The 288,358-nt window shown below is 38.1% G+C and overlaps 8 protein-coding genes and 1 long non-coding RNA gene across 19 annotated transcripts in view; 6 read left to right on the top strand and 3 right to left on the bottom strand.

Moving 5' to 3' along the window:
- The window catches only part of LOC116721673 (voltage-dependent R-type calcium channel subunit alpha-1E-like), a 61,249-nt gene extending 27,697 nt beyond the window's left edge, over positions 1-33,552 (top strand). The window contains 45 exon segments of the mRNA XM_032565541.1: positions 2,478-2,581; positions 5,786-5,944; positions 7,982-8,172; positions 8,266-8,369; positions 8,457-8,572; positions 9,786-9,839; positions 10,653-10,733; positions 11,676-11,885; positions 12,046-12,158; positions 12,498-12,610; positions 13,140-13,271; positions 13,557-13,626; positions 14,045-14,162; positions 15,027-15,094; positions 15,198-15,265; positions 16,850-17,635; positions 18,175-18,434; positions 18,641-18,767; positions 18,854-18,983; positions 20,283-20,342; positions 20,445-20,516; positions 20,518-20,552; positions 21,010-21,021; positions 21,406-21,502; positions 21,602-21,762; positions 22,697-22,834; positions 23,061-23,262; positions 23,334-23,498; positions 23,574-23,684; positions 23,804-23,884; positions 24,149-24,268; positions 24,374-24,439; positions 24,579-24,670; positions 24,799-24,973; positions 25,089-25,216; positions 25,781-25,877; positions 26,047-26,152; positions 26,247-26,368; positions 26,443-26,544; positions 27,468-27,574; positions 27,676-27,775; positions 29,484-29,588; positions 29,973-30,108; positions 31,061-31,209; positions 31,692-33,552. Coding sequence (XP_032421432.1) covers positions 2,478-2,581; positions 5,786-5,944; positions 7,982-8,172; positions 8,266-8,369; positions 8,457-8,572; positions 9,786-9,839; positions 10,653-10,733; positions 11,676-11,885; positions 12,046-12,158; positions 12,498-12,610; positions 13,140-13,271; positions 13,557-13,626; positions 14,045-14,162; positions 15,027-15,094; positions 15,198-15,265; positions 16,850-17,635; positions 18,175-18,434; positions 18,641-18,767; positions 18,854-18,983; positions 20,283-20,342; positions 20,445-20,516; positions 20,518-20,552; positions 21,010-21,021; positions 21,406-21,502; positions 21,602-21,762; positions 22,697-22,834; positions 23,061-23,262; positions 23,334-23,498; positions 23,574-23,684; positions 23,804-23,884; positions 24,149-24,268; positions 24,374-24,439; positions 24,579-24,670; positions 24,799-24,973; positions 25,089-25,216; positions 25,781-25,877; positions 26,047-26,152; positions 26,247-26,368; positions 26,443-26,544; positions 27,468-27,574; positions 27,676-27,775; positions 29,484-29,588; positions 29,973-30,108; positions 31,061-31,209; positions 31,692-32,216 — 6,268 coding nt within the window. The 3' untranslated portion in view covers positions 32,217-33,552.
- Positions 33,553-35,667: 2,115 nt separating this feature from the next.
- LOC116722034 (RING finger protein 11-like) lies at positions 35,668-40,086 on the top strand. Its single transcript, XM_032566117.1, has 3 exons — positions 35,668-36,295; positions 36,669-36,838; positions 37,674-40,086. Exons 1-3 carry the CDS (start codon positions 36,173-36,175, stop codon positions 37,861-37,863), a joined length of 483 nt encoding a protein of 160 aa, XP_032422008.1. The 5' UTR covers positions 35,668-36,172; the 3' UTR covers positions 37,864-40,086.
- Positions 40,087-40,794: 708 nt separating this feature from the next.
- Positions 40,795-46,813, bottom strand: rpe65a (retinoid isomerohydrolase RPE65 a). The gene is given in 15 exon segments (XM_032566116.1): positions 40,795-42,819; positions 42,930-43,041; positions 43,123-43,217; positions 43,307-43,421; positions 43,512-43,641; positions 44,219-44,358; positions 44,451-44,583; positions 44,692-44,773; positions 45,125-45,272; positions 45,575-45,716; positions 45,813-45,920; positions 46,160-46,278; positions 46,280-46,311; positions 46,399-46,481; positions 46,722-46,813. Coding segments are annotated over 15 exon segments (1,596 nt in total). The 5' UTR covers positions 46,733-46,813; the 3' UTR covers positions 40,795-42,673.
- Positions 46,814-48,378: 1,565 nt separating this feature from the next.
- On the top strand, positions 48,379-56,816 carry LOC116722325 (serine/arginine-rich splicing factor 11-like). Its single transcript, XM_032566560.1, is given in 13 exon segments — positions 48,379-48,684; positions 49,725-49,858; positions 53,033-53,148; positions 53,472-53,552; positions 53,636-53,673; positions 53,762-53,789; positions 53,791-53,896; positions 53,997-54,075; positions 54,160-54,285; positions 54,374-54,463; positions 55,455-55,538; positions 55,907-56,072; positions 56,186-56,816. Coding segments are annotated over 13 exon segments (1,362 nt in total). The 5' UTR covers positions 48,379-48,562; the 3' UTR covers positions 56,378-56,816.
- Positions 56,817-57,861: 1,045 nt separating this feature from the next.
- Positions 57,862-68,650, bottom strand: LOC116722324 (ankyrin repeat domain-containing protein 13C-like). The gene is given in 14 exon segments (XM_032566559.1): positions 57,862-59,218; positions 59,332-59,432; positions 60,986-61,084; positions 61,215-61,294; positions 61,410-61,571; positions 63,144-63,275; positions 63,364-63,508; positions 63,670-63,736; positions 63,931-63,976; positions 64,168-64,253; positions 66,181-66,285; positions 67,675-67,716; positions 68,286-68,394; positions 68,396-68,650. Coding segments are annotated over 14 exon segments (1,560 nt in total). The 3' UTR covers positions 57,862-59,087.
- Positions 68,651-69,858: 1,208 nt separating this feature from the next.
- Positions 69,859-71,147, top strand: znf830 (zinc finger protein 830). Its single transcript, XM_032565843.1, is given in 3 exon segments — positions 69,859-69,982; positions 69,985-70,303; positions 70,305-71,147. Coding segments are annotated over 3 exon segments (996 nt in total). The 5' UTR covers positions 69,859-69,954; the 3' UTR covers positions 70,954-71,147.
- Positions 71,144-80,023, bottom strand: efcab14 (EF-hand calcium binding domain 14). The gene is made up of 9 exons (XM_032565841.1): positions 79,302-80,023; positions 78,120-78,268; positions 77,844-77,989; positions 77,415-77,513; positions 77,231-77,338; positions 74,786-74,938; positions 74,197-74,305; positions 73,985-74,116; positions 71,144-73,577 (listed from the first exon to the last, which is right to left on the bottom strand). Exons 1-9 carry the CDS (start codon positions 79,475-79,477, stop codon positions 73,402-73,404), a joined length of 1,248 nt encoding a protein of 415 aa, XP_032421732.1. The 5' UTR covers positions 79,478-80,023; the 3' UTR covers positions 71,144-73,401.
- Positions 80,024-86,309: 6,286 nt separating this feature from the next.
- LOC116721679 (uncharacterized) lies at positions 86,310-101,097 on the top strand. The gene is made up of 3 exons (XR_004339654.1): positions 86,310-86,397; positions 90,552-90,554; positions 101,087-101,097. It is a non-coding gene; the product is annotated as an uncharacterized LOC116721679 (long non-coding RNA).
- Positions 101,098-156,084: 54,987 nt separating this feature from the next.
- On the top strand, positions 156,085-283,083 carry adgrl2b.1 (adhesion G protein-coupled receptor L2b, tandem duplicate 1). Of its 11 annotated transcripts, none has more exons than XM_032565397.1 (24): positions 156,085-156,828; positions 187,678-187,892; positions 210,156-210,369; positions 217,458-217,567; positions 221,060-221,074; positions 223,585-224,385; positions 237,324-237,626; positions 240,771-240,871; positions 243,600-243,785; positions 246,931-246,969; positions 250,566-250,749; positions 252,784-252,906; positions 254,875-255,080; positions 256,074-256,247; positions 258,874-259,083; positions 260,286-260,506; positions 261,656-261,722; positions 265,484-265,575; positions 266,963-267,131; positions 268,913-269,041; positions 272,226-272,322; positions 274,330-274,455; positions 279,362-279,415; positions 280,977-281,088. In XM_032565397.1, the coding sequence occupies exons 2-23, from the start codon at positions 187,817-187,819 to the stop codon at positions 279,397-279,399; spliced, it is 3,681 nt and encodes a 1,226-aa protein (XP_032421288.1). In that variant the 5' UTR covers positions 156,085-156,828; positions 187,678-187,816; the 3' UTR covers positions 279,400-279,415; positions 280,977-281,088. The 11 variants fall into 11 exon arrangements, with proteins under 11 accessions (XP_032421288.1, XP_032421287.1, XP_032421289.1 ...); XM_032565396.1 differs by having other exon boundaries at positions 156,086-156,828; positions 279,362-279,400; positions 280,977-281,135; XM_032565398.1 differs by having other exon boundaries at positions 156,086-156,828; positions 279,362-279,400; positions 280,982-281,095.
- Positions 283,084-288,358: the final 5,275 nt, after the last annotated feature.

Below are 288,358 nucleotides of genomic sequence, written 5' to 3'. Positions count from 1 at the left end.
AAAGAGCTACTGCTTCTCAGTAACTCTTTACTTCTTCACTATCATAGAAAGGACTCCTGGAGTTCTGTTTTGGTGCTTTTTCTGTGTGTCGGCTTTTTTCCCTCAATCCCCCAGTGGGTAGTGGCAGGAGGGCGCTCACACAGAGCTTGGTTCTGCTGGAGGTTTCTTCTTGTTAAAAGGGAGTTTTCTATTCCACTGCCACCACATTTATGATCAGTGTGAGGGTATTATATGAATTTGAAGCAAAACCAAAACAGGAACAAAAAAAGACTTAATGAAGAACAACAAAATTTACAAAACAGTAATGAGGTAAATACTCAAACAGGGATGGAAAGGACAACGCAACCAGGTGAAATGAGGTGCAGCTGTGTCAGAATGAAGGAAATCAGGTGATAGGAAACAGTTGTGAAGATGGCAGACTGCGGGGAGGTAAATAAACATGTTAGAAGAATTTGGATTCAAGGGAACTATAAATTGTCTGCAAATAAAAGATAACAAAATCCAAATGCACAAAAAACTGAACACAAAAATAAAAAAAAAACCTAAATGCATTAACCCTGCCAGCAATAATGAATGCAGATACTGAATGGCAAGTCTTATAATAAATATGAACAAATTGGACAAATTATCAAAACCAAAATACAAATGAAACCCCACAACTCAAACTGTCAAGGGTGATAATGAAGGAATTGCGGCAAAGCTTACTGTTCAATTCTATGCTGTTTGCCTGTAGTTTTTTGGGGCAGGGGTGGTGGGGAGGTTTGCAAAGTGCAATGATATGACATTCATGGTTGAGAACAGTAGAAACATGTTTTTGGTCTAAACACAAACAACAAGAACCCCACAAAGTCCCAGGTTATTAATCAGAATATCTGCTCAGTCAGCAGCACGTCAGATATTCAGCTCTAATCTAACTGTATTTTGAAACAGCGTTACCTTAGCAATTGCATTTTCAAATTTAGGAGTGTTTTTTTTTTCCCAGCTGGAAATTTTAGAAATTACATAATTAATATTTTTGTTTAGCAATGGATGTGTCGTAGTGCTCTTTTAATAAGAAACAGTGCACAGTAACAAGTTGGGGAGGGTCAAAGGTCAGTTACCCTATGTCACTTACAGCTTTGCAAAACACTTTAAATCACAGAAGAGGTATAATTTAAAAACAAAATCAAAAACTTTCATTCTTCTTTCAGCCTATTCAAATACAAAGTTTGCTTTCATTTCTCAACAGTGTAGAAAAATTGCGAATAGTGTAAAAACATTTTTTTCTCACTTTTTGTTTATGCTTAAAGAGCTTTTTGTCTGCATTGTGAAAACCACATTGTCTTTTAAGAATGTTGCTTTGCTTTAGTTTGCTATGAATCTGAAAAATCTTTGAAGATTGATCGTAACAGGGGCGGTCAGCCCGCGCAGCATTCTGCACCTGCAGTGAACTTTTTGAAAAAGGTTCTGTACATGGTGAGAGCGTTTTCAGATTTCTCCGCATTAGTGCGAGCACGGCCTCACTCATTCACTCGCTCGCTTGCCCTCTCTCCCTCCCACTGCTTTTAGGAGAGATTCTGCGTGGGTTTACACTTGAGTTTCTGCCATGTGCTTTCTACTCCCTGTTCACACACACATATATATATACCCTCCCCCACACTTCCCGACACCATCCAAAGATTTTATAAGTTTGTATATTGCTTGTTTTTCTAAATGTGGGGGTCTGGGGGTGGGCGTGTGTGTGTGTGTGTAAATCAGCAAAATGGTGACATCTAATAAATAAATCTAATTTCTGAAGTAAATTTTAAATGTTTGTACAGCTAAATAACAATAGAACCTGAACTTCTCCTAATTAATGAATTAAGGCTCAAACCTGTTTTCCTCTTGGGTTACTTCTAGTACAATTTATGGATTTGAGGTATTTTGGTTACGCCTTCTTATGGGAAACATCCACATGTGGTTTCTTGTGTAAGCTACAGCGAGTCAGTTGCTCCTGATGCTGTTTTTCGGTGTTTGTGTGTAGGTGGCGGCACATCGATGTGTGCGTGGGCAGATGTGAGTAGAAATGCCTGCCAGGTGTATGTGGTTATGCATTCTTTGTCTCTCGCCATGCGAGTCTGGTACATTTAATGAAAATACTGTACCACTTGCCGGCTGTGCAGTTGTCTCAGTTTTTTTTTTTTTTTTTTCCTGTAACAAATTTACAATTTTATTTTTCCCTTTTAAGTAAATGGTTAGTTTCTAAACCTCTTTGTTTTATTTAGTAAATTTTCCAAACACAGGTTTTTCCAGCCACCACAGACAGAAATTGTTGACCTCAAGAAAGTTTTAGAAACGGATATAGATGCCTGTGGGTGTGCTTTACATGTCTCTGTGGCACATTGTGTCAAAAATGAGTCATTGGTTTGTGTAAATACAATAATCTACTGCAACTCTAACATACCCAACATTAAACTTTATTTCAGTACATGTCATATTAATACATTTGCCTCCTCTAGGATCCTGGCCACCGCTGGAGCCCACATGAACATCCCTGTTGATCTTCGGACCCTGAGGGCTGTGCGAGTCCTAAGACCCCTCAAGCTCGTCTCTGGGATACCCAGTGAGTCACTTACTGACCTCCGTCCACCAGATGTTGCACCTGAATGTTTTCTTCAGTAAAAGAAGAAATTTAATCTGCATGAAAGAAAACCGATCTTAAAGCACTGAGATAAAGAAGCATAATCTGCACAATTTATAATAACAATCTTACCTTCTTCAATAAATTCATGTTTATCCTTAAATAGAACCATGAATCAGAATCAGATTTTCTTAACAGGAATATAAAGTAGATAGAATGATTTACATGGCATTTGCACTAAAAAGCACTAAAAACAACATAACTTCACAAACGTTTATCTATTTGTATTTTTATTGCAGAAAAGAAAGCTGAAGATCATTTAGTGGATGATTTGGTAACACTACATTATTTTCGCTGTTAAATAGAAGATTATAAAAACCCAGACTTCCCTTATGGCCCATTCAGCTGGGAGTAAATTAAATATATAAATATAACAAGACCTGTTGTGTTAAACAGTGGTTTCCACCATTCCACTCTCTGAAAGCGTGCCATCTTTTCACCAGGGTCACCTGCATTAGGTTCACATCCACACTGTGAAATTATCAGTATTATCACAGTTTTGCAAAAATGTGCTAAAATATGCAAGACACATTATTACAACCCTAAGTTATTACAGTGGTGCCTGTAGAAATAATCTTTTTGTTCAGCGTAAATGTTATTATGGTGCATCTGCACACACATAGTGTGACCCAAATTGTGGACATTTTTCAATGTTCTAATTCTGTTAATTGAAAATATGGTGCAATTTGAACCTGATATTATAACAGGGTGTGCCAATGCTAAAAAACTTTAGTTTGAAGACAAACTAAAACCAGGACAAGTGGGGATACTGGACAGAAATATTAAAATACATTTTTAAAGGAAAGAAGTTTATAAATTGATAATTACATTAAAAGGCTCAAAATTTAGTTCAGCACATTTTTTATAGCAGTCATTTAAAGACTAACATATGTTTCAGTAACATCTAAGTTGGTGTTTTCATGCAAAATAAATGAAAACAGCTTTTCTACTGCTTTAAAAGACAATCCATATCTCATGTAGTCTGTGCAGTGAGGGCATTTTGTTAGGCTCAATTAACAAGTGTAAATTGCTTTCCTGTTCTTCTTCTATAGTGTAAAACAGTGGGTGTCTACTCACATTACAGGGCATTATCACCTTCTGCTGCATAAATGATTAGAACTGCCACACTCCATTGATATTTAATGTATTTTTCCATACAATTTTTTTCCCAGAGCAAAGAAATGTGAACCATTTAAAACGGATCTGAGATTCACTTTTGGTTCTCAAGCTGTCTGTTGAAAATAAATAGTTTTATGAACAAAACTTTGATTCTGGAATACTCAATGAGATTAAGTTAAAAAAATAATAAAACAGTAGAATGCAATAGAACTTGCTATAAATTCAACAAATATGTAAAAGCCTAATTTGTTTGTATGCATCACTTCAGGTTAACCCAGCATTCCAATGACATCTGCTGCTAGAGTTTTATTTGTGTGAAAGACATTTTCACTCCTATTACTCTCTATCGCATGCAAAATGTTAATTTTTTCTGCAACCTTTTCAGTATTATAGGCTAGATAATATTTCTGACCAGAGCAGAACTTGATCTTTCAAAACTGGAATTAAAATGTCAGACAATAATGTGCCAGGAAACCTATAAAAAGATATGGCAAGCAGAGGGTAGAGTTTCCTAGCAGCATATTTGAAATCCTTTCAAACGCCTTGTTATCCAGCTTCATCAGAATCTCATAGACTTCTTGTGGAGACAGCCACATTTCCATTCTTATCAATATCACTGACAATAAATGAATTACTTTTAACAGCATTAAAATACCATGATAATGTTTCTGCTATAATTTAGTAGTCTGATTTGCTCTGCTCAAACCATCAAACCATAGGTTGTCGTGGAAAAAAAACTATTTCCAAGCACTTTTCAGGTAAAATCACTCAATCAGGTTTATTCATGAATTGTGGCACAACTCAGATTGCTCGTAGGACAATCAATAATGAAGCAAGTCTGAACGGAAAGCTCTGCCAGGCAGAGACAACACATGAGTTTTATACAAAAGGGATACGGGATCCAAAGCCTGGGAAACAGACTGGTTCCCATGCAGCTGAAAAAAACAACGTCCAACCTTGTACATGTAACCCAAATAGCTTTAACTTGGTGGGAATGTACAGGAACTTAGAATAAACTTATAGCAATACAACTAGCAGGTGTAACCTTATTGTAATTTTTTCACATCAAGGTAAAGACATTTTTTTCTCATTCATTCTTTTAATTTCTTTCCAAAAGTCTGTGGGGAAATTGCTGTGTGGTTTCTTTGCCAGTGACTCAGCCCTGGGAAAATCCTCATGCCTGTTAATGAACCGTAGGGCATGTTTAAAGTTCAAATTTGCTTTCTTCATACTCATATTTTTCCACAAATACACGTACATAGAGAATATATGTAAATACAGCAAATAAACTTATCAAAACATTTCTTCATTATTTAGTAAGTTATAATTTCATATAAAAAAGCATATTGATAATTTTTTGGGCTTTACACTTCAGTTCACCCCCAGGCTCTCTAGGGTTCACCACACACATCTGCTGTCTGGAACAATACCCTCACAGATGATTGCTGTCATACAGAAAGACTATTTTCTCCAAGACAAGAATGTATAACTATGAATTCTAAAAATAGCTTTCAGGTCCAGTGATAGAGACACACAAAAATAGAGGGGTACTTCTTCTAAGAGTAAGAGAGAAGTTTTGGAAGTCTGAAAGCAGCTAGAGTCTTTTTCTAACACAGCCTAATGCAATTACATTTTATATTCTATTCTGCAAGATGAGCATCCTTTTAAGATAATGTCCTATTACCTTTCTTATGATACCATGGTTATATTTTGTGCTTTTTAGTATTTTTGGTACAGAGTTGAAAGCCTCAGGGTTTAAGCTTGTTCTTCTTAGAAGATGAAGCTTAAGAAAAAGTTGCTTTTTTCACCCTCTGAAACTTTGCATTTCATAACCCTAACCCAATAATTGAAAGTAAAAAGGTAATAAATCGAGAAGCACTGAAAAAACTGAGGAAAATGTGCAAACTGTGGTAAACATTTGCAACACAATCACATCAATAAAAATGCAAGGATATTGTTATTGTGTTAAATGTGATTTGATTTTCACTCTTTGCTCACTTATTACAGGTTTACAGATTGTGCTGAAGTCGATTATGAAGGCCATGATCCCACTGCTTCAGATCGGCCTTCTCTTGTTCTTTGCCATCCTCATGTTTGCAATCATTGGCCTGGAGTTCTACAGTGGGAAACTACATCACACCTGCCTCCCATCGGATGACATTTTTGGTAAAAAGTATACATAATGCAAATAACGTAATCTTTAAATTAAACTGAGAATAAGTGTTTGGAAACAAGAAATACATTTTTAAGATCTTTAATTCTGTCTGAGTTGATAGAAACAATTTAAATGCCATTTGAGATCCATCCACTTAGGAATTAAATTCTGAATCCTGATTTGAGTTCCTTTTCTGACATGCTGTTTTGAAGTACAGCCTATTTCTCCAAACCACTAGGTAGAAACTAATACCCCCTAGGGTTTGTTTTTGGATTATTTATGACCAGCTGTGAATAATTTACAGGCAAGTATGCTAAACATGTGGTTTAGTCAATTTTCTCAAAGAGAGGGTGTGAATATCTTTGTCTGAGGGCTTTATGAATTACAGTAGCTGCAAACTCAGAGGTATTATTAGAGTTTCTGCTGGCTTATTTAGATACCTGCTTAATTAGTCAACAACTACACTGTAATCACTCACCACACCATAGCATTTACTGTCTTTGCCTAGCTGGAGATGGATTTAGACTCAAAACCTGAAAGAAATTCAGAAGAAAACTAATTCCTCCTGACCAGTTCTGGTTGTGTCTACTTCAATTACTGAATAGGTATCTGAAAAGAAAAACAAAAACCATTTATTTAACAAAAAGTTTACAATTTCTTGGAAAAATTCAATACAATTTTTTCCCATCTTCTGAGTTTATGAGTTATACAGTCCCTTGAAGAAGTATTTATACCACTTGAAGTTTTCCACATTTTACCATATTACTGTCCTAAACTTCAATGTATTGTGTTGATTATGTGCTGCTTTATGTTAATCTATCACATAAAATCCCAATGAATCACAGTGACGTTTGTGGTTCTTACTTGACAAAAAGGTTCCAGGAGATATAATGTGTTTTTGAAAGGCACTTTGAACCTTTATACATCTCGATAATCTTAATAAAACTGTAAATCACACACTGTTTTTTTTATTATTAATTACTATTTGCTCTGACTTATTGGGAGTATATTTAAGGATATATGACGATTATAGGATTTCTAAATTCTGAATTCTGCATGGTAAACCTCAGAGTATTAAGTTTTACTCCACAATATTCATGGGGAAAAGACTCCAAACAAAATGGAAATTAATTAGAACAAATCAGCAAAGTGATAAATTGACCCTCATCAAAATTTACTCTTGGGCCCCATTTAGATAGAAAAGTGGCTCAATAGTGTGCACCAGAAATGATTGTCTGTAGATTGCATAATGGTCCAACAGCAAGACAATTCAAAAATTTACCCATATGGCTCCTGGATGTGTAGTTCAGGAGCAGATTTTCCCAATATCCTTTTTGAGACCCAGTTAAGACCTACATAGAGTGCCTTACTGCCCCAGTTCAGATATAGTAATTAGTCAACCCAAATGGGTTCCATACAAGATGGCTATTGGCTCACTATGTAACAATCCAGACTGTGTCAAATCCGTGTGGGGCACAAATCTACATGTTGGCAGAGACTCGTGGTCTCTGCATGCTGAAGTTGGAAAAACAAAACATGATTTGAGTGGAGGTGGACAACAAAATATCATTTGTTGGCAATTGTGTCTAGTTAGAGAAAACATCCTTAACTTAAAACTGGTCATTGTCTCTCATGGATGTAAAGTAAACAACACCACACTTTCTCATCTTATTTGTTAGATTTGTTTCACCGCCAACATGTGAAACAGACAGGTGGTGGATTTAAACAAGAGCTCTCTATAGTACTATTGTATCTCAAGGCATTTTTTTTTTATTTTATAACATCCAGTCTAATTTTACCACCTGCTTTACTGTCAGCGAACAGATTAGACATTGTTGCAAAAATTATTATCAAACTCTTTCATTAAAGCTAATTTAAATACAAAGGAATGTCTGGTTTGGAGTTCTCTAAGTTTAGCCATTCTTATTACTCAGTTTTATCATGCGCTTAGTTTATTAGAAAATGTAACGTTAGTGCTAGTGTTGCTGAATGTACTATAAATACATTGCGGTGACACATACAGAATAGCTGTGCTTTAATTTTTCTAGATAATGAGACTGTTGACTCATCAGAGTTGGCATTTGCATGCGGCGTGAGGAAATGTCCGGAAAAGTACGACTGCAACGACACCTGGATTGGGCCCAATGACGGCATTACGCAGTTTGACAACATTCTATTTGCTGTTCTCACCGTCTTCCAGTGCATCACCATGGAGGGCTGGACAGCTGTGCTTTATAATGTGAGTCCATACGCTTAGTCAGATTAAGAACCATGACTCATCAGACTGATTACCGTTAAATCTTTAATCATTTGAACATTACTGATATTGCAGACTAATGATGCTCTGGGTATCACATGGAACTGGATGTACTTCATTCCTCTCATCATTATTGGCTCATTCTTTGTGTTGAATCTTGTGCTGGGAGTTCTGTCAGGGTGAGTGGGCTTCTTCCTGTGTTTGCAAGAAAAAAATGTCTTAGTGTCAGTATAGTGGAGTAAGACAGCTGTTTCCTGCCTCCTCAGAGAATTTGCCAAGGAAAGGGAGAGGGTGGAGAACAGGAGAGCCTTCATGAAGTTACGTCGGCAGCAACAAGTGGAAAGAGAACTGAATGGCTACCGAGCCTGGATAGACAGGGCAGGTACTAAGAAGAAGAAAAACTTTGCATCTTGCTATTCTGCAGTACTGTGTGATAGAACTGTGACCTAGTAGGTTTTCCTAAACAATAGCTAATTTGGAAATAGTTTGTGGACTCAATAGTGGCGAAATAGCAAAACATTTTAACACTATTAAATTACACATCTTTGCTGGAACATTTAATTTAATGATTAGATTTCACTAAGTGGCTTATAGTGGTTTATATTTACAAATGTTAACTTGGTGCTTTTTGCAAGAGAAGCAGGTTCAATTAATACCCAGCTACATAGAATCCAATTTGGTCCAAATTGAAGTCAGAGCAGTTTAATTCATTCCAATACAATCTGAGCATATAGTCAAATTGAAAACAGTCTTGGCCATGAGTATTTTCTATGGAAAGAAAAACAAAAACACAAAGGTAATGGCAGTGGTCGCTTCGTCAATTACTCAATCAACAATAGAGTCGGGTGTAACTTTTATTAGGACAAATAACAAGATTGCACATTGTTAATGGACGTGATAGCTCAATGACTCCACCCAGGAAAGGACACACTGGTAAACAGAATCACTGGGCTAGCTGTACCTTTTTATAGAAAAGAAATGGACAGAGATATGAAGAAATGGCCCCAGTAGCTTTGTTGGTCATCTCAAGGAAAGCGGCACATTCAAACACAGAAGGTTTAAAGACTTTGGGTTTAAACCTTACCGAAGCTGCGTGAACTACCCAAGCCCTGGCATGTTTTGGAAAGTGACTCCTTTACCAGGGTTTGAGATCTTCATCAGAGTCACAGAGTTGAGAAGCACAAACATGCAGTGCTGTAATGGCATTCTACATTGCTTGTCTCCCACGCAAGCAGAGGGTGAGAAAAAGGTGATACTGACTCACTGACTTAAATTTGTGTGCATGTACGTATGTGCACGCGCATCTCACTGTTTACATGCCCGAGTGTGTGCGCGATGTAGACGCTGTGCATAGTTATGTGTGCACAAATGTGGGAGAGTGTGGGAAGAAGGAGAAAAGAGAGACAGAATACAAGATAGATCGAGAAATCAGTCTTCAGAGAAGGTCAACCCGGCCTCTTAAGGTAGAGCTTACATCAGTTCCTGAAAATGTTTGTAGACGTCCTAAACTATTTATCCCTGAAAACTGTAAAGCTCTTCTTCACATGGTTTGAATTGTTGCTTTGTATGTAACCTCCAGCTTTATTACATTACAGAGGAAGTCATGCTTGCAGAGGAGAATAAAAGTTCAGGCAGATCCCCATTAGATGGTAAGTTCCTATGTTGTTGGAGAAGTTTTCTTTTTACTTTTCACTTGTCAGTGTCTTATTTTATTCAGTGAATCTTCAATTTGATTTGACTTTAAAAACATGAATTAGAGAATTAATAGTGTGATGTGGAAAAATTACAATTAGGTTACACCTGCTAGTTGTATTGCTATATGTTTATTCTAAGTTCTGTACATTCCCACCGAGTTTTGACTATTTGGGTTACATGTACAAAGTTGGACGTTGTTTTTTTCACAGCTGCATGGGAACCAGTCTGTTTCCCAGGCTTTGGATCCCATATCCCTTTTGTATAAAACTCAAGTGTTGTCTCTGCCTGGCAGAGCTTTCCATTCAGACTTGCTTCATTATTGATTGTCCTATGAGCTCTCTGAGTTGTGCACAATTCATGAATAAACCTGATTGAGTGATTTTACCTGAACAGTGCTTGGAAATAGTTTTTTCCACGACATAGTGTTTGTAACAATTCAAACTCAATGATTGTATTTTCAATTGGCCTCAGACGTCTGGTTATCATGTCATTGCCACCGATTTATTACTTTTTGTGGTGCTAACATCATAATAAAGTTTAAGAAATACAATTATCATTTGTGATTAAGACTACAAATAAATATTTTACAGTACTTTGTGTCCTGCTGGTTTAATTCAAGAGAAAAACTCTAGACATCCAAAAAACTCTTTATATCTGCAATTCAGATTGTGTTTTATATGTTCAACATCCCTGTAGAATCTCAGCTGCAGGTTGATCTGGAATTGCGTCACAAGAAGTTAATTTCTTCCATTTTGTGTTTTTTTCAGTGCTAAAACGAGCAAGTAAAAAGACAGGTGCACGGAGAGGCGCACCAGGAAGTGACAAGTACACAGACATGTCCACCGCCAGTAAGTCAAGGACATTTCTCATTTCTTTTTAACTTATCGTAGAAATTTTTGGACAACATATGACCACCAGTTCAAATAAACTGGAAAACCTGTAAAATCTCAATCTAGGTAAAATGTTTCTTTGACTGTTTTTCACCAATAAAATGTATTCAGAATGTAATGTGAACAGTGTCTATTATATACCAATATTGGCAGCAGAGCTTCAAAACTTAAAGAGTAGTCTAGTCTGCAGTTGCCTCATTCTGTACCTACTTAGAAACAGCATGTTCCACATTTACTGGTGCCCTGTGTAAAAAGTATTTTGGATATCATATCAAAGTATATCGCATTAGAAAAATATCACAAAAATATTATTGGAAAAATACATCCTTAAGTTTAAGTTAATTTTTTAGTTTGAAATAAAAATATATATATTTTATGTAATTTTTATTTTTATTTTTTATTTTTTCAAAAAATAAATATGGTGGCATATTTATTGGAAGCCCTATTTACTCTCACAAAGAGAGTAACAAAAGGATATCTTAATTAGCAACCTGTGAGTTCACATTTTATTGGGCTGCTAATATGACACAGAGGTCCATTTCTATTAGTCATTCTTCAAATTGGGAGAGAAAAGAAAGCATGCCATTCAAGTCATTATTAACAAGCTTTACCTTGCCACCACAGACAGTGAGCAGAGTGGAAAGGGACTGAAAAAAATCCTAAGATAACACTCAGGCAACGGGTGGGATTTATTTTGTACTAAGATTGTATTAAACCAATTTGAAACATTTTCACATTTTCACGCCTCTACTTGGAGGTCTCTACTTGGACATTTTCACCCCTGTCCAAGTAGAGACACCCCTGTTTCTACTTGGTCAGGGGTGTCTCTACTTGTGGCATTAAAAAGGCATAAAATCTTTTTATTTTGTTCATTGATGTTCCTATTCTTCCTACCTCTAGGCATGTCAAGATCAAGAATGAACTTTCGCAGCGGCCGTCGTGGCCCAGCTGCCTACCTGCGACGTAAAGAGCGCATGCTGCGCATTTCCATCCGCCGCATGGTGAAGACAGACACATTCTATTTGATGGTCCTCAGTCTGGTGGCTCTCAACACCATCTGCGTGGCCATCGTGCACCATGACCAGCCTGACTGGCTGACCATCATCCTCTGTGTGTTTCAATCATGAACAGCTGACAGGGTTTTTCTTTTAAATAACACCTTGAAGAGAAAAAATTTAGGTCACGTTTAACGATGGAGCTGTTTGTGATTTTATGGTACCTCATTTGAGCTTTTTGACATGACTGGTTCTGGTTCTCTTCATATCTGCAGACTATGCAGAGTTTGTGTTCCTGGGGCTGTTTCTGGCTGAGATGTTTTTGAAAATGTACGGTCTGGGTTTCCGGCTCTACTTCCATTCATCTTTCAACTGCTTTGACTGTGGGGTGAGATCCTTCATCCTTTATTCTGACTCCATGTGACTGTAGAAAAACCAACCAAAATTATTTTTGCTTCATAGACATTAATGTTTCGATTTCATGCTCCACAATAAAGACTTTGACATATAACTTGGAATAAACAATTATTCTTTTAGATTATAATTAAACAACATCTCGAACTAATAAAACTCACCTACAAACTTACATAATCATTGCATGCTTTTTGCCTGAGCTAGTAAGACTTGAACATATCCCTCCTATAGCTAAATTTTTCTTAACAACAATCAAGATTAAAGTCATGGAACATAATTAGTTTTTCTTCTTCATGTGTAACATGTTTTGCAGGTCATTATCGGCAGCATCTTTGAGGTGGTATGGGGCTTTTTTAGGCCCGGCATGTCGTTTGGTATCAGTGTACTGAGAGCGCTGAGACTTCTGAGAATATTCAAGATCACCAAGTGAGTTTGTCGGCCTTCAAAAACAACAAAAATTAAGTGAGAAAACATGTCACTGTGAGGGTCAGAAAGTTTTAGTCAGATAGATTTATAGCTTCTTCAGACCTTTATGAAATGTAAGACTTGAAAAATCCCATAACATAATAACTTCACTTTTGTTTTAGCTTACCTAATAGCACAGAGACGCTCATGTGACTTAATTTTACACCTATATGATATCTAAATTGAATTCATTTATATATTATGTCAAAGGCTTCATAACAGTTTTTTACAACAGATTTTGGCTACTTTATTTAAATCCCTGTTTCCAATATTAGTGGCAGTATAATTGCTATTACAGTAGGCCAGTTTCAGTAGCAGAAGTCTTTTGCATAATTGTAGATAAAAAAGAAAAGAATCTGTCTGCCTTTCAGACTTTTTAAGGTCCAAAATTAGAACTGTGGGATTTAAAACCTCTAATGACTTTAAGACCTTGTAGAAATTCTGGTTTCAGAGAAATTGATGTGTCAAATATTATTTTTTTTCTTGGCAGGTACTGGGCTTCTCTCAGGAACCTGGTTGTTTCCCTGATGAGCTCCATGAAGTCCATTATCAGCCTGCTTTTTCTTCTCTTTCTCTTCACTGTGGTGTTTGCACTGCTCGGGATGCAGCTTTTTGGAGGGAGGTATGAACTGACTTCTTTTATTGTGAGTTCCTGTAAAACCAGTTTCTATTTTTCAGTTTGTTTTAACCTACACTTCCGCACAAGCTGTCGTTCTGAAACAGTATTTACTGGGTTAAAAATGCAACAGCAGTTTCCTCAATGGCCTCTTAGAGGGAAGAAGGAGAGGAAGCATTATGTCTGGATGAAAATAACTCTCTGCATCCTCTTCGTCCTCTTTTTTTTCTTCCTCCAGTTCTTCCTCATTGGTCATATCTGACCCTGCCTCTCTATCTGCTTTCCCTCTAGGTTCATCTTTGAAGATTACACTCCCACCAACTTTGACACGTTTCCAGCTGCCATCATGACAGTGTTTCAGGTTTGGCTCCCACAGATCCCCCCATCCTGCCTGCTCTCCATGACACATTGCACCCTGGGATATTTCTCACCCCAGGCGCAGATTAAACAACTCTGCTCAATCGCTCTCCGCCCCCTGCCTCCGCGATCGTCCCACACATCCAAGCACACATATGCGCACATGAATATCAGACAAGGGAAACGTGAACAAGTCCACATCAGATCTGCTTCAAACCAACTGTACTGTGAAAGAGTGTTTTGATTAGCAAACATAGTAATTATTAGCTCGTCACCCTTTTTAATACCATATTGTTATCAGAAGGGGGTGCGGGGGGTGTTCGTCTGCGGTTTGGAGTATTTTTAAGCCAACGTTGGCTTTAATCTAGCCTGAGCTGTGTAATTATTTCTGCTATATGTTCCGTGCCTTTAATTACCTGCAGATTCTGACTGGTGAGGACTGGAACGAGGTGATGTATAATGGAATCCGCTCACAAGGAGGCGTTCAGTACGGCATGTGGTCATCCATCTACTTCATAGTGCTCACTCTGTTCGGTAACTGTATCCTTGTTGACCTCAGAAGTGGCCAGAGTGCTGTGATGTAATCAGGACCCTTGTGCACCATCACTTTTAAAAGTATTCAGATAAAAGTGGCAATAATGCATTCTTGAAAAATTCAATTATAAGAGATGCTTCACAGTGTAAAAATAGAAAAGCATTAACAGTGAAATGAACAAAAATAGTCCCTTATAGCCATATTGGGGAAATAAGTTGTTATATTTTCAGTCAGAAGTTTACATTCAGTCATCACTGACATGAGTTACTTATTGATAGGATAACTATCTTCAAAGAATAATAATAATAAAAAAAAGATTTTTGCATTTTTGGTATTCTGACCACCAATTTTCAATTATGGGTTTGACTTATTCTGTGGCATGAAAAAACCCTCTGTGAATTATATTTTCTTGAAAACAATAAATGTGGTACAAAAAATACAAACAAAAACAATTAGGACTAAATTCTGTAGGCTCTTATTAGCTTGTTTAAAACATTTTCCAGACTGACATATAATTGAAGCTGCATATTGTTTTGCAGTTGTGGTTATGTCCACCAGTCACCTGAAAATTTACAGTTTTTGCTGTTAATGTCATTAAATAATGTAGATAAGAAAATCCTGAAATTATTTACATTTACTTTTAAATGACTCTGCCTCCCTAGCAAACTATTTTCATGTTGCTCTCATATTGCTAATAAAGACGCTGAATTCCATCTGGACATTTAAGAACTTGTTGACTTGGAAATCAAATAAAAGCTGTATATATTGGTATATACTGTGTCAAATTTAATAGTCCTAGTATTTTTTATAAAGAGAAGAGATGGTGAATCTTTGCTAGCCATATTAATCCTTAACAACCTTTATGATAGACACACTGCTTAATGTCTTCTTGGCTATCGCTGTGGATAATTTGGCAAACGCACAGGAACTAACCAAGGTTTGCATTTTTTTGTATCAATATTGTGTGAACTTGTAAAAATGTATTTTTGTGTTTAAAACTTTAAATGTCAAATCATTGTTTTTGACATTTGTATCCCCAGGATGAAGAGGAAGAAGAGGAGTTCTTCAATCAGAGATATGCAAGAGGAAGAGACGGCTTGATATCAGAGTAAGTTATTGGTTTACATCTTACATTAGTCTTTATTAAAATAAGACAGAATTCATTCATATTTTAGTGTATGACCAAAACACATCACAACTCATAGGTTCCTCTGATCAATGGGATTACTGTATTAATGTAGGCATCCCATTGCTAAATGCAATGTCATAAATTATGGTCATTTCGAAACAAAACAGATTTAATAATAATGGTATTTGATGATGTATCCTGGGTTTAACCTTTGTTATTTTCTTTGGTTTGTTGTCTAAATGATAAAAATACTACCAAAGGAGACAAGATAAACTGCTGTCTTCATGTAACAACACTGCAGTATTGATGTATTTTCTTTGTCCAGCAGTATAAAAAATACTAATATTTTACTTTTGAACATATGGACATAGCCACTTTAAAAAAGCACAGATCTTTTAAACTCTGTGACTGTTTAGCTTTGAATATGTATGTATCATTTGTGTGTAACATATATAAGTGTAAATCATTTATGTGTTGCAACCACTAATATGCTTATCAATGTGAGTTTTTCTGGTTCCATCTTGTTGTCTTGTTATATTCTTGTTATGTGGCACTGAACAAAATTATTGGATTCATAACGTTTCTCAACTCGGCAATTTTTGAGCTCCTAATTTGAAGCAGACACAAGTATGTCTTAATAAAATTTAAATATCACAGAAAAAAAATATTTATTTCAGTCATTCAATGCAAAATTAATATTGTGAGCTGATCCATTACTCAGAGTGGTATATATCTGTTGTTTTTGTTGGTGATAATGATGATAATGGCTAGCAGCAGATGAAAACTGAAAACTCAGCGTCTTCAAAAAATGAGACTCATAAGACCAACAGCAAAAGGATGCTAAGATACAGAAATATCATCTCAAATTATGTTCAAATACGGTAGATTATACGCACTCAGTAATTGCTTGTTACTCCATCAGTGCAACATGACATGGAGGCAAAATAAATATTTTTGAGGATATGTTAATTTGTTGGAATGCACCTTAATGTTCACCAGATGACCTTCCATGTTCTCATTTTGTTCTGTGCCACATCAGAAGTTCAGTGTATGTTGTAAACCACTAATGTCTTGTTTTCAAATGACCACTCATTGGACAACAAAAGAATCAGAACACCAGTAAGTATAACTGAATGCATCCCTGTCACACAGACCTTTCTTTAATTTCCCTAATCGGTTCCTGAGATGATTTTGTAGATGTTACACAATCTTTGCACTTTAATCCCACGCATTTTCTTTTTTGTTGTTGTGGGTTTTGTTTTCCTTTTTTTCGACCTCTGATCCGTCCCTTCCTTCCAGGTATTATTGTTCATTTTTTGGATGTTTTTTCGCACATTGTTCCATGGGAATATTTTCTGTTAAGAATTAGCAGACATTATTAGTAGACAGTTTGCCCTTTTTTTTTTTGCTAATTTTATTTCATTTTTTCCCCAGAGCATTTTCTGATTAGATAGCTGGTGTGCCAAATGGATCTTTGTATGTTTGTTTCTTGTCACTAAATCTGTCTGTATGGACAGGTTACTGCTCCCCTATTTAGGTGTGTTTTGTGTTGTGATGCTTTAGTGGCAGAAGAAGGCCCTACCTATACAGAAAACGTGCAATCCATAGAGGGCGGCCCAATTTCCCAGAGGACCCGGACTGTGCAGCGGGGCCCCCAGATGAACAGCCCCTTAATGGCACCAGGGCCTTTGCTAACCGCCGGGAGAGGAGAAGAAAAGTTAACATGTCTGTGTGGGAGCAGAGAGCCAACCAACTACGCAAACGTCGTCAAATGGCAAGCAGAGAGGAATTGTTTGGCGCTCCTACAGAAGACAACACTGAAACTCCCTCTATTCCCAAACATGTCCCCGCCATCTCCCCGGAGACCAGCCCGGCTCACCTGCCCGAGTCTCCCATGTCAGTGAAGATGCCCCTACCTGAGCCCCCAATGTCCGTCTCTATTCCCATGCCGGAGCCTCCAGCTGCTGAGCCTCTCGTCAATTTGAGTGAGGAGAAAACAGCAGGAGCAAACCACCGGACCGCCGGCGGCGGGAGGCACCGGATGGCCCGGAAGTTCAGGTCCAGTCAGGGACCAGAAGAAGGAGCCCGCCACAGGCGCCACCGTCACCGAGAAGCCCGGGTTGAAGCCAAAAGTCTGGACTGCACACAGACCCCACGCGAGGTTCTACATATCAGACGGTCGCTCAGTCAAGAGAGGAAGACTATTGCTGAAAGAGAGGAGAAGGAAGACAGAGAAGAGAGTGAGAGAACTGAAGGAGAGGGAGGACAACAGAACAATGCACAGATAGAGGAAGATGATGGAACATGCATTGTCAATCCATACGCAGAAATCGGGGAAGAGTGCAGAAGGTAAGAAAGTTCTTGTGAAATATTCCTTTTCTTTCTTCAAAGTTTTATTCTTCCACAAATTTCACTTTGAAAAACAATTCTTCTGATCAAATCATCAGACCCATCATTTTGTGCCACTCTTGTGCTCATTTTGCTATTTGGATGGAATGTAGTCTTCTCATATAACACGACATAAAGAGAGAGGGAGCTCTTTAACTCTTCTTGTTTGCACAATCTAAAAAGTAACATCAAAACTTTTTATGTTACATGATAGTAGGTCAGTCCAAAGTTAAATCAAAGTCTCTGTCATCTTTTTATGTACTCATTATTGTTCATACCAACTGATGCAACTGCTAGACCCAAGCTTATTTTACTTAAATCTGTTGTTTAAAGTGCTAAATTCACCATTGAACAAGAGGAACAAAAACAAAAAAAGCATAAACTTCAAGTTAATTTACTTAAACTTTTAAACAGTTCCTTTATGATAACATACTGTGGTATTTATTTATTTATTTTTTGGCCTTTTTCTGTTTTGAAATATTTTTTCTATGATGAAACAGAGATGGACCCAGCAGCAATATTCCCGATCCTCCACAGTGCACCTGGTCAAAGCAGGGAGAGGGTGGCTGCAGGGATCAGTATGAATCCCTGAGCCAGAACATGTCAATGGACCCCGCTTTAGAGGGAAAAGAGTACACTGTGAGTACCATCGAGTCGGAGAAACGCAAGATATCCATCAAGCGTGATAAGTCCAACCCAGAGGGAAGCGTGGCCATTGAAATGTCTTCACAGCCCCTTCTGGAGCTCACTCCTGTGTCAGGTAGACCTGTGTTTCCTTTCCCCCTGCAGTTATACTGCATTAAACATGGCATCATAAAAATAGTACCACCAGGTGTAGGTGTTTCTGAATTCTAAATTTAGTAGCTACTAGTCTTTTTTTGGTTAATATTCTTTGTCATAGCTGTCCATGAAAAAAATAACTCACTTCCGCCTCTTGGTCTTCTCTCACATTCTGGGTTATTTTAGAGAACAGCAAAGAGTTGGAGGCGTACCAGTCTGATGAGAAAGAGGAGGAAACAGAGGATGAGGAACCACCGATGCCTCCCAAAGCCGTAGCGCCTGACAGCATGTTCATCTTCAAAGCCTCCAACCCGTAAAATACAACAAATATCCTATAAATCATTCATCTTGAATTTTTGCATCCACCCAATCAACATCCTCCCTTTTGTTGCTCCACAGCATCAGGAGGATCTGTCACTATGTGGTCAATCTTCGCTACTTTGAAATGACCATCCTCCTTGTGATTGTGGCAAGTAGCATCGCGTTGGCAGCAGAGGACCCTGTGTGCACAAATTCAGACAGAAACAAGGTATGTGAACTGTTAATGGCTGTTAATAATTTTGGATTTATGGGTACATTCTGGTTAATTAAATATTTGCGTAAATATAAATATATGTGACTGGAATAAAATAAATGGCTAAATGAGGTGTTCAGATTCAGTTAGTTCTTAATTCAGTGATCAAAGCTTATAATATTCACAGTGACTGCCCAAACATTGTGGAATAGCTTACCTCTACATGTTCACCCCATTCATCTATTTTCTCTGGCCTGTGACTGATTATGCATGACACCCTATATAATTATTTGAAATTCCTATTTACCTCTTTATGATTGTGGATGGTATTGTGAAGCAATTCAGCCAACTGATGTTGTTTTAAAATATTCTATATAAATAAACTTGGCATTAACATATCTTTTTATATTACTACCTAATATCAATAGAAAACGCATTTGAACTTTAGAACTTTCCATTGTATCATCCATCACAAACTGAAGATATTGTTAGAACACCCTTAAATGATGATTACAACCTCACGCTTTCTCATAGTAAATTACCGAAGATGACATTTTAGCTCAGTGCGACTGTCAGGTTGGATCTCTAGTTGACATAACACAGTCAGCAACAATGTGTCATGACACATTTGGCTTTCATGCACATACAAGGTGAGAATAAGATGCTCTGCTGCCAAATCGCTGTGCAGTTTGTTTTTTTGACAACTTTTCCCTTTTCACAGTGTCATGGAAAGTGTCCAGAGTAAGCGCACATTCGTCTTCTTTATAAGTCCGGATGGTGCAATGCTCCAAATCCATTGTGAATTCATAGGAATTTTCTCAGCAATAGTAAAAAGACATTTTGATGCACTGAGTTGGTGTGCGGTTTAAAACCAGTTTGTTGCTCTGATGCTGATTTTCCTCTTATAAATTGGTCTCATGAGTCATGCAGCTTAATGGTAGCGCTGCTCTACATTACTGCCGCACTTTAGGTAATCAGTGTGGTTGTTATTCTGCCAAACAACTGATATTTTGTGATTTGTTTTGGTGAATATTGCATGAGTGAGATGATTCAACAGACCCAGATCCTGACAGAACTAAAAATATCAGTATTTTTGTATCTGTGTCTATAATTGTATCTGCTTAGTTGATTCAGGCTGATTTTGATAGCATTCCCCAATGAGCTGTTCCGTCCTGGTGAGTCTTGTCCTGAGGTATTTTTGTTTGGTCACCTCTCTAAGTACTGGGTAACAAGTGTAGTACCTGGTGAATAAGTCTAATGTAGATTTGATCAACTATGGGGAGTTTGGTTAAATGCCCTTTTCAAACCATACAGGTGCTGCGATATTTTGATTACGTCTTCACTGGAGTGTTCACCTTTGAAATGATCATAAAGGTAGGTGACTGAAGCAATTTTCCCATTTCAATTTTATATTTAAGACATTTTACAACATTTTTCTGGGCCATTTTTTTGCATGCATATATTTTTGGCTTCCAGATGATAGACCAGGGTCTCATTCTGCATGATGGCTCCTATTTCCGAGACATGTGGAACCTCCTGGACTTCATTCGTAGTGGTGGGAGCTCTGATCGCCTTTGCGCTAACGTGAGTCACAACAAAGTTCAGCCTTTTCCTATGACTAATGACTGACTCACCGCAGCTCATAAGTTTGAGAGCATGCAGTACTTTTATAAGCGGCCTTTCCTGAAGTCACAAGCTGCATGTATCGAGACACCTGTGAGCTTTTGGAGTGTGTAACTCAGTTTTAGGTTTCATTTCGGGTCTTTAAGAGGAGAAGGTGGTTTTTGGTGTAACTTTTTTTCTGTTGTCTTTCATTGCTTGCATGCGACAGATAACTAACTAACTAACTAACTAACTAACTAACTAACTAACTAACTAACTAACTAACTAACTAACTAACTAACCCCCACTGTGCAATTTGTTGAAGTTTTACTGTATGTTAATTTCTCTGTTGTTAATATGGCTGTGATGTAACCTTTTTTTATTCCTGAATTTTTTTCTCTGTTGTTCCTGTGGATTTTATGACTGTTGGGGCAACCAGGAATGTGATGGGGTAAAAATTTTTTACATGTGTACATCTCCCATAAATCTTTTACATATTTCTCTTGTTTCCATGCATCCTGACCTTTGCTTTCTCTTTAGATTAGTGCTTTTCTTACTATATTATTGTTCACACGTCATTCAGAGTCAGGCATTTATTAGGAGTATAAAATGTGAATAAGTACAGATAGGTAGATTAGATAGATAGATAAACACAGAATCAGAATTTTACTACTCATGTTTGCCTTTCTCTCAAACATGAAGTTCTTTGCTACATTGTGTGTTTTTTTTTCTCTCAATTCACAGGACATTTTGCTCTCACTACTTATGTCATGTCTTCGTAGTCAAGTTTGACTGTAGAGCTGTGCTTCTTAATGCCTTATTTTAACATCAACAGAAACAACAAGGGCCGAGACATCAAGACAATAAAGTCCCTCCGAGTTCTGAGAGTTCTGCGACCTCTTAAAACCATCAAGAGGCTTCCTAAACTCAAGGTTTGATCAAGATATGAGAAACTTGCTTTTTAATGTTGCTTCACAGGCTTCTGACAGATTTTATTTACTTTGCCTCCCTCTTGTCTTTCTCCTCCACAGGCTGTTTTTGACTGTGTGGTCACGTCTCTAAAGAACGTCTTCAACATCCTCATTGTGTATCAGCTCTTTATGTTCATCTTTGCTGTCATCGCGGTCCAGCTCTTTAAGGGGAAGTTCTTCTTTTGCACTGACAGCTCCATGAAAACAGAAAAGGAATGTCGGTAAATAAGCATCCGATCTGTCCTCTCAGACTCACATTAATGTTCTGAGTAGGTATGCATCGTATATATCAGCAAAATCCTCCTACATGTTGTCAGCCTCGATAAGCATGTCCTTCCATGCTGTGTAATAGGGGAACTGTAGACATAGAACCTGAAAATGAAGAGACAAAATCTGTTTTTCTGTTCTTGTCAGAAAGGTTGTTACAGCAAATTTCTTTTTGACATTTTGGGAAATATACTTTTTCACGTTACAAGAGGAGTCTTGCCTTTCTTGTCTTAAACTGTTAGGATTACAACCTGATGGTAGCTTATGGCAGAAATATTGACAGGTCATTTGTGATGGGTTTCTGTATTGTGGGATTACAGTGTAAAATCAGTTGTGGTTTCATGAAAGAGCCAGACAAAACACTGGCACACATTAAAGCTACCAATGCTTATTCAAGCATTTTCCAGGCAGGAAATCCTATAATATGCTAGCCACTTACAAAACATTAAAGCTCTCTCGTGGCCACAAAGACATTCAATACTGTACCTTTCAGTATTTACATAACTGGCAGCAAATATGATAATGTCGAGAAATATTATTTACCTTTTGACCATTTTTAGTTCCAGATCTCTTGCTTAGGGGCTGGACCATCATGCATCATGCTAAGAGCTAAATCCAGGTCTCACAAATATTTCTGAGCAGAAGGGTTTAAATTAACCTAACTTCATATTTTTCTCTATTTAGAAACATGACGTTCCTAAATAGCCTTTTACAAATATATTGGATTTAAGTCAACAATAGTCCACAGGATTATTTAAATTACTCTATCAATGTTTATGATGGTTAACATTCACATGTAACCAAAGCTTCAGTACCGTTCATTAAGTTGCAGGTTTCATAGGTGATTAAAGGGAAATGATGACCTCCAGTCTGCTCTGGTCCCTGCAGAGGCTTCTATATTGACTACAGCAGAGACAAGAAAGAGGTCAAGAGAAGAGAGTGGAGGAGACACGAGTTTCACTACGACAACGTCTGCTGGGCCCTGCTCACGCTTTTCACTGTGTCGACTGGAGAAGGGTGGCCTCAGTACGTTTACATTTAAGTTAAAGCTTTGGATGGTTTATATTTATCGTTAAAGCTCTGAAGCATAACTGAGATTATCTTTTCATGGATGAGTTACAGTAGGGAACCTATCTCAATATGTCATAATTATAGGTGAGGGCTGGACCCGTGAATGAGCCATAAATGCACATCTATTTTATTGTTCATGAGTGGGAACAGGAAGTATAATGGGTTTTGTTTTGTGCTCCAGGGTCCTTCAACACTCCACCGATGTCACAGAGGAGAACATGGGGCCAAGTCGCGGGAACCGGATGGAAATGTCCGTCTTCTACGTGGTCTACTTTGTGGTCTTTCCGTTCTTCTTCGTCAACATCTTTGTGGCTCTTATCATCATCACCTTCCAGGAGCAGGGCGATAAGATGATTCAGGAGTGCAGTCTGGAGAAGAATGAGGTATGAACAGCGATTTTTAATGTTTTTTAAGGCATAGTTTGTGTTTATGCTGTTTAATTCCTCCCTATCAGAGGGCTTGCATTGACTTTGCCATCAGTGCCAAGCCGATGACCCGCTACATGCCCCAGAACAGACAAACTTTCCAGTACAGACTCTGGCACTTTGTGGCATCTCCTTCTTTTGAGTACACGGTGCTTGTTATGATTGCCTTGAACACAGTTGCTCTCATGATGAAGGTAAACCAATTTCTCAGTATTTTTTTTGGAATCCCTTTGAGATACCATTATAGTAATATCTTTCTTTCTTTTTAGTACCACTCCGCCCCAACAGCGTATGATGCCGTCCTGAAGCACCTAAACACAGCCTTCACAGTGCTGTTCTCCATGGAGTGTATACTGAAGATAATGGCTTTTGGATTTGTGGTAAGTGTGAACGTCAGCAGAAAAGACGCTAACTCAGGGGATTAAGAAACCAGTTTTTGTTCCTGCAATGCATTTGAATAAAAACATCAAATTAATTTTAAATTATTTTTTCTATGCAGAACTACTTTCGAGACACTTGGAACATTTTTGACTTTATCACTGTTCTTGGCAGCATCACGGAAATAATTGTGGACTTGCAGGTAAGCTGTGTTTCCCGAATGACAATCCACGCTTAAAAGTTGCAGACCTAAAAATAAATACAAGAGCCGAAAGTTCCTTATGCAGCATCAAATGTTCTCGAGTTTTCTTGTGTGTGACGGTCTCTGCCTCCAGTGCTGACTTAGGTCATGTTGTGTTGAATTTCACCATCTGTGATTTACATCCTGTCATTGCTGCCCGCCTGCCACTCTGTCCCTCTCTGACTGCATCACCCTCCCTCTAATCAACTCGTATGGTGGTCCCAGTCGGTGAACACCATCAACATGAGTTTCCTGAAGCTTTTTCGGACAGCCAGGCTGATCAAGCTGCTGAGACAGGGCTACACTATCCGCATTCTACTTTGGACATTTGTACAGTCCTTTAAGGTCTGAAAGTTGTCACTATCATTTATTCAAGTTACTTAGTTTGTTAGCTTATGCAGTTATATTACAACAAAGTTCAGCATCTATATTTTCTTTCTTCTCTGACAGGCTCTACCGTATGTCTGCCTTCTTATCGCCATGCTTTTCTTCATCTATGCCATAATTGGAATGCAGGTAATGTTATTGATACCATTGAGATAAGTTACAGGAACTTTACAAGTGAAGTCAGTTCAAAGGGATATATTTAAGTTTTAGTACACTATGCTATTGTTTGATAAGCATTTGAATCCCTGATGTTTTATGTGTTCTACAGGTGTTCGGAAACATCAAGCTGAATGATGAGAGTCACATCAATCAGCACAACAATTTTAAGACCTTTTTCAGTGCACTGATGCTTCTGTTCAGGTGAGCTGTACCTGAACAGAAATATCAGTGAAATATCAGAAGCCATTGCAGCCATTGTCAATTTAAGCTAAACGATGGTCTAAAATATTGCTTAGTGTGTTTAATGCCGTTTATGTTTTAAACACCAGGAGTGCAACAGGGGAGTCCTGGCAGGAGATTATGCTCTCCTGTCTGTCTGGACAAGAATGTGAACCAGATCCCTCCATTGCTCCCCTCACCATGTCTCCAGACCACGAGGGTGGGTGTGGGACTGACTTCGCTTATTGCTACTTTGTCTCCTTCATCTTCTTCAGCTCTTTTCTGGTCAGAATGAACAAAAAATAAATAAATAAATACAGTGTTTTTGCAATATTTTATTTTTCTTTCACCTGACCAGTGCTTTCATCTCAGACCTTTGTGTCTGTGTCTTTTTTTTTAGATGCTGAATCTATTTGTGGCTGTGATTATGGATAACTTTGAGTATTTGACACGAGACTCCTCTATTCTGGGCCCTCATCATCTGGATGAATTTGTCCGCATATGGGGCGAGTATGATAGACTGGCATGGTGAGAATTGGCCTCATTTTTGCAACTACTTTACATTTCACTATGTGAACCAGATCAGTGGTATTTTCTTTGTACCCAGCAGAGGGCAGTCAAAGAGCATGAAATGTCAAAGCCTCAAATTACCTGTGCTGCAATCTTATAATTATCTTGCTAAAGCACTCAGTGGACAATGTTTATGCAGTGGACACCAACAGTAAAAGCTTTCATTGATCATTTACATCAAAACACACTTATGTGTAAGAATGGCCCAAACCTAAATCTACATTAATTGGAAATTTATGGCAAGCTTTCAAAATATATGTTTAATGTCTCCATCTGAATGAGTTTTAGCTATTTTCCTTTGAAAAATGAGCAAAGGTTTCAAAAAGGTTACTTTTTGGATTAGTATTTGGACAAAAAATTGAAAAGCATTTATTATTTTTCTCTCACTTTACAGTCATTCAGTACATTGTGCTGTCATATCTGAAAAAATAAAATATTGGATATATTAATAATAATAAACCTTGTGCTTTTCATTAATCTATCAACTTTCTGTGCTCTCTGTCTCTGTTGTGTTTTCTAAAGTGGGCGTATTCACTACACAGCTATGTACGAGATGTTGACACACATGTCTCCGCCTCTGGGCTTGGGTAAAAAATGCCCCGCTAAGATCGCCTACAAGGTAATAAAAACATAATCATTGTTTTCGTGTGAAACATAGAGAAATTGAGTTACTAAAAAATGTGTAAATGCAAACTGTTTTGGATTTGAGGCAATAGAAATGAGACTGTTTTTGTTCAATTGCTATGGTTTTACAAAATAATTTTATTTCCCCTTTTTGTCTTCTTCAGAGGTTGGTGTTAATGAACATGCCCGTGGATGAGGACATGTCTGTCCACTTCACTTCTACTCTAATGTCACTGATTCGCACAGCTTTGGATATCAAAATAGCTCGAGGTCAGAGTCATTGTTAGTTATTATAGTAATTCATAAATATTCATGAAATGAATAAAAAAAAAGATCAGAATGTACAAAGTATATATTGTCTCAGGTGGGGAGGACCGCATTGCTCTGGATGCCGAGCTGCAGAAGGAGATCAGCATCATTTGGCCTTATCTGCCGCAGAAGACCTTGGATCTCCTGGTTCCTATCAACAAAGGTCAGCCTCTAACTGTGGCAACATTTTTCCATCTGCTGCTGAGAGACCAGAGGTGAGGCTTAATGAAGTTTGTCCGCTGCTCCCACAGATACCTGACATGACAGTGGGGAAGATCTATGCTTCAATGATGATAATGGACTACTTCAAACAAAACAAAGCAAAAAAGCTAAGGCAACAGCTGGAAGCTCAGGTCAGCACAGCATGTTTCCATGAACTCTGTTGCACCTTCTTTGGAGAGCGAGATTTTTTGTTATATTTGCATTTTCTTTTTCTTTGCTTTTTACTTCATAAAGTCACAGGGTTTTCTTAAAGTTCGGAAAAGGATGAAGGATGAAAGGAAGGATGCAACATTCTATTTTTACAGAATAGAATGTTGCATCATTCCTTTCATCCTCCGGTCCAAATGTCCTTACCTTTTTTCTTTGTGTCTTTCCATTTTATTTTTACTTTGCTGCTTCTTTATTACCTCATCTCCTAATCCCTCATCCCTGATGATTTTTATTCTTTCTTTCCTTTTCTTTTGTGTCTTACTTTTTTATACTGTTCCATATACACTCCTTCGTTTCATTCTGCATTTTTGAATACACCTTTCTTATGTTTTTCATTGTTTTTTTATTTTCTATGGTGGTTCACAATTCTCTTCATGATGTTGTGGTCCATTTTATTTGATTCGTCTGTTTGAGTTCTTGCTCTGAAATACAGTCAAGTTGTACCTACACTCAATTCAAATGTTGTCAATTAACTATGAATAACTATCAGAAGTTTACATGGCATTATTTCTAGGTTTTTTAAATTATTTATAGGCATAGTAATCTTGCAGTGTGCAAACGCCTGACTGAAGAATGTAAGAAAAATTATCTCTTTTTCTCATTGTTCTGTCATTCGGCAAAATTGAGAGATAGAAAAAATATACAAATATACGGAAATAAAATAAGTTTAGATTAAATTTATTATAAATTCCACTGGGTGGGGTTCTGTGGCTCACATCATTTTTCAGCAATCAGTCATGGCTCTAAAGATGTGAAGAAACAAAATCTTAACTGCAGCCTTAGTTATTTATAAAGTTGTGACCTATATTTGAGCTGTCATGTATATTTTTTTGTGTTGTTTCAGAAAAGCAACTTAATATTTAAACGTCTGGATGCCTCCACCCTACCTGAGGACATTCTGTCCAACACCACTTCACTGCCAATGATGGCTCACAGTGCGGGTTCGGCCCTGTGAGTCGGCAAATGTTTGAAAAACATATGTACAGGATGTGTGGAGCACTGCTGCATATGTTTGCTTTCTGAATTTCCCCCTATTCCTGTCTCCCTTATAGAACCAGAGGGGGCTTTGTGGCTTTGAGTCCTATCTCACCCCAGGAGCTATTTTTGCAGCCCGTAAGCTCAGACACTGATGCCGGTCAGCAGCAGAATGTGGTGAGACAGAGGACAGATGCAACCACCACCACTTTTTAAATGAATAATCAATGAAATTGCTTTAAATATACAATTCAAAGAAGGAGAAAAACAGTATATAACTTTATGTGATCTCTTATTTTGGGTGAAAATGTTTGTGGCATTTATAAGTGGTCACTGATGTTTCAGTGCCTTGCAGAGCACGGCAACACTGCTTTTTGTGCTCCTGTGTCTTCGCCTTTAGCAGGTTGCAATATAGGAGACAGACTGTCCCATTGTTGGTGTGTTGCTGTGTCTTTACTGACTGGTTGTACTGGTCTACACTCCCTGCCAGTCGAATCATATCAAATTACTTTGACTTTTTTTCATTTAAATATCCAGAGGAATGCATTTCTCCCTCTTGACAGATGCAGTCTGACTTTTAGGATTTGATCTTCCATGACATATTGGTCTTCCAAGCCGAGACATGCAGTGCCTGGCAAAAAATATTTCTACTCCTTGAACTTTATCCCATGTTGCCACTTTACAAATTAAAAATTAAATGGATTTCAATTGGGATTTTAAGTAACAGAGGTGAGTCCCAAACTTCTGAAAACTATGGTGTGTAATTTTCAAAAATATCCAACAGTGTGACATCCATTTTTATTCAGGCCTCGTTACTCTGATTTGAGCGCATAATTTCCTTAGGAGATTACCTAAATAGTAAATAGTCCATCTGTGTGTAAATTAATCGTAGTATAAATACAGCTGTTCTTTTCAGTCCCCAGACATTTGCTAGAGAACATTAGTGAACACAAACAGCACCATGAACACCAAGGAATACAGCAGATAGGTCAGGGGCTCAAGTTGCGGAGAAGTTTAAAGTAATTGCAAACCTACCAAGATATTTCTGTTCACCTGAAATTACAAGATGGGAAAGGAAAGCGTTACTCAGAGATGGCCAAGAGGTCCAAGGTAGCTTTGAATGGGCTGCAGAAAATTTTTAGGTATAAGGTCCCTATAATTATAATTAATATACTGATATATTTGGCAATAAAGAATGGGTAAGATATTCCCATCTTCCTAAAATAATGGCCCAAGTCATTATTTGCCAAAAGGGACTTCTTCTTTTTTTTTTGAAAAAAATCATCTTTTGGCAACAAAAATGGGTCATTTTTTTCCCTTAGGTTTTCAAAAATTAGACCATTATTTTAGGAAGGTGACAATATGCAATGTTTGCAGATGTAGCTGTAGCAAGAGATGATTCTGGAAAGTATTGACTCAGGGAGCTGAAAAATTCTTCGCCATATATCAAAAATGTTATTTGAGGAAAAAATGTGAAAACCCTGCATCATTTTTCTCTCTCTACTGTTATGCGGTTCTTCTACTACATAAATCTCCTTGACCTTTGTGGTTGTAATGTGATACACTAATACTTTTGCCATGTACTGGAAACTCTCTTTCTCTGTACATTCTTGTCCTTCTTCACTTTGCTCTACTCTTTTATAGCCTCACTTTCTCATTTTTCCCTCTCCTCACTAAATCTAACTTTTCAGCTATTAACATGTTTGTGTTTGGCTGAAATGGTTTCTATGGAGATTATGGCTGAGGTGGCCCTCAGTGATGAAATGGCTCGTTTGACCTTCTCTTCTTTGAGCTGGGCCTCTGCATAGGAGAGGCAGTGCTATCAGAGACATGATCAGTGGCCTGTCTTTCCTTGCCCTCTTGTCTAATTTCTGTACTCACGTAGGTGGGCGAGTGCATTTGGGGCATTAAAATCCCATTGGAGCTTCCACTTGGGAGAGGCCTTTGTGTGCGGGCCTCCTCTATGCCGCGTCTGGCCGTAGAGTCGCAGGTATTCAACATCTTCCATGACATGGCTCCCTGGCTGGATCTTGGCTTCGATGGCTGCATGGGCTCTTAAGCCAAAGTCCTCGGGTTTTTTCTCTATGTGCACGGTTTGTCTGTTTTTAATCCAGAAGAATATGGTTGCGAGATTTGCTGCTTTCAGAAGTTGACTGAGTTTCAATGAGCTGTCAGGGTGTCATCCATGAATGCTGGTGGATAAACTTGTTATGACTTTCATCCCCAAAATAGAACAAGCTAAACCAAAGGATTCACTGCACTTTTGCACCAATAAATGCATGAAAACTTACTCCTTATTGTTTTTTCTAAATCATGGGACGGAGCTTGGTATTTTCTAAATCTACAGTTGTTTTTGTTTGTGGTCACATATTAGCAGGAAGAGGCTAAAGGTGGCTCCATGAAGCGATCAGTCTCCACGGTTGCAGATCAACGTGTAAATGGTCTCTGGGAGGAGGAGAAAAGCCCAGAGAGAGTGTACCGACCTCGACATAAAAGCTACAAGGCTGCTGGTTAGTCATGTTTTGTGTGTTCTTGACTATGCCCTTTCCATAGTTACAAGTTCCTGTCCAAGTTATGAATACAAATTTTGTCTCACAAGTAGAAAAATATAAATCTGCAATCTTCTTTTTTAGGAAGCTCTCAGCATGGCTTTGAAATATTTTTTTGGATTTAATCCGCATAGACAGCGTTGTAAGTAACAGAACAAATAAGTTTAAACTGTCATGCTAAAGTCAAATGATCACAATAGACTACATGACAGGTTATCTTAAGAGTGGAGCTTCACACGCCTCATGTGATCTTCTTTGGTCTTTTTTCTTCTAACATGATGTCAGGTTTTAAAATTAAAACCTTTGAGTCCTTCTGCATTCCTGAGACATCTAGAATGCTGCTCTAGCTTGATATAATTTATGTACTAGGAGAACTAGAGTATGATGTGTTGGCACTGATGTGTAACCCTGGAGTGATGACTTTTAAACTGAACCTTTTCAAGGACAGATATATTTAAACATCTTCCAACGTTTTTAAAATCATCAAATTTTCATGATAGAAGTTGTCGTCATAAAAAATTGCATGTGGTGATATGAAAGTTCAAAAGCATCCTAACACCTTACTAACCTATAATCGAAGCTACACAATAACGACTTACGTAACTGAAGGTAATATAGTTACTTGAATTTTCTGTAAAGTGCCTGTATGTGCCTGGAAAATACATAACACCCACTTAACATAGGAAGGAATAACTATGTAATTGATGAAATAACATCACTGCCACAAGGGTTAATTGGCTGGCAATTTAATAAACAGGACATTTTCATTACTATCCATATATAGCCTAGTTGTTCAATATGTTACCAAGTAGTAACAATAATAGGTACTAATAAGAGAAAAGTCTTTCAGAGAAAAGAGAAAAGTTATTATTTTATTAAATATGCACATTTATGTTCTTCTGTTTCTTACCAGTGTCACGGTCTGAGCACAGGGAGCGAGGTCGTTCCAAGGAACACTGTCACCTGTTGTCTCCAGACATGTCTCGTTGTAACTCAGAGGAAAGAAGCTTGCAGCCCTCACGTTCCTCCAGCGTAGAACGAGCCCTTCCCCAGGATAAACAGGTGAGTAAAATATACACACCTAGACTCCAAACAACCAAATAAGGTGTTTTTTAAATATTATAAAACTTTTCTACTGCTTTAGCATGTTACCTTGTATATTGACAGTCTCAATAATGGATCTTTACCCAACCAAATCATGTTTGTTGACCAATTTCACTGACCAGTGGGGGACGTATCTAGTATTAGTCAACTTAGTAGCAGTAACATTTCTAAGAGTATAATCACTTTCAAACTGCTAGGACAAAGATTTGGAAAAGAGAGTCACTGTATCTCAATACCTTTCTGTGCTTCTTTTGACTTCATTTTCAAACACCTAAAATAATAAAATGAAAATGAATTTTTTTTCCAGTTTTTGAATAAATGAATAATGAAAAATGTTAACTTTAAATGACTTCACATTTTTAAAGGTCCTGTAAATTGATCTGAATGAAAAGTCAAGAGTAACTACTGGATTAACTGATTGTCATTTTTTTTTATTTCAGGGTAACAGCTCAGACAGCCCAGTACCGTCCACCTCAGAGTCCAGCACACCCAGCGGCCGACGACCTCTCTCACAAACCCCAACCCGATCTCGCCCTCACATTTCCTATTCCCCTCTTGTGTGTCGCACACAAGCCTCTGTCGGAGAGGATGATGATGAACAAGGCAGCCCAGAGACCACAAGACGGAGCAAGGCCTCATGGGAGCCCCAAGAAGGAGCTGCTGGAGGAAGGCGGAGTCAGCTTGACATAAACGCGTCCCCGCCTCGACGCTACCCTTCAGAGCCTTTCCTGGCTTCACAAGAAGATGACCACAGCCCGGATCCCTCTGGTCCCATGGAGACGTTGACCTTCGAGGCGGCCGTGGCCTGCAGCCTGGGACGCTCAAACACCATTGGCTCAGCCCACCCACGCTGGCGGACCGGCTGGCAGGTCCCCAACGGACACTTCAGGAAGCGTCTCATGCAGACGGCCTCCGCTGCAGGCTGCGACCCCCTCAGCGACACAGAGGAGGACGACAGGTGCTAGGGACGGGACACGCAGCATGGACGAGGACATCGGCACCCAGAAATGAAAGTCAATGAGTCTCTTTTTTTTGCCTTGTCAAGGTTGTGAGCACTCTGGATGTCAGGCAAATACCCAAAATGACAAAGACCTTAATACTTCCTGAAACTGTAGATGCCAACTTACAAAGAACACTGACAATCAATAAGGTCTATTTCCTGATTTGTACTTGATGATACAGAGTAATAATGCATCTCAAGTTGTCACTAAGTAAAGAAAATTACTGGAAACAATGGACCAGGTCATGCCATTTGTGTCAATAGGTATTTTCATTCCTGAAGATGTTTTTAAAAGATTCTGTGTTGCTCTAAAAGGTATTTATCTGTGGGGTATGTGAATATGTAACTATGTTTTGTTATAATTTTTCTGTAAATAAATCCTGATCATCTCACCATTGCCATCTATTAGAACAGGTCAATGCAACAAGCCATCATAAAGAGGCAATGTGATACTTTTCCAGGCAATGATATATTAATAATAAGAGATACTAATAATGCTGGATTTTTTTACTGTATGAATGAATGTGCAGAGGTCAGTTGTCTAATTCCCCTCTTCATTTTTCTTTTTTGGTATTAAGCATTGTAAGTTCACAAATCTGGGATATGGTTAAAGTAATAGAATATCATAGAATGATTCGTTTGTGATTTCACTTAATATAATTATTAAATCATGCAATCATCACACCTCAGATCTCTAACTTCGGTCAGTTTTGCATCATTTTTAATTGTCAATCCCTTTAAACTGAACTTTTTTGGCAGAAAGACGGTGGCAGAAAACTAACTTTGCATATCATGCAGAACAGAGATTTGTCACGGTGAAAAATGAGGAAATGCCTCTCTTCAATTTCTGACCATTAAAGAATCTCAGAATAGTTGAGAGTGCGGTTTTACCACATAATGATCACAAAACTGATCTACATCTATTATTGTGAACACTACATGAAGACTGCAAAACATGAACTATAGAAACTTTACAGGTACATCATGACACATTTTGCTTCAAAAAATACACATTACTCTAATGCATTTGCAAATAATGTACAGAGAAAATATGCTGTTTATAACATTAAAAAAATGGAAAAATAATAGTCTTTGCTGGCAAGCTTTAAAGATGGAATCTTTGGAAATATTCATATTAAGGTTGTGTATTGTTTTATTTGCCTGACAAATAGGTGAAATTATTGAAGCTCTCTTAACCAAAAGATTTTACTTTAAGTTCCAGGAATGCAAATACTCTGTGGGTTTGTATGTGTACAATAGCTGTATATACAAGTAAAGGTGTCCTCAAGTGGCCATTGTTATTTGAAGTCTTGTCATTTTTACCCTTTTATTAAGTCAAGTAATCTCAGTATTGGAGACTTTCTGCTTTCTATGTTTATCTGTATGCTTTTATTCATATTGATATCAAAACATTATATTTTGATATAAATATGTAACATAATGTCTACGAAGGAGGACTATTTGTCGGGTTATAGTAATGCATAGAGGGAACTACAGAAAAAAACTTACCGTAATTAGTGATATGCAAATGCAGGCTGTGGCACATATTGATATTAAGAAGAGTATTGCATTGATAGTAAAGAAGAAGAAGAAGAAACAGCCCAAACAAGAGATTTGCTTTTGGTTTAAAATGTTAACAACATATAAACAATAAGTATAAATATTTAAACTTTTGAGGAAATAAAGGAAAAGATAAAAACAATACACACATATATGTGAATGTACAGACAATTCTGGGGGTTTTTTTCACAGAGAAAAGTTGTTATAGTTATCATATGCCTATTTTGTTTGTCAATGGAGGAGCAGGCTCATGAAGAGGCAATTTAATACTTTTCAGACAATGAAAAAGTCTCAGTGTCAGTAGTCTCAAACTCAAATCCTCAAGGGCCGGTGTCCTGCAACTTTTAGATGTGTCCCTTGTCCTATACACTGGAATGGTTAAACTGCATGCAGTCAGCTCTGGAGAGCTCTGCTAATGAGCTCTGTTGGAGCCAGGTGTGCCGAAGCAGAGAGACAACTGAAAGCTGTAGGACACCGGCCGTTGAGGACTGGAGTTTGAGATCATAGCTGTGAGGATTTCATCAGAGATCTTGGGAGAAGAAGTTATGTTGGTGGCAGCTGGTTTTGCAAGTAGCTTTGTAGATGTGCCTCAACTGTTCATATACATTTTTTGTGGAAAATAATGTAGCGAAACTGCAAATGTTTTGCTTATTTAGTAAAAACTGCCATACCAGTTAAGTCAACAATAAAGCCTATTTTTAGTGCAGTATTTTGACTGCATAAAATACAAGAAGACAACATACTGTTCAGAGTAAAATTTAAGATAATAAATTCAACATAAAAATAGTACAAAGAGAACTTTTTAGATCCAGCCAAGAGTTGTGGTCAAAACCCTCTTATATTGTTATTTGACTGTCAAAAGCTGGAACGTTTGAGAACTGCTGTATTACAGACCCTCTGTTCACTGAATATTTTTAAAGCTTTTCATAACAAGCCTTCCCTCAGTAAATAATATTTTCTAATAATCATGACCATACTGTTAGACAGTTTAAAACAGCAACACGAATGAGACCTTCTTTCGCTTTGATGTGTTGTCTTAAAAAAATTACACAATAAGTCAAAAATAGAATTCATTTCTGAGTTCTATTTCAACTTATGGAATTTGATGTTAGCAAGCTCAAAAGAAGAATTCTCTTAAACTAGAAGACAAAAAGTTTAAGTTTAAAAATTTTTCACAGTGTTACATATTAAACATGTAGATTACTTGTGGGGAATTAAAATAGGTGAGTTTTTTTTGCAACCAGCTTCAATGATAGAGATGTGAGGAGGAAAACTAACGTTTTGTCAGATTTAAGTGATTTTTACGGTCCCCAAATTCTGGGACTGAACAAGAAAAATCTGAGGAAAAAATAATAATTCTAAGGGGAAACAGGTAAGAATTCTGATATTATACATTTTATTTGTAATAAAATAAAATATTTTATTTATTTTCTCCAGTGCTTCTTACGGAAGAGGATTAGGGCCACCGAAAAAATAAAAAAATAATTCTGACTTTAAAGTCAGAATTCTACGGAAAAGGATTAGGGCCACCGGGAAAAAAAAAAAAAAAGAATTCTGAGATTAAAATCAGAATTCTGAGTTTAAAGTCAGAATTCCGAGATTAAAGTCAATATTAATGTCAAAATTCTGACTTTATTCTCAGAATTCTGACTTTAAACTCAGAATTCTGACTTTAATCTCAGAATTCTTTTTTTTTTTTTTCTTCGGTGGCCCTAATCCTCTTCCGTAGCTTCTAATCTTCTTTCTTAATTATTTAAAATTATTTTGTAAATACGATCATTTGTAAGCGTTTGTAGGGGCCTGGTCTTGTGTTCCACTCCAGGACGGCTGATGGCGGTGTTTCGCATCTGAGCTGGCTTACCAAACAGAAGAAGAAAGGGTAGAGAAGAAACAGCTAGCAAGGAAACAAATTGTTTAATGTTACTCACGAAGTTGAAAGGCGTAAATGCTCTTTGAGTCTGTCACTCAGACAGCTCAGTGGGACATCCAAAGTTGCTACTGAGCTATATACTGTATGTAAAGTGGGAGTCTTTAGAAGGAATGAGCGTCCCGTATTGAGGAAATCGAACAGAAAAAGTAGCTATCTGGAGTGCTAACCGCTGTCATCCTCATCAAGGAGAGTTCTTTGTTTTGTTTCTCAGATCCGAGTAATCATGGAGCGAAGCTAGTTTATGTTTTTACTGTTGCCACTTAACATGTGTGCAGGAGTTGACTAAGCATGACAGGAATGTAAGTGTTGATATAAACCTGAGTAGTCGATAATTCCTGGGACTAAACTAACATTAGCCGACTCAGAGCAAGTTTAGCAGCATAGTTGTGATTTTTAACGTCGGCCCTGAAAAGGACTGGAGGCACGGAAATATGGGCAACTGTCTGAAGTCCCCAACATCCGACGACATCTCTCTGCTCCATGAGTCCCAGTCAGACAGGGCGAGTTTCGGTGACGGGACAGATCCCGATCTGGAGCCGCCTCCTCCATACCAGGTGAGGATCTTCAACCGCTCTCTTGCTCCTTTAATATCCTGAGGGAAAAAAATTAGAAAAGGATTGGCTAGCACATGTTAACCAGTATTTATGCTACTAGTTGGTTTTCCAGTAATTCTGCAAACATGGCGTGTTTATAGCTTCAGTTTTGTGGCCTCATTTGACTTCACTTTTATTCAAAATTACATTTAAATAGGCAAAATATTATTATTATTATTTTCATTGTTATTCCCGCAGGGTACATAAATGTAAACATTTCTGTCTTCAATAGCTCTTGTATTTTCCCGTGTCTGCCCTCTCAGTCTGACTCGTCAGACCTGATGGTGTGTTGACACAGGTGAATATGTGTTTTTGCTTCTTTGTCTGCCACTAGGAGCAGGCTCACATGCCCATGTACCATCCGACACCCAGTCAGGCCCGTCTGGCCACCCAGCTGACGGAGGAGGAGCAGATCCGCATAGCTCAGCGCATCGGCCTCATCCAGCACCTCCCAAAGGGCGTTTATGATGGAGGACCAGACGGTTCAGAGAAGAAGATCAGAGAGTAAGCATTTATACTATGTGGAAAAATGGATAGGAGTTGCTAGGCATCACACTTTTGGTTGTATTGGAGACCTCAGTGTGTCTTTTCATACCTTACAGTTCTGATTTATACGTATTTTGGAAACATGAAGTGTTTTCTTTATGATAAAAGCTTTGGGTATTTACACAGAAGGTTTAAACAAAATGAAATTAGGTTGCACTTATGTTTCTTTTTAAATTAACAGGCTCAAGTTAAGTAGTTATTGGAATTTTATGTAAACATAAATTCCACCTCTCTGGTTTGTTGTTTATTCAGCGTCTTTTGCTGAAAATTCTTGCTTTAATTTAAGCAAGAATGAGGATATACCAGTTTAGGAATCATTTAAGAATAGATGAATAGAAGGAACTCCCTGTATGAATTCAAAGTTTGTTGATTAGGTTTTTACTGGTCAATACAGATTTCCAGTTTTATCTGAGACCTGACTTTCAGATACTGATTTTAGGTAATACTGTCACATTCAGTGTCTTACAGGGAATTTACCTTGAATTGTTCAAGGTAAATTGAACAATTCAAGAAAATCAACAAATCATCAAAAGTTGATTTGTTTTTAACTTTTGTCAAATTACAATCACAAACTTTGAGTTATTTTATTGAAATGTAATAAGTTAGATCAACACTTAGTAGGTAAATGAACATTTCCTTTTTGTAATATTTTTGTTTACGATAATGAGATTTATTACAAGGACTCCTGTTCTGCAGCCATGTTTGTTGTCTCTTTTAGAGCCACAACAAAAGAAATGTTATTAAATTATCACAAAATCTTTGGTCTCATTTTCTTTATTTGATTTTTTTTCAGGTGTGTGATCTGTATGCTAGACTTTGTTTACGGAGACCCCATTCGGTTTTTGCCATGTATGCACATTTATCACATGGATTGTATAGACGACTGGCTGATGAGATCCTTCACCTGCCCCTCCTGCATGGAGCCAGTGGATGCCGCCCTGCTCTCCACCTACGGACCAACCGACTTCTCCCCCGATGCTTAGGTCAAACTCGAGCCCCCTCGCAGCAAACCCCAAACCTAATAGCTGCCCTCTTGTGGAGTGAGAGGAGTTCAGAGATGTATCGTTTACCTTGCACTTTGGAAATTTAAAAAAAATTATTCGCCCAATGTTGGCCTTTCATTCTTCCGAGTTCTGATGCTAATTTAAGCTGGTCTTAAAACATCAGTTACGAGTCAGAAACAGTTCCCCTGCATGTGTATGCTTCAGTGTGTTTGTTTCGCACAGGTTGTGTCGTGTGTAGTAGCAGGTTAAAGAACACATTGGAATTGTGATTGTGTGTGTGTGAGAGCTCTGTGGTAAATGAACATTTTCACTTGAGCTGGTCTCGCTTCACCATGACTTTGTCACTTGGTCAAGAAAATGGATTCAAATGAACGTATAGTTTACCAAATTACTGACTCTTAAGCTTAATGATTGGAACATGTTTCTGCAACACTGATCTCCTTAACATGCTCCAACTGGTCCTGTCCTTCCATGGTGTGCAAATCACTAAGACATACACTTGTCAAGTACAGATTCCAAACAACACACGTAAATACAACATAAGTCACTCAGTATAATAGACTGAATATTTGTTACATGAATGTGGCACCAGATGATGTTTAGGTTGTCTGTCAAGGGCTGATTTGTGCATGGACGAGTGGGAAGAGTCAGTCAAACTTTAGAAACGCTTGCTCACACCTTTCATCTGATCAGAGATTTGCACTTTACTTATAGGACATTATCTAAAACAACATATTAATATATTTACCTTATAACCTTGCACTATCAAAACTTTCTTTTATCTCCTGAGACGCAGGAGTTATATAGCGGATAAAAGATATTTCCCTACTGTCTGTAGTGAGTAAGCCTGAAGATGCATTTCATAAAATCTATGATCCAGCAGTGTGAACGTCTGTTTTGTTTTTCGTATTTTAATTTTGATTTTTCTTTTTTTTTCTGTTTAAGAGAAGGGACAGAGGCTTGCTTGAGGTGAAGGGAGTAGTTTGACACTTTCAGATCAGGAGTTTCCGAAAAGAGTGATGGTATCAGGCGTGTGCTGCAGACAAGTGTATGCTTTTGTAGCAAACAAATAAAAATGAATATATTGACTTGTCAAAGTGTAAAATAAAACAGCACTATCCATCTGTAAGCCAGATGTTTATTATGATTTTGATTTGTTTGTTCTTTTTTGTCTTTCATCCGTTTTCTTCACAGTGTTTTTGTTAAGTTTGAAGGAGTCTTTTCTTTTGCAGTCAGTCTTCTTCTAGCTAGAAACTCTAGTTATTTTAATTGAGATGCTCTAATCAGCATTTTTCCTGACCAATGCAGATTTGCAGGGTCTTTTGTGTTGCCCTGTGATGAACTTGTGGCCTGTTCAGGTTGTACACCACCTCTCACCTAATGACCACTTGGGATAGACAGGAGCTCCCACTTTGCCCTCCATGGATAAGCATGTATTGACCATGGCTAGGTGGATGTTTTTTAGGGGGGGATTGTAGAACTTGATACAGCTATTTGTTTTGAGCCCAACATAAAGTTATGGTATGACAGTTTAATCCTAATTTGTGCAATAAAGCATATATCCCTCATTTTTTATACATTTGGGCAAAAAAGTGCATCAAAATACTCAATATTAGTTTATTTGTTAATTGAATTGTGAGAGTTCTTAGCTTTGGTGCATTTAGGAGAAACAAATGCTTCAGTAATTGACCATCCAATCTTTAATCAAAGCTGGTCAAGGGAAAATTGACTGATGGGTGCATCTCTACATCTTGGAAATTTAAGTTTAACTTGTCATGTGTTTGACATAAGAATCTAGATTCATTTATTAAACACAAATGTTTTGTTTTACTCTAAGTCACTGTAGCAGTAGTTGCCATAGTTGTTCATCTGATTTGTAGCATTATGCAATTTTATTTTTTTGTCTTTTTCAGTTTAACTGTGTTTTTATTTCACATTTGTGTTAAATCCACTGCACATTTAGTACACTTACTAGCTAGCTTGTACGCTGTTTTTATGTGCAAACCTGTCCCAGTATTGAGACTTCTTTTGTGGTGGTAAAAGTGAGACGTAAGAAGTAAAGTGAGACGTAATGATTTCCTCTTGCTTTTCCTTTATTGTTTTTCAGTTTTAACTTTATTCTGAGCATTTCTTGTAATCGTTTTATTTCTGTCCCTTTGGAAGGCTAAGTCCTTGTGTAAACAATAAATTGGAGAGAAACTATTTGTGGTTTTTATTTAAAATGCCCACACTCTTTCTGTTTTTAAATTGTAAATCACCAAAAACACCCAATATCCAATTGGATGAATTCAAGCCTAGGGGTCTGAATTTGTTACATTGTGATTACAAACCTGGAACACAACAGAATGCACAAATGCTAAATAGCTGAGCATTTCATTAATGCAATCCTGAAATCTGGCAGTGAAGTGAAAAGCGTGACTACATAATCAGGGCTTCTGTGTTGCAATATGGCAGCACCAGTTTGGAATTTAAATCCCTCATTTTTCATGTTTGTGCTGCTTCTATCCAGTATGTTTGTGTATGCTAAGTGTTATGACACTTGATTGGTTTGGCAAATTTTTCTCAGATTTACACCATAACTTAGTATGAAAATATTACACAGCAGACATCCCTCTTTAAATTTGTGCAAGATTTTGAGATGTATGATTGAAAAATTGCAAGTAGAATCCAATTAAAGTGTATACTAAAAGTTTGAATGTGCTAACGGTGGTCATGAATCTCAAATCTATTTATTGGCTTTAATGATGCAGCTTTAGAAGTGATAAAAAATCTCAACTTTCTGGCATAACTGTGGCTATGCCAGTCTTATCTATGCAGAGTTCTTAAAGCTTACCAATTTAGAACAAGATCTTCCTTTTTTGGTCTGCATCCTTTAAGTACATTGCGATGTGATTCATACTTTATTTTGACTTTGACTCATTTTCCAGGTCATGGCAGGCTGATGTTTTTTTCTTTGCTGTTTCTGATCCTTTCCTATGATTTTTTTTTTATTTCATACTCCGTTTGAATCAAGTTGCTAACGTTTGGGATCTTTGCAAATCTGATTTTGGAAAAGTATGGAATTTTGACATGAAAACTGTGTAGGAGCCTTGCAGGAATATTACATTAAATTGTGTTGTTTGTTCTTAAGTTGCTTTTGTGCTCTGTTTAGCTGTATTACTTTTCAGCATTTAACTGAATTTTAGAAACAATTCTAGATCTATAGCTTTAGGAATATTTATATGTTGTCATAACATAATAGCTGTATACAAACTTCTAATTCTGCTGAAATCTTTGCCCCATGCTCAAAAACAGTTGCTTCAAATTATGGTCTTGTCGTCTTCTTTAAATGCCTGTTTTAAATCATTGAAGAACAGGTTTTTCTTGGTTTGAGCTGTCATGAAGGGCATTAGGGAGATATGTGTAGGCAACTTTTCTCATTTGTTTCCTCTTTTTACTCTAATAAGATATTTTGGGGTGGGGGGGTTGCTATTACTTATCTGCCTTGTTTGCACTTCTGTTTGTTCTTGTTGATCTCATGGTTGCTTTCCTTTTTTTTAGATTTCATATTGATTTGGTTTCTCCTGAACTCAATGCTTTCTATCTGAATACATCTGAGAGTTTTCTTGGACAGCAACCAAATGCATATTTAAAACTTGAAATTGATCCAAGACCATTATATGTTCTCAGATTGTCCTGAATTAATAAGAAAAAAGCCAACACCCAGAGAGGGTTGATGTAATAAATGGGTGTAACTTCTGAACTTTTGATGCATTATTTAAAGTTTTAGCTTAGAACCAACAGTTTTAGTTAAATGCCTTCTTGCTGTACAAAGTTTTTTGAATGTTTACACGTAACTGATGATCAACAAGGACAACATTCTGAAAACTGTCTGTTCATCACCATAATGACCACTGCAAGATCAAATATACACCATAAAGCCATTGAAAAGAATGTTTTGTTTCTAACATGTCTTTTTTAACATTCAATACTCTCAGTTGGCAGGGTTGCAAGATCTATGTGGTTGCACTTTTCAGATTCTGGCAACACACTGGAACAAACATCAAGGGACTACTGGTTCATATGTGACACGTAAGCAGATTTTGTGCAGTTTCATACTAACTATGGAAGTTTCTCAAGAATGTAAAGATGAAGAATCTGATGGTTTTCTAGTTTAAGAATCATTTCGAATGAGATATACTTGTACTGAAATGTTGTTTTCCGATGTAAAAAAAAAACCTGTCTAAACAAGGGGATTTATGGAAATTTAGTGCATTGTTTGAAAAGAAAATAACTCTACGAAGGCTACTGTCAGTCTTATCTTATTAAATGTGTTGGCATTTAATAAAACCTGTCTGAATTAATCAGAAAATAGTTTGGACTACGTCGCCACTGGAGCCATTTCAAGCGTTTCTCATTCTGATGTGAATGAATTTTCATCCCTGCAAACAGAGCATCTGCATAGCATATCATGGAGTTTAAGGAACCTTTTATTTGGGTCATTGTTGTAACACAGTTGCAGTGGTGCCAAGTAACCACAATCATCAGCATGTTCAAAAAGTCTTTAGAAATAAATCAACACCAGGATGTTATTTACTTGAAGTTGTGCATATTTGTGAAACAGTCAGTTCTTTTCTTAAGACATTTCTTCAGATTCATAATAATATGACCCACTTAGTAATTTGTACTTGAATTACAAAACAATTAAATCATTTTCTCTCTAAAAATGATTATGCTGGCATGGAGGTGTTTTTTATTGTCATCATTGTTTTAAATGCTGAGTGGTACTTTATACAACTGGAATGGATCATCACTGTTTATACATCCCGTGAAAGGTGACGGGAATGGAGCACTCCACTTCTGCTCTTGCGATCTCTGACAGATCCTTGGCATTTAGGATGAGCATATATGCTGGCCTCTGGGAACCAGGAGCTGCCACAATGGTAAGGAGGACACCTGTGGAGGCAGCAGATTTGAAACTTGCTTAACAATACCCGTGTATGTATCTTTTGTGTGTAAATCAGCTTTAACATTAGTTTATTTTAATTTAATACCATCTAACTTACCATCATCTTCATCTATCCCATCTGGAGTCTGAACAAACAAGGGCTCTGAGGGATATGACTCAGGCTCTTGCCAAACCCAAGTCTCCTTGGTCCTCACATTCAGCTTGCAGATCTATACATACATTAGAAAAATAAGTTAACATGAGTACATTTTAAGTTTCTCTCTCTAAGTTCAAAAAGTTTAATATCTTACCCTGTCTGGTATGAAATGGTTGAGTCCAAGGCCATAGGCATACGTGTAATTCTTTCCTCCATACCTGTGGTAGTTAATCTGTGGAAACTCAAAGGCTTAAACCCAAGAAAAGAGAAGTGTTAGACCAAAATGAGATTACTAGTATTTGCTAAAAATTCATGTATCCCAAACTATGTGTTGGTACCTTGGCGAGGTCCAGAGAAAAGCACTTCAGGCTCCAGCCAGATCATCCCATCAGCATGCATGACTGCTGTGGCGGTGGTGTATGGCAGACTCACAAGATTCTTCCCCTGCTCCTCCTAAATAAAGTCCATAACATGGTTGGTGAGAACTAAAAACACATAACCTTTTACTAAGTGGAAGGAATTTATGGATTTCTGATGCCTCACCTTGTGGACATCCAGAGGGATGACATATCGCCGCACTTCTGGCTGGGGCGCCATCATGGCTGCCTTCTTCACTTCCTCCCAGTTGGCTCTCAGGTTGGCCAGCCACAAGTAATTGTAAACAAACTCAAATCTAAAAGAACAAGAGATGTATGCTTACTATTTATTACAAATTGCTTAAGCCAGGTTTTTACCACTTTGCAGAGAACAGCTTTTGCTAAAAATAAAAAATAAAAAAAGCTTTAATTTTAGATGTCATAGACTCAACTGGGTGCTGGAAACAATTCCCAGAGATTCTGGTTCATATTAACTTGTAAGCTGCACTTTTGTGATGTTTGTTTCCTGTTCCAACATAACCCAAACATCATCTTTTGATTTGCAAGCCAGTGACAGTGGAGGCCATTGGACTACAATGAGCTCATTATCATGTACAAGAATGGAATTGGTAAGCCACAATAAATGTTGTCTTAAATGATGCTTAGTTGTTATTAAGTGTATCCAAGGCTATTCTGGTTTTCTGTTGTTCTAGCCAATAACAGATGACAAGACATGTTGCCACCCGCATGTAGAACCTGTTTGAAGGTCTCATATGTGCTTTCAGAAATGGTATTTTGGATACGTTGGTTGCAAGTGACCAGAGTACATGTCTGCTTCAAACACATTTTTGAGATATTCAGGTAAAGCAAAAATTGTTAATTCTATGTAGCTACCCTTTCCATGAGCAAAGGTCAACAACAATGAATCCTTGATCCTCATAGGTGTTGATGTGGTGGAACATGCCAATCGGTGCTCCTTTAAACTTCAGGTCGATGTACTCTCCAGGGTCTTTCCTGGCAACGTGGAAAATTGTCTAGGAAGGTTAGATTACAACAGGTTAGACATTTGGCCTGAGAACAAATGATAAACTACAGACTGATGTTTTAATTTGATTAAAAATCGTACTCCTTGGCTTTCATTAGACTCGAAGCAGTCCATGTAGTTGGAACCTCGGATGCTCCAGGCACTGAGGAACTTCAGCAGGTTGATCTTCACTGGAGTCTCAACGAAGACAAAGTAGTTTACTGACATGCCAAAGCTGTGATGGAGGGAGGTACATTTTAACAACTTGGACTTCACACAACAGTGTTGAGAACAAGCAAAGAGAGAGAGGAGAGAAAAAAAACTAACACAAAACTACACCCACCTGTGCACGTAAGATGGCTTGAACCTCTCAGCACTGGGAAACTGAACCACCACTTTGGACTTCTCAATAGGGTCTGACTTATCTAAGGAATGAAAGCTGCTTTGAAGTGCAGGCGAAAAAAAACCTCCTGTTGTTTTACTTGTAAAAAAGACAGGAGAACCTCACAAGAGGCATAAGCAGAACATTAATATATATTAATAATAATAATATTAAGGAGAAATTAGCGTCCTAGTAGCCTGGGGTTCTTGAAATGGTATATGATAATAATAATAATAATTTCATTAAGTTTGTCCCAAAGATCTGATTATGTCACTGGGTATATGCGGGTCCAGGACCCTGTTCCAGCCTCCCGTGCAGCTTGCAATGAACTCCATGCAGGGGTAAACATTGAGCCCGGGTTTTGAATTTATTTTAATATGCTGTTCATCCAAACCTTTCTGCGTGGGAGGAATCCTCACAATGTTGTAGGCCAGTGTTGCACCTTTTCCCATGCAGTTTCCAATGTTGTATACAGTACCATCTTGCTCAATATGGGGGTGAGCTGTGATGCCATTGATGTTTACGAAGTTGCACATGTCAACCTGCATAGGAAAAATAGCTTTTATGAGCTTTACGATATTTTTAAAGTTAAAAATCCACATGTTTCAAGAGAGGATGGATGGATGGATGGATGGAACTTTTTGGATACAAAATAAAGCCTGGAATTTCAGATATTTCTCTATATATAATTTCTTATTTAAACCTATCCAGAATGGAAAAAGTACTTAAATCCAACATTACGTTTTTCCAGACTACACAGGAACTCTGTTTCTGCTGTATCAAACTTAAAGAAGCTAAATTTCAAACTTTTATCACATCAAAGTCTGCTGTTACACAGAAATACCTTCTTCAGAGTCTCCAAGGTATCAGTGTTCACTTTAGTGATGTAGTTGGTTTCTGTCACGGCATAGAAATCCTCTCCTATAGGGTAAACATTAACCAGGCAGTTATCTGTGACTTCAACTCCTTTAAAATAGGAGAAAAATCTGCAAAGAAAAAAAAAGGTAGAAATACATTTTAGGAAAGATGCATAATTTTAATATGCAGTACAACTAAAGAAATTATCTATGTGTGCAACCAACCTGGAGAAGATATTCTTGCAGGGATCTGGGTAGGCAAATGTCCCAAACTCAGTGATAACCACACGTTTTTCTGTGATGGCTCGGACATATGCATCTGTTCGAATAAACCTGAAAGAGGCAAGAAATGAAAGAAACAAGAACCAAAAATTAATCATGCTTAAATATGACTTTTTTTTTTCTTGCATAACAAAACAAGAAACAAAACAGAATATTACTTTGGTTCTAAAAAGTCATGACATAACATTTATGTCACACAGTTTTAAAAATTTTGTGCTGGTTGTAATCATTGTGAATTCTGCAAATGTGCTGAAGATGACAAGGCTGTGGTTTTGTGTTCAAATTCTCACTTCCTGTAGTAAGTGACTTGGCCATTCTTGAAGTCGAATTTATGCATGAGGGCCTGTCCGTCAAAGAGGTGATAGAAGGGTTCATCTCCAACCTCAAAGAGTCCAGGTCCCAAACGGAGGAAGACTTCCCTTCAGAAATGAAGGAATTCTACCTGCAAAATGTTTTAAAAATCTATTTTTCAATCACATGGTTAAAAAATACACTGGAAAATCACCATTACGAGAGTGAAAAAATAAACCTGTGACTGTTGCTGGCAGAGGTTCAGCAAGTTCCTCACATGTCTCAAAGATTTTCTTGTAGCTACCAGCTGGATGTTCAAATCTGTTATCAAAGAGTAATGTCACAAAGAAAATGTTGAAATGAAGTTATATGAGGAATGTGTGGCATTGCACATAGGGTTTAAACAGTTTCATGTCAAGCAGTTTGTACTTTTAAGCCTAATAATAATCTGTCGCAAACAGACAAAATATTCACATAAGAAAATACAGAAATAATAGAAATGTAAAACAAAGCTTGCCCTCCTTTTGCGATGTACAGTATTTCACTTCATTAAAAACTCACCTGCTCACCATGTTTTCCTCCTGAGTAAGTAACACACAAGTGCAAACTGTTTTGAAAACTGTGGGTCACTTCTGAGCTGGAAGCCTCTGATCTTCCAGAGGATTTGGAGTATTTATTTTCCCTGCCAACGTCACGATTGCTCCACTGTTTTGTAAATCTTTCCCCTGGCCAATCATGTCACACCGTGAACAAAAATCCCTTTGTCTCTATATCCCTCTGATGGATAACTTGAGGCCTGGCCCCTCTAGAAATGGATTTATTGAGAAAAATGTGTATTGCAGTAAACAATGCTTGGCAAAACTGTTGCAATGGTGCATGTGATTTTATTTTTGTCATCCTCAATAACTGTGTGAGCTTCTGTGTTGAGACATTTTGCAAGATCTTTTTTTTTTTCCATTGTATTGCTGTAGTCAGTCTGGAGAACATTTTCAAAACTAGAACTGAAAGTGGAAATGATATATGGTCTTTGTAATGAACAACTAAAACCTCTACTAGCTGAAATCTCTAATTGCATGTGGTAGAATTATATTCAGATTAAATAAACAAAATAGTTTTATTTATTTAATAATTTCACATTAAATAGTTGGTACACATGCTACAATAAGACATGAAATAATACTACATTTACTATGTCAGAAACAGTGAAGGATTAAAACATAATCAGGTTATGAAGTACCATGACTGTTATATATAGTGTTAATAAGATAAAAACGTTCACATTAGTTCTTTGGTTTCCTTTAGCAATACAGGACCTCTGTTCAGGATAATCCAGGTGAAGAGATTAGACATTAAACAGAGTCTGTATTGTTCTGCCAAGGAACAAAAAAACACCATGAGAAAAGCACGTTTCACCAGCCACAGTGCTGTGACGTGGCTTGCTTGCAATAAGTCACATGTCATTCAATTTAAATAGTTTGGACAACAAGGTTGCCTCGTTTTACTAAAAACAATCCAGAGCCAAGCTATATTTCCCAGATTTGCTCTACAGTGCCAAGCAGAAGTATTCACATCTCTTTTCTAGCATGCACACTCTGAGGCAATATTTTGTTTTCCTGGATTTTGCAAGGTTTTTTTTTTTTTTCCAGTTGTTTTGATATTGTTTTGTCTCTACCATTTTAAAACCACAAGAGTCAGATTTTTGGCCATTCTTCTTTGCAAAATGACTTAAGGTCAGCCAATTGGAAAAGAAAAAAAATTGTTTAATTTTTGTGATCTTGTTTTAAATTTCTCAACAGACTTATCTCTGACCTGTCTGGTGACAGACCTTGACATAGAAGACATATTTGTACTGAAATTAAACTGAATGCACAAGTATTTACAGATGTGCTGTCTTCTCAAGGCAATTGATTCATTTAGATTTTAATTGGGCGTCTCAGGAGTAAAAAGGGCAAAATAAATATCGATCTATACATCTATGTGCACAATACTAAGTACCAACTGAGAGGAGGAAATTGCGACCTCTGTAGGTCATTAAGGGCGATTTATTTATCTCCCTTGTGCAATATTCATCTTGTCCGCGCCACGATGTCTATTTACATAACTTGATTAAATCAAGTTAACAGAAAATAGACGAAACCAAAATAAGAGATTACAATGTATTACTAGAATGTTTCTTTGTATTTACGTCCCTCCCTTTTACGCATGCGCAAAAAATTCAAGCATTATCCAATATGGCCGCGACGTCCAGCAGTTGTTTCTTCTTCTAGTTGGGATCTAACCTTTGTCCTGCTGGTTATTTGCAAACAAACCGGTTTTAATGCGATACGAATAGGCGCTGCAGTGATTTGTTTCCGCGTGTGTCTATTTTTTTTGTTGTTGAAAAAACGGTACTTGTGTCGAAAATGAGTTACACGACGCGGGTGGTTCAGGTGACCAATGTGTCGCCAAGCACAACGTCGGAACAGATGAGGACATTGTTTGGTTTTCTGGGAACCATCGAGGAACTAAAGCTATTTCCGCCAGAGTGAGTGGACTACTTCGCTTTTTATTTTCAATTGTAAGGCTAATAAAATGCAAGTACATTTAAATGGGGTCTTAAAAGTTGTAAAAGTCTATATTTTTGTGTAACGGAAATGCAGGCCCCACGCTCACCAGAGCACATCACTGAAGCTAACGCTAGCTTCCGAATTAGCATTTGCGTGAAAGGCTGTTTCACCGCTCTTTTTAAATCCCGAGCAACCTTAGATCCGCTTTCAAAACTAAATCTGAGCATAAATTGCAAAAACAAACAAGCTAAAGAAAAACATAGCTAGATCGGTCAAACATATCTCAATTTGTGGGAAAAATCATTTCCTTTTTGTTTTTTTAACTATCCAGAGTTGAATGGATAAGAGAGCTCAAAAACTACAAAATTTAGGCTGGTCTTGACTTGATGGATTACGTAGAAAGCATGCATAGAGATTTTTTTCTAGAATTTTAGCTCATTTAGCTAAAATTTAGCTCCTGAAACAGATTGTGCCTTTTTTATTTGTAACCTATTTATTTGAACAATAACTGCTGTTGTGTTAAGGCTGCATCAGATCAGGTTAATTTAAGACCCAGAAGTCTCATAGTTTCATCTATAATTGTGGCGAACAACTCTCAACTCAGTGGAGGATATTCAAGTATTGCTTGTGATCTACTTAACATTTGTGAAAATACTCTTTTGTGGAATAAATAAACATTTCCCCCCTCAATTTAGATAGTGTTCAGTTAATAAACTGAAACATCACCTCTGTTTAAACCTACAATGCTTTATAATAAACACCATCGACTCTTAACTCAGACTGTGGTTTTCAAAACCTTTTTTATGTGTACAAGTAAGTCTATGTAAAATAAATTTGGTTATGTGAGTTGATGAACAGGTCTGTTATGCAATTCCAATGTCTCAGCGATGTCCCCCTCAGTTACAAGATGAGTCATCTATAACTATGTATCCTGTTGTTTAATAATTATAAAATTTGAGATAATAGTTTAGCTTTTTTGTGGCATTTTTATATTTTTTTCTAAATTCTTCATTTGCAGTGATTCCCCTATGCCGGTGACATCCCGGGTCTGCTTTGTGAAGTTCCAGGAGCCAGAGTCTGTGGGAGTGTCTCAGCATCTCACCAATACGGTTTTTGTGGATAGAGCTTTGATCGTGGTCCCGTTTGCTGAAGGTTTGTCTTGTCATTCTTCTCGTGCTCCTTTTGAATGAATGTCATTATTTGTGAAAAGTAACAATGTTACCAAGTTAAAGGGATCCCATTTCCTCAGCTCAACTTACCGTGTTTTATTTATATATAATTTTAAAGAAGATTGATTGAAACAGAAACTCCCGGTTTTTCTGGTTAGTAAAATGGCGTGTAAAGCAGATTTTACATATTTTCTTAAATCAAGAGAGGTAACACCACAGTGCAATTGTTCTTGCTTTTTGTGGATTATATCTCTGGCTTATCTTTTCTTTTTTTTTTAGTTTGTCTAGCTTTAACAGGTGCTGCTTGTACAAAGAAAAATTATTTAATGTAGCAAAATCTGCTTTACACACAAGAACATCCCCCAGCAGCAGGCTGTGCAGACTCCTCAGAGTTCTGAAATAAAGTAGCAAAAAAGCACATTGCCATATGTACTTTTCCCCCATATTGGACTATCCGCTGTTAAATCTCTCTCTGTTATTTGTGTGTGTGTATGTGTGTGTGTGTATGTGTGGTTTTTGTAGTGAAGAAGGCAAAAGCAGCCCCCTCGTTGATGGTCGTCTGCCTGCCAACAGGGAATTGTAGACATTTGCAAAGGCCAGCAAGCATTCAAGCCCCACCCCCTATTTTGTCCTCTATTCTGTCTCTGCCTGGACTTTCTCTTTCCCTCTTTTTTTGTTTTTTTCTTATTTTAAGTGGTTTAGAGTATGAAGATCAGACATGAATTACTTGTTAGAAGCATTGCTTAACATGCAATGTATTCAACCTCTTAAAGGGCTGCTTGGCCATGCATTATATTGGTGCAAGAGAGTCATACTCTTAATGTCAGTTTCCTGGAAGACGGACCTTAAAACAAATGTGTGTTAACTCACTGCTGCAAAAGAAGTTAATAGTTTTAATCAAAACCACTATGTTGTAAATGTTTAACAAAACCCAAATGTGTCAGTGTACAGACATTAAAACAGTTTCTACCAGAAATAGTTTTTTTTTTCAGTTAGAGATGCACCAATGAGGTTTATGGCTTAATTTGTTTAATATAGCTATAAACTTTCAAAATTAGGTTGATCTTTTTCTGGTTTTGCTTTTCCAATGACTGTTCAGTTTTTCTTTCTAGTTTTGCGATGAGAAGACATTTATATTAGAAGCTGCAACACACCATTGTTTGAGGGCATTAGCTTTCTTTTTACTCAGACAAAATGCTGAGAGTTGACATTTTAATTTCTCTTTTGCATTTTATATTAGAAATCAGCACGATAGCTAACGTTAGCATTATTATTGGTGCACTCAGCATATATTCCCTTGAGATTTCTCAGCATTTAACTCGGACCTCTAAAACGCTGGCAACAAGCTCAAAACTAAAAATATAGGAACAATTTTTTTTAAAGATGTTCAGCTTCCTTGGTACTATTTTTGAAGTACATTTGGCTCTGAATAATGTTCTGTTTTTCTGATTCAGAAATGTGTGTCATTTCCTTTTTAAACCTGAAAGTTAAATAGCTAACTAATTGGTGAAGAAGCACTAAACAAAGAGTAACTCTCTGTGTTGTAGTCTGACTGAACTGCAAACATGACTCTTCAGAAAACCATTTCTGAAGAGTCTAAACTACATCCACTTCCTTTGATTTTAATATCTAACTAAAAAAGATCAGCTTTAAGTGTGTTACCCAGAGTAAAACTTCCATATTGCAGATTGAAGAAGCACTCAGGTATGAAACTTGCTAGAGATTATATGTAGCAAGTTCAGGAAAAGATTATTATTTTTATTAGTTTCTGACCTACAGGTCAACATATAAATTGTCTGATTGCGGTCACCAGCCGGTTTCTCTGTGCATCTCTGGATTTATTAAACTTTGCTAAAACAGCATGTATACAAGATTCTTCTGGAAAAAATATTCTACATGAACTGAGTATTTTAGCATTAATTGTGGCTGAGGGACTATTGAATATACTCAGACACATTCATGCTTAAAAGGTTGACCTTGAAAAGGCATTAGTTGTTTTGGTTTTGTTAGAACCAGGCATCTGAAACATCAAGGTGGCTTAAAATAACCCTATTCTTTCAGTGTGAGCTAAACCTGGACTTCAAAAAGGGTAACTCTTTTCATTTACTGGATGCCTGATGTCACTGATGATAAAACTCCTTGTTGTTAATTGTATGAAATATCCACCCAACATGACAATGCTGGTACAATATTCTCTTTTAACAGTGGTCTTTTTTTGTTTTGTTGTTGTGTTTTACAGTTCTTTTTCCTGGCTCAGCCAGTCCTGTATACCAGACCCTGCAGAAAATACCATCCAACAGTTTTGTGTCCTGCAGCAATTTCTCTCTCCAGTGTGCTCTTGTGTTTAAATGTTTTCCCTGTTGTGTGTCTGAATTTAGGTCATGTGATTTCTGTGAATAAGTTGCATTGGGAATAGGTTGAGACAAATGATAATGAGGTGTTTGGTAATCTGCGCAATATAAAACATAAAACTTAGAGGTGTTGTGTATTTCATGTTAAGCTGATAGCTTTAAAAAAAAAAATAAAAAATCAAGACTTCATCCCCTGCCAAGGTGTGGTTAAGTGATGCAGTGTTGAGGTAAGGATTTTTAGCCTATGATGTACAGCAGGCACGCTACCTACCCTGAATTTTATCATTTAGTCTAACCACTTAATCATTCTGAAATGTGTTTTTGGTAAGTAGACACTGATAGCTTTTTTTTTTTTCTTTTTTTAGTTTTCCTGCCAAATCCTTAAAATTCTCTCTGTTGTGTGTATCTCGATTTTTCTCTGTGTGCTTTTAGTAGCGAAGCCGCCAGCGTGAGTCGCTTGTTTCAGTAAGCATCTAAATGAAAATTGAGGGCACACCCAACTGGAGAAGCCGATGTGCTTGCTAACGTTTGGTTCATGACTTAAAAAACACATTCAGGTGATATATTCTTGGCAGTGTTCATTGGAATAGTGTGATTTATTCCAGCAATAGTTAAGTCACTGCAATGATTACTTTTTGAATTAGGGAACTCTGATCTGTAAGTGACCACTTTGTTGAACCTAATTTGAAGAAATGCACTGAGAAGACTTCTTTTTTTTTCTTTTTTTTCTTTTTCAGAACGTCTTCTGTGAATTTTCCAAATGTGTAGACTTTCACTCCTAATGCCTGTTTTTTATTTTGCTGTAGGATCTATTCCTGATGAGGCTAAGGCTTTGTCCCTTTTGGCCCCAGCAAATGCTGTTGCAGGGATCTTGCCAGGCGGAGGCCTTCTCCCAACACCGAATCCTCTCCCAAATCCAGCTGTAAGACTTCACATCTACAGACTTTTAACTAGGACAACATGTACAGTACTTTGCTAGTGTGCTTACACTCCTTGACATTTTGCACATTATAACCACTGACTTTAATGTATTTTTGGAGGATTTTTTGCACAGTGTAATGCGTAATTGTTGAATGGTTTTAAATGTTTTACTAAATGCAAGTCTGAAAAAGTAGGATGTGCTTTTAGCCTAAAAAATGGTTTTCTGTTACATAAAATTATGCTAAAATACATTGATGTTTGCGGTGGCACTGTGACAAAATGTGAAAAGTCCTGAGAGACATAAATACATTTTATTTTTTTCAGCTCGGAGCCAACCCCTTTGGTCCTCCAACCATAGACCCAATGGCAGCGTTTGGATTTGCTGGACCCAATATGAACCCACAGGTGAAAGCTTTATGCCACTTAGTTCAGCTGCTGTTTTCTCAAAAATACTTGAGATTTTTAGACTATTTTCTGTCTTCTTACAGGCTGCTGATCAGTTGCTAAAGATGATGACGGATCCAAAGTAAGTGTGCGAAGACGTCAAAATTAAATGAATAGAAACGATTTGGTGTAGCTACAGTCGTTAAGTGTAAGCTCTTTTCTCTGATTAGACTGAACCCGTTGGCTGCTGGTTTGAATCCTGAGTGCGAGCCTGAAGGCCGATGCCTCAAATAAAGAGATTGAAGAGGCTATGAAGAGAGTCAGAGAGGCTCAGTCACTCATTTCTGCTGCTATTGAACCGGGACGTGAGTGCTAGAATATTTTCCTTTTACTTGCCTTGGATGTTTTTTTTATACAGCTAAATAAATAAGCTACAATGCATTATGAGACATCTGCTTCTTTCAGATAAGGAGAGCAAAAAGAAACATTCTCGGTCTCGATCCAGGTCCAGAAGGAGGAGGACCAGGTCACGTTCAAGACACAGGTATGGCTGTTATTGAGACAAATAATGTAGCCGGACCGTTTCTCTTGTGTGTTGACTAATAAGTTGAATCGTTTGGATCTTCAGTCGCAGGCGAACCAGGAGCAGATCAAGACGCAGATCCAGCTCGAGGAGCAGGCGGCGTTCCAAAAGCCCACGCAGGAGACGCACCCACTCCAGAGACAGGGGCAGGCGAACTAGAAGCAGATCCAGGTGAGTTCCTAGTGGAAGAGTTTCACCTGGAGCCTACTGTGTGACATGAGCAACTTGTTGGTGAACTGTGTCATCGATTTATCAACAGAGACAGAAAGAAGGAGGATGTTAGCAGGAGGAGATCAAAAACGCCTCCTAAAAGCTACAGCACTGCCAGAAGGTCCCGCAGTGCGAGCCGGTGAGTGAGATCAGAACCCGCTTAGTTTATTACCATAGAACTTTATGAAACATCCTAAGGTGGCTTGAACACCACATAGGTGTAGATTATTAGAATGGAGCTCTAAGTATTATTGTAATTAATATAGAGAACATGTGTGATAGTAAATTTGATCAACATTTTAGTTTAAACTACCCAGCCCTGCTGTCTTTACAGGCATACAGTATAATTGCTACCTATAGTTCCTTTATTAGCCATATCCGTGTGAAAACATCTCCTCATTAAGCAGGTGTGTGTTTAGACAGAGCAAAGCTTTCTTGCAGGCTCGTCTGTTAATTGGAACATCTGTTCTTTACCTGCCATCTGTGCTATTCTGATTTTCACTAAAAACCGGGAACTATGAGAATCTTGCTTTGTACTATTTTTAACTTGGAGCATAAATTTCACCTTATGATTCTAATTAAGTAAAAAAAAAAACTGTAATTCTATTTAAGACTGCTAAGATTAACCTTGTTTATTGTCATAAAATCTGCTAAGATTGACTTTAGCAATAAAACAAACATACTCTAAATTGAGTGGTAGTTTAATAGTGTATTACACATAATTATACTTTTTTTTCGCTATTCTTTGTAGAGTAACACAAATATAACACCGTGAAATCAGCCTGGTTAGTCAGGCTATCTGCTCATAGAGCTTATGGTTGGTTATATTTAAGTCTCCTTATAACTGTTCTTGTTTTCTTTTTTATTATTTAATCAGAAATGTTTCATAGCAAACAGGAGAAAAGTGTAGAAGCCGATTTTCAGCCAGCTGCCTTTCAGTGGATAGCAACAGGAGGGCAAGGCTTTACTCACAGAGAATAATTTGGTTTAAGCCAAAGAATAAAGACATTTGTAATACTTTTGAAACCATAAATTTTTACAGCCTTTGTACACCTTTCCTATACTTGGGCTTATTAGTATTAGTTTATTTGCACGGTGGATGCCAGTGACCCTTCTGATCTACTCCACAGGAGGCGCAGGAGAAGTCGCACCGCCAGCCGATCTCCAAAGAAGTCTCCTAAAAGGAGAGTTTCTCCCTCTCCTTCCCCTCGAAGGTTAGTGTACTGTGATGTTTGACAGGTCTTCTTCACAGTCTACAAAAATATTGCAAAGTGTGGAATTGAAGGCCTCAATAAAATGAAATAAGAAACAGGGAAAATGTTTTCATTATTAAGATTTTATTTTTCTTGTATATTTTTCATTTCATGTCTCCTTCCCTTTGTGTCTTTCTTCTGTAGCATTTTATATTTTCAAATCAATGTAAATTAGCTGGGAACTTTAGAAAGTTGACTATGGAGACTGGTCTTTTTGCATTAAAAAGGTGTAAAATCATGTCGGGTTTCATTGCATGACCACACTAATTTTCCTTAGAATTATGTGGCCTGTTGAAGTTTTATTGGGATTTTCTCTTTACTTTGTACAGGCACAAGAAGGAAAAAAAGAGGGATAAGGACAGAGAGAGGGAACGCAGGAGTGATAAGGAACGCGTTCGCGAGGAACGAGAACGCTCTACTAGCAAGAAAAAGAAAAGTAAGGACAAAGAGCGGGAGCGGGAAAGAAAATCAGATGGAGACAAAGGAGATATTAAGGTTTGTTTTGTATCTGCAGAAACATTATTCTGAAACTATGGGAATCAGTTCTACTGTCAGCTTGCATAGAAAACATCCAGTGACTCAATGTTTTTTTGTTTTTTTTCATACAGATCACTAGAGATTATGATGAAGAGGAACAAGGTTACGACAGCGAGAAGGAAAGGGAAGAGAGGAAGGATTCAGACGATTCTGCCATGTCTCCTCAGTCTGTGGAGGGAAACGGCTCAACCCGGCTCGTAAAGCAGGCCAAAGTTAACGGCGCTGATGATCGCCACGAAGAAGACATGGATGTCAGCGACTGAAAGCTGCTTCATCCCACTGTATCCACTTATTTTGGTTAGAAACATTCTACAAAATTTCCCCCACTTGGGTAAATCTAAAATGTGAAGTGTTTGGAGAAAAAAAAAACCCTGTTTATCGTACAGAAACAAGTCTGTCGTTTTGAAAATGTATATTGCAGCGTTGTTTGCCTAATAATTCGTTTTTCATTTATCTTTTGTCAATAGTACACATTTATTCCTTGCCACCACAGATGTAATTAGTTTAAACTGGAAGTAGGTTTGCTTTACTACTATTGAGCTTGTGTTTTCAAATTTGTTGCTTTATGTATTGTATCTTTTTTTAGTGTTGTGGTGTATGCGTCTTTCCCTCTTCTTCACAGAACAGTTGCATCTTGTTTCTGACCTACAAGTGTTTTATCAAGAATTTCTTTTATATAATAAAGCCTGTTTGAAGAGCTAAGAGTCAAGGTGTCTGTTTTCTTCAGCTTCCTCTCTGTCCAAAAATATGACTGTTAGTTTACTAAGTTACGTAAAAGGACAACAGATATATTTTTGTACCTGACCAAAGCCTTCTTTGGTCTAAATGATTTCAATGTTTCAAAAGATCCCAACTGTCATGTAACTGGTTTTCTATGTAGTCCGACTGTAAAAACAGTCACTTTTATATAATGCTTAATAGTTGGTGTATTGCTACAGTGTTACAGTAATAGATCAGAATCAAACACGGCATAGCAAGAGTTTAGTGACATTTAACACAAATGTGTTTTCCATATTAAAAATGTGATTAATTGGAATGTGTTAAACTCTGGATACTAAGGTTGTGTGAAGGTAAAATGATTTCAAATAGAAACATTTTTACTTTTGACTGAGGTGATTAGTAATTATATGTACAATGTAATATGGTGGAATGCTTCTAATTCAGTAGTTAAAAGTGCACTCTCCATTTTCAGATCAAGGTTTTATTGGGTCCTTTAGCCTTAGTCACTTATTATTGGCTTTGCTCAGGGGTTAAAAACTGCAATGTAACTCTTCATTTATACATGCAACCTTTGACCCAAACAGCACCACACTGATAGTTTAAATGACACCTACTTAAATCTAGCTTTCACATAAGATACATCACAGATATGCCTCTTGGATAGATGAGATTTATTTTGTATGAAATTACCTATTTAACCACTAGTTGGCAGTAGAATTAATGTGAGGGATTGAACCAGAGCCTCTTGTATTTGAGTAGAAAGAAACTACATTTAAAAAATAAATGAGAATGTAGTTTTTGCCTAGAGCTTATGATGATTTGAAAATGACGGGAAAACATTTTAAGCACTTTATCTGGTGTTGCCATTTAGTTCTTGAGGGTCTTCAGTGCAAGTTTGAGGAGATGCTGGATGTTTATCACTCACTTTTCTTGACAACTTCAGACTTCAATACCGATTCCTTTACACACCTGCATTTCACCACCTGCATCAAGAACACTAACTCAGGAGTAATGACATTTGCACAAGTGCAGTTGAAACAGGATGCTGGTGCTTTATTTAAAGGGATGTGAAGTAGGTATGGTTGCAGTACAGAATAGCTGAAGCCAGCAACAATTTGATGGATCACATCTTTTCCTGTCTGAATACTGACATCCAGTTTGATTTTCACAGCTTATTTTCCACTCCTTAAATTCATATACACCTATATTTGGAAGAAAAAAAAAAGAAACATTTGCAGACTATCAAAGGGATCACATGTGTATCGCTAGAAGTTGTTTGAAAGTGTTAGTGTTACTTTTCACCTCCCTAATCTAAATATCCGTGTGTCTGCAAATACTATACAGTAACAAACTCTTAGATAACGTAGCATCAGGATGCATTTGATCCAGGCGGCTAACAGCCATAGCATGCCTTTAAATATCAGTGCAGTATTAAGACTACAAACTGTTTACCTGATACCCCAATCTGGGTTCTCCCACACACAAACATACACAGAACGGTTCTCGACACAGTAGACGTATTCACTCGTACGGAGCACGGGGGGGTTCATACTATCACAACAAAACACAGAGACGGCCGAGAGGTAACATGAGCAGACCTGAAAACGCAGGAAGCCGTGTCCTGCACAGGGAAAAGGCTTTGATATCAAACTGTTTGAGTTGGGTTTTTATATATATATATATATATATATATATATATATACTAAACCTTGTCCCAGGTGGGTAAAAACATTCTTAAGTACTGGAAATGTATTGCTACACAGTGTTACTCCATTGAGTTTATAGATATATAATATGCTATATATAAATGACCAGTAAGCTCAGGTTAAGGATAGCTCTATATTTGTGGGAGTTTTTTTCTTTTAAATGTCGTGAACAAAAACAAGAAGAATTATATACATTTCTGAAGGTGAGTGCAGCTTCGAGTATGCTGAAATAATAATGATTTGACAGCTTTAAAAATGGCGCACAGCAGCACAGAGCAGCAGCTTTACCTGCTCTGTGTATAAACAGCAAGTACAACAAAAGCCATCAATCATTTCACAAAAACATTTGCAGATGTTCATCTATAGCTGATACGGCGCTCTGTCAAATCCTCTTGGATTAAATGATCAACAAGAGCAGCCCTCCCATTTTCTTCCCTTACTTTTTTTTTTTTTTTTAATAATAGTAATAAATAGTTAATATGGATTCAGAGTCAGACCAGCGTCCTCTGTTCTGCTCTCACTCTCCCAAGCTGGACGCGTTGACAGGTCAGAGGTCCGGAAAGCGGCTTGGATCTTCCTTGTATTCGGCAGGGATCAAGAAAATAGATTCGTCAAACTTGTCGTAGCGGAATTCCTGAAAGGTGACAGTCGCTGTGATCGTCGGGAAGACGGGGATGTCTGCGAGACAAGAGGAAGAAAACGATAAAACAAAAAAACATGTTTTTTTTCTGTGATCTTTCCCCCTGAAGCTCGCCCACTCGCAGCTGGTGCAGCGGTAGGTCGACACATACCGAGTTTGACTGGAAACCCCGGAGGAAGTTTCATCTGAACAAACTCTCGGAGTTTGTTGAAGTGCTTGAATGGAGCAATGACTTCCAACACGTTTAGTAACCTGGAGGCAGAGCAAAAGGAATCAGCACTTGGTTTTTTTTAATGCACAGACCATAAATGAACATGAAGGAGACTGAAAAAGGTTGAAAAATAATATGGAGGAAAAGATTGTTCTAAGCAGCATCACTCAGATATTTCAAAACAAGACTTTGACTAAAATTTAAGCGAGAATGCACCAGAAAGAAGCGGGATAGGCACTTTAATCGCTCAACTAATTAAAGTAGGAGGGTGAAAAGTAACAATAGCAGCAAAGAGCTGATAGTCCATTTTTTGTGGTTAGCTTTCAGAGATGGAGAATGCAGAGAAATTTAATCTAATTAAATTAAATTAAATTAAAGCTCTGAAATGAAAAAAAAAGATAACTTGTACATTAGTGACTTCACAATAATGTACTAATTTCTCTTGTGCTATCATAAAATTAAGGTTAGTGGCTGTAGTGTGACAAAATGTAAAACAAAATGTCCTGAAAAATAGGAATACTTTTATATGGTGCTGTTAAGCTGGAGAAGGAAAACTTACAAAGAACCCCAAGGACTGAGACTTCAGATAATATCATCTGCTATAGGAAAAAGTCATTTTTCTCCAACCACAGCACTGATGATTTTTTTCCATTAAACTGAACACTATAAAAGTAGTAAATATATTTTCAACAAAACAAAGCAGAAAATGTGAAGAGGAAAAATGACATTAAAAAGCCATTAACTGTGATAAAGAATGAGGTTTTAATGTTGTCCCCATTAAGGTTCACTCAGCAGAGGACATAAAGCAATTTCCTTACGTAACACAGCCTGCTTTAATCTTACATCATCATTTACTCATCTTAACACGCATGTATCTTTTAAACTGTGCTTTTCACAAATCTACTTTACTTGTTCTCCATGACCGATTTACAGATTATAAGTCGACGAGAACACTATGTTGGTTGAAAATGAAACAAATTTGCAGTTTAAGGAAACAATATATTTTAGCTTTTAGTGTTTTACATCAAATAAAAGTACAGCAACGTACATGGTGTTAGAGTGAGAATTAAAGTGCAGCTCCTCTGAAAGACAAACTTCAACACTAACTGGAGGTACTAAAATGATAAATCTGTCTCTATGTTTTAACAGACATTTTAGAATCTAGGAAAAATGCACAAGTTCTAGAAAGCCTGGTTTTTCAAAAGTTAATTTTATTGAATATAAAATAATAGTTAACTGGAAAATTAACTTCAAAAGTTGGAAGTTGTAGGCAACCGCTCAACTGCTTACAGATATCTAACACAAAGTGTGGCAGAAACAAAAGGAGTCATTGTTAGTTTTTGGTTTTTTTTAGAAAAAAATAAGTTCATTTATCTTCTGTTCATTAAGGATTTTTTGTTTTTCTTGTTGCTTCTGTGGAGTTTTTGATCAGCGTTTATGCCGTGTAACAAGTGAAACCTTTCATGTTCCGGTCCTTATTATCTGAATTATTTTATCTATACTCAACGCTTTTCTAAAACCCCAGGAGTATTCTGTGGATCAAGCAGCGCTGAAAGCTCTGCAGAGAGATCTGAGGAGGATGAGATGAACTTACGACTCGATGCCTAGAGGAAAATCCTGGCTCATGGCTACAGTAGCTTTGAAGTTCTTCTTGCTTTCCTTGCACACGAGCTCTCGGCCGAGGTGAGGCGGCCTGAAGGTGAGCGGAGACGCACAGCAGATGAAGATGCATTACGAACTCAGCACTTAGACAGATTCGCTTGTACCTGCCCTGAATAATCAGGCAAATTACAGCAAAGACTGATGAAACCATAGAAACGTACTTTCCATGCTCTGCCGTTATGTACTCTTCCCAAGAAATGGTGTTGGGGGCTGGCGCTGTGAGCGACTGCCTCCTCGCAGGCTGCAGACAGGAAAACATCAGTCAGGGGAATAATTGTTGCTCTACAGTGATACAACTATTAACTGCTGGTGAATAAACAGAGCACTGAAATTAAGGGTTTTTTTGTTTTTTTTACCTCAAAATTCTGCTCGCTGATGCTGCCTCCCTTACTCAGGCTCTCCATGATGGCTTTATTCCTCATGATGTCTTCTTCGCTTAAATGCTCCCGCCGTTTCCTCGACTCCAGCACCAGACCGTTGACAGCGTAGAAGTCGGCCAGGAAGTTTCCAACCCTCTCCTAAACAAAGAGCGAGCACAGATCTTTAAACATCTTCATAAGCTGTCGTACTGTAGAGCTTCAAAATGGCAGCGACTCCAAACTTTAACTGGTAAACAAACCTCAGAAAGACGATCTAACCCTTCTGAGTATTTTCAGCTCTGCAACTGAACTCTCTGCCTTTAACGTCAGGACTTTCCTTTAAATAATGTCTATAATACAATAAGGGGTATGCTCAATGTAAAATACACAGCTTATAACGCAAAGTTATGACCAAAGGAGTCGCTTTGAACACTTAGAAACAACGCAAAATGTTGACATACATACATCTTAAATCAACAAAATAACTGAAATATTTTGGTACTTTAATGGTTTTTAACTAAATGACAGATCAATACAATGAAATGAAAGGATACAGATGTTACCGTTTTATAATCCTGATTTCATAGTCAGCTTTGAATTAGAAATGCATCTTAATAAACTAAATTACCATAGAATAGTTATTTGATTTCATAAATATTATTTCAAAAGTTAAATTTGTGTTTATTAGACATTGAGCACATATTATTATTATTAAACACTTGTAGCTTAAAGCAAAGAAAACCTCAAATTTAGCTCCTGGAAAACTTAAATTATAACAAAAGACCAAAAAATAAAGAAAATATATATTTTAGGATCTTGACAGATGTCCAGTAGAGACAAGAGGTTTCTGCTAAAGAGGCCGTGTTCATTGCTGTGCTCTGGGATGGACAGGATAGCGAACTGAGTGACACCAGACCAGATTACATAAGCAACCTGGACTTTAATTAGAGCCTCAGCTGACTGTCTCCACGCCACGATGCGTTGATGCACTAATTCAAGCAAAAGGAGCCCTAACCAAATATCCATTACAAACACTGCACACTGAACGTGAACGTATTTTTCACTAGGATGGCATTTCTTTATCAACAATACTTTTTATTATGGTCAAAGTACTTTGAACTGAAAGACACATAATGTACTTTGTGTGTAATCAATTTATAAGGTGCATTAGTTTATCTTGAACTGACCTAAATTACTGATATGTGCAACTGTATTTCTAAAACTATGTTGGGCAGAGACTTATGAAAATAAATGTTTTGTGGGTATTAATAAAAAAATTTAAAAAAACACAAGTTACCAAATATACATTAAGTGGCAATAAGCTAAGTAGAATGTCACACAGATACTTCAGACATCTTATTATTACCCAATGCTTACTATGTGCTCCAACAGGAAATTTTATTCAAGGAATAATATCTTTCCTTTAATGGATCAAACACTGTTGTTAATACTGTAAATTATTCATTAGAATATCTAAATAAAGCTAAATGTGACCTAGATCAATGAGCATAAAGTATAATGGTAAATTTGTTTAATCTTGATTTTTTTTTTTTTGCTTTTTAAATATTAATCTACCAGATTGCGTTTTGAGGCTGCTAACTCTTACTTTACTAACCTAAATAAATAAAAAATTTGAAATGTCATATTTGTTATGGTTCTCGTGTTAAATCGCTGTTTTTGGATCGTGAAGTTGTGACATTGTTCCTCAGTTTGCTCTGCTGCAGGCCTTACCGTTTTATCCTCTCTGAAGAGCCAGCCAATCTGACTCCGAGAGAAAGTTATTGACTTTGTTGACAGAGTTGCAGAGTAGACGTCGCTGCTCATCAGAATGTCCACTTCCTCTTCAGTCTCCATCTCCGATTCCTAGGAGGGTAGCGAGTGTTGCATGCCATATTAAAAACCGAAAATCCCTCCCTGACACTGATCCCTGGTGACAGTCGCACCCGCTCACCTCGTGGTGTATTCTTTGGTACACTTTGGCTTCATTGTCCAGAACCACAAAGGACTGGGAAGGCGAGGCGTCACCGTTAAAAATGAAGCTCAGATCTCCGCGTTGACACTTCATGTCGTTGAAGTCGATGAGCGTAGTGTCAAGTCTAAATCAGGATGGAGGGCAGAGAATTAGGAGGGAGAGAAAAGTGTTTCGGCCTACTTTCTAGCTCTAAAAGAAGTTCTTGGCCTGAATATCAAATATTTGCTGCATTTAACACTCATCCTACTTTTTTACTGGTACAGGAACTTTTTTTTTATGCTTTACCTGATATTAATGCCCTGCTTGTAGATTTTGCAAGCATCAGACGGCAGCATCCTGGACAACAATGGCACTAAAAGAGACAAAAAACCATTTAAATACACTAATCTATTACAAAGAAAAAACTACCAATAGCTGCTGCAAAAAGAAAAAAAAACATTTAAAATGCACAGCATTGCAGACAATGTTATGAATGCTGCGTTCTTATGTCTTGTTTAAGAAAATGTATTATTTGCAACTTTTTATTCGTAAAACAAAAGATCTCACCCCAGCTCTGAAAGTCCCAATGAACCTCGAGGTAAAAGTCACCGAGCTGCAGAAGAAAAACACAAACAGACTCAAGGATAGATCTGATAAAAGGAGAAGACTGTTTGAGGCTATTTGCAGGACTGACTTTAATTATTTACACAAAATCTGTATAAATACAGTAAAACATAAAGTTCAGTGATGCAGAAGAACAGCCACAGCAACAAATCCATTTTTCAAACCAGCTGAGATTCTCACCTCCCTGAGAGCTTTCAGTAATTTCGGCCTCTTTTCCTCCACATTCTCTCTTGACTGCTGCTTTAACTTCCTCAATATCGCTGTAACTGGAGAAACAGAAAGAACAGGTAAAATTTAGCAACATATGCTGCATGGTTCTCTACAAAACTAAACAAAAGCAGCTGAATTCTCAAGTTTGCCAAGGACGGTTGATGTTACTGGCTGACTCCAGATTTGTACACATGCAAAGAGGTCAGTAAATCTAAAGACAGATGATAAACATGCCTTCTGGTCTGAAAGGAGAAAAGATTAAAGTACAGCACATACACATGTACACAGAACAAACATATTTAGGTTTCATTGCAAAATGTCTCGTTTTGTAGTCAACTGAACTTAAGGCTTTAGAGTGCTACTTTAACTCAGTTTGAGCTATTTGATGATATTCTATATGTTTTGACATCATGTGTCCTTCACAGATCTTAAAGTTATACATTTTTAATGCATTTGTGGGGGGAAAAAAATGTCTCTACTCTCTTAGAGAAAGAAACAAACACCATCCTGCAGTTTTAACAACACCGTTTTATAGACAGTGAGAAATGTCAATGGTAGATGTCAGGCTAGCTCTCTGATTTAGTTACAAATATTTTTCATAAGGCATGTGTTTAGCCTTCTTGCTTAAAAAAAACAAAAAAAACAATCAGTTTTTTGCTATGCCTTTCCAACATTCCTAGGAGACTTTGCATCGACTTGTACCGGATGGGGTTCTGTAACCCAGATGCAACAAATTACACTGGTTGAAGTGGAACGTAGCGCTGCCCCAGTACCAACAGCGCCGACTGAATCAGCAGCTAGAATTCACTGGCTCATGAAATGTGCCTCTTTCAGAAACTAACCAGTGACCCTTTTAATGATAGCGGACCTCACAGAGCAAGTCAGCACATATCAGTGTATCCTGGTTGACTCATGCAGAGGGGAATACCGGACCGGGTGTGGGCGTGTTCATGAGAGACGTGACCTTCTGAAAGCAAAGCTCCTGGTCCAGGTCCTTCTGTCGTCGACAAGCTTGCCGCGACAGGCAATAGTAGCTGAGATGCATACTAACAAAGTTTGGGGTCATTTGTGAAAATATCCAGCCTTAAAATTCTCCAACACAAGCTGTGAAAGCAGATGCTGCCAGTAAATCAGTTGTTTCATCCATTCAGCCAAAAAGGAAATACTGAATGCAGCGACACAAGACGGTTGCAAAAAGTGATAATTAAGGATTCAGGTCAGTTACTTATTTTTCTTATTTTTTATTTTTTTATGTGAGATTAAAAAGAGATCAATTATCAGCCCCCTAAAGCGAGGGACAGAGCTAACAACAGCTCCCGCCTTACACAATGCAAATTAAATGTTTCACCAGACATTAAACGTAAAAACAGCAGCATCACTGAGTGAAGTAGCGATTAGTCCAAAAGCTCAGGGCTGCCTCGTATCATCAGTCGGAGCACGAACTGCTTCCCATCCAATCTTGATGACGAGTGCTCCGAGAAACTCCAAGCCCTTTAGCTTTTCGGAGCTGACTTCATAGCGGTGCCAGGATTAAATATTTAGTTTTAATTCTTTAAATTGCCCCGACAAAAAAAAAGAAGAAAAAAACAACCACAGACACAGTGCTGCATCCATAAATGAGGAATCTAGCATTGAAGTGACGTTTTGTCCATGAAATATCAGGGAATCTTATGTTAAATCTGAATGTAATGAAATTAATAGGAAGTTTTAGCAGCTTTAATGTAACCAGATAGGATCCTTCTTTTCCACAGTTCAGCGTAAACAGATGACACACTTGCGATGCTGCTGCCAAAGCATCGAAACAGAACACCACTCCAGTTGGTAGACTAAATAACAAGGAAGGGCCATCAACTATTGGATACACAGATCTGTGTACAGTGTCCAGGATACAGTGTCAAAACAGAGGGTTTGTTGCAGACATGAAATTGAAAACAGCACAAAGTCTCATCATAAACCCTTCACAGCTGCGCTGTTGAAACTTACTCATCTGCCGATCACCGTAGCTGATAGCTTCTGCAAGCGGACTCCACCCCTGCGCATTCTTGATCTTAACGGGGGCATTGTGAGCCAGGAGGAGAAGGGCACATTCTGAACGACAAAACACACAGAGACACACGTGTGACCTATTCTGTGCATGGTTAATCTGACATGCCCAATATTTCATAAACACAACTAAAGAATTTAGATTCAAAAGAAACAAAAGCTAACCCAAGAGTATAAAGAAGCCCTCTTGGCTGTTGTCTCATCTACATCCTGCCACTTCAACTATGTGGCCAATATAAGAAGAAGAACTGTTTGAATGACATAAAACTAAAAATGAAAAAAGTCAGGGAGTTAGAAGAACACGATAAAATCTAGTCTGTGTATTAGCCAGGTCATGATCTCTGGTACTTTTATATTTACTACCGCTCATTTTTCTAGACAGCAGTTAATAACATAGTAAACTGGGATGACTTTGACCTCCTCCCGCCAGTAAAAATGCTTTGTCCTCCATTTAAGAAGAAACCCGTCCCAGTCTGCTTTCTCATCACTTCTGCCCAGCTCATTCCCCGCCCGACCGTGAAGGAACGCGCCCAGTGTTGAAATTTTGATGCACATTTTGTACAACACAAAAGAGCAATGACAGGAAAATTAAATCCATGTTTTAAGAAAACACTAAATGTTCCATGCTAATCATCAAAGCCGTATGCGATGTGCATTAGAACCACTCTGTCTGAGCGTGGACAGCTGCTGTTCATTAAAAATTAACAAAGGTGTTAAAATAAAATGCTTTATGTTCAGTGAGTGGGGGATGTTCCTAAAGGCAGTGAGTGAACAGATTTAACCAAAATAGTGGGGACATTTTTCCTCTATTAGGACTTTCAGAAGGCATGAAAAATATTCTTGCTTGTTGTCCAAATCCTAACGAACACCTGTGTTGCTGTTAAATTGAGTTTACAAATATCTTTGTCCCCATATACTGGCTTCTTTTTGAGATGATAGCGATTAAACTATGCTGTGCTGCATCAAGAATAGGAATGGGCTAGACTGGTATTAAAAAGTTGATTCCCTGAACATGTAAAATATTCTGTCATACTGCGTTTAAAATACTTTTAATAAGATGCTAGAGAAAATGTTCTCGCAAAGAGCCACTCGCTAGAAACCAGTTGCTGTGCGCTGCCATGGAGCTGGTTTAAAATATAAAAAGTTTCAATGAATCCACATTTCTAATTCTCTTTATTAGCACAACCACTCTAGATACAAAAGACTGGATTTATTGTTTTAATGCAGAGTGCGAACGCATCACATATCAAATATATTAGCTAAAATCCTGGTTCCAAAGTTGTGTGGCGCACTCTCAATTACATTTCACAATAAAAACAGATTACGCCTAATTTACTGACATACCTTATGGTACTTGAAAAGCTTTCTGAAAAAATTATCCAAGATAAAATCTAAAAAAAAAAATAAAAAAAAAAGATAGTTATTCTGCTTTACCTTTGTGGCCCAACATTACAGCAAGGTGAAGAGGTGTGTTCCCTAAGAAGAAAAACAAATTAATCCATATCCAAGTCACAGACAAAGAAACATCAGTCATAGCAATTTGAATTTATTTCAGTAATCCTAATCAAAAAAGTAAAAATTATAATATAGATCCTTGATACACAGTGCAAGTTTCCAAGAACACTACGCAGCCAGAAGGTGGATGTTCAGTGTGTTGTACTTTAGAATATTCATGTAAATAAGTGGAAGGACAAAGTGGCTGCTCATTTAGTGGCCTAAACACCTTATAGATGTGTCAATGATTGTCTGCTGTAAACTGTGAAATCAATCACATTAGATTGCTATTTTATTTATTTTAATTAATTTTTTTTTTTGAGAAACCGAATTTTTGTTTTCATAATTAGCTGTACATTTTAATGAAAAGCAGCTGAGAAACCTACATCCCCCTTTCGGTAATTAATTTATATAACATAAGTTTTACTTTTTATAATGGAATAACTGGTATAAATGAACTTGATTACATTCTAATTTAATAAAACGCATCAATACAGTCTGGGACAATAGTAAGGTAAAAACAATATATGGGGCAAGTATAAAAAGATTACCATGCACGTCTTTTTGAGAGATGCTGTGGGTCCTGATGAGAGAGGAGAGTCGACGGACATCCCCTTTGAACACACACTCATGAACTGGAAACTCCAGCTCCTCACACTGTCAGGATTATTGGGTTTTTGTTGTCGTCATTCACAACTGATGCGTTGCCGTTTATGTTGTTCGCATTGAGCTGCTGCTGCTGTTGCAGTGCCGAGGACTTGACAGATTTCTGAAAAGCCTTGTTAGACTTGAAGAGGTTACTATTACCATTAGGAACCGTCCCGTTGGAGGTCTCATCGTAGGTGTCCATTATCGCTTCATTTTTATTTGCTTTATTATGATCCTTCCGCATGGTGCGTATCTTATCACCTGTCATGATGACTACCGTGCGTCAGTTGGATTACTATAGCTACTACAAAATGGTGAAGATGAAAGTGAACATGACAAAAGTCCTTATTTATAATAAAAGAAAACAATCAAAACTCCTTTTTTAAAAGTTTTGTTTTCTCTCTTTTTTATAATTTAAATATCGTTGCACTTGATGACAGACTGAACACCAACATTAGCTTCAATCATCCGTTAGCTTGCTAGCCCTAAATAAAAAATGAATACGATGGGTGCGGCGATGAATACAGAAATGAACCTTAAACATAACAGAACACACTCGCACAAAATGAACACAAAGAGAGAAGCTAAAACAACCTGTAGACGACTACATCGTTGTGTCTTCTACCACCTTTTAAATGTACGATTTTAAATAAAATCGGTTCAGTCTTTGCAGCAAAAGTCGGGCGGACAGGTTGGTACAATAAGACAACCGAGCTAACGTTCTCGCTAGCGACACTACGAGCAGACCTCGCGAGATCATGGAAATTAGGTTTGTTCAAACTGCTCTGGGTCTGAATGTAAACTAGCGGTGGGATTTGTGGCTCTGTTTCGAGATTCAAATCAGTTGGCTGAGTTCACCGAAGAGAACTGATTCCCTTGGACTTTAAATTAAATTACAATACAATACTACTCATATTTCCTTTAAAAAAAAAACCCGGATGGTTAAACCAAGAGTGTTGATAGACATCTGATAAGTAAACTAAAGAACTGCAAATGTGTTAGAAAAACAAGAGCACTGAACAACCCAAACCTTGGTAATGTTTTGATTCTGTAGGTATAAACACATTTCAGATTTATATCTACAAGAGGTTCGTGAAATCTAAATCTTTATATCTGATTTCATTTCATCACTGTGAAATATATATATATTTAAGTTTTCAGTAAACACCTATATTGAAATTGAATTTCAAACCAGCAGAATCAGTAATTAGGAGACTCATGACAACAGAATGCGCTGCATTTTATTTAGTGATATTAGAAAGAAGACTGAATACATATGCATGTCACAATTTTAAGATTAATAAAAAAAACTGGAAAATGTGTGCCTTTTTACTTCTACTTCACAATGAAGCACTCCTTGTGTTGGTCTGAACACTTTTGCAATGCACTGTAAAACAGCAAAAATCAGAAACAAATGGAATGAAACATATAAAGGATAATAAACAAAGGTTTGACTCCCTTCCAGATGGTGGCGCTGAAGAGATGAGCCGTGAGAGCAAAGACAAGAGGAAGCGCGACATTTCTGTTTGTGGCGCAAGTAGCTAGCTAAGCTAACACGTCTCGTTACCAAGAATGGCAACGTCCAAGAAGGGGAAAAAAGTAGTAAATCAGAAGAACTCCGGCGGTTGATGAGGGAGAAACAACGACAGAACACGGAGAAGAAACGCGTGGAATCTCCCTTCGCCAAATACAACAGTTTGGGTCACCTCAGCTGTGTCCTGTGCTCTGTGCAGGTGAAGTCTGAACTTCTGTGGCCAGCTCATGTTCTGGGGAAGCAGCATAAAGACAAGGTTGCAGAGTTGAAAGAAGGAAAGAGCCAACCAGCTGTATCACAGAGTCACCCTGTAAAAAGGAAAACACAGGACAGCGTGGAAGTTGTTGGGAAAAAGGCCAAACCAGCAGGTCAGTCTGAGTCGGGTTTGTCCTGGAGATTTTGAGAAGCCTTCCGAAAAGGCTACTGCTTCCACACAGAAATCTGCAGGACTGAGCCTCTTAGCAGGAGTTTACGACGATGAAGACGCTGATGAAGCCGATGTCCCAGCGCAGCCCGCTAAAGAGCTGCCAGCTGATTTCTTTGACAGCTCCATCCCACCCACGCCTGCCATTTCCCACTCAGGATCTATCCTCAAAGCAGACGCCCCTGAGAAGACTCCCGAAAAGAAAGACAACACAGCCGAGGCGCTGCCCGAGGGCTTCTTCGACGATCCGGTCAGAGACGCCAAAGTGCGGAACGTCGACGCCCCGAAAGATCAGATGGACAAGGAGTGGGAAGAGTTTCAGAAGGAGATCCGACAGGTGAACACAAAGTCTGAGGCCATCGTGGCAGAGGACGATGAAGAGGGACGTTTTGAGCGTCAGATCGACGAGATTGATGAACAGATCGAGTGTTACAAAAGGGTGGAACTGCTGAGGGACAAGCGGGATGTGTTGAAAAGTAAACCAGGGCCAAGAAAGGATGAAGAAATGGAGACTGATAATAACAATGAGGAGGAGGAGGAAGGAGAAGAAGATGAAGAGGGGTTGCTGGGGCTTTTGTCCCAAGACTGGAGGGCTAAAGGGGCTCTGGCCTAGAGTTCTTCATGTAAAACCTGGTTTTGTTAAGATTGTTGATAAATTTGCTCTCAAACATGAAATTTGTACATAGTTTTGCTAAAAGTCGCGGTCTTTTGTAAATTTCATTTTCAGTCATGCAAAAGTACTTCAGTAAAAGACGTGCTACACAAAATCAAAGCTTCTGAATGTATCCTTAAAAAACATAAACTCAAGCCTTTAACTGTCTTTATTCATCGGTGCTCAAACAACAAAAACATTCATAAAATCTCATTTACAGTTGCATTGTGGACCCAAAAATCTCTGACACAAAAGCTTGACTAACCTTCATCCTGAAAAGAAACATTTAATTTATGTATGTACTCATGTTAACATGGTGAATTTAACAAACATGCCATAATCAAATGGTGACTATTACCTTGATAAGATCAGTTACAGAGCAGTTAGACCCCTAATACCTTTTTAATTTAAAGCATAAAAATGGAGAACACAACATTTTTGGTCTAAAGAGATATAAATCAAGTGTGTAGTCAGATGCATTTTTTTAGCTAAGATTATGAACATGTTAGCATAAAAGTGCATCAAACCTAAACTATCAAAATGTTATTTAAGAAATTTAACGGAAAAGTGAAACTCCTAATATTTAAAACAGTAAAAGTGTTTATTTCTGGCAATTTTGATGATTCTTTACAGCTACTAAAGACTCACATTTTAGCTTCTCAGAAAATTAAAATGCTAAAGACCAAAGAAAAAGGATTTTGAATAGAAATGTACCACAGCAAAATAATCTGGCTCTTCATTGAGAGCTGTATGCAAGCATATTACAGAAAGGTGAGTGGAAGGAAAACTGTTGATTTAATGTTCCAATAGAATTTGACACACTGTATAAAGTACCAAAACCTTGTTTAAAGACAATTTTATCTCAGTATGTTTAGTAAGTAAACTTTCCAGATTTATTGTCAAGAGGATGATATAAGTATGTCTGGGAGACCCAAATAGCCAATCAAGATCGAGTGCATAAACTGGACAGTACCTGGGCATTTTTGGTTGGCCAGTAGTATAAATTCCTTTGTTTTTTATTGGTCTTGTAGTCTATTGCAAACACAAAATTAGTATCTGAGAAAGTACATTTTGAGTTTTCCTTTGCCATGTCACTCAGCTACAATTATTAAACAATTTCTCTCTATATGTGATGAATCTGATTTTGACTTTATTTACTGGAGTAAATAAAAAATTTAAAAGACATTCTAATTTGTTGAGATGTATCTTTATTGTGACCCAATTAATCAATTCTCTGATGGATTTTAAATGATCAATTCTGTCAATTAACCTTTAGGATGTTTTCTTGAACCAAAAGGTCAGAACTTAAGGAGAACAACAAATCAGTATCAACAAAAAAAGCCTCGTCGAGTATTTCTGTGATTAAATTTTAAACAACCCAACCCCTCTGACAATATAACAAGTCTGAATATGGCCATTTCATGAATACACACATAATTAGGTCCTTTATAATGCAATAAAATGTATCAAGTAAATAGTGATGGTCAGTGTTTCTCACACTACCCGTTACATATTGTGAGGTTGGTGTGCCTTCATTCCACGGCAGTACTTCACTTATTGCTACATATGCCTCATAAATAACCCTTAAAAATTCTTGTAATGAGTTTGTAGCCCTTCATATCTGCGAAACATCAAGAAATGAGAAAAACAAAAACATGCAACAAAACTACAGATAAATGCACAGATGGACTAAGTACATGATCACAACTCAAAAGGCGGAGGAAAGCACTTTAAACTTTAGTTTTAGCTTAGAAAAGAGCATACAAAAGTTTTGACTGTTCGTATACTTGATTGTTTCTGAGATAAGTTAGGAAACTGTCTAAAAACACAAAGAAAACCTCAAAAAAAGCCATTTCTAGTAGTCATTTGTAAACATTCATAAAAAGTCCTTCTCCACATCCTACAAACAAGCTTTAGCTGAGCTGAACCAGGTGTTTATGTACATATGTGGGAACATCTGCGATAGCTGGTAGGTGCAGCCTAGAATACCTTAAACAATAATCATTACATCAGGATGAGACAGAATGGAAAAAAAAAACAAACAAAAAAACTAAACACAATTATATAACAGAAACACTTCAAGTTGAAGCCCGAGGGTGGAAAACAGGACTTATTCAAGATCTACAAACATGATTCCAGGAACTGGTTAAAATAAGATCTGATTTTACAAACAGATACCTGTATGGATAACTGCTAAAATTAAATTTTTTTTGCTGACAATATACTGGGTGGGCCTGGGGGAGAGGTGTGAGAGGACGGCATACCAGTGCCACTTTTACCACCATCAAAATGATAAATATTGAGTTCACAGAAGGTGCAGCAACTACAGATAAGGGTTGGGAATCCCAGACCCGCTCCCAGACCCTGCTGGGTGTTCAATACTGTTCTCTGCTCTCAGTGACGCTGAGCTCACAAACCCACAGCAGCTCTCAGCTCCATGAGGGAGTACCTCTGGTCTCCGTCATCAAAGCACGCCACGGCATGTTCGCTGGGAGTCAACGTCCCAAACAGCTTCTTCAGGTCTTGGTAAGTAAGTCCAAGGGAGTCGCGTCCAACTCCGGCTCGCTGGTAGATGTCTTCAAGGTCTGGAAAAGAATTCAGAAACACAAATAAAATGATGGAGTTTCAGTGTGTTTTAGAAAAGGAACAACTATTACAGTAATATGAACACGTATATGTACGTGAACGCTATGCAATTGAACAAATAGCCATGTTCACGCCAAATTGACAAAAACATTATTGGGATCTCTTGAATTCAATAAACAAACCATTATCACATTTCCCTTTGACTATGCTTTATTATTGACTTCCTCCCAAAACTGAAAACACATAAACATATGGATGATTAAGTTACTACTTATGAAAAACTTTACGCAATACAACAAACAACTTTTTCCAAGTATGAATAAATACGCAAAAAAAAACCTGACTTAGCTCTGTTAAAGAAGTAACACAAGTCTTTAATGACAGGAGAGGTGTCCGGGTTGTGTACCTGTCAGAGAAATGACACCAGGCAGCAACACCCTTCCTGGACATTTTGTTCCAGCATTCCTCCTAGATCGCCTTGGAGTCAAGAAGCGAGGACGTCTGCTGGTCTGGGGCACTGTCAGTGGTGTGGACATGTCTGTCATAGGAAGATTATGTTAAATAGCCACAGAGTGCAAAGAAAGCCATGAGGATAAATTGCTTTTTTCTACACAATACCTTCCAAATCCTGAGGTGTTTCTTTCAGTGTTGTTGTTTCTGTCACCGTCTTAGTTTCAGGCTCTTTACTGCTGACAGCCGGTGAAGCTACTGTGTCATTATACAGAAACTGCATGGCAGGAAGAAGGCAATTAAATTACTGTGTGTTTGGAATCTGTGGACTCAAAGAGTTGGAACTAGAAGTTCAGTATTTGGCTGTTACTGTCTTTTTTTTTTCTTTCTTTGAATGGTTAAACTTTAAAAGGGTTCATTAACCCAAATTCATTGTGCGTTCGGCTCTGTCAAGGAAATGAATTTTTAACAAGGGGATCAGTGGCAATTGACTTCCAATTGTATTCAAGTTGACTTAAGACAGTGTTTGTGAAGTTTTGAGAATTTTTTCCCCCCAGGATACAGAGTGATGACAGTAACAAAAATTGAATAAGGAAAACAATTGGCTAAGAAAAATGTATCTGTAAAAATGCATTTAGTTATTCTGATGAGGAGATCAATTGTTATCTGCTACTGTTTGGATAAAACAAATTCAGAGGGAAAAAACACGTATATGTATGTATAAATTTAGTCACCATAGAATTAGGGTATTACTCACGCTGTGCTTTGACCCGTTCTCTAATGAGGCCACTCTTTGATGGAGGTCTGCAACAGTAGACAGAAGAATGTGGATCTGCTCATCAGTCCACATATGGTGCTGCTCCTCAGTCTTATTGACCTCACCCATGGCTCTTTTTAGGTCTGTGATGTCCTGCCAAAGATATGCAACATGTCAATATATCTGCAGTTCAGAGTCGTACAAACAAAAATGGAGCACAGCTTTGGAGACAGGAAGAGGTGTCTGGAGATATTTACTTCCATACATTGAGTGGCTGCATTAAAATGTCAGATTTTTGTGATACACAAAAGTGAAACAGTGATAAATTATTCAAAAAATATTTTTGCAATGTTGTGATATATTCATGTACAGTTCACATAAAAAACATATATACTGTATAAAAAAAATATAAAAGGCGTAAGGCTGCAATAACCTGAATGCATATACGCACACCCTTAACTTAACAATTTGCTGGCCGCAACAAGAGATGCATAATGCTAGAAAACCTTGCATGCAATTTAAAATGTATAAATATTGCAATGATATCAGTTGTGATTTGTGCATATTTTCCTATTTTCCCTCTCTCATCTATTTTTCCTACATTCTATAATCTTTAGCATTTTGTGTAATTTGTGTCTGGTGTTTGCATCATAACAGTTAGAACACGACAATATTTGAACTCCAAACTGTTCCTTGGGATGCAAGTATAGCGCACCCTGACATTGCGACAATATATTCATAATATATTGTGTAGCCTCAATTGAAACCTGAGGTTTTAGTTATGTGGATGAAATTAAGAACAGTTTGGGGTCAAATCCTTACGACCCAAGAAAATCCAATCTGTGCCATTTCTATAACTGAACTGACGCTTTTGATAGTTTTCAGAGCATCTGCAGTCACACCAGTCATGTTGCATTTTATTCAACGTTTACATGTGAGACATGAGTCATAATTCTGCACCAGAAGAAGCCATTTCTTAGCTTCCTTCGTCTTGTTATCATCTAGTGACGATACCACTGGCTCCATTTGCTCAACTTTAAAATCAAACAAAAGACGGCAGCATCCATTATTACTTCTGTAAATAGGTGTGCCTCTTTGTGACGTCTGCAGTTATTCATCTGGTAAAATAAAATAAAAAATATCTTCAACAGAGTCTTGGTTAAAGGGTGTGCATGCTAATGCAACCAGGATATTAGTTTTTTTTCTGCAATCATCTTTGTTTATTATTAATTTATTTTTATTATGGCCCCATTCCAAAACTTCCATTCCTAACAGGGATGAAGTGCACTTTTCAGAAGCTCTAGACAGAGCTTGCAAAACTATAGGTAATAAGACAAAATTATTGAGGTCACGGTATCAGAAATACACGCATACAAATTATTTGTTGACTTTCTCCTTTCATCGTGTTGCGCTTGTAAAGAAATGAGGAAAATATTTTTCCATTCTTTCAGAAATCTGACCTAGTTTTAGTTCATAGCATCTAAGCCCTCAAAATAGATTGGCAGTTGTTTAATGTATTATGAATGCAAAGCCAAGGCACAGATCCAAAGAACTGACAGGACCCTCTTATCCCAACGACTCCTTTAACATAGGCTTGACAAAGAACTGCCAAGCTGCTTACATGCGTGGGTTAACACACATATTAATCTGGCTGTGGTGGCGATCACTAGCGCTCCTCCTTTGGATTCATGCCGTGATTCGGAAGATCAACACAATAAGCTTGGATGTACGGTAGTAGATATGCTTCAGTTTTTAAACAAGACAAATGCTACAGTTACGAATCAGAGGAAGATTAAACTACAATTTTGTCTCGCCAATGTACTACAGAAATCTCAATGTGCTGTTCAGTTATTTTTGGTGCCAATGACAGAAGGCATCTTTAGCAGTATTTGCAGTGAGCCTACAGATGGAAATACAAATAGCTGAACAAGAGAAGTGCTTATGTACTTTGGACCACTAAAAAAAAGTACCTTAGCTTTGCTCATGTGAAAGAAGTCAGCTTGAGGCTACAAACCACTCATAGTCATAAAAGAAAGGAACTTTCATTGTTTGCGAAAACAATTTAATTGCAACATAGATTAAAAAAAAAAACAGTAAAGGAATGTTATGATTGCAAGATTGGCTGACAATGATGCCACACAGAAGATTGAAGACCCATTTCCTTGCATCTAATCAGCAGAGGGCAGAGAGGTTTTAGATTTGGGGTGATCAATCAGCAGGAGATGAGAACAGATGGGACATTATGGAATTCCCAATGGCCATATAATTTGCAGCCATTTTTTTCTACAAGTTTATAGCTTGGCATACACAGGCTCCAACTCCTAAATAAGTGTAACCTCATGTTCAAACGGTGGTTTGAACTGGACACCATTTCTTCCATGCTGCACATAATAATCTACTTAAACTGGTTATTCAGGAACTACAACAAAATTATTTCAGAATTACCATTGTCTTCTTTGACTCATCGTCTTTCTTCTGATTTTCAAGAGAAGCCTTCATTGTTTCCACATCATGCTGTACACTTGTGAGCGTGCTACCAATCGTGGCGACACTCTGAAACAGAGAAAAATGCTTGAAGTAACTGAAATCAGAATAAAACTATTACATTTCAAGCTTCTGTTGGTTTTACCTTCTGAAGCTCTTCCACAGTGGTTGGAAGGCCAATTAAATCAGCAGAGGATTTCAGACTGGTTTTCAAATGGTTAACAGCTGAATCCAGAGATGTGATCTGTGTGGGTTAAAACAAAAACATTTTAGTTAAAAGTTTAGAAAGTATGTTGAATCTGACTGAAAATCTATTAGAAAGTTACTGGCAAATGTTACTAAATCTGACATATAGATGTCAAAATGTCATAGAACTGTATTAAGGAGTTTGATTAGACAGAGCTATATTTGAAAGGTTTATTTCCTAGAAATACCTATGAAAACTGTAGTGAGGAAAAACTACACAAACCGCAATCGCCATACAGTAATTCAGTTGAATGTTTTCTGTTGACTTTTCCTTTAGACGCATGTAATTTTACAAAATATTACAAGCCTTGTAGCAGACATGACTGACCTTGCGATTCATTTCTGTGAGGTTAGACCAGAGTTTACTCAATCCCTTGTCCCCGTTTTCAATGTCTTCAAGTTTTTTCTCTTTGTTTTTCAGATCCTCGCTTATTTTGGGTATTTCACTCGATGACACCTTCTGGCTGGATTCCACTGCAACAACAGGTGCCGAAAGTGTTTAAAGCAGCGCCAAGAACAATAAACACTTTATGACTAGATTAAAGAATACTAAGCAGGTTTCATGAGCTGAGGGCATTGTGTTGTTTAATCACCAGACACTTACTGCTATGCAGCTTTTCCTTCAGTGAGTCTAAATCTTCCTTCAGTGCAATTTGCATCCATATGAGTCCAGCACAAGCCATAACACAGGCAGCTAGTATGATGAACAAAAACAATGGGTAGCACACGTTGCAGCACTGTGAGTAGCTTCTTCTGTAAAAACGAAGGACATGTAACATTAGACATTGAAACTCCACAGCTTCTTTTATTATTCATAATGGGGACCCTTGGAAAGCTGCATGTGTGTGAGTAATAAGCTTGCTCAAAATGAAATGATCTTTAAGCTGTGAAAGCCAGTTTTTATAAATGTATTAATTCCCACTGAATTGTGATTTCATGACATTACAACAGCAAAGTGAAGGAGAACCTTAAACTAGTTTTTTGCAGCTTCTAGCAGATTTTTTTTATAGAATTGCCTTGTATTTGCATCCATCCATCTATCCATCAACTCTGACCAGTAGGTATCCTTCAGATACCAGAGCCTATTGACCTCGTAATTAATACTCTGCTTTCCAATCTTGTCAGTGTAGATGAATTGCCACACTGTTAATAAGTTTAATGTGGCAGGTCAAGAACAGTGTTAGAGTGGAAATAATATAAATCATTTATTGTCCCACAGTAAAGACATTCAGGATTCAATTTAAGGGGCCATATGTGACAATTTAAAGTCAAGTCGAATCATGTTTATTTGTATAGCACAACTCAGCAACAAGGCGGTTCAAAGTGCTTTACACCATAAAATCATAACACAGCAACCAATTATACAACAGCAATAAACATTGCATTTTGTCCTGTCATCCTCAAAAACATCAAGCAAAGGTGCATCAAATATATTGATCAATGTTTCAGTTATTATGAATTTAAAAAAAATCTGAACAGGTGGGTCTTTAGCCTTGATTTAAAGGATCTCAGTGTTTTCGGCTGTTTTGCAGTTTTGTGGACGTTCGTTCCAGATTAGTGGAGCATTAGTGGCTTTAAGGCTGAAATTTGTCAATACTCATTTTAAAATATGTAAATAATTGGTCAGACAATTGCCTAAGGAGTACGTACAGACAGTGAAGTATTTTAGGAAAAGGATATTGAATATTTGAGTTGCAATGTAAACACCAATTTAACATAAGTTATAAAATACCTACAATTAATCCGCATATTCATATACTGATGTGTAGAACAGCAGATCACTCACTTTCCAAAGTTAGTTCCGCCGTTCAAGTTGTTGAAGTCATCATCCTCCGAGCTCGATTCTGACTCCGAGCCCGGTGGTTCGGTTCGAAGAAGTCGGTGCCCTGACCCCTTTTTAGTCTTCTTTCGCTTACTGTCTCCGAGTCCGATCAAGGCATTCAGTTCCTTCCTCTTCTTCATTTTCTTCTGAGGGGTCAGCGTACCCGCCGAGCCCGATTTAAAGCCCACTAAATCCAATGTTTTGTCCAGTTTGCAGGATGTTGTCGTTTATGTAGCAGCTAAGCTAACCTTATTATGCTAGCCTAAATTCACGCAGCGTAATGGGGAAATCCGATATATAAAGACATCGGACTCGTAATCCGATAGGCTTATTTAACACTATATGTCAACATAAATACGTTTAGTTTCTGATTGACATATCTTCACACGCTAAAAGTCGCTTCTTTAAAATAACTGCTCCTGTATACTACCGGGTTTTCATGTCCTCTAAGCTAACTCAGCTAAGCAGCGTTTGCTAACACTAGCTGTTCTAGCTTCCGCGTTCTTGCTTTACCTCAGTTATGTTAGAGGGTTGTTGGTTCTATAAAGTTAACTTTAACAAAAATGACTCAAGTAGATCAATACACGATTATGTCATAAAAGAGAAGAATGCTGTTTCTACAGACTTGACCTGCTACGCACGGCTTGTAATAACCTCACAGTTGATTGGTCCAGTGACAAACACAACTTCCTGTGTATTGTTTTGTGATGGAGTGAAAAGGCGCAGCGCACTGCCTTCCTCTGAATGCTCAAAGTTTATAGTTCTATATGGGAAAAGTAGAACTGTAAAGTCTTTTTTTTCCACTGTAAAAACTTTATATCTCAGGATCCGGGAGCCCCTCGACGATGTATAAAATCACTTAATCGACATGTTCCTACAGAAAGTTAGGTGCTGGAAATTTCCCCAAAGTAATATCATTAATAGAATACACAATGTGTGAAATGTGATCTTAGTATAAACACAGTGTTCTCTAAAGACCAGAAGTGTGTTAGAAAACATTAGCAAGAAAACAATGTCTTAGTGGCAATGTATGGATTAAGGCTGAGTTCAAATTTGAATGATCAAATTTCAGTCTGGAATTTGGTATACAGAGTAGAGATGCTCAATTTACTGCACTACTTTTACGGTATTTAAGTAAGCTATCTCATCAAACTTCTGACCATTAAGAGTTTTTGTGTTTTTTTCCTTTGAATTATTTTGTTAAAACCTACGACAGAATTTAGACAATGTATATAGCTGTCTGAAAAAATATTTCTCATTATCGTAAAGAAATACTTTGGATTCATCTCTGTGAAAAACAATGTCCAGATGTGGTTAAATTTAATGCAACTTTGAATATGAGAAGGATATTATTGAATATCTTTTTTAGATAGAAGAGGTTGTTCCCCTAAAGCCCCTCAGTCAAGCTATACTTGTTTAGCCTTATACTTGTTTTATTTTTCTGTGAATCACTTCTCTGAATTTGTGATAACTTTCTCATTGTAAAATTATAAAGTTCAAAAAGCTTGAAAATGGTTTTATAACCCCATTCAAATTGATGAACAGTTGCATGTATTTAATCTTTTTGGCAGAGTTCTTTCCATTCCAGCATCGTTACACACTTGAACGATTCAGTGCAACAGGCTGCCAAGACTCCTGCTTTTGAACAGATGGCCACACCTGCGAATGACCAATTAATCAAGTGCTTAAATTAGCAGCACTTGGACTATCCTTCTCTCCCCTGAACACTAAGGAATCAGTAAGGGTGTGAGCTCTTTCTCTGTCTGCATTGGCAGTAAAGACAGCTTCCAGTTTCTCATAATTGTACATGATGTTATGTAAGACTTCCACTGTATGAGAGGATTGGTTTAATGGTGAGGGAGTTGTTCAGAGTCCCTCTTTGCTCAGGTGTGGGATTTATTCTCTATGATTAATGTTAGCTTGTCTGAACTGCCTGCTCTGTGAAGTCCAGAGGAGAGATCTGAGCTGGCCATGGTGACCAGCTGGTTCCGTTGCTGATGCTGCTGTACGCATACATCGCCCCCAGCAGACTACAGTTTAGTAAAGGCACTACAGTGTCATTGGATGTTTTCAGCAGTGCCCTTCATGCTCCAAAGCATCCAAGTCTTGACAGTTAAGGCAGATTTGGTCTTTGTAACAGGACTTTGTGAGTGAACCATTTCAGGTCATTGCTAAGACACTTGTTCTCTCCAACCATATCAAGATGAAACCAGGTATTTCCAAAAACTGTTTTAAAAAATACGACCTTTTTTCTCTCTGCTTGACATGAATTAAGTCCAATGCTTTTCTCTTCTAAAGTCAGCTAGGATAGAGACATTTTTATTTTATTCAGATTTAGTTTACCTATAATAATGTTATTGTGACTAAACAATTTTGGAATGCCCATGGGAATATAATGTAAGCAATCTATGTTGATATTGGAGTGGCCATCCAAAAGACTTGATCTCAGAAACATGGAAAGTTTGTGGGCTGTGCTGAAACCGTGTGTGTGTGAGTAAGGTGGCCTGCAAGCCTGAAGTAGACCAATTGACCAATTATATCAAGAATCAAGCAATATTCTAGAAAAAATGTGTTATAGGTAGGTAAATATCTGGTTTCATCAGTGATTGTTTGTGTGCAGGGCATTCATTTTGACAAAATTGTTGATGGCTATCATTAATTTCATTTTGCCCCTTCTGATTCACAATAAGCTGTGTGGTAAGATCATTTCTGCAGATGTGAGTTGGCCAGTCTGTACTGCACAGAATGAAAATGACAGGGAGTATTGGAAACTCCTTTCTAGTAGGTATGTGCTCGTATGAGAATCTCACAGTAAGATAACCTTGACTAAAAACATCACAGTATCACATATTGTTTCCCTTGACTTGAATTTGCCTTCTTGTATACAAGGAAAAAAATGTGGACGTCACCTTTGAGCCAACTTGCTGGTAGATAACCACAACACAGTGAAGTAGAAGTGTGAAGCCACTCTGTTCTTCATATATCTGGAGAAAACTGGTCACTCTTGCACATTATTTGGTATTTGATTAAAACGTTTAGACATTTTTCCATCTTAAAGGCATTAAAAAAAACCAAAACATTTTAATACATTTGTCTAGACAAGGCATATCACAGAGCTTTCCACAAAGCAATATCCAGACCCTGTCTTACATTAAAAATGTTCAGAATGAATTGATGGGGCTAGACTTCATGTAGTCAGTTGGCTGACTGTTTCAGACCCAATGCCTGCAGGCTCCCTTGCCTTCATCTAACATTACCTTCTCCCCTGGACAGCTGCTATACAGAGATTAGGGATAAAATAGAGAGACCATGTCCAGTTGTGAGGGAGAGGATTGAAAAATCTATTTGAGAAAGACAAGATTGGAGGAGGAGGACATCACTGGAGTTCCAGGTGTTGTGGAGGAGGGAGGGAGCTCGTGATATGAAAGTAAATGCTTGAGATTCTGGATGGTAGTATATAGGAGAATGGGCTGACAAGAAAAGTCTGAGACTGATACTTTCAAGAGTTCAAGTTTTTGTTGCTCCCTAATATTGCTGGGTTTTTTTTCTGGAATACTATTTCAAACCTATCCACTAATCAAATTTTGCATCTTGTTTTCTTCATGTGTTCAGTACACTTTTCTTCTCCTTTTTAGATATAATTTAAGGATTTAATTATGTTGATTTATTTGTACTTTTGGGGTACTTGGCATATTACCATCATATGGTGTGAGTTTTATGTCAACAATACCATTAGAGATATACTTATTGAAAACAAATATTTCTGTTTTTAATATTTTATTTCCCTCTGCATATTATTTGGTCTCTTCTTTCCCCACGTTTGTGTTAATAGTAAAATATCAGAAGAATGAAAGATAATGGAAATCATCGAGGTTATTGCAGTTGAAGAGGTGAGACTGGTGGCCTTAAATTTGCTGTTGAGACATAACAGTGTGTAAAAGAGCTCACTATATGCGTCATCATTGGCAAAGGGCAGAGCTGCTGATGTAAGCTGTTATCAGAATGATGTTTGATGGTTCCCTTGATGAGATCATAAGGTCAAAGGGCAATTACTTGCAGTTCAATGTCCCTTTCATAAAGTTTCTCTTATCTGATATGTTCAAGGTTGCACCATCTATTATTCACACATATCAATGCAACACAGTACACCAGTATAACAAACAACATATAAAATTCCAGATTTGGAGAGATTTTTGTTTGTGTTTCAAAAAAATGTGTACTTATTTCATCACCTTCTTTAGGAAGAGTAGTTTGGAATCTGAGAGTTGAGTTTTAAATGTAACAAGTTTTCCAGTCGCTATTGATAATACAGGATTTTTTGCTCTATAGTGGTTCAGCACTACCACTATACCACTATTTTAGTCTCATAATTTAGCTCTGGTCTTTCATGCGACAGAAGTTAGTTCACCAAAATGAATTCTTTACAACAAAGCCAGGATGTTGCAATACTGATAGATTGTGATTTGGCTTCCACTTGGTTCAGTAAAAAATCTGCTCCCCACAAAATAAATGGTTCTGTGTCAATATCTTCAAACATGAGACTTTTGTACTTAGTCTCAAATAAATAGGAGACAGTGGTGTTTTTGAAATTTGTTTACATTGCTTTTCAGTTGCCATAAATTTGTCATTTCTGCTATTGGGTTTTAGAAATCTTCTTCAGCACATTAAAGTATATCTTCTGTGGAGTCTTGCTTTGTTTGTAATGCAAACTCGCCTCATGATGGAACACCGCAGGCATTTGGCCTCGGCTTTTAGCCCTCGCTTTTGTGAAGAGAGCTTCTCTCTTAATTTTCAAAGTTGTTTATGGTTTGTCCAGACATGAGCTGGTTGTCGGTAATAAGTTAAGTCAAGGATTTTGAAAAGTTAGAGTTTCAAAAATGCAAAAATTGTCTGTCAGCTGGTTTCAATCACATCCTCTTTGTTAAATACAGGAATCATCCCAACTGGGTTTTAAAAATTTGGCAATACTGATAATCCATGTGACCTAATTCATCATTTTAAGTAAATACATATTTGATTGAAGAGATTTCTTGTCTCAAAAAAACGTTGTCTGTCCATGGTGAGAAAACTAACGGGTCTCATACAGCCCATTGAGATAACATCATGCAGTTTAAGAACATTTTGTTCTGTGCCTCATACTGTTTTACTTATTCTCTTTACAACATTGAGATCTGTGTCGTGCTCCACGTTTTCTCCTATGAATTTCAGTTTGTATTTCTTTGAACTCTTGGATCTAGTTACAGCAATAAGAACGATTATGGCAACTTCAAGCAACTCAGATAGGTTGTACAAGAAATGTAAACCTCTTTTATCTGAAGCAATTAATATTTTCATGCCCAGTCATATTCCTAAGCGGATGCTTATTGCACAAATTTGTGAGAGGTGTTTTTCTCCTCCTTAGGTCTTGTTAGCTCTTTGCAATCTTTTGGGGGGTTGTTATTTTGGTTTTACTTTTATAACATGTGTTTGGCATCAGCCTCAAAATTATCATGTGGTTTTAATAAAACAATAGAAATTCTAAGTTCTCATATGAAATATTATCTTTGCTCTATTCTATTATAAATATGGCGTATTTTGCTAATTATTACAGTCGGAAACTAAAACCGGCCAAAGCGAAGCCCACTTCCTCAAAAACTGACAGAATGATGAATGTCTATTTACCTCTATAGTTTGTCTAAAGTCCACAGTCTCCTGCCAAGGTTTACTGGGTTTTTCTAAACCCACAGGCTAGCCCACAGATTTTTGTCTTCAGTCTTTTGTCAGAGTTTTTGGAATTTGCTAAATACTTTTGATGTATTCAACAAATTTCACAAAACAGCAATTAATGTTTTTGTTCCAGTTTCTTCATGTTCGGCATGAAATCTTAATAAATGTATTTGACCTGGAGGGCATTTTTGGCTGAACCAGTGGGGCTCATGGCTGAGTTCATCTGGTGTTGCTGCATACTAGTTTTTAGCTCTTTTTCATTGAAAACAGTCCCCCACTGGCCTGTTCTTGGCTTTGAAATATCTTCTTTTGTGTGTCTGTTACCCCCCTGATCACCACAGTACAGAGCTAACATTAATGACACAGAATGAAAACCGCTCACTAGATGAATTTACAGACACACAAAGGAACCTGAAATGCTCCTCACAATCACAGTATGAGTTTGATTATTGAGTTGCAAAAGATGAGACCCACTGCTGATGCTTTATTATACTTAAAACATAATTCCTCAAGGCAACAGTTGTCAGTTAACAATAATAGTATAAAACCATACAAAGAAACACAAAGATAGTATTGTGATCTTTTAGCCAGACCGATGACCCTGCTGTGTATGTAATGGTCATATACCGTATATTCACTTTTTACAACTTTTCCTTTTCCATTGTGTTCAAGCTTGTAACTCACAATAATTAAATTATTTTCTATCACTAAATTTGAGAAATATGTAAAAAGGCAAGAAAGAAAAGAAAGAGAGCACAAGGCAACAGATCCAAAGTCAAAAGTTGGAATGCCAATTCAGGTATCAATGCATGACAGAATGTGCACCCAAGGTGGCTTTGAGTTCAAAAAGTGAAGGTTAATATGGTGATTTATTCAGTGAGGAGAATAAAATCAAAAGAATCTTTCTGAAAACAATAGCTTAGAGAGAACTAAAAAAAATCTGCACTTTAAAAGAAGGAATCAAAAGTCACCTGTCATGAGTTCAGTCTATCTGCAATTAAACCAAAATTGTGACAAAAACTTGAATTAAATGAATTACAACTCTAGTAGCATTTAAATTTTTGCTCCAGTTCTGACCAGCATTACTGGCCAGCATTCCTGTTTCATGTTCGGACATGAAACAGAAAACTCCTCTCTACAGAGCAGGAGTTAAAGACATACAGTGGTTATGGGAATCTCATTTTCCACATGGTCACTCAGATTTTACTACATTCACTACATTTTAGTCAAATCATGTCAAGGTTATTTGTATTGCACATTTCAGCAACAAGGCAGTTCAAACTGCTTTGCATCATAAAAACATAATGCAGTCATTAATTATGACACAAGTGATAAACATTACATTCTGTCAAATGTTATCACCAAAATCATCAAGCCAATACACATCAAATATGTTTAATTAACGTTTCACTTACTATTATCAAAGGCAAATTTATCCGCACTATAGTAATGCAGCAGTTACTGTGTATTTCAAAGGGCATGTCAGCCATGTCCCCTCAGGGCTCAATTACAGTCATTTTCTATACAACAGCACATTGTTTGGCCTCAAAGAGTCCCTTTAAACCAACATATATGGTTGATGAAAGAGAAGTTCGAATACTGATGTACAATCAGACTTCAGCTGCAGTTTAAGTACTCTAATTCTCACCCAGACATGAAAAAGGAAGCTGTAGATGAAACCAACTGTTTGTGCTTAGTGATGATGGATATTAATTTTAGAAGAAGTTTTTGCACTGACATAAGGTACATAAAAGTAAAAACTGCTTAGATAGGAAGCATTGTTTTCCCTGACAAATGTGCACTTGCAAAAAACTTCTGTAATTCTCTTAAGCATTGATACTTCACATATTTCAGCTGAAAAGGTCTTTTTAAATAAGAAATTAGTTTGTGTCCTATGTATAATAGTCCATTGGACCCAGTGAATAGTATATTATCCATATTTGGTACTTCCTGCTTTTTAGAGACACATGGATACAAGGGCTTTTTTAAAATTTTAAATCAGTTATGATTAATTTACATTTAGTACTTTTAAACTTTATAGATTTTATGGCTTTAAAATATATTTGACCTTTTAGTACTCTAAAGTGTGTTAGAGCCACTGTGTTGCATCCTGTGTATTTGCTATAGGTACTAGAGTTACATAGGCAGCAAAGTAAAATTCAGTTAGTGGCTCTGCTTAGAGCACCTGGTGTGAGAACAAGCATCACGCTGGGGGTCTGTGTGGAGCCATGCCAGTATGAGGCTGTAAATCAAAGCATCAGAGGTGTTTCATCTCCTCACTAGAGTCTGTTTTTCATCCGAGGTTAAGACTGAAAGGATAACACTTGGACCTCAGGTTCCACACATCCACAGCCACGAGGTAGGCAGCATTAGAAAGCCCTCATTTTCTGATTTCTGCCAAACATTTGTTTTTAGCACTTTGTTCACAGCAGGACTACGCACACTCTCACCAGGACCGGTTCCTGCAGCCGTGGGCCGGAAGCAGCCTTGGGAGCTGAAAGAGAATGTAAATACCGGTGGCATGATGGAAGATACTGAAAAGAATTGACTGTTAATTGAAGGTTTTCATCTGACATGACAGACCGCGTGAATACAGATTACCATCAGTTAGAAGCAGGGCTGCTGATGGAATACCAATTTTGCTCACCAGTCGATTGTTTTAAACATTTGTTTAAAATCTTCCAGCTAACATCCTGTTAACTCAGCCACCAGTACATAAGACAATCTTCTCATAAAGCCCTTCTGGATGACAGCTAAGAAAGAATCTGCATGACATACAGAACTGGGACACATGTATGACACACATATCACCCCTGTTTCTAACTGATGCCTTATCAGGAAAAATATGCTCTTTTTGCAGTAGAAACTGGCAGTACGCTTTTAGTCACACCTTTTTAAGAGAAGCATTTAATCCCAAAAGATTCATGCTATTGAGATTCACAGCTCAGGTGGGAGAATCTGTGGATAGGACATGCATTAGCCATGAACCTCTAAAATCTGGCGTATTTGAGTGAATAGCCTGAAGAAAGTTGCTGTTCAAAGAAGTGCATAGGAAGTCATGTTTTTTTTTCTGGTTTTCAGAAGCCAACTCAGATAAGTTTAAAACTGAGCTTTTTGACCACACCTTCCTCAAAGCATGGTGGTGGCAGCATCATACTGTGAAGCAACTTTCTTGAGCTGAAACAGAGAGCTGGTCAGAGTCAATGGAAAGATGGTTGGAACTAAACAGTGCAATTCTCTAAGAAAATTTCCAGAATTAGATAAAAGTATTTCCATGTGTTAAGATTGTTAATTCAAAGGTCAGACCTAAATCCATTTGATACCTGAAGACTGACTGTCAAAGATGTTCTCTATCCCTTCTTCTTTTGCAGAGAAGAATATGCAAACATTTTCTTTTCTATAAAATCCTAAAAAAAAAAAGAGCATTTTTTTGTCCTAAAATGACAAAAGACGGAAACATTCAAGGGGTAGGAATGCTTTTACAAGGTTATGTATCATGTGTTTTGTATCATGTTTAGGTCAAGTAGCAAAGTAAATATGAACCTGATTGATAGTTGTACACTTTTCAAGTGATTCTTTGTAAACATGTAGAAATAAGTCTATAATAGACTTGGCTTCATGAGCCTCTATCAAAGTCTAGAAAAATGTCTGACTTTAGGTTTGAAGAGAGATGAAACATTACTGTAGTCTGGCAAGTTTGATTAGAATAACTAAGACCAATTAAAGATATCAATTTATAAAGATATCTGCATTTTACTCATTGACTAGTTATGAATATTTGGGTTGTTCACAAATATTCCATTTCAAGTGCGGTTGTGCTGAGGTACATTAATCTAATTAGAAATAAATCCACCCATCTGGCCTTTTTAATTCATACATGAGGTTGGTGCCTATCTTCAGCTGTCAACAGGCCAGCAGTGTGCTACACCCATAACAGATTGGCCAGAGATATTTTACCCACAAATCCATTGTGACACATTGTATTAATACTTTAAAATATTGCAAAAAAAGAGAAAGAAATCAAAAAAAGGAAAAAGGCAAGGAGCTCTGAAAATGTAGGTCTGTCATAAGGGCTCAGGAACACTGTCTCCAGTGTAACTGACAAAGATTGGCAACAAAACTTTGACATGAGAGCAAGGAGAACACGGGAAAGCTTGTTGAAGTTAACAGTGATCTTGTTCTGCAAAATTAAAGTGACCGTAGCCTACATGTGCTCTGTCACTCTGTGTGGTTCATCAGATATTGTGCAAAAGGGAATCAGCAGGGGGCAATGTTCTCACATCAAAGAATAAGAGCCATACTGCATAAAAGCAACACTTGATTCAAGGACAAATGAGCACAGACTAACTGGTTTAGCTCAGGCTAATGAAAGCAATGGAAATATTCTTCATATCCAGCACAGTGGTAATCACTGATCATGTTTATGCTGTAATATTGACTGCGGTAGCTCCTGCAGAGGTCTTGCTATATCATAAAGGGCTTGTACACCTAAATATTTCACATACACACACGCACACACACACACACACACAAGCCAGATTCAGAAAATGGCAGCATTTTCCTCACACAGTCAGCCACACTCAGGGAGCAGAACGCATTTGAGATCATGTTGTAATAAATAATTAACACAATTGTAACATTCAAGATTGTGCCTGGAAGCCTTTTCAGTGTGAAAAAGCTTTACGCTAAGATGACAGTTTGACGACTACTTGCTGCTTTTATTTGAATCCCAACCCCTGTGTAATCAGGTAAATGCTTTAATGTAAAGGAAGTGTATCATTCTCAGGGGATTCAACAAGTTATAGCTATGTTTACAGCCAGAACGCGTACTATGCAAGGCTCTAATGTAAAGGAGACATACTGTATTTCAAAGACACATAAAGGTCTGACATAATCTAAAATGGATAAAAGAGAATAATTAATAAATTAAGAAACATATAGCTGTGAACATAAGAGGAGGCATATAGGGAGAGTGGGATCTGAATATGAATTCTATTGAATTGATACACTAAATTTTCAGTATTATTTGTACAATCGGTGTCATATATAACATGTCCCTCTTATGAACCTCCTTCTTGATGCTAATAAAAAGGTTCTCCTCAGCAGTCTCCAGTTTTTGTGCAGAGCTTGGGTCAAGTATTTTAAATTCAATGAGAGTGAGGATTGGTTTCAGAGACAGACAGAACGCCAAAGTTCTCTTTTTCAGTGTATTAGACCAGGATTAGTTTAATCCATGTCTGTGAAATAGGCCCCTCATTTTCCTTGTAATATCTTCAGAACACTAGTATCTTCTTACTTGGGTTTTCTTTCATTTTGCCAAGATGAAAAAGTAAAACAATTACAAATTCACAGAGCTTTTATTTTATTTTATTTTCTGTTTTTTTGGAAATGGCTGGAGGCAAGTTTACTTACACTTATTTTGCCAAGAGAAAAAAAATGCTTGGATTGAAAATATAAAACAAAAGAGAGAGATTAAAGGGCAAACAGATGGGGGATGGAACCAGTTAGCATGTATAGAAAAGTCAGAGAACAGAAAGCGAGAGTGACTGAGGCATCTGAAAGAGGGAAGAAATCATTGACGTTTTTCAGATTTGATTAAAACTGTTTATGTGAGTGAATAAAGCATGACAGAGAAAGGAATTGGCTTTATTGATGGCAGTACATCCGCAGCCTGGAGAAGAAAAGAACAAGGCTAATTTTCTCCTCCTGTTTCTATAAGGCGAAACGGAATTTTGCAGCTTTTTCCCGTTCATCTTTATTTCCTTTCTTTCTTTTTAAAAAAAATAAAATAAAAAAAATCTGTCCCAGTGCAGATTTAAAACAGGGGTAAACAGAAACACAGCGCTGGCCTAAATTTCTCCCACACAGCGGCTGTTTTATTAAGTACATCCAGCTTGCAGCAAACCAGACTCCCTTTACTGCAGCTCATCTGTGAAAAAGAGTCAGAGGCATTTGGTGTTGCTGAAACACAGCTGTAAATTTCCTGGAGCTGTTATTATTAAGAAAATTATGATTTGTATTTGTGCTTGCACTAGTTTATTCTACGACTGGAACAACAAGTAGTGATTTATTATATTTATGTGAAAATGTAGATTTCCAGCTCTTACAAATGAATGTTTTCCTCAAGATAAAGTATGGCTACATCTACATAAAACATTTGGCAAAAAATGTGTGTGAATTCATTATGGTTATCAATACTGCCACTGTTTTGTTCAGAAATCATCAATAGCTGATTGTTACACTTAGAGTGTACAATTGTTTCATCCTGTTTTTTCTTTTTCCTTGTGTTTTATGCACTTTATTCTATCCACTGTGAAGCACTTTGTTTAACCTGCTGGTTATTGTGAAGGACTGTACAAATGCATTTATTATTATTTATAATTAAAGTAGAGCCAGCAGCATCAATCTCTTCATAGATTTTCAGCAGCATAAAATTAGCTTTTCTATTGGTAGTAATGATGATAAGAGCATTAATTGTAGTAATAGTAGTGGTAATAGTAAAAGTGGTGGCATTTTTAATAATTTCATTCAAACATCGAATCTGCGCAACTTTATGTTCATTTCAGATATGAATTTAAATTTTTTTTTCAGAGTGTAACCACATTTCTCAGACTCAAATCTTGATAAGTTTATGCTTACATTTATTTGAATAAATGAGGAGTTGCTTTCACTGAAGCGGTCACATTTGGGTTAACTGTTTGAACACTTTCAGTCTCCCACACACAAAATTTGAAGTTGCATGACAACGAGAGCCTGTCCAAAATGTAAATGTGGAATTGGATCTCAAATTTTAATTGCAGTTTTTGCTTTTAAGATATTCAAATCAGTCAAAGTATTAATAGTAGTTAAGCCACTACGTGTTTATTTTAGGAATGAAAAGATGATTGGTTTTAGTAGTTTCTATGCAAAAGAAAACTACATTCTGATGGTGCATCATCTATTTCTGACATTATGTACGAGAAGGCAGAGATGTTTCAACCACAAAAATGCACCAGTTTTTTTTTTTTTTGTTTTTTAAATGCCACTAAAATACGTTTTGAAAATAAAAGAAGAAATATATTAGACATTTAAGATCTAGGATTGAAAATGTAGAGATTACTAAATTCTAAGACTTTTAAACACTTTTTCAGACCCCACAGAAAGCCAGTGTGTAAGTAAACTTTTAATTGTATTTATGCAGTCGTCTGGGTGATCTATTTAAGTTGTTACCAGTTTGAAATATTTCTTGGAATACCATGATTAGCTTGTGGAGTCTACAGGATGATAAAAATAATCCTTATGTTTCATTTAAATTTAACAATATATCAGGTCTTCACACTAAGAGCCTTGAGTATACAGAGATTATAGTTTAAAATAATATAATTTAAAGATAACTCAAAAATCTCACAGTTTCTTTCTGAAAAAAACTGAGCAGTCTTAATGCTAAGTGCTTTGTGTATTTGCGCTATAGACTAATTTATCCATGACAGGATTTTAATAAAGGGCAGCTGTCAGATTTGCCTTTTAATACACTGAAAATGATGTTAATGCTTGGTGTACCATAAATTATGCTCCACAGACAAAAAATAAACAGTAATGTATTAGTTCAGCTGTTTGATTCATTTTAAATATTTAACAGTGGAAAATATTTATTTTGCACAACTCTCTCTTGTTGTGGACCTAGGTTTATTTTTTTGAAATTCCCTCGCTGCTTTATAACTACCGGTATGTATTTCAATTTTGCAAATCTACAATGTATTTATTTTTAAAACATTATTTACCTTTTAATTGTACCGTGAGTAATAGTAATACCGTGAGACAATATATTTAAGTACTTTAGAATGACTCTATCCTGATAATTATCAGGTACTGAAGAAAAACAGAGAAATTAGTAATTTAATTTTTAAGTAAAATCACGAGCAAGCTTCAGTTTATTAACTGAATTAAAGAACTGTATTTAACTTTATCTCCTGAAAAGATCCCCTGTGCACTCAAGGGAAAATAGACTCTTAGAAAACAGCTGAGCGGCTTTCTTGCAATATATGAAGAATTTAGATTTAATGTTTTTGAATGGAAAAATTATCCATAAAGAGTGAGTTCCCTGCAGTAACTTGAACTAAGGACAGCTGTCATCAAATATAGGTAGTAAAAAAACTAAGAGATACATTTTGTTTCTTATGTACCGTTCATATGTTAAATGGATAAAATCCACTTAACATAAAAAAAAAATTACTTAAATCATTTGTTCCTATTTATTAACAGTAATGGTGTTGAGTTAGTCCTTATTAAATTTAGATTGTTGAGTCTTGTTTTAAAATAAAACAACAACAACTATTTCATATGCAGCTGGATAGAATCATAGTGAAACATTAAACTCAACAATGTATAAATGAACATGACATTCAATAATATAAATTGAACTTTCCAAACTGTGTTAACAAGAGTGTGAGTCTAAAGTCTTTCTTCACTGCTCAAGTCTTTAACAACACCATCATTGTTGAATAATTTCATTTAATGAACCCAATAAAAATAATATTGACTTGTATTAAGATGAGGCTGTCAAACCATAAGATAAATCAAGAAATTAGTATAAATGGGAAACTGTTTAAATGAAACATTAAAAATCGGACATTTTTTTTATATATAAATGCATACATTTTTCAGCTTCATAGATATTTTTTTACATCACTTTCAATATTATTCAATTAAAAGTCCAATCTTAACCCCTGTTAATTTGTTACCTGTTATATAACATCACATCTAATTCTGATCTGAAGTTATTCAACAGTACCATATTTCTCATTTTCAAATTAAGAGCTAAAGATGCAAGGCATGCTGAAAGTTTCATTAAACTTAATTCTGTCTTTTAACAGGTTTTCTCAGGAACAAAGACAATTTTATCTTTATCTGAAAGTCAATATCTGGACACACATCTTAAGATCTGTTGAAATGCAAAGCAAACGTGATGGGACCCAAAACGGTTCTTGTGAAACTGCTGTTAAATTTTTATTACATTTTTCATCAGTTTTAATGATATTCTCGTGATCATTTAAATATGACTCATAATATGAGACTGAGCCATAAAGATGACTTCAAAGACAGATGATATTTGGAGAATTTTGAGACAATTAAAATAACAGATAACGATTCAAAAAATATTTCGAAGGTGTAGCTTGAGATACCGTTTCACACACTGCAACAGGGGAATTTCTGACTCCTGTTGCTACTTATGCAAGTCAAGAAAATGTAGGCTTTTAAAGATCCTTTAAAAATGTCATGTGTATTATGAGTCTCAGATAAAAATGAAAGCATGTTTCAAAAGTCTTAATTAGTCCCTGTAAAGTTTTTGATAACACTAATAACTTGAAGACGAAAAGCACGAGGATCAAAAATATTCTCTGCTGCTTTAATTCTAGTCGTTAGTATCCACTTAATTTAGAAAAAGGTTTACATATGAGATGTTTGAACTGACAGAAACATCTGCTCAGAGTTACTGCAGCCTGAACCTGATTGGAAAAACTCAGGGTGTTACAACTGCACCAAGTTAATGGTCTAATCACAGCCATACATGTGCCGAGGGGCTAATTTAGGTCTTGTTACACCATACACTATTTAATTATCATTTTTATTGCAACTGAGGGAAGAATAATAAAGAACATGTAAACCATTACAATTTGACACTTTTATGGCAAGTTTTAAAAAAGAGGTGATTTCATTTACGCTTCTGTGAATTGAGATAAATAAGAAAGCAAGCTGTTTTGCCTCCTATGAAAACAAAAATGATGAAAGCAGTAAAAAAAATATGTGTTTATTTTGGTCTGTGCGTCTTGTGGACATGCTTTTTGTTTTAGAAATGGACACAGACACATTGGTCAAGAAATCACATGCATGTTAAAAGTAGTAACCCATTCAATTCAGTCTCACCTTGTGTTAAAAACAGTTCCAGTATTCGGTCATATTCTAACATGTTTTAACCTTGTCCTATTAATGAGCTGCTTTCTTTGTGCTTTTTTTGCCTTAAGAGCCATAGCTCTACAGGAAGCTTGTAGGTTTTGTAATAAAGGAAAAGCGTGGGAGGGTTTTCTGTTTAAGACATACTGGAACCATCACATTTGGCAAGGACAATCACATCAGCACCCTCACTGACGCATAATTTTTTTAAAATTCTGTCTGTCTGCTTTGTCCTGTAACCCTCACTGACATGCCCCATGTTCACCGGCTTTTCACTTTAATGAATATTGTCATTTTTCTTTTAGAATTCTCAGAATAATCAGTGACATTTGCTTGCAAAAGGCTGTATTTTCAATCAACTGATTATTTTTAAAATTTAAAAGACTAATTTTGCAGAAAAAAAGGCAACATGTTCTCCCTGCACTTTGCATCATGCCTCCTATTTATGTCAAAGTGCAGGCAAGGGTGTTTAGTTTCTTTATGCTTCGCTGTACTCTTACTGTGAAGCTGAACTTAATATGCAATTCTCTTTGTGCTGGATCCTCTCCCAGCATCTTCAATCCGAACGCACAAGGGAGAAACCTTGACGAGGCGCACAGAAAGAAAAACAGCACATTTGAGTATGACTAAAGCCTTCAAAGCATTCCCCACCACCAAGATATCCTTTTTTTGTGTGTGATTCAGACTATGGGAGACAAGCAGCACACAGGAAAACACATTTTATATTTTCGGCAGCATGTGTTACTTTGCCTTTCGGTGGACCTTGACTTTCATGGAGCACCCACAAAATGATATGTGAGCTTTGCGGCAGCTGCAAGAGAGCACGTAATAGAGAAAAACAGCCATGTCTGATGAGGTAGAGAGGAAAACCAAATTTTTCGAAAAAAAAGGAGCAGAGATAAAAGGATTACGGTTGATAATGTGTGAGCAACCTCCTGCAAGGGGAAGAGAGCACTGTTGCAGAATACCTGTGGTTCGTGTAAGGACTATTTACAATGGAGTCGTACATTCGCTACACAAAGGAGGAGAGCTGTGATTGGTTATTGGAAATTGTGCTAGAAGCAGTTGCAGTGTGAATTTTAATTAAACAAAACAGACTAAGAGCTAACATATGGCTATGTATATGTTGTCAATTTTGGACAGAAAAACCAAAGACAAACTACAAACTACACATTTTATACACGTCTTTAGTATGCCCGTTCATTACCTGCAATCTGAAAAAATGGATTAATGCAAAGCTAACACTAAATTCCTGTAGAGAGTATATGCAAAACAATACAAAACAAAGCAGTTATAACTTGGTGTAAAATGATGTAAAAATAGGATATGTATATACAACATAACTTTCTTTCCTTTAAACCTTTAAAATTAAATATGTAGCTATTGTTCATTCTAAAATATATGAACTCGAAAGATAAACTATATTGTTCACGCAATGCTCATAAGAACATTTTGTAACTTTGCATAGAGTCTTACATAACACAAATTAAATAGTCAAAAACTTAACTTACAGGTAATGGTGCACCCACATCCTCTTGAAAGAAAAAAATGAAGTGTATTGTTCTCATTATTATTTCGGCTATTATAAGTTCAACAGAGAAGTAGTTTATTTGCCTTAAAGAGCCAGTCAGATGCAGCCAGCAGTGCAGGAAGAATGCCAAAACCAAAACTCTCCCCAGTGTTGAATTGTATGCAAATCCAGGTAATAAATGGCTTCGGTAGATGAAGAGGTTGCCAAGGTGTCAAACACTGCCTTCTTGGTATACTTAAATTTCTTAATTCATTGCCAGTGGAATGAATGATTTGGGATCCTTGCCATCTGCAAAGACTAATAAGGCATGAGCAAATGATATTAGAGAAAGGTGATTATATAGGTCTGAGGGGATTTTGCTCAGACAAAAGGCTTCCACCATTTTGTATAAACTCCCTCGCCACCGGCATCCTGAGCCACATCAGATGTTTGGGCTTTATCAGGACTTGAAGCAGTTATTAGCCTGAGCAACAACCCTGCTGAATTTGTTTCCTGTTGAAGAGAATGCCATTATCGAGCTCTGCTCACTTTGGGTTGTATTGATTCCTTTTATTTATTCTGTACTGTTTCCTTGAATCAAAAGCTACCCTCTCTTAAAAATATGACAGCAGGTTACATTGTAGCTAATTTAAAAAGGTCATATATCTCATGAGAAAGGTTAATATGCTCAAAGATTCACTTGAGATCAAATAAAGACATGTACAAAGCTGGTATTATTACAGCTAAGCTGCTAAAATGTCTTCTTCAGTGCAATAAAGAGAAAAAAACTCTATTCAGAGAGACAGTCTCTGCATGGAAATCTTGCTGCATTGTAAGGCTGCTGATGGTTTACTCCGTCTGAGCTAAAATACTTCAGCTGGAGGGGTTTTGGGGGAGGGTGGAGCATTTATGTCGTCTACTGCGTGTTTCTTAAATTACACTATGCGGGTCATTTTCATAGGGAGAGAAAGCAAGCTCAAGGCATAGCGAATTTGACTTATGATACCAGCAGAAACACAGATTTTCCTGCCAAGCATCATCGGAACTCTTTTCTTTGTCAGACATTGTTTACTGCTGTAATAGAAAACCTAGAAAATTATCTGGGGTTCTGCACAAAAATCCAATCCAAAGTCAAAGAAGTTGCAGGTCCAATTGAGTGGGTACTTAATTAAAACTTAAACACGATCTGCTATCACTTTACCTATCCTGCTCAAGTTTCTTGCAACAAAGAGGCCTTTAAATACTGGCGTTTAATATGTTGATGCTGATTCTCATATACCACTTGTATGTCATAACCCCTTGTAAATGACAAAAGTTAGGTTGTTTCAGCATCAGTAGGGCATGTAATGCCAACAATTAGCAACTCAAAATATCTTTTGCAAACCTTTTGTACTCACACTGACTAGTTAGATTTTGCTCAACAGATTACAGCTTCATGTATCAGTTAGCTTTATGTCCACACACTGCATTTGTGGGCATGGAGGGCAAACAAAGACCGGTTCCATGACATTTTGTGTACTATCATTGCCAAATTGTGGAAAGTTCCTTCTGGCCTCAGAGAAGAGCAGGCAAAATAACACAATTGAGTGTCATCCAGAAGATAGACTTTGGTTTATAGACTCAACCACACCGATAAAATAGATTGTTATAATTTAAACAGTGTGTGTTTGGCAGTGGTGTAACAACTTCCTTGGTGTTTAGTTGAGAATGTTTAATAAATATTTGTAAGTAGAGATTAGGCATTTAGTAGCTAAACAACCTATTTAATGAAACTTGAAAATTCTTGTGTTTTTTCCGACCATTCAGCTTAAATTAATTACTTTACATACTTAATTAGCAAAATTCTGCTTTTTTACTGACCTAAACTTTAGAAACAACAGGGAAAGAATTGTCAATTTATATTACGTTACTTGAAATATAAATTCATTACAGCATATTTTCATCTGTGTGTACAACAGATGAAAATATGCTGATTTAACGCACTGCCTACAAATCATTCAGGGAGATTCTGGTTGTTGATATGTGGCACATGGGCCACATGGACCAAATGGCCCAAATGGGCAGTTGCCCAAGGTTGGATTAACAAAGGAGGACAGTACAAGGACCAATTTAAATTTCTATTTCTTTTTTTGCTTATGAAGTCAGTTTTGAGTTAGAGCCTGTTTCTGAGAATAAAATTTTCTTCTTATGTGCTTTGTGTGGGACTAGAATGCATATTATCCTGGCCCAGAATTTAGATGATTTTCTAACTTTTGATCGACTATTCATGCAAAAGCTGCTCATTTGGTTCCATCACATTAATGTTGGTACCCAAAACTGTTAACATCTTTTGTTTAAAACAACACTAGTTATTCAGAAAGTTTAACAAGATTTACAATAAACAGGGAAAGTTCACAAAGTTACTAAGGTGTATCATTACTGAAAGGAATTTATGGAAATGTCCATTTTTTTCTTCCACAGGTAAGACTGAATTTGAGTTAAATAATTGTTCAAAATTGGATTTAATATTAATTTAAAAGTAATTATATTATGTAAACTGTAAGACACTCCAAAACAACATCATAAGTGGCAGGATGTGCAAATGTTTGCTGTTTCACATGAAAGTGAGAGTGTAGATCATAAACTGTATAACATTTATGTTACAAGTCTATGTGGTAGAACATAGACTTGTTCTACCACATAGAACAAGTCTATGTGGTAGACTTGTTCTACATGGTAAAATACCATGTAAAACAGGTATTTTACCTGTTTTACATGCCGAACAGGTAAAATTTGCTCACATTGCAACTAAACTCAAAACCTACAAATAAAATAATAAAATAATATAGTATAACCTTTAGTCTGTAAAATGTACGTGAATGCCATTTAAAAGGTGGTAGTAAAGGCAATTCTTTTTATATCATTTGAAAGAAGCAGTCATGTAGTTAGTTGATATTTCAATGTTTTGTTTTTTTTGCTTTTGGTAGTTTTGTTCATCTGAAACAAAGAACGTGACTGACCAGTAGCTGTCCACTGCCTCATGAGGAGATGCAGCATCTGCTATTTTACAGCCTGTTTGGTCATAAAATCACAGCTAAGAAAAAGCCATGATTTGGGGTATAAATTTTATTGCAGGATTTCATAAAGTCTGACATTTAGAAAAGTGCAGTGAAAAAAAGAATTGCTGAATTACCAGAATTGCTGAATTACCAGAATTGCTGAATTTCATGGATTTCCCATTCATGCTTTGTATTTTATCAAGTACAAAGAAACCCAACATAAGAGAAAAGGCTTTTCAATTTTTCACATAGAGAAATTTACCTTTATGCTGATTCAATTTAGAATCATCACCAAAGTTTGAAAGATGTCACTGAAATAGGAGTAAATGCAAATGCGCATCATTTTTACAACCTCTGATCATGTCTTTGTTTCTACATGTTCAATAAACTATAGTTTTTCTCTCTTTCTTTCTCAGTGTCAGTTGGTCTCAAACAGCCAGAGCTCACAGATGTTTATCCATTCAGGTGCTGGTTGGAAGGTTAGCCCTTCAATATTTCAAACTGATTACTGGGTGAAGGACGGTCACTGGCCTTGCATTTAGGAAAGCTTTCACAGGTCATACTGGAAGATTTTTATCCTTTATTTTTAAACGGTTGCAGTTTGCCTGCATACTGTAGCCCAGAGTTACAAGTTGAACTGTGTTTAATACAAACATAGCACTAACACAAAGTGACAAGAAAGCACGAAGGAAGTCAGACTATTTTTTTAATCTTTAAGTTTTTAAATTTTTTATCTATCTTGTACATTTAACTATCGCCCGTTTTAGGAGTTAGGGAGGGAGCTTATTTCTACTGTCACATCCCTTAGCTGCACAAAAAAGATAACCTTTGCACTGATGAGGAAGGAAGAGCAAAAGATAAGAAGATAGTAATTTATTTTTTCCCCCTGTGGTGCTCGCTTCCTTTGTGCTCCAGTTAACATTTATAATAAGAATAAAATCTCCAAAAGTAGATAAAATAACCTTTTGTTAACATGCAGGTAAAACAGTTTCAGAACGCAATACCCCTAAGGGGCTATTTATAAAGTCTCTGATTTTCAGGGAGTTCAACAGGTACAGTTCCTTACAAAAGTACTCATATCCTTTTGACTGTTTCACTCTTTTAAAAATAAAAATCATAGACTTTATGTTTCATATCATAAAATTATCTGTTTCAACATTTTTTTAAATAAAAATCTGAAAAGTATGAGGTGCATTTATAATAAGCTTTCCTGAATCAATACTTTGCATATTGATTGATGAAATATGCAAATTATTTCCTGAATTCCTGAAGCTTAAAGCTGTGATTAAAGCTGCTGGTCACTTGGGCTAGGTCTCTACCAACTGTATCCCATTCTTCTTGGCAACAAAGCTCAGATGTATTATAAAAATGTATACATGTATTCTAGGCTTTTTTCTTTTGTGGTGGTAATGCAATAAAATGTGAATAATTTTGCAAGAGCCTGTGCATTAGTATCCCACTTACTAATACATTAGCTACAAATAATGAAAATGTGTAATTTTGGTTATGTCAAATACTCTTTTTTAAACAATGCTGATACAACATTTTCCATGGGAGGAAACAAGCAAGTAAATATTTGGGCTAACTGAACCCTAAATTAAATTGGGATGCTGAACAGAAATTTGCTCAAAACTATTTTACTTTACTTACAAAGTCAATATCCACTTGAACCTGGAGCACAGTCAGAATAACTGCTAATTTTAGTATTGGGCTTTTTATTTTGATGTTGAAACTCTAGAATTCTGTTTATCTCATGTGGATGTAAAAATCTTTGATCACTGGAACATCTTTTTTCCATTTCAGAGAAATTCCCATTTAGTAATTTTTTCCTCTCTTGTATTTTGTGCTAAGCACGCAGTCATGTTCATTTTAATGTCTGCTGTTGAAATTTATAATGCCAGTTAGATAAAACTTTGGAGCAGCAGCTGCTGCTCTTCCCACTCACTTTTGCAGATAACTTGGCTAGAATTTCTCAAGCAGAAGAGAGAAATTCGCCACACTGTAGTGGGCTTCAAAACAAGAGGTTAGGAAAACATAACCTTCTTGTCTGGGGCAATGTGGTGTGGAAAAAAACATGTTGCTTCTGCTAATTCCCTGTACAGCAAAAAATTTCCTAACAAGTAAAAAGATACCAGCCGATAAAGTGCGTTTGTATGGGTGTTTGTGTGTTTGTGCCTGCAAGAGGAAAAAATAACACATGTTGCAGGGTCTAAAGTGACGCACCCAACAGCATTGGACAAGTAAAACACACTATAATGTCTTATCAGCTCTCTGGCTTTAAAAGCAGACCAGAATGAATTGCCAATCTTTGCGTGTCTGAGGAGGAGATAACCAAGCAATTTTGATTAGGAACCCATAATAATATTTTATGAGGCTCCACAAGCTCCGTTCAAATCTGTTGAGGGAGATCAAGGTTGTAGCATAACCGATAACCGAGACAGGAAATATTCTGTTCCAGTGAATATGTGTATTAATATTAGCTGTCCTGAAATTATTAATAATAATAAATTCAGCATTTACTCATCAATCCTTGCAGAGTTGTGGGGGGCCATGAGCCAGTGTCTATCTCCTACAGATTTTGGACAAGAGGCGGGGAACACCATGGTCAGATCGCCACACACAGGAGAACCAACCATGCACACACACAGTGATGCGCACACACACCCACACCCCCACGCGCACACACACCCCCACGCCCCCCCACACACGCATACACACGCATACTGAAGGACAATTTAGAGAGACCAGTTAACTTAGCAGTAGCAGCCTTGTCTTTGGACCGTGGGAGAAAGCTGGAGTACCCAGTGAGAACCCATGCATCCACAGATAGAACATGCAAACTCCATGCTGCGACAAACTGTGTCACTATTCAGATTTAAGCTATAATGATAACATGAGCATTTATGTGCCTATTATTATTTTATTTTATGTATTATTTTATACTAGTGTGTTTTTTTCCAGTTTCATTTAAGATATCTGGATATCCCATTGGTCAAAATAGCAAAAACATTTAGTACCGGTAAATAAGTTTTTGACGGTAAAATATTTAGAAATTTTAGAGCTACAGTACATACCATCCCTTTAATTTGTAATAGCCAGAATGAAAGAGCAATTATCTCCTAAACACGACTACTGAAATTGCTGGGCTTGCATAACACAAAGTGGATTTTTAAACCACAGTTGATTGCACAGACATGGTGCAATCAAACCACGTTTTAACTGCTTTTAAATCACTAAAAACAGTTAAAGCATCTTTTAATAGATAGAATTAGTATCCGTTGTTAAAATGACATTATTTCTGCCTGTATGCAGAAGAAACCTTTCCATATTGGTGATCTAATAGAAAAGAAATTCACAAAAAATGTCAAGATGCTTGTTCCACAAAATGCTGTTCAGTTCTTTAATACTGCATTTAATCACATGGAAATATCTGTTTATAAAGTCTGAAGGTTGCAGTGTGCTGGTTCACCTTGCAGATATGCTCGGGTTCCATCAGTGCACTCTAGTTGCTAATGAAAAACAATGACAGTCTGCTCTTTAAAACCTTTTTATTTATGTACTTAAAGAAGTAATTAGTGTGTATATATATGTGTACAGTATTTCCAATTTCTATCAAATGGCATTTTTCCCCCTTCTTAAACTATTTACTTACGTAGTTGTTTATCATCTCTTAATATATAAGTCATTCCTTTGGTTGTTAATTAGTCCTTCAATGTCATTGATATATTACTGTAAATATTTGTGCATATTATAAAGCAACAAACAGAAACAATCTTCAAGCACAATTTAAGTTTTAAAGTCAATTCTTTCTGAGTATGCTAACTTTTGCATGCATACTGTTTCATAAATTATGAATATTTAAACACAGCCTTAAATAAAAACGTGTTGTTTCCTTTTTTAAAATGGCCTCATTATGATGTGAAATTAAATTTTTCTCTTGTCGTTTTCTTATTAATGCATGCAGTGTCGAGCGGCTGCAATGCTTTATGCTCTAAAGAAAACCGATTCAGAGTGAAACTCTTCTCCTAAAACTTATTTATTCATTTACTTCCCTTCATTTATTTGTTATGATTTTTATCTTTGAGTGAAAGACTTATTAGACAAAGCGAGAAAAAGGATTCATGTGAAAGCACCGGTGATCATAGACAGCACGATTCTAAATTTTGCTCAGTTATGAGCAAAGTTAATTCAGATCAGAGCTTGTTCCGACAGTATCACTGCATTTGCCCTTGAGGATTGCCAACAGACTGAATAGTTGTGTTCCTGCAGAAACTTTCATGGCACAGATTAACCCTGCCTCCTGTTGTTTGATCTGGTCAAGTCATGCAAAGTGCCAGAATTATCCAATCTTCATGCTAATGCTTGAGTTGTGTGTAAAGCATTTGAAGACAGTACACGGAGCATGCACTGCTCAAGCCCGTCTTCTTAACAGCTTCCAGCCTGGGATGATGTCATTTCTTACCCTGCAAAGGAGTAATCTATCTCCTGCTAGCCCTGAAGGGCCCCTTAGGAGTTATCAGTCTTTAATAGTTGTCTCTGTTGCAGCTGATTCAATCCGTAACACCATTTCTGGGGCCTGTGCAAGCATAAAACAAACATACTTAATCATTTCTGTCTTTAGAAGAAGAGAAAAATCCTCCGCGAGCCTTTGCTGCTATGTTCTGGGCGCAAAGCATTAATATCAGAGCAGACAAAGTGCTGTGGCTTGCAAGAGGTATGATTACGCACACACTCATGACAGAGGGAGACAGAGGGAGACAGATTCACACACACACACACACACACACACACCCACCCACACACACCCGCAGGCGGAGAGTCTCACACACACTGCTCAGTGTGCCACTTCCTCATCTCCTGCTGCTCTGTCCTTAAACCTCTTCACCCTCTTTGCAGGGAGCAGACACTGTGCTCTTTTCTCTTTGTCATGGTAATAACACTAAGCCTAACTGTCCCCCATTCTGCCTGTCAACTTGCATTTATTTTGTTTTCCTTTTTTCTTTACTCTAGTCGGCATGTACTGTCAGATTTCTTGGGATATGTTAAAGTTCCTCCCTGTATCCTTGGCTGCTCCTGGAACCAATTATATTATTCGGCCTACCTATTCCTACATAGGAATGGGAAGAAGGAGAGGCAGAGAAAAAAAAAATCTAGCTCTTTTCCCATTGCTAGCAGCATCACACCTCCCCTAACTTACTCTTGAAGTCATGCTCAAGAGACTTTCCTCCCCTAATCTGTTTCCTCTTTAAAAGTCTTTGCAGTGTAGTTTCTCATTCTTTCCATGACGTCTCCTTCTGACAGTGGGAATAAGGGTTTTTTTGTTGGCAACACCAGCATACTGCTGTGTGACACATTATCTGGTGTGGTGTGCCACTGCAGCAGGACGCTTGCCTCGGAAGCTAAAAGTATTGTCTGAGCTACTCACTTCACCCCTGGCTATCTGTTGTGCTCTGGCTTAAGGCTTATCCCCAGGACTCTGCTGTGCTGCTGGGCCAGCTAGGCCACTGAACATAAACAACCTCACCTTTGTATGCTAGGAGTCCATGTTCAAACCATCTGTCTGTCTCTCTGTGCAATGTTTGTTGCAATTTTATGTAAAGACAAGCACCAAAGTAGTGCACAATTGTGAAAATCAAGTAAAAGAATGCATTATTTTGTAGACTTGGTGACATGCTTTTTCTTTCAGCCCTCATGAGTCAAGTCAAAAGACTTGATGCAAGACTTTTGATGTATCTCTACTAGCTTTGCACATCTGGACATTGAAATATGGGCCAGATCGCCTTTGCAAACAAGCTCAAACTCAGTCAGGCTGGATGGACTGGAGAACATCTCTGAACAGCAGTTTTGAAATCCTGTCATGTACTCCTGATTGGATTTACTTCTAGACTTTGACTGAGACATTCTAACATATGAATATGTTTTAAACTAACCAGCTGTAGCTCCGGCTGTGTGTTTAGGGTTGTTTTCCTGAATCTCTACTGCAGTTTTGAGTCTTTTGTATCTTCTAACAGGTTTTCTTCCAGGACTGGGTTGTATTTATCTTGTCTTAACTAAAACAAATGTCCAACTTCTAAATGAATCTACATAAATGTTAAATGGGGGATGTTATTTAAAATCAAGTTTTGTGACTTTTACATTATGTTATAATGTTATTCTCTAATCAAAAACATATCTGGAATGCTGCATTGATTATTAATCAAGTTTCTTTTAAATCATATTTCGTACATATAGCATTTTTAAAACAACTGAAGGTAACGTAATTACTTGGTGGTGCTATGAAATGGCCCTATAATACTGTCCCTTTAATGATCTAATATTTGACCAAGATTGAAGAAAATCAGCTAAGTACTGTTGTTAATTACTCTTTCCATCACAAAAAATATAAGAAATGTGGAGCATGTATGTTAGAAATGTATATCGCTTTGATAATATCACAAGATTTAAAAGGTCATTTATTTAAAAGAATTACATTTATTAGGCCAAGTCCCCAATGTTTCAAGATCCGAACAGTGCATCTGTGTGTAGTGTTAGTTTCTGCCACAAATAGTGTTTTGTAAGTAGGTCAAAAAGTTCAGTGTTGGTCTCTTCTGACCAGAGTCCCTTCTTCCACATGTTTGCTCTGTCCCTTGCATGACTTGTGGGCCGTCTGCAATTTCTGGAGAAATACTTATAACTTTCTTTTACAATTACTTTCATCAAAACCGATTTAATTTGCAGAAGGTACCAATGACACATGATCTTAAAGTACAATCACAAAAACAGTGATTTTAATCTATAATTTCTTTTTGCTTACTATTATGTCCTAATGACATCAATTCAAATTGAATTAAACTTAGCTGATTCATTTTTACATAAATAAAGCTGTGTGATTTTTAGAAAGGTTAGTGCTAAAATAAATAAAACAACTTTGACTTTCAGTAAATCTATGCTCTCTGTGGGTTGACAGAGCCCAGAAATCTGATTAAAATTCTGCTTCTGCATTCAGCTTTCTCCTCAAGTTTCAGCTAAAAAGCAGGCCTATATAATTTGCCTAATCACACTTTTAATAGCAGTGGAGCTGTCAAAGCCCCCCAGAGCAAAGTAAGGCATATACTGGTTAGAAATGACGTTGCTCGGACAAACATGACAAAGCGTCAGAAATGTCATTCGCTGAACAAATTGCCCTCCATTGTTGTTCTGTGACACCTGTGAGTACCTTTCTGTAGACAGGGTGTAATTATGGACTCAACGAAAAATGTAGATGGGAAATAATAATGCAAATGTATCTGCTTTAGTATTTTTTATTTATTTATAATGGCTTGCTACCTACTATTATTGTTTTTTTTTTCTTGTAGCTTCTACACTACAAGCTTGTCACCATGAAACGTTGTTTTCCTTTTTGCTTTTGTTTGTAGCTGAAAACACATGATTACAATTAAAGCTGAAGAAAGCAAGCGGGTAAAAAGTTGAATAAAATCCACCTTGAATGGACATACAACTGAAATCAAGAAGATTTGCATCAATTGTAGCATAAATGACCAAAGGCAAACCTTTTAGAAGCACACTGTTCTCAATTTCTCTGTCAATTATTGTTGGCAGTTTGAGACAAGTCTTCTGTTTATTGTAGCCAATTCTTTGTTAAACTGATAAAAATATTAAATTTATTATAATAGATTATAATAATCTTTGTTTATACTGAGCATTTTCAAAAATGTTAGAAATGCAATTCAAGTGAATTGTTGTAACCGTATTTGCTGGATTTTACAACAATCCTTTTTGCTTAGGTATTTTCATTATAAAATAGAAATAAATGTTGGCGAACCTCCGTGTTGGCTTAGCAAGATAATTCATATAAGTTTAAAGAAAACGGTCTGTAAATGTGCAAAAAAAAAAAAAGTTGCTTCAGAAACTCCTACGTCGCTTCTAAATTGAACAGAAGTTTGAAAATGCATTAAGAACAAGAGATGATGTTCTGTTCCCCTGACAACTGTGGTTCATAAATGAAAAGTTTGCAGTTGTCAGTCAAAATGCATAAAGAAAATCAGTTTTAAATGGCTGCTGCTCACAGAACTAGCAGTGATAAGCTGGTTTTAATTTGGCAGTGCTGTCGCTCTTTAAATTCTTGTTCCAAATTGCCACCTCCCTCTCCTCTGCCCACTGTAGGTGATTGTGTGGAAGTCATTTTTAGCTTTAGCTGCACCCTTTGGCTGGAATTAATGTTTTAACCTGGTGCAGCCATTTTTGTCACAGACCAATATAATAGGAGGGGCTGAAGTCACCCCAACCCTAAAGTTTAGTAACAGTTACTTAATATTTTCCCCTTTTCCCAAGAGATGACTGTGCCAGTAATGTGATCATGTTAAGAGTTTGCTTTTACTGTTCGTGTTTAAGAGTCCAACTTTATATCTAGTTTCCTAGTGCTGCACCTACACCATGTGAATGACTTCATAGCCCTTTATTCCACAAAAAGGGAATATTTTTTGTGGTTAAAAACATTCCCTTCAAAATGGGACACCCTCATACATCATTACTCAAGGCTCGTTTCTTTTATCTAAAATAAAGATATGATGAGTTGCTACCAAGTGCCTGTTTTGACATTCTCAGTTCCCTTGATTTCAAATGAATGGCCTGCCGACAATTTCCCATGGCTGGCCATCTGCTGCAAAATAGATAGATATAAGATGATCAAGCTGCTTTTATTATCTCAGAATACAAGCTAATTAGTATGAGAGACTGCAAAAAAGTTACTGTGTTGAGTTTTAGCATTTATAGCTTTAATATATTTTATTTTTGATCAATTAATCTAATCTTTTTTTCATATTCAACAAATATAAAAGAATGTTGAGGCTAAGTGTTAGGAAAACAAAGAGGTAAAAATTAATTGATATTAAATTTGTAATGCATATTTGAAAACATAGTCACATATACATTGTAGTAATAAGGTGTTTAGTAGTTGCACTTTGTTGACACTAATAAATATTTCAGATCAACAGCTAATTTTAATATCAGATAAAAATGATGGTTTTCTTGATGATTAAACGCTATCCAACCCGTAGAGGAATTTTGACCCATTATTCTGTTATTTTGTTGAACATTATTCTGTTCAACCATAATGAAGGGTTCTGAGCATGAACAACCCGCTCAGCCTCATGCCACATCATATCACTTATATTTAATTCTTTGACTAGGCCAATTCAAAACCTTTTTAGCCACTTGGAGGTGAACTTACTAGTGTGTTTCAAATCACTTTCCTGCAGCATAATTGAATTGAGTTTGAGCTTATGGTCACAAACTGGTGCCTGTAGATTCTCCTGTAGAGATTTCTGTAAGCAAACAGAATTAACAATTGATTGTACAAAATATAAAAATAGTTTTTTGTTTTACTCTGGTTCATATGTCATATTGTTATTTATCTGGTGATCTGAAATATGTAAGTATGATGAAAAAGCAAAAACAAAAGAAATCACCAATAGGAGAATATGTTTTTCACAACACATCAAATCGAATTGCTCCAAAATAAAGTAAGGCAGCTCAAAGGTCACAACAAAAGGGTAGAAATATCATGTATGAGAGTTCTCAAAAATACATATATTCAACACAACCTAAACTTTAGGATTCCAATAGAACAGTGAAAGTCAGCGAAATGAGTAGCGCATGGTGTGCATCAGTATGGGATGTAAGTGTTATAACAGGCAAACAAACAAATCTACAAATCAAAATGTGGCAACATACCTGTGGAGCATAGTTAACACAAGTTAGTTGGCAATCATGGTTTAAAACCTCCTGAAGGACTTACCCGGCCATCCGGTGTTCCAGGGTCCCTACCAGGTAGTTTTATTTATGAGAAGTAAATGCCTTACCTAGCCACAAGGGTCCTAGTGGGGTTGTAAGTTACAGTGGAAAGACTTGAAATTTGACATTTTCGCATGTCCTCCATCTAATCTGACTGAGCTTGGGCTATTTTGCAAACAGATATGAGCAAAAATATCTATTCTTTAAATCTCCAAGGGTAGTTGAGACATCGCAAAAGAATTACAGTTGTAGATGCTATTTTGTCTTGGCCTATCTTCTAAATGCCTCTAAAATACATTTAGGTGTGTGGTTGCTACAATGAGAAATATAACAAAAAGTTCAAGTTCATACTTCTATGAGGTGTTATAAATCTATTGCTTGTGTTACTGTGCTCCAGATTCCACATTTTGGAAAAACCACCGGGGCTGGTTCCTTACTTCAAAAAACCTTCAGGGAGATGCTATTGACTCCAGCAGAGAGGAAGATGTAGTTTAAAAAAAATCACTATGGTTGCCCTGACAGCACTGCTGCTCTGTTCTTAAATATGTTTAATCTAGGATTGAAATTAATGTGAAGCAGGCTGGTGGTTTCACAGCAGGTGTTGACTAAAGCTTGGCTGCTCAAGCAGGGCAGTGTTCATATCTCCACAGTAGCCAATAGTGTATTGATCAGAAGGTGAAAAGCAAGTGATTGTACATGTTGTCATGACACTTCCAGAACCAGCCTTCTTGGCAGCATGAGGCAAAACAAGAGCCTGGCTAGGTGTGCTGCAACAAGCCCTGTGTACACACACAGAGGTTCAGGAAGAGATGCATAATGACTGGGTTACTGACAGTTCAGACTCCCAGGTTTTCAGCCCTGCAGCATATGAGGAAAGTCTCTTCAAGCTGCAAACAGACTTGCAGAGCTTAGCAGAGCTGACAATCTTATTTACATTTATTATATGAGTAAATTCATCCTGACTCATCAAAGAGAAGGAACCAGTATTGACTCTGAGTATCACAGAAAAAAAAAATCCTCTTAGAAATCCAAACAGTGATAGCTATGTAGAAAATCCAAATCAAGCCTCTTGCATGTGAAGACATTTGCACATTGATTTTGTGCATTGTACATCATTCTTTAATACTTTTCAGGTATGGGAACATATCAGATGATTTTTAATGAATTGTTTTGATTTTAGAATTAAATGTAATTTTTATAATACTGTGTAATCTTCTATCAAAGATTTACATACACCCATTATCATTATATATGTAAAATTCAGCTGGAAATGATTTATTCAAACCGATTCATTCAAACTGATGAAACATAAAATAAACATCCAAGGCCAGATTAGATTTTTCTTTGGAGATTTTTTTAGATCATTGTCAAGCTGAAAGATGCTGCTTTGCCTCAGTTTAACGTATGCATCTTTTTCACTGAGGTGACGTTGAAAGAATTTGAACACAATCCATATTCCAACATGCTATGCAATACAGTACAGCAAAAAATCATCACATCATGATGTTAACACCATCTGCCACAGTAGGTTTGATCTACTTATGTGACCTTCCCTCCCTTCCAGGCCATTATTGTAAATAAACATTTGTTCTTAATAACTCGTCTGGTGAAATAAAGTTTAAAAATAGAGAAATAATTATAAAAAAAACATCCTGGAACATTTCACTAACCACAGTTAAGTGACTTAAGAGGGACCAAAACACCTACAGTTTTAAAGGGGTCAGGGACTGGACAGAAACCTTAGCAGTCAAAAGCCAAGGAAATATTTGAAAAATCTTCAGATTCTGGCATAATTCTGGCTGAAGTTTGACCATTCTTCTTCTCAAAAAGTGGCAAAAAAATATTTTGGCTTCAAAGACTTGCATTGTCTCCCCTAGAGCTTAGGAGGCTTGTTATGCTTGATCATCTCTCACTGGTCACAGCTACGTGGCAAAACTATGACAAAGAACTTCTTTTAAAAATTGTCAGACTCTACGAAGGTACTTTTTTTAAAACTCCATTGAATGCCCAATGACATATTTAATAGTCCCTTAGAAACTGAAAATAAATATTAGTTATGACCACTTTTAGAGATTATAAGCAGAGTCTGGCTCCTTGATCTATCTACGTCGACAGATAAATCCACACATAATTACTTTCAGCGTGATATATGTGTAATTACGTCAAAAACTGAGCATGGATCACATTGTTCTATCAAAGCCACCTCGGCACAGCCTGATTACTCATTTGAGTTGCATATCTTGCAGTCAGTCAGCTTCAATGTTTTCATGAGATAAAACAAAGCAGCCGCGCCACATTGTATACGGACGTTTCATCATATCAGCATAACAACTGTTCCTTCTGATGCCACAAGCCACAGTATAGAAAATTCACAGCTGCCTATGTTTAAGACTCTATTAATTCCAGCCATGACTGCTGACAGATGAAACAGCTGGCAATAAACTATCTTGACAGTCTTGTGTGTTGCATTAAAAAAAAAAAAAGGACCGTTAAAGTTAGGCGGCCTGAATTTTGGTTACTCTGTCATTGCTTGTGTTGCTTTTCTAGAACTCTGCCAGAGACATCACATCAGAAGAGCAAAGGTAGAGAGAATATTTCATCTTCAAAATGTTCACTTAGGACTGTTTCTCAGAACTGCTCAAGGACTAACAGGTAGGCTTTTTGTAGGGGTTTCCTGCTTGCTCTGTACTTCCACCGACATGAAAAATTAAATAAATGGAGCCTGCATGAAACAGCTAAGACTCACAGTATGTTTGGTTTCCTGCAGGGATACTTGGTTTGCTTAAACGCAATAAATCATTCTGTTAAATATGCTTCTTATTCAGACTCAAACAATCCTCTCTCATCAGTTCCTGAAGAGTTTATTAAACTCTTAAGCTAAAGTATATAAAGTCTGGCTTTGAAGCTGTCTCCCCTTCCTGCCCGTGGATCCAGCACCTCTTGGGGGCAGTAGAGACATCAACGCTTCTTTCATGTCTTTCCTGCATGTAAGCAGCAATGTCAGAGCATGACTTGAACTTGGCTTACCACCTTATGTGTCTTAGCTTCCCCTGTTTGCGTTAGGCCCAGATTATCACCATTTACAAGCTACTGGTACAGGATCATGTGTAACCCTCCCTAACAGACTAAACAGCTACTTAAATGGTTTCCACCAAAAAATTATTCATTGCAAAAAAGTTTAAAACTATTTGAAGAATTTTAACTTTAAACATTTTAAAGCAAAGTGAAATTTTATTTGAACCCTCCTTTTTTTTTACACAGCATGCTATCTGGTTGATATAAATTGGTCCTTTGGGAAGCAATTCCTGCACCATTTATTGGGTTGTTTCTACCGAGGCGTTCAGCTGGACGATCCCTCAAGGATTCACTTGTGTGTGATATGAAGCTTTGGGTGTTCTTGCAGAAATCTTTTTGATGCATGTCCCCTATGTGGTCTGAGTTTGTTTCGATTGAGTAGCAGCATCATAAACACTACAAACGCTCTCTGGGTTTGATGCACTCTATAAACAAGTTGCACGCAGCTTGATTGTAATGATGATTTGGCACAGAATAGAAGGATCAGGCAGAATGGGGTTGGAAGTGGCCTAGAACAATATGCTTGTATTAAGTTGCTGTGCAAACACATATAATCTCAGCTTCTTAGCCAAAGTGGCTTGATCACTGATGCTTTGGAGGAATCCCTTGGCCAATTAGTGTAACACATGGGGTATCCTTCTTAAATTTCATTTTATTTTGTATAATCATATACAGTGCCTTGACTGAAAAGGTTGAAAAGAGACTCCAAAAGACTGGAGACTGCTGAGCAACTATTAATATTTTAACAGTTTGATAATTGCTAGTTTCATCAATACATTCAGCCACAACCAGCCCTTTAAAGACATTCATGATCTTGATGTGGCCTTAGATGAAAATAAGCGTGACATCCCTGGTCTAGACCACAATCAAATTGTGGTCTAGACTGTAAAACTTGAAAATTCATATTAGCAGACACTCCTCCAACTCTGACAAATTTTGAGCAATTTTGAAAAGTATGTAGAGACACACTCTGAAAGACTTTTACTGTATCTGCGGCTAAAGGCGGTCCTATTGACTCGTAGGGGAAGTGACTATATATGCTGTACTTTATACATAAAATACCCTGAAGCCAATGTCTCATTTTCTATTGGCTTTATAATCAAGCAGTACTTTGTGCTGCTCTGTCCCAAACAATACCAGTGACTTATACTGAAGCTTTTTAGTTGTAAGATGATAAAAACATTTTTAAAAACTTCACAGAATATGAAAACTTTTACAAGGTACAGTCAAAACAAGATTTTTAGTATACAACATAATTATTTTTTTCTGTTGAAACTTTTGGGATATTCAATGAAGAATAAATCAATAAGAATTTTTTTTTCCTGGCAGAAAACAAGTTGTGTTTGAATAATCAGCATCCGATGCATTTTGATGTGCTTTCCGTAGGATGACTGGGATTTGATTATTCATGCATCTGTTAAATCCAAACCAACATACTTCTTCCCTTTGAATAAGAAGGTCAAAAAATGACATTAAATAAAATTTACTGCTGTATATGTTTTCGTTTTCCTCCTTAACAACTCTGCCAAGTTTGATTTATCATGTTTATCAGACTGGCTAAAAAACAGCTGCAGGCAATAAACGAGTGGATTATCTGATCACCTTGCAAATATTTATCTTAAAGCCCCTGCACTTCTGCCAGGAACGCTCGGAACATACCTTGATTGAGGAAGATGAAATCATCCACTTGTAAGAAAACAAAGAAACCCATTAAAATTAAAAATCTCACTGACCCCAAGTCAAACACATTAATATTAACCTGAAGAATATACCTCAGCTTTTTATGCACACATTTCCTTCTGGTCCATCCTATAATGTTTTCTTTGCTCTCCCCAGGTCAATGAAAATTGATCTGAACTCCACTGAGGTAACAGCTGCTAAATGTTTCTTACAGATTCTTTCCATAATAGATACCAAACTAAAGACCATCAAGCTGTTATTGTTTTATTTATTTCTCCAGAGGCCTGAGGAGGACTCAGCTAAGAGTCCCAGCGCGGCAAGGTCGAAGTCATCCAGCAGTGGCCTCCGTCTGGCATTTTACCCAGAGCACATCCTGTGGGAGTGGGAGCTGTGGAGCCGGCTGTGTGACCACATCAAACAATGGCTTTTTGTTGTAAACAAAGCCAGGGCAGCTTGCCGGGGGCCCTTTCTCTCTCTCTCCCCTGTCTCCCCTTGCCGCTTATGGCCCCCTATCCGGTCTATAGACAATAATTCTGGACTATCAGACGGTGTGCGCCACACTGCGCCACAGAGTCTCTCTTCCGTTTGTATCTGTGCACAAAGACCGTGAACCTGGCAATGTAACAGACAAAGTCAAATTCAGCAGCAGCAGCAGAAGTGAAATGAAAACTAAAGGTTTGCCTTGAGAGGAAACAAATTCACCTGAACAGTTGTTTCCCTGGCATTTTGCATAATGTCCTTATGTTTGCTTAGCAGTGAATTTTAACTGCTTTTTGTTGCTTGTTTCCGGGGGTAAGAGTGCCAGTTGTGAATAAAGTATTTAATGTGCAGTTGTTTTCCTAAAACATATAATTTATTTGTTTGTGAGCTCAGTTTCTCTTTCAGTTATTTCTGAGTACTGAAAACAACATTCCTAGTTTCCCTTAAAGCTGAATAAAACATTAGTCGCTGATAGATGTGACCAGGAAAAGCACACTGCAGTACTTACAGTGAAGCAGTGATGGTGAAAGTAAAGATTTTAGCCTGAGTGACAACTTGCATATAGAAAGAATAAATTGGCTTGATTATTTCTCCTCTTGGGGTGATTATTTAAACTGTTTCATTATTTTCCTTTCTTTATTTCCTCTGAGCTTACATACCAATGTGATTGTTTGTTGTCGGAATGTCTTTTGATTAAATTTGATTCTGTTTTGTTTTGAATACATTGGTTGGATTGCACTTAATAAACAAAATGAATAGAATAGAACAGATGTATTTAGAAATGAACACTTTTGATTCGGCAGGAGATTGCAGTACAGGTAGGTGCTATTCCCTTCAGTACATATTCCTTAACAAGTGTTTGACTTTTTCTTCTTTATTGACTTACTTTTTAAGTTTTTTCTCAACAGTCAGAAACTCCAAACACATATTGATTTCAGCATACATAAAGAGCACCAAAGGTCACACTAGCAACCTTTTTCTTTCTTCCTTACCTTTTTTAAAGAGTGAGAAATATCAGAACTGATTCAAGCACATCAAGTTGAGAAATAGTGCCTTTTGTTTTTAGACACAAAATTGGTTCTTTGGAACTTGGAAACATTTTCTGCCCAATATCACTGAATAGCTTTCTGAAAAAAGTTAACATATGTAAATCTGATTAACCACAGGCAAAAAACAAAAAGAAGCAACGTCAAATTCACGTCAAAAAAGCACATGAACAAAATTGTTGGTAAGACTCTGATAACGACAGAGAAGCCCACTTTGGTCACTGAAATAACTTAAAGCTGACAAAAGTAATGACAAGTTAAAATTGTAGAAAATGATCTATTGAAAATCAGACATTGCTTTTAAAAGAAAAAAACAAACTACTGAAAGAGGCTGAGATAAAAATTATGAAATCTGAATTGGTACAACCTTTTGAGATAATTACTACAACCAAAGGATTTCTATAACTGTCTATAAGACTTCTGCACCTTTCCACAGGCATTTTGGTTTAACTGTTCCGGTTGTCTCGGGTTTGAAGGGTGTCTTATCCAGACGGAATATTTCAGCACCTTCCACAGATGTTTATAAGTATTTAGATCAGGGATTATAGAAGGCCAGTTTAGAACAGTCCGTAGTTTTCCTCTTAGCCATTCTGCGATATATTTAATTGTGTGTTGTAAGACCTATAACCTGTGACTAAGACCAAGCTTTTCGACACAAAGCAACACATTTCTCTCCGGAATGCCTTGATATTTCATTGAACCCTGCACAAATTTAAGACACCCTGTTCCAGATGCAGCAAATCAGCCCCAGAACATAACTGAGCCTCTGCCATGTTTCACAGAAGGAACTGTGCTCTTTTCTTGGTATGCTTCATTATTTGCATCTGTGAGCTGATGTGCCTCGCCAAAAAGTTCCAGTTTTGTCTCATCAGTCCAAAGGAAATTCCTCCAGAAGCTTTATGGTTTGTTAATATCCATTGTGGTGAATGCCAGTCTTTTTCATCCTTTGCTTTCCTCCTTGTTCATCTCCCATGAAGTCCACTTTGGCTCAAAAGGAGACGTATAGCGCAATCTGACACTGATGTACCTTGACCTTGAAGTTCACCTTTAATTTCTTTGGAGGTTGTTCTGGACTCTCTGGTTAGATTCGTATCACCTTTCTCTTCAATTTGTCATCAATTTTCGTCCTTGCTTGGATTATTATTTTTTATCAAACCTTATTCATTATTTTATTTTGGAAAGTGATTCTGTTGAACCACTTGTCAAAAGCAATGTATGATTTTCATTGATTAATTTTCAGTAAACTTTTATCTCTTACTTTTGTCAGTTTCAGAGGGTTACAAACAATTTTGTCTGCATGCAGACACACTATTACACATTATAAAAAGTTGGAATATATTCACAACAATAATCTTTGAAATACATAGAAATTAACATGTGACAACCATAAAGTTATGCGAGGTGGCAATGTGAAACTTGAAGTATCACATGTTATGGCCATAATGAAAGCCATAAATCGTATACTTAACATGCTACTATAGTAATGTATACATTGTAATTTCCACAGGTCTTTTATATGTGGAACATTTTCCTATCTTGGTTTTAAATGTGGAAAACTGATAACTTTTTTCACTCTATACATTTTGCTATATTTTTAACTGTGCTTTTTTTTATTGCCATCAAATGTAGAAAACAGCATGTGAATGCTGTTTCTACATTCACATGCTGAATGTGAATGGTTTATGTATCCTTATTAAAGTTGTGCATCAATGTAATCAACAACTTGATTGTACTGGTACATGGTAGGTAATCAAAGCTATAGGGGTGCTTAACTGCTTTTTAAATCACTGGTTTCATGTGCCAAATAATTTTTTTAATGTTATATTCTATACAAGGCATTTGAAAAAATGGAATAACTAAAAATATCCTGAAGAGGTAAAAAAGTTTCAAATAAGAACAGGCCAGAATCAGAAAAGAAATATATCTTTAGTATAAGCTGAGGTTAGCCTTCTCTATTTCAAAAGCTACCTTTCACTTGCTCTGGAACAAAATTACTCATATCTGTGGCTGCATTTTTTGAAAAGGTCAAAATCAAGTCGTAATGCAGTTTTATTCTGAAATATGTTGATGCAGCATTTTGCTTTTGTAGGGCAGAATATGAGTTTCCTGCATGATAATGCAGTTAGCACACTGACTGGCCACAAATTACTCTTAATAGATACCCAAAGGAGCTGCAACACAGTCAGATTACAGTGGGAACACATTTCATGACCACGTATGATTCCTGCACATGACCAACGCAACTGCTTCATGTTAGAGTCATCACTACTTGTTCATCGGTCAAGTGCTTAATCAAACCTTATAATGCATGTTTTTATAGCTGAGCTGGTATTTATCCTAGAGATTATCACCACTTTATCCTCAGGGATCTTGACTGCACTCGGCTGTTATAGACCAGTGATCGCACTTTAGCTTTAATAATGAAATATTTGAAACAGTCCACTAATTGAAACAGCAATGCAAGGCACCAGCTGTGGTGACTGCCAAGCTATTATCACTGCTGATAGATTTGATAAAAAAGGGAAACAGGAGAGGAAGTGGGAGGCTCTTCTTTGTGTCCCAGGAGCATTGAAGAACCATACATGCATACGTAAACGTTTTACTGAAACTAATCTGTATTCTACCATAATTTTCAATGTATCCCAATGAGATTTTTTTTTATAACAAACACAAAAGTAGACAAAGCTGTGAAGTAGAAAATAAATGATAAATAATTTTCAGCTTATTTTACAAATAATAATTAGAAAAGAGTAAATTTTTATTCCAGAACAACTCATTTTGGGTTTAGGTCTGGATAAACCCAAAGTCTAAAAGACTAATTTAATTTGATCCAAACAATGCCACTGCACTGTAGCTCTTGTTATTTGCTTAAAGCATTTTTTTTTTGGTGGAGAATAAACATCCAACCCAATATATATATATATATATATATATATATACATATGTGGGGGTGTGTTTGGGGGTGTGGGGGCGTGTGTGTGTGTGTGAAGATCCTCCTTACTGCAGGCTTTTCAGATAATTATTTCTTTAATTGTAGTCTACCCTCATTGTCAGTGGTCAGACACATGGCCTATGTAGAGCTTGTTGGTGGTTTTTAAATGAAGGGGAAATGGAACAACCTGCTTCACTGCCCCCGTTGATCCCTCGGGTCTCTGCTAGTTTTTCTTTTCTCTCTCTCATACCTAGTGTGTCAAGGGCATTCCCCCATTTCCAAGCTTCTGGAAACATGCAAAGGTCAATCACTCTAAAAGCTGGCGGAGGCTCGCAGCGGGGGAGCAGATTTACGTACTCTCCTAATCTTCCCTTCAACAGAGTGGCTAAAACGTGTGCTCTTAATAAATTCCCCAGCTGTAACCAGTAAAACTCTCCCCTTTGCAGAAAATGTACACTGTAATGTTCAAGCATCATTTGTTTTGTTCTGAACAAAGCTGGGACTGGTATCCTGTTAACATTTGTTTCCTGACTGCATTTCATATGAAGTGGAAATTATAATGGAGTGAATTCTAACCAAGTATGTGCATGCTAATCGCACCACTTTGAAATCCAGATGCTGGCAGCAGAGGAGAAAGAGGATCCTATTGACTGTATTTGAATCTATTTGTGAGCACATGTTACAGTGTCGACACTGAGAACTGAAGGTATGAAGTGTGTCAACGGGAAGTACACCAGAGGGCAGAGGCCATTGCCTTTACTGCTATTTGAAGCATGCAGTGTCTTTGAGGTTTGAAAAGTTTGAATTAGATTTGCTCCAGCACTTCTCCAGCTGGGCACTATGTAAATTGACAGCAAGGGATTGTGCTGAAAAAAAGTGCAAGCCTCTGCTACCAGCTCGACAAGAACATTTTTATGTCCTTTACACTAAACAGCTCCTCTACAAGTTGTGGTTTATACGTCACTGAGCACCTTTCTCTTCTTCTGTGGCCTCAGTCACAAGAAAGAATATGACCATATAAGAATATCCTGCTGATAAAAATCTGTTCCTGCTTCTATTCTTCTTTTCCATCTAAGAGAATTAGCCCAGCATGAAAATATTTTTCAGCATCCTTTTGTTCTTTAAGAGAAACAGGATGCCGAGGCTTTCCATTCATGCGCAGTTATTCAAAATAAAGAGAGGCTTCAACCCCATCTAGGGTTCACATCTTAAAGGGGAGCATATTTCAGCTTTGAATAACAGAGTAACATCTTCATGCTGCAGCCAGTTTTAAGGTAGTGAGCGGTCTGGTTCAGCCTGTGGAGCCTGAGCAAGGCTTTACAGTGAGAAGCAACAATGCTCCGTCATGCCTGGTGTCATTTTTTTTCCTTGAACTGCAGAAACATGCAAGTAGATGAAGTGCCTCTGAGTAGCAGAGGAAGGGGGCGGAAGGGGGTAAGAAAGGAGGGAGTGATAAAAAGAAAAAAAAAAGGGAATCATTTATTATTCAAATGAAATGAGGTCCAGCAGATGGTGGAAGAGGGGCCATGGGCTTGCAGCAGAAAACCTCCTGCTCTCTACCTCTGTGGTTTCAATCAGGCCGTGACGAAATAAAAAGTTCAAAGGGAATCAGCGATCGTGACAAATCTCATTAGCATATTTCCAATGAGCAACATTAGAGGTAGGGATGGGGGTTTGGGGTGGAGGGATCAGGGGTAGTCAATGGTCCCTGGTGTGCAGGAGCTAATCAATGTGTCCTGTGGACATATGATACTACAAGCTTCATTTAAACTAGATACACCTATTACTGGATGCATACAAGATTCTTCCTGTGTCGGCTTTCAGTATCGTATGATTGTAAACAATCATTACATAAAATACTCCGATCATGAGCCATGAAGATAAAAGCAAGGATGTTTGTAGCCTGAGTGCACAAGACACAAAGATTTCAAGTCTTTTGAAAGTTTTGAATATGCATAATTATCTAGGGCATGATTACTCAGACAAGTTTTTATCTTAAGAATTTTTGTTAGAATATCGTTTTGTAAGACTTTCTGTTTAAAAACTAAAGCTAAAGAAAATCAGTTTTCAAAGGTTCTTTCTTTGTGCATTTCTTTAACAGGAAAATGCAAACACCAATTGAGAATATGTGACTTCAAAAAACATTGTTGTTTTTTTTTTCCAAATAAGGCCTGAGAAAAATGTTGTTGTTTTTTTAAGGCAATTGTTTGCATTGAATTGTATTTGGTAGTATTGATAAAGATGGCAGAATACAAATGCATGCCACACTTTTCAGATTTTTATTTGTTAAAAGCTTTGGAAATCATTTGTAATTTTACTTTCACTTCAGAACTATGCACCACTTTATTTTATAATTTCTGTAGTCTTTTTGGTACATTTTATTCTGCTTTTAATGTTTTTCTTTTATTACTATTATTGTATCAGTTTGTCCCTACTTTACTGCACTTTGGGTAAACGTTGTGTGTGCAAAATGTGCTTTGGTTTCAAATACAACATATGATCTTAACCAAACATGTTTAATATGTTCAAACAATATGAATACATTTACAGGCCACTGTCACTTAAGACTAACACTCACAAGTACTAGAAACTTTGTTTTCTTCCAAGAATCCCAGAGCAGCGCTTATGTTTTTCTGTGGATTTTGTGTATTATCAAGCACTATTGTGTCAAGCCATTTGCCTCAGCTCCATACAACAAAGCCATGTGTGGGGTCAACCAACCAAGGCTAGACTTGTAAAAAGACAGAAAACTGTTAAGCTGCACTTCAGACATATAGGACTCCAGCACCTGTCATGGGGAAACTTAAGCATTATTAGCCTGCAACCATGTGCACTCAGTAAAAATGCAGGTAGCTTATGCTACATATGTGAGAGGCAATTGTGCCTTCTGTTTCAAACTGAGTACCACTCCATCCTAGATTTGAAATATTGGACTGGGAGATGCCCCCCGCCCGCACTCCCCCAGGCTCGACTGTATTTCAAAAAACTGAAATCCAAGTGAGTTATTCTGAAGTTCCCTGTGGTGCTGTTCTCTTGGACCGCAACAGCCCACAGATCTGGCAGCAGACGCCTCTTCTCTGTGAAAATACAGAGGAGCATCTAGCATTAAAAAGCACAAGAGGAATTTGGTCAGAGAAGGAATGCAATAAAACGCATTTAAGAAAGGCCAAGTTTTACTTTACACAAAGGATCTAAGAGTGTCCCACAGCTAAAATGAGGGACATAAGGGAACAAATAGATCACAATCACTTTTTTATGAGCTTGAAAAAAAGGAGTGGTCACATCCTGCAGTAGGGTTTTGGTTATCATATAACAAAAGAATGTTCTGTCTGTGGAGTAGAAAGACTTGTGCTGAATATAAAATCACAAGCTATGCCAATCCTAATTTGCAACCGATTGTTAAAACAATCGTAAACTGGCAGTTTTGCAGCTTATTAACATATTAATTTGATTTAGGAATATTAAAATGAGTACCTTCCTTTTAGAAACTCTATTTCTTTAAGAAGATGGAAAATAATAATTGAGTTATTAGGATTACAGAATTCCCTTGTAAAAGAGATTTTTAATCTCAATGGAATTTTGCTGGTGAAGTAAAGGTTAATAATAAAACAAATAATAATTTAAACAGAAACTTTTGGGGACTTGGTTTTGTTTTACTTTCTTCAGCACATATGAAAAATGGTTGGAATAAATTGAAGATTAATACTCTTACCAGTGGTGGGGAAAACCCATCTTTTATTTTATTGCCAACAGTTGGGGGTTTGACTGTCTGATTTGATGATTAATGAGCAGAGATTTTCAAAGCAGAATTGAAGCCAAAGCTATAAAGTATTAAAATAAGTTTTGACTTAGACAATGGATCAGTGGTGAAGGCTCTGGCTCTCTTAGAGCCACTTCATCCTGCCAGATAACTAGAGGCGTTACTGAGCCTTTTTGCAACTCACCAGTGACATTCTTTTGGTATCAGTTTGAGGATTCCCCTCGTCAAACAGAAGCACTTTGCACATTGTAAATTCCTCTCATTTTAAATGCATCTCATGGCTTGGAAAATGAGGAGACCACCATGAGTTTGTAACAGGTTCTTCTGTTTTTTTCCTAACTCCTACCCAAACACTGCAGCCACTCACTCCTCTCTCTACACTCTGAGACCAGAATAGAAGCAGCAAAGTGACACTGACAAGCCCAATGGGCCTGCAGGCTGACGTTAGCCCACCCTGGGATGAGGCTGCTGCAGGACCACCCCAGCAGTCCAACTGAAGCACAGGGTGCCTGGACCAATTTACGACACCTACAAAGCAAAACTGCACTGTAAGCAAGAGGCTGAGTCATGATTGTGCTCCGATCCTGCCTACAATCATGACCACAACTTTTTTTTTTTTCATTGTTTATTACATCAAGACTGTTTTTTGTTTCCTCTGGTCCTATGATTGTTATTCTTCTCTACTGTAATAGACTACTACACTTCTATTGTCCTGCATACTGATTATTCTTTGCTTCTTTTTTTTTTTTTTTTGGCATTCGGAAGCTGTTTGTGATTCAAATATTATTGCTTCACAGGACTTTCTAAAGCAGCTTCCCACAACAGTGGGGGAAGTATTTACAGTTGAAACCAGATATTTAAAGACATCAATCCTTTTACCCCCCTTACTATCTAACATTACATCAGACTAAACTTGTCATGTTTTACATCAGCAAGAATGAGCCAAACTACAAAAAATATTTCTATTTTGTAGATATGGTTACATTAAAAACATGTCTTAAAGAGATGGTTTTTGACTTTCTCCAAAGTCAGATGTTTACATTAAGATTACTTTGCGTTTAAATTTGTGACAGTCCTGATTTTAATGTCATTACTTTGTATGCTTCAGATAATTTACAACATTAAAGCTGGGTGGAGGCACGTCTGTGGATGCATTTAGGGCAACACCTCACACTGCTTCCTCAAACACTTTCCCTGGACCCCGCAAGTTTGATTCAACCTTGAGTACAATTTCCAGATGAAACTATGGACATCATGAGAATGTACCGTTCAGGTTGGAATTGGGTTATGTTTCTCAGACATGAGAAACTTTTGGAAACAAACCCCAGAACAGCAGCAAAAAAACTTTGTAAAAATGATGGTTTAGCTGGCATCATTATCCACAGTAAAACAGATTCTGTAACAACATGGATTGAAAAGCAGCTCAAAGAGGAAGAATTAATTTTCCCAAAAGCTACATAGGATCCTAGATCAGGCTTTGCAAATTCCCCCTGTGGTAAAGACTTCACATTTTAGAGATACATCTTCTTATCTGATAGGAATAAAATTTAAGGATTTGGCCATAATGATCATTGTTACATTTGGAGGAAAATGAGAAACATTGTAGGCGTGACAGAACCATCCCAAATCTGATGAGTCAGAATGATGCTCCAAGGGTGTTTTGCTGTAGAAGAAACTGGGGATCTTTGGGGGGGGAAAAGTTAAAGCTTGGACACAAATGGGTCTTCCAAATGGACAAAAACTTTAATCATATAACCAAATAAATTACAAAGTACTTAATAGTCATCACATATCTCTGATCTCAGACAAAGAAAATGTGTGGGTAGATCTGAAAAGGTGAATAAAAGCAGTTCAGTTTACTGGAGTAATGGTCCAAAAAATAGTGTGTGATGATGTTTTAGGATACCTGAAAGATTTGACTCAAAACCTACAGATTAAAAAATACCAAGGAAAAACATGTAAACTTGTGAATTTGAAGAAATTGGAAGAAAATCTAGCTGCCATCTATTTATCTCACAGCAGGAAAAGATTAATCTGATTTAATGTCAAGAAGATTATTCACAATATGTATATATTTGATTTGAACTGGAAGTACTTGCACCACACTATAAAAGAGCTTTGTAATGAAAATGTTAGTGAAGATTATAATGATAAAAGTCTATAAAAATATGTCATGGCATAAATATACAGTTTTAAATTAGTATAGAAAGGGTTAGGAAATCTTCTGATTTTTGTGTGCAAAACTATTATTTTAAAAACAAACAGACAAGTAGCACAATGAATGAATTGAGTTAAGCACAGTGCAAACACCTTTTGACCTTATTTGAGTAAATATTTAATCATATTGTATCTCTGATTCATCACAATTTTACTGATAAAGATTTTCTGACATGTCAAATCAAATGTAGTCTCATGACGCTAAATGGTTTATTGATCTGGAGAGATTACCATCTGTAACAAAAGATAGTGTTTGTATTTCTGCCATTCAAAGGACTAGTTTGCCTTTCATCCATCTACAGCGTCCACAGTGCCAATCAGAAATATACACATACCGGTACTCATTACTGAACATGATGGTAATCAGGGGATTTTAATTTGATTCTTTAAGCAGTTCATCATTTAAATAAATGTTTAACCAACACACATTTGGGTGTTATGAACAAGATTCTGATATTTTTCTGCTTTCATATTTGATCACCATTTTCATCAGAAATGGTAGGGCTCATTTAAGTAGGATGGCATCCTGCTACAGACAGAGTTTTTAAAAATAAACCATGAAGTTCTATTTGGACTGAGATTAGGTCCTTTTCAAAAGTATATATTAGTCTGATTTATTCCTTGCAAACTCAGATTTGATGGTTGTTTGGAATCATTTCCATTTGTTCAGGAACAATCCAAGAATCTCCATGGCTCAAGATACTAAAACACCAGTGTTGTCATCCACAGTGAAAACAGTTTTCCATGACAATTAGAGGGTGGCAACCAAGAAAGGAACACCTTCTCCCCCACACACACCTTCAAACTTGGTTGAAATTTGCAGCTGTCGAGGGGAAGCCAAATGTGTTCTGGAGCAAAGTTTTATGATCAGACAAGAGCTGTTGCCCACAATGATTTGAAGAATGCTAGGAAGAGTCAAGGTGAGGCCTTGAAATTTGAGAACCAGATCCAAAGCAGCATGCTTTGGTTTTGGAGGGATCATTTCATTCACTTTGTGTGGAAGAATTAGTTTTTCAGCTTTACCTGAAATCAGTGCAAGATTCATCAATGTCTTGGGCATAATTGGCCTTTCTTCATTAATAGCCTGCCAGGAATAAAGGCAGATAGAGAAGGGGAGGACATGCAGTAAGTGTGCCAGGGCTGGGGAATTGAACCCTGAACAATGTGTTGAGGACTGTACCCTCTGTATATGGTGAACTCTCTACATTTGATCCATCTGGTGCCCTCACATTCATCTACTTTTGAACTGTTTGGAAAGTTTAAAACTAATCTCTTATTGCTGAGTTTTGTGTTACATAAATAAATATGCATTTAAATATGCTGTCAGAATGTGTGGTTGTCATAGACTTACATGCAGAGGAGAGGATGGTGATACTTTTTAGAGGGATAATCATTGGAAAAAAATCTAAATAACACAAGACAGTCACAAAAAGCACTGGAGAATCTATAGAGGCAGCAACTCAAGAAAAATGGCACAAATTACAGACAAAGGACAAGTAAGCAACAGAAGGATCTGACATAGAAGCAAAGAACTGACTGACAGTTACACTACGGGGAAGGTGAATGAGTGACATGAAAACCAGGTGGGACTAAGCAAGAGAATGCAGTGCAGTTGCAAAAAATCTTAACAGGGAAAGTAAAGGACACACAGAAACTAACAAAGATGAAACAAAGTGGACCAGAATAATGCCAAGCCAATACTCAATAACAAGAAAGAATTAAGATAATCTTATCTTCTTCGGTGCATCCTTGTTATTCTATGCCAAAGAATGATCAACTGTCAATCTATTAGAAATTTGAATTTGTTTATGATTTTATTTTCAAGTATAATAGTGTTGTTGCGCAACACCCCCCCCCTCCTTTCTGTCTCTACTGTCTCACTCTCTACTTCCTCTTCTGAGAGGGGAGATGTGCTACCAGCTCTCCTTCTAACGGGTTAATTGAGTTTCCCAAATCTGCCGGGATTTACCCTGTCCAGGACTGAAGTAAACTCTGTTTAAGCTGGTTTCGAGAAACGATTCGCCTGGTTTTCTGACGGCCTACATCCAGGTGTCCCACCCTTCTTCCCCCTGTGAATTAGCCAGACTGAGCAGCCTACAGCCAACTAGTTTCACAGAGCACACCTGTTAACGGTCGCTCGTTCTCTATTTTACAACTTGCATTTGTTATTGAACCAGGTAGGTTTTAGTGACTCGGGCGAGTCCCAAGGATGACGTTTTAAATTTGGGCTACCAGCAACCTAAAAACATTTTAAACTTTTTCCTCTCCAGAATCAAACATCACAGCTATTTTACAACCATCAAAGAACTTTAAGGTGACTCATTAACTGAATGTCCACAACATCTTTTAGATTTTCTTTATGCTAAATATTTTATTAATAAGGCAGTTTTGCAAGGGTCAGTACAGCTTAATTCAGTAGCAGAAATAATCAAATAAGTAAAATCAATCATCTAGTCTATCTTTCCCTACTGCTGATACTGAGAACTAAAAAAAAGGGAACCTTTGAGAGAGACGGACGGAGTTTGGTGTTTCGAACCCCAGACCTGGCACGACGATGAAGAAGGTGCTGCAGCAGGAGGAAGATGTTGATCGATGAAGGCAGGAATCTCTGTAGGTCTGATGAGCTTCTTCTCCGCATGGATGGTGAGGTCACACAGGACTTGGTGCTGGCAGGAAGGAAGGCACCAGTTCTTCTTCTTTGTCTTTGCCTTTGTCTTCATCTTTGTCTTTGGGGTCTGAACCCAGCCGATGAGAGAAGTGCGATTCGAAGCCACATGTTGCAGGGCTGACGGGTTGGTCCTCATGGCAGGACAGTCTTCGGCTCCGTGGCCCCGGCTCTTCTTCAGCTGCAGAGTTCTTTGTCCATCTCTTGGCTCGAAGCTGCCCGGAGGATCCAACGAAAGGTTCCTCTTTTGCACCCACCTTTATAGGGTTTCTGACTGCTCAGACAGATGATCTCATATCCATCACTGTCTTACAGACATTTCCTGATGTCTGTGCTAATGTCTCAGGGTTGCTCAACCTCCTATGTCCGTTGTCTTCACAACCTTTCACCTAAATAAGGCGTTGATCATCTCTGCTCTCCTGTTAGTTCCTTGCCTTTCACCTTTCACCTACTCTCTACCTCCAACATATCAGTGATGTTTAATTGCAGTTACACCTTTTACACCATTTCAAGTTCAATGTCAAAATCACATTTATATCACATTTATTTTCTTTAGCTTCTCTGATTTATCATTCATTTATAATTTTATAACCATAACTTATATCACATTTATTTTCTTCAGCTTCTCTGATTTATCATTCATTTATGATTTTATAACCATAACTTATTAATTATACTTATTATAATCCTAATGTGAGTTATTACAGATGTTTTTCTGAAAAGAAACCAAGAATAATACATGATTCTAATTATTTAATACTAAAGTTACAGTTACTTGTTTTTCTTGTAAGTGTTTCCACAAATGTTCGTGTAAATATTATTACAAGTAAACCAATATTAATATAAGTATTTTACTTTGAATCTTATCAAATTACTCAAAATGTTTTAGATTTCATTCTTTAAAACTTTCATGTTTTAAAATAAGTAATAGTCTCAGCTATTTTTATAAATCTGCAGGCTGGAAACTTACTTCCTCTTTTTCCAGGAAACCTGCTTTTCCTGTTTAATGACTCTCTCTGACTGACTATGATTTCTTATGATTAGATAGAAAAAAGTAGAATTAAAGCAAAGTTTGCATGAGACAAAAACAACACACACAACCAGATTTATTTTATTGACACCTAAGTATACTGTTGGGCCTAGATGTCACTTGAGTGATTCATTTTAAAGATAACTTTATTTATTATTACTGTTAAACTAAAATCTCCAGCATGGGGAAGTGGGATGAGCTCGGATTTTCTTGACACCCCCTCCACGAGGTCAGACCTTTCACATGCTGGGAGTCCATCACCCTCCTGCAGTTCGCCGTCCTCATCCCCTGGAAAGAGAAGATGTTCGTCTGGGATGTGAAGATGCAGATTCTTCATCCTCAGTTGTCACAGAGGGCTCAGTGTAGTCATCAAAACTCCACTTCTCTTGACACCCCCTCCTTGGAGTTTTGATTTCCCCCATGAGGTGATGAATGTCGAAGAAAACTTGGATCGCTCTGATTCTTGTACAGGAACTTTCGCTGGATGAACTGTCGGTTCTTCAGGATGTGGGATGGTTCTTTAGGGAAGATGGGCTGAGACAGAAGGCCTCAAAAAAAAAAAAAAATTCTGGCTGTTCAGCAGAGCAAAGCAAAAAGCATAAGCATCGTGATGCTTTATACGTAATCATGATCCTTTTCCGTTTTAATCCATCAGGTTGTGACAGGAGTTCTTCTTTAGCATAGTCCAATTTCTTCACGGCCCTCCCAGTCCAAAGCCTTGAAGTTGTTCTTTGAACGGCAACCTTCCTGTAATAGTGGCCAGTCTACTGTAGGATGGCATGGTGCTTGATTCTCTGGCCATCTTCTCGTAATGTTCTGGTTCGCTGTAGCTAAGAACTGGCTTGAGCACTGCTTCCTCATGGACCCCTTTCTTCATCAGTAGTACTGTGTTGAAGTTTAGTACTTGCTTTACAAAATCTCGGGCGTTGAATCTCAGCTTGATCACCGTAGTTGCAGGCCGATCTTGAGCTTTAATCCAAACTCTCTGCCCTGTTTTCAGTGACACTTTGAGCTGCAACTTCCCTTTTCCTCCTCTGAGCAAAAAGGAGAAGTGTCTTCGCCTCCCTGCTTTCTGTGACGTGAACGGAGTTCCTCTGCAGGGGAAGACCTGCTCTTCTAGCAGTTGTCACTGTGTCCATCAGCACCAAGAGGTACTTCTCACCTCTCTTTCCTGTTGTCCCCATTGGCTCTGCTACATCCATGCAGACTGAACCCCATGGGACTGTGCTCTTGATGAACAAACCTTCCATCCGCTGCCCTGGGTGCCCTGCGTATCGACCACATACCTCAAAGTCACACAGCTGCATCGGATGGGCTGAAGGGACATCCAGCAGTCCTGCTTGCTCAGTTCTTCACGGGGGTGTAGCACGCCTGCATATTCGAGGGCCTTATGCACGCACCGTACTACCTGGTCCCCGTGCTACTCTAGGACCACCTGTCCATAGGTGTTCTGTCCCACCTCGACACCGGCAGAGACAACCTTTCTTAGTGGCACGAAAAGTCGTCATCTTTGCCCCTCCATAGGGCTTCTTCTCAGGTGTGCGCCTTGTCGCTGCACCTCAAGTTTCGGGCGGAGCCTCAGTTCTGCTTTCTTCTTCCACAAATCTTTGTGTGCCACGGGCTTGCCCTTTGCAGTCTCGAAACCATTTTCTTCCCAAATGGCCAAGTCCTCTCTAAGGGCCTGAGCACAGTAGTAACTGTCAGTTACTAACCTGGCACTCTTGATTTTCCTTTTCACCAGCTCCAGCAATCCTTCCAGTACTGCCGTTACTTCTCCGGCTTGAGCACTACCGAGAGCTTTTCCTTTCTGACGGCATCTCTCTTTGCCGTCTTGCTTCAGAATAAATCCCCAGTATGCCGACTGGTCGGACCCCTTTCTGGATCCATCGGTGTGGACTGTCCCTTCCAGTTGTCCTGGCTTCTCAGATGTCGCTTGCGGTCGTTTCTTACTGGTGGGTTGTGCTGGCCCAATTTCAAGCTCCGGGTCCAGCAGGATGTCTTTAACCATGTCTGCGTCTGTGTGATGATGTCAGCTGCTGGTGTTTGTTCCTCTGTTGCCGGATGTCTTCTCGATGGCTGCAGTGGAGGACGCGGTGTGCTTCCTCATCCATCGTCAGCTGATGATACTTTTCTGTGTTTCTTGTGCATGCTTGCAGGCTGGTCTTTTCTTTTCTTGTCAGCATTACATCACGATCCACTCCAGCAAGAGTGAGCCAACTTTTCTTTGTCAGGGGTTGATGTTTCAGTTCCTCATTCTTGGAACCAACTTCCCCACTTGCTTCAGGTCTGAGTCACAGTAGCTGTGCAGAAACTGATGCAGTTCTGTTGAGGTCTCCTCTTTCTCCAAACGATCTGGGCGGCCGGCTTCCTCCGGTTTCTTCCCCAGATTTTCCTCCTCGAAGTGATCATCCATCACTCCGTCTCTCTGTCGGTTCGAGTTGTCTATCCCCCAAAGCCTCTCTTTGCGCTCTCGAGCAGGGATGGGTCTAGACTATGCTGGCTACTAGCTTCACTGTCTGGATCCGGTCATTTATCCTCAGTAGAAGCTTTCCCTCACCTGTATGCCATACAGTTACTGCAAGGGGTGTGACTGACGGCCTTATCAGTCACCATTAACTCTATTCCCTAAGAGTTAACAAACCAAGTGAGCTATTCAGATCCTCACATCTGTTTTTACTGACTTGGCAGGTAGGGCCCTCCTACTCCCTTAGTCTGGGCCCCACGTTGGGCGCCACTTGTTGTTGCGCAACACCCCCCCCCTCCTTTCTGTCTCTACTGTCTCACTCTCTACTTCCTCTTCTGAGAGGGGAGATGTGCTACCAGCTCTCCTTCTAACGGGTTAATTGAGTTTCCCAAATCTGCCGGGATTTACCCTGTCCAGGACTGAAGTAAACTCTGTTTAAGCTGGTTTCGAGAAACGATTCGCCTGGTTTTCTGACGGCCTACATCCAGGTGTCCCACCCTTCTTCCCCCTGTGAATTAGCCAGACTGAGCAGCCTACAGCCAACTAGTTTCACAGAGCACACCTGTTAACGGTCGCTCGTTCTCTATTTTACAACTTGCATTTGTTATTGAACCAGGTAGGTTTTAGTGACTCGGGCGAGTCCCAAGGATGACGTTTTAAATTTGGGCTACCAGCAACCTAAAAACATTTTAAACTTTTTCCTCTCCAGAATCAAACATCACAGCTATTTTACAACCATCAAAGAACTTTAAGGTGACTCATTAACTGAATGTCCACAACATCTTTTAGATTTTCTTTATGCTAAATATTTTATTAATAAGGCAGTTTTGCAAGGGTCAGTACAGCTTAATTCAGTAGCAGAAATAATCAAATAAGTAAAATCAATCATCTAGTCTATCTTTCCCTACTGCTGACTGAGAACTAAAAAAAAGGGAACCTTTGAGAGAGACGGACGGAGTTTGGTGTTTCGAACCCCAGACCTGGCACGACGATGAAGAAGGTGCTGCAGCAGGAGGAAGATGTTGATCGATGAAGGCAGGAATCTCTGTAGGTCTGATGAGCTTCTTCTCCGCATGGATGGTGAGGTCACACAGGACTTGGTGCTGGCAGGAAGGAAGGCACCAGTTCTTCTTCTTTGTCTTTGCCTTTGTCTTCATCTTTGTCTTTGGGGTCTGAACCCAGCCGATGAGAGAAGTGCGATTCGAAGCCACATGTTGCAGGGCTGACGGGTTGGTCCTCATGGCAGGACAGTCTTCGGCTCCGTGGCCCCGGCTCTTCTTCAGCTGCAGAGTTCTTTGTCCATCTCTTGGCTCGAAGCTGCCCGGAGGATCCAACGAAAGGTTCCTCTTTTGCACCCACCTTTTATAGGGTTTCTGACTGCTCAGACAGATGATCTCATATCCATCACTGTCTTACAGACATTTCCTGATGTCTGTGCTAATGTCTCAGGGTTGCTCAACCTCCTATGTCCGTTGTCTTCACAACCTTTCACCTAAATAAGGCGTTGATCATCTCTGCTCTCCTGTTAGTTCCTTGCCTTTCACCTTTCACCTACTCTCTACCTCCAACATATCAGTGATGTTTAATTGCAGTTACACCTTTTACACCATTTCAAGTTCAATGTCAAAATCACATTTATATCACATTTATTTTCTTTAGCTTCTCTGATTTATCATTCATTTATAATTTTATAACCATAACTTATATCACATTTATTTTCTTCAGCTTCTCTGATTTATCATTCATTTATGATTTTATAACCATAACTTATTAATTATACTTATTATAATCCTAATGTGAGTTATTACAGATGTTTTTCTGAAAAGAAACCAAGAATAATACATGATTCTAATTATTTAATACTAAAGTTACAGTTACTTGTTTTTCTTGTAAGTGTTTCCACAAATGTTCGTGTAAATATTATTACAAGTAAACCAATATTAATATAAGTATTTTACTTTGAATCTTATCAAATTACTCAAAATGTTTTAGATTTCATTCTTTAAAACTTTCATGTTTTAAAATAAGTAATAGTCTCAGCTATTTTTATAAATCTGCAGGCTGGAAACTTACTTCCTCTTTTTCCAGGAAACCTGCTTTTCCTGTTTAATGACTCTCTCTGACTGACTATGATTTCTTATGATTAGATAGAAAAAAGTAGAATTAAAGCAAAGTTTGCATGAGACAAAAACAACACACACAACCAGATTTATTTTATTGACACCTAAGTATACTGTTGGGCCTAGATGTCACTTGAGTGATTCATTTTAAAGATAACTTTATTTATTATTACTGTTAAACTAAAATCTCCAGCATGGGGAAGTGGGATGAGCTCGGATTTTCTTGACACCCCCTCCACGAGGTCAGACCTTTCACATGCTGGGAGTCCATCACCCTCCTGCAGTTCGCCGTCCTCATCCCCTGGAAAGAGAAGATGTTCGTCTGGGATGTGAAGATGCAGATTCTTCATCCTCAGTTGTCACAGAGGGCTCAGTGTAGTCATCAAAACTCCACTTCTCTTGACAATAGATATTCATTCATTTGCATTATACAGTATTTACAATTATGTATTCATACAAATTAGAAATGCCATGATGTAATAATCAAAAGTATTTCTCATAGCTCAAACAAAACTAACCCCATCCTCATTATGATGGCATTTAAAGTTTATGAGTCATATTTACAGTCATGTTTCACTCTAAATGTTTTTACAATTGGCCAAATATATCACAACCATTAAGATTTTAGAATAACATAAAGCAATTCAAAAACAATGTTGTTTTTATTATTAATCTAGGTTTACCAAGCAAGCCTTCAAAGATATCGACAGTAATCAGAAGTACCCCTGCACAAAAAGGAGTGAAATTGAGACCAGACCGTACTGTGGACGAGACTTAATCCACAGCAGATTCTCTCCTCAGCTTGAATCAAGCTCTGCAGCGTGACTCTCTCTCTTCTACGTCTACTTGCTCTGGTAACAAGCCTCCACTGTGACTGGGGAATTCATGAGCAAGGCCAGGGTAGGGGGAACTCTTCCCTCCCTTCCTCTTCAAATAGAGGCATGCAGAGCCTCTCTGGAAATGGTGGTGGTAGGGGAACACGAAGAGAGCTGCTTCTCTCTCTCCCCCCGCAGTCCTCAGCTTTTAACCAGTCTTTTCCGCCACTCGGTGTGCATGCAAGGCCAGCCAAAATAGATAATAAGGAATGTCAGAAACCGAAAATCACCTCTACCAAGACCAAACTGTTCCAGAGGACTAGCTTGCATTCCAAAGCAACAGTGAGTGATTTATTACTGCCCAGAAAAAAACAAGTCTCCCAAAAAGACATTTAGCTACACAGCTGGTTAATGCCAACTGGTTGTGACTTGTGATGAGTAATGACATCCCCTTTGAGCCAGTGGCTTTGTTCTGTCATGTCTGGATGATGGATTGGTTTTTTAAAACTTCTTCCCGTGATGTGCCGATTATTCATTTCACAACAATTATCCTATGGTTTTTATATGAGAGCCAAGACTTTTCTTCCTCTGTCGGGTCAGTTGTGTTATCACGTTTCCGCGCAGCCGAAGAAGCAGCAGTTGTCCACTTTTCACTGTACTCATCAACAGTAGATTCAGGGTCCATACAAACCTAATTAAGAATCAATTTGAGCCAGTGTCAGACAGTCTGGCGCCTAGAGAGGGGTAAATGCTTTTAATATGAACATTTTATCGTTGTCTCAAAGTCTTCCATTGTCTAACGGTCTGGCATGTGTAAAGTATATGTCATGGAGCCTCATGCCTGGATACTGAGGCAGTAGCATATCCGCAGATTTCAACACATGGCATGCACATGAAAGAAAAGGTAACAAAAACTGCTACGTGAAGCAGTCCCACCCGAAAGGCATAAATCAAACAATACTGCAAAACAACGAAATGTTGTTGGGAGCCTGTGGTAGGCATGTATGTGCTCTGCTTGTTCAGTTTCAGTTTAGTCCCAGGACAAATGCCAGTACATAAAATCCACTCTTAAAACATGTCAAACAAGTTTCGAATCCAGCTCAAAGCGTTGTAATTGCTGTGAAGGCTTTGGAAAAATTGACACCTTACCAGCTATTATCCATTCTTCCTCCTTCTTCACATCCATTTCAGCCTAAGTGAGATCTACAGACAAGCACATTGTTTGCTTCCTGTAGATCTCACTGCATATCTTCACATTTGTTCTTTAGCTGTTATTTTGCAGCATAATTTCATCAGTTTAAGCGAAACTGTGTGTTACATTCAAATGCCTAGTTGTGAAAAATACAGCAAGAAGAGAGCAATGAACAATCAGACTTTTAATGTGAAGCTTTCAGAATTACAAACTCCAACATTATATGCACTAGTTTTCATCAGTCTGCAGCATTACAAATAACAAGAGCACACATTGACTAAAACCTGTCAAACAAGAGCCTCTTTAGGGCGGCTCTCTCCGTGCTGTCATAGCTGTGAAATGCCGTGATTATCACTCGAGGCGACGCCGCTGTGCAGAAATGATGGCTTCTGAAAGCAGAGTGGCAGTCAAGAAATGAGGAGAGTTTTCTAAACACTTTCACCTGGGTATGGAGGTAATTTTTACACAAAAATTTTCTCAGCGATGGTGACTTGCTTGTTATGCTGTTATTGACCATGCTTTTACATATTCTTTTATTTTGTTGGACTTTGGATTGGTTGTCGGTAAATATTTAGTCCAAAATACCAAGGAAATTAGGCTCTACTGCAGGAAATTAAGCTATACATAAACATACACACACAAAAAAAAAATACCATAAATAAAGAATAAGCTCTATAGCGTGTTTGTTTCCAATAAACCATTTCCAGAAATAGATTTTATTTTACATGGAATTCTTTAAGTCATAGCTATTGGAAATTTCTTGCACAGACGACATGCTTTACATCAAAAAAGGATCTACCAACACTGTCCGCTCACTAAAGGGCTGAATGCGATCCTAACAGCTCTGAATCATCCTCTGCAGCTGTTTTTAATCTTCTGCATTAAAGAGTAGGCTTATTTAGTCTCTTTAGAAAAGAAGCAGAAGATCCACCAATTAACTACACACCAGTTTCCACACTTCCCTTTTTAAGCTCAATTGTAGGTAAAGTGCCATATATGGAGGTAATTAGGTTTATAAAAAAACGGTTTAAATGGGTATGTTTCAGCCTGGTCTCTGAATCAGTTTGGGATGTTTTTTTTCTTTGTTGTTGTTGTTTTAACTCTAAGGCAGAGCACTCTTGGTAGAGAAAATTGCTAATTTCAGTATATTTTTTTTTTCCCACAGCTAGGCAGCTCACAATAACAGAGGCCCAGCCGATGCTCTTTTTAGATGTATTTTACAGAGAAATACCTGGGTGTTTTGAAACCTTTTACAGCTCAGCTCTCACTAATGTGCTGTTCTCCTGTCTGATGTGAAAGTGCTGACAAGGACCTGAAGGAAAAAGGCCATGGCACCTTTTAAAAGTCCCTACATTGGTAGCCTGTCAATTCGTGTTTTGATTCGAAAGTTCTCTGACTTGTCTTTAATGCACTTTAAGGTTTCATTCCAGCCTACAACTCCCACTTGGCTCTGAAGTATAAATCAGGTTCCCTGGTGCTATCCAGGAGAAAATCTTTTTTGGGGGAAAATGTTTAGCTTACAAGGTATTAAATCTGTCTACCCGATAACTCTAATAAAAATAGAGTAATCAGCAGATTGTTTAAAGTTGTCTTACTTAAAGAGGAATAAACATGCCTAAATTTGAACAAGTCCTTTGTTTTTAAGTAAAAGAATAAAATATCAACAAATAATTCATAAATAATAAATTATATAAATGTCAAAAATTGATATGTGGCTTTAAATATAAATATTTAATCTAAAGTGAGGAAGCCAGAAATGTAGCATCTAACAGATTGTTTAAATGCCCAAATGACAGACAGTCAAATCCTTTCATCAATTACAGACCCTCCAGATCTCAGCTCACTTAATATATAAAGCTCACCTGTTCACAGAATAATTCTTCTACTGCAACTTTCCTTCTGCCATGGGAGAAACCAAAGAGTTGTTAAAAGATGTCAGAGACAAGATGGGAGAGCAAGACAGCTGAGTGAGAAGGTGACAACAAAGTTTGCGATGTAGGTCGTCTGGGCAGTTGCCCATGGTGGTATTATAAAGGGGCACACAGGTTTTCTATTGTTTTTTTTTATGTGCAGCCAATGGAGAGTTGGCATCCTCATGTACTGAGAAAGCGCCCTCGTTTGCTGATGAAAACTTTGCGTATGTTTACTGACCATGCAGAGTCCACGTGGGGTAAGTTGAAAATTAATCTGTGACGTCTTAGTTTCTTTTACGTAGAATGATAGGAGGCTAAACTGAGAAATGAATAAAAAAATACGCAGTGTCTCTGATGGGCGAAGTTCCAAGGCAAGATCTTTTCACATGTGGTGAGGATGATCCGAAAAAAGTGAGGTACCAGCTATATCGAAAGAACCTTCTTTGGACCAGTTTCTCTTAGAGAGAGAGCAAAAAAGGTCTAATTATTTAAAACCATTATCCACCTGGTTACTTATCTTTATGCTTTGCTTGTCAGCTGCTCTTTCAATTGCATTTAACCGTGTGTGTAAAGTGAAATTAACTAATATGATCACTAATGGCTCTGAAGACTTTTATTTAAAAAGAAATACGACTTAAATAGGGCCCCACTTTTAGTAATGAAATCCGGCAAATACATACCATCTCAAAAGGCATTAAAGGTTAGCACCAGGACCAATAACTTAGAAATAATGTGAGAACAAAGAGGAATAATGTGGGTGGAAGCACAATAGGGATTATGAGATGTGTTCGTAAACCATACCACAAATAATTACTCATATTTCATTCCAGCCAAAGCATCTTTTCCACTCCTGTACTGTTCCGCACAGAAATACATGAACAGACTACAAAGTGCAGCTTTGCCTTCACACACTGTTAATACATTTATACCCACATAAAACCGCATCCATCCAATTTAGCAAAGGGCTAATTCGACTGAATGATTTTACTAAAATAAGTGTTTTGTTTTTTTTCCAAGCAGAACAGTTGCCAGGAGAGCTAAGCATTCAAGTGAGGAAGAGTTTGCACACAGCATGTGAAGAGGTTTAATCAGCCACCTGTGCGGGGGTTATTGGGATTGTTTAATCTTGATTACAATGACATGGTGCTCAGATGCATTCCACACTGCGGCTTTTCAAACAGGCCTGTAAAAGTGGCCCTTTTTGAGTAAGAAATAGTGGACGCTAATTGAGGCGAAGCCTGGAAAAGGGGCGGAAGTGAAGCCTCCAAGTCCCACCTCACTTCAAGGCTAGGCTGTGTTCCTCTCACATCTACTCCACCATGCATTTTTGCATAATGGGTTTACTGCACCCAATTTTCCCCGTGAGCTGTTTTGCAAATTATTGACTTCCAACCAACACTTGAGTGGATAATATCTTCCTGTTTTTTGTGCATTCATTATTTATTGCGTCTGTGTTTGTCTGAGGGTTTAAGCCGTATGGTATGTGTCTGAGCTTCTTCTGCTAAAAATAGAGGCAGTCCCAGAACTCCTGCTTGAGTGACAGGATTCCTCTGCCTGGCACGCAAAGATGATCCAGTTCCCTTTTTCCTAAAAACGTCAACCCACAGATCAGACCAACAGATCGACTGCTCTATTTCTTTGAAATCAACTAAACCTAGAAAATCCTCCTTTGTCAAAGAAAGATTTCAAAAGTGCAGTGCTGTAAAAATAGTGTTTACCTTTACACACATTTCTTTTCTCTTTTTTTTCTGTTGTCACACTTAAATGATTTAAGCAACAAGCTAATCCTTACACTGGATTAAGATAAACTACACACAAGTTACCATTTTTAAGTGATGATTTCATTTACTAGGGGAAAAAGCTAACCAAGCCAACCTGGCACTTAGAATAGAATAGAATAGAATAGAATAGAATAGAATAGAATGGAATAGACATACAGCAGCAAAGTGAGAGGCAAATGGATGCATCCATTTTCACAAAAAGATAATAAAAATTAAACATAAAAGACAAAATAATTACAAAATAGGAAATTAATACAGCAGGGCAATGCCATGCTCAAATTAAAATAAATGTGTATAGATAATTTGTGAATAAAAAACAGAAGACTGTTTACAAGAAGTAATAATAAAAAGCAGTAAATAAGATAATTTAAAAGCTTGTAATGGGCTGAATGCTGGGAGCTGTAATGGTTGTGAAGTCTTTCAGTCCGTCACCAAAGGAGCTTTCTACTTCTGCAACAGCTTCATGCCTGAGGTGGGGGACATTGTCCATGAATGATGCTATTTTTGCTTGAATTCTTCTGTTCCCCACCACCTGCACGAGGTCAAGTTGGCATTCTAGCGCAGAGCTGGCTTTCCTGATTAGCTTATCAACGACTTCCTCTCAGCTGTAGATAAGCTGCTGCTTCAACAAACAACACCATGGAAGATGGCTGATGCCACTACAGAGTCAAAAATAGTCTTCTACAGGAGCAACCATTGTACTCCAATTGATCTTTTTCTCCTTAGCAGGTAGAGTCTGCTCTGACCTCAGTTTATTGTTCAGGTTAACACCCAGGTACCTATAAAAATCCACTATCTCAATGTTAGTTCCTTGGATCTTCATGATGCTAGCAGTCCTGGCTGGATTGTCTTAAAGCCACAGAAGAAATCAAAGAACATGATCTTCACAGTCTTCCAGCCTTTGCCAGGTGAGTCAGAGTTTTGGTGCAGGAGGTAGATGATGGCATCGATCACCCTGCAGCCAGGCTGGTAGGCAAACTGCAGCAAATCCTGTGAAAACCTCACCAGGAGACAAATAGTGTTGAGGATCAAAGTCTTCATCAGATGCAAGGTCCATACAACCTGTGTGGTTGCTGCTGGCTTCGGATGTGTGGTGTTAGACATTGGTTCCACTTCTGTGGTACTTTTCTATTTTCTATCTATGCAGAACTTCAGTAATCTGGAACTGAATTGTCTTGTTTTTCCTTTAATAACTTCAATTCTCTCTTTAAAATAGTTTTTGTTTGCCTTTGCCCACTCATGCTTTAACTAAGTAAAAAAAAAATCTGGTCTGAAATATAAAAGCAAGAACAGAAAAAAAATTAAAGATGGGAAATACTTTTTAGCAACACTGTGCATATTTTTTTAAACTTACAGATTGTTTCTTTTTAACACAACCGTGTGAAGAAAACTCAAGGTCTGCTACTGTTCAATGGCATCATCAGATTCGCTAAATCTTTTTTTTTTTCAACTTTTTTTTTCACTCTCCGCCTTTTCACGCTGGAACAATGAGCATCTGTTTCCATTTTTCAGTGTGTTTCAGCGTCTATGTGAAAGAGCACAGACTCCACTGCACAACTTACAGGGAAACAACATTTCCAAGTACACACAAAATAAACAGTCACCATTGCAAACTAAATTAAAACAAATGTTCCCAAGCGCTCCAGAATACTTGACTGTAGATTGCGATGGCTTTTTCAGATAAGCATGTTGTTGAAGTAAATCACACAGTTGGAAAGCAGTGATTCTGGTACATTACATTTATTTGTACGGTGCTTTTCCCCATATAAAAACCGTTACTTTTTTTTCTTTACAGGAATTTCAGGGGCAGAGAAAAGGCAATTTTCTTTCAGCCAAAAAGATCTGGAAGCGAGACAAGTCTGAATCCATGTTGCTTGTCAGATTTTATCCACCGTACACAGCTGAATACTCTTCCTCTTCTTGATCCCACCTCTGTCAGCGTCTGCTGTTGAGACAAATCTCTTGAGACTATAGGACTTCCAGAGAATATACTCTGCAGCCATGAACACTTTAGCTCATGTATTCACAGCTTTGTGAAGTTATGAAGTAATACGAAGTAGGATGCATATACATCAGTGAGCTGTTTATTCCATGTCTCTATGTTATGTGCCAAATCTGGAGGACATTTTTGAAGTTTCTTGCAGCAGTATTAATCATCTTAAAATGTTTCACTTTTTGTCACAACTACAGACTTCCATGTATTTTCCATCCATCCATCCATCTTCTTCCGCTTATCCGAGGTCGGGTCGCGGGGGTAGCAGCTTCAGAAGGGAGGCCCAGACTTCCCTCTCCCCAGCCACTTCTTCTAGCTCCTCCGGGGGAATCCCGAGGCGTTCCCAGGCCAGCCGAGAGACATAGTCCCTCCAGCGTGTCCTGGGTCTTCCCCGGGGCCTCCTCCCGGTGGGACGTGCCCGGAACACCTCACCAGGGAGGCGTCTAGGAGGCATCCTGACCAGATGCCCGAGCCACCTCAACTGGCTCCTCTCGATGTGAAGGAGCAGCGGCTCTACTCTGAGTCCCTCCCGGATGACTGAGCTTCTCACCCTATCTCTAAGGGAGAGCCCAGCCACCCTACGGAGAAAACCCATTTCGGCCGCTTGTATCCGCGATCTCGTTCTTTCGGTCATGACCCAAAGCTCATGACCATAGATGAGGGTGGGAACGTAGATCGACCGGTAAATCGAGAGCTTCGCTTTTTGGCTCAGCTCTCTCTTCACCACGACGGACCGGTACAGCGCCCGCTTGACAGCAGACGCTGCGCCAATCCGCCTGTCGATCTCCCGCTCCCTTCTTCCCCCATTCGTGAACAAGATCCCGAGATACTTAAACTCCTCCACTTGGGGCAGGACACCCCCCCTGACCCGGAGAAGGCACTCTACCCTTTTCCGGCTCAAGACCATGGCCTCGGATTTGGAGGCACTGATCCTCATACCGGCCGCGTCACACTCGGCTGCGAACCGCTCCAGCGAGAGCTGCAGATCACGATCTGATGAAGCCAAAAGGACCACATCGTCTGCAAAAAGCAGAGATGAGATCCTAAGGCCACCAAATCGGATCCCCTCAACACCTTGGCTGCGCCTAGAAATTCTGTCCATGAAAGTGATGAACAGAATCGGTGACAAAGGGCAGCCCTGGCGGAGTCCAACTCTCACCGGAAACGAGCCCGACTTACTGCCGGCAATGCGGACCAGACTCTGACACCGGTCATACAGGGACCTGACAGCCCGTATCAAAGGGCCCGGTACCCCATACTCCCGGAGAACCCCCCACATGGCTCCCCGAGGGACACGGTCGAACGCCTTCTCCAGGTCCACAAAACACATGTAGACTGGTTGGGCGAACTCCCATGCACCCTCCAGGACCCTGCCGAGGGTGTAGAGCTGGTCCAGCGTTCCACGACCAGGACGAAAACCACACTGCTCTTCCTGAATCCGAGGTTCGACTATCCGACGGACCCTCCTCTCCAGGACCCCTGAATAGACCTTGCCAGGGAGGCTTAAGAGTGTGACCCCTCTATAATTGGAGCACACCCTCCGGTCCCCCTTTTTGAACAGGGGGACCACCACCCCAGTCTGCCAATCCAGGGGAACTGCCCCCGATGTCCATGCGACATTGCAGAGTCGCGTCAACCAACACAACCCTACAACATCCAGAGCCTTAAGAAACTCCGGGCGGATCTCATCCACCCCCGGGGCCCTGCCACCGAGGAGCTTTTTAACCACCTCGGCGACCTCGTCCCCAGAGATTGGAGAGCCCGACCCAGAGTCCCCAGGCTCCGCTTCCTCAGTGGAAGGCATGTTGGTGGGATTGAGGAGGTCTTCGAAGTACTCTGCCCACCGGCCCACAACGTCCCGAGTAGAGGTCAGCAGCACACCATCCCCACTATAAACAGTGTTGGTGCTGCACCGCTTCCCCCCCCTGAGACGCCGGATGGTGGACCAGAATCGCCTCGAAGCCGTACGGAAGTCTTTCTCCATGGCCTCTCCAAACTCCTCCCACGCCCGGGTTTTTGCCTCAGCAACCGCCCGAGCCGCATGCCGCTTCGCCCGCCGGTACCCATCAGCTGCTTCCGGAGTCCCACAGGCCAAAAAGGCCCGATAGGACTCCTTCTTCAGCCTGACGGCATCCCTCACCGAAGGTGTCCACCAGCGGGTTCGAGGGTTGCCGCCGCGACAGGCACCGACAACCTTGCGGCCACAGCTCCGATCGGCCGCCTCGACAATGGAGGCACGGAACACGGTCCACTCAGACTCCATGTCCCCCACCTCCCCCGGGACGTGTTCGAAGTTTTGCCGGAGATGGGAGTTAAAGCTCCGTCTCACAGGGGATTCCGCCAGACGTTCCCAGCAGACCCTCACAACACGTTTGGGCCTGCCAGGTCTGACCGGCTTTCGCCCCCACCACCGGAGCCAACTCACCACCAGGTAGTGGTCAGTGGACAGCTCCGCACCTCTCTTCACCCGAGTGTCCAAGACATACGGCCGCAGATCCGATGAAACGATGACAAAGTCGATCATCGAACTGCGGCCTAGGGTGTCCTGGTGCCAAGTGCACATATGGACACCCTTATGCTTGAACATGGTGTTCGTTATGGACAATCCATGGCGAGCACAGAAGTCCAGCAACAGAACACCGCTCGAGTTCAGGTCGGGCGGGCCGTTCCTCCCAACCACGCCCCTCCAGGTCTCACTGTCATTGCCCACATGAGCGTTGAAGTCCCCCAGCAGAACAAGGGAGTCCCCAGGAGGAGCACTCTCCAGTACCCCCTCTAAGGACTCCAAAAAGGGTGGGTAATCTGAACTGTCGTTCGGCCCGTAAGCACAAACGACAGTCAGAACCCGTCCCCCCACCCGTAGGCGGAGGGATGCTACCCTCTCGTTCACCGGGGTAAACCCCAACGTACAGGCGCCGAGATGGGGAGCAACAAGTATGCCCACTCCTGCCCGACGCCTCTCACCTTGGGCAACTCCAGAGTGGAAGTATGTCCAGCCCCTCTCAAGGAGACTGGTTCCAGAACCAGAGCCGTGCGTCGAGGTGAGACCGACTATTTCTAGCCGGAACCTCTCGACCTCACGCACTAGCTCCGGCTCCTTCCCCACCAGAGAGGTGACATTCCACGTCCCAAGAGCCAGTTTCTGCAACCGAGGATCGGACCGCCAGGGTCCCCTCCCTCTGCTGCCACCCATCCCACACTGCACCCGACCCCTTATTGGAAATTTTATTTGATTGGCCAACACAATAAAATGCAGAATTGATGAAGCTTACCAGAAGCTTACCAATAAAAGTCTAAAAAGAAAAGGTGACATGAAAATGTATCTATTGTCTGTAGAAAGTCCACTGCAACTGGTTGGAAACAAGAAAGTCATTGCTAAAGGAAAACTATTCAAATTCCCATTTAAAGTTTGTAGCACGCCATGTAGGGAATACAGCAAAGATGCAGAAGAGGTTCTTAAAATCCTGGACACGCCGTCCTCACAGTGAAACATGGTGGTGGCAGCATAATACTGTGGGGATGCTTCCACCCCCATACTGTGGATAGAGGTGAGTAGAAAAATGTTAGCAAGAAAACGGAGACTGGAAAAGGTTCACCTTCTAGCAGAGTAAATACCCTAAAGCCTGCAGCCAGAGACAAAAAGGAATGCTTAGATCAAACCAGTATAAAAATGTTTTCAAGAAGAAAATTGTGCAAATATTTCAGCCTCTAAATGTGCAAATCTGTTTGAAATGTTATGTTAAAGTCTTGTTTCTGAAATGGCAGGAAACAAATTGTTAATGACTCAGAAGGCCTAAATACACATTCACAATGTACTTGTTCATATTTTTGTTTATATAAAAGGCAAGTCATGTATTTTGTGTTGGCCTGCAATATAAAATCCCAATAACATACATGAATGTTTACGGTTTTGATGTGAGAAAATGTTAACAGGAAGGTATCAGTATTCTGCAAGGCACTATATCCTTTGAGTTCTGTAATGAATAGTAAGTTTAAAACATAGACTACAGAGCTACGTAAGTCCAATACTGCAAGCAGAAGAGGTGTATTTATTTCAAATACACTTCAAATATTATTCTTCAATCTATTTTTATATCTGTCTAATCCCATGCAATTTAGCACTGCGCAAATCTTTAGCAGTCAACTACAAAGTAAATGCAATAAAAAACATCTAAAAAAAAAAGAACAATGAATTTTAGAACAGCAAGGTGACAACTTTCAAGAAACATTTGGTAACATTTTCACCTCACTCAATAATAAATGCCACTTGCTCTAAACATCTTCAGAAGATTTCAGACATGCTGTTTGAAAAAGAATCTCCAAGAGATGGGAGGTTGTTTTGCAAGCACCACATGCAACTTGGGGTCTGCAAACTCTTCAAGCGCAGCAATGAAAAAGAAGAAAAAAAAGAAACAAAGCTCCCATTAGTATGCACAGTCACTCACTGTGAATTTATTTATCTGTTCTAGTCATACAAAGGCACAGCTACACAATGCCAGTACTTGGTGCTGTAGCTAGCAGGTTGGAGTACCAGTCAGTACCAGTGACTGATATGAAAAAGACAGGAATTGAAAATCACAATGGGAAGTTCTGTAAATTTTAGAGAGGCTAGATTTTCAACAGTTGTTTTTCCACACTTCAGAGGATTTCAAGACATGACATTGAACTTCTGAATTTGTTGTTGAACTTTTTCAAATTTTGCCACACTGCAAGCATAAACTTTCAGATATTTTGGTGCGAGGGGGCCATGAGATCGTTCAACACAGACTGGTGTATCATATGTGTTCAGAGAAAAGAGAGCATTGTTTTGCATATCACATAAAATCCATATAAAGAAGATTGTAGTTAATTCTTGTAAGATAATAATATTGTGAAGTTGTACAAGGGATGCAAAGACTTTTTAAGTGGCATTAAGTGGCAGTGAAGTATACCTTGTAACTGCCTTTTTGCATTTATTTGGATTCTTCAGATTTGTAGATAATTATTGAAAACCAAGCAGTTTTTCCAAAAAAGGACTGAAGAAATATGTTTCATGAATGCTCACTCCAAATCATTCTCATTGGTTCAAATCATATTTTGATCTAGCTAATTTAAAATTCACCAAGTCCAGTTTTCTTGTGATTAGATCATGGCCACCCCATCCCCCCTGTTGTTCCCATTTTTTTCCTGGTTTCCAATTACGAAAGTGCAGAAAGCACCTCCAGTATAAGCTTGGAAACGGATGCCGCAAGGAATTTGCCTCCCTTCACCGGAGAAAGCGAGCACAGAGTGTCTTTCTGCCTGGAACAAGAGCATTTAACAAATCCCATAGAAAATCCTCAGAAACTTATCCTTTGATTTTTCTCTTTTTTCAGTAAATAGATCTTCCCTCCAAGGTTTGAGATTGCCTTTGAATTTGTAGCTTTTGATCTTAATGAGGAAAACTGTCTAATAATGACTTCAGACATATTTACCACAGCTTTCCCAGCTACCCTTTTTATTTACAGCATAGATGTTTGTAGAAGCACCCCACATTATTGCATGAGGTTTCCCCCCCATTATGTGAATGTCACATTTGGAGAGAACACACATTTAGAAAAAGAGAAAAACAACATGTAGTTATAAAAGATCTTTAATTTCCAGATTGTTTCCCTCTGTGAGGTCTCTTTCAGCTGAAAATGCTACAATAATTCTACCACTAAAGAAAATAAAATGTTTTATTCCCATCCCCATCTTATACAAGAATTTAGTTGAAGTATTTTCTTTTAGTAGCTGCATTATGTTTTACAACCAATTTTCTAATAAATAAAACAACCAAAAATATCAGTGTTGAATCAAAATACTGGATTTTTAATTGCATATCTAGATGCATTTATTTGATCACAAATATATCCGCATGGAGTGTTCACATTGCATAATCACATCTTTGAATACATTTTATATGTGTTGCTGATCAGAGCAAATCAGTAGGATGCTTGTTTCTCCAATGAGCTACGGTGGAGTGAAAGGCGGTCTCTAAGCAACCACAAGTAATCATAGGTGATGTAATCTGTAAGTATGGATGGGTAGTTGTGAATCCCACTGCAAATGATAACTAATTGAGCAGAGATGTGGAAGTTAAGCTGTGGTTGGAGGTGAGAGGAGTTTACTACGGCTCTAACTGAGCATCCTCACAGACCTGTGATTTATGTCACGCCGCGGAGCCTGTTTTTACCAAAACTGATGATAAATAAAAAATTATTTGCACTCTTCAGATGAGTCAGCAGCAGCAAAACTGAAGCTTGCATTTAGTCCTATTGTGATATTGGGTTTTGATTGCATGCCGAGAATGACGGGCCGCAGTGGGGAAAAAGCAAAGCGAAGCATTTTCTGACAACTCCATCAGGCTTTAAAAAGAAAAAAAAAACAGAGGCGAAAGCAGAGACAAGGGCCGTCTGTGTCTATTTACATATATAGTGTGTTGACCACAATGAATAAAACACCAACAAGCCGAGCTCTCCTGGGTTAGTTCAAATGAAATAGAGAATTTATACTTCCAGTAGTAGGCAATACATAAACATTGTTTCACTAAATAAGGTTACGTACTGGTGGAGCAGCATCATTACATCTGTTTTCTCTTACTTGCTTGGTCTTTATTATGTAAAAGTACGCCTCAGAAAACATTCAAGCTCTACTCTAAGCTTCTCACTTTCCACCTGGTGAAGCTGACCCAAATTCAGGTTTCCCTGGTGCGACCTGGGGACTGTTTTGTTTCTTTTTTTTTTATTGAATCCACGTGTAACAGAGCCCATTGACCCCAGCTGTATACTTTGGCTCATGAGTAAAAGGAGCAGAGATATCTAGAATATTATTCTTTGGCAATCAAGTGTTTATTCTCAGACAGATTTTTTTTTTCTCAGGCAAATATGGTTCTTGCTTGAATTTGCACAGCTGAGATAGGTCTTACATTACAATACCGTAAAGCAGGGATCTAAAAATAGGAGCAGTGTTAGGGGAGAATGAAAGCTCCTATTAAGTGTTTAATATCATGTTCAAAAGAAAGCTGTGTGTGGCTGAACTTTAGAAACCGGAGGAAAATGTTACCATAAACCTGCCTCCAACTGCGTAGATCTTTTCCCCTTCCAGTACCTCAATTGTTGGGAAAATGACAACTACACAGACATCACATGATATTCAGAGGCAAAATATCAGAGCTGAGGCAGCACATCAAAAATTGTATGTTGTCTCAGAAGGAAGGTTGCTGTGCAGACACATCAGCTGGTAGAGCAGATCAAGTAAGCTGAAATTTCCTTGGTTTGTCAGTTTCTAGTGATAGTTTCAGTGTGTTTTTTAATGAGTCAGAGCATTCTGAAATGCCTTTAAATAAATATAATTTTTTCTGAGTTTTTGTCAGAGAAGAAAGCACCTATTTGGCCTATGCCTGCACTCGACAAACAATGACTGCACAATTAGGGAATAGCTGTGCACAAATATGCTGTTGTTCACTCTGTCATTAAGATTAAATTATTTTTTGTCTAAAAACAGCAATTTGAGGCTGTTATACAATTCACAGTACAACTCTGATGGACTTTTAGTTTTAAAGAGTCATTTTATCAAGAAAGACAAATTGCTTCCATTCAAGTCATAGTGTTTATCTGTTTTATTTTTATTTTTTGCCAAAAAATAAACAAATAAAAATAAAACAGCCAGGAACACCTCACACAGGACAGGGATAAAGCTACTTACTTCATGGTTAGGTTATAATACAGCTTTTCTTCTCACTGAGCACCTTTTAGCCTACAAACACTGCACATCTCCCTGAGCATAACAACCCTATGGTGGCATAAGTAGAGGCAGCATCATGCTGTGCATGATTTTCTTAAGCAGTTGCAGGAGCTGATAGAAAGATGAATAAAGTTAAAAGCAAGCTCATTCCTGAAAAAAAAAAGAACCTGCAAAATATTTCAGACAGGGTCAAAGGCTCACCTTCCAGCAGAGCAACAATATTAAACATACAGCCAGAGCCGATGGCTTGGATTACGGACGGCTCATGTTAGAATGGCCAAGTCTAAATCCAACTGAGAATTTATGGAAAATGTTGAAATTTGATCTCCGTGGATGCTTAGGCCTACATTCATATAGAGGTGGAAAATTAACACCGCACATCCTCTTTATCAGAACACACCAAACCCACAGTAAAACATGGTAGAGGGTGTATAATGATGCGGGAAAGCATTTCTTCAGCAGGACAAGATAGGTGGATAAATTAATGGGTATATACAGTACATGGTTTTTTGGGTTTTTTTTTTATTGGAACCCATGTATAGTCTTCCTTCTACCTTTGATTTATGAACTATTTTGATTTATCCCACAAAATCCAGGTAAGATACACATAAATTTATGTGTGTTAGGTGACATAATAAAAAGCATTTTAAGAAGTATGGAAAACTTTGTGAGGCACAAGTGGTAAAATAAAGTGTGGATCAATGAAAGCCCCCATATAGTGGTTAATGTTAATGGAAAACTACAGTATGTACAGTATATGCTCTATCGCTTACTGAAATTCACATCTTGTTTAAATGTTATATTTGATAAGAACATCAAATACGGAATACTTTTTTTTTTTGATTAAATAAATATTGGCAATGCTACCACTCTGGGCTGTTCTTGTCTGATGATTCCATTCCAACTGGATTCACATACTATACCAGACACCAGCCTGAATTATCAAAAACCTAGTAGTGTACTTCATTCAGCTCCAGTTTCTCACCATATGCTGTTTTTCAGTAGATGACAGAGCTATTTGTGGAGCCATCTGTGTATGAAATCTATTGATTTTATATTCTTGTGCATGTTTTTTTTTTGTTGTTGTTTCGTTTTCCTTTATTTACAGAAAAGCAGACCTGTCTAATTTTAAGAGACAAAAGAATATCACTGAGAAGAGAAATCCTTTTACTTCCCTTCAAAATGTGATGTTTGTTACGCACCATTATTTGTTGACTGGTTTGGGTTCTGTGCCCAAACAAAGGGTTGTCAATAAACTTGGTAATAATGAGGAAAGAATATTTATTATTTACAGTCCCCTGCAGTATGTTTGAATGTTTAAATGCTTTCACATTTTATTCATATTGCAACTGCAAACGTGAATGTGTTGAATTTTGATTTTGTCATCAACACAAAGCAACACATGATTCTGAAATGGAAAGAAAAATATAACATGGCTTGAAAAAACATCTTTACAGATAAAAACATTTGGATTATTTATGACAAATAAGGATAGTTGGGCTTAATTTTATTTCTGGGTGCCACTGTACCCAAAACTAAATATTACTGAACTCAACCCTTTCTTTGTATGTAACTGTTAAAAAAGTAGAAAATAATATTCCCTATATATTCTAAAAGTCACTGAAATATGTGGTTGCAGTCTAACATAACACTAGAAATGGGTGGGAACAATTTTGCTAATTAGTTGTTTACAATAAAGTCGTTGTTTGAAGATAGTAATGTACAAACTTAGATTTAATGACTAAGATTAAATTAGTCCACTTTAAATATTGCAGTTAAACATACACTGAACTCATTGCCCCATAAAATGTGAAGAAACACCTTGAAAATAAACATTTCTCCGTACTGTTCAGGGTTCTGTGACTCATGTACTAATTTGAGGACGTCAGTAGCTTAAGATGATTTAGCTCGTCTCTCACAGATGTGTAAATCCAGCTTTACATCAAAAGGGAACCAATCAGCAGAAGGGCCATATTTTAGAAAGCTGGATGTATTCTTTCAACTGCTCTAAGCAGCTCCTGCCTTTGCAGTTCAGTTGTTTATGCTACAGAAATCAGCTAAAAAGCCCATGAACCTGGGCTCTCGTACCACTTTTCGTGTAACATCATCCTCACAAATATACAGGGTGCAAGAGCCAAAACATCAGGCTTTTCTCAACAACTCTGAGCCTCACTTGGTCCTCATTGCTTCATAAAACAGCCCCACAGCATCTTTTAGCTGCAGAATACTTTCCAGTAAAACTCAAACATTTAGTCATGTTTGATGAATGTTAAGTTTAACCCAAAGGAGAGAAAAATGCACAAGTTTACTTTTTATTATACAACCAATGACATATTACCAATGGCTCCATGCAAAAGAAATGAGAAGCACAGTACATTAATATTAAATAGCAAAATGATTTATATTTGCGACCACAGAAAGACTTGCATAATGTTTTAAAAGCACAAGACTAATTACTGAAAAAATAAAATTAAACCTAATTTGTATCAAAGATGTCTTCACCTCCTTATTTGCACAAAATAGGGGTTACATTTTTCAATAAGTAAGCTTATATTTAGAACCCTTGACATTTATTGCCACCTCTGGTAATAAATGAATTAATCCTCCACTGCAGTTGCATATTCCTGCACTGAAAAATGTTGAAAAAATTATTACTGAGTGGAGATGAAAACATCCACATTGAGAAATAATTGCCTTTTGCAAAATCACCTGTAGAATAAATGTAACATTTGTTTTAACATATATTTAACCTTTTTATTTTGCCCAAAGTTTGCAGGAACTAATTGCAAATCCACAACTTTAGCTAGAAAGAGAATAGATACTTGTCTAAATTTAGCTGCATCTCCAGTCATAGGAATAGTTAAAAAAGTTGTATAAAATGCAGTCTTATGATGATGTAACAACTGCTGCATTTTCCTAACACTGATCTCTTGTCATTGTTATGCTTTGTCTGGTGAGATATGCATGGGTTCTCTACCACTTCTTTTGATAGCACCCACAATGACCAGTTCTTGGAACTGCCCCATGTTTCCATAATATTTCAAACTGAAGTCTGAAAGTGAAACAAACACAAGTTAGATGTAAAATGATTTAGGTATTCATCACCCAATCAGTGCCCTGTTCTACCTGATGGGAATGCACACAAAGAGAAATGGGACTCCTACTTAGCTATAGATATGACATCACCTATGTCATATTTGCACCACAGGAGAATAGGTCAAGCATTACCTGCTTCTTGTGAAAAAAACATATTTCTTAAGTTAGGACTAAAAATCTATTCTCATTCCTAACTATTCTTACTTGCTTCTACCCCACTCTCCTGCCCACGCGTCCCCTAACTTAATGCAATTCAAAGTTGGATTTTTCAAGTTTTCTAAAGACAGTTTACACATCTTTTACCAGTGGTGCCAATATTTGTGAAGGTAATATGTTTTCATTTTGCAATAAGAGGAGAGAACAAACAGAGGTCAAATATGCACATCATCTGCTCTGAGGCGCTGATTAAACATCCCTCTCAGTGTACTGACGGCTCTCCTGCTTAAATGTTTACTTTCTGGGTTTAAGTCTTGCAGAGATGAGTCCAAAGTGAGGTTCTCACTCAGAAAATCCTTTGAAGTTTAATGTGTTCTCATATTCATTTACAGAGAACAAACCAACTTTCTGGTTGCAGCGCACAAATGTTGCAAAGCTTAAGCTCTTTTTGTTGTAGATATCACAGCTCGATAAGTCATTTGATCCGCACATTTTTGTACACTGGTTTGTCTTTGAGCTCCCATCTTTCTGTGGAATATAATCCAAGTGAAGAGCGATAAGAGGAGTGCAGGAGTGGGAATATTTCAAAAGGTATTTTCTTATCACCTTGGTGCATTTTTCATTCAGTGCTTTATCTGTAAACTCTCTGGCCTCAGCCAATTAGAATAAATCTTACTTGAGCCTCATTATTTTTTTTTTCTGCTGATGCGTTGTTTTTATTAATACCTTAATGATCCAGGTGAAACTCACTGCCCACACAGCTGAAATTTTAATAGAGTTAAAATTAGAGCGTTATATACATGAACTGCTCTGAGTTACATGGATTTTCGTCATTAATGGCCTTGTAATTCCGAGCCACTCCTAATTAAACCTGAGAATGCTAATTAAAATATTGTACTTCCTGGATCGTTAACATTACCTGGAGAACACAGAGGACAGCTCCTGTTTTGCTTCTCACACATGCATGAGATGTGTGCAAATAATAGATGAAGAAGGTAAATTAGCCTTAAAGGGACAGTTTTGAAGTAAGGGTTATTGAAAAATGTGACAGAAAATTTATATTGTCTAAGCAGTAGATAACTGTCTTGGGTCTTCGGTTTTTGTAAATCTAGATTACTTGTACCTGGAGACTGCCTGCCATCTTGATTTTTGGTTTGTCAGTACTTGAAAACACACATTTATAATTAGGGCCAGGACTTTGACATGTTGATTTTGATTAGCATTTTGATTTTGACCCGTTAAAAATGTTAATGCAATTAATCACAATTTATTTTTTTGCTCTTTTTTACATACATAAAGCCACAAGCCAGATTCTTTGTATTTTCATGTTTCTGGTACCCCCATAAATCTGACACACAAGCAACAAGCAACATCTGCAAACAACAGCAAACAAGTACTGGTGGTTCAACAAAAAACAATCTGTTGGGACGCTGGAAAAGACTATTGCTGTTGCTGTGTTGTGTGTGAATTGTGCAGAAAAGGGATTTTGCCTTTCCACAAAGCTATTAAAGCCTAAATACCATCTCAATGCAAAACATGTTGTGGCAAGCAAAGACCTTCCCAATGCAGCATCAACAATTCACATTTATGAAGGAGTGGGGTTTTTTTTCCCCAAAGAAGCTACATGAATGATCAGAGGTCACTGGAGGAATTCAAAATTGAATTCATACAATCACACTTTGCCCCAATGTGATGGCTGAATAACCTAAATCATATATTTAAAAATATATATCCTCGTTGTTGAGCTCATATTCACTCATATGATGAGCTCATATTATTTAGTAATTTAGCAGCAGACAGGATTTTTAAATACAAAGTGCTTTTTATTATCGGTACGTAGTTTTGGATTAAAATGTGGTAAACTTTAATTATTAATTTCAGTCCTTGCAATTAACTCATTTAAAATTTTTAATCAAGTCCCGCTAATTTACAACATATAAGCATGTTCAAAAATCATAAGAAAAAATATTTTTACTTTGTTTGGAGCTAAGTTTTAGGTTCCAGCATAGCATCACAGATAATAAAAACTCCCCTTTTTTATTTTGGTTTTTATGTGCCTCCCTGTTATTATTAATGGCCCCCAATCTGCCCTTCCATTGCAAAACATTCTGGAGGCTGGAGGCAGTGTGACAACAATGCTCATCCTGTGTGAAACAGATAATGAAAATGCAGCACAAAGTATTTCTGATCAGTGTAACTGTGATGCAAAAGTAAATTAGAATAAAACGTAAAAGTAATATTGCTTTCCTCTCTATTTAATAGACACTCTGGCAACATATATTTTACATCCTCTTCTCAGTATGTTTCACAAACATTGCTAGTGTACCACCTTGTGACAAAATAATTGCCTTCTGTGTGAATAACTGCCCAAATACTAAGGCTGAGCACTGTTTAAATGTACTAAAAATATATTTTACATAAACCACCACAATATTTTTGAGATTGTTGTAAGAAAGAAAAATTTCCCTTAGGTCTTGACACTTCCCAGACTAGCCGTAAACTCAGTTCTCAGTTTTTTCAACAAGACTGAATAAATCATGCATGAAGTTCCAAGAGGCTCCAAAGTGAATAATAATCTTACGAAGCAAACCAGATTTCAGAAAGCTAAAGAAAAATACTACCTCTATGAAAATTTCTTTCTTGGGTTAGTTTTGCATTTCCCAAAACCAAATGAAGGATGCATGTTGTAATTGTGAGATTAATTAAAAACAAGAATTAATGAAAGAAACTCACCTTTTCTTCTCTAACACAGTGTTATTCCTCTCTCTGTACATTGTCTATTGCAATTACGCGCACATGGTTAATTATACTATTATATATATTATATTAAAAGGCTGTGACATTTTCAGTAACTTTTAAAAACTTTAGGTCAGACAGAACCTGCTTTCCTTAGGTGTTTGACACTCCTCAGAGGGAAGGTTGTTACAGAAGAGAGAAGGCTCAAAGTTAGCTATTTTTAGTATCAAAAAGGTTTCTAAATGAAGTCAGGGGAAGGACAGAGATATCAGAAGCAATTAAAAGATCTATTTTGACAAGATGTTGAGAAATGTCTGAGCTTCACTTTTAAAAAGATTTTCAAAACGTAACAGGAAGGCTGAAGAAAGTGCATCAACAGCTGTTTCTAAACTCTTAAATCCGGTCTGTCATTTAACATGCAAGATTTTGAAATGATGGCAGCCTTCATGAAATCTCAGAGTTAGATCTAAATTTTATAACAAATATAAAGGGTAACAGTTCTATTAATGTTCTGGCTGCGCCAACTGCACTACTTGGCATGTCGCCGGCTCCACCCATGCAGGAGTTGAGCAAACCTCTGACAAACAAACAGTGTTATAATGGCAGAAGTAGTTGTAGTCAAAGTCTTGTAAAAGATGGATAGGGAGAGACTGAGAAAAATAGTAAGAAGGACAGGACAGGAATAGAGTCTTAAAGGATTATTGGGAATTAAAGGAAACTTATAGAGTATTTATAGATTAAAGAAAGGAATATTTATCGTCATAATACAAAATTAAAAAGTAGAATTTAATGGACATAAAGTAGTTTTGCTACACCCTCATGTAGCTACAGTAGGTGGCGGACCTTAAAGTTGCTTGCGATCTCCCAAAATAGAAAAGAAGAAGAAGAATCTTACGGAGACATTTTTTTAAATATAATTTTTGCCTTGTCATTCAACACTAAGACAAAGACGAAATGCAAGAAAATTGTCCAACGAGTCATACATCAGGTCTGTAAGGTTATTTGCGGTAAACAATGGAGAAATCAAAGTTAAAGTCCAAGACTTTTGCAGCCAGAGGAAGAATTAGGGGCAAAAAGTCTGAAAATCTGCCTTCAGGAAAATGTTTAAAAATAAACAGGAGCTTAAAAAGGTGCTTAAATGTAAATACCACAGTTACTGCAATCCATGTTTTCATGCTGCCACAGAGTTACCATTGGAATTTACACATAAAATCAAGCATAACTACCTTCACCTATTAATCTGTGATTTGACTATCAATAAGTATCGTTATGCCAAAAATGGGATGGGATGTTTACTACACCTTCATGGAGTCGAACATGTTGTAGTTGCCCTCAGTCACAGTTTCATTCACTTCATATGAGGTGGGCTGCAGGCATTGATCCATTTCTTGCATTATTCCAAACTTCCAGGGTTTTGGAAATGTAATAAGTGTATTCCGCTTTCTACATGCTCTGGTAACCGGCTGTCAGGACTGTATTTTCCTCACTGACAACGTTTGACCATGATTTCCTTTTATTCCCCCCCCCCCCAAATCTTTATGACCGTAGCGTGTTAGCAATGCGGAACACTTGCAATGTTGACAGAGGTTCAGTTCCTCCAGCTAAGGGGCGTTGATTGACCGCTAATTGGTCAGTTGCTGACAAAACTCCCTAGAATGATTGGGTCATGTCAATTGACAACAAAGGTTGCTAAAGCCAGTTTAAATGCCTAACTCCAACATTTTGTCTTTGATTTAAAAGACAAAATGTTGATTTTAGAATCTTAATAAAACCCTTGCATGCCTTCATCTGCCACTAATTTTAATAATCCATGAGGCTCAGATTAAGTAATCTGGATGTTAACTAAAGTATCACATTAAGTCACAAAACCAGCTGCTTATAATCTTTTACCAAAACGTCACTACAAACTATCCCTTTAATTAGCATCACAAGCCACCCCGATCCGTGCCGTGCTGGTGATCCGCGCCAGGTTTTGCGCGCCGCCATGCACAGCCAGCTGCTGCAGAGCAGGGGACCGGTGCGCCGTTTCTCCTCGCCTTGTTTGCCTCCAGTCCGGCTGTAGCTCCGACTGTCTGCGCGGCGTGTGGATGAGGCGCAGAGGGAACGACCCCCCGAGCGCTCACAGGAGCGCTGGAGAAGCCACACTCTCCCATTTAGATCACAGTCCGCCTGCGTGCGAAACCGCCCGAGGACTTTCGGACTGTGAGACGCTCGGAGTTTGATTTTGAAGCCAGACTGGGGCGCATCTCGTCTCCTTGAAGTGATCCCCTTTTCATGCAGTCTGTCCGTAGCGCTCCCGTCGGAAGGAGTCTGTGAGGAAGAGGAGGTGGTGGAGGAGGAATTGGAGAGAAGGGGGGAAAGCAATCATTACTTTTGAACAGACCCTTCGACATGGAGCTATTAGTCCGGTCCCGTGCGCACCGGCTGGAAGAAGAGCTCTTATCTGCCTCAGAGATCCTCATCTTCTGTCCAGTGTGAAGAAGGTCAGGAATGCAGCAGAGCCCCAGCCATCTTTGTGTAGTTTATGAGGGCTTCTTTTAAAATAAAACAGAGAAAGGAGAGGCGGCGGCGGGACTCCTGGTGTTGGTGGACTGAATCGGATCTCCACTCCACGCCGCGGATTCTTATTTTTGCACCGCGCTGTAAGTAGCGTTTAAACGCGCATGTTTGACTCTTTCTTGTGGAGATGTTGGGTTGTGGCTCGCTGAATCAATGCCATTTATTTACACTCTCAAAATAGGATCAAGAAAAATGTGAGGAAAGGGGGCCTCCAGCAGTTCTAAACTGCTGCTAAGAGATCAATGCATCCCCATGGTGTAACACATATACTTCAAGTTAGAAGTTGCTTGGCTGCAAAATTCAGAATGCTGTCTGTGGGTGGAAATAATTTAAAAGAAAACCTTTCTGATTGCTGTGTTTTTACCCTAAATGCTCCCTGTTATTGTACATGTGTATATTTTCAGTTCAGTTTATTCATATATCTCCACATTGCAAAAAAAATAAATTATATATATATATATATATATTATAATCTTAATGTTCTTTATAAGGCAACAGATCACAATAATACTCAGAAATGTAAAATCAAATGAATTCAATACAATTCAGACGGATTCATCTTCAACATTCACATTCCAGTTTATTCATACATCACTGATGCGCAACAAGGCAAAGCAATCTCTTGACATGACCTAAAAGGTTTGAGAAGACAAATTTAATTTGATGTGTGCGGTAGCCACTATTATGAATTTTATAATAAATACAAAAAGGGAGAGAAAAAAAGAGAGAACTCCCAAACATCTCCACCCAGTCCTGGACATCCTAGAGAGGGACTGTCAGTTGCTGTCTCCATTTACTTTTCCATTTTGCGGCTGTAAAATAAGATCATTTCACAGGACATGTATAATTCACAGACCTGAGTTAGCCATGTGTGATGATGGGACACACACCCACACACACACACCCACCCACACACCACAATGTACACACCGACACATGTACACACGCCAACACACCAATACACACATAAATAGAGTTTTTACAGGCTGAAGGAACCATATTTTATTCTCACGTGAGGCTTTTAGAGACATGGGCCGCTCAGACCTTTAGAGAGAAACAACAAAAGAGCGCTTGGGCTGCCAGTACCAGCCTGAAATATCAAAGCTGAGCAACATTTACATATAATCCATACTGTCTGTACTAAATCAGGACAGTGGTGCATCATTATATAAGTTGAGGAAACTGGGGGCTTCCTTGGGCTTATATAAGAACCTCGTAGTTAAGATTATGGATGTCTTTACGGCACCAAACAAATCCATTCATATTTAGACCCTGACGGGAACGATTCTTCATCTAAGACCAGACTATAAAAGTCTTGCTGGCTGGGATTGATGTTCAGTGCTTAATGGTGACATTCCCATCAGTGATCCCTAATCATGGAAAGGTTACCTCGCCCTCCTGCTAAGAAGGGCAACCTTTACAACTGAAAAGATCCCTCCATTCACCTTGCCCATGTCTGAATTATATCCAGAATTTTTTTTTGAAAATGTAATTTTTTTTTCTTGTTCTATCCAAATTTAGCTAATTTAGTTGACCCATTCGACCAACCTTAACCACCCAGTGTTCAGCCAAAATGTAGGCATTATTAAACGCCTTTGTGGACACACCTTTCACTTTTTCCACCATATGTTGCACAGACATAAAGCAACATTGTCTTTTCTATGTCAGTATAATTTAGTTTACAGGGGACTAGTTGGTTTTTAAAAAAAGTCCTAAAGGTGCCGATCATTTAGCCTCTTAGGAGTTCTGTACTTTTGTAGTTTTTGTCGTTGCATACCAGATTTTCAGGTATAAAATGGAGCCGTCTGTATCTACCATTAGCATGCTTCTCTCTTACGATGCATCAATTCATACTTCGCCTTAACTAGAATTTGAACATGCTTTTATCACCATTTAAAGTAATTTTCTATAATTTTTGTAAGAAATATGGATTTTATAACTTTATAACTTGGAAGTTTTTCCAAAGAAGGTTGCTTTTTAAATTTTTGTTTGTTTGACCAGTATTCCCAGTGGGTGCTGATCATTTCGCATCTTTGCCAATTTGAACCATAATTGATTATTGTGAAGGGATGGGCAATATAGACCTCATATTTTATTAATTTTTTTGTATTTATTGTGATAATGATAGTAGTGAGGATAAAAATGTGTTTTTAACTTCTTTGCAGTCTTTTTGTAGGCAGCTGTATGACCGCACAAACATAAATATCCCTCTTAAGACACACACCCGTTTTGAGATGGACTTCTTCAGGACACTAATTACATAAAGAAGTGTGATTTTTGTCACTGAACTGCACATTGTTACTGTATTAATAATATATTTACTCAAGCTCATTATGGAACTAAAGATTTTTTAAAAATGAGTGAACGTAACTATCCTCACAATACAGACAGTTTCCGTGACTTTTCAGACATCATTAATTGGAATTCTTCCTTGATAAAGCAAAAATACTTATCACAATAAATATTTTTTTCCCATGAATAAAAGGTGTGTTAAGTGACTACTCTCGTTTTGCATTCAGCATTTTTGTAAATTAGAGGAAGCCTTCTTTCACAGGATGTTTTGTACTGACCTCTGGTCAATTTAAAGTCACCTTTGAGTCATTTTGTTTAGATAGCTGAGGATTTCAAGTCATTTTTCTATTCTTCTGAAAGGAAAGTTGAAACCAATGTATATCCACCAACAAAGGTTTTCTCAGAATCCTTTTGGTTTGATCAAGGAGTCATGTTGTTGCATATTTCAAATAAAACCATGAGTCCAAATGAAGATTAGAACCATCATCAGTGAAAAAGGGGTTGCATAGGAAACCTTAAAATGCATATTACAAAAGTTCATTTTCAAGGGGACTTATGTCTTATATATATTATTTGACTTAAATGTGAAAAAATTTAAACTGATATACAATTATAGAAATAACTGTGTGAAATGGTTTGGTAACCAACGTACAAACTGGAAGTACGAAAGAACAAAATAGAGTAAAGAATTGGTGAAAGAGCCACTAGGATAGTAAATGGTAGGAATTCAAATGGGGGCATGGGGAGTGGTGCTAGTTGGGGACAAATGGTCTCTTGCGTCTTCCTCCCATCCCACACCCCTCCTTCTCCAGCTTAGCTCCCACCCAAGCCATGCCGGTTGGTTTGGTCCATTTGTCTGGTGTCGTCTTTGGGAGGAAGTGCCATCTCATCTCACATTGCGCAAATGGTTTCAGTCCACGCTAGTGTGAATTCTAGCAGGTTTTTTTGTGACTGCCAATTTCCATATCAAAGTGTCTGCATTTGAATAGGGGAGAACTTTAGCTGCCAGCCCCCTTCCTCCAAGCAGTTTTGTTCTGATGGAGCACTGCTGCTGCTGGTGGGGTCGGTGGTGGTGAAGACGCAGGCTACTCGCAGGATTTCTGGAGATGGCAGTTGGCTGTGTGTGTGTGTGCGTGTGTCTTTGTGTGAGAGAGAGATAGTGTTTGTGTTGGAAGCAGAATTAATGTGGATTGGGAGAGTTAGTTGGCTATAATCCAACACTAAAAAGCCACATATTGAGTGGAAATTGTGGATGCAGCTCATTGACGTGGTCATGTCAGAAAGAATTTCTCTGATTTTTCCTCTACTATTCCTCAAAATAATGCTAGCCAATTTGTGTTTTTTGAAGTAAGGGAATCAAGACTGCTCACTAGCTAAAAACAACCCCCCCACCACACGCACACAAATAAGTTGCAGAAAATTTGTTTAGTCGATTGGGTTGCAGTATTGAGTTTCTAAAGCGCCCCAAAACAAATTTGCTCTCGAGTGCCTTCTTGCGAGCTGAATGGTTTAATTGGACATTGATTGAGTGACGACGTAAAGACACGGAGCATTCATGCTTTGTTGCGAGACTCCCGTGTGCCTTCTGGTGTCTGATTGTTTTTTTTTTTTTCCCCTGTTGCAGAGATAATATTTATTTCCAATTCTGTGCAGGTGTTATTTGTCAGAGAAAGAATGCGCCAAGACATTGTTTATTTTGATGGATCCTTCGGCTCTCTTTCCTCTTTGTCTCTGTGATACACGGTCTAATCTTCGCTTCAGTTTTCGGCAGGTTAAATAGATGAAAATAAACAGACACTTTGCGGTGAGCACAAAGAGAAACAAACAGAAAAAAAATCGCTTTTGTGTCTTTGTGTATGCCCTTACTTTGAAAATAGGATCAGCATAGGTTAATAGTGAAAGAGGGTGCAGCGTGTGAAATGTTATTACACAGAGACAGGGAATGTAAATGCCATTGGAAGCGCAGTAGGGGTCAGCGGCCCCTTCATGCTCCTCCTGCTCCTCGGTAATAACATGAGCCAACCGCTCCCCGATCGGCTGAAGAGGACAGCTCGCTCTTTCCTCCCCTTCCCTTTGTTTGGACAAAATAACATCACAAAACCGTCGCAGAGGGGCAAGAACGGGAGAGCAGATTCAAGTTTGAAGCCCAAAGAGCAGGAAAGAGTGTGTGGTGTTGGGGGTGGGGGGCATCCAAACGTCACCTGCTATCTTCCCTCATGGCCGACAGGTTTGACAGCTGCCTTGTTCAATTCCTCCAACTTCCTTGTGAATGGTTGGGCAAACAAGTAGACCGAAAGGGGACACAGGAAGAGATGAGTAATAGATGAGCTTAGATTAGATTGATTTTCAAAGAGAAACAGTCCATAAAGATGCAACGTGCACATTTTCCTATGTATGGCGTAATTTTCTCCCCTCTGTTGGCGGTTTCTCAGCCCTAACAAAGCCTCGAGAACAGCCTGCCTGCATTGTGTACGTGTGGGAGGATGAGGCAGGAGCGACTGTGGTAAGTTTGTCGAGTTGGAGTGGAAACCACGCTGCGGTGCTGATCCAGAGCCGGCCGTTCAGATTATTAAAAAGCTGCTGAGGAGGAGAGGTGCTTGCATTCTGCTCTGTGGAGGCTGCTGTCAGTGGAGAAATTGGCATCGGTGCTCCCTCCTAAGATGGATTTCCTATTGCTCGCTGCAAAATGATCTAGAGTCTAGTAATGGCTACAACCTGACATTTTCCTGTGATGCTCTCTAAAGACAACCCCCCGCTCCTCGTTCCAATCCCCTCCTCCTCCTCATTTTTTGGGTTATTTATTTATTTTTTGAAGTAACATCAAAGCTGCTCTTTCTCTTGTTGTCCACATTTGGAAGGGATTGAAGAAAAAAAAACTCCCGGAGTTGAAAAGCTGGAAAGGGCACAGAGTATTTAACAAAGTGCTCGAGGGTGAGTTTTTCACTCACTGCTGAAGCTCATTGAAGCCATTTTGTGGCTTTACTTAAAAAAATAAAGAGCCAAATTCATGTGTATGAGGGTAGTTAAAGGGATAGTTTAGATTTTTTTTAAAGAAAAGCTCTATCAAGAGGTTGTAAGGAGGTAATATGTTTTCTTTCACTATTAATCCAGATTAGTTATTTCCAAAGGCCATGAAGCCACTCCCATTTAAATAAACGGCATTCTAAAAAACGTTACACTGCAAATGCCATTAATTTCTCTTTAAGCTATTGTCTTGTTTGGAATCGGTTGTTATGCAGGGAAGATATCATTTACACAGGAAACTTGAGTATGGAGGCAGTGTGCCCCTAATTGCCTTCCTGTGTGAAACACATACTGAGAACAGAATATGTAAAGCGTTTCTAGTTAGAGTACAATATTTTTTATGTGTATATTAAGCAGTGTAAAAAGTCAAGAATATCATTGTAGTTTAAGTTAAATTATTAGTTTTGTACTTAGTAAGCTTTGCCAAGAAAAGCGTACATGTTCTATTTACATTTTTGTTTCACAACGGAAGATAATTATCACTTGGCTGCAAATAACCAACTGATTCAAATATGTCGATGGTATAAGGTTCATAAAAAGCATTTGAATGAATCACTGTGACCTTTTTAAGATGGATGTTATTTTAAGTCGGTAGAAGTCCACATTAGGTTTTGATGTTGGTTTGATCCTTAGCAGTGTTTCAGATTTAGAGACATTTACTTACTTATGTAATAATTTTCTGTTTCTCTGTAAATAACCACTTAATGCAACGATGTCACAACGAGTTAAAGTTTCATACAAAAAGAGTTTGTATTAACTTGAAGAATGTTTTTGAGATTAAAGTTGTAGTTTCCTGTGGTCTAGCTTTTAGCCTTGTTCACTGTAGTGTTTCCTACTTGGTCACTTTGTAAGAATGTTTAACATGGATTAAGAACGCACTGGCAACAGTATTTTGGGAAAGCAACTGGCAACAAATCTACTAACTTTTTCTGCTGCTTTTGGAGACTTTTAGAAAGAGAAAGGCCATATCATTATTTCTCTTTACAGCAAATGGGTGCTACCTTTTGGCTCCTGCCCGGTGCCAAAGCACCTCCAGGCGGCCTAGTCCTCACGCCACACATCAGTGCTTCCCAGCTGCAGAAAGAGCAGCAGATAGTCACCCCTATGTCTCCAGACTGCAAACCAATCCGTCAGTCTTCTTTTTGGGATCTTCTTGTTGGTCTAGAGCTTGGATGAAGAAGGAGGATTACAATTGTGACATAAAAAGCTTTATTTGCAGTTCATATTCAGACTGGGTTTCACTCACATTGTCTCTCCTACACTTTCCTTCTCTTTCATAGCACCCATTACAATTAGATTCACATGGCCAATTATGCAAATCAGGAAGCATTATAATTTAGTGACTTTTATTGACTTCTTGAACAGCCAATAACTACTTGCAAAGGATCTGACTGGGATCATTTTACATGTGTAACAGGGTTTATGTACCATTCTAATTGTGTTTTAGGAAGGTGGTAGACCACTTCCAGCCTTGACAACTGTAAATATTTGTGGTTATCTGTAAAAAATCCCAAATATTAAACACAAAGATAGTTCATGAAATGGTGATGGCATTCCCTTCTATGACTTTTTGAGAGCTCCACCTAATATGGATTTATAATAAGCAAAGCGTTAGCTACTCTAGGTAAAACATTTACTACCTATAAGCGTTTAACAGACACTCACTTCAGAAATCCTGAACCGTCCCTTTAACAGCATAGGTGGATATATGCCTGAGGAAAATCTCACCCCCTACTGCACTACCTCCGGTGTTTAAAATGACGGTTAACTTTCCCCCACTGGTTAGAAATGGATGTTTAATGATCGACAGAAGCCCAGAGCTTAGCGTCCTAGCAGTCACGCTGGCTCTGTGTGTAAGAAAGCTCTCCCCTTGGTGCCGTTGTTTGACGTCGAGTTCAAAAACAGGCTTGTTCTCAAGTGATGGATCATCACAGGTCTCTTTGGGTTGTGTGTTAACCCTTCGGAGGGTGCAGATCTCTTCCCCCGTCGGCAGCACGTGATGGATGTGTCCCGTGTGTTTTGGCTCCATCTATCAGAAGATTAGCACTGACCTGTGAGTTGTCTGAGCCGCCCTCTGAGCTCCTTTTGCCCCAGCGCTGCGGCGATATTAGCATACAAGGACGCTTCTCCGTCTCGGGGGGGATACAGAGATAGTGTTCTTTATTTGGTCCTGCCGCTGTATAAGGTCACAGGAAGTGTGTAGATTAAGGGCTGAAGAGTGTGTTGGTATTAGGTGTATCTGACAGGTCATCTGTCTTCAGTGCTTCCCTGAAATTCCTAAATAGCACCATATAATTATCCTAGAAATTGAGGTTCAGGCTATTCTTCACTGCAGTTCCTCCTTCATGGCACTCATGAATCATATAAATATGTAAATCAGTCAACTGATGTGGTTTCACAGTTACTCTTCTCATAGCGTCGAAACATCTGAAAGTGGAGTGCATATACACCCAATTTATTTATTTATTTTCATTGTTTTTATAAGGCCACCACACATGATGGACAGCATGAATTCTTCTATTAAGTGCCTTCACAGGAACTGCACAAGCACATTTACCTCTTGAGAAACTAGTTATTCAAAGCATTAAAAGGCTAAATCAAATACTACATTGCAGCCCTTTCCCTCACCTCAGTTTCGCTGCGATCATAAAAGTCTATCCCCACTTAGCGCTCTCATGCAATGCTTAAATGTCACCTCCTACGGTATTTCTGGCATTTTGTTCTTGTTGTGTCTTTATGTATTGAAAGAATGCCTCATATGGCTGTTTTCTTAGTTCACTAGGGAGCGGAAAAAAAGTCAGATCACCTGTAATCTGTGAGCTCGTCGTCTGCCATGTCTAATGGCTATTTGATGCTTACTTGGTGTCACTTGGCGTTCCGCGACAAAGCCAATCTATTTTCAAGGTGAGGAGATATTGTCAGAGTCCTTGAACGTTCCCCGGGTTTTGACTGGCAGGCGTTGTCACCGAGGATAAGGAGTGGTGGGAGTCACACTGCAGAGAGAATCTATTACCTCGGATGGCATAGGCACACTTTCACAATGTGTCAGTGAAGTCAGCCATCTTGCATACTCTTGGCGTCTGGAATAGTCCCCTCACCAGAGCAACGAGGGAGTAGCTTTCAAGTTTAATTTTGGGGCTTGCCATAAGCAGTTTTATTGATGTCGCATGCTCGAGCTTAGTGCTATGATGAATCGTCCTGTAAAAGCAAAAACATTGAAGCGTTTATCAGTGTCACTGTGTAATCTGTTTTGTGATCACTTGCAACATTAAACAACCTAAAAAAAAAAAAAGAGAAAGAACCAAAGTGTTGCAGCATGAAACAGGAGCGGTAAAGAACTCCAAAACTCAGCCAAGCCCTTTCTTGTGGAGTTGTGCTCATTTCCGCCATTTCAAAAGCCTCTTTAGAACAGGGAGAAAAGGGACTGCGGGGCTCTGCGAGTTGCAGGCAAGAGAGGGAAGCTTGTTGATGATCAGCCGAGAAAATCAGATCTTGATATTTGAAGAGTGGAGTTGTGATTGCTAATCACTCTACTGCTGAGTTTTAATTAGGAGACTCATAAGCATTCTGTCATTTCCTAGCACAGCATATTCGAGCATCGTGCTCTTAAAAGAACAAATAATTAGTTGCCTTAGTAGTTGGGGCTACAAAACAAGCTCATATTTCTACAGCATACAAGAATAACACTGATTAAATTTTTTTAGCACAACTGTGCGCAACATGACCTTTTGTCTTATTTTTTCACCTTGTCAGATGGACTCTCTTTTTTGTTTTAAAGTACACATAAGGCCCGCACAATATATCACAACTATCCGTCATTGCAATATCAAGTGAGTGAAATATTCACATCACTAAGGACTACTTAGAGTGCAATGAAACTTGCATTTTTCAAGTTAATGTAATATTTAGCCAGTTGGAAAGAGTCATAAACGGCAGACATTTTGGGCAGCACCCAAAATGCCCAAAATGTTAAAGGTCACAGAGTGTAGGAAGCACAGATGAGAAAAGAAGAAATGTGCATATACTGTAACTGATGCCTTCATCTCAGTAAATATCAATATTATGGCCATTGCAATATTTTCCAATAGCCCCTAGTAGAGATATATAGATCAGAATTTTTGCAGCTGATCTTTATCAGTGATTTTGTAAAACACTGACCGCCCAGTACTGATTTCTCCCTAAGTACATGAAATAACAACAGATTTCTTTTTACTACTTTCTGAATTCATTGAAAACAGCCAGTGACGTGCGGTCAGTGGAGGCAGGTGAGGCAGAGCCTCAGCTGTCATCATGGAAAAATAATATATAATGATAAAATCATTTATATTGTTATTTTCACCCTGTGGTTTGTACTATGAAGTATTTATTTTTCATTTAGCTTAACCAATTTTGATCATTTTTTCTTCAAAATCGCTGAATTTCCACAATTTCCCATTCAAATGCTCGGAAGTGAAGCCGGTGAGGCAGCAGAGAGTTGAGCCTCACCTGGGATTGCGCAACCTCTCGCTAACTGCACTGGCTGCCACTCTATGGGAGCATGTTCCTCCTGTCTGTACGTCGCCAATAAAATGGCTAAAAAACATTTAATATATGAACTGATTTTCCATAATTTAGCATATGTATATAATGCACAGTGTTTTTTTTGTATGTGTAACGTGTTTCGTGTGCTGAGGAGCGATCATAAACGGCAGAGAACAGATTCGAGGTGAGGCAGGCAGTTCTCTTGCCTCATGGCAGGGGGCGCTCATGATCAAAGACATTGTGACTCCACAACTGCAGAGTAAGAGACAGTAACAGCGAGCTAGCCATGGAGCTAGTCGTATAGTCAAGTGCAGCGATATATTTATAGTTTTCTCCTCTTACCACAGCAATCACTTATTAATAATCGCAAAATAAACATTAAGCCTAAAACTATACTACTGCCAGAGACTGAATGTTCTGTTCTTTGTGTGGAAAATATTTGAGTGTTTTTTTGTTGTTGTTTTGCTTCGTTGTTGTCAATTGCTATGGCAACGAGCCTAGCTGCGCTGATACAGAAAGCGAGAAAGAAGTGATTTTGAGTTGTACTTGTAACAGTTTTTCCCTTTGCTGGGGAGCACAGCACGAAATTAATAATACCTAGATGTTCAAGTTTGTTTGAGTTTACGGAATTATTCTACCGCAGCAGCGCGGCTATGGATGGCATGTTAAAGATTTGTCTTTTTGTCCTCCAGCGTTGTCCACATGCACGAAATTTCCTTAAGTAAACAATAACATGCAAGGGGTCTATATTTGTAAATATGATTATGATTAAGTCAGTGCCTCACCAGCTATGAACCTCACTGTACGTCACTGAAAACAGCAGTATTAAAATGTCCGTAGTAAAATAAAACAGCTAAGTTACAATTTGCAGAGGTCTCTGCCATGCTGTAAATGTCAAAAAACAGTAAAGTGCTTTAGGCTATGGGATAGAAGTACTTTTAAATAAAATCCAACTAAAAAGATCAAAGCTTATTTTACTGGGCTACAAAGCATCTTTTTTCAAATTTTCAACCTAAACATGTAAAAGTGCTTTATACCACAAGATAGTGATTGTACATGATCAATTGAGAAATTTTATATGAAGTTCTCAATTTAATATTGGATACAAAAAAAACAGTGATGTGTTAAACTGTTAAATAATTTTTTTAATTACTGGAACTGTACAGAAGGCAACATTAGACCATGTATGTGAGAGAGAGAGAGAGAGTAAGCAGTCAACATCACACAGCTCTGCCCTGAAACAAGACTTGACAAATATTCATAAAACAACAACAACAAAAAAAGATTACACGAGTAACATTTCAGCTATGAGACCCAGAACTTTTATGTCCTGGAACTTTCTGATTTATCTTGCCTGTTTCTTGTCCGTTTTTCTACTTTGGGGTCCAAAAGGTTGCTGATGATGCATCAGTGCTGATTGATGTATTATCCAGCTGCTGAGATTGGGACAGAGGCTCTCATCAAGAAAAAATGTCTTGATTCTAAGCAATAAAATTATAACCAATAATTCTGTTGCAGTGATTACACTTTTAGAGCAGACAAACATAATCATTATATAGTCTAAGGAATAATATACCTGTGACAGATCTTTAAAGGGATTTTCAGCTTCCTGTCATTGATTGAAAAGACTTGCTCTTTTTCACTTTGTCACAGCCTGAATTAATAATAGACAGATAAAGTTTTTTAACAGTATTTCAAATTTATGTGTTTCCTTTAAGACTCTTCTAATACTGAAAATAGATCACAGGTTTCAGACAACAGCGTCTTTTAAAAAGAGTAGTATCAGCGTTAAAATATGTTTCTCCGATATCTGTTAACTGATTTCAAAATATATTGTATTTTTTTATTCTGACCTACCATTCACATGACAGTTCTAATCAAGCCGAAAGTCATCTGATTTGTATATTTTTATGTCTCCAGTTGTAATGGCATGGATCATTTCAACCTATGTTTAGGTTTATACAATAACCTACAATCTGCTGAGCAACCATCATGCTTCTGTAGAAAATAGATTTTCCTTTCCAGAAACTTTTGACACCTTTCTTCTTTCTGTCTTCATTTTTAAACACTTCTTCACTTGGCAACAACTTTCACACCAAAGGGTGTTGTTCCCAGATGACTTGTTAGTGCTGCGTTCACTGATTGGATAAAAAAAAAAAAAAGGTTTTTGGTTTTTTAGTGTAAAATAGTCTGATTTTGATGACCAACCTTCTCTTGGTATACAGATGCTTACACATACTTTCTCCAAACGAGCCCCAATTTAATCAGGAGTTATTTTCTCGCAGTTATTACTATAGATTTGACTGATCTTTCTCCTGAATGGGTATGGTTTCTGTCCTGCACTTCTAAGACCTTTGTTAGGACATTTTAATTACAGCAGAGCTGGGTGTAATTGATCTCGGCTTAGAGGGATTTCACTGTCAATGAGAATGAGCCTGGGCGTTAATACGACCCGAGCAAACGCTTCCACCTTTGTGCCGCACTGATACACACTCCTGCAAGAGGGACTGGTAGAGATGAGGCGGCCGAGTCTTGTTGTTGGTTATGTTTTAAAACGGCGAGGCGTCTGTCTTTCATGTGTAACCATTCAGCGCGAACGAGTCTGGATCCCGAATTTTAACATATCTGCAGCCAGCATTGTTGCTACCTGAAGTGTCCTCTTACGAAGCACTTTCTTCATGGTTCCATGTTGTCACCCACGATCCTTAAATTTTCATAAGGCTGTTAGATAATGCTTCCCGATGAGGGTGAATTATTGATGGCCTTGTACATATGAGTGGGACAGAGAAGGCTTTTAACTCTCTGAGCTACGCGGCCTCTTATGTGGTAACTAAGGGACACCGTACAAACACCCAAAGGAATGATGTACTGGAGGAGGAAACAAACGGAGGCAGGGGGCTGAAAATAAAATAAAAGAGGCATGAATCCTTTACACCACTGTTGGGCTAAGCCACAACAGAAGGAAAAAAAGAACTTGGCAGCAAAGAAAGGCTTTGCATGAACAGAAGCCTTCTTTTTGTGTTTTTGAAGCATTGAGAGGTGGTATGGTGGCTGTGTATGTTTTGCTTATATTTATACAGCGCTCTGGTTGTGTTTTCCCGTATTGTGCAGAAGCACATACACATAGGTTTGCTACAGTTATTAGCACACAGGAATTTGAAGTTTGAATACACAAGGAAACTTTGTGCACACTTTATAAGGACTACAGCTTAAAAAAAAAGTCAGGATAAAGAAACTGATCAGGGAATTGAATGAGAATGAGCCTTTAACTGTTTTGGTTGTAGACTAATTGCCCTAGTCTAGCAAAAACCTTATTTATGTAATTTCGTTTGGTCTCATTTTCTGCTTTTCTCTCTTATTGATCTCTGAACACTTGGGTTTTGAACTGTTGATTGGACAAATAAAACAATAAGAGGATGCCACACTGCACTCCACGATTAACACTGTACAATATAAATGATGTAGGAAATGAACCATATACTGTAAATGGTCAATAGATGCATTGATAAGAAAATTAATCATTAGTCCCTAAAGCAATGGTTATCTAACTATGAAGTGCAGAAAACTCACAGTGCATATGGTTTCATTTAATAGTTTTTTATATAAGTAAAACAAATTTTGCCTTTGAAAATACCCAAGGACTTTATTGTGATTATAAAAAGCCTTTGTTTTGGTATGTATCTGGTGAAGGGAAACATAAAGAGAATTTATGAACATTTATTAGACCTAAAGAAGAAAAACATAAATTCTATTATTATGTGATTGCACGTTGACAGTCTGAGTCTCTTGTTGAACTAAACCATCTTCCATGCGGATTTCATATTTTTATTTTGCTGGGTTTAGTTTGATCAGCCCATAGCTCTAAATTCTGTAAACGCACACCCTGACAGCTGTCCCGAGTCTTATTGCAAGAGCTCTCATCATTGTTCAAATTCGCTCTCTTTGCACTACTATGGCCCTGAAGTTTGCATAACAATGGAGTGAGCAGAGCAAACTCTGGAAAAGCACATCATTTAGACACGCAGAATTTCAGCCTTGTGGTCCTTGAAGCTTTTAGGTGGGTTTTTAACAATCTGTTGATATTTGTAGATGAAAGCATTTAATTTAATCATCAAAAAACATTTTTTTGGATAAAATAAAACAGATTTTGTTGTCAAAAGTGTTAAACTTGGAGAAAAGGGTTTAAAGGCTTCAATATGCTATGAATTTAATGTTACATTTCTTTTAAATCAGCCTGATTCTTATAGGTATTTTAGTCCCTTGGGTCTGCAGCCAATCTTTTAGAATGAATATGCACAAGCAGTTACAATTTTTATTTTTTTTTTCATCAGAGACAGATACTCTTAAATAACCACCCGGTGTCTGCCTTCGTAAGTCAGCGACAGCACAAGAAAGCAATTATGTAGAGTGAAACCAGAAAATCAAGTCCAACCTGTGTTCGTTTCCCAAAGGAAATGTGGCAGATTGATGCCTGCATTTTGGTTTCCAAAGGAGCTGACAGCGTGGGTGGATAAATTATTACAAACCAGAACTGAAAAAAGTGAAAGTGGAAGCTATCTAAGTTTAAAGTATTTTTTTAAATCCATAGCGAATTTTACAACTTAAATTTGCCAAATAGATGGTCTAAGCAGTACTCCCAGTCCACACAAAAGAATCTTTCCTAATCAGTGCCATCATGCAAAGTAATTAACCTTTAATAAAACCTTTGAGATTTGAACATAGCAGAACAATTTACAATTACTGATTTTAAATTATGGTTTCGACAAATTAAATTAATGCGCACATTTTCTCAACGATTAGGGCCCTCAACCATACCTCTGGGAAACATAATTTTTCTGCTTTTTCTCAAAGACCTTCCTTTATTTAACAAGTCAACATTCTTCTACTGGTTCTTCTTAAGATAAAGTTAAGTATTTCAATCAGTATCAATGTTTTTTTTTTCTTTCTCTAATAAGCTAAACAGCACATTTTATACTTAAAGTACATTGAGCAGCAATATATTTTTTTATTGCTTTTAAATTCTTAATGGTGCAAGCGTTAAGTAATGCTAATTGTACTGTATTAATTTAATTTTTTGCTTTTGCTGAATATATCTTTTCATTATTAAGATAATTAATTAAAAGTGTTTGGGTATAATTGTGCAATGCTGAAAATACAATTTTGAAGTTCCAAAAAAGAACCAACTTAACATCAACATTTGCCTCACTGAAAAACAATGCAGCATATTTAAATGTGTGTGCAAGTTGTGAAATCAGGTCTCAAATCTGCAGCAGTTTAAAAAATCTGACAAAATAGACATGCATTGTGAAAGGATCCTCTCATTGCTAATGAATGCAAAAATAAGCAAAAGGAAGAAAAAAAAATTATACACCACCTGCCAATCATCAAACAGCAGACAGACAAATTTAGCGACCAGCTAATAATGCAGGACTTGGCAGATTAAGAACCAGATATTTCCCTCAGGAGTTTTGCAATCTGCAGCAGAGCTAAAAGTGAGTGGATACTGGCCTGAAAAGCATCTCCAAATAAGTGATAATTCTGGTTTGGAACTGTTGGATGTGTAATTAGGCAGTTGTTTGCAAAGACTGTCTAAACAGACTTGCTAATAATATGTCATTATTGTGTTTACAATTTTCCTCTGCTAGCCCTGTTTGTCAAATTGAACTGATGAAAGTAGCTTGACCAAAGCTTTTCTGATGCAAGCAAACAAAAAGGAAAATGGTGTGAAAAGTGTGGGTGAGGGACAGTGTCTAATTTTACCAAGTGAATTAGCATTTTCTGTCTGCATCACCTCCCGGGCTATCATAATAAGACTAGACCTAATATTATGTTAATTTTATTGCTGGATAGACTTGATATTCTCTTCCCCTTGGTGGAAATTATACCATAAATTAATGTTGGTGAAATTACCAAATATTTTGCATTCTTAGTAAAAAGTGCAGAGGCTTCTTTAGTCACAATTATCAGCTCAAAGTTATCACGCAGAGACATGGTGGATGGAATCAAAGGAGGAAAAATTCACAGTAATTTACTAGCTGGTAAACATCTTTACATTCTGAAAATCAAAATGAACCCGTATGTTCACCAAGACCCCGGTAAACACACTGAGCTGAATATCATTGCAGGTATTAACGATGCCCTTCAGGATACACTTTCATCTCTGGCCCAGTCATAAAAAGGCTTCCCCAGCATGGAGACTGCTGAAAAATTAACGCAGTGTTAAATGCTCCCCTCTCTGCATCTTGATGGCTTTACCTGCAGGGAAAAACCAGTAGATATGTACTATCAACAGTAAAACATGGTGGTGGGTCCTTAATAGTATTGGCAGCCTTCCTTTGGGACTCATTACTTTTGACGATTACTCCACACAGTCCAGTAATGGCTGAGGTGTGGGAGGCAGTTTTACAGGACCACAGTAGTTTGACCTCATGTTGCAGGAGTTTTTGTATTTAAAGCAATTTTCACTGTCTGGTTTCCCAAGGTAAACAGACTGAAACGTCCTTTTTGTTAAATACCGAAAAGGTAATTTACACTTCCATCAGACTTTTCAGGATGTCTAAATATTGCTATCTCAATAATTTTGGATTTGTTTTTAACACAAGGTAGTATTCATGATATTATTACAGTTTTGATGTGGTAAAGAAATAATGTTATGTTTTTACAATGTCTTTATCTGTAAAGACATTGACAATGTCTTTGTAGGTCTTTGTGGTGTTTGAGTTTTGACTCAAACTACCACACTAGTTAAATACTAGTGAATTTAACTAGTATTGCATTATTATCATTCTCAATAAATTGCATACAGCACTATTGTTTTTCAACATATTTTAACATTAATTAGATTTTGTTTTTCGATGCAGTGATTTGAATTTGGTGCAGATTCCTTATCTCTGTTTTTGTTAAGCTTTAGGGTGCCCAGAGCTGTAACAGTAAAAGACACAAGAACAGTGTTTGGAATAGATTTTCTGCCTCCTATCCATGAGCGATCATTAAATATTTATATAAGGACCAGAGGAGATGTCACAGTTTATGTGAGAGAGTAAGTTCTGTAAAAGAGTATTTTGATAATTCAAAACAAAGCTAAACGATTACAGACTTGATTTTAAAGTGGTTGGTACTAGAGATTAGGGTGGCTAGCATTATTAAAACTATGGTCTTTGTGTGTATTCCCAGGAGGATTGTTACTTGTATTCTTAAATTTAATCTGAGCCAGCATTCCAAAAGCTACCATGTTCCATAACAGACAGATGATAAAATGGATAAAACAGACCAATTTTGCTGTACTCTGTTTAGCCTTCCTCTCAACTCCTGAAAAGCTCACCCCCTCTTGCTTTCTTGCAGCCTGAATGAACTGCAGTGTTAAAAAAATACACCTTCCTCTCCGATTGCTTCCCTACATTTCTGTTTACTCTGATTTCATCCAAAGAGAGATGTTGTTGCTACAACCTGGTAGTGCTTATATATAATGTGCTTACTGATCAGAAAAAGATATGATTTTTGAGTTTCTGTTGTCCTTGGCACTGGTCATGGCAAATCAAGTTGGAAATGGTCCTTTTTGCATTTTTACCCATGATATGTATAAACAGTGAGACGTGATGTTATGTAAAAAAAACAAAAACAAAAAAACAGTCCAACATGACCATTTCTGTTTACTACTATTTGAGGGGCAAGACAAGGAATTTTGAATAGTTGCTAGAGTAGATAGATTAGAAGAGCATCATTTAAAGAAACAGTTGACTTTTTTCCAGTGTTCTGGTGACACTATCAAAATACACCGGTTATCCCCATTGGTACAGTGCTTTTTCAGGGGTTTCCCTGGAACATCCCCATCTGTTTTTGACATCACAGTTTTATTTGGAAAAAATTACAGGAGCAAAATGCAGCAGTGGGGAAGCAGAAACTTCACTTCTAAACACGTTGTTGCATCCCTTTTATCTCTGAAGGCTTATATTGACTTTACATAAAACCCAAATTAAAAGTGTACCAGGTGCAAGTTGGAAAGCCAATAAGATTTGCTCAGGGACTGAACAGTTTTTAGCCACTCAATGTATTTGTATGGCTTTTATTCCTTAGCAGGAACATGTTCATATATAGATGATGTTCAGTGCTAAATAACTAAAATGGTTCCAAGGTGACGACTGAAGATTCTTCTCTTTGTAATTTTTTCTCTTTTTGAATTTCATTGTGGTTCATGTCAGTCAATATTTTTAGTGATGCTAGAAAGTGTTTGTTGGTGTGCTGTCATGCTTGAAGCTTCCATGTTAATCAGAGCTGTATGAGTAAAGGGTGAAATGAACACGCCTTGTGACTGGCTGTCACTTCTTTTTCTAGTGTTTATTTTCAGCAATTCACATTGAATTTCTTAAGCTGAATAGCAATAAATGACAGTGATTTTTGACTTATTTTGCTTAAAATACCCATTCAAAGTGTTACTTAAAAGGATTTAACACTTGAGAATTACATAAAGTTGATGTTCTTGTTAGTCACTATTTGCTTCAACTTTTTTAGGCTCAGTAATTTTTGTATCTAGAGCTAAAATGGATAGTTACATACAGTAATTACACAAATTACGATACTTTTGTTCTTTGATGCGGTGTTCGACATATGATTATCTGCAAGCTTGTTGTGACATGCAACGCTAAAGTCATTCTTTAGTTTAATCTGACAAATCTTCTTCTAGTTCTTATTTGGAGATTTGCAGGGCCTCTATAGTCAGGATCTAAAGCAGCTTGATGCATGTCAGGCGCCGAGGTGTCAAAACTGCATCAATACAGACCACACGGGGAAGAAAGCCCACGGGCCCACCACGCATGGGTAATGCGAAGCAGACCGGAGTTTAGAGTTCGGACAAACATTAAGGTGAATCCGCTCCAGGAATGTGTGGAAACAAGAAGGATGGCTATATCAGTGAATGTGAGGCGAGCCATAAAGTTGTCATTGTGGCGAAACAGTCACTGCATGAAATTGTTTCTCATGCTGCTGAAAGAATTCATCTAACTCTAAATAGCTCCTAGAAGCTGTGTGAAAGCGTAGTGAGCACGGGTTGCAGACAGGAATGTCGGGAGAGGCCTAACAGCTTGTCTGAGTGATGTAAACTGGGTCTGAAGAACTGATTTGTTTTTGAGATAAAACAGCCTTAAAAGTCTGACTTTCAGATAAACATTACACTACGTCTCATAATAAAGTGAGCTAGGGGCTACACAAATAATGTGGATATTTGTCCGTGTTACTCAAAGTTCATCTCAGTTTTGCCTAATTTCTCTCCATCTGTTTAGTTTATTCATGTAATTACGAAACTGACTCCTGATAAAATCTAAACATTTTGTATAATTATGTGTATGAGTAGGTTTAAAACGTTCTACTAAGCTCATCAATCATGTTAAAAATGAGCACATTTTTGTTTTCTATGCTGATGTTGTACGTTGCAATTTATCTGAAAACCTTTATCATCAAAATTTCATTATTCGATTTATTAAAATCTTCAGTTGTAAAGTCTTGCTTTTGTCAAGCAATTTCAATAGTTTTTAATGTATCTTTCTACACTATATTTTTGAAATACTCGGATCAGTTCCAATTGATCTAAAACATCGGTTTTAGTTGTACAGGCTGTCTATATAGTTGCAATTTTGACCATTCTTAAAGTGTAACAATGTCTTTTTTGTCTTTATGACTCCAATTCAATCTATGAAGCTTTGATTAGATGATTTTCTAATGTCACAGTTATCTCTAGGAAAGTTGAAAAGTTACAAGCTCTTATGTGTGGGTCTCCTGTGAAGTAGCCTTAATTACCATTGGAGTTATTCAAAGTCATTATTTCACATAGGTAACTTTTCTCACTTAGGAATCACAAGTTATTTGCAGTTTGTCCATCTTTTAACTGAAATGCTTCTCCAACACATCTCTATTGGAATTTTTTGTCACATCTTTATAAAAACAGACTAATACAAAATTTGTGGATTGTGCTTTTTTTTGGAGTAAAACACAATCAACTTTGGGATAAACCAGCACTGGTTGATACAAATGCATCATTTGAAGGTTCAACAAGATCAACATCTGGTTCATGTCCTATTATTTTGAATGACAAAGACAAAGTTTTCTACACTTTGGGTGGTGATATAAACTGTGTTTAAAAAAAAAAGAAAAACATGTAAATTAGTTTTTTCCCCTAATCAACTGTTGAAAGCTGTTTCAAAGCTTTGCCTGTAGGGCTGCTATGTTGCCAGCCTCAACTTGTTCCATGTATTGTTATCTTACCTGCAGGAAATTCTAAAGCTGTAATAAAAAGTGCTAAATGATGACATAAGCCTATTTTGAATGCACAAATTACTTTCTGGTTGCAGTTCCCATGAACTGCATGAGCTATGGGAATCAAATATCAGTTTTGAACCAGATAGAAAATATTGGGCAATAAATATGCAAATACCAAAACTAAGATATATGGTCAAGTTAAAAATACAATTTCAGGTAACAGTCCATTAAGTGTCATTGTTTATTATTTTTTATTTTTTATTTTTTTCTCTCTTCACTGCTTGGAAAATGTGTATACAAAAATAATCTGACAAATATTTAAAATGTTTTAGCAGAGCTGCACCAGCCAATCAGCCAGAAATTGAAACTCAGCGATCTGCAAATCAATTGCTGAAAAATCAGAATTTTGGAACCATTGGCATCAAAACTAGAAACTTTGTTTCTTCAGTTAAGAAACACATCAATCAGGCACTGTATTTGAGTTTAATAAAAATCTGACACAAATTACGGAGAAATGACTGGGTCTAAATAGATATAACTGTAATTTGTTCATTTTCTCTCCCATTTAAAACTGCTACCTGCGCCTTATTATTGTTCTTTAAAAACCTTAATAACGGGGGTGAAACTTTACAGAAGGAAAAGCTTGATTGGTTAATTTTGATGTTTTAGTTAACATAAAACTTCAGTATAATTCTGAACTTCACCTCTGACTTCATGTTTCTCTTTTTTCAAACTAACACAATTCATTTTAAAATCTTTTCTGTGGTTCTACCCTGATTAGTATTAATGATGACTTTTTATTACTGTTCAACAGTATGCTTTGTGTATTTGGGGGAAAAAAAAGTTATTTAGTTATCTATTGATGAGACAATTTTCTATTTTTACAGGATTAGTGTGAGATGGGTAATAATCACAAATATTAAAGCAGTGCCTGGATCTTGCATGTCAGTAACTTGTATCAATTTTAGCAGCAGGAGCTTCCTCCCTTACCTTCCCTTACAGCAGAAATAACACCAATAAAACCAGAGCTTGTCCCATCCTGTGGCGACATCCCTGTGATAGTTTGCAAATAATGTGTCATTTCCTTTTGGAGAAGGCGGGACTCCAAGGGCTGTTCTGGCTCTAACCCCGGAGCTGAGATCACTTCGGCCCAGATGCAGCATTTCTTTTGTCTGTGTTTGAACAAGTTGCCGTCAACTATGGAAATTGTATCTGATTAATATGATCCATCTCTGGCACAATGGAAGCACATGAATGGAGTTGTGTAACGTTAGAGACTGATTAGACAGATTTCCCTCTGCCTGCATGTTGCTCATTAACATCACAGATGTTATGTATTAGCTTTATGCGCTCCCTCCTGATAAAACTAATCTAGTCTGAATGGGGCTTTAGAGTGTGTAAAAATCTAATATCACATCAGTGTGCTTAGTTTTTTTTTTCTTTACCTCCAGGAGGTGTTAACATCAACATATCACTCGCCGTAAATGTGCTGAAAGTGAACAGATCTGTTGTGTGGTGTGTTTAGTGTGTTCAGGTGGAGCTGACATTGCCAAGCCAGTTATGGCTGCTTGTAAAAAAAGAAAATGCTGTTTAACATCGGAGGGAGCCGGAGGTGAGAGGAGTGTGTGCTCACGTGTGGGCGTTTTTGTGGATAAATGCAGGGGAGTGTGAGAATGATGCATGGAGGAGGTGAGAAGTGAGGCTTTGAGAAAAATGTATGAAGAGATTGATTTGAAAAAAGAAACTTTTCTTCGCTGTGTCAGTACCAGACTGCTCTGTGTTCCTCTTTGGCGACCTTCCTGCTTAACCATCTGTTCTTAGGTCAGTCTATTAATTTCAGAGCCAAACAGAAAACATCCACTTACAGTAAAATAGTAAATAAAATGTTAGCTTCTTTAATTGAATATGCTGAGATTCGTTTTTTCGAAGCTCAATTGAAGAATACCTTTGGAAAATTAATTTTTCATTAATTCGTTTCAGAAAGAAAAACTTGTTATATAGAACCTTTGCACACAGAGTGATGCACTGTATTTATTTCTGATAATTATGGTTATCTAAATGATTAAACACTTAAAATTGGGTTTATCTGAAAATTGCATTCTAATATCAATAAAATTTTATTCTACTGTCTATGAATACACATTTAATACATGTTGGGGTTCCTTTTGTTTGAATTACTGTATCAGTATAGCAAGATTTTCTGAATAAAATGCACAATTTTATTTCAATAGAATATTTGGCCCAATGACAGTTTATTCCCTTTTCTCTTTGTTCCCTCCTTAGGATCTGGATAAGCAGTGGCATAGCAAGCAATACAACAGTTGTAGCTGATGTCCTGGATAAGTCTGTGTTCAGGTCTTGAAGCAATGAATTTCGTCTCAATCCAAATCTGGTGAACACATTCCCATAGTTTTAGAAGAGCTTTGACTTCATAAGACTTTTTCATTCCACTTAATTTTCTATTGAATTTTTTGGCATGCAGCACTTTGCACACAGCCTCCTTCTAAAAGAATAACAATTTGTACCTTACCATTCCTATGGAGGGTGTGAATAACTGTCTGCTGGGACAAATAGCAAGTCAGAAATCTTAAGTATTCTGATTTTTGAGGGCTGCATATTATCAAGAAAGCTTTAAATTCCACTATAATTTTTTGAATATTGTGATGTAATTTCTGATTCTTCTCAGTTCTTCTCACTCTTCTTTTACTTTTCCATAAGTAAAGTGACCCAAACCTCCTACTTGATCTTCGTTATCAAGGTCTGAGTCAGGTGTCAGCAAAGAGAAAAAACTGCGAAAGTTTGTCTACAAACAGTTTACAGTCTACAGTTTTCAGATATTTAATAGTCAATAGAGTTTGAATGCGTGTGACTCGAAATGTTATAGTCTACCAAAAATTAATCAAGTTAAGCAGCTGTTCAATTTGCACTTCAAAAATATAACTGCGCAATCAACTAATAAATAAAATATTAGTTGAAATAAATTGCCTTTTGACGACTATATAATTTATTGAAATGCACCTGCAAGTCTAATTTTGAATAATTAAATTTCCAGGTTTGTGAAAATGTCAGATTGGGCTGATTGGCAGAAAAATACCCAACAATTATGATAATGCATGAACTATTTAAGTCAGTTATAAAGCAAAGTGCCAAACATGCACTGTTTACAGTTTTCCCAGTCGCAAGTATTAATTATGATGGAGTAACAAGCACAAGCTGTCTCCTGTGAACCATTTCAAAGCTACATTTTCCTGAGAACCACATTCTGAAAACACACAATCCCCAAAACACCCCAGTGAGCCGTGCAATATGCATGCACACTGGTGCGAAACATAATGTTCTGTTTCTGTTTTTGATGCTAGGAAATTACATATGAGTAACCTAGTAAAATTTATTTGTTCAGGATATTGCTCTGCTTGTACAAAACAGGACTGCTCTTTAATCTATTTAGGACTTTTGGAAATCCCCATTCTCCCTAGACTGCAGCTCAGAATCAGTAGGTGGCTCTCGCTGTTAATTTGGTAGATTTTGTTTTGGGTTGATAGCGAAATCAGAACAGGTATAAAACAGCATGAACAGTTTGTTTTATATACATTGCATATGCAGTTGATGAATCAGTGATAATTATTGTCAGGAGGTAAATTTGCTGTTGCTGAGAGATGTAGCAGTCATAACTGTAATTATTTTAGGCATGATTCATTATTTTGTTGACAGGTGTTTTTTTTTGTTGTTTTTTTTTTAATGTCGTCACTCCAGGCACAAATTCTTTCTTTATTTTGCTTGACACTAACCTGGTTGTGACTCTTTACTTTCTTTGTTCTACTTTACTTTACTTAACGTATTTTGCCCAACCCGCTCTGTTTTCACCATTTCCATTTGCCCGTTGGCACTCAATCTTATCTCCTGACTCAATCACTTGGCCAGGAGCCGCTGAACACACCAACCGTTGTACTCTCTCAATAAAATAAAGAAGCCTTGCACCTTACAGAGAGCTTCTGTGTGGGCTATGTGCGCTGTGTTCAAGGACATTTCACCTCAAAAGCGTATTTATTTCTTTATATTTTTTTTCTTAGCAGTACCTCATTTTCAACTGAAGTCATTTATTCCAAGAAAAAAAAGACAATAAATAAAAGCTTCAGGCTTAATGCACTAATAAAATATTTAATTTGGGTAGATTTTAATCAATATATCAGTGAAAGGTATGGAAGTATCTTTAGCACATCTTAAATAAATTTGTAAAATTCTATTTAAAAATATAGCTATCTAGCAAAATAAGTTGTTAGGTTTGTCCTATTTTGTAAAACAAAGTTGTATGGCTTATTATTAACACTATAAAACTCTACTGTTAATAGGCATTGATTTCTCAGGGTAAGCAAGGTTAGCTTGCTATCAAGCTTTAGCACAAAAGTGTTAAGGCTAGGTACAACTGTTTTCAGTTTATTTTAATAAGGTGCCATATAAACATTTCCTCTGACAGCTGTAGTTGTGATGTTCATTGGTAAAATGTGCCTAAAGGCTTACAAGTTCAGGTTAGCTTAGTGTTGGTGCTGTGGCTAATCTAAGCTATAGCTACAAACTGAATTTCGTATGTAGATATATTAATTTCTTATATAATCACTGTAAACATGTCAGCTGTATTGTTCTCTGATGGATTCCAGGCATAACCAGTGCCATTGACTGAACCAGCATGCTTAGTTAAACTCTAAACAAAAATTTGTTTATTTAATACTTATCAAAATGTATTTTCATAATGTGATTGTAAAAAACTTTTATTTAAATGCAACATTGAAACTAAGACGAACTTCTGTCAAAGAGATTGCAATAAAAGAAGGTGTTCTGTTGATTCTTTAGCTTCATATTTTAGGTAATACAGTAGTAACATGTCAGCAGGCTATTGGGAAACCACAAGTTTGCTTCTTTTAAAGGAGCTATGGATGTATGTTTGCAAGATAGAGTGCCTGCATCAAAGGGAACATTTTGGCACTTTTCTGGCCTAGTACATCGAGGTACACCAAGGGGGAAATACATCAGTAATACACTCTGTGAAGCAATTTTTGCTGCCCATCATTCTGGAAAGGGGTCATAAGTACGTTAACCAAACAATTTGTAGTCAATCGTTGACAGTAAGAACGATTATTCACAAGTAGAAAACATTCATGACACCTGCCAGTCTTCCTTGAAATGGATTTCAGGAAGTTCATTCCAAGGTCAGACAGGGAAGTGTTCAAAGAAATTATAAAAATAATGTTTCTGAGTTTGTTGGATGTTAAAATTCTTTGTAGTCTTCAAAAGGTTGTTAAAACGAGCTCTTTTTATTTAAAAAAAAAAAAAAGACATGTCAGAAAGGCTTACTAATTTACATCTGAACAAGTGAAAAAGACATGTGGAACAATGGCCTCTGGAAAGACTTAACCAAAATGGAGATGCTTGATAATAATCCACAGCAAGACGACTGGCAAACACAAGACCGAGCATATCAGTGCAAACACCTTTCGCCAGCTGTCAAGCATGGTGGAGGGGTGATGAGCTTGTTTTACTGGACTGCTACAGAACTGTGGTATCTTGCATTAAATGAGATGATGACAAATTTTTCAGTACACAAAAGAACTGTAGAATCAAATGTGAGGCCATCTGTCCGACAGCTGAAATGTAGCCAACACTGTAACAAGACAATGATTCCGAGCACAGCATCAAGTCAGGAAAGAGAATCATTGTTGACCAAAACAATTAAAGTATTGTAATGATCCGAAGTCTTAAGTTAATGAGTGTTCACACAACAATGAACCGAAGAAACGGTGCAAAGAAGAACTGCCCAGAATTCCTTTTCATTGAAGAGGAAGACTGTTTTTGTAGTTATGGCTCATAAAGGCTCATTTTTCAAAAATATGTAATAAAAAGTGTGATTGAAGGTTTTCAGTAGAATAGGAAAACTATTTCTTTTTGTTTTACAGTTTTCAAACTGCTAAACATTCATTTCTCAGAATGACCTAATTTCCAATCAATCTGCTCATTAGTTGAGAAAATTAAGAGGATTGAGTTCCAATTAGGAAGTCGTCAGCATGTTTTGTTGTTTCACCATGTGCAGCTGCGAACCCGTTTACAGCCAGTTAATCCTGATAGCAGTTTATCTTATCATCGAACTGTTGATGAAGCACACTTGGCAGACTGTGCTGTGTGAAGGTGCATCTCTGTTTCTGGATGTTGGTGGGGACTTGTCTTCATCACCGGTGGAGCCAAGGAAATGACATCATATCCCTGCAGGGGTTTAAAGCGTAACTCTGACAGGACTGTCATGACAAAAGAGTTCCCCCGAAACATCATGGTGCACCGAGGACAGGAAGAAAATTTCCCTGAGGCTGTGTTTTCTTAGTTCCTGTAGTTCCTGTCTCTTGCTTCTAGTCCATCAACCGCGTTCTGGTGTTTGAAATTCCCTTCTTGAATGTGTCTTCTCTGCTTCTGAATGTAGGGCATGGGGGTTGGAGGCAGAAAGTTCTCCAAATTAGTACTTATTCACTGAGTGGAAGACGTATCATTGTGTTGGTAAGAATCCAGCACCACAGCTTCACATCTCTATTTCACTTGTAGATTTTCAGCCTACACTTGGACTTGCACATTAGTTTTTTGTTCAAGTCTTACTTGATATGTATGTATGCGCTCTTTGACGCTCTCTTCTGGGTGTTGAGAATTGAAAATAAATTAACATTCCTAGGCTTTATTTTTGTCTTCTCTAAGCCTGTTGAGAAAACTTGGAGGCAAACCCACAAGGTCACATCGTACTCACAGCCTGTCAATCCTCCTCAATGACCCCACAGCCCCATTTCTTTCTCCTCCTTCCATTCTTTGCCTCCTTTGCCAGTCGCCCCCCTCAACTCTCACAGCTATTTAGTCCCTTCCGTCTTCAAAACTCCCACACTCGCCTCTTTCTCCCCCATCTCTCTTTCAACGGACGCCTCTCCAGCTTGAGTGAGGCAGACGCAAGCTTTGTCAAAGGAGTCTCGCATTCATTCAGGCGGCTGCTGCAGCCAGCCCTGTATTTCATGTTAAGACATGTGGGCCGTCTCCTCTTGTCCATTTGTTTTAATTATCCTTTAATTGCTCGCTGTCCATTTTTAAATGCTTGTTTATTATTTCTATCAGGCTGATGTGAAAAATTTGCTGTGGACTGTGATTTTCTCCATTATCTTAACTGATGATTGATCTCTCTCCTTGGGTTTCAACTGTGTCGGCATGAGAGACAAAAGAAAACAGATGTCAGGAATGTTTGTGAATCATTTTTCATTTCATTGGTGGGGCTTTCGTCCTTTTCTCCAGACAGATAGACTGCTAATGGAAGGAAAACCTTGGGGACTATGATGTGTGTTTTTAAGGAAGGGGATCTTAATGCACAGATCAAAATGAATGTCCCTTATCTGTAGTGTGTTGGTGTGCATTGCAAGTGTGGACTCATGAAAAAATAGTCACACAGTATGTCATAGTGGGCGATATTTATAAATCTGCAATAACTACATCTTTCTTTAAACTTTAAATCATTCTGAACCTGACAGGTTTCAGTCAGATTTCAGCATCGGTTTTAGCATCATCATAATGTGCATGAATGAATCTTAGAGAGAAATCACTGTTTAGATGCACCTACACGTGATTAGCTACTATGTCTTCAAACATTTTAGATAATAGAGGAAGATTAGATATAGGCCTATAAATTATTACGTCATCCTGATTGACAGGAGATTTCTTAGGTAAAGTTGTATCGCACAGCTCTAACTATAATTAAAACCTACCACCAGCTTCACCCATCAGCCAACAGTATTTGAAATTTGATTTGCATGAAGGAAATTCTGTAATTGTGAAGTTTTTATTGAACACTGTTATGTGGGGAACACTAATTGCAAATTTGTACATGTTTACTCGCTCTTCTCAAATTGTACTCTTTGCATCTCAAATTGTAAAAATCCATATTGCATTAATGCATCAGGTTTACGACATATTATTCAAGAAAATATTGCATCTATGCAGTCCTTCGCAATTACGATTTTGCACATGCTAATATTTCAATGATGACTTAAGTTGAATTTCTGATTTATTCCTTTGAGCTCAGGTAGAGGTGATAAACGAGATACTTTCTGATGGTTTCAAAACTACTACTTTTATCAAAGTGCAGAACATTTTTTCTCTTAAAAAAGCTGAATTAGTCGTAATTGAAAGAGGCAGGTCAGACCTTAAAGAAAACCAGAAAAAGTGATTGTGCATCTCCACAGACGATCATTATGCAGAAATGCTGGCCCTGTGTCAACCTCAGTTTTGAGGCTGTAGGGCGGCTCAGTGCAGACGATTTTTCTGTATCTTAAGGGGTTAAATGTGACTCATTTACCTTTTAAAATAATGTTCTGCTCGGAAGCATTGAGGCCCTCATCCACCAAATTACGTCAACTCCCCCCGTTCCCTGATGTGAAATTATGATGCGTCTGTCAGTGCTCGTGTAAAGCATCTTCATGTTAATCGCCTAATCCGTTTATCTCAAGTCTGGACCGATTCAGTGCAGAAATCCCTCCAAACAAAACAGAGTTTTTTTTGTTTTTTTTTTATAGAAAAGATGAACATGGCTGTGTCCTCCACCAGCTTAAGGGAGAGAGGGGAAATGTTACTCAGCAGGGTGACAGCTGATCAGGAGAAAGTACCCTGAGGTGAAGAGGGCAAGCCTTCATCTTCAAGACTGGGCAGGATCTCACCCCCTAGTGTCTGGAGGGGCTTTGAAGGGGGTTCAGTAGGTCCAGCAGACCAGAAGAGCAGGGGCACGCCCCTTGATCAGCAGTCCCCAGCCGTCTCCAGTCCTCTCCTGCCAGCGACTATTATGGTTATGCCACAACCTAAAACCTCACATTTGGAGGATTATTAAGTGGCTGCAGAAGTCCGGTTTGTCTCTGGAGAGTAGTTGCTCTCTTCAGTATTGAGCCTGTAGAAGCTGTGTTGGTAAACTGAGGACTGCAAGCTGCATCAGCAGACATGGACTCAGACTTCCCATAGAGGAGAGCGAGCCTGCTCCTCTTTGTTCTTATCTGATCTGCTTTGGCGCCACTGCCAGATAAACAACTGCAAGAAAAATAAAAGCACAATTCCCATAAACCCACCTAAGATTGGCTGATAAATTTTAAGTTGGCTGCATGTGTATCTTCTTGGCTCAGAGTTTGCAGCTCAATAGCTCTGTCAGGGTGACCTCAAGTAAAAGTAAATATTTTCAAGCTTCGACAGGCTGCTTGGAGAACCAGTAAGCTTTTATTTCACCTCTACCAGGTTCTGGTCACGTATTTAAAATGCCTAATATTTTCTTGAATAATGTCTGAGTATGCTAATGTGAAAGCTCTCCCATGTTTTGTGGGGTTTTTATGTTGCCAAAAATATCTAGGTGTATTAGCGAGGCCCAGAGAGTGATCAGCGCTGACTGCTCTGCTGCTCATATTTTGGGTTCATTATAAAATAATCACGGCAGTTGAAAGGTGGCTCAGAGGGAGCAACATTCAGCAAAAGGGAACATTTACTCTCTTCTACATGAAGACAAGTAGCAAGTGACCTATGTGTGGCATTGGGTGGATGTATTATTTAGAGATGCACCAATCAGACATTTTGTGACCAACTTTATTTCAAATTATGAATCAGACTTTTCTTAAAGACTTTAGCTTAGGGAAGACCTAAGAATGTCTCTGAATTTTTTTATAGTTTTCTGTGAATGGCTATTATTTATGTTAGGCGCAGAAGTAATATGACACTATAATGTAAGGTTTAAGATGTTTTTTTAAAGTTTTTTAAATTTAAAAGTCTAAACTGGCTTTACTATCTTATATTACCAGGTAGCACAGTCACTCAATTACAACGTCCACATCAAAGTGTGGACGTCTGCTCAGCACAGTGGGGTGGTGTTCAATTCGGTGCATTCACTAATTAGAAACAGATAGGATTTTTAGGTTTCCATCTGATCCGGTGTCGATCAAGCAGAAAATTTGTCTGTTTCGATTCACTGCCCAACTTCTCGGTGCATCTCTGCTATTACTGCATAGAGAATTGCAAACACACCAAACTAAATACTTTTTTTTATTTTTTATTTTGCTCTAATTGAGTTTTTGAACATGATTCCAGGCCAGGATATGCATTAACATTGCTAACTATGTATTTATTCAAGCACTCATATGAATAAGCATGTTTGTGTGTGTGTGTGTGTGGGTGGGTTGAGTGTGTGGCCTTTCACATGTGACACACAACACATCCTACCCCGGTGTTTGACTTTGGTAAGCAGCTTATCTGTCTTGTGTGTTAGTCTGTCTCAGGCTCTAACCTTTCGCTTCTTGTGCAGACAAAGGACCGTTTTTGCCGGCCCTTGATAAGGCAGGAAACAAAAGTAGCTCTCAAAGCCGCCTCGTCTGTAATGGTGTTCTGTATTAACGTGTTGCCAGAGCGACATGCTTTCTCCTGCGGTGAACTGGCAGCAAATGTAGAAGGTTAAGCACAGAGACGTAGGAGAATAATGCAGAGTAAACAGTTGGTTGTAATGGTACAGTGCTGAATAAGTGCTCAAGTGTGTTATGTGCTTTGCTCTTATGTTGGCACCCTTATAAATATGTGGTGAGAAAAACAAGTTAGATTTGGAAGAACTTGAACTCTAAACATATCCTCGTTTGATCAAACCTTGTTTTGAACATTGGCATTCATGTTGTTCAGATATTTGCTGCTATTTTTTTCAAATGCAACCCACTGATGAATTCTTGAGTCTTTCACATGTTGAATTGCCGGCACTATAGTCACATTAACCATTCAATCACTAAATTCTTACACAGTTTTCTCTTTTTTTTGTTTACTTCTAGACAAAAAGATGCTCAGCAATACTTCTCCAAGACCTACTGATCGCTGAAGTTTTACCGGCTCTCCATCCTCTGACTGCGACACTTTGAAACGCTGTTATCAGCCCATCAGTCATCTGGATCGTTTGCTAACTGCGACACGATGGCCTCTGCACTGTGGAGGTGTCCAGTGCTTCGCTGCCTCCTGCTCCTTTGTCTGTGCTTTCACTGTACACAAGGTAAGTTCTCAGAAAGTGGAATTAATGCAATTCCAGGCAACCATAATGTGTTAGTATTCAACACATTATGAATGTGTGGAATTCATTAGTGAAAATTGTTGTAAGCTGTTTTTGAGAAGTGAAAAGAAGTCAGATAGGTTGCCAAGGTCTCCTTTAGTTTAACCTTGAAGTTTTGAAATATTATTCTAGACTAGGCACAAACCAGGATGAAAATCACATGGTCTGATAACCTTGAATAAAAATACCATACTTTCACAGTAATTACCCCAAGACTATAAAGCTGAAATATGTAACATTGTATAATTGCTTTTATTTAAAACAGAAAAGAAACAAAACTTTCTTTTTATTAAATACTATAACATATTAATTATTACAGTTTAGTACCATCTAGTTATTGTTTGATTTAGGTAAATATTCTCAGACAGAAATTTAGCTTCAAAAAACACAGAACAAGCTAGTTTACAACAACCTATTGTGCAGAGTATTATATGATTATGTTATTCTGCTCTTAAAACCAGTGGTGGTTTCTGCAACTGCCCATGTAGCCCAATCAATCTTTTAGAAACAGTTATAGTATTTATATCTTAAGAAGGTGAAAGTGGTAATTGTATGTATTCACTTTTTCAAGTTAATACTTATATAGGTATGGTATTTTAAGGTTAGCATATCTGCTTGGAGCAGTATTATGTCTCGAAGTCTCTGACTGTTAGCAGTGACTAATTTATTTACTGTCCAATAAACAATAATACATTTTGAAACAGTTGTTAAAGTCACCTTTATAATTTTTTAATTAAATACCACATCAAATTGTGCTGACTTTTTAGGTCCATATCATATTAATATATGGTATTAATATATGGCTCCTTTAGTTCCCAAAACTTGGCTTTCTGTTTTTCCATCACTGGTTAATTTCCAAGTGGTCAACTTTGTTTTTGTTGTAATCAGGAGAAAACTGTAGAAGTCTTCTTTCAGCCACCTGACCAGCTGTGGGCAGCAGTAATAGGGGGAGGGGTAACATTGCTTTGGTCTATTCTACATGTAGCCATAAAAAAACCCATTTTGACATTTTTTCCAAAATGATCTGCAACCACAGGAATGGCATGATGGCAGATTTGTTCAGTTTTTAAACTTTGGTATAGCTTTGTAACAGAACTGCCTAGATATTTTCTGGCTTCTTATAAATTTTTAAAAAAAAAGTCTTTTCTTTAGTAGTGGCACTTGAAACTGCTGTCATCAGTTCTCTGCCCGTAAAGTCTGAAAAATGACACCTTTTCTGCTCCACAAGATTCATTATAGATTATGTGAGTGTTCTTTGATGAACCAGATTCTCAAAGAACTTATGCATTTTTTATTCTCACCTTGATAAAATTGATCTGAGGCACCCAGCGAACATGGAACCCTCAAAAGTCGTGCACAAGAGCAAGGGACTTGTTATAAATCCCCAAATGAAACCTTAAAACTGCTTTTTTTTTTCTTTTCTGCTTTTTATTTCAGCTTCTTCTCCCTTCCTTTGCTTTTGATTAGCACATTTGGCTGTAATTACTAGTGTTGTGACAAAACACACCCATCAGTTATACGCCCGTCACCACGGCTGATGGTTGGTGTGTCTGAATTAATGATGATCGTTTCCGTCTTTCCCTTTCAGACCCTTTTGTACGGTGAGACAAAATAACCTGAAATCACATAGTTGCGTGCCAAGCATTTATTACAGATAGATGTTGAAGAACTTTTCTGTTAGGGGATTCTTTTTCAATTTGGGATTTGCATTATTTCTCCCTCTTGCTGTTCTGTGATAGATTTCTTTTCCAGTTCCATTTTAGATCTGGCTCTGGTAGACAATTTGTTAACAATGGCAGCCTGCTACAGAGGACCTTATTCCAGCTGTCTCTCTAGTAGTAATGCAGCTTTTTGTTTTGTTAGATTAGGTAAAATGGAAGAAGGGCTTGCTGAGGTTCTTGAAGAATAAACCCCTGATTTGGCCTGGCTTGGAAACTGAGTTGAATAGTCTTGTTGAATTTCTTTAAGAGGAACACTGCTTTGGTATGCAGAAAGGGCAGGTTTTGGGTTTCAAGTTGATGTGAAGGCTCTCAGGCCCAAGAATGCATATTTGCCAATCCGTCAATAAAGGAGTGTGTGTGTGTATGTGTGTGTGAGTCCATCTGAAAACAATATCCAATTCTATCCACATGCCACTCACCTTCAGCCCGTCCAGCCCTGAGGGCCTGCATCCTGCCGCTTATGATCTATGTTTCCATCAGCGTCCCTGCAATGCAAACTCCACCTGATAATTACCTCCTGTCCCTCACCAGGAGAGGGTATAATCAGGTTATGATTTTCACCCAAAACACTCCAGCCATACTTTGAAATACTCACTGGCATACCTGAAAAAAAAAGAAAGAAAAAAATCCCCGATTTTCTCTCTATGGTAGCTTTCTCTTCTGGCGGTGAGAAGGAACAGCAGTTTATCATCTGTTTTGATAAACTACGAATGAAATGCAAAAAAACTAAATTAAACTAAGTAGTGGAGATTTTTGACTATGGAGACTAAAATGTCTCTAGAGATAGACAAAAATGTGGCCAACAATTATTTTTCTTGAAGTAAACAAATTAATTGATTTCAAAAGGCATAAAATAGTTTTTTTTTTTCCTCCAGTGCTTATTTCAGAAATACAAGAGAGAAAAAAGGGAAGTTTGGACAGTCTGGTAGATCACTAGTAACTTGTTGACGGCTTATAACAGATTTTTGTTACCAGCCAACTTTTTTCATTTTTTTCTTTCTCCAGTTTTTACTCAGTCTTCCTTTTCAGCCAAAATACATGCATGGGTTTGTTTTTTTTTTTTTTGAGGTCTGCCTACAGACGGACTCTGGCTGTGCAGAATGAGTGGGCTTCAGAATTCATCTCATACCCTTATAGCTCCATTGTGGAATACGGCATTTTTAAAAATATTTAACTTATTTTGGAAGGACATCCATGTTAAGTAGAAGTGCATACATAAATCATGTTTTGCACAGAAAGTAGCTGTGGTCTAGGCAGAAAATAAACCCATCAAAAGAACTGGTACAGCAAAATAAACCATCTTTTTTAAGATGATGCTCTTAAGTTAGAAGTTCATGTACAGCAAGGCAAAAGTATTTTAAAAAATTCCATCCAGTTTGAGCTGGGCAGTGTACATCAAATAAAATGCTTTCAATGCAAAACTAACAGGTGTCTTAATAACAAAGTAGAAAATATGTCTCATTTTAATTATGATTATTTTACTTGCATTAAAAAAATTAAATAAAAAAACGGGGTAGGATGGAATAACTTTTTCCATAGTCAAAGAAACTAAATAAGCAGGCTTTTATTTAGTGTTTGGTGGTGACTGGTGGTGTGTTTATTTGACGATATGCTAATCTACAAATTAGTAGATGGGAATGATTCCTGATATGAGAGATGTAGAATACAAACAAATATGGCTTCCCATAAGCATGCTGTTACATGAATATTGGGCTTGTTGTATTGGCTCAATAATGCCTCAGCAGTATTGTAAATCTGAAACAAACTCTAAAAGTGAGTCCTTGAACTTCTGAAAGTCATTGTCACCAAGTGTCCCTGCATTAGTTTGGCATGGAGTTCTTTGATTTGTAGTTTAAATTTCTATTTTTTTGTCATTTCAGTAAATGTAGAATGAAAAAGTGTTTGTTCCTTACAATTTTCTACTGTTTTTGCTTCTCTGTCACACATAGAAGTTTTAGACTTTTAATCTAAGTACAAGCAAAAGTTAGTTTTTAAATCAGGACTTTATTTATTCAGGAAAAAGTTACAATGAAACAACGGTGAAAGGTTTTGGAAGGTGTTCATTGTGTTATATCTGGCTTTATGCTAAGGCATGATTTCAAGAGAAGAACATCATATTGACAGTCATACATGGCAGTGGTAATGTGATGGTCTGGAGCTGCTTTGCTGTTTCAGGACCATCCATCCACGAATGGATGGTTTCCGCAATTCTGTGTAACTCAGAAAGTCTTGAAGGAGAATATCCGATCATTGGTTTGCTACCTTAAACTCAAACCTTCTTCAGTTGTACAGCAGGACAATGATCCAAAGAACTAAGAAGTCCACCTTTGAATGGTTAAAAAAAAGGTTCTAGAGTAGTCACAGGTTTTAGAGATGGCACAAGCAGATGGTAAGTTTAGGCAGAAGTTACTTTTTTTCATTACTGTATTCTTTTTAGGCTGTACATGTACCCTAAAACCTCTAGTATTCAAGTGTGTTTTTTTTAGAAAACCTGATTTTTTTAATTATTGCATTAAGGCCTGATGAAACATTATCAGTGCCCATCACTTCCACACAAGCTGACTCCATGATTAATGCCCTGTTGTGGTTAACGATGTTTTCAAAAAATCCTGCTGACTTTTGTCTTCAAACATTTTATTTTCCTCCTGTCACTCCGCATGACTTCTTTGCAAAATAAATCAGCCTTGTGAGAATATTCATCTGTAAATCTTCAATAATGAAGTTTATGATGAGGATGAAAGAATGCTTTTCTTCTGTTTGTATTTGTTTTGAGGCTATGTTTGTGCAGCTGTTGCTTGTATCTTATTGCTCAATCTAAATGTTCCAGTAGGTCTCTAGCAGTCAAACAAGGATTTGAATTTCATTGTCTGGCTTTTTTTTTTTTTTTTTAACATCTCAACTCCACACCTCCACTTGCTCCTGTTAACCACCGTCCCTTAATTAGATCTCAGGCCAAGGAAATGGCTACCTGAGCACGACTTCACTATCATCTGCTACTTTATGGGCATCAATTATTTTAATTATCAGAGTGTTTTGCAGCTGCTTAGAGGAGCCTATGGGTGCTGGCTGATTGCTGGGACAAAGTTTGAGGAGGACAGAAATAAACCTCAGAAATGTTTCCTCACCTGGGGTTTAATAATTATGAGTGGGAACGCGCCATTGCACTAACGAGCTTATTAAGATTGGAGAAATTGTTAAATTAACTAAAAACTGACCTTTTTAATGAATACACAAATACACAAATTAATCTTGACTTTTCTAGTTTTGGATATTTCTCATCAAATTGCAGTATATTTCAAATTAGGTTTTGCATACATCTTTGTTATTATTCTCAGCACAGCAAATCTAGTACTTGAACTGGCAGTCCTTCATATATTTATACTAACAGTGTGTCGTATGAATATTTTACACATTAGGATACTCAGAAGTCAGGATCTGCAGAGCATTGCAGATCTTCACAACAAGCTTCAAATCATTGTTTGGATGCACAGTCAATGGTTCTGCAATATTGTTTTCTCTGCAGCAAGCAGGGAGCTAACAAGCAGAGTAGTAGAGATGCATGTACCTCATACTTTTTGCTCAGTAAACATGCACAGTTAGTGGCTGTGTTGCACACATACTGAGGAACTGAGCAGCAAAGCAAGCCAGTATAACCCCACAGGAATCTACACAAAACCTAAAAAACAAACAAACAAACAAACAAAAAACTTAGTGGATTAATACGCTTCAGGTGAGAAGGGAAGGAAATGTAAACTTTAAAATAGTAAAAAACAATTTAGGATCTTATGTGGGTGGGATGGAAATCATAATCCTGTCCTTTTATGGAAGATTAAGAAGAGAAAACTACTGTGTGGGAGGTAATTACTCAAGATAAATAGATGAAATTGCAATGACTGATGGAATTATTTGTGACTGATTTCATTAAAAAGCTATTTAAATGCAATCTTAATTAAACCTTGTTGTTTCTAATCTCTTCATATGCAACCACATTTGACTACATGCGACCACAAATTACAATGTATTTTTATTGAAACTATAGGCTCACACAAAGTACTGCATAATTTTAAGATCTTTTATAATAAAAAATCTCTAAAGGATGGCTTTATGTTTGTATCCATGCCCCTTTACATTGATATCCCTAGAAAATCCAGTCCAATGTCCAATTCACACAGACAGTAAATAGTCTGTGTGAACTATAATCAGAGAAACAGCCAAGAGGCTTTTGGTATCTCTGGACGGGCTGGACACCAACCAGGTAGAAGACGCATGAACAAGAAGGTGCTCTGATCAGATGAGACCATAACTGAACTTTGTGTGAAGAGAAACAGTTGTTTTTCACTCTGAACACACCATCCCCATGGTAAAACATGGCAGTGGCAGCATCATGTTGTGGGATGCTTTTCATCATTCACAGGAAAACTGCTCAAATTTATCAGCGTGCCCAATGCATATGCAAGAGTAAAATTAAATGGTTTAGATCAAAGCATAATTGTATGTTGAAATGGCGCAGTCAAAGTTCAGCACAAAATCTAATCAATAATCTGACTGAATTGGGATTTTATTACATAAAATTCTAATAAAATACATTAAAGTTAGGAATAGAAACTTGACAAAAGGGTATGAATACTTTAGCAAGGCATCATATGCCTTGTTCCTTGCCTGCCTGATTTGTAGTTTCCTCCCCTCACTTCCTTGTAGCATTTTATAACCAGTCTATAAAACGATGCTTCTACCCAGAGGGAAGTAGGTCATGCAGGTATTGGAAACTGTTGTATATCTCTCAGACCGCTACGGTGCTCCTGTCTAAAGATATTAAAGACGACGACCTGATTCAAAGGGAGCAGCCACAAAGGGGGAGCAAGTGTAGAGCGGTTTATCTGCTGCAGCTGAACACGAGCTGCTATCTGAGTCATTAAAGGAAAGAAAGACGGGTTTGGGAGGGGCTGTGTCATAAAATGTCAACACTTGTCTGTGTTTTATTATAAAATGGTCTAAATTGAGTTTCTTTCACAAAACTGCACAAAGGTCTGCTGCAAAAAATTAAGTGGCTTGTGTTTGATAGGTGTTGCACATCTATAGAAATAAGCATCAAAGTTAAGGAGTGTTTGCTAAGGTCTTGAGAAGTTGTTCCAGCACAAATAAAGTGTAGGGAAAAGACTTTCAGCTGTAATTTCTTTTTTGAATAATAAACTGTGTAGAAGAAGAAAAAAGCATGTAGAAAAAATGAGGCACTTTATTTCTGAGGAGCAGTTTCACAACATCATTTCTGCCACTTGTGAGCCCCTGCTGCTCTGGATAACACACTGTACGCCTCTCACTGAGGAGTTTTTTGTTGATAGTGAGAGACCCCTCTGCTGAACACACCAGTATGCTTGTGTTTCTCCCCCAAAAGGTCGCAAAGGTTAACGCCACGTCTCGGCACAACATTTGTGTCAAGCGGTGCCATACATTGTGCTGACGGAGGGCCCTCCCTCGTGCCACGCTGGTATTTCCAGTCTTGGGCTTGACAGAGCTGAGGGGGGAGGCCATTGTGCTCCAACTTCTCTCTGGCCCCGGGCCATACACAACCAGTCTGTCATCCATTGATATGCTTGGTTTGCCGTTTTATGATTCATATTGAATGCTGCGGGTCCATGGTAGGGCGATCATGAATTATCTGCTAAACCGTGGGAGATTCACAGATGACTGGTCAATCTGTGTGGTGAGAACAAGCGTAAAGGAAGGAAAAATGTGATATATCAGTGCTTCATTGAAATTCTGCCCAACTGGAAGTATTTCAAGAAATAAGGGCAGGGGTTCATCATCTGGACTGGATGGACTTTCCTGCTGCTTGGAATACACATGGAGATGGAGAAATGGTCTCATTATTTATTTTTCTAAATTTTTTTTAAACTAATAACTAATAGAGTTCAGTGTCTTGCACAAGTATTCATAACACTCACACCACAGTCTTGAATGCATTTACATATTTGGTAATATTTAGTAGACTTTTAATGTGATACAGCAGCAAAAAGTAAAGCATAAGGACAATTTATTTTTGTCATGTTACATTGATAAACTTTATTGATAAACCAGTAGTGCATAAATACTCAATGGAAGGAAAAAAAGAACCTCAATTTCTACTCTTTTACATTTTGAATTTGAAAAGCTTGTTCTGTATTTGGAATAATCCCGTTTTTATTTTATTACTCTACATAAAATCCAGATAACAAAATAGAATCCTGTGAGTAACTTAACCTGAGTATAAAGACAGCTGCACTCTGAAATCCTGTAAGGTTTGTAAGAAAACATTTGTGAACAAACAGTATCATGAAGACCAAAGAACACTGCAGAGACGTCATTGAACATGAACAGACTACAGCAACCAATCAAGAAGAGCAGTAATCAGAAAAGTAAGCAAGAAGCTCATTGCATCTCTATAGGAGCTGCAGAGATACACATATCACATGATACAATCTAAGAAAAGGAAAATTTGTCATGATTCTTGGGTGTTTGGGTTTTTGACTTATGGTTTTTATTATGGGTTATTTATGTTTAATAGTTTTTGCAATATTTGCTTTTCCTGGGAGGTCTGTTTCCAGTTTTCTCCAGAGTTTTCTTCTCTGGATAGTTTTCCTAGGTTATTTCCATTAGTGTGTTAGATTATTCCCTTTCTGTTTTATTTGGGTTACTCCTATCACATTCTGTTCAGTTCCTTGTATTTCTTGCCAGTCAGGTTCAGTCAGACCAAATGCCTAGTTTCATAGTTTATTCTGAAGTCTGGACTGTTTTTACTCTTTCCTTTTACATTACCAAAACACATGGTGTCATAGTGTTTTGGTTTTCTTTTTATTTATCATCCTCATTAGTTTCATTAGTGCTATTTAGGTTTGCTGTCACTGTCTAGAAGGTGTTGCTATGTTTCCTTATGCTTAGTTTCTTAGTGTTACATGTCTTGTGTATTTGTACTCATTATCTTAGATTTCTGTCAGGCCTGTTTATCCTTTTGGTTCCACTTCCCATTTTGTCTCATTTCAGTTTCTATGTCCCTGTAATTAAGCCCATTGAACTCACCTGTGTTGCCCCATCTTAGTTATGTCACTTTACTCTTTCTCTTGCTATTTAAGTTCCTGAATTTTCTTTGTTCATCTCTGATTCTCTGTTCTGTTTTGCTCTATTCAGTTCAGTTCGTCTATTGTGCATTGGCTCTGCATGGCGATTTTGTATTTTAAATTTTTTTTTAACCTTTTATTAAAACAAACAAAAAAACAGCCACAAATGTATCTGGAATGATGAACAAACACTGTTTGTCATCTCCAAAATACCAGGTTCAGCATGAAATGTTGTGGTGACAGCTTTATGCAGTGGCATTTATTTTTTCGGCAGGGACAGGAAAGCTGATCTGTTGATGGGAAGCTGGAGTGAGCTAATTACTCATTAATTCTGCAAGAAAACTTGTAAAAGGACTTACAAGAAAGGTGAGGTTCACCTCACAACAGGATCCTAAAACATACAGCCAGAGCTACTATATAATGGTGTAGTGAAAAGCTTATTTATGCGTTAAAAAGGCTTAGTCATAGACCTAAATTCAGTCGAAAGTATGCAGCTAAACTCTAGTCTGACTGAGCTTGAGCTTTGTTTGCAAAGAACAATGGACACAAATTTCAGTCTCTTCATATATATGCAAAACTGGAGGAATCATACCCCTAAAGACTTGGAAGTGGTTTTACAAAGTAAAAATGTGATGACTAAATACAAATTCACTCCACAGTTTCAGATTTTTATTAGGAAAGATTTTTTAGAAAAGTGTGTTACTATTTTGTTCCACTTTAGAATTATAGACTATTCTCTCTTGTTTTTGTGGTTGTAATTTGGTAGAATGTGAAAACATTCAATGCTTTTATAAGGCACTGTATTTTGTCTGTATTCCTGCCTGATGCTGCAGCATTGCAGGCTTCTGCAAACCCCACCAGATATATTTCTGCATGACATCGCCCTTTATTATTTTAATAATATCCTGGAAAGTTTGGAACCATAGGAGAACATGAAATTGAAATGAGCCAGACCCACACGAATGTCCAGGATCAGGGTTTCACTCTGAGGAAATGAAATACAATATCAGCCTCAATGGGTTCATCCTAGATTTATTGCAACAGCCATTTCCTGAGTGCGTTTTTTGGTCAAAGCAAAAGCAAAGAGAGATGTTTCCATCCAGCACTTGAGTGTTGGTGTGTAACTCTTTCCCCAAACCTGAGGAAAGACTTAGCTGTTATTATGTGTTTAAGACAGGACTGTAAAAGTCAGTTATACGGCGAGCTGATGAACAAGCGCTTAATTTAATGGGCTCAGAGACGCACAAGTTGTCTAGCAGTTCCATTCTATTGCAAAGCGTGCCCTAAATCTTCATTTGCTAGCAATATCTGAGAGCAACTCCATTCATGCCTCTTATGGCAACAAGTTGTATAAACACTGGACCACATGCCCACCTCGCTCTTTCTTTTCTTAAATGCTGTCTAAGAATTTCTTTTTTTTCTCCCTTTCTCCAGGCTGCCTCATTCAAGTAATGGATGAGTCCGGCTCAAAGCCATGAAGTAGCTTGCCTCGGATTTGAAACTTTGCTTCCTGCAAGGCGTTGTTTTGAACAGGGCTCAGTTGTCATAACAAAGTATAGCATTTAATCTTGAAGGGAAACAGTAGGGCTTCAGTAACAATATAAAAAGATGCAGGAATCTTCTCGCCTTTCATGGTGTCTTGGGATGTGTTTTCCAACAGTAGAAATCACCTTTTGAAATAGAGACAAAAGCATTTACGGAGCCAACAAGAACCTCTCTCGGTTTTATTGTGATTTTTAATGTTCATAGAAATTTTAAATAGCTTAAAGGCATGTCATAACTAATCTAAAGCACAACAGCTAAACAAACAAGCAACAACAAAAGTGTATACCATTAAACACTTTTGTGTAAAAGCAATCAAAGCCAGTTGGTGCTCTGAATACCTTCAGCAGGATCTCTTTAAGCACTACCTCTTCAACTGCTTTGTTTTTAATCCTGACAGAGTTGGAACAGTAATTTGTCGAGACGAGTAGACACATAAAGTGTGTCTGCCGTTTGGACAAAAAAGCGGCTCGTTGTGAGGAAGGGGAATAAAAGGAGACTACAGTTCTATTTACTCTGTGTGAAAATTGTACCAAAATGATGCATTTGTCTCTACCTGTCGTTGCCGCTCTGAATCAAAAATGTCATAACTGCTCACATCTCACATTTTCTACTGATGGTTGTGTTTTGCACCGCAAGCGATGGAGTTAAAACGGATGTTGACAGTAGAAAAATATGGCAATCAATAAAAAGCATTGTGGATTTGACAACTTTGGCTTTTTGTGACATGTTTCTTTGTTTCCAGAGGCTAAGGCAGAGGGACTAGTAAGTTAAAAAAAAAAAAAAAAAAGGAGGACAAAACTGGCTCCACAGCCAGCTCTGGTTTCTTTTTGCCTTTGCTCTTGTATGGCAGACAGTCATATATGATGTGAGTCAGTGTAATGATGTGTGTTAGGTCTGCTGGCTAGCTCTCAGTACAGCCCATGAATGTGCCTCTGTTGCAGTCACTGTTTTACTAATCTCCTCAGAGCTGAGTCTGTGCCATAGAGCATGACCACACATTTTTTTGTCTAGGAATTAAATGTCACCTGAGGGCAGGTCACCTGCAAACAAAAGGCCACCAGCCGATTTGCAGGTATAAACAGTCCCAGATAAGGAGGCCTTCTCTTGCTGTGCAGGAAATTGAATAACTACAGAGGCAGAGAAAAAGTAGGAGAAACAGCCACGCACAAAGAACGTTTTTGTTTGCCTTACACTATCAGTATTGACCTCTTGCAGCACATATCCTCATTGAGTGTGCACGGCACAATGGTCTCATCGAAGATGAGGAGCAGGAAGCTGTCTGTCATCTAGATCTCCCCATCTGGGCATCTGTTATCAGCACTGCTGTTTTCTGCTCGCATTGACCGGAATGCTGGTGGAAGGGAATGGGGCAAGGTCATCATGCTCAAGTCAATCAAAGTGGTCAGCGTTGCAGAGATAGCAGGGGGTTATTGCCAAGGAATGTGTATTTTTTTTCCATCGACTTTCTGAAGTTCTCTAAGACTCCCAACAGCATTGCACATAAGTCCACAAAGTCAGGTAGTGTATAGTTCATTGCAAAGGATTTCTATACCCCTTTAACTTTTCATTGCATTACTACTATAAAGTCTTTTAATATGGTTTAATGTGATACACTGAGAAAAAATAAAGCATAATTGTGAAGTTTTTTTTTTTTTGATGAGTCAAAATCTGAAGTGTTGGACACTTTAATTTAGCCCCCTATACTCTACTACCTCTAAGTTAAGTCCAACCAATTCTCTTCACTGACCTTACCTTACTACAAACTACTGTATTAATCTGAATCCCCAGGAAATTTGGAAGCACAATCCAAACTCCTAGACAGTCTTTCTATTCTTACAATTTTAGACAATTCTAAAGATAATATGGATAAAGAATTAGATTCCATAAAGATTTCTGACACTACTGCCAATATGTAGGAAGGCAAGGTCACAGGCCCTGATGGGCTTCCCATTGAGATCTATAAAAATAAATTAGCTGAACTTCGTAATTAACCCAGATCAAAATGGCTTTGTGAAAAACAATCAGGAATTCCATCACGTTTTCAGGGTGTTGAACTTCATACATGTTATGTAAGTTTTATAAGTTTAATTTGTTATTTAGAAATTGTCAAACACTAGGGGGGTGTAGGTTATAATAATTTTTTATGTTAATTTCTTCCAGTCAGTTCTGTGTATTTCGAAACTGTGAGTGCTTGCTTTCATTGACATTGTGCAAGTACCAGCTTAAATGTCCTAAAAGAGGACAGAGTGCAAGCACATACTGATGTGACCAACACATTTTTTAAATTAGGTTGCTGCAGAGTCGGCATTCTAGAGAAGAGACTCCTGCAGGATGAGCACAGTTAGTAGGAAACTCAGGATGCCTCTTGAAGAGATTGCTGATAAAAATCAGCCCATTAATCTAAGTCAGCACAGACTCTGCCTTAATTGCATTAAAAGTTGCATTTTAATGCAAAAGGAAACATGCATTTGATGAAAAACATATGGTATAATAACAAAGGCATGAAAAAACTTTTTTTTTGCATGTGCAGCCAAAAAAAGCCTTACGTTTAGATAAAAACAAATTAAGCACCAACTTAAAAAAGGGAAACCTGCATAATATACCTTTCAATCTCAATTGAATTAGTTTGTAATCTCAAGAAACAAGCCAGTCCAGTAGGAGTGATAGTGTGACAGTTTCAGAAACCATGATAAAACTGAATTGACCATTTATTCTCAGCTAAAGCCTGATCTCTAGTCATCATTGTGGTCTCAGCCTCATTATTCATGTAATCCGTGTTCCAGTTGCAGCTTCTCCTTACACCTTGTCTCAGCTCCATACATGCATACACCTTGTCTCAGCTCCATACATGCAGGACCGGGTGAACGGAGGTGGGGGTTAGTTAAGGGGAACTCTGCCCCGGCAAACAAGAACAGAGACAAGAGCATGTGATGGAGACTAATTCGCCCCCACCAACACCACTTCTCTTTTATTTCTGCTTCATCCTCTTCTTTCTTTCTCTCTATCCTCCGGGAAGGCACCTGACTTACCCACAGACATTTCTAGCGTGGAAAATCCAGCTGGGGTTTAAGTGCAAGGGTAAAATGTGGGCTTCAAGGGGGCTTAGGCATCATTCAGGGCAGATCAAACCCACAAAACTATAACCCTGCTGCACTCTGAAGGGTTAGTCTAACTTACTTCTTTCTGTGTGTTTCATCAACTTCCCTGAAGAGATGCAACAATATGTTGGATATTGAACAAGCAATGAACTAATTCTGTCAAAGTGCCGCTCTCCCAGGAGGGCATTGGAGGTTTTTCATGTTCTAAGCTGAACATTACCTTCTTCTAAATGTTTATCCTTTGTAATAGATATTTGTATCAGTACGGAAGGGATGTTTTCTCAGTAAATTATGAAAGATTATATTTTACTTTAATCAGACTAATGTACTGGGGAAACGGGCCAAACATTATAGTTTACTACATCCTCACCAGAATTATCCCTGTCAGGGCCCTCATGAATTTAGAGGCTTACATGTATTAGTAATGCAATGAAGCTTCGTCTATCTTCTGATGTTCACCCAGAGGGTCAGAGATAGGGAGGATAAATCTTAATTATTGTGACCAAATTAAGTCATTACAGCCTGCAAGTTCTGCAAGAAATTCTTATCTGCAAGGGCCTGTATATGAGCTGGATGTTCTTTTGAGGCTAAGTAACCCACCATGTTCTCTGTGCATTATTTGTGGCAAAGCATACACCTGGAGCCTCTGCGGCTCAGTAAAGTCGAGCAGCGAGCTTGTAATTGGAGGATTGTAGGTTTAATTCTGGCATCCTCAAGTTGCATGTTGATGTGCTTCTGGGCAAGGCACCTAACCCCAAGCTGTCTATTCATACACCATGTGTGGATGCGGGATGTTGCACATACTGAAATTATGATTCGATACATTGTTCAACTCTACTTGTTTAATTTATTTGCAAATTTTCCGTGCAGAACATGACCAACGACTGTCACATAATTTGGCATCATTCAAATGCACTATCCTACAGTCATTTGGGGTATATTTTGCTAATTGTGGTGCTAATGCTACGTGTGTTCTGATAGAACAATGGCACTTGTCATCTCTGAAAGATCCATACATCTCAAAGTCAGTCTGTAAACTAGATACTGTGTTCAACATTTTATCTTCTTTTAACTGACATGGTTTAAATGAAGCATTTTTCTTCAGATTTTTCTTTTTTATTGGCTCTGCAAGCCCACAGGAATAAAAGGATTAAATGGAAAGGGTCATAAGCCTCTTAAAAATATAAAATGCAATTTTCTTCTCTGGATTAAACAAATCATATCATTGGACCAACCTGCTCATTTTTGTTCAGTGGCCTAACCACTAACATAATTTTTGTTAACTTTAAACCATGCAAGTCCATAATGTTTTAGCGTATTGATTGCTGGCTCCCAAACTAATTTGGAGATTTCACAAAAACAAGTAGAAAACTCTGCTAAGCAGTTATATGTAAATGATAATTTACAAAATGTGTCAAACTTTTGTATTGCCCACTTCTGTGGGAATAGTAAAGAATGGCATGCTAACCTTTTAGAAGGACACCATGGTCCGGAAACAAATGGGGTGATTTGTCCACATGAGCAGCAAATGTGCTACTCCTATAGTGCTTTTTAGAAAACTCAAACAAATCAACTCTATTCCAATCCTTGCTCTGTTGGTGCGTGATTCCTTTTCCCTTCACTTCACTGCTTCGTGAACCTTTAACAACCTTTTAGATTATGCTCGGTCACTATCTACTAAGTTTTATTATGTTTTAAACAAATCCAGTGAAGTCACTATTCAACAACTGTCAGAATCTAAATTTATGTCCAAACCTACTTAATATTTTGTACTGTGCATCACTTCCACAGGCAGTCCTAAAATATCTGGTTTTATCTTTCAGAAACAATAAAATACCTCTACATGGTGTGATAGCATCTAGGTTTTAATAAAATGGCCCGCCTGAGGAGTCTAGAGGCAGCATTAGGGTCCTTTAACCCTAGCAATATGACAAATCCTTCTCCTTAGACTCCTTTATTGGGACATGTGTCAACATTTAATCTGTTATTCTATACTCCCGCTCTGCATTTCTGAGTTAAGACAACATTTAGAGAATAAATTGGGGGAAAGGGCAGTGGTACGAGTTGCGGCTTTGCAACTTGAACCTGCAACGGCTTAATTTATGTATCACCAAAGAGAAAAGGGATACGGCATGGAGCGCTTCATCTGACCATGGAAGCAGTCTCTTCTTTAGTGCTGGCTTCTATTTTCGAATTCTTATATGGGAATCAAGAGTGTCTGATGGCAGCAGTCTGGGAAGGGCGGGTGTAGCCCTGGGGTTTGTGGTCTTGTCTGACACTGTCTTTAGAAACAATTCCCAGCAAGGTGGACCAGAGCAGGGACTAAAGTGTCATGGGAAACGGTGCAATGTGTCCAACTTGATTTTCAGTGTTTCGCCGTGTTTCGACAGTTAGACTGAAATGTGAGCTGCGGAGGGATATGGAAGGCTTCTTTGGGTGTCATCTGTATTCGAAAAGCAGGTGTTACATTGTGAATCCCCAGATCTCCGTTCTAATCTCCCACCTTTCTTATGTGTGCCTCTCACATCTGATGAATGGTCATGTGAAACATTTTGGGCAGGATTGCCAACTGCCTTACCAATTAGGGAGTTTTTTTGTGTGGTGTTTTCAGATTACAGATTCACTCAGGCTAGTTGAAAAAATTTGTGTTTTTAATCTTCTATTCCTGTTTTATAAATTTCTTTGAAAAAGCCTAACTCCACTGAAATAAATCCTTCTCATTCTCTCCGGATATTGGATTATGGAGGCATTTCTCACTTTTGGGGGAAAAACTTGACTCTAAGATCTTCTCTTTCTTTTCAAGATGTTGCCTACCAGTAGCACCGGGAATAAAACAACATAAAAAGACAAACAATCTTGAAGTTCTCCTGCTGCGACCGTGGTGGGGGCACTCTTATTTGACTAAAGGCTACACCCTCCTTTATGGTACAAAAGAAAGCGTCCCTGTCAAACCGAAACCCAGAACAATAGGGGCCAGCCTCAGGGAAACAGGGCCATTTGCATGCAGCTGTTTGCCGTTTCCAGGACCACAAAGGCCAATCAAAGAAGCCTTAATGGGAGATGACAAGCGTCAACCAGTGCCTTTGCTCTCTGTCTGTGCCAGGTCTCGTCATTCTCTCCTACCCTCCAAATATGGCCCAGTTCTTTTTAAGTTAAACATTCCTCCAGTCTTTTTTTGCCTCCCACTGCCTTATGGTGTGTAGTTTGAGCGGTCAAAGGTTGGTCATGACTGCAGACTTGAGAGCTTGCGTGCAGAGCAGCCAGGATGAACCTGAGCATGTGTTTAATGGTCCGCCACTTGCAGTTGGCAGACGGCAGTATCGCAACACGAAAGCGACATCATGTTCTCATATAATCTTCATAGATTTTTTTTTTTCTTACGTCACATGAGGGTATAATTGCAGAGGGTTTCAGATGCACCCATCTGAGCCACAGTGCCACTTCCAATTTCAAGGGTGTTGATAGAAAACAAAATATGTATTATGAGAGGGATTGTCGCCAGTGAATTATAGGCTGTCAGCTGGACGAAAAAAGAAAAAAAATAAAGCTCCCAGAATGCAACAGATTGAGCAGCAGTACTGATCTTGCTTTGCTCTCTTGAGCTCAATAGATGGCTTAGCAGGCAGGTCAGGAGGAGAAATCTGAAAAGCTACTTTTCTGTGCAGCCACTCACTGACGGGAATGCATGATTAGGCCTGATGTCAACAAGGGCAGGAATGGGGATCAGAGCCAATTATCACTTTGTCAAAGTGGCTTCCATTGCAATATGTCTGGGTGGTCTCAATCAAATATGATACTAGGCTTTTTATTTGGGAAGAATATAATATCATGATTTTTTTTCAACAGGAAAATTATGGTCACTGTTATCACAATCTCTGTATGTAAAAATAGTATCTAAATCTATGACATAGCATAAAGCGTAGACTGAAGAATATTTGTAAACATACATCTGCAGTAGGAAATATTTACAAGGAGATCAAACTTGTGCTGTTGATTAAAATCTTGGATGGCTTCTTTTTACCTTTACTTGAGGAAAAACATGTTGATGTAGAGCTACTCTTATAAATGTTGACTACTGTACCCACCTCTGCCCTTTACATTTATATTCTTAAATAAAATTGAATAGAAATATGTTCTTGTTTGTGGATGCCATACATCAACACAATATGAAAGCTCGTTCAGAGGGAAAATGGACAGAGCTCAACACCAGGCAGAAACAACTGTGGCAGCTAAAGTTTTGAGACTTGCAAGTAGGCAGGACAGTAACCTTAAGAATACAGTAAGGGCCATGTGCAAGGCTTGTAGAGACTAATGCTAAGTGATTGTACAAATTTATTGACCATCGACAAAAAAGCTGCGACCTGGTGCTTCATGCGTTGTTGCCATTAACACTGCAATCAGTAGCTTTTTTGAGAAAAGTTGCTAAAGGAAGTGGAACTGGAAAGTCCCTATATTTATTGACAAAGTTGGTAAGTTATGGTATCTTGCAATCTGCCCAAGTAATATGACTTAGGTTGGTATTGTATTGGCATCCCACAAACAATATATATATTTCAAAAACAGAGGGGTAAAATACTTAAAAATATGTGGAATAGTGTAATTGTAGCCAAAGAATTGATGTTGTTTGGTCATTTAAATTTTTGCTTATGTTTGTGGTGGAGCTTCTGAATGGTTTAATTTAATGAATAAGTTATTATAATTCATTCAATTTTATAGGAATTTCACATTAGACATTGTTATTGAACTAAAATTTTTAATAATGCATTTTACCATAGTGATCATTACAACCAACAACTTTTTCTGGTCTGCCACATATAACCAGTATAGTGATGAAGTATAAGATTCAACTAGACATTAATGTTTACCGTTTGTCCAATAGGCCATGTATTTTATTTTATGTTAAATATTGGCAGTGACACAGCAAGATCACACACTCTGTGACTCACACCCACACAGGGTTTGCGTTATGAATTCCATCCTGCAGTTTTCCTGACACCATTTTCCCTACAGCTGGTGGCCTTCTGTCGCAATCTTCAACTGCTGCAAAGTTGATCAGTCAAACAAAGCACAGAGTGTGAGATGAAAAGCTTTTCATGCCTCCCTAGAACACACTGCACACAAACAACCTTCACTCCTTCTCAAGATCTTGCAAAACCCGTTTAAACCAAGGAAGTGCACACAGAATAGACACATCCAGAAACCTTTGTTGTCACAAGATTTTTGCTTCAGAGCTTTGTCTAAACCCTGAGATCTTAGGCGACATCCTGTTCAGCCACCAAAAATATATTCCTTTGAATTTAGATTTTTCCCATCTACACAATGAAAAAAAGTCTTCTTTACACATGGTATAGTGGTGTATTTTATTCAGATTTGTTATCACATGGCTAGTTACAAATTTACTAGGCAAGCATTAATGAGACCAAGACTATGTGCAGTTTGGAGAGAAGGTGATTTTTTTCTTTGGGCCACCGGCACAGTCTAGGTGCTCCTAATTGATGTAGTGTTAGCCTATGACCAAAAAGATCTATACCAGAGACGTGGGGGGTGGAGTCCAGCCAGCCACGAGCCTAATCAATCGCTAGTCTTCTGCTGACAGCAGAAGACTAGCGATTGATCATGCCATAGCAATCTGATAGATGGGCAGAGGTGGCAGTGGACAGCCGGAGAAAGAAACTTAGACAAGGCAGATGGCGCATGTGTCCGTGAGGATGTTGTTTTTTTTTCTTTGCAGAAAGACGGTCTTTCTGCTTGGAATTTTAAAACCCCACAAGATACATTATTTCCGTCTGTTCTCTATAGCTGCAGTGATAAACCCGTCACTCTGTCCATGAGGAATGGCAGGCGGGATGATCATTAGTCTTCGCAGTAAAGCCGCCAACTCCTCTCTCTGGGTTTTATCATCCACCATTCTGGACAGGTTTTCTGAAAGGTTTGGGTAATTGTCGTGGTTATTGGGAAAGATGGAGTGACCCCGCAGCCCTTCACTTATGATTTGGCTGGACTGATTTCTTCTAATGAGGTGATAAACAGTCCAGCTAAGAACAATTTACTGGCTATTAGATGGATCATGGTTTCATAATGAAATGTCTGGAGGCCAAATGCCAGAGAAAATCTGCCATTAATTTCATATTTTGTTCTCTTGCTACTTCTCCTAGTGTGCCTAGAACTCTTTTCTAATATGCAATGACTCTTTTGGTATATTTTTAAGAGTGAATGTTTTACAGATGCCATTTTTCTCCTTTTTGCTGCTGTGGCGTGTGCAGGCTTACATAGACTATCATTATGACTGAGCTAGGCACAGGAAAGCTGAAATGACTTGCAGACATGTTGGTCAGGTTTTTAAGGACAGGAATTTCGAGCCAGAATCACTTCAGCTCTGAGCAGTTCAAACAATACTAATTGCACAGGACCCAGACTATCAAAAGTGTGAGGATAATTAAAGCATGGGGGCAAAGTGAACCCGGGGTGGTAAGTGTTAGTACATGACAATGGTCGGGAGCCAATGGGAGCAGGAAAAAGGTAACAGGCTGAAAGGAGGGCTAATTAGGAGAGAGCAGTGTAGAAAATACAAATGGTAGCTGCTCCCTCAGGGGCCTGCCGGTGCTGAAAACAACGACGATTATTGACAGTTCATGCAGCGCTCTACTTGCTTGTCTATAATGGAGCAAATTTCCATGTTCTGCTTAGATTTTACCAAATTGTTTTCTCAGAATTGCAGACAGTTCTAGTTGTTTTGACTGGATCACTTTAACTGCAGTTAATGGATTTCTTTTTCTTCCTCACCGTGGATATAAAAAGACTATATGCCTGTGTTAAAACGTCAGATTTTTTGGATGTAAACCCTTAAACTAGTACTTTGTGGAAGCACTTGTTGATTCAGATACAGGATCTGTTGTTCTTGTGCCTGTCATCATTTATAATGATTCAAATTAATTTTTGATAAAAATCAGCAGTATTTCACTTATATTTACATTAAAACTTAATTTTTTTAATACCCTGGGTAGATTTAGAGCTAAATACACATTTTAATATTATGTTTCTTTTTTAGAGTAGCCCAGCCAGAGTTGAGACTTGAATATGCAGAGGGAGCTAAAGGTTAGAGTGATGGCAAGACTTGGTGCTTGTCACCAAAGATAAATCTTCAAAATATCATTGGCGATTTTCCTTTTGATTATTTTTAAGGAGTGGTACAAATAATTTTGACTTGATATTTTTTCACTAAAAAACTAAAAAACTATTACCTTTTACTGAAACTCCTTTTTCATTTCCTGTCAGAATGGCACTTCTTGGTTGAATGGAAATAAAGAAAAGATGGAACAGCGACATTACTAAGATGCTTCTCCATAACTGATAAAAATATAAGATGAGAAACTGGTTTAGAGACTGCCAGGAACCTGGCAGTAACATTGAAGAACTAGCAGGATTTTCTGGTTGGTCCTGGCTGTGGTCTACCTGTGACAACAATCTCTATAGTCTCCATATGTCTGGACTGAAGACTGGGGTTGAGCGACAAAAGCCTTTCCTCTAAACATTCTGACATGTCCAAAATCTCCCAACATCTCGAGAGAATGTGCTACGGTCTTACAAAACCAAACCTGGACTTTTGGTCATAATCTCAAGACATGGTAAAAGCACTATCATGCTGTAGGATTACTTTTCTTCAGTTCAACCTAGACTTTTTCTAAAGACAGATGACATTGTGAGTAGTTCTAAATACCACTCAGCTGTGATGTAAAACCTTCTGGTCTATGTTAAATCAAAGCACAAATCACAATCAATGCTTTACCAGCAGAAATATAAGGTTTTCGAAAAGACCTAGCAGTCGTTTGGAATAAATCTGACAGGAAATCCGTGGGGTTGCTGATAAAGCTTGTGGACAAAAGCGTTCATCTCAATCTGTTAGATTGACCCAAATCTGGCAAATACTGACAAGTTTAGAATTAGATAAAAGTTATTCACAACTTTGACACTGGCATATTGCGACTATTTATTTTTTGCACCTACATATTTTATGCAGTTTGATTGTACGGGGTAGACATAACATATTTTTGAAATTTTCCATGGTTCCAGTTTTGACCAAACTTTTCATTGCTTAACAGAGACACCTTTTGTAGGGTAATTTCCTCTAAAGTGACTTAGACATCAGTAAACTATTTGGCAATTCTCCTTTCTACTCGGCTTCATGCATTGGTCAGTTGTCCTAGGTGGACTTCACACTGTCCCTTGTCTGATTGGCCCCCCATAATTTTCAGAATCCCACTTTATTCAGGTGGGATTCTGCCTCTCTTTGTGTCGTTCTTTTCACATCAAACAGAGCATAAAAAAGAGAAATAAATTAAAGGGTCTATATGATAATAGAACTGTTCTCAATTCAACTGGATTTGGTCCTGCTGGTTGATGCTCTCTGTTGGTGGAGACCATCTTAAAGCACTCTGGCCTTTATATCTGCTGAGGAATTTATTAGATTACCAGTGATCTCAGATGATTTAAAAATTTGACAGGCCTGACCGCAGAGCAATGGAGAAATGAATTGTTTTTCATCATTCCCCCATTCCTGGGTTGCGTGTAATGACCCCTCTATTTAAAACTGTGGTAAACATTGGACTGCTGTGGCCTATTCGGAGCTTGCCAACAAATTTTTACAGCATGATGTGCGGTCTTATTGTGCTGGCGCAGTGATCCCTTAACCTATTAATTTAGTGATGCGCTTTCTTTGTCTTTGTGTGTGTTTCTCTCTCCCCCCGTCGTCAGGCTTCAGCCGTGCGGCCTTGCCTTTTGGGTTGGTCAGGAGAGAGCTCTCGTGTGAAGGATATGCGATTGATCTCCGTTGCCCTGGGAGTGATGTCATCATGATCGAGACGGCCAACTATGGCCGCACTGACGACAAGATCTGCGATGCTGACCCGTTCCAGATGGAGAATGTCAACTGTTACCTCCCCGATGCCTACAAGATTATATCGCAAAGGTAAAACACCGGGGGGGAGAGGAGGGACTCCATTTCACAAGCACAACCAGGAGCTGGGCAGAAAAAGCATGGCCTTCTTTTTTTTTTTGTCTACAATATTTCCACTGTATGCTGAACTTTTTATTTCTGTAATATTTTGTTACATTTTGGCATATACTTCTTCAGATAGATATGCTTTTGTTAATTGTCATTATCATCATTTCTTTTCCTAGTGCATCTCAATAATTCAAATTTCATATAAAAATGTATTTAATCCAGTAATTCAATTCAAAAGCAAGGCTCACATTATAATGATTCATTCTACACCAAGTGATGAATTTCAAGTCTTTATTTCTTTTAATTTTGATGATTTGACTCATAACTTATAACAATTCAGACTTAGTTTCCCAGAAATTGAAATATTTCATTATATAAACATGTTATGTTATGGCCATGCTATAGCCTGCACAATCATAGAGAAAACTGCTGACATGACAGTTGTCCAGCAAACAGTCACTGTTCCAGAATGATGTCATTAAAATGTCATTATTTACTTTAATAATGACATACTTTAGTCAGTGTCCTTGAAGCACTGAATGAAGCACCTTCTTCTGTTTCCTTCCACTCAAATAATTGATGGTACTGAGAGCCTTACCATTAAATATTATTTCACTGATTGCAGGTTTTTCAGTTGTCCTTTTGACTGAATAGCTGCTGTATTTTGTTAAGTATGTTGTATGTTTTAATCCTAAATTAAGTGAATTTATTGCCAGATCATTTTTTAATTTTGTCAGATCACATAGTAGCATTTATACCTAGAGCAAACAATGAACAGTCAATCCAGGTGATCCGCAAAGATCGGTGATTGGCCTCATTGGTGATCGGTATTGAAATCGGCAGCAGAAAACCTGATCGGAGCATCCCTACTTTTAAGTCATATTACTCAAAATGAGCAGAAATAAACATTTCAAATGCATCAGTATGTAAGGAATCAATATAATATATAAAATTTTACTTTTTGAATTGAAATACTGGAATACATTAACTTTTTTCCTGGCATTACTATGTATTAAAATTCACCTGCGTTTTTGACATAAATTATTTTGCTCTGGTTAGTCTGCAAAAAACTCTCATTTTTGGTATGCTTATCTAACATTTTTGCAGACAATATTCAAATATCTTGCACAATTATGTTATTAAACAACAATAGAAAAGCCTGAACTACAAACTTAACATTTCAGGCAGATCAGGACCACTGTGTGTTGTGTGTCCTTGGCACCTTTTAGACTCTGCAGAGCTTTTTCAAGCACAAAACACTATGCAATGCGCTGAAAGCTAATATGTACAGCTGAATGTGTTCAAGCAAAATGGCGCCATCTTACACCCTTCAAATTCCAGGTTTTACCGTCTCTTGCCAAATTATGTGGATGACATTTAAAATCTTTAAAAAGTGCAGATTAATTCTTGACAGGCAGGAAGTGACATCCATGCAACGGGGCTCTTCACACCAGCTGCGTGTTGTTGCTTCTGTTTGAGTCATAATCGGAGTAGCTCAGGGAGGCGACCGCCAGTCACATGAACACCCTCCTAATACCCTATCTGGAACACTGCGCTTGCTTTGTTCAAACACTTGTAGTGCATTGAAGTGGCTTTGCCTCAGGTAGCGAGCAGTGCCCATCATCGTGCCTTTTATCCTGGTTACCCTCTCACAGGATGCCGCCTCATTGTCAAACGACAGCACAGCAACACTTCAGCTCGACTGCTGCTTACCCCTAGAGGTGTGTGTGTGTTTTTAAAGGGCACTGGATGAGCTATTCATAAACAGTAACGACCACTGTTCACTGTCTAATGCGCCGCTCTGTCTTAACCTGCAGCCTCTTTAAAGCTGGCTTTTGAGCATCATCGCCCACCATGTCAGACCTTTGGGATTTTTACATGCCTCATTTTCTCCTGTTTACCCCCATGAGATGCAGCTCCACAGAAGAGCTTCATGAATACATCAGGTCCCGCTGTCTTTCTAAATCTACACCGCAGTCCCAGTACAGTTGTACAGTATAATGCTGCAGATGCTTTCCATGCCTTTTGCTTTCACTGACAACCGCAACACTTTTGTTGATAAGTCGAGACCAACACTGGGTGGGGATTTACTTCAAACCTACAGTCAGGTGAAAATTAAAACACCCCACAACAGCCCATGTTTTTGCTTCATATTTCGGCATATGGATATTTAATGTCAAATTGAAGTAATACCCCTAACAAAACAACAATATTGAGCGAAACACATTTTAAAACCTTGAAAATGCAATATAATTTCTGGTAAGAAATAAATAACACCCCCACATTTATTCTTTCTTAGAATGGTTAGAAAAGTTAATTAGTATTTTGAAAAAGATTTAGTTTGGTGTCGCTGATGAGGTTGTTGAAGTGAGAGAGCATTATAGGAGGAGCTGTCTGAAACATTCAGAAATATGTTGTTGCATCTTACATGTCTTACTTAAAAAAGGCCTCAAAAGAATTACAAATTTGCTATTCCATTGTATGGAAAATAATCTTCAAGTGAACAGCATCCAACATGGTCTAGTCCCCCTGATAGGAGACTGTAAGATGCCAAAATAAGTCTCTGGCTATAGATCATCAATGAACCTGCAGCTGGCCTTTGCAGCTGTTGCTATGAAAATAAATACCTGCATAAAAAGAAAAAAGACTGCATAAGTTTAACTTTCATAGGAGGTGTGCAAAGAAGAATCCTTTAATTTTTTAAAAATAAACCAAAGCCACACTGAGATTTTCCAAGGATAGCCCAGACAAAGACCAGGACTTCCAGAATGTTGTTCTTTGAACAGATGAATGTAATATTGAGTTATTTGGATACCAGGAGAGAGGACACCATCTAAATACAGAATTCCAGGAAGGCTCAAAGAATCCACCATGAGCTCTATACTATGATTTAAAAGGTGCCTGGTGAAAATGTGAGACCCTCTCTAAAGTAGTTGTTGGTGAAGCAGAACTGGACCCTGTGACATGACAATGACTCAAAACATGACTCAAAATCTGTCAAGGACTAGCTGAAATGAAAAATGCCGCTCTGAGTCAAAGCCTAGATCTTGAACTGATTGAGGTGCTGTGGGGTGACTTGAAACAGGCTGTACATGCAAGAAACTCTTCAAACATCTTACAGTTGAAAGTAAGGAGTGGGTCAAACTTTGCTCAGATTAATGTCTACAAGAAGCATCTCTGAAGTTTTTTTAGCCAGTGGGGTAAGGCTAGCTTTTAGAGGGTAGTGTGTCCTAAAGTTTTCCTCATTTTTATTCTTATCTTTTGTTTAATGAGTAAAAGCAAGGACATTTTTTGCTGTTTAATTCCAGTTGAATCACTTTCTTTTCCAGAAATAAAGAAAATACAATTAGACACCAACATTTCGACATTTCTTGATAAAAAAACTTAATATTTATGTGGGTGTTATATTTTTTTCACATGCCCGAATATTGATCCAGGTTCCCAGGAAATGATGGTTTTGAAAGGAGCCTTTTGCCACAATGATCGTAAGGATTCAGATTAGAGGAAAAGGGCTCCTGATCGTAATTAAAGGCGATGTGATAAATGGCGGTGTTAAACCAGCCGCAAATCTTTCAGAGACCAATCAGCGCTCCATTGGTGTGCAGCAAACTAGAATGTGGGTATTTTAACTCTATCACAATGGGCCAGTCAATACTGTCAGGATTAACAAAAGGCAACAGCCCCACAGACGGATAAACAAACACATTAAACAAGAGCGGGTAGATGGAAACAGTTGGAGGTCTGCCTCTCAGACTGGCAGTTTCTGGAAATTACGACAGAGAGCATTCGTCAAGAACAGTTTTTTTCCCCTCCACAACAAAAATTACTAGACAGGAATCAAATAGATAGATTTTTGCACGACAGCTACATCAAAGGGTTTTGTCAAGAAGAACGTTTAGTTGAAAGTTTTGTTAAGAAAGTGCCGCAACCTCTGGTCACATTGCTTAATATTCAGGTCCTCATTCCTTTAGAAACGCGTCGTGAATGGACTGTGAATTTGACCTTTCCATCTCTCGACCGGAGCAGGTGCAAAAACTGTTCACTTGTAAAAAATTATGATCTAAATACACTTTTCGTCTCTCTGCCTTCCATTACTTCATTTGAATCGCAACCTCTTCTTTGACCCTTTAAAACTACCAGAATGAATCTTTTATCTGGTCAAAGGTGCAGCTCTCTGAGAGAAAGCGAGTGGAATTCAAACACTTGACTGCCGTGAGACTGTTCAGTGCAGATCGCACGCTGGGATTTGCTGCTGTTATAAACAGACTGTCAGAACCCTTAGCAACAACACCTGCTCCTAAAACACGAAGCCATCTCCAAATTACTGTGAAGGAAAACGCTGCGGTGAATGGTTCCTGCATTAAAAGAATTTTTAGTGAAGGAAAAAAAGCTTTTTTGGTTCTTACATGTATACAAATCAATATTTAATGTTTACCAAAGATCAAATGGTGTAATATGATAGGTGTTCTCTTGTACTGGTTAACCAACAGAGAATGATCATCTAACAAAACATTTTTCCTGTCTTTTAACTCACAGCCTTAGTTTTCTGGGCTGCAAACTAAACAGTTTGATTTGGTCTCATTGCTCACATCAAGTCAGCTGAACACAATCTGCTTAGTACAACAAAGAACTCATAAATAGCCAGAAATGCTTCCCTTCGGAGCCGCTAGAAACCAGAAGTGGAGCTGAAGCTTGGTTGAATATTTATTAGGTGTGTGCCTTTGTGTGTTCTTTTGTCCTGCAGGTCACCTGCAGTGTGGCACAAAGTCAACCACAGTAAAAATTGTAGATGAATATTCAGTGTTTTTTTTTATTATTTATGTATCACCACCTCTATAATTTATCTGGAGTTTAAATTTCCTGCTAGTTGAGATGAAGCTAATAGTTGCTTCCTTAACACACTTAATGACAGATTTAAAAAGAAAAAAAACACCATAGGGATGCACAGAAACATTTAACCCTTGAGACTATGCTTGATGTTCACAAGGTTTTAAACATATTTTATGTAAATCTAAGAATGCAAATAAAGATTTTTGAAATTCTGTTTCTTTTCCATGAATTATGCATTTTAATCCTTATAATAAGAGACAATTAGGATTGAAAATTATAAATATTTTTCATTTTCACAGATAGAATAAGGTCTTATTAATATAAAAAGAATCTCTATGGTGGAGCATTATCCAGTTTAGTTTAGATTAATGGTTTGAACTACAGATGATCAAAGACTCAGCTTTTGGTTTAGCACCTATAGAGAAGCTGTAAAGCACATGCTATCTTTAGTTGTGCTAGCAGCTAATGGTTTCTCTTGTTGGTGAATGCACAGTTCAGGTGTGTTCACCATGTTCTCCATGTTTTGCGGGTCTTTTGTTTCTTATGTGCCACTGTCAGCAATTACCCAAAATATTGCCAAAAAAGGGATATAAAACTGATGAAAGCTTCTTATTCTGTCCTAAAGCATTGTTTCAAATTGATCTTGAACCATCACAATGCCTTGGCTGATATCATTATTGCCTGCTGATGCATTTTCAACACATACCAAATAATCATCTGTTGCCCAATTATGCTTCATTTTGCTGATCAGCACTCTACCTGAATTTTTATCCATTCTGTTTGCTACATTGAAATTAACAATCACACAGTGAGACAATATTTTTTCAAATATTTCAAAGCCTATTTCCTATCACTTGCAGCTATTGACTTTAAAATCTCTGCACCCTGAATGAAGTGGAACATTTTTGGGTGTATTTGAGGTGATCCAGCATGCCCCACACACTGTCAATCAGATCACACTTTCATGCAGTGACCCTTTCTCCCTTGCGGCAGCTCTCTTGAACATTTGCTATGCTGGAGCTACAAATGTTGCTTCTCTATAAGCACAGCTGGCAATATATTGGCACTCAAGTTTAGACCATAGCTGGCTCTTTCTAAAAGTACTTTGTTAATCGTGCATGGTTTTAATAAGGTGTACTAGTTGTATGGCATTAACTTTGAAGTACAGGGTGCTACAAAGAAAATGCATGTTCACTACTGAGCAAAGTTTCATGATGGATTTACATGTGTGCTTACTTGCTTTTTAATATTCATTAACTTACTCTTAAATGGGTAGTTCTGTTCATCTGTCATATGTTTGTTTTGTTTTCTGTGCAGCACTTTGCAGTGATAAATTGTCCTAAATCTGTTACTGTTACTGTTGTCCCCTGTTCAGATATATGTTCAACTTGCATCTCTGCCTCTGACTGTTGTTTTTTTTGTTTTGTTTTGTTTTTTTTAAATATTTATCTCAAGCCTGCACATTGTTAAACGTTCTTTTCTGGTGCCAGTTTTCATCTTGTTTGCCTCTCTTGCTGACATCATTCTCAATCCCTGGGCCTGAAGAGAGCTCGATTGAAGTGGAGCCAATTTCACCCTATACAGTATTTACACAAACTCGATCTTTGCTGTTCTTCTATTTTATTAAAATTTTTTTCCCTCTTGCTGCCTCTTGACTTGAACTTTTTTTTAACACCCAGAAACATGTGCTAGCACACACACACATACCCAATGTCTCTACAATTCACACATCATACTGTTATTTCACTGAGGGACACCATATCATGCTGGAAGGCAAATAACCTTTCATGGAGTTGACACATTCATGTCTTGTTTGGGCATACATGCAGAGGAGCTGCTCTGTTATACTCGAGGCCACACATTTCAGTCCAGCGCATGTCACCACCACCTGTCGCGTGTGTTTTAATGAATGTCCTCTCTTCCAATAGCAGCCTGAAGACAGTAATTCCCGACATGCCTTGTAGCTGCTCTCATGCTCTGTCATTCATGCCATCGCCTTCATTTACTCGCCCCTTAATGCTCTCATTCCTCTCCCTCCTCGTTCGCCAAGGTTTGAAACTAGAATGCATAAGTAACAGTCAAGCCCGGGATTTCATCAATGTCACTGAGGCTGTTACAATGAAGCGCTCCCTCCTTTTGTGTTGTTAATGTTGTCTCATGCGGAGTACTCTTACTGTGGGTAGTCATGATGAAATCTCTGGTCAATCTTTTTTTTCCCCTAGGTGCAACAACCGTACGCAGTGTGTGGTTGTCACTGGCTCTGATGTCTTTCCCGATCCATGCCCTGGCACCTACAAGTACTTAGAGGTCCAGTATGAGTGTGTTCCCTATAGTAAGTATCTCCACCCCAATCTCATACAGAAATCTTGTTGTGTAATATCAAAGTGTCTGATGTGACTGCAGCCTCTTTTTATTAGTTCTTACAGATGACGCTTCAACTCTTTTATCTGGAATAACACTGTGTTAATAATGACCTAAAGCTAGAAGGACTTGGAATTTTTCTTAGGTATTTAAAGTTTTGTTTATCCAGTTATAAAAATAAAAAAACACACATTTTTCCTGTTCCCTTATTCAAAGTCTAGTCATGCAGATGTGATTTTACTTGACTTTATTTGAGATGTAAGATATTTTATATAATAATGCAGATTTCTGATGGCTGTAAGTAAGTGCCAAACAAATGGCAAAATAGAAGTTGATTAAAAAAAAACATGCACCCAGGGAGGCATGTAATGGTATGAGTCACACAGCATAATAAATAAGAAAGAAAACAAATGTTTCACTGTCCCATGGTATTTACACAAAAATCAAACAAAGTTCTGTAACGCAATCTAATTGAATTTACTTAAAACAGAAAAGAAACATTCCCACTACTGCTAAAACAAAATATAGATTTTTTTTCATTTGTATTAATATTATCTATACGATTTATTATTGTAGTTTAATCTTGATTCAGATATGTAGAGTATTACCCCTTTTTGCTTTTAATGTTGCAGCTTCTTAACTATAGCTTTTACATGTTGTTATGCTAATAGAATGCAGGAATAACATCTTTCAAAAACTGGGTTTTGCAACTGAAAATACTTCCAAACAGCTGAATTGGTTTTTTTAAGAGAAGGAAAAACTATCCCACATTATGGTAATCTACAATTCTCAGCAATATTAGGTGTCTGCTGGCTTTTTAAATGTAGTTTAAACCCCACGAACGGCATGATATATGGTTTTACTAGTTTTGAAAACAAGGCTTTGGTATACCTGGTCCATGCCTACATTATTTTTAAGTCAATGCTTACTGGTTAATGAAAATGGCCTAACTTTTTTTAGATAATGTTCAAGATAGAACCAATATGCAAATGTTCTGTCCATCTTCTGTCCATGTTGTTCTGTCCAACATGGTTCTTGCCACAGAACCATGTTCTGTAGCAAGAACATGGTTATGTCCATGTTCTTGCAATTTACCAAAGTAAATTATCACCATATTAAGAGTTGTATGTTAGGAGTATTTAACAGAAAAATTACACATAAATAGGTAATTTAAAACCACTTATGAACAAATAAGCTAACAGAAAACAGTTTCTTCCCAAAAGGCATCTATTACATAGTTGCACTTTAACTCTAACTGACCAAAAGTTTCCACTTATTAACATACTCAACACTGACTGGCATAGAGAATGCTCCAAACTGCAAAAAGTTATTCAAAAGCTTTTTTGCTTTTTTGTTTTTTTTTTCTCCTTCTTTTGTTTCCTGTTAGCAAATTTCCACCCTATTTATCACATTTCCCGGTAACAGTCGGTAGCCTATAACGCTGACCGAGGTCACTGCTCAGCCTTGTTTATGTGTTCTAAAAAACTAATAGAAACATGCTTAATTTGCATGCTCATTTTGAACCTGACCGCGACATAGAAGCCTGGTTACTGGCATGCCAATTATCAACAGTGGGAGCTGAACTTTCACTAACAGATTGTAAATCTACTGCAAGGTTCAAAATTTTGTTGTAGTCAGTTTAATTTTCTTTATGTAACTGTGCAAGCTGAGCACAGCAACACAAATCAGCACAGTCAAATTCATCAGCTTTAAATTTAGTGAAAAGATGACTGTAAATGTCTTCATGGATTGCTGTGAACATTATCTGGCTGCGTAAGATATCATTTATTCTAGTTTGCAGTGTTTTTAGTTTAGCTTTGGCTTGGGGTTTGTAAATTAAATCTTCACGTTTTAGTCATGTATCATTTTAGTTTCAACCACTAAAGCAAAACCGAGTCAGATTGAAGCAGAGGTTCCACATGATTCAATTTCCACTGAGGGATTTCACTGGGGACTTAGACGTGATAAATGGTTGTTGATGTGTCCCCATCGCCGTCTATCCCAGACTCTGCTTCAGTGGCAGTAAATGCATCTCTGGTTTATAGTATGACGCTCGTATAGATCAAATTGAGTTTTTCATTGGCCGTATCTTTTCTTAAAAAGCATTGCTGGTTCTGCGGTTAATCCTCAGACCTTACTGTGATCAGTTTACTTTGGAACTACTTTCCACCGAACAAATAGCTTCTGCTTTTCCTTTTTTTTTATAAACTCGGTCTTACATATTTGTGGTTTAGTTGAAAATCTCAGGGGTATATATTTCTACAGCTTGACAAATAAAGCTGAAGCTATCTGCATGACTAGATATTAATAAGGGTTGGAGACACAATGTTTTCTCTCAGTTTCCGTTGGCTGACTTTTGGATTCTCGTTTACTGAAATCAGAATGTATGGCCTTATTTAGTGCTCTTGTTGACCTATAACACAAAGGATCTTACTGTAAAATCTGTTAAATGGCCTAAAATTTAAAAGAATGCTTTGCATTTTTCCTGAGGTTAAACTGAATTCTTACACTTACTCATCACTTTTTTTTTATCTTTGCTGCTAATATGTTTATAACAGTCGCTATTTCATAGTTAATCCAGCTTTAAATGGATGCCTAGAGTAGTTCACATAAATTCAGCTTTATCTGAGCTTACTCCATATATTAAGTGCTGAAATGTAAACCTTTAGAAATACTCACTCTTCTTTCCCCTCTTCTTTCAAACAGACCTTCCTTTCACCTCCTGTTCCCCACCCGTACTAATTCTTTCTATTTTTTTCCCTTCAATTTTCAACCTTTTTTCATATTGTCTCCAGCCTCTCCAAAGCACCGAAGCACATGCAGCTGCATTTCTAAAGAACGCCCATTAGGCTGACTGTACCATCAGTCACCCCGTGCGCTGCCAGCTCGTTTAAGCATTGGTAACTTTAATGTTGTGTTTTACGTATGTGGGCGAGCAGATCTAGAAATCCAGTGTTTCATTTGTGTTTAGAAAAGTTTGAACAATTTCCACCCTCAGCCAAGACATGCCAGAAATAACTCCGATGCTGTGTTGACTGTTCTCCATCTAAATATGACCCAGACTTTGGAGGGGTTTTTTTGTTTTATAAATTTTCTCCATCTCTTGCTGCTTAGGGGGAGAAGCATTCTTTGAGGAATTTATGCAGCTTTTACTGTACAAACTGTTGTTTTGTTGGCAGATAAAGGCGATGGAAATGAGTAGTTTAATGGGAAGTGCGATACATGGCTTGTCTCTTGCCATAACTTCTCTGTTTTTATTTCTAGGATGATACATCGTTCTAACAAACTTCTTTTTTTTTTTGCTCTTCCTCTAAGATCTTCTATCCCAGCCAGCCGAATGGTTCATTTCACTCTCACCCCCTCCAAATAATTTTCTTTCTTTATATCTACTAATTAACTCATGATAACATTTCTCTCCCTCTTGCACTCTTTTTTTTGCTTTCTTTTCCAATGCCTGAAATAGAAGTGGAGCAAAAAGGTAAATGAGTGCTCTGGTCCTTCCCCTCTCTTTACCCCTCCACACCCCCCACCCTTTTGGCCTCTTGTTCTGTGGTGTTGAGTACAGCTCCCCTCACGTCCCACCCCCTTCCACCTTTCTCCTCCCTTCCTGATTGCCTTTTCCTGTCAAATTGTAAACCCATAGGAGGATGGTTTGCACCCATGGAACCTAAACAATTTGCAGAAATTTCAAACGACAACCATGGTCACCAGACCAAGTTCTCTTCTCAATACAAAAGAAAACACTAACTGTTTTTGGTGTCCATTCATTCCTTGGACCCCCTCGTAAGCAATGTAACACCCACTCCCCAACTTCTCCGAAGAATGACTAGTTGTGTGTATACCTCTTAATTGGCTCAGTCTCAGTTTGCCTGGCCTGAGTTCTGCTGCACCCATAGCACGTGATGTGAAATAGCAGTGATGGCTGAGTGAGTTTGGCACTGCCTGCGAAAAAACAAAAAAAAAAGTTTGAGGACGGGGAAACAAAATGTCCTTGTCTTTCCTTTTTTTTATCCAGAACAAATTAATTTGTATTGGAACTTTGCCGTGGCCTCCCTCACCCATCAGTGGTCAATCTTGTCTTTTGCCACAGAGTAGTGAAAATCCTTTGCCTCTGTTGTTTCTATTATTCCCTCAACCTCCACTTTCATTATTTTTAGTTTGTTTTACCTTTGCTTTGCTGCCGCCACCACCATCCGACAACCTGTTGTTTGCTCTTACCACGAGATGTAAAGTCTGTTCCCTTTCCCTCTTGTTACTTAATGACCCTCAGTCATGTGAGAGTGCATGTGCAGTGTGTCCGTATGTAGAGTGAATATAGAAAAGTGCATACACCACTGTTAGAATGCAGGGTTTTTGTGGCATAATTAATGAGACCATGATAAATCACTCGAAAACTTTTTCTACCTTAAGTGTGATATTTATCTTGTACAATTTAATTGAGAAAGTTACTTTTGAGGGAAAAATATAAACAAAAATATAAAAGCTGGAATAACCTGGTTTAGTACCAACTCTGAGACCAATAGTTTGTTCAATCCCTGCAGCCATTTATAATTCAATTTCAGCATTCTCTGTGTTTTTGGCCTCTCCACACCTTGTAGACTCTCTCAAAACCAAAATCAGATTGTAAGGGCATCTTTTGTCCCTCCTCTCTTCATGCGATCACAGAGATTTCTGTCTGACTTGGCTATTTTAAGACCAAATTTTTGCTGGTGAAGCCATTTTTTATGTATTCTATAATCTTCAAGCTTTGACTCATAAGTGTTTAGGCTCAAAACTGTCTGCCACCTTCCCAAAAAGTCTAGTACTCTAAGCAAAAGCATGATGCTGCCACCAGCATATTTCACTGTAGTGATTGTGTTTTAATGAACTTTTTCAACTGTGCCAAAGGTTCTGATTTAGTTTGATCAATCCAGACATGTGGAGCACACTAGAAATTGTTGCCACATATAAAATAGAAGCTAAGCACAAGGACAAACCAGAAATGTTTGCAGTTAACCCTAATCTTTAAATTTTTCTGGAGACTCTTGGCAGCCTCTTCAACCAGTTTCTGTCTTGTCTTTCTATCAGTTATGAAACATGCATTTTTTGCCAAGGATCTGTTGTCTATATTGTCTGCAATTATTGACAACTGTCTTTGTGATACCAGATACTATGTATGATGAGATATTTTATGACATCTCTGCATATTTTGACTTTAGCTAGAGGATTGAATTGAGTAAAGTCAGTAGAATTTTCCTTATATGGCTGAAGTTCATTTGTTATCCATCAGATTCACTGTAACTGATGGGAGTTGTAAACACAAGAATACTGAATAGTGGAATTGAATTAAAAAGTGGTTAAATATAGTATGAGATTCTAGGTGTGCATACCTATTAAGCCAGCCCTTTTGCTTTTTACATTTTCCAAAGGATTTGAATATTTTCCATTTGAATTGTAAAAAAAAAATACTTACTGTACAATGGGTGGAAAAAGTTTGGAAATTATTTTTAATAATCTCCTAAAAACCCTGACATTTTAATCAGCCTATTTTTACTTTTATAGCCACTGTACCCAGCTGTTCATGTGGCATTTGACATTTGAAGAAAGGCTGATGTTGAATGAAAAAAAAAGCACACAAAACAAAGCACTGTGAATTCTCCTTTCGCCACTTCCCGTGTCTTTCGTTTGCAGGACTTTAAAACTTTTTCGGTTCACATTTTATTTGTTTTGTCCCCGGTACAGTGTAGCAGCAGCCCCTTGAGAAGCAAGTTCTATTAACCTCACATTTTTCATCCTGAGTAGTTACTTTGACACGTACATTTGTTTTCCTCTCCCCTTCCCCCTTCTCATTAGTACAAAAACACTAGTCAAAAGCTTCAAAGTCCCTGATCTTTTTGTCCTGTACTTGAGTGGCACAGCTGGGAAAATTGTGCCTGTCAAACATGTAACGTTTGAGGTTTTTAATATTCTGCCTTGTTATATTTTTGTTTTGCTCTTCTCTGTCACCAGTTTTCATTTGTCCGGGGACTCTGAAGGGCATAGGAGCTGCAACCTTCCTGTTCGAGGCCGAGCAGCAAGCGGGCTCGTGGTGCAAAGACCCGCTCCAGGCTGGAGACAAGGTCTTCTTCATGCCCTGGACGCCCTACCGCACGGACACACTCATTGAGTATGCCTCCCTGGAGGATTTCAAAAACGGTCGCCAGACCACCACGTACAAACTGCCTCATCGTGTGGATGGAACTGGCTTCGTTGCCTACGATGGTGCAATTTTCTTCAACAAGGAGCGCACTCGTAACATTGTCAAGTTTGATCTCCGCACGCGCATCAAAAGTGGAGAGGCCATTGTGAACAATGCCAACTACCATGACACCTCACCTTACCGCTGGGGCGGCAAGACAGACATTGACCTTGCGGTGGATGAGAGGGGTCTGTGGGTGATCTATGCCACTGAGCAGAACAATGGACGCATAGTGGTGAGCCAGCTCAACCCGTACACCCTACGCTTCGAGAACACCTGGGACACAGCATACGACAAGCGCTCGGCCTCCAACGCCTTTATGGTGTGTGGCGTACTGCACGTTGTGCGCTCCACCTACGAGGAGAACGAGAGCGAGGCCAGCCGCAGCCAAATCGATTACATCTACAACACCAAGCTGAACCAGGGCGAGTACACAGACATCCTCTTCCCCAACGAGTACCAGTACATCACCGCCGTGGATTACAACCCCCGGGACAACCAGCTGTATGTGTGGAATAACTTCTACGTCCTGCGTTACGACCTAGACTTTGGGCCGCCGGATCCTGCAGAAGGTGAGGGACTGCTTCATTTTCAGGTGTAATCCATTGTCTTTGTGTAAACCCCTCTATTGTTTGGTAGCGGCTTGGGATGTCACAGATGGCTGCTTTTTAATTCTGGATACAATTCAGGTGTGATCAAGGAAAGAGGCTTGTGTTATTCTTGGGGAAAGGCCTCATTTGCAGACAGAAATTACAGATTCACCTTGGAATGAGGGACAACTCTCTGTAGGGTTGAGGCGCAGCTAAAAAAAAAAAAAAAACATGAAAAATGCGCATCTTTATTACCACGAGGCAGGCAAGCCACTCAATCCAGCTGATGCTTGGACCCCATCAAATTCTTCAATCTCAAGCCTTATCCGAAACCATTATCTACACCGCCTCCCTGAACTTCCCTCTCATGCTGTGAACATGTAGGAAAAGGCTTGTGCACAGTATGACAGAGGTTATCCTTTCCTCTCCTCCTCAGGATTGCACCATGTGTTGCCATGACTACCTCTTCAACTTTTGCTGTTACCATTTTACTTTTTTTTTTCTGTAATAGATGAGGTGATAATTGGCAACCTATTGTGAGCTAATATTTTTCAAAGGCAAGTTATGGAGCACACAGCGCATCTGTTGGAGAAAAAAATGGTTGGAAAAGGAGATCTATTACAGTGAAGAATCCTGTCAGGCAGTTAACAGGCTTAAATTAATCTGTGAAGTGCTGAGAGGCGACATATGTGTCATCAGACAGGGACATTACATCAGGCCGATAATGGGTTTAATTACCTGACAGAAGCCAATTTATCCCATAAGTCTTCTGTATGAAGAGGGGGAACAAGAATCTTGACCTGACTAGATGATACGTTATAGAGGTTCGGGTTGCTGCCCCTCTTCCGAGCACTGTTGAATATCAGGTTACGACTGGGCTGCTTATTAAAGAATCATCGAATGGTGATATTATTTATTGCGATTATGAGATCATTTGTGATACATCTTACATATTTGTCATTAAAGTTCTTCTAAAAAGTTTTGAGCATGAAAATTGTTGAGTTTTCAGACTATATTTCTTATTATATTATCTAAAAAATACAAAAATCAATTTGAGAAAGAAACATTTTATAGGTTTTATTGCCACAGTCTTCCAAAAGTAGTGAAATTTATACATTTTATAGCTTTGTTTGGCCTCTGGATTCTCATAGATCAGGCTTTGATGCAGTGATCAACTGATCAAGTTCTATTTGACTATATATTTTAATTGGCATTATTACATAAGCTAAGTTTAAATTGATCGGGCTTTTTCTGATAGATACTGTTTTTTCTTTCTTTTCTCCTTTGTTTTGAAACACATGAAAGAGAAAATGTGCTGGTGGTTCTTTGGTTTAAGTATCAGTTTGGAACCCAAATGACAAAATTTAAATAATTATTTATGCATCAAAGAATACAGTTAAGTCATACCCCAGGCAGATTTAGGTTTAAAGTATTTTTTTTTTTTCACTTTACCAATGTATTTCTTTTGACTGGAGGTAATGTTAATGGTTTGGAATGGGCTGACTTGAATCCAGTAGAGAAACTGCCAAAAAGTTTTTTCCATCGTCTATGGAAAAAAGTATATAGAACTCTTCCATTTTTCATTAGCTCAGGAGAAATGCCTGCCTCATTTCCTATCAAAAACAGACTTCTTGGTTCAGTAAAATGAATTTAATTCAACGCTGTTTGCATTTTTTTTTAAATTTTGACCTTAACCGTATGTCCATCAAGAACATTTATGTTCCACAGGCGTGGAAGAACATAAATACAAACATGTATGTGTTTGTTGTGTTTCTAGATTGAAAATATTATTATCTCAGATCACAAAACATCTTAAATTGTTATTAGTTGGATAACCCAGTATTAGATTCTGAAATTTAGGCTTATTTTAATTAGTCCAGACTCCAAAGAAGCAGTGAAATATCCTTAGTTTTATTTGTATTTTTTATTGAAAATTATTCATCAGTTCATAAAACGCATCACAAGCATCAATCATAAATTGGAAAGAAAATTAGGAAGAAAAATGACAAATACACTGAAATATTATACAAATTAATTTTACATTAAAACAATGTTTAAATATGCAACGAAAGAACACAAGTGAGATACACAACAGTATAGCTTATCAGCATTGCACTTTATATTTTCTGTATACAGTCAATAAATATAATTGAAAAGAACTGTTTCAATAAAACACCTAACTGAGCTACAACTCACTCTGAAGATCATTCTGGTTTCTGTGCCAGTTGTGAAAAACCTGAATATAGTTTTGCTAAGCAGGGTCAGTTTATGAGCATGTGGGCCCCAGGGCCAGGAGTCAGATTGGGATGCTCTACTTAGACAAGTATATAAGTTGCAATAGAACAATAGTTAAGTATGAAACTTTTCTCCATAACAGTTTTTCTACAACTCATCAATCTGTGTCCTTTCTGAAAAGATTCTTGTGAACAAGGCAGCATTTCTAAGAGAAAGCTGGAAGTTTACATCTTGCTTGCCGTTATGAAGTTCTAAGGTTAAGTGGAGCCTATGACATTATTTTTAAATAATTTTGTTTTGGTCATTTACATGAGTATTCAACAAATTAGAACACTTAGTGATATCGACTTGCACCTTGTACTGTAGGAAACCTACCAGTCCTTTTTGCTCTACCGATATTGCACAGGCTGGACATTGTGCAGTCCTAGTTATGTTTTTTTTTAAACTTATGAATATTTTGGAAAGGGGTTGCCATAGGGCTTGAAATCCGATTCCTGACCTGTGCTACTGAAGAAAGAGATATGGGGCAAGGTTGATTTTTAGAATGGAGACTGTGTGCTCCTGAACTTTGGCCTCATGTCACCAGATCTTGTTTGTTTTCCCGCTGTTTTCCCGGGAATCTCCGAAGACTCAATTAAAAGTATGTTAGAGTTGATATGAAAACTACTCGAACTTTGATGAGTTCATCATGCGTGCAAACTGCTAGCTCAACTGCTCACGTCCTGATTTATGTAAATGTAATTAACAAGTGAATTATCATAATTACCCTCTGTGTCTCTAAAGAGTCTCGGGAAGAGGAGGGAAGTAGCCATCACAAAGCATTTCCAGTGAAGGGTTTAATGTGCTCTCTCAGCTACTGTAATGCCTGGGTAAACATAAATGCCACATAGGCTCGGCGTCGCCACTTGCTGCAGTAACACAACACAGTTGTTGATATCGCCCATTAGTCTTAGAGCTGGTTTTGTGACACGGGGATCCATTCAGAAACCTGTCATCTCTGCAGAGCTTGTCACAGTGGATCACTGAATGTGTTTCATGAGAACATTTAGTGATGTTGTGTTCTGAAGGAGACAGATCTGAATATGCTAAGGCCATCCTCAGCGGCAGCAACAGTATGTTCTATAAAGGGCTCTTGAAAATAATTGGTCCTTGTTTATTAGTTTTTTCCCCTTTTCCCAGATCTACACCTCTAATTCTGTACTGTGAAGCTGTTAGGAATTATTGCTGGCCATGATATGTCGCTGAATTAAACAACGTACTCTGCAGGGTAGTCTAATCGTGCTGAAATAATGTCTCACTCTCTGAAACTGAGGAGCACTTCAGGCGTAAAGGAAATTAATTGTGCCCATTAAGATTCATCGACCACAGAAGGAAGTTACACCAAAACCAGAGCATCTTTCTGCTTTTATTTCCTGTCGGTAACAGCAGGCGTTGCCGTCCTTTTCTGTCAGCGGCATCAACCTTGACGGAGAATCTCTTACTAGAGAGACGCTGGAACAGCAGCGTGATTATGGGCTCATTTTAGAAGAGTTTTAGCAAAGTGATCAAAGTGGGAGATAATTGACTTCAGCAACTTGTCTGCTCCTTTACCTTGCAGGAGAGGTTGTGTAACACTGAAAGCTGCTCAATTCTGGCCTCCGGTTGAGGCGATTAGCTCGGGTCATTCCACGTATTGATCTCTCTACTTATTGTTCCAAACAATTCACAGAGAATTAGCAAAAACATTAGCAGGCCTGCTAATGCGTTGCGAACACAAGCCAATATTGGGAGAGTACACCTCCTCAGATGTGTCAAACACCCCTTTCACCACCACCACCACCCAAAAAAACCAAAAGGTTGTAGCTAAAAACTTATAGGGACATCGGTAATGCATTCTCTGTGATGTACAAAGGCATTAACTGATTTCTTAGCCAGTAATTGCAGAGAACATTTCAAACTAACAAGGAGAGAAAGGGGAAAATGAATTTGTCTTTGAGGTAGCATTGATTCGAGACCTTAAAGAGGAGAGGCGTAAAATTGATGGCTTTGTTCAAAAGGCTTAGCTCCTTGGAGCATTCTGGTAGAACTGAACAATAAGTGGGCTCTGTGTTAGGAAAGGGGGGGAAAAGTGGCATTTTTCTTTCCACATATGCATTGGCTGGTTACTGGTGTCGAGGTTTTTAAAAGTTACAGTTTCAAAACAGCTAAATTTTCCGTTATACCATATTTAAATGAGATCCCAGACAAAGTTTCTTGACTATGCAGAGTTTTCTTGATGTATTTCAATTCAAGTACACATCAGCTGGCAGAAAAATGGCTCACTACTACATAATTTTTTCTCAATTTCAGACATAGTTGTTTCCTTTTCTAAATTACTTGAAAAGTTTCAAATCATTAAACTGCTTTTTACACCTCTCAATTTGTAATCTTTTACAATTTTTTGAAAATTGCATTTGCATTAACCTTTTCCGGTCTTGCTAATTTACTTGTAAATTTTTTCCTAATGAGTTGTAATCATGTGCAATTTGTTAAATCTATATTTGTTATGATTTTGCTAAAAGGTTTGCTTGATATTAGTAGATAAGTTCACTCTTCTTGATTAACCTTCCTGTTATGTTCGTTTCTGAGGTACAGCAATAATGTTCGTGGGTCAATTTGACCCGGGGAGTGTTTAATCATGCACTAGTGTCAGAAACCAAAATATTCCTCCAAAACATTTTTGTATCTGATTATTAACTCCAATACTAACTATTTCAATCAATATTTGTGCAGTGATGTTTTTTTATTTCTCAGAAATTAAGGATTAATGACGACAGCTTCTCCTTTACTCATTTGGACATAAAAAATGGAATTTACATTTTTTATGTCCACATAAAAAATCCTATACACAAAAAAACAATAATTTCCTTGAAATTGATCTTTGGTAAATTTTTTTATATTACACTTTTTTTTTCAACAGGTGATATTTATATTTGAACTTGAGACACACATACTGCTCAGGGTCAAATTGACCCACTGATTAAAATCAAGATAAATGAGTCAGGCAGAGAGTATTTATGTTTTTCTCCACTTCTGCTGAGTGTCACTCAGTGTGGGTGGAGTTTGTCCACAGGAACAGAAAAGGTTCTTGTCAAAAGTTGTATGAACACCTGCTTTCTCACAGTTTCCTAGTGAAGTAAAGAGAATAGTGAGAAAGTGGGCTTGTGTGTGTCGGGGTGTGCATGTAGGCGTGTGTTTGTGTGTGTGGTGAAATATGGTTTATAGCTGCAAGGAAACATATAGAATTGGAAATTTTTTTATCTTTTGTTGCACTTTAACTTGACTGCCGGGTCAAATTGACCCACACAGTATCTATGTAAAAAGTAGACACAGGGGGGATTACAAATGTGTTAAATGAATAAATTTTCAATTTATATGTAGAATGCACCTATTAGACATATGACCTGTCTGGTCAGGCCTTCAGATAAAGCTGGTCACCAACCTGTCAAGATATTAGACTCTCTGTGTTTTGAAATCCTGGGTTGGAACCTGTGCGGATAAAGAGTTTACTTTGATCATCCTTTGATGATTCTTTGGTAGATGTTGTAGTTTTGAGTCCGACAGAAAATGAAGGACTTACAAGATTATGCTCTTTTTTGGATCAAAGGATTCATCTCCAACCTTTATCTTGCTTGTAGTACTCAAAAACAGTGCATCAAAGTACACACTGTTAGTTGATTATAGACTGAAGTTTAGATTTGAAGTTTGAATTTAATTAATGGATATTAAAAATTTAAATTAGGCGTTTGACCTAACATTTACCTTACTTACTTTTTTTCTTTCGGTCAATCCAGACCTATTTCTACATAGAAAGAAGTTTGTCTATTGTCTTTTTTTTGTCTTGTTCTGGCTAAACCAAACCTTGCATCTTGCTCAGCTTTGCTTTGCTTTTATATATTCGTATGACACCTCCAGGTGAGACTTGAAGACTGTGAACATTTATAGATGTATCACGCGCTAAGCCTGTGCTCCACGCTCTAAAACATGTTTGGCAGCAGAAATAGAGTCTGAAGCAAAAGAAGTCAGGGGATTTGGAGCAGCCTTAATTGTTCTACTTGCTGGATTATGGCAGGAGACTGTTTTAGTGGACCTCGTAGGTGTACATGACAGGGAGTTTTGGAGTGTTTTGCTCCAAGTATATTTCTGTCTCTACATATATCTTCCTGTCCGCACGCGTGTGTCTGTATAGCAAGCTGCTTTGCCATCTCCTCCTCCTGAATCAGACTTGTCTCGTTGTGACTGTGTTACGCCTGCTGCTCCACAGTGTTCGGTTTCTTCAGGCCTCATAAATTACCCCACGCAGACACAAGATATGTCAGGCAGAGCTTTTCTCGTCCATGGCTCTTTTAAGGAACAAATGTCAATAAAGCTGTCAGCCCGAGAATTTTTTATTTTTTTTTTTTTACTACTTTATTTTTTTATTTTGAAGGAATGATGGCATGTTCCTTAGCATCAAATTCAGGAGTGCGTGAGTTATCTTGTTACTCTTTACGATCCACGCTGCCATCATGTAACCCTGAATCAAGCAGAAACAGCACGAGCGCCTATAAACAACCTGATGTAAAATTCATGTCTTGTGGGATTTGTTGCTCTGTCATTAATTATCAGCTTGAGCTCCAGGTGAAGAGGCAACTGAAGCTCAGTTTTCATCCTCTAAGATGTCCTTGTTATTGAGGCGAGCTACACATGGATTTATGTAGAGCCACATGCACATGATACAGGCTGCATAGAGTCCTACTGCCACTCTCATCTCTGCTAAGCTGTCCAGCTGCTGGGACAGCTTTAAGTGAATTTTGGAAGTTATGTTCTTTTTAGAAGCTTATAAGTAGTTAGCGTCTTAGTTGCTGAAGATAACTTTCTTGGTGTCTTTGTGACATCCAGATTAGGTCCCATATGCTAAAGCTAACAGATAGGATTGAGACCTGCTGCAATACTCTGAATATCCTTTTGCTAAATGGAAGTTTTTCCACATCTACATTCTATTAGCATCCAATCAAAATGCTGTGATACCTAGGCTGCAGCATTTGTTAGTTTGAATGTCATAAACTGGATTTAAATTAAAAAAAAGTTAATTATATTTTGGTAATATTTAAATTACTCCTTATATCTGTGACTTTTTTCACCTGCACAGTGATACTCACAGTAGCTAACTTTGAGTCATGTAACAACATTCGCATTAGGAGGGCTACTATGAAGTGGTTGTGCTAAGCATGGTTCATTTACTTACTAGACAAAAATATGATGATTTTAGTTTCACCGATCAGGGCCCATCATTCTAAAAATGTTCCTATAGACAACCAGTTTCCTGTTGCATCTCTTAACAGAACAATTATTGGTGTTGCACCGCCTCCAACCTCTATGCACCTTGTAAATAGTAATCGGCTTCCATGCAAATAAGAGCATGCTGCATGACAACGGTTTAGAGCTTCATAAAGCAGCATGTACATGAAGCTGTATCATGGACTGTTTTAAGATATGCTCTGCTTAAAACCCTGAAGCACAACTTCAAACATCTTGAACTATCCATTTAATATCTAGCACACAATATAGAGTCTTTTTAATGCCCACTGTGGGAATAGCAGCAGATTGATGTGGGGTCATTTGAATATTATTTCATATTCTTGCACATTTTAATTTCCTATAATCCGCATGTGTCTGTTTATTAGTATACAAGGAGGATTAGCCGTGTAAGTGATTCATCTTCAAAACTGAAACTAATTAAAACAGCTTGATTTGACTGCAAGCTGTCATTGCACTTCCCGTAATAGCAAGCATTAGACAGCTTACAATCTATTTATTCATGCGTCTGTCTGGACAGGTAGAGAATACTCCGACTTTGTTATTTAGGTGAAAAAATAAAGCTCTGCTAGTGGGAAAGTTTGAGGTATAAAATCAAGGACAAACAGAATAAGCACTCTTCTCATCAGATGATTACACTTTAATATTTTTTGCCATCTCCCTGTCAGGAATGACTCAAGGGGGCCATAATGTGATGAAACTAATTCTGCTTCATCTCCCGCGTTTTCAACTGATGATCTTGCGGGATGATATTCCTTCTCCCCTTTAGCTGTGTTTTAATTTACACACTCTGCTTTGACACTGGTCATAGTCATTTTTCAAGTGCTCAATCTCAAACTCTTCCATTATATACAAGAGGTAATATTCACCATATGGCAACTGCGTGCTCGTTGGTGTCAGATTTCCCATAAAGAGTGACTTCACTGCCTCTTGAGAGGAATGCAAGCTAATTGGTGCAGCCCTCTCTTGGATGAGTGCTATCAGAGGACGCAAGGCTCTTACTGGAGGGAGTTGCTCTTTGCAATCAAAAGAAAATTGTAGAGCACATGGTGCAGAGGCATCAGAATAAGCCCGCAGATGTGTTGCCTTCTGAGCGCATTACTTTATGTAGTACAGAGGAGCTGTGTTGCTTAGCTGACTGTCTTGATGTTACCCACACTTTGATTTGAAGACTTATGACATGATGACTACAAGGATCCACAAAGATTTTCTTTGATTAAATAAGGTGAAATGATGGTGGTAAGAGTAAGAAGAACGAAGAGGGAACGGGGAAGATGATGATCAAGAGTCTAATAGCTTGAAAAGCAGAAGCACGCTGATTGAAGATTCCTTAAACAATTCCGATTTTTGTAAAGCTGTTCTCCTGATTTATGTATTTAGTTGTGTGTTTACATCTGAAAGAGAAAAAAGCTGAAAGAGAAAAACATTCTCCGAAAAGACCCGGGTTGCAGATTTTTCTGTAATATCTCTGAAAATCTTTAAATAATGACCTTCAGGTTGTAGTTTGATGAAAATAAACTCAAATAAAAAATGACGATCTCTCTTCCTTCGTAAGAAAGATAATGGCCCTTTCCCGTCAAACTTTAAAACAATAAGTTGCACCAAATCATAAGATTACCATTTTTATTGACTGATCAACCTTAAATTATGCTCAATATCATAAGTCTTAAACATCTTGTTCATGTAAAGAATCACATTTGCAATGTAATATGTTAGATTAAGTATAGAGATGCAATATAAGTCACAGCTTGATACTCTAAGCTTAAAGCAATTATCTTTCCTGTGATTGCAAATTATAGATCTCAGAAAGTAACCTGGAATTGAATTTGTCTATTTGAATGATAACATTCCAACATTAATTTTCTTCTCCTAATCTTATAAACTTTTAATTTTTGTCTGATTTTATTTTTACATTTTTAAAGTAATTAGCCACTTAGTTAAGGTGCCCTAATGGGGAGGAAAAGGGCATAATGGATTGGATGTTAGCACTGGAAAACAGTATTTAAATACCAGAAAGAACCTACCTATCTGAATATATACCTTCTCCTTCTGCGTTGATGGGTTTTGTTCAGTTACTCCATTTATTTCTGTAATTTTCTATTAAATTATCTCATTTTAGTTCATTGGAAATTGGACTGCAGTAAATATTAACTAGTTATTTAGGTACTATTTCATCCATCCTCTCTATTTCTAGTAATATGTTTATTGCTTGTTCATTGCAGCGGAAAATGTTGATGGAAAGAATTAAGATGTTCTGGTCAAATCACTGAGAAACTGCAGCTAAGTTGTTCTACAACCAAATCGGCTGATGTAGCTGGATGCAACGCTTTTAATAAAACAAGTTAATGAGATGAACTAAATGAATTTAATTTCTATTTTTACATCAGTGCCATTTAGTTAAGTATTTGCTTGTTCATTATTAATTGTACAATCGTCACACACTTCACAAATATGAATGCTTATCACAGAGAGTTGAAACAGAAGTAGAGATATTTGGCCATAATGTACAGCAGCACGATTAATGAAAATCAAATTCAGCATACTAACAAAAATATATATTTCCAAATTTTAAGCACAGTGGTGATTTGGACTTGATTTGAACCTGGGTACATCGCGCTCTTCTGTGCTTCACACCATTCTAGATTGAAAACTTAAGGCCATCTGTGCAACAACCAAGTCTTGGCTGAATTTAGGGCAACAATAAGACATCTACAAATCTACAACAGATTGTCTGGGGGAAAAAACCCCAACAACAATTGAGATGTAGCAATGGCCCCGCCAAAGTCCAGACCTCGAGCCAACTAAAATGCTGTGGTTGGACATTAACAGAGCTGTTCATAAAGAATGTCTGCAAACCACAACGAACTGAAGCAACATTTTACAGGGGAGCAGGCCAGAGTTCCTCCACTGAGATGTGAGAGCCTGATAAAGTCTTACAGAAAACGACTGCTTGAAGTTATTGCTGCCTAAGGTAGTTCTACAAGCCGCTGAGTTTTGGAGCATACTCAACTTTTCCCATGACTAAGAAAACTGGTATTCATTTGAGAAGCTAAATATAACATCATTTTTGAAGGGGCATTTACTTTAGAAAAGCATTTCTTGAAAGTTTTATCTTGAAGGTTCCAGAATAAACAATACTTAATTTATTGTAAACCTTGGTTCCATTGTTTTTATTTTGCTTCAAATTCCTAAATTCATCAGTGTTACTTATACACAGTAATTGTTTATTAGATACAGTTGACAAGACAGGCATCCTCAGTGGTTGAGAAACATTCTTAGCAGTAATTTTTAATGGACGGAATCCTAAAAACTACTGTAAAAAGCTGTAGTGGAATATACAACTAAAAGTAAAATAATATTATTGTGAGCAACAGAACTGTAAAATCTGACGATTTTTAATGGATAAATATATAAACAATTACTATTGTAAATAATTATTTATTTCCTTTAACATCTAACATGCACAAATGTTTCATCCAAGAGAATCTTTGCAGCATGTTACAATGAATCTTTTATGATATAAAAAAGTAAAAGAAAAATATTACTGCTTAAAGATAATTAAAAAGCAGACAATTTGGATGTTGTGACCATTTGCACTAGAACAAGTAGCTTCAGAGGGTTGAGTTGGAGAAATACGCTCTTAGAAGCAAGTTAATCAGGTGATGCAAGCAAGCTGTACAAACAGCTGCGTATCAGGGTTTATATCAGCCTGTGGAAAAGCAGAAGTTTGCTCAGGTATGGAGAGCTTTAATATTCTGAAACCCAATTACACTTGCCCTTATATTGCATTATATGTGTCTATTGAATCAACCAAGTCAGCCTATGAATCTTCTCACTTTCCCTGACTCAATGAAAAAACTTTGCCTGCATTACATAATGTATCAGAAACTTTTTGTTCACTCTTATAGATATCATTGTTCTGTTGGAGCAGCTTGAGAGCTGATATTGACTTTCAGATTAAATATGGTGGCTTCTGGAGAGAAAATATACAACAATGAATGTAATCTATATAAAATCCCTTTTATCAACTTAAATCTCAAGTTGATTTCATGTTGTTTTTTTTTAAACTTTTTTTGTATTACTTTATAACGCAACCAAACCGCACAGGGGTTAGCTGTTAAAGGTCCAGCCATGTTGACCAGGCCAATCTGTGAATGTGTGGCTGACAGCCACATGATCAGTGAATGAGTGCAAGTAAATTGTCTGGGCCCATGTAGGAAAGGATAAAAGGTCATCCCGTGAAATGTCACATTTGAGACACTCTGTCGCATTTCCTTTTCTCATCATGAGCATCACCCACCACCCCATCATGCTTAGGTGGCCTCTTGGCCTCATCACAGATATCAGCTTTGTAATAAACTCAAATATTTTACCTGAATGAAGAAGCGACGATCCCCCTGACCCGCTGATTGGTGTGAAACAAGAAATGTCGGCTCTGTCACTATTCTCCCCCGGGGAAATGGAGATAGGTGTCTGATGATGGAGTGTCAGATAGCATGATATTGCATTTTCCCAAAAGCAGCCAGGGAACATGATGAAGACTATAGTGGCTTCTCGCATGGGCAGACCTCATTGTGGGAAGCTGCTTTTATCTTAAAATACAATCAGCAGGTTGTGGGCAGAAATGTATGGCCTTTCAGAAGACAAGAAGCCTTGGATATCCGCGAAGGCACACAGACACACAAACACTCACCGTGTTTTCTCTTTTATCCATATTGACTCTTCATACTGTATTAAATTTATTGATTTCCCATTCCTGCTCTCATTTCCTAGTTATCTCCAGGCCCTCCGCTGCAGATATCAATCTGTGAGCTGGCAGTGATTTCAGGCAGGGACACACCTGAGTAATAGAGCAGACACTGGTTGGGTTGCACACTTACGTGTGTGTGTGCAGTCACACTCGGATTTGCTTGGTAGGCGTGGACTGAATACAGTGGAATCGCATTATTGCTGATGTATGGTTTTTGCTCGGGGCAGTGCGGTTCTCCTTCCGCGCTCCAGCTTTATCAAAGGGAAAAAGGCGAACTAGGCAGGGAGAAAAAAGGTAAAATGCAGACAGCCTTTGTCTTCATTGTTGACATTTAATCAGCCCAATACGGAGCCTGCTTGGAAGGAATCACTGCTGTGTGAAAGATTGCTCTGCCGCTATTGCTTGTCTTGCTTATTGGTTTAAGTAAAATAGAAACTGTGAAAGACAGTGTCACATTGTCAGGCTTTTCCCAGTGTTGTTTTGTGAGGGAAAAGAGCAGAGGTGGAACTATAAACGACACGCGCATTAACCTTTTTAATTTTCAGCCAGCAATAGCTCTAGCATTCACCAGTATCAAGAAAGCACATCTCTAACAGCTTCACCGTTCTGTTCGCTCCAGTCCCAACCACCGAGGATCCCTCCGTCTCGTCATCCGTCCCCAAAACCACCCCGATGTTCACCACCACCACCTTGCCCACCCTGAGGGGGACAGGGCTGACACCACTGGAGCAGGAGCTGATCCCAGAGAGGGGAGGATACTTTACGAGGACAGCCACGGGTCCGTCACGTCCGAAGCCCACTGTGCCCGAGTTGCCCCCGACGCCCCGGCGTTTCTGCGAGGCCACCAGGAGGCGAGCCATCGACTGGCCCCAGACGCACACTGGCACCACTGTGGAGAGACCGTGCCCCAAAGGAACCAGAGGTAAGTGTCTACATTTATTTGAAATCCATATTTTTTTTATTTAGTTCTTTGTAAAAACTTTCATTTTCTTTAAAATGGTCAATTTACTTATGATTTGTCAGGTTTCAATCATTAAACTCTTCAGATTTTGTTTGAAAGAAAATCTGCTCCAGATTAATGCTGTTATTGCCTTAGCTCAGTTTACCATGACTGCCTCTCATGTCTTGTTAGGTCTGCAGTTGTGCCAGACCAGTTGAATTTTCTGATGATGGATTAAGCAGTACTGGGTTTTTATTAGTGGTATCACAGTAAAAGGGACTCAGTACACTGTGTAATACATTTCAGATCTTTAGTTGTACTAGGTGTTAAAAACCAACATTAGTACTTCACCAATATATGCTGCTTTGTGCTGGCATGTCTATAAAATCTCAATAAAGTTCATTGAAGTTTATGATATTAACATAACAAAACACAAACAAAGTCAACGTTTATTTTAATTACTCAGATTCCTGTGTAATGGTAAACTTCAATGATTTCTGGAAATGTCAGGCAAAGTTTGTTGTTTATAGGAGCTTTAACAAGATTAAAACCCTTCTTGTTATTTTGTTGTGAATAAAAATACATAAGCTTATCTTGGCACTGCTTCAGACTTAACTAACATAAAAGTTATCTTATTAAATCCTCTACAAGCCTATGATTAACATCAGTACTTTACTGAAGTTTTTAAACCCCTCTAATTGACTTAACTAACAAAACCACACAACACGGATTTTACCTCTGCATTAAGAAAAGATGAAAACCTAAACCCTAGACATGTGGAAATAAGGAATAAATGTCTGACATTGTCTCCTTTATACAGATCTTTTAATTAAATTATGTTTTAGAAAAATATAAACATTGTTTCCATTCGCCTTAAGGATAAACAGATGTGTTCTGTATACTAAATCTTCTTTTGCATTTCCCTAATTCTGAACATCATAAAAACGTATATTTCACTAGTATAAAAGACAAAGTTAAACTGGTATAGATTTCTTACACAAAGTGATGTGATTAATTGTTTATTTCAGTAATTATGACTTGTAGCTAATGCAAAGCTAACATTTTTCTTCTCTGAAATTTTGAATATTGCATAAAATCAGTAAACAAAAATAAGCTGGATTCTTAATATTTAAAAGTCTATCGACTGACAAGTATCTTCATGTACTTTAAAATGAAAGCCAGGCTGCTTTAGTAGCAACATTCAGCTGATCTGTTGTTGGGCCTGGTGTCTCTTACCTTTCCTTTGACGATACCCCACAGACTCCCAGTTTGCTGTGCCACCTACCACCGTAATACAATGAAATACATTTGAGCTTTGTCCTTGTTCTAGGGCAGTAAAAGAGCCAGACTGGTTTCTACCGCAATCACCTTATTGGGCTTTTTACAATGGAGATGGCTAAAAGATGCTTTCAGCCCACTTCTGAAGTTTTTTGTAAAAGAGACTACTGGGTTTTTTTTTAAGTAATTGACGTGCAATGTATTTCTAAAATACTTATTTGTTGGTTCAAAATATTTAATTTCTTCCTAGAAATTGTGCTTTAGATTATAGCATCATGCCAGATTGATTAAAATAGCTAACAATAAATTCACAAAATATATACTGTAGATATGTGTATTGATACTATATAGTTTTCACTTTTGAAAGAAATTGCTAAAATAAGGAATTTTCTGATGTTTTTTGCTCTGAGGCCTTGTTTAGTTCTCCCTCTTACCAGCAGCAAAAACAAGTAAAATTGTTCTCTTTTTACTCTTTTGCTGCTCAATAGTGTCACAGTAGGAAAAAAATTCCTAAACTTCCAACCAAAACACACCTTTAAAAAATAAAATGCAATATAATTAAACCTATTTCTCATTATGATGCAACCCAATGCTAATGCAGTACAGCACAATCTATACAATTTAAAACAGCCACATTGTTGATCTGAATCACTGTTTTTCTGAGACACTTTCTGAACAAAAACATAAAACAAAATGTGCCCATGCTTTTATTTATTTCAGGAGGCTTGGGTTTGTTCTCATTTGGTACAATGACAGTCGCAATCGGAAAAGTCACTTCTACCGCTGACGTTTTAAAATTAAAAAAATGAGCGAAAAGCAAGATCCAAAGAATCTGACAGAGTCTCTTAAAATGATCCTTATTTGTGTGCTCAGTGTAGTTTTATTTCCACCTCTATTTACATGCACCAACTCAGCCACGTTTCAGCAGCGAGGCAGCATGTCAGTTTTAAAACCAAAGTGTTGCATGATTAGAGCTTTTTCCTTCCTACATCAAGGAGGGGAGAAAAAAAATCATTATGTACCTTCTTGGTGCTTTCGTTCTATTTCGAAACTCTGGGATAAAAGTCTACAAATAGCAGGGGGGGAAACTGTTGCCTGTTTCCAAATGCTCAAGGACAAACAAATAAATGTGACGGACTGTTCATTTTGTGAAACAGCATCTCTTCCACCGTAGGTAAATTTAAATAACGCACTTACAGTTTACTTAAAGCACTTAAAATCTCTGCTGGAAGCATATGAAGTCAGCAGTTAGGGAAGCAGTTTTTCTGCTGTAGTTATGTGTGATCATCTGACAACAACATTGCCGTAGTAATCGCGCTGAAATTACATTCAGAGTAAATATCAGAATCTGGAAGTTCTGTCAGAATAAAAATAGAGGCAGCAGATACAAATACAAAAATAAGAGTTCGATAACGTTTCAAAAGGACATGGCGTCAATTTTTTTCTTGTCAGTGTGGCAGGAATTAATTGGAAGTAAATGTGATTTTGAAAGATGCTGAATGCATATGAGCATATGAGATGCTGAAAGCTGTGAAATGTGTTGATCTTTAACTGTAAACAAATGCCACTTTGCTTGCTCTGTCAGTTCTTTTCCCCTTTCTATCTCAAGCTACACAGACCTTGACAGCTTTTTACTTAACTTTTCCCAACATGCTTTTTTTTCAAGGCAGACATTAAAATTCCTCTCAGCCTTTCAGATCATTTGAAAAATTCCTGCTGCTGCGGAACATTTAGTATCCTTCACAGGAGATTTTGTATAAATGAGTGATCAGCAGGAGACATTGTATCCGAGCAAGGTTTTGGCTTCTCTCCAAATGTGTTTTTTTTCTTTTCTCTGTGCTGCTGCAGGCACAGCTACTTTTCTCTGCACCATGATGGGGACTTGGTGCTCCAAGGGGCCGGACCTCAGCAACTGCACCTCCCACTGGGTGACTCAGGTGGCACAAAAGGTAAAACGGAGAGTTTGCCCATTACAAAACATAGCAGCGATCAAGTACAGAAATCAAACATCTACACTGTGTGCAATGGGTGACCCCTTTCCTTGCTTGGTTTAGTTTCTGAACAGGTCAAGTGTACTCATTGAAACACTTCCTTTTTTTTTGCAAGGGGAGCCAAAGTCATGTGGGAGAAAAAAGAAATGCTCTCTCTCTCTCTAAAAAAAAAAAAATCAGGCATAAATGCCAAGAGCTGCAGCGTGCTACGGAGAATCAAAGAACAGGGGTCTCTTTCGTCAGTGCTTCTGTACTTTGATGTTTTGCAGGTAGAGCTGTAGATGTGCAGATAAGAGCTTCTGTAGCCTGAATGCACTATAATAAAACAGGAACACGCTGCATTCTGAGAGAGAGATTTTTGTTCTCTCTGTTCGAAAAAGCAGAAATGAATTCAGCAGGTTCAGGCAGGGCTCCTGGGGTGGAGGGGTGAGTGGTAGAGCGTATGCATCTAAAGAGCTGTGCCCTGATTTCGAGCACTTTATGTGATAGAAACAGAATTAGTATGATTTTAAAAAACTGATGCACAGCGAATCACCTTGGATACTTTTTGTACTGTTTCAGCACTATTTTTTTTGCCATATTGTTCCATATTTTCCTCAAATGTAATCTGCAAAGAACAAAGACAGTAAAATGAATAAACAGATATACACATAAACACAATTTGTTTGCCATTTCAGTAAACTGCATTCATACAAAACCGCAGAGGACAAAACGAGAGGAAACCTAGCATATAGCAATTATTCTCACATTGGTTATAAGAGAGAGTGATCAGCATTTAATGTCCAGTTTCCAGTAGAAGATTTTTGCAAAGCTTTGACTACTAATTTTAGCCAATGATGATCTCTCATTTGGAGCTATGATTGAGGAAATAAAAACAACATTAACTGCATTTGTTTCTAGTCTTCAAGCCGTGAACCAAATACAAAGTCATTACAGATTTCTATCTTTAGCATCTCATATTAGCAATTATAACAGCATGTATTCCAAAAACAGCTAACTGCGAACAAAATCCAGAGAGTCTGCATCTCCACAAATCATGCATAATACAAGGGCTGACCTATATTAGGAAAACATTCTATGTGTGAGAATATTGACACATGTTTGAATGACAATATGGTTTATGATAAATAAAAAAATTATAAAGTATGGACATCTTTGTGCTTTGGGTCCATTGCGAACATAAACGCCACATAAAGAATAGTCTAACCAGTAACAGTTTTAAAACTGAAATGCCTTTTCTCCATCTCAGCATCATGGTCATAATGATAAAGCTGCTTCTCAAAAGCTTTGTTATAATTTCTTAAAGACTTAAACACTTTGTTTACTTCTTCACCTTCTAAACCTTTTTATGCTGCATTAAGCAACAAGTCCCGTCACTGACTGTGATAGAGGCATAGAAGTTCTGAATGCATGCTAAATAAATACGTAGCTTACGCTTATTGCAGTCCAATTAATTCTGTGTGAATATCCATAAGTACAGTAATATTGTAATGATAACTTTACAATATATTTTCAGCCATAATCTGTACCTTAACTCTGAGATCTCTCAAAGGCTTTTCAAATGGAACATGTTATATAAACGACAGAGCTTGAAGGATCAAAAGAATAAAACAGAGAGACTTTGCTGTACTCTGTTCAACTTTCCTACTATCTCCTGAAAATGTTGCTTACTCTTGCTGTCTCATACCTTGAATGTTCCACAGACATGTTATATTTTGTGGGAAATAATATTTTTTAAACAGGTTCTTAAATTTCTGCGCTTCCTTTGACTTTGTTTTTAAACACCTCACTAATATTAAGAGTAGCTAACCTTGAGTCTTCTTCCTTTAATAACAGCATTAACCGAAATGGACCGGTTGTTACCAGAACATGATAGCTCTTTGGAATGCTACGTTTTACAGATCAGAAAAGAAAAGGGGAAAAAAAAGAACACATAGGTTTGAGTTCCAGAGCTGTTTGTTGCTTTGGGTCGATCAAAATAAAAATTTGCCACCAGCTCAATTCTGCACTTTCTTTTACAGCCTATGTTTTTAATGATAATTTGCACAAGTTATTCATTTTATTTAATAAAATGTAACCTGGAAGCAATCAAAATATAGCCAGCTGATTTATCAGCTTTAATACATTTTATTTATGTCCTACCTCTAATATTGATGGATTTACAACTACAATAGTGCTGGTCTTCTAACTGTTCAGTGGCATATTTTTTTTTACAGTCCCATCACCTTTCCTGTAGCTTTAAATTAAATCTCAGACGGATTGAAAGAAAATGTGCTTCCTGTGTCTGTACATGTATTGCTTCCTCCTGCACAAATTGATTCATCACTCACTACAGAACAATCCCACCATGAGAATTAGTATAGATGTAGTCAGCGTACGTACTACGACCATGAGTCACTGCAGAGCTGAGATTGGGTCTAATAATAAATACTATATTACACTAATCACAGAGGACAGCTTATAATTGTTATGTTGGTGTATTTTTCTATACTCCTCTAATGCTTGCGGGTGACTAAAACCTCTTTTTTGTGTAAATGAACCGTGTTGCAGTGGATTAGAACACTGAGATGTATGTGAAATAAATTATTCAAGCCGGCGTTATATAACCATCATCTCAGGCCTTCATCACCCACATTTCCTTGACACCCCCCTTGTTCCCCCTCCCTCCCTCGTCTGCTGTTTTTAGATCCGAAGCGGCGAAAGTGCGGCTAATTTAGCCAATGAGCTGGCTAGGCACACGCAGGGCCCCGTGTTTGCAGGGGACGTCAGCTCCTCCGTGCGGCTGATGGAGCAGCTCGTGGACATCCTGGACGCGCAGCTGCAGGAGCTCCGGCCCAACGAGAAGGACTCCGCCGGACGCAGCTTCAACAAGGTCTGGCCTGTTGTAACCTCTCATTACACTTTGTTCCCTCCTTTGCCCCTCACTCAGAGTCAGCATAACCCAAGACATTCATTAGCAGGATGCTTACAGATAACACACAGACAACCGTGCACTCTCTCTCTCTCACCCCCGCACACACACAGCATACGTATCACACTCAAGTCTTAGGTGAATGACGCTAAGGGGCCAGGCCTCTGCCCTGAGGGGAAACTTCATTCCTTTACAGCTCCTGGGTAATTAAGGGCTTTTGGAAAAACAAGCTCACCTGGCAGTTCCACCTTATCCGAGCTAATGGCTACGAGCCCCCCGCCTCTCCACCCCCGACAGAGAATAACTCTTCATTGCTGACAAGTGCAGGACTGCCTGTCCTTCAGAGCCTCGGTGGACGCCTTTTGAAAAGAGAGCGGGTCCGAGACATGGCTGCTTCTCTCAGGCGCCAGGAGGTACAGCGGAGAGATGAGTGACAGGTTGAAAAATTGCATTATTATTCAGACTCTGCAGACGGCTGTTGCTTGGTAAACAATGTGATGTTTTGCTGAAATGACAACTACAGTTTGTGTCCATATGTTCAGACAGCAACATAACTATCCCTGAGATTACAAACAGCTAGTCTGTTCATAAAGGGGAGTTTTTATGAAGGTTTCCTGCAGTGCTGCTTTGAAATGTCACAAAAAGGGCGCAGTGTAACTGAAAACTTCAGGGATTTAACCTCTCTGCAGTGATGTGAAGGTGTACTCAGTGACATTGATGCGCTTTGTTATTACAGCTGCAGATGTACACAAGAGTTTTCTGTCCTTACAGGCTGATATGACGTTACTCCTGAAGCAGGTTGTTTCCCTTTGGGAATTCAGTTCTGTTTAGCTTGTCTCAACTTTGTAAAAATTAGCTCCTCGTAAGCACCTTGTCCTGCTACATGTGCACTATATATAATGTACAATGCCTTTCGAAAAGCATACACGCACCTGTTATTTTGCACCATTTTATTCTGATACATGTCCTGTACAATGCAACTGAAAAAGAAATCAGAACAATTAGTTTTAAAAATATAAAAAAAAGATTTTGACTTGACAATAATCGTCTGATCTGCCTGGCAAACATTTAGCAAATCTGTCACATTATGAGGACAACTCTTGTCCACAAACCTCTACAGGGTAATTTAGATTTTCTCTCAGATTTAATTGTAAAACTAGAGTCCGGTCATCCCAAAAGTGTTATTATGGAAGAATCACTCATTTTGATGTAATTATATCTGTTTATAGTTCAATCTACCTTGACAAAAGTTTTATTGAAAGAAGTAACCAGACATTATGATGCCACCACGATCATGATGTGATTGTGGATCCGATGTTCTTTTGGTGGTGCCTTTTAGAAGTGGTGCACACAGTTCAAACTTGCTTCAACTCATTTTCCCACAAGATTTTGGGAGATTTCAGCCAGGCTTGTTTTGTTTTTCAAAAGTGATCTGTGTTGAAACCTTAAATTTTAGTCCAGAAAAATGGAAAAGTGGTTGTCCAACACCGAACATAACCAGTGCTTGATGGAAATTTCATGAGCTCCTTCAGTGCTGCTGTGAACCACTTGTTATTCTGGACGACCAGTTTCAGTCTCGTCTTTGGCTTCATTTTAGGAGAAAATTCTCTTATTTGCAATGCCACTTTTTGGTCTCCAGTTAATGACCTGTGTCTTCATTGTGTCATGGTAAATGTAGGTAAAACCCTGGAATGTCTGATTCCCTTCTCCTGACTGATACCTCTGAGCAAATGCATGATTATGCAAATGACCAAATTTCAGAATAATCCTCCTTGGATACCTGGACTATCATTTAGGTTAGTAAAACTCACTAATGATGTAAAGGGTCTCCTTGAGAAGACTAAATGCAGAAACTGAATGAAAAGGTGCATTAATGAAGTGTTAGTTTAAGGAAATGCATACTTATGCAGCCAGATTTTTGCAGCTTTAAGTTTTATATTTTATTCCATAATAATCTTTTCAGTTGGGTTGTGCAGGATGCCTCATTAACAGTTGCAGGTGTTGCACAATTTTGAGATCTACTACTTGCTCCGTCAACAAACCTCCCCTCAATCAGGAAATCATGCTTTTATGGATGAAAAAAAAAAAAAACCACATTTCTCAAAACAATGACTTACAAGTGCACATTTTACTTGTCCGCTGTGGTGTTTCCTTTTCTGGTTTTTGCTGTTTGTTTTTTTATCTTCTTGTGTTTTGCACCTCATGTCCGCTCCGACTACGGACACTGTATTTCATTTACGACATCTGATATCCTCAGAAAGCAGCCTGCAAATTTATCCCTGTGTAAATGTAAACACAAGTGAAGATAAGTCGCACCAGTTCTTGGAGTTGGCTTGTCAATTTGCATGCTCTGCAAACAAACAAAAGAGGAAAACAGTGTACATCTGAGCAGCTATGTGCATGGAGTTTGGAAATGTTTATTCGTAAATTTGTTTCCAGGAGGATGAAACCACTAAACCATTGTGTGCCCCTTTAGGTTCCATGCAGCCCCTTCCCTGCAAACTAACAACTCAAATCAAAGTCACAGTCTGCAGAAGTTTTGTGCATATCCTTAGGTGTTTTGGATGCTGTGGCCTGGATAAAAGCCCCTGTGTTGCAGTGGAAGGAGCAGCAGTGTTTGATTTTCTATGGTGTGACTTACTTCCAATGACACGGCCACTTACTTAACGCTAAGAGATTAACCGAGGGTTATAAAAATAACTAGCATTTAATTGTTTTCTCCATCGAATGGAATACAAAGGATTTTATCCTCAGATTGTTTATCCTCTCGGTGTATTTCAACGTGCTGCTAATGGGGAGCAACAGAATCTAGTCTCAGTACTTACTCCTTCTCGCTGTCTGTGTGTTTCTTATCTCTTCCCTTCACTCGTATGTGATCCATATTCATAGCAAGGATTTGCCCCTTAACTTCCCCTGGGAAGCTTTTAGATCTGTCTCATTATTTCAAGGTGATAGTTCACAGACCTGTGCCTTTCCTTCTTTTCATTAATACTGTAATTGATAGTAAGTTGCATGGTTTAACGCTTCCTTTTCTCTCACCACCTTCTCTCCCTCTCTCTCTTTACAATCTGTCTCTTATGCTTGATCCTCTTGTTGTGCGGAAAAGCTTCAAAAAAGAGAGAAGACATGCCGAGCATACATGAAGGTATAACTGCCAGGCTTTTTTTTCCCCCCCTCACATTGCTGTTTCTACCTCCGGCCCCTGACGTCTGACTCTCTTGCATGCGCCTTTATCTTTGGTTGTCTCTGTGCCAGGTGACCCAGCTTGTACGAAAATACAGCGACTCTGTCTGTCTCTGTTCTGCTGTCGGTCCCTTTGAGGATGTCCCTGTCAATATCATTCCGTTTGTGTCTCATTCTCCCTCCTTAATGTCCAATCACTTACACGTCTTCGCCTCATTTTTTTCCCTTTCCCTCCTCCCACTTTTCACCCTCTCCATCACTCTTATTGGCTTTTTGCACGTTCTGTGAATAATTGCCTTCCCACGGTTGTAATTGCATCTCCCCGTCAGGCAGAAGTGTGATCAAAGTGCCTTGGTGCTCAGTTGTCACTTGCTTACATGGTAAAATCTCTACTCTCCCTTGTCCCCACAGCAAGAAAAAAACTTTTCTCCAACTGTGATTGTGTTTTATCTGAGGGACTAATTTCCGAGCCCATTGCTTTGTTTGTATTTCGCACCGATTTTTACTTCTCCTCTGCTGCTTTGGAGTTTATTTTCTCAGGTGGGCTCTGCTGAACGATAAGGCCATGATATAAACTCAGGGGACAAGATTCCTTGCACGGACTAAAACAAATGATCATATTATGGTTTACTCAGTTGCTATGTTGATTTTTTTGCTTGACATCTCGTTTTACAGAGGGAAAAATGTCATGTATTTCCTTGCACTCATTTGGAAATGTTGTTTTAGCCACACTAGCAGCCCAACTAAAGGTGGTGTGGGTCCTCTGGTCATCCACTCAACATCTGCTAAATGAATTGACGAAAAATGCAGAGCACATATATTTATAGCACCCAGAGGCTGCATGATAATGGCTTTTTTTTTTTTTTGTGGCCCTATGTTTTGCATCCTGCACTTTTTAAAGCACATCTTTTGAAAGGCCGGAACCCACAAGGTGATATTTTGCAACATCGCAGTAATGAGAGAATTCATTCTTTCAGGCTTCAAAGTGGGCTTTAGTTGCCAAAGCATGGAGGGTTCAGCCAGACGGTGTTCATGCATCGACAGCGGCGAGGGAGGTTTAGATGTGACAACGATGTTAGCTTAGCAGCTTGTAGCATCAATTCCTGCATAACTGGAAAGTATTTTGGAGAGCAAATACTGCTGGTGCAGGCTTTTTATCTTGGAAAACATTTATTTGCACTCCTACCAGCTGGATGGACCAACTGTTCTACTAGTAGTGGTTTGCTCATCCGATATGTTGGTCTTATAAAGAACGACGACACAACCAGGAATTTTGCAAAGGTATTCACAGCCTATTGAATTAATATATTTTCAAAATTTTTTAAGGCACACCAACACACATTAATGCATTTTTTATATTAGCATATTTATTTTTCTGAACACCCTAAAATATCCAGTGCAATGAAAGGTTCAAATTATCATCGGAAAATCGAAATAGAGTGACACTGCTGCAGATTTACCAGGATATGTCCATCCACCTTACTGGGCAGCAGAGCATTAATCACAAAAGAGTCAAAGGCTTTATGGTTTGGTGGGAGAATTGCTTGACAGGACAGCTCTGGCCTTTGTGAAACAGTCACAAGAAAAGTTAAGATTGTCATAAGAAAATCCATTTGCTGATTACTGTAAGCAAATGTAGGAGTCATAACAAAGATTTGGAAGATTGTTCCCTAGTAAGATGAGACCACAATTAAAAAATTTGTCCAACATGCAAAATCCTGTTGTTGGTGTAACACTGGTAAAAGAACAGTTTGCGCTGAAACACCACTCCCTCCTTGAAACATGGTGGTGGCAGCATCATGCTGCAGGGATTCAAAGATGAAGGGAGCTAAAAACAGAGCAATACTGGAAGAAAATGTCACTTTCCAAGCAGCAACCCTAAACAAACCACAGCTACCATAAGATCTACATAAAAGAATAACTGAACTGTACTTTTTTTCAGATTTTTATTTTCAATACAACTCCTGTGTAACAACAGGAGTTTATAGTTAACTTAATAACAGGAGTTTATAGTTAACTTAATTAACTAATAATTAAGTTAATTGTAAATATTACCAGTTTCTCTTTGGAGTGTAATAGATTTTTATTACATCATTTTTACTGTTTTTTTAGTTACATATCTACAAATAAATCAAATCCAGACTTAAAAATAAATAAATTGATGGAGCTCCAAAGAAGAGTTTTAAGGCCGCTTGAATGTTGACCGTCCTGTTCAATAAGCTGTCACCATATGTCTCCCTAAAGGCTCCCCTGACTGAACCCCTGTGATTTGTAAACTGACCTCCAACCCAGGCGAGATTTAAAGAGCATTCAGTCAGAAGACAGGTTCTTTCTGCGCTAACATAAATTAGAGACAGACAGGTTTTTTCCTTCTCTTTTTTTTTTGTTTTCAACAACTTTTTTTTGTTATTTTGGCTTACCTCAGGGTGGGAGAAGACCATTTAGTGTCTGTATTGCTCTGTTACATGCACATCAAGCATACAAAGCGACAATCTTTCCGCTGCCTGCAAGGTCAGGGCCGTAAAGATTGATTTTTTTGCGCTCAAACTCCCAGATATAAAGGAGCACTAACAGCCTGGTGTCTGGAAACAGTCATCATTGTTGTGGTTACCAGGAGCTTTGTGGTTAAATGTTGCGGTTGATCAAATTTCGGCACGGACCCGGGTCCTGCTTTGTTTTTAGTCCAGGCATGTAGAGGATCCTGTCATTGGTCAATTAGTATTTTGGAAAATCACAGGCATGACTAATTGGTGCCAGTGAACAGGGTCCTGTTGCGGTTAATTACCATTATTGCGGTGGCTCTTGCTGTGGTTAATGACACCTATGGTTAAATTGTCACTCTGAATTATCACACTTAAAAAAGTAGTCCTAGATCGCTCTGCAACTGTTGTTTTTATTTCTGCTGGATTTCTCAAAGCTAGTTGTGTTGTTTCTTAATTTTTGCCCATCCTGAGTCATGAACTCAGCCATCCAGCGTCAAAGGAAACTCTTGTTTTATCGACATATGATACTTGTGTAGGGTTTGCTGGAATGTTTTGCTTACTTAGGGCTTATCAGAAAGCAGGAAATTAAAGGATTGAAACTGAAAACAAGCAAACCGTATACCCTTTTGCCCCCGTTTTGACTACTCCTCTGGATGAGGATTTTATAATAATGCCCCCTTTCCTCCAGGAAAACAGCATCAGCAGATTCAGGAATAGCAATTGTTCATTAGGAAAGCTGGAATTCTGAAACCCGAACATTAGAGGCAACTTTAATAATTGAAGCTTTTTGGTTTTTGAAAGTTTTTTTTTATAAACAGAATATTATACAATGCCTACTTTTTTTTTTTTTCATCATTATTATTTTAGTTGTCCTTGAGAACCCCTTGTGTTTTCTGTCGGAACAATCGTGATATTTCAGTTCCAGTTTTTTATCACTCTGACTGTTTCTCATTCATGTTCGCTTCAAGCATTTGCTTCCCAGTCCCTTGGTGCTTTGCTGTTAAACTGGAGTTGTGACAGGAAAGCGAGGGATGGCAAACTGACGGTTTTTTTTCTCCCGTCTCTATGGATGCAGGCGATTGTGGACACTGTTGACAACCTCCTGAGGCCGGAAGCACTGAAATCCTGGAAGGACATGAATTCCACGGAACAAACGCATGCCGCCACCATGCTCCTCGATACCCTGGAGGAGGGCGCATTCGTGCTGGCGGAAAACCTGATAGAGCCGGCTATCGTGAAAGTGCCCGCAGAGAATATTGGTGAGTCCATTAAAAACATAGATCTGATATCTAGCAAAGGAATTTTATATCTCTTTAACTTTTTACATTTTTATGCTGTAACAACACACTTCAAGGTCATTTATTTGGATTTATTGGTGGTAGATCAGCACAAAGTAGAATAATTAGAATGGAGTAAAATTTGAAGTCACCTTTTAATTTGACTGATCAATTCTAACATATAATAAAAATACACTGATCTGACTTTATCTACTGCAGCTCTAGTTCAGGTTTTTGGTGTCTTGCCGCTCAAATAGAGCGGCAAGATATTTTCGTTCTGTATTTAGCTCCATCCATCCTCCCATCCTAACTCTGATCAGCTTCAATGTCCTTGTTGAACAGCAGGATGCCCAAAGCATGATGCTGCCATTGCCATGTCTCGCAGTGAACATGTTTCAAAATGATGCGCAGTGTTAGTTTTCTACCAGAAAAAGCAGCCAAATATTTTGTATATTACACCTTTTACAACAAAAAGTTCAAGGGTTATGAATACTTTTGCAAAGGGGTTTTCACAGCATGTGTGGCTCAATTTGTGCTGCTGGTGGGGGGTTTTTTCAGCTGATTGAGCTGAAATTGATTTTTTGATTATTCTCTATTTAGTAATCGGCAGCTTTTCTCATTGGAAAACCGGTTTGATGTGAAATGTTCATATCACATCATATTTGACTTGACTAACAGGGGAAAAAAAGAGGTTCATTAGTGAAGCAGTCTCATTCATTTTGGTCTTTTTCGAACGTGCGAACTGTCATGTTTCTGCTTGTAGCTCTTTGTTGCTATGGTTATGGTTCCTCAGTCACCCCATCTTTTTTTTGTCTTATGTCTCATTGGTTTTTAATCTTTCTTTGTGAAGTCACCTCATTTGAACGCGTGCTGCAAGATGAACTGTCCCGACCTCTTTGGTGGGAAACAAAAGAAACCAATTGAATGGCACCACTCCATTCAGACGGTTTCTTTATCGGCTTACTCCGAGCCTTTCCCATTAAGGGGTAGTTAGCAGCGCTGATAACGACAAGTTCTGTCTTTACCAAAAGCACTGATTAATACATTTGTGTAGTATGCTCTATATTGACTATTTAATCACTGCGTTCTGGCTGCCCTCATGAGGCTGTTGAGCTGTCGCTTATCTGCAGCAATGAAGATAATATTTCAGTGTGGGAGCAAAGATACACCCACGAGGAGAAAGGAGAACTGTTTACTTGATCTCCTTGCAAAGGTAAAACAAAAAGCAGAAATTGATTGTTTTTTCTCCTAATAAGGTATTTTAGAAGGCCAAATTAGTTATCCGGGTAAAATCTAAGCACATGATGAGAAAAGGAAAAGGGAAGTGAGATGGAGCGGAAGAGTGACCCAAACCAGAGAACAGTTCTTCATCTTTGTCCGTCAGAAACGCCTATCTGCTGAAGTGTGGCTGTTGGTGATGGGAGGGGGGCAGATACATGTATCCTTCTGACCCTTTAGTAATTTCACACATCAAAGGGAACACCACCCTGCAGCTGGCATGCCGGAGAGCAAGAGAGAGAGGGTGGGGGACTGCAGGAATTTGGAGGATTTTCAGAGATTTGCTCATCCAGCCCCGAGTTATCTGAGCCCACGGGGGGAAGAAAAAGTAAAAGTAAAAGCACAATGATATGTTTGATCCTATGAATATTTGACATTCATGCTGCAGCAGGCTGTGCGCTGGCGTTTACTCATCCTCCACCGCAGCCCTTGTCGTTATTTTATTTTTTTTCCCTTTGCTCTTGCCTCTGAGGCTTTCACAATGCCAGGAAACAGCTCAGTGACATGGGTTTTTTAAGTAAATGACACCCTACGGGATTTTGCCAAAAAGGCTCGACTCTGTTACTGTTACAATGAACGCAGAGTCTTTTACAGATGCAACAATGGGGCTTGATGGTAGATCTCTATTGAACACAGCAAAGCTTTTAAAATGTCGTCTATCAGTTATGCATCTCCCTGGGTTTTTTTTTTGGTTTTTTTCCGCTAACCTCCTCCTTTGTACCTTGTTCCATTTTTTAGTGTTGGATGTTTATGTAATAAGCACTGACGGCCATGTGCAAGACTTCAGGTTTCCACAGACGAGCAAGGGTGGAGCGACGCTTCAGCTATCCTCCAACACGGTGAAAGTCAACAGCAAAAATGGTGAGAAAAATAATAAAAATCACAGAAAAAAAACATTCTTTTCAGTCGTGGAAATTAAAATTTACTGTTGTGCAGTTTTCAACCTTACCGAACACCTGCGGGATTGATTTGGAAGTGCTGTTTGTACCGAGTGACCAGCACAACCACAGTGGCTGAGGTGAAACAATTGCTGTGAGGAATCCCACAGCAGTGCAGTGACCATGCTGGTGACCAGCATGAGGAGAATGGGGCAGGATATTATGGTTGTACTCTACTTAGGGTTCTGTCTGATAATTAATTACAATTTGAAATTACCAATATGTCTTGTTTCTTCAAGACACAAACTTTAATCATCCAATAAATCCAGTAAACGACACCAAAGATTCCACTATTTGAAGGGAAACAACCTTTCTAAGATGCTAAGATTCTAAGAAGCATCGTTCCAACAAAGAAATAATCAGCCAAGCAAAAATTTCTTTACATTTTGTGCTAAGTGTAGCTTGACCTACTCAAAGCAAGTTTTCATCACTCATAAATGAACCTTCAATTCAAATCCTTTGTTTATCTCCAAAGCCATGAAAATCCATAAGTTAGAAAATATTTGAATAAGCACTAAGAAACTTAGATAAAAATCCTCAGACTTAAAAGTGGAAAGTAACATTTTATTCATTTGGTCAAGAAAACAGATAATTTAACAGAATATAACAGTTAGTGTGATGGATAGATGAATGGATTATATACATTCTTTGCAATAGAAACTAAAACTTAAAAATAATAAAACAATATAAAACACATCTAGATATAATAAACATCTGTTAAAATCTCCATGGTTTTCTTTTAGTGTTATCTCTAAAAGAAAACCACATCTCCAGATTGATGAGTTACTTTTTCAATTTTGGCTCAAAACTCTAAGGGTTTTTCTTATCTTGATATCCTGAAGAATAATTAAATCAAGACAGGGGCTGCGGGCATGCATGATGTGAAACAGCTGCCCCTGTGGTATGATGATAATGATTCATCCATGAAACGTCAGATGATGTTATTAGATTATTATTATTATTTTTTTAATCTGATTTTTATTCTTTAACTGAATGGAACACTAGCCTGTTGAATAGTTCAAGTTTCCATCTCATCTATTTACAGTATGGACCTAAATTATTAATAAATTAATATACTCTTTTGTTCTTTGCTTACTGTACAGGATTCAACATATTTAAATATGTAAAATAGTTCAAATAAATTCAACTTTTATAACAATATCTCTATATCATATGAAAAAGGGGATTTTTTTTACCTTCCTTACCATACGGCTTACTAAGCATGGAACCAAGAGAAACTTTGGACTTTGTCTTTTGTCTTTGCAAAAAAAATAAATAAATAAATATTATATATATATATATATATATATATATATATATATATATATATATTTATCACAACTGGTTTAAACTTTAAAGTTTAGATATAGACATGTTTACGTGGGTATATTTTCTTCTTCTAGCCATTTTCTAACCTGGGAACATCAGTAGACATCTGGCTTTCTTGTCTTTCCCATTTTGAAAGGTGGGAAAGACATAACTTTTGTCATAAAAGTCCTTTTATGACTTTTATGACAAATTAAATTTATGCCTTGGCAAATTAATCTTATGCCAAGATTAATTTAAGCAGCAAATGATAAAAAAAAATGCTGAAGTTGTGTTTGTTGTTGTCAAACATATGTCCTCAAATTAAAGGTTAGATTTTTGTAAAACTTTGGATGTTAAATTATGTTACTGGAATGAGACTATCAGTTTTTTTTATTTTTTTAAGACTTCTTACACATATTTACCAGCCATGCCTGTATATGCTTAGGGTTCTGTTCATCCAAACAATGAACCCTCCAGTACTTGTCATTTAAAATGATACCTAATTTCTGCACTTTTGCATCAACTAAATACGTTATCCGTGAATTTCTGCAAACTACTAGATTTTCTAATTGTCTCGTTGCAGGTGTGGCCAAGCTGGTGTTTGTGCTCTACAAGCACCTGGGCCAGTTCCTCAGTACAGAGAACGCCACACTGAGGGGGATGGGGGATCTGAACAAACACAACCTCTCCCTCACTGTCAACTCCCACATCCTGTCAGCTTCCATCACAAAGGAGTCCAGCCGTGTGTTTGTGGCCGACCCGGTGGTCTTCACTCTCGAGCACCTGGATGTAAGCCTCTTCCTGCGATTTGACCGGACCACCTAATAGCGCTAAACTCTGATGGATACTGAAGTTATACCATGGACTTTGACAAAAGACATTGAGGGGGTTATCATTGGGGCAAATTGTTGTGCATTAACTGCAAAACAATTTGCAGTTAATGCAAAGCTGCATTAACTGAATTTCATTGGTACAATTGCATTGGCTCTGGCAATGTTGATTAAGGAGAGGCTGCATGTATGAATAAATATGGAGGCTATGACAGCCTCTGTTGCCTGTTTTTGATAATTCAAAGGCATAAAACTCTAAAAGAAATCTTTAATCTCCAAGAAATGAGATCCTGTTACCAATAAGGTAATTTGCTTTGTTAGTGGCATTTATTTATTTGGGAATGTCAATAATTATTAGACTATTTGAAGGTGTTAGGTTGCCTGCAGGTATTGTTATTGGTTCCTATGCTTTTCATATTTAGTCACATTGTAACCATTAATGTATCAAATCTGAAAATTACACTAGCCCCCTCCCACACCTCTTTTCCCCTAAATAAAATCATGCTCAGTCTTTAGATATTTAGCTAATTTGTAAATAGAATCCACTTGTTGGATATATAATCATCTAGTATAGAAACATATATTTTTTAAAGGCCCAAGAGGTTTATAAAGGAGGCATCATGTTGTAGGGAATGTTTTTGTTTTTTTTCTTTGAGCAAATAAAGGGTAAATCTGAAAGAAAACCTCTCAGAGGCTGAAAGAGACTTGAGACTAAGGAGGAGGTTCCCCTTCCAGCAGCCAAGACATGCAGCCAATTCCAAAGTAGATTGGTTTAGATCAAAACAAAATCATGTGTGAGAATTGGCTAGTCAAAGTCCAGACCCAAATCCAATTGAGAATCAGTGGTAGGGCTGATAAATATTTTTACAAGGCACAGTACATGTATACACATAAAGAGTTTATTCAGTTGTTTTTCTGATTTAGGTTCTTCTGTGTGTTTGTTACTTTGCAGAAGGAGCATTATTACAACCCTAACTGCTCCTTCTGGAATTACTCGGAGCGAAGCATGATGGGATACTGGTCCACTCAGGGCTGCAAGCTGCTGGAAACCAATAAGAGTCACACCACTTGCTCCTGCAGTCACTTGACCAACTTCGCTATCCTCATGGCTCATCGGGGAAATGTGGTAAGTGGCCCCAACCTTGCTGTTCTCGCCTGCTATTTTTCTTTCTCAATTAGTCCTTCTGTCTCCTGTCCTGCTGAATGATTTGTGCACATGTAGCAAGTGCAAGAGTGGCATCTCAGCGGCGATAATTAGATTAGAGTCAGGAGTAGAAGGTGAGCATATAAGCAGAAGGGATGGGGAAGAGAGAGTGGGGCTGTCATTTTAAAAGAGCGACGCTGTGGATCAGGATACGAAGTGGCACGACGTTATCAGAAGTAATTATGTTTCACCTGTGGTCCGTATCTAATATGTATTCTCCTTGCCTGCGTACCCGAGTATCATGGGAAACAGCAGAACCTTGGGTTTTTACTTACATTTGCCACCCTTCTTGGTGTGGTCCAGAATCCATTCAGCTACAAAATGCAATTACAATTAAATTACATGAAAAATAGCATGTGTAGCAGAGACCTAGCCAGTAATAAATGTAGAGGATAAGTATGTGGTTTGTTTAATAGTGCGTTCCAACTCCTGAACTTGGTGCCTCTCATCTGTCTTAACCTCAACCTTAACCACATCTTGAAACCAGAGCCCAGAGGCTGGGCTCAGCCTCACACCAGTCCCCATACATATCACCTCAACAGTAACTCCTGACCTCAATGTAATTACAAATATCACAGAAGGAATTGCCTCACTTTCAGGCCACCATGAGTTTGAGTGATATTTCTTATGGTCAGGGCTGCTTTCCTATTTTTTTTTTCTGTTTCTTTGCAGCTTGGCCGGTTGCCCACTCAGTTTTAGATCTTCTGAAACGCTGCATGAATCAGCCGCACACGGCCGCTGCTCTTTGAGGCAATTTTTTTCCCCTCCTTCTGATGTCTCTTTCTGCAACACGCGCGGCATAAAAAAGGATGACGGATCGCATTCAGTTCGTTTGCCAAATGACGTCAGGCTCGATCGGGTTAAATTAGGGCTTTGCAGTTTGTCAAGCCTGTCTCTTGTTGATCAGTCAAACGCCCAAATAAGCGCTCAAGCACTCCTGGCTCTGATGTCAAGTTGAACATATAGCGCTGAGAATTCATACATCTCTAACAGCTGCTTCATTTTGAAAAAAAAAAAAAAACGGAAAAGAGAACCCTTAAAATCAAATTCACCCTCATATAAAAAGAAAGAAACTGTATTAATCTTTCACTGCAGCAGCATAATCTCTCTTTCAAAAAATGTGTAAATATCCAACATTTAATTTTAGTGCATTTATTCATTCTAAGAACATATTCCATTGTAAGAAATGATTCTCACCAGTGCCACAATTATTGGCACCTCCTGCTGTTAATACTTTACACATCCTCCGTTATGAAAAGAACAGCACTTTCCCTATAAATATTCAGAAGGTTGGCGTGCACACATAGAGGAATCTTTGACTATTTCTCTTTGCATGATATCTCTAGGTACCTCTGAGTCCTGGGTCCTTCTTTATGTACTCTACTCTTCATTTCACCGTACAGGTTTTTAATAGGATTAAGGTCTTGGGACTGGGATGCCAATTAAATAAGGTTGATTCATCGATGTCTTGTGAATCATTTCTGTACTAATTTTTTACATCTGTTTTAGATTATTATCCTTTTGAAAGACACATTCTTAGTTTACAGGTAGAGTTCACAAGATTTTTAGAGTCTCCAAAACCATTGAGACATTCTGAATTTATTGATTTATATTTCTTTGGCTTCAGAAAGTCTTGATTAAGCCCAGGGTCACCAAAGGAGGCTTTAAATCACCTGTAGCTTGGTGCTGAATTGGCACATTTATTACTTCTTTCATTGAGCTTTTTATTTTTTGAGAAACATTACTTTTATTATTATTATTTTTACAACCTCTCTTTCATTTGTTCTATGTATTGTAGTTCTTGCTTAGGAACTAATGTTGTTGCACTGTTGGAAGGAAATTAATGCAGAGCATTCTCCTTTCTTGTGTGCCCCTGAAAGAATGATTTCCCTGTCACAGTTGCTTTATTGACATAATGTTTTCTTAGTTATTTTCAACTGTGTCCTTTTGTTAATAAGATCAATGAATGTTTCAAAGTTTTGGCTTAAAGTTTTGGCAAATTGACATAAGAAAGTTGCTACTTTTCTTGTATGCATTTCCTATCACAGTCGATACCACTGCCCCTTATTTGAACGTCACAAGTCTTTTTGTTTTTCCCGCCTTGAAAAGTGGTGAATCGAATTGAGAATATTTTATATAAGAAAACGGGATGCCCAATGTTTCTTAAACATCCATCAACCCTCTGATTACTTAAAAAGTATTTGGTGACATTTGAGTGGTGGCAATTTGGTGTTTTTTGTTCTCTGAATAAATGGACTTAAATAAAATGTACTTTTTCAGTACAAGAACAAGTTACTGCAATAAAATATTATTTTATATTAATGGCTTTTACTCATCTTTAGTACGGTGTCAATAAATGTGCAGAGTACTGCATGAATATGACTATTATAAAACTAAACTGAACACCTCATGATTTTCCATTTTCTTTACATGGATGAATGTTTCCACCAGACTGGACTTTAATCTCAGAGAATCACAAATGCCAGCTATTATGATGAGTAGTGCAGGAGCAAAACTGAATCTGTGCTTTCCACGTGTGTTTCTGCAGAGAGATGGGGGCATGCACGAGGTCCTCCTCACCGTCATCACCAGGATGGGTATCGCTGTGTCTCTGGTGTGCCTGGCCATCAGCCTTTTCACGTTCTGTTTTTTCAGAGGCCTGCAAAGTGACCGCAACACTATTCACAAAAACCTCTGTCTCAACCTCTTCATTGGAGAGCTTCTCTTTCTTGTGGGCATCCACATGACGGAGCCAAAGGTACAGGGGAAATTATACTGCAGTGGCTCTTAATTTTAATTGTCTCAACTTGAGCAATTAACCTTTACTAACCTAAATTTCACTCCTAATTTGTCTTTTTAAATGTTGCACCAAAAAGAAAGAAAAATCGCTACATTTGAGTAAAATTAAAGCCTACTTGGAATGGCAGACGGCACCATTTATAGTGTCTTTAATAGGCCTGTCACAATAGCAACTTTTGCTAGACAATAAATTGTCCCAGAAATCTTTGTGATAGATAATAATGTTGTCGTTTTCAACTAATATAGTGATGGCCTATTAACGAGAGTATGAAAGCTATGGAATTTATGGAAGATTGGGAAGAGGAAAGAGATTGCTGAAAGAAAGACGTAAGAAGTTCAATTTACATTTTGCCATGTAAGGAATACAGAAAATTTGTGGCGCAATAAAACACGCAAATCTGTGTCCTGGAAAACTAAATCTAGACATCACTCAGAATGCATCCTTACAGTAATAAATGGTAGAGGTAATGATAAGTTCCTTCCACCGGGACAGGGAAGCTGGTTAGAGCTGATTAAAAGATCTAGATCAATTTGGAAATTGGAAATTGTGCCAAGACCTAAAATCTGCTGTTCACAGATGATAGTATTTTCATATGTAAAGCTGCTAGAGACAAAGTTTGACTCGGGTGCCTAGTAATAGAAATTCTTGCCACACTTTTCTGATTTTTATGTGCAGATCTATAGTTGTTGAAAACATGTAGGACTACTTGGTCAATTATATAAAATCCCCACAAAATGCATTGAAGAACTGTTTGTAATTTTAAGAAACGGTTTGCAAAGCAACACGGGCATCGATTTGCTGTATTGATGTCTGCACCTTTTGTGAATGCAGGTTCAATATTTGCTGTCCTCTTTGCTTTCAAATAGGTTGCTAATTAGAACTTGAATTTGAAGGCTAAACTCAAACCAATAGACCTTTTGTAGACAGACAGGACATGGTGATGTTTATTAAAGCTGCTGAAGACCAGAAAATGAATACGTCAGATGAAGAAATAAACTCAGTTTGAGTAAACAAAGAGTAATAGGGCATTATAGTTTTATACTATGACAAAAACATGCAATAATCTTATTAAAAATTCTATTTCTTTTTTATTTCAAAAGATATTAAACTGAACTAAAATATCCTCTTGTGTGCAACTCCTTTGTGTGTTTCCTTTTCAGTTGGTGTGCTCCATCATTGCCGGAGTCCTCCACTTTTGTTTTCTGGCTGCGTTCACCTGGATGTGTTTGGAGGGCGTGCAGCTATACCTCATGCTGGTCGAGGTCTTTGAGAGCGAGTTCTCACGCAGAAAGTATTATTACCTCTCAGGCTACCTCGTCCCTGCGGTCGTTGTTGGCATCTCTGCAGCCATCGACTACAGGAGCTATGGAACGCAGCAGGCGTAAGTGCTCCGCCTTCACTGAATCCTTTCTCCTGGCTTTGCACAGAGAAGATATAAACACAAAAATCATGAACTTCTCTACTTAGACACACCCACACAGCATGCATATGGAGCTCTGTGCTAATGACAGTAATATCACAGGGAGTAGTCCACCTCCGGCCCATGGCAAATTTACAGCCTGTCACTGCAGAAAGAGGAGGCTGGAAGCATAGGAAAAGCATTAATGAATATGCTGGCTGACTGGCTTGCCAGTTCTTCTTATTTATTTATTTTTTCTTTTTATTCTTTGCAAATGGATAATTACTGCCCTTATCAGTGCGAAGTCTATGCGCTTCTGGACTGGTCTTTATCCAACCAGTAAACTTAGGACTTGGAAGGCTTTAATCTTCTAATTTGAAGAATGAAAGTGTACGCCATTTTTCACTCTCCCAATTTCTTGCAGCAATCCTCACTTCATTTATACATTCTGAAAAATAAAGACCTAAGGAAAGGGTATTGCTTTTTTCAAACTTCTTGCAAGACAATGTTTGCTAAACACAGACTTCGAAATTACTATGAAACATGACTTTAAGTGCTCAGCTAAGGCAAATGACAGCACCAGTCACAACAATGACAAATATGAGAAAAACCAGGCAAGCTGCCACAACTACCTATCCCTCGATTCTTAATCCTTCAATGTTCAGCAGGTGAAATGACCCCCAGAATCACCACACCCACTAACACTTTTCAGAGCGGTGAGCCCTAAACCAGGACAAACAAAAGTAGCAATAACAGTAAAAGATGAGCCACTTTAGAAATAAAATGAAAATAATATAATAACAAGTCTCAGGTTGTTATTATCACCTACTTTCAGTGCAATCTCAAAACAGACAACGGTTTTGCGCCCAGTCTGCACATTTGCAAACACTGAAACTTATAAACTGAAAACACAAGCATGATAAGAATTGCTTTTTACTCTGCAGCATCTCGTGGCACAGTTCCAACACCCTTTCGAGGTCGAGTTTTCTTCACTGTAGGCAGAAGAGTTGCTGCTCTGTTGCCATGGCCTATCATCTAACCAGCTCCTCTGTGCACTAATCAATACGACTGAGCATTGTTCTGGCATTGAAACGACTTGATGAACTAAATGCTCCTTTTTACGTGTTCCAGATGCTGGTTGAGAGTGGATAACCATTTCATATGGAGCTTCATTGGACCAGTGACCTTCATAATAGTGGTAAGTTTTAAAATTTGTGCAAGCGTAGGATCGTTTTTTTTTTTTTTTTAATCGCAGAGAAGCTTTGGAAACAGTTTATAGATTTTCTCTCCATGTGTGCTGGCAGCCTCTTAGCTCTGCTTTCTCAGATCAATTTGCATGAAAGGAAAGTGGTCCCATTATAGCTGACACGAGGACATCAGTGTCCACTCAGCTATGAAATCCTATGAAATCAGAATTGTTGAGCAGTAACAACGCGGAGCTTTTCGGTCCTCTCGTCTCAACTAGAGAATACTCCCCTTCCTGCAATCAGGAGGAGAAATCGTTTCAGGCATGAAGGTCATTTGCTCAGTGGGAAAACAAGGGGGATGACGGTGAAGGGTGAGTTGGGGGGGGGACATGGAAGTAATGAGTGGGTGGGCCAGACAACCATTACCAGAGTGCACTGCCCTACTGAGGATCATGACACATCCCCAGCCAATCCCGGCACACAGACATCTCCATCTTCACTTCTTAATATTTCATGTAGAGTACACCGGGTTCGCCGCAAACTCACAACACACGTGCAGAAGAGGTGAGAACAAACACACGGCGAATGTCCATGCAGGAACATGCATGTAAACGAGTCCAACGGTTGTATAAACATGCAAAACCATGAGAGGAGCTGCATGGACTCCTGCACTGGTTTTATGTGCTTTATTTGGCAGAGAAGTAAGAGACCTGAAAACTGTGGAGGATGGCTCCTTAGAGACCAAGCATGTAGGGGAGGAGGTGTTTTTTGGGGGGGGATCCATATGCAGCTTTCTGCAGAGTGCCTCCTAGCTTCTCTACTCACCGTCCGTCCTTCTGTCCGTCTCGCTGTATCTGTGTCATCACTTACGGCTGTGTTGAATGTATCTCCAGCCGCTCGGCTCATGTGGACGTAAATTGGCCCCAGTGAATGGGAGACAAAACTCTGTGATCTAAAAGCCTCTTTCTGTCTTTGCAGCCGCTCCTACTTCTTCCATCTTTCTCCCCGCCGCTGTTCGGTTACATATGCCTGCCCCTCACATGCTGCTGTTTCCCTTCCAAGACTATTTTCTGTCATCTTGTCATTTTTTTTAGACTGCATCCATATGGTCGGATAATTGGGATTCTTTCTTCCTGCAGGAGAACAAAAACTTCAAAAATGTTTATAATTATAGTTTGCTTTCTAGTAAACTTCAGCTTTTTTCTACATTTAAAGATTTTTAAGCTTTAAGAAAAATGCGATTTTAGTCGACCTGAAGTTCCTAATGGAGAGAAAAGGTTCCATATACCCCTGTTGTTTTTCATGGAATCTTTAGTGCAGCACATTTGAACAGTTAAATATGGTATCAGACCAAATCAAAGCTCATCCCCTCCCTTCCTTTTGTGGCCACAGGCCCTGCGGTGCTTACAGAAAGACATCCTGAGAGCATGGAAACCTTTTCTGGATGTATGGCTTGAATCACTTAAATGTTTTTCCTGGCCTCGGTAGAAATTGCCTCTAAAATATGGCATTCAGCTCCCGTTGCTCCCACACCCACCTTTTCTCTCCGAAAGCTTTCTGAGCTTTCAGCCATGACGTGTTAAGATTTGTTTGGGCTTTGCCGCGCGTGCGTCCTCATCTCGTGTAATTGCGCTCCGTGTTTGGCGTCGTCTGTAATGACAAACATGAGAAAGAAAGACAAACAGCGAACGCAGCTCGCGTCAAAGCCTCGAGTCGACTGAGGAAGACCAAAGTGATAACCTCTCGCTGTTGATTTTCTCTGTGAAAGTCAGAAGGCCTTGTGATCAGTATAAAATTTTCATAGACCTCTCACTGAAGGTGTGTTGCTTCCTTTCAAGCCAACACAATAAAAGATGTAGTGTTTCTTCTCAGACTATATTGGTTTCTGTCTACAGTGTCTTTCAGAAATATTATTACCCCTTGAATCTTTTTCACATTTTGTCACGATTCTACTACAAACCTCATTTAAAGGGATTTCATGGGATTGGCCAAGACAAAGTAATGCGTAATTTAGACCTGGACAAAAATAATACGTGGCTCTCAAAGTATTTCTCAAACAAAGACATCAAAAGTGCGGCATGCTTTTGTATTCAGCTTCAAGAGTCAATAGTCAATTGCAATTGCAGCTGCTAGTTTTTCTGAGAATGTCTTTTACGAGCTTTGCACAACTAAAGACTTAAATGTTCATCCTATTCTTTGCAGAATAGCTCAAGTTCAATCAGAGTAAATGGAGAGCATCTCTGAACAACAATTTTCTCATCCTATCCAAGAATCTCTGTGGGATTTTTCGACTGGGCCATTTTAACACATGACTATTCTTTGATCTAAACATTTCTTTTGTGGCTCTTAGTGTCGAAGTCCTGCTGGAAGGTCAACTTCTCTCCTCCAGCTTTTTCTCCTAAATTGTCCTGGATTAATGCTGCAGTCATTTTTTGTTTTGTTTTGTTTTTTTCAGAAGTTGGAGCTTAGAGTTAGGAATGATGTCACAGCTGAGTTAAGAGTGTAGTTGCAATTCGTTAAATAAGAAAATTTGCTATTTGTTGTGGTTTACAACTTTCAACAATGCAAAAGGAAAATCATCCCAAGTAAATAAGTTCCAGCACTGTGTGCTTTTCTAAGAAAACATGTAGACCAAAGTGAAGTTGCCAGAGAGAACATGGAAAAAGACCAAGACCCAGATTTCTCAAAGATTCTCAGACTCCACTCAGAGAGCTCACATTTTATTCTAAAAATTCCTGCCGGGGGTGCTGTGGTGGCACAGGGGTTAAGCACAAGTCCACATAAGGAGGCCTTAGTCCTTGACGTAGCCGTCGCAGGTTCGATTCCCTTGCCGCATGTCTTCCCTCTTTCTCATTACCCTACTTTCCTGTCATAGCACTTTCAAATAAAGGCCACGAGAGCCAAAAAAGACCTTTAAAAAAAGAGTGACTCAGTTAGCTGCTAAAAGCGACAGAAATTTCTACCTTACTGAGGTGGCGTGGTTGACCCTGTTGCTAGGTGTCTTGTATAAATTGGTTTATACATAAATGAAATGAGGCATAAAAAAAAATGCCCCCAATATAAGTGATCTGGATTTAGAAGTGTCATGGTGATGAAACTATGCAATTGGAAGCATCACACATTACATTTACATTTATAGTGATAATGTGGACACTCATTGTCTACTTATATCAAGTTGTTTTATCTGGCGAAATCATGCTTTGTGAAAATTCTAAGAAAAATCTCAGAATTTCTGCAAAATTTTGTATGACTTCATTCAGAGCTCATTTTAGTTTTGAGACTGAAATGAGCTCTACAAGCAGTAACCCCTTCAGCATTTCTCAGTTGGAAGTGAGAAGTACAGTATCCTTTCCACAAACCGATACCAGAGACACTGAAGTTATTTCAGCCAAAGAAGATAAGTCTAGGCATTAGAGAGGAGAGGGGTCCTAATGTTTCTTCTGCTAGAAAATATTCTTTTGTTTGTGTCGTCTGTTTAAGAAGTTAAACAGATTTTTTTTTAAATTCAGTTAAATCTCCTTCTGTTCCTGAGACAAAAGCTGTGATTAAACATCAATGTTTGAGAATTTCTTAATACAGAACTGAATATTTAAATGCAAGCAGTGTTTTAAATACATGGTTTTAACTCATTAGAATATCTGGAGTACTCTCTGTGAGGAAAGGATCTGACTACATCTCTACTGACAGCACCTAAGCCTGCACTGCAAGCACATGGAACGGGATGCCTTCCTTAGTGCAGTCTATTAACCCTGATGCACATCTGTTTTGACAGGTCAATGTCATCTTCCTGGTGGTGACGATGTACAAGATGGTGAAGCATTCCACCTCCATGAAACCCGACTCAAGCAGGCTGGGGGGTATCAGGTGAGGGGTGTCACTCTAGGAGATTAAGAGGCCGGGTGTGTTGTTGCTTGTTTTGTGACTGTGTGCGTTTGTGTTTGTGTGTGCGTACTGAGAAAGGTATGAGCGGGAGGGATGGTGGTTTATATGCGAGGAGGAAAATAATACACGCCATCGCCCCTTCTGCCTTGCTGCTATAATTTCAAAAGCTGTATTTGACCTACACATTTTATTTGATTTTACTTCCAGCCAGACCCACGGTTTACCCTTTCAGATTTTATTTTCCTTTTCAGTCTGTTGGTGGTGCTTTTTTAGCTCATTTTTATGATTTCAGTATTTGCGCTACTCATAGGTATATTGCCTATTTTATTTCTTCATAAGTGCATTTCTGACCTTTTGGCGTCTCTTTGCTGCTGTGTTCTCACATAGTTTATAGGCACATTTGGAAGATAGATCCCAACCATATGTCTTGTTGATTTCAAGATGTGTAAAATGGGGGGAAAATAATTATATGAAGTGAGTTTTAGGGGTGGGGGTTTTCTTCCATCTCCCTGCTTCCAGTGGGCTGCTTTGGGTTGATAAAACAGCAAATCCCTGACCATTTCTGCGCTTGGAGCCTTGTTCAACAATATGTTTGACGGCATGCCAGCATATGTTATGTAGGCGTTTGATTTTTAGGCAGCAACTCAGATTTGGATCCAAACCAAAAAAAACGCTGAAAAAAATGAACAAAATAAAACATTTTAATTGGTTTTCGTGCTTGTTTTAGCTCACATAAATGACACATTTGTGGATGCTGCATTTTGTGCAACCATAACTAGCAGTCAAAACCCATTAACTGTCATTAATTAAGGTCTTCCGCTATGGTGTATAGAGTTTCTGTGTTGTGTTATTGGAACTTGTTAAAAAGTTGTCTGAGTTTTTTTTTTTTTTTCCCCAGACCAAAAACAAAATTACATCCCTGGAGAAGAAGCACAAACAAGTGGACAGCATGTCTAATAAGCCATGATTATTATTCTGATTTCTTTTCAAGTGACATGTTGATAGTCTATTTCTCCCCTTGTCTCCACACTCACTAGATCTTTCTCAGAAATGGGTAGGGGGGAGGACTCCCCTCTTTCTGTTGCTTTTGTTGTCACTGAAACTGACTGTTAGGCTATCTTGTATCCTTTAGACTTTCCTCAAAAGGCATCAAGTCAAGCCTGCTGTTTGTGCCGTCTTTTCAGCTACCAAACTCTGACGCAGACCAAGGAGCTAAATTTATATCTAACTGTCCGTGCAACATTTCCAGAGCAGGAAAAGTAAACCAAAAATATATATTGTATTAAAGTGCAGTTCAGAAGTTTTGAAATGTAGCACAATTTTCCTTTTTCAGTTGTTAATCATCACTTTCCCACCTTTTTTTTTGCAGGTCGTGGGTGTTGGGAGCTTTTGCTCTGCTTTGTCTTTTGGGACTCACGTGGTCCTTCGGCTTGTTCTTCCTCAACGAGTCATCCATCGTGATGGCTTACCTCTTCACCATTTTCAACACTCTGCAAGGGATGTTTATCTTCATCTTTCACTGTCTGCTTCAGAAAAAAGTAAGAAACTGCCTTTTGGGACTAATGCAGGGGTGAAAAAACAGTCGAGAGGACCTTGTTTGTCTGTAAAGCTGCCATACAGTATGTATTGTGAAAGTATTAATACCCCTCACACTTTTACAGCTTTTGCAACTGTCCAAGTTTTTCACTGGGATTTATGTCACTTTAGATGTGAAGAACACATATTTCGTATTTAATTGAAAAGACAATAATACTATGCCGTTCTTTACTCTTGATACCCCTATTGAATATATAAAGTCTCTAATTCCTTTTTTTCAGAAGTCAGATAGGATAGAGAACATCTGTTTTCAAGTTTTGCCACAGATTCTCAATTTGATTTATGTCCAGCTTTTGACTGGGCCGTTTGAATAGATGGGTATCCTTTGATCTAACTCACTCCACTGTGGGTTTGGTTGTTTGTCTTTTACATCCTCACACAGAGTTTCTTACAGGGTTGCCATGTATCACGCTCCATCTTTCTTCCCGTTAACCCCATAGTATATCATCATCATCACAGTATGAATGTGCTTCATTAGGATCACAAAGGAATGTCTGGAATGCACTAGTTCACAGCTAACACACACATAGCTCAATTGTGCATACGTATACAAAATGGAGCCTATTTGATAGGCTCAGTAGTAGATGCCCACTCCTCTCATATGAAGGTACAAAGAGACCTTGACGTACAGATCAAGATAGGAGGGAAGAAAATGAAAATCACAGCTGCTTGTCGTTTTTTACCAGTATATTGCTTATGCAGTAATATTTCTGGAGTCGTGTTTCTTGGTCTCAACTCACCAGGGAATGTTTTTTTCCACCTTTATACAACTGCAGGTCTGATTCCTTATGGCTTTGCTTCAACAACAGTTTTTTTTCCTGACAGATTTGTGGATTGACATTAGTCTTGTTCTCCACCTCAGTTGCGGATCTCCAGAGTTACTGAGTAGTTACATCTACCCAGTCACAGCTGGCCGCAATAGGTTACGCAAGATTTTATTTAAGGGTATCAAACTAAAGAGAACTTTATGCAAATAAATGCATGTCACTGTTGTTCAGAATTTTACTAGTTAAAAAAATTGGATCCACTTTGTGTTGATTTTTCACATAAAGTCCCAATGTAATGCATTTAGGTCTTTGGAGTACAAAACAAAATATGAATACTGTAGCAAGGCACTATATAAGTTTACCTCTTTCATGCACTTTAAACTTATAAAATTAAAATAGCTTGCTTGAATTTTAGGGCTCCTAGAAAATTTTATTTCCCTAAAACTTGCATAATGAACAAAAGAAAAAATTACTGCAATAATTAAACTTCTAACAAATAGATTCAATGGCTGATGTAAAGCATTGATATCTTAAATTGCTTGTTTATTGGTTTTTATTATTGCATATAAATTTTGTTATTTGAGAAGGAATTTGAAGTTGGTGAAATCATAGCATACAGATGAGTAACTGATTATATGTTTTAAATTTAACCTCAAATTTCACTTAATTTAAGCCCAACACACTCATTCTTCAATGCTAAGTATGTGGATAATTTATATTTTCACAAATATTTTTTCCTACTTAAGCAAAACAGATATTCGAGGGTGGCTTTAATTTGTAGCATGGTACAGGTTTCCCTGTCATCCCAGTTCTTGAAGGTTTGGCATTTAAACTGCTGTCGGCTGGCTGCCAGTAGATAAAGATTTGGGATTTGCACCTCTCCCTGAGGAGAGGCGGATGTGTCAAACTCTATGTCCGTGTGTTCAGTTTGTCCTAATCTTTTTGCTGCTCTGCAGGTCCGGAAGGAGTACAGCAAATGTTTCCATCAGTCCCAGTGTTGTGGCGCTCTGCCTTCTGAGAGTTCCCACAGTTCGGCCAAGGCAGCCACATCTCGATCCACAGCCCGCTATTCCTCTGCTACACAGGTACGGCAACGGGAAGCAAGCAAGAGTTTCAGCAATAAAACTATTTTTTTGTGATCTTTTAGATTTTTGAAAATAAGTTGAGTTATTTTGCTACATTTTCATGTAAAGAAATCCAGCTGAAAGGTTTAAACCAATAGTCACTTAACCTTCAAGTGTTGAGGCCTTGTTCCCATGTGTGACTTCAGCTAAAAGCACATGGTTACATACACCATATAAAAAGACACACTTTTTTTTCTTCACTGACTAAATGTTTCCTATTATATGTCAGTGAGTTTCTTATACTTCATAAATGGCTAAATACTAAACCTTCAAATTCAGAAGATGTCATATTTGTCTTTAATATTTGATAGGATTGCCTTTTAAGCTGTATGACTTAGGTTAGAAACATTCTGGATTTCCCCTACAAGCTTTCTCTTGATAGTTTGCTGGCATTTTGGCCCATTGCTCCTGAACTGGTGGAACTTAGTGAGGTTTGAAGACCTTTTTACTTTACTGTCAAAAAGGTCATTCTCTTTAAGTCACTTTTTAATTAATTTGGTTGTTCATTTCTGAAGATGATTGTTATGACATATAAGTTATGTCTGCCAGGTATATATTGCTTCAGTATTTTTCACAAAATGTTCTTTCCTGATGATGCCATTTATTCTGTGATATTACTGATGATTGCCACAGTAACAATATGACTTTACTAAATAGTGAAATATTTAACTCAACAGTGATATTTCTGCTTATGAAAACATAAATAACATTCCAATTATTAATGGCTTCTAAAACTTTGTTATGCTGCATTAAACAAGTGTCACCAAATGTACTGCTTGAGTACCATGTGTTGAGCAATCTGCATGCATGATACCTAAATAAAAATTGTTGCAACAGTTCTTTGCATGTTTGAAATTGCATACACTTCTATTAATATAAATGTAAATGTAAACTATATTCTGTGACCTGTTATGCCCAATACTTTACTGTTTGGAGGATGATTTTAGTCTTGCAAGCATCCCTGTTTTTTCTCCAAATGTAGCAATGGTCATTATAGCCAAATACTTAAAGTTTAGTGAAATACTTCAAATACTTACATTTTACAAAATCTAGGGACAAAATTATAGTTTTGGGACATTTTTGAAGGAAATGCCATTTTTGAAGGAAATGCCTTCAAAAATTCATCTTTTTTTGCATAAGTGCATTTGCAAACTGTAATGTGTCTTTTCATGCTGCTTTCAGAGCAGTGGCTTCTTCCTCGCTGAGTGGGCTTTCGGCTTGTCTCAGTACAGGATTCATAATAACTTTCTTCCCAGCTTCTGCCAGCATCGTGTTTGCTTTTGTCTTTAATATTTCTGCTCTTTTAACGCTTTTGTGTCTCTGTCTGGTGGAAGAAATTTAATACAGAAAAAAGTATAGTAGTATTTATTTGTGATTATTGAGAAAACCCATTTAGGACACAACAAGATGTTTAAAAAGTAATAAAAAAATGCTCTTGGTTATTTTCTAAATCTAATATCTTTTGAAGTCCTCATGAGGTGAGGCATTTTTACGATCAGAGTCTGACAGAAGGAAATGCCTCTCAGCCAGATAATGAGTGAAAGATTTACACATTTTCAGAAAGCAGTCGCCATCGTCTGTCAGCCGAGCTTGTCAAAATAATGATGTGACTAGATATATTTGTAAACAAATTACAGCCACAACTGTTATGACGCTGTACAAAACATGTAAGATGTTTTATTTCATTACACAAGTCAGATCAAGCAAGAAATACATATGTCAGAATTTTATAGATAGGTAAATCCATTTGTAATTTTTAGACTTTGTTTTGTTATGTGAACAACAAAGCATGCAGCTCAGTTTCATTCATAAAGCCAATACTTATTAATATAATTACGTCTCCTTTCTGATCGTTGAGCCATAGATTATATTTAGCATTAGGAAAATCTCTCACATTTGGATCAATTAGCTTGTTTTACAAATATTGAACAAGAGTAAAGCTCCCTCCACACTGACTGGAACCTCTGTTAAAGCTATTTAAAAGCCTCAAGGCCTTTTGTTCTCTTCCTTTCAGCTCCCCAACAGCTTTTCTACTTGATTAAGGTCTGCGGACTGAGATCGGCACACAAGATCTTGTGTGCCGTGTATTGATTTGACCAAATGTTGTTATTATATTTCAAAACCTACGGTGGTACTAGGGTCTAAAGAATCTGAGATCTTTAGTTGTACTAAGGATCTCAGATACTTTGGGTAAGATACAAACCCATAGCATTACTGGTCTCCCACCATGCTGTGCACTGGGCATCAAGCGCTTTTCTGAAAGTGGTGTTTCATGTGAGACCCTACAGTATGGCCATTTTTTGACATCAATCTCACACATAGCATTTAATATGTAGATGGGACCTAAAGGTTCTACACTGGATTCTGCTTACTCCATAAACTTTGCAGGTCTTCTACCCCCTCCCTAACCATCCTTCTTAGTGAGGAGTGGTAGCAACATAAATGCAGTCCTTTGCACTTTTATGTTATGTTGTTATGTTATGTTATGCAGTCCTCGTTTCCCACTTTAAAGAGCGACTGAAAGATATTTGGCTCTCTGGTATATTTATAGATTCACTGATCAACCTAAAAAGCAAAGTACAAATAAAAAATTTGAAGGGTATGGAAATTGTGAAAAACTTCCCCAACGTTAATGAATACAACACACAACAAAGCAGATTTTAAACTGTGGCAATTTTGCTTGATTTCTTCAATCTTATATAACTTAACAGTTTTTTTTAGTGATTTCTTGAAAAGCATCTGCTCTTAACTTAAAACATGGGCACCCTGTGGGAAAGAATTGCTGCTTATCCTACTTATGATATCTGCTCCTAAGACTTTTATGAGGTCTCATTTAGGGAGCACTGCTGGGAATTCGGTGGCTGCTTCTGCTCTTGCTGCTCAGAGTAGAAGAGAGCAGCTCAGAGTCAAATTACAAACCGTAAGATTCTCAATTTTAGGGAGCAGTCGAATCAATAGCATGTTGTGGAGCTTTGTGATACACAAACATGTCATCAGCTAGCGCGTCAATTAGATCCTAATTTATAGAGAGTATGGTCTGAATCACAAAACCACACAGCCACTCAGGCCTGGGGACCAGAAGCCTTGAAACATAACAGCACCATGTTGAGCACTAATCAGCGGCTGCTTTTTTTTCTCAACGCAGAGCCGCATCAGGCGGATGTGGAACGACACTGTGAGAAAGCAGTCGGAGTCTTCCTTCATCTCAGGCGACATAAACAGCACCTCCACGCTCAACCAGGGTAAGCAACTACTGCCTCCGTCATCACCAGACGAGACACGAGCTCTGTTCTCTTTGTGATGAAGCTCTGAATTAACAGTAAACACTTCAATGGATGCAGCCTGCATCGCTTCGTGCTGACTGAGAGGAGAGGGAGATAAGGCCCGATTTCATGCCACTTTTCTCCAAACGAACAGTCAGATGCATTAAATGCTCAAAGCTTTGCAGCATTTTCTCACTTGTCTCTGCTTGCTTAGACTAAATACATGGAACGAAACAGACAAATAATATATTTGCAGTGCCTCCCTTCCTAGAACCCCTTTACATTTTGTCACATTACAACTAAAAGTGTGTGTGTGTATTAATATGTTGTTATGAGATAGACCAAGCCAAAGTTGGGGAAAATTGTGCAGTGGAAAGAAAATGATAAGATTTTCTTTTCAAATAAAACTCTGAAAAGTTGCATGCATTTATTTTCAGCATGCATTTATTTTCAGCTCTTTAGTCCTAAAAAATCCTGTTAAACATCCACAAGAGGTCATCTAATCTTTATATAGTCCATCTGTGTGCAGTTCAGTCCTAGTGTGAATGAGGTTGTTCTGCCCTGAGAGCTTTGTTTGAGAACTTCACTGAACAAACAGCCTATTTAAGACCAAAGAGCACATCAAGTCAGGGATAAAGATGTGTAGAGGTTCAAGGTAGGGTAAGGTTAAAAAACAGCACAAAAAGGGAACAGTTCAATAGGTAGAAGTGAAAACATACCAAGGGCAAGGAAGAATTTAGTCAGTCCAAAATGCTAATGGTAACTCTGGAGGAGTTGCAGAGACCCACTTTTTGAGTGGGAGAGTACATCAACAGAACAGATATTAGTTGTTTGGACCAAAAGAGGAGCAAGACGAACTCCACTGATGAAAAAAAGCCATGTAGCCCACACAGTCAGCATGTGGAATAAGGTGATCTGGTCAAATGAGTCCAAAATGTACCTTTCTTGCCCTTATGGAAAATCTGTGGTTGTAGAAAACTCCATATGACTCTTAGGAGAGTACCCTCTGTGCGAAACATGGAAGTGGCAGCATCATAATGTGGGGATGCATTTATTAAGCAGAGTTGATAGGAAGATGGATAAATTCAGTCTCTAAATTTGCAAAGCTAGTCCAGACTTACAGCATAGCTGCAACTACAGCCGAATTCAGATGCATACTACAGTTTCAAATATTTAGTGAAAAAAACTATTTTGTTCCAAGTTGCAACAGGAGAAAATGTAGGAAAGCAGTTTATCTCTTGCAAAGCATTCTTGTGAAGTTTATTATGTTATAGATCAGGACTAAAGATATTGTGATCCCAAAGTGACTTTGAAGGTAGAAGAAGAGGACAGAAAGGAGCAAAGTCAAATGGGGGTCAGCTTTGCAAGCTTTGGGAATTATTCCAGCATCATGAAACCCAGGAACCGGACTCTGCCAATACAGATTTGGCTTCAGTTCAGCACGTTTTTTTTTCGTTTTTTTTTTAAAGCGATCCTTGCCAATACAAAGTTTCACAGCAATTCATTCTAATAACTTCGGATGTGTTGTTGCATTCCCGAGAGCTTAGAAAAGCTCATGATGGTTGATGAGGACACTGTGTTATTTGTGGTAGGCCGCATGGATATGTTTCGTCTGCTGTCTCGAATGGATGAGTTTGTTTGGATGAATCTGCCTCACATAAACTTTGCAGCTGATTATGTTGCCAGGCTTTGGTCAACACTTGTCCCTATAATGTTGTTTGTCAGTTACATCAGCGAACTGTTTGAGATACGGCACGCCTTGACCAGCGTTTCCGCGGCTGCTCTGTCCGCACACAGTCGGAGCAGAGGCCGTAAATCTTCTGCGGCGAAAGGTTCTGTACAGCGAGTATCAGTGTTTGTTTATGGAATCTTCCAGATGCATTGCCGCAAAAACCTAAGAACATGCAACCTTGAGCTCACTTCCTCTACTGTTTTCACCTCCTAATTCTTTCCCCTTTTTTCTGTTTCTTCTTCCTGTTATTGCAGGGATGACTGGCAACTACCTCCTAACTAACCCCCTCCTTCGAACCCACGACACTAACCCCTATAACAACCTCCTGGCTGAAACGGTGGTGTGCAACACCCCCTCTCCACCGGCCTTTCACTCCCCAGGTGCACATCCTCTACCCCTGCCACCTCACGTCTTCTCTTTCTTTGTCTTGCACAGATTTGTGGTTGTTTCAAAAGCACACATGCAGCATTTTGAGAAGTGTTCCCCGTTCTGGAAAAAGAGAGACAGATTGCAACCACTTTCAGGTCTAGTCTGTTAAAGCTACAGCCAGCTCTTTATTTTTTAAGCGTGAAGAGTGAAAATCTGGCTCTGGTTTCAAAGTACACCTACCAGCACTTCCGAGGCTCAATAATTAACATGTTTTATCCTATTTGTGTAAAAACAACAGGTTGTTAGGGTTTAACAGCGAGCTGGAACATCAGGCGAAGCAGCCTCAATAACAAAATCAGCCTATCAGGACCTTAAAAGCGCACTAATTAACACTTTATATCTCATTTGTTTAAGCTATTGGAAAACAACAATTTGCCATTTTGGGGTGGGTTATCTGCCAGTCTTGGAGCGGAGCTGTTCCCAGGCAACCAACTAAGAGAGAAAGAGAGCGAGAGAAAGAAAAGAAAGTTAACAGCCTTTGCCAGAGGAAATATTCCAGCAGGAAGTTGTCTTTTTTATACATTGCACATACTTGTGCAATTAATAAATGATCCTGATATCAAGTGTTAATTAGGGAGCACCAAAGGTGGCTGCAGCAGGGCTGTGTTGCCTGGTTAAAAGCATTTATTCTGTGTGCTATTTCAGTCACTGCAGCTTCATATTCAACAGACGAATCTTGAGAGTGATGTCACTTTTCTCATCTGTCTCCCTGCCAGAAAATAAATCCTTTTCAAAATGCCAAACTGTTCCATGAAGTATGTTGGATTTTTTGTTTTTATATGTGAAAGCAGTGGAGACTGAGTCTGTGACATGGCATAACTGAAAATGTTCAAACTAATTATACAGACTCTACCTTTCGTCCTTCATGGCTCACATCTTCTAAGTGTTGTATTTATTTTTCCCTAGTTTTCCCTTTTTATAACGGAGATCAACATCAGAGTATTCTTCTTATTTGGTCTACTTAGAAATCATGTGGGAATTTCTTTTTGGTGAACACAGCTGCAGCGTATTAGTCCAGATTATTTATATATGCATATACATACTGTATATGTTATTATCGCCACCTGACAAAAAATATCCGAGGGCAGTCTGGAAAAAAATGGGATTAAATTAGTGAAGATTTGTTTGCCCATCATTCAGTTCACATTCATGCATCCACAATTCATCCACCTATTCATTGGTTTGTTCATCATCCATCCATCTGTTTGCCTCCATCCACCCAGCTAACATTCAGGCATTCTCTGAGTTGTCTATCATAAACCTTTATTGTCCACCGACGTGCATATTTCATGCATGGATTATTGGGCGTTATCACACAGTGACAACTTATTGAAATCTCGACATTTTCTGAAGATAAACCTGATTTGGAACAGCGCTGTGCATTGTGACCTAGTTCCTCTCTTGCAGAGTGAAAGAAGCCCAATCAGAGGAGAATAAAACAGAAGCTCATGACGCAATGCGGGCAGAGTTACAGGCCTCTGTTATTTCACAGGCACTTGATGATAAAAAGGGAATACACAAGGCGGCAGAATGGCAAAAGTGTGTATGGAGCGACTGTGCCGATTAACCTGCTCCAGTCTCTGTTGTTTTGTGCTGCGAGCTGGCTGGCAGCACAATGCGCACTTCATGCTTTGAACTAATGAAGCAGTGATTGGACCGAGCCACTGCTGAACTACTGAAAACCAGATGCACTGTTTGATTACATTTTTTGTTTTTTTCAAAATTGATTAATTTAGTTTTTATTGAGGTGAGTGCCTCTGCAGCCAAGCAGCTCAGGTGCAAAACTTAGCTGCTGTTTTCTATCCCTAAAATGTTTACCTGCCTAATCTGTGTAGAATAATTGCATTTTAACTCTGGCGCACAGGAGACCGATAAAAAGAGGGAATATTTAATTACCAGGTAATTCTCAGTGTGTGAGCATAAATCCTTGCCTTACACACTTTTTTTCTCTCCTCCTGAGGCTATCCTCTGTTGTTATTTGTGTTCCAACACACAGGCAAAACAAAAGAAATAGTTCACATGCTTATAAACAGAAAAAACAGACAAGGATTTAACATATGGAAAATAACGTTAAGGGAGCTGCAGCAGCATGACACACAAATGTCAAAACCTGGTGCGAAGATCACCAGCCAAAAATGAAATACGCATAGAGAGAAGCTGTCAAGCTCAACACAGGCATATACTAAGTTTGCCTGCTATAGTCATTACACTTAGCTCCTGGAAAAGGATGAGCCTGTCCTCCATTATAAGTGTATTAATACAAAGTAATATTCTGCAGATGTCCGACTGATGCAGTAAAAACTGGAAAGAGAGAACATATTGAATGAATCTCTGCTGGAACGTTTCCCAGAGTGCAGCTGTCGCCATGTCCAGTTGAATTCTGTTCACATCATTTCCCTCCCTTTCCCGGTAGACAATACCTGTCTGCAGTAAAAAATAAATAAATAAATTAAAATCCAGGTTGCATGCAAAGATAAATGTACATTTTGAAGCAAAGTCTATCCAGACACAAGATTGATAATCCCCCCCACCAGCACCCCAACCTTGATTTGCATTTTGCTCTTTGCACTTATTTTTTTTTACTCATTCTAGAATATGTTTTTACCTCCTTTGTACATTTTTTGACATGCTTGTTTAAAAGCCAGCTCTTACCATTTTTTCTTTTGTTTGCCAGAAACAAAATATATTCGACTCACAATAAACTTTCCTGAATCCAGACTATTAACTAAATCATCAACAAAATGCCTTGAAACTAGTTCAGTATCCTCACAAGTTAAAATAATTAGATTTTAACTACTTTTATTGAGCTACTCTGGATAAATGCAGGCCTGGCTGAGAGCCTTTATCAGCTCTCCCGCTTTGTCCCTGCTCGTATGATCCCTTCTAATGCCGCCCTGGGCAACTGCCTATGTTGCTCAATCAGCAACATAGGCTGATTGAGGGATATTCCAGAAATGCCTCATGGTTAAACTGTGCAATGCCCAATGAACAGTAAATACAATTTACAGCTGCACCCTCAAGCCACAACCTCAAAATAGAGTAGCCTAATCTGAAAGCGATGGGTATAATTTGAGATCTCGGACAACCCCCCATTAAAGTTAATAAGGGCTGGTCCACAATCACCTTATTTTTTGCTCTCTGTACGTTTTTGGCACTTTCCATAAAACACTTTTTGCTTTTTAACTTATTTTTGGTTATTTTTATTCATTTTCTGACTAGCTCATTTGAGACTCAACACTGACATCATTTTGAAAACGATTAAAATATAGTTTTTTTCTGTAATCTACACAGGGTCAAAAAATATTCATATAGACTCAAATATATCCCTACATCCCTACCTACATTCGGTTAAATATAGTCTTCAGCAAGCTTGTGGCATAGCTATTGGTTGAATATTGACAGCACTTCTTTTTAACCCTCCTAGATCTCATCAAAACGCTCAGGAGGGGCATTAGAAATGTCACGGTCAGACAGCAGGGAAAGAGGAGTTCTGCCATCAAACCGTCAGTTTCCTAAACCACACATAAAAAACCTTGTTGGGTCTAAATGACAAAATTTCTAAAGACCGTGGGAGGGTTAAATACAGTAAAGCTAATTTAAATTGGTAAGTTTTCTTTCTGCCTTGGAACCAGCTGTAGTACCCAATTCTTTAGTGGGGTTGCAGTACAGACTATTCCAAAAGATTGATGTTTACCTGCTTTATCTATTCCAAAACCAGTTTTATTAGTTTTTGGAATCATTTTCTTGTGGAAAAGTTTTTAGGTAGTCCTTTTCTTCCCATATTCCACCCATTTTGTGAGAGTCCAAGTATCACAGGCAGCATAACAAACTGTACACCTGACAGTCATCGTAGACTAGAGAGCCTCAAAACATAGTTTTTCTCATTGAGGCTAAATATTTCAATAAATTTACAAGTCAGAGGATATTGGGCACTGGTTTTCCATCAGCATCCTGTTGTAACAGGTTTAAATTGAGTTCTGGCTTGCTATTGCACTCTGTTTCTTTCGTCAGAGATAATAGTTTTGTTCAAAAGTTGAAACCTGGTTTCAGTTATATCTTCCATCTGGTCAGCGACCCCAAACATACATCAAGACTGGTTTTAAGAAGGATAAACATTCTAATTTTTGCCTTCTGGAATTTCCCCAAACTCAACCCTATTGAAAATGTATGGGCTTATGCTTTAAAGCTCGTTGTGTGCCAGGAAACTAACCACTTTAAATTAGCTCTACCAACTCTGCTATGAACTGTGTTCAAACATCCAGTCAGAATTATGCCAGGAGCTTGCTGGTGGCAACAAAAATTGTGTGGTTTCTCTGCAACTTCCTAAGGGACAGTAGTTTGAACATCAATAGGGGTGTCTGTAAGTATTTGAACCTGGATATGCAATTTTGAGCTTGTGTGCATTTCATAGTCGATAATAAATTTCAAACATTTGAACCTAGTTATTTTAAAATTCCCTGAAGTTGCTTCTTCTATATTCATTCTTCTCCCCCAAAAATGTTTTTAATCACATCATTAAAAGCCCCAAAATGAATTTAAAATTCATGCCAGTGATAAGTGTATGTAAAGTTCTGACGTAGGCTGTATATGCTTGCCGCTGAATCTTTTCACCTGCAGAGTCCTGGATTCAGTTGTTTTTTTCTGGCTTTTACTTCCCAATCTGGTGAACAAATACATGTATTTTCCATTCAATGTAAACACTTCAAAGAAAAATCACTTGTGGTTTGAAGGACACAGCTGAATCCAGGCTGAATGTTACAAGCTTCCACTTTTGTCTTATTTCACTAATTTTGTTATTTCTGCTGCAATTGAAAAAGCATATGTTTTCCTTTTTTTTTTTTTTTGTTTGCAAATCAGCTGTTCTTAGGCCTGATAGCCTGAGCAGACACACTTGATGTGAGTGGTGGCAAAGTGAGTCATTGCACGGTGTCTGTGTTTCATGGTGTGTGGGGGCCTGCTGCTGTTCTCATGGGGCCCCCGGCGTAAAAGAGGTGGCTGGCCATCTGTGTTTGACATTACACTCTAGTCTTGCCTTCTTTTACCAGGTGGAATGTTTTACTCATTGTGGATGACACATTTTCTCATCGCCTCGTTTTCATCTACTTGGGTTATGCGCATCACCTATTTTTCTGCCGTTTTTGCTGCTGTGATGTTACCTGGTCATGAGCTACTTTGATGTGTGTTGTTGTTTATATTTTTAAGTTTTAAGTCATTCTTTGGTCTCATTCTTCCAATATTGTTCAGGATAATTTCTTATATTGGCCCGAGAACGTCATCTATAATGAGGACGAGCATAGTGGGAAGATAATTGGTTCTCCTTTGAATTTCATGTTGTCGCACTTACATGAAATTAAAATCAAACCTCAGATCAAAAAGCACAAGTTTAAAGTGTCCTGAGCAGTATCAGCTGAAGTGCTTTGCAAAAATATTAACACCTCTTGAACTTTTAAAATTTTTGTCATGTCCTAATTATAAATTCCAATGCATGTTGGGATTTTATATGCTAGACCAACACAAAGTAGCTCATAACTGTGAAGCTGAAGAAAATTAAACAGCTTTTTAACTAAGTAGCACATTTTTACTTTTACCTTTACTTTGATGTTACTTAATAAAATCCTGTGTAAACAATTGCTTATAACTTATCTATAAGTATAAGTTATAGATACGAAGGAACACATCAGAAAGGTCAGGGATAAAATTAAAGCGAATTTTAAAGCAGAGTTGGGTTATCTCAAGCTGCGAGCGTCTCACGGCGCTCTGTTCAATCCATCATCTGAAAATAGAGAGTATGACTCTACTGCAAACACACCTGGACATAGCTGTCGATCTAAACTGACAGGCAGGGCAAGGAGAGCATTAATCAGAGAAGCAACCCAGAGGCCAGTGGTAACCGTGGAGAAGCTGCAGAGATCAACAGCTCTGGTGGAAAATATGTGAGCAGGAAAAATATTATTTGTGCATCCTGACCCTTAGGGGAGTCGGGGTGGGGGAGCAAATATGCTGTGGTCAGCAGGGATCAAAATTTAACATTACGACCTACATGCATAACAGAACGCTAATGTTGCACAGCTCTCTGAATACACTATTACGTTAGTGAAACACGGTGGTGGCAACATCATGCTGTGGCGTATTTGTGGGGTAAAGTCCAGATCTAAATCCATTTAGGAACCTGTGAAAAGACATGAAAATAGATGTTCTGATATTTCACATGAAGAAATAGGCAAAAATTTTCATCTAGATTTGCCAAACTGGATAGAGACAAAGCCTTGCAGCTTCAATTCTCCACATTGTGTTGGTCTATCACATAAAATGCCAAAAGACTGATTAATTGTGCCTCTACACAACAACCTGCAAACAAGTTCAGGGGCTATGAATACATTTGCAAGACCCTTCGTATGTGAATGGTGTGGTGGTTTTCTTTCTTGACATAAATGAAATTATATCTTACCTGCTTTTCCGCCTTTCGTTCTAGGACAGCACTCTCTCAGCAACAGCAGGGACATCAGCGCCATGGACACCCTCCCCCTCAACGGCAATTTCAACAACAGCTACTCCCTGCGCGACGATGACTACGAAGCCGTGGGTGTTCGAGCCCCTGGTGACCTGGGGGGCCTCAACCTGGATGACGCCGCATTTGAGAAAATGATCATATCCGAGATTGTCCACAACAACCTCAGGCCCCGTGGGGCCCCTAAGGCTCGCAGCACCCCAAGAGAGAGGGACCGCGCGCCGCCTCCCCACACCAGGGTGACTGTGGATCAAGGAGGGGGTGGGAGCGGGAGCGAGGATGATGCCATCGTGGCAGACCACACGGAGGCCTCATCCCCGCAGAGAGGTGGTGGAAGAGGAGGCCACACCACCCTGGAGCTGCTCCTGAACCCCCACCACAAGGAGGTGCTGGAGGCCCCCCTCCTTCCCCAAAGGACTCACTCTCTACTCTACAGCGCCCAGAAGGCTCCCAGGCGCCTGGAGGGCCACAACGGCCATGGCTCCGAGACTGTTACCGCAGTGGAGGACATGGGCTCCCAGTCACCCAGCAACAATAGAGACTCTCTGTATACCAGCATGCCAAATCTGAGAGACTCTCCGTCACCGTCAGCTTCGCCGTACCCGCCGGAGGAGGGGGAGGAAGAGGAGGAGCTCTCTCCCTCACCTCACAGCGAAGGCGAGGATGCGTATCACAAGAGCATGCCTGAGCTTGGCGACGCTCCGCAGCCGCTGTCCTACTACCACATAAACCGAGGCACCAGCGATGGGTGCATCATCTCTCCCAGCACTGAGGACTGTGAGCAGGACGGAGACGCCCCAAGCGATGGACAAATGCAACTGATCACCAGCCTCTGAGAGGGGGTGCAGGGTTGGGCACCTCTGTTGCACAGGTTTGAACAGCTGGGTGCTTTCTGGTGATGTCAAGAGAGCCTAGTGGGCCTGGCTCCGCACATGCCCTTCCTGTTCGGACAGGAAGTGAAAAGTACTTGGATTGGGAATAGGAATGAAAGACTTTTTTTTTTTGCACAGAGATCTCATTTACACACAAGACACACCCAACTGAGGCCAGACAAATGTGGTGCTGCGGCTGCTCTGCTGCTGGACTAATGAGGTGCAGAGGATAACACAGAGGCCGCAGTTTCAAAGATAAGTCTGGTGTTTCTATCGTACTGAGAGAAAAATCGAAGAGTAAGGGATTAAAAAAAAAACTTAAACCTCCAAGCAAAGAACCATGAAGCTCTTGGCATATTCCTGGGGGACTTTACGGAACCAGGGTCCTTTTTAAGTCAAGAAGTGCAGAACAAGAACTAGTGAGGCTCCACTTACACCGTCAGGACTGTAAAGTTAAGAAACCACTAATTCAGACTCAGGCCTTATATTTTTCTCTATTGCACAATTAACTGTTGTACATGTAACAGCTGAAAAAAATATATATTTTGCTGTACCACTAGTGTAAAAAGTAAAAACAAAAAGACAAACTGAAAAAAGATAAAGAAAAAAGAAACGGCAAGAATTCAGTAGTTATGCCCTTTCAATGTTAAAATTCTTCAGACAAGGTTAATCAAACTGTTGGAAATGTGCTTTTTTTTCCTCTCACACTTGACTTGTTGTAGAATGTTTGAATATAAAAAAAAATGGGAAAAAAAGAAGTTTTGAGACATCAGTCCATATGAAACCATGTTCACATCTCTGCTTGTGAAATGTTTTTTGCTTTTATGAATGATGAGTTTTTCGCCAGTAGTATATTTGTTGACACCGGGCCATGCAAAGACTTAACATTAGAACGAATTGGATCCCCGTGTAATTTATTTGACTTGAAAGAAACTTTCAGTTTTGACTCCTTTCCTTCCATGCGTTTGCAGATTTTGCAGGTTTTATTTTTTATTCTTTTGGAAAAATTTTACATCCTTTGACACTAATTAATTTATTAAGTAATAAAAAAAAAATCATGGTTGGAGAAGTGTGAAAAGACATTGCCGCACTGATTAGGTTAATTTTATTTCTTTTGTAAGAGCTCATCATCAACTGGTATTTAATTCAACTCCTGTTTGATATTAAATAAATGTGAAACTTTTTCTCGTTCGCAGAAATCTGGCTGCTCTTTCTTATCTTTTTTCCATTTATTTCTATGGTTACAAAAATGCTCTCTATTCATGCAAATATGTAACTGGTCTCTACAAATGAATATGTGCATTAAATCCACTTGTGTTCAGCTTTGTAAATATTACCATCTATCAGGGGACAGCATTTCATCAGAATTGACCTTTCAATGCAAAACACAAACAAAAAAAAAGAGCCCATGCCGTTCTCACGGCAACAGTTTCTCCCTGTTCCCATTCTGTCTCATTTCCTCTGTGCTTTCCCTCTCTTCTGTCTGAGACATCTGTTGTCCGTCTGTAAAGTCTGTCCGTTTTATGTCCAGTAACAGCGGTGTATTTGTATCCTCCCCCCTGTGGTGGAAATGATTTTTTTAGAAATGGCAGCTGACGAGTTGCACATGGCGTCTTGATTTTTCTTTACAGCATGCGATAAACTGTGCAGTATTTAGGAGTTAACAGATACCCAGGTTTATAATGCTGGACTAATGGAGTGAATAAGAAGGAAACAGATGGTAGTGGAATATATAGGCCCATTTATGCTATTCTTTTTTTAAAATATGAGGGCAAACATTTTCTGAAAAATTGTGGAATTGTGAGTTTTGTTGTTTTTAGGGTTTGATGAATGTGCATGTGCATCTCAAAGAATTAGGATATCAGTGAAAAGTTGCTTTTTCACTAATTCAGTTAAATAGTGAAACTTGTAGATACGTTATACACATTTTAAGTCTTTATTATATAAAACAGAAATAATATTGGATACATAAGTATCATGTTTTTGCCATGTTGTGGCATGCACAATCATGAGAAGACTTTTATAAAAAAAAATTAGAAGGTGAAAGACACAGCTAAAGAAGCTTGTTGTACACAGACTTCTTTTCCTGACACAAGTAGAAAAGGTTTATATCTTGACATAGTTTTATTAGGCATCATTTCATTAGACATTTCTGTATTCAATTTTGTTTTACAATTTATTGATCTCAATTTAATTTTCAAATTTAAGGCTTCATTGTTTGCAAGCCATAAGAATCATAATTTGCTAAAAATGAAGCCTTAAAATATCATTCTGCTAGAATTCATAGATAACAAGTCTCACTTTTTAAATTGATTTCTAAAAAAGTTTGATAGTTTATTCAGATGCACCTGTAAATATTTTTGTAAAAAAAAAAAAAAGAGTTTATATTTGTGCAACTTTATACCCATAAATCAAGTGATCTTATGTGAGAAACCATCAAAATGTTGCAGCAGTTTTGGACTGCTCTTATTATTATGCAATATTCCTCAAAATCAATGTTTGTTTTGCAAAACATAGTTATTCTTATTGTTAATGTGAGACTGTAAATCTGGTTGCTTTCAATCATGTGAAACCACTTTTTTTTTCCAGTCGGTTATAAAGTCAGGAATTTTTTTTTTTTTTTTTTACCCCTCCATGGGGTTCTTTTGTGGGCTCTAGTGTCCCTTATGTGATAGTGGGCTGACAGGAAACAGGGAAGGAGAGGGGGGAAGACATGCGGCAAATGTCGTCGGGTCCGGGAGTCGAACCCGCGACGGCCGCGTCGAGGACTCAAGGCCTTCAAATACGGGTCGCCCTACGCCACCACGGCACGCCCCCAAAGTCAGGGAATTTTACATTGTAAATTTATTATAAGTTTTCCATGTGATTTTTTTTTTTTTTTTAAGAAAAAAAAAAAACAGACTCTTCTAACTTTTGGTTCATTTCATTCATGTTACAAACACAACTTATGATGCGTTTAATTGGTGGTTTATGTGACAGACCAACACAAAGAAGTTTGAAGACTTCTTTGTTTGAAGACTTCCACTTCAGTGGAAACATATTTCTACATTGAAATTCTTTCCTCCCAAATAAAAATCTGAAATGTATGGCATGTCAGTATACAGGCCCTTCTAGATTTGTTACATAGAGCCATATTTTGTTGCAATTACAGCTGCAAGTCTTTTTAACTTGCAGTCTTGCAGTGTATCCAGATGTACATAATTGTACATCTGGATGCTAAAATTTCTGCCCATTCTGATCAGTTTCCAAGTCTCCCCACAGAACATCAATCGGACTAAGATCTGAACTTTAGCCAGTCCACTCTGCAATGGTCCAACTGTCTCGCTGTAGCTCTTGTTGTGCGTTTTGTTTTGTCCTGGCAGAAGGTGAACATCTGCCCCCTGTCTCTAGTCTTTTGCAGCCTCTGACCTGGCTGCCCTGCACTTAGCTCCATCCATAGTCATATTAACTCTGACTAGCTTCCGTTTCCCTGCTAAAGAAAACATTCTCCTTAGCATTAACCCTGTCACAATCATAACCTTTTGTATCATCTATTCATGTTTGTCGTTGTAGCATGACTAAATTTGGAGATTCAGGAAATGTAAATAATTTTTGCAAGGCACCGTATTATAAAACATTTCAGAATCACGTTTTGTTTATATGTAAGTGTGGAATCTTTCTATTTATAAAATTCCCCACAAATATTTAAAATATTCATGTTTATTTATATTAAAGAGAAACAACACATAAAATGCAAATCCAGTTAAATTTAGTTTGAAAAAATTGCTTCGAGGCCAAACTTGGCATCCAATTAGATTCTTTCTTGAAGTTTGAGTTCAGAGAAAGCTGATGTTGAACGGTGCTGAGTGATGCTTGGTGACACTGACAGATTGACGAACATCTAAAATATCAGAAGAAGATGCATCCTTTGAAGCGCCTGGGGGGTCCTTTTAGGCGAATATTAAAATTTCCTATTCATCCATTAGCTTTCTATTCCATCTTTTTGCAGTTAACAGTTGCAAAAACCTGAGGTCTTTCTCAGCTGTCACAGAAGATGAGTTGGACACAGAAATACTGGCAGGAGCAATCATCGCACTCCTGGCCATATCAGTGGGACTTGATAAGTGTCATTTTTTAGTATTGTGGATCTTGAGGATCTGCTAGAGCTACGGCTCTTTAAACCCACATGTGATTCTTAAGGTGAAGGAGTTCTCATTTTGACTGATATTTTGTTCCATCTGCTATGGCACCTCACATGATAGTATAATGTCTGGATAGTGGAACTATTATTATTTAAGGCCTACTTTTTTTGGATTTCTACCCTCTGGGTGTACTTTGCATACATAAAAGAAGGCTTTTTAAGTTGGAACATTAAAGCATTAAGGTACAGTCAACCCTAACCCCACCCTAAGTATGGCTGGCAAAACCAATCATTTTGAACTTTTCATATCTGAGACAAGTAAGCTAATAAAGGACATATGTAGTAAAGTTGAACAAATTTTACTGCTTTTTGATTGTCCCACTGCTGCTTATATCTTGAATGACCAACCCAAATAAAAAAGGCACTTTTCAGACTATCCAACTGTAAAACCTTATAATATATGCTTCATCTCTTTGGTCCTTTGTACGTCCAAGTACTTACTGGCACAAACTGTGTATCAGTTGCCCGAGAAAAAATGTGTAGTATGCGCTTGGATTAATTTTTCCCCACAGGCCGTGATCAAAAGCCAGCATTTTGCGTCTGAAAGTGGTGGCATTTGGCTCAAATAGGTTGCATGTGAGCATTTTTGCATCAGAAATGCTGCTAGGGATGTATATGAGGTTATCATTATGGAGGAGTTTAATCCATAATGACAAACAGATACTATTTTGCAATCCATCACTGGGATATTTGTACATTCGGGGTGAAGTGTGGCGAGAAAATGAACTGTAGGTTCCAGGGTGATTCATTCACACATGCGATTCTCATTTGACGATCACGCCAAAGGAATTGAGAAATGCTTGGGTGCATTGCGGCCCATGCAAACAAGTAAATCAAGTTGTTTAACCTTCTTAGTCTAACTTAATAGATCATCAGAAGATCAGCTGATTGTTCTTTGACTTTGACAAGGAAGTAATATTATAATTAGACACACTGTTTGACTCTAAAATTTCACTGCAAAACATATTGCCTTGCAAAAGTCTTCACACCCCTAAAACTTTTTCGCCCTTTGTCATGTTCCAACCACAAACTTTAACGTATCCACTGGCATTTTAGGGGATAGAACAACACTAGGCAGTGCATAACTGTAGTTATAGCTAAAATCAAAAAAAAGTGAGGCATGCATCTACAACATATTCTGTTCCCTAAATTTTATTGAATTTTCTTAAACACGTAGTTCACCTACGTGTTATCTGAATTTCAGTATTAATCCAGCTGTTCTGTGGAAGCCTTAGAGGTTTGTTAGAGAACATTAGTGCACAAACAATATTGTGAAGACCAACAAATATAGCAGAAAGACCAATGTGGTAGTGGCAGCATTATGCTGTGGGGAGGCTTATTTTCAGCCTGCAAAATATTTCAAGAAAACCTGTTAGAGGTTGCAAAAGACTTCAAACAAGGGCAGAGGTCCAACTTCCTGCAGGACCACAGCCCTAAATATGAAACTAAGCTGGAAAGCATTTTCATGTGCGAGTATGGCCTACTCAAATAAGATAAATCTTTATTGTCATTGTCACAAGGACAACGAAATTTAAAAGGTGCCACCAAATCCAAGCCTAAATGAAATTGAGAATTAAACACAAGACTTCAAAAATTATGTTAACACCTTCCACCCAGTTTGAACAACATTAAGGCGTGTTACAAAGAAGAATGGACAAAGGTTTTCAGTCACATGTGTGAAGCTGGTTGAGACGTAGCACAGGACTTAATTACAGGAAGAAGTGGCTCCACGAAGCATTACTTTACCAATTAACTGTCCTAAAATGGCTTATTTTAACAAGACAAACTGTCAAATAGATTCAAGGCACATAAATACTTTCATGAGGCACTGAGTACTGTTTATTGTGCATCATCAGGCAAAACTCCCATGGTAGATTTCAAAGATTTAGCAAAAATGGAAATGTCTTTCATATGTACGTTTCTAGGAATTTTCCAGCTTAGTTGGCCACACACACACATTTACCAGTTGCAAAGCTGAAGCAGTTGCTTCAGGATCTTTGTGGTGCAGTTTATTAAGTGGAAGTTGGTTGCCAGTTTGCTGTCAGGAAACTGACGTGGAGGCCAAAGCAAAAGTCTGGGTGCAGTATGGCTCTCAGCATTGTTTTCTGAATATAAAGTGCTCGGTTTACACAGAGTCCCTCCAAAAATCCCCCAGAGACAACAACCCCATCTGTATTTCATACAGACTTCTGGCTTCCCTTCAGTTATAAATTAAATTAAATGCAGAGCTTGATGACCTGCTAGCAGTTCACTGAAGAACGGACAGGCATCGTTGGTGAAAGCTTCCTCTTCAG

This window comes from Xiphophorus hellerii, chromosome 6, assembly GCF_003331165.1.
Source record: "Xiphophorus hellerii strain 12219 chromosome 6, Xiphophorus_hellerii-4.1, whole genome shotgun sequence".
NCBI classification, from domain to species: Eukaryota; Metazoa; Chordata; class Actinopteri; order Cyprinodontiformes; family Poeciliidae; genus Xiphophorus; species Xiphophorus hellerii.
The sequence above is the reverse complement of the archived record's forward strand: the minus strand, read 5'-3'. Positions and strand labels throughout refer to the sequence as shown.

What these genes read in the sequence shown, in the direction of transcription:
- LOC116722034 (XM_032566117.1), top strand. Translation starts at nt 36,173, where the DNA reads ATGGGCAACTGTCTGAAGTCCCCAACATCCGACGACATCTCTCTGCTC. An exon ending in AGCCGCCTCCTCCATACCAG is followed by an intron (nt 36,296 to 36,668) that starts GTGAGGATCTTC and finishes GTCTGCCACTAG; the next exon opens with GAGCAGGCTCACATGCCCAT. An exon ending in TCAGAGAAGAAGATCAGAGA is followed by an intron (nt 36,839 to 37,673) that starts GTAAGCATTTAT and finishes ATTTTTTTTCAG; the next exon opens with GTGTGTGATCTGTATGCTAG.
- efcab14 (XM_032565841.1), bottom strand. Translation starts at nt 79,477, where the DNA reads ATGAAGAAGAGGAAGGAACTGAATGCCTTGATCGGACTCGGAGACAGT. An exon ending in TCACAGAAATGAATCGCAAG is followed by an intron (nt 77,514 to 77,843) that starts GTCAGTCATGTC and finishes TAACCCACACAG; the next exon opens with ATCACATCTCTGGATTCAGC. An exon ending in AGAACGGGTCAAAGCACAGC is followed by an intron (nt 74,306 to 74,785) that starts GTGAGTAATACC and finishes CCTGCCATGCAG; the next exon opens with TTTCTGTATAATGACACAGT.
- adgrl2b.1 (XM_032565389.1), top strand. Translation starts at nt 187,817, where the DNA reads ATGGCCTCTGCACTGTGGAGGTGTCCAGTGCTTCGCTGCCTCCTGCTC. An exon ending in TCCACATGACGGAGCCAAAG is followed by an intron (nt 259,084 to 260,285) that starts GTACAGGGGAAA and finishes TTTCCTTTTCAG; the next exon opens with TTGGTGTGCTCCATCATTGC. An exon ending in CACCTCCACGCTCAACCAGG is followed by an intron (nt 272,323 to 274,329) that starts GTAAGCAACTAC and finishes CTGTTATTGCAG; the next exon opens with GGATGACTGGCAACTACCTC.